Source organism: Salvelinus fontinalis, chromosome 24, assembly GCF_029448725.1.
Source record: "Salvelinus fontinalis isolate EN_2023a chromosome 24, ASM2944872v1, whole genome shotgun sequence".
In the NCBI taxonomy this organism is placed as follows: Eukaryota; Metazoa; Chordata; class Actinopteri; order Salmoniformes; family Salmonidae; genus Salvelinus; species Salvelinus fontinalis.
Genome location: NC_074688.1, coordinates 25,836,490 through 26,124,847, shown reverse-complemented (window position 1 = coordinate 26,124,847; position 288,358 = coordinate 25,836,490). Strand labels below are relative to the sequence as shown.

Genomic DNA, 288,358 nt, shown 5'->3' with positions numbered 1-288,358 from the left:
CGGCAGCTCTCGCCTTTAGCTCGATGCGGATGTTGCCTGATGTACGTAGAGTCACTGTGAGGACGACGTCATCGATGCACTTATTGATGAAGCCGATGACTGTATTCCTCAATGCCATTGGATGAATCCCGGAACATATTCCAGTCTGTGCTAGCAAAACAGTCCTGTAGCGTAGCATCCGGATCATTTGACCACTTCCGTATTGAACGAGTCACTGGTACTTCCTGCTTTAGTTTTTCCTTGTAAGCAGGAATCAGGAGGATAGAATTATGGTCATATTTGCCAAATGGAGGGCGGGGGAGAGCTTTGTATGCATCTCTGTGTGTGAAGTAAAGGTGGTCTAGGATTTTTTTTCCCTGTTTGCAATTAATCTACACACAATTCCCCATAATGAAAAAGTGAAAACAGGTTTTTTGAAATGTACATATAAAAACCCAGAAATACCTTATTTTCATAAGTATTCAGACCCTTTGTTATGAGACTCAAAATTGTGCTCAGGTGCATCCTGTGTTCATTGATCATCATTGAGAAGTTTCTACAACTTGATTGGAGTCCACCTGTGGTAAATTCAATTGATTGGACATGATTTGGAAAGGCATACACCTGTCTATGTAAGGTGCCACAGCTGACAGTGCATGTCAGAGCAAAAACAAAGCCATGAGGTCAAAGGAATTGTGGGTAGAGCTCCGAGACAGGATTGTGTCGAGGCACAGATCTGGGGAAGGGTACCAAAAAAATTATGCAGCATTGAAGGTCCCCAAGAACACACTGGCCTCCATCCTTCTTAAATGGAAGACGTTTAGAAACACCAAGACCAGCCAAACTGAGCAATCGGGGAAGAAGGGCCTTAGTCAAGGAGGTGACCAAGAACCCGATGGTCACTCTGACAGGGCTCTAGAGTTCCTCTGTGGAGATGAGAGAACCTTCCAGAAGGACAACCATCTCTGCAGCAATCCACCAATCAGGCCTTTTCGGTAGAGTGGCAAGACTGAAGCCACTCCTCAGTAAAAGGCAACTGACAGTCCACTTAGAGTTTGCCATAAGGCACCTAAAGACTTACACCATGAGAAACAAGATTCTCTGGTCTGATGAAACCAAGATTGAACTCTTTGGCCTGAAAGCCAAGGGTGAAGCACGGTGGTGGCAGCATCATGCTGTGGGGATGTTTTTCTGAGGCAGAGGCTGGGAGACTAGTCAGGAATGAGGGAAAGATGAACAGAGCAAAGTACAGAGAGGTCCTTGATGAAAACCTGCTCCAGAGCGCTCAGGACCTCAGACTGGGGGCAAAGGTTTTACCTTCCAACAGGACAATGACCCTAAGAACACAGCCAAGACAACGCAAGAGTGGCTTCGGGACAAGTCTCTGAATGTCCTTGAGTGGCCAAGCCAGAACCCGGACTTGAACCTGATCTAACATCTCTGGAGAGATCTGAAAATACCTGTGCAGCAACTCTCCCCATCCAAGCTGACAGAGCTTGAGAGGATCTGCAGAGAAGAATGGGAGAAACTCACCAAATACAGGTGTGCCAAACTTGTCAGTGATGGGTGTGGCTGAATTAGCCGAATCCAACAATTTGAAGGGGTGTCCAGATACTTTTGTTTATATAGTGAACTTTTCTGGATCATAAACAGATTTAGCTCATTTATCTATACGGTCCAAATAAGGATGATCCACGCTTCTTTGAAAATATATATAATAATGTATCAAACCTATAAGCAATACGAGATTCTATTATTAGGGTGCGAGATTATAATACGGTTTTAAATACCTCAATGGACCATAAAGGAAATCACTCTACAAACTAGCACCCTCATGCACATAAGGAAATCACGAATATCATGGATATATTGGAACTCGTGGACATATGGAGGCTTCAATATCTTGACATAGAGTGAGATATACATGGCGGAGGCTCAATCAAGCCTGTCGTCTTGAATACATTCTTATGTCATTCTCGCTGGCACTAAAAGTACAAAAAAAAGTGTTGATAAGGGATAGAATACGTTCGAACCATGAAATAATTAGCATATACATTACTCAAAGAATTTCCACGTGGATATTGGATATTTTATCAAAGCCTATTGGATGATAATTTGTGTTTAACTAGGACAGAATAATTTATAATGGACTTTTTCTGACATAACATAGGTACAGCAGATCCCCTTATTCTCTGGGACACTTTTAAATGTGGCTTTAGAGGCAATGCAATTCAATACTAATGTCTAAAACAAAGGAGATTTAGGTCAAAAAAGTCCATATTAACAAAGGAAATAGAAGGATAGATAGCAATAAAAACTGTACCATAGAGGCACAAAATCAGTTGGAGGAAAAACAAAAATAAATGGAGGAAGTTATTCAAGAATATATTACAAAAATAAAGCGAATTGGATAGAATATGAGGAAAAATGCACCAAATTGTTTTTTAACCTTCAACATAGAAATGCTACCTAAAATAGTTTACTGAAACTTGTTACAAATGATGGAGTCAGCCATGATTCGCCAAACAATATTTTCAAAAGAGTAAGCAAAGTACTTTAAGCATATGTTTTTGTTTGTTTCCTCCATTTCCAATAACTGAAGTTAATTGTATGGATGTTTTTTCAATCAATAATGTAAAATTAACAGCTGTACAGAAAGACTCATGTGAAGGCCAAATTACAGAGGAGGAACTTCTTTAAGCAATTAAAGTCTTTACATCTGTGAAAACTCCAGGGCTGGATGGCATACAAGCTTAGGTATGTACTCAGAGGACCGTTATTAGCATGTTTTAACCACTCCTGGTAGATGATCAGATACTCAACAGGTAGGTTCGATTTCATTATTACTGAAACAGGACCTAAGTGGAAAATATTAAAAAAATGGAGACCCCTTACACTTCAGTGTGGTGATGCAAAAAATTCTAGCCAAATCCATTGCGAATAGAATTAAAAAGGTATTGTTGAATATTATTCATCCTAATCAGACAGGTTTCTTACATGGACAATGCATTGGAGATAATATAAGACAAGTACTGTAAACAATAGAACACTATGGGAAACCAGGCCTACTATTCATAGCTGACTTTGAAAAGGCCTTTGATAAAGTATGACTGGAATTTATATAAAAATGTCTGAAACATTTTTGGGAGGATCTCTTATAAAATGGATTGAAGTTATGTACAGTATAGTAAAGTATTAAACTGTCAATAGGAGTAAAACAAGGTTGTCCACTATCGCATATCTTTTTATTATGGCAATCGAAATGTTAGCTATTAAAATCAGATCCAATAATAATATCAAGGGGCTAGAAAATCTAGGGCTCAAAAACAAAGGTGTCATTGTACACTGATGATTCATGTTTTTTGAAATGCACAATTTGGATCCCTCCACAGCCTCATAGAGGATCTACATACTTTTTCTAACCTCTCTGGATTACAACCATTTATGTTAAGTGTACTATATTACATACTGGATCACTAAAAAATACAACTTTCACATTACCGTGTAGTTTAACAATAAAATGGTCTGACGGTGATGTGGACATACTCGGTATTCATATCCCAAAAGAAAGAAATTCTCACTACAATACATTTTAATAGAAAGTTAGCAAAAATAGATACAATCTATTTGTGAAAAAATTGCCCTGATTAACATTTTAGTCATATCCCAGTTTACCCATTTGCTTACCTAGCGACCTTTTTTTAATTATATGAGCAAAAGATATTCCATTTTATTTGGAAAGACAAGCCAGACAAAATTTAATTGGCATATTTATATAATGAATATGAATTCAGAGGGCAGAAATGATTAAATATTAAAGCATTAGAGCTCCAACTAAAAGCTTCAGTCATAGAAAAGTTACACTTATATCCAAATTGGTTCTCTAGCGGATTAGTAAGAATGTCTCACCACAAGAATGGCCGTTTTCCCTTTATTCAGATTACAACCTCTCACTTTCGGTTATTTGAAAATGAAATCATATCCAAAATATCGCTATTTTTAAAACAAGCCATATAAAGTCAATTGCAATTTCAGTTTCATTCACCAGAAAATAGAGAACAGATAATACAACAAATATTATGGTTAAACTCAAATATAATAATTGATTATAAAAACATTTCAAAAAAGTTATAATATTGCAAATGATATCATAAATAGGACTGGTGGAGTTATGTCACACATGCAGCTAACAAAAATGTATGGAAATGTCTGCTCTACTCAAAATTACAACCAACTAATTGCAGCATTACCGCAAAAATGGAAGGGGTAGGTGGAAGGGGAAGAAGGTAAGGAACTTGTCTGTTGGCCCTGCTTTAAAGACCGAAATGGGTTAAAGAAAATTGTGATGAATAAAAAAAGTAGCAGTTTCATTTAAGTACAAACAAATTGACAGCTGTGCCATATAGATTTCAAAATAGTTGGGAAGAGATTTTCAACAACACCAATGTAAACGTAAATTTTACAATGTAAATTATTATAAAGTTCTTGCAACCAATAGAATGTTTATATATATACATATATATTGGGGATACAACAACCGCCCCAGCTCTGCAGATTTTGCTGCGAAGAAACAGCTTGTTTTTGGTCACAGGTCCAGGAATGGCTGAAGAATTGCAAAATTTATCTGGAGCTGACTCTGCAAATAGCACTGCTTGGTGATATGAAAAGTCATAGTCAAGTGATCAATATACTAACACTTTTAGCTAAAATGTGTATCTTTAATTTACAATCTGTAGAAACGATGATAATAGTAAGGTTCAGAACTTTTGTGAAACATTACAGCATAGTTGAAAAATATATGCCAAATAAAAAATGTATGGTGTTAAGAGATTATTTATTTTTTCACCTTTATTTAACTAGGTAGGCCAGTTGAGAACAAATTCTCATTTACAACTGCGACCTGGCCAAGATAAATCAAAGCAGTGCGACAAACACAACAACACAGAGTTACACATGGGATAAACAAACGTACAGTCAATAACGCAATAGAAAATCTGTATACAGTGTGCGCAAATTAAGTAAGAAGGTAGGTAAGGCAATAAATAGGCCATAGTGGCGAAGTAATTACAATTTAGCAATTTACACTGGAGTGATATATGTACAGATGAGGATGTGTAAGTAGAAAAAGACTTGGTGTACAAAAGAGCAGAAAAAAATAAATGGGGATGATGGGGATGAGGTAGGTAGTTGGTTGGATTGGCTATTTGCAGGCGGGCTGTGTACAGATGCAGCGATCGGTAAGCTGCTCTGACAGCTGATGCTTAACTAGGACTGGGGTTGCGCTAGCAGAACCCCTCCTCAACAGCCAATAAAATTGCAGGGCGCCAAATACAAATCAACAGAAATCTCATAAATCAAATTTCTCAAACATACAAGTATTAGGCACCATTTTAAAGATAACATTCTCATTAATCCAGCCACAGTGTCTGATTTAAAAAATGCTTTAAAGCGAAAGCTCCACAAACGATTATGTTAGGTCACCACCAAGTCACAGATAAACCCAGCCATTTTTCCCGCCAAAGATAGGAGTCACAAAAAGCACAAATAGAGATCAATTTAATCACTAACCTTTGATGATCTTCATCAGATGACACTCATAGGACTTCATGTTACACAATACATGTATGTTTTGTTCGGTAAAGTTCATATTTATATCCAAAAATCTTATTTTACACATTGACGTGTTAGATTCAGTAGTTCCAAAACATGCAGTGATATTGCAGAGAGCCACGTGAATTCACAGAAATACTCATAATACTCATAATAATTGTTGATGAAAATACAGCTATTATCCATGAAACTTTAGATACACTTCTCCTTAATGCAACCGCTGTCAGATTTATTTATTTTTATTACGGAAAAAGCATAATCTGAGAACGGCACTCAGAGCCCAAACCAGCCAGAGAAATATCCGCCATATTGGGTATTCAACATTATTCATAAAAACCATTAAAAATATTCACTTACCTTTGATGATCTCCATCAGAATGCACTACCAGGAATCGCAGTTCCACAATAAATGCTTGTTTTGTTCGATAACGTCCATAATTTATGTCCATTTATGTCCAATAGCTTCTTTTGTTAGGGCGTTTGGTAAACAATCCAAAAGCGCGATCTGGTCCATTCGGACGAAACGTTCAAAAGGTTATATTACAGGTCAAAGAAAGTTGTCAAACTAAGTATGGAATCAATCTTCAGGATGTTTTTATCATAAAAGTTCAATCATGTTCCAACCGGAGAATTCCATTGTCTGTAGAAATGCACTGGAACAACCTCTCAAGTGAAAGTGTGTGACTGAGAACGAGGCTGTAGGCAGACCCCTTAGTAAAACAGCTCCCATCCGGCCCCCCTTCACATGAGAAGCCTGAAACCACGTTCTAGAGACGGTTGACATCTAGTGGAAGCCTTAGGAAGTGAAAAATAACCCATATCCCACTGTGTATTCGATAGCGGTGAGTTCAAAAACTACAAACCTCAGATTTCCCACTTCCTGTTTGGATTTTTTCCTCAGGTTTTTGCCTGCCATATGAGTTCTGTTATACTCACATACATCACTCAAACATTTTTAGAAACTTCAGAGTGTTTTCTATCCAATACTAATAATAATATGCATATATTAGCATCTAGTACTGAGTAGGAGGCAGTTCACTCTGGGCATGCTATTCATCCAAAAGTTAAAATGCTGCCCCCTATCCCAAACAAGTTAAAGTTAGTGAGGGAGATATAAGTCTCCAACTTCAATGATTTTTGCAATTCGTTCCAGTCATTGGCCGCAGAGAACTGGAAGGAAAGGCATCCAAAAGTGGTGTTGGCTTTGGGGATGACCAGTTAAATATACCTGCTGGAGCGCGTGCTACGGGTGGGTGTTGCTATGGTGACCAGTGAGCTGAGATAAGGTGGAGCTTTACCTAGCAAAGACTTATAGATGACCTGGAGCCAGTGGGTTTGGCGATAAATATGTAGCGAGGACCAGTCAACGAGAGCATACAGGTCGCAGAGGTGGGTAGTATATGAGGCTTTGGTGACAAAACGGATGGCATTGTGATAGACTACATCCAATTTGATGAGTAGAGTGTTGGAGGCTATTTTGTAAATTACATCGAAGTCAATGATCAGTAGGACAGTCAGTTTTTCGAGGGTATATTTGGCAGCATGAGTGAAGGAGGCTTTGTTGCGAAATAGGAAGCAGATTCTAGATTTAATAGATGGGAAGGGTTGAGTGGAGCTGGAGGGTGGGACTAAAAACAAGAACTAATGTAAAATATACAATGTCTGTAAAATTTATATAGGTTCAGATCGTTTGTGAAACAACACAGTTACAAATAAATGGCAAATAGAAATCAAACTGGATAGTCTTCAGAGATAGATGGGAGCGGTTGAGGGTAGCTGAAGGAAGGGATTAAAAACAAACAAAAGATAACTACTGTAAATTATGTCCGTATGTATAAGCTAGAAGTAGAAGCCTAACTGTTGTTGACCATTAGGGGAGAGGTGAAAGGGTTAGTGGAAAATAATATATATATATATTGTAGCAGGCTCAAGGGAGTGGGGTTTCCACACCAAGTTCAAAAAACAGGCACCAGTAGCACAAATAGAATGCAAATGGGAAGTTTATTAGGGGTTTTGGTACACTGGGGATGGGGGGGGAAATGCACCAATCACCTCACAGTCCACAAGCCATTCTCGTTGTCCGTGCCGTTTTCCAGGGGTAATCCTCACACTCGGGTTCTCAGCCAATCTGGTACACAAGGAAGGTAATCCGACAGTCCAGGTCACAACGGGTAATCACACAGATAATGTTCTCGCTTCTCTCACTCTTCATACCGCTCTTGGTTCTCTCCCAGTCTTCCCTTTGTGTAGGCTGCTTCCTCCTTTATCCCCAAGCACTCCATGGCTTAACGACCCGCAGCCTTGCCTCGTTGGGGCAGGAAGTCCATATAAGGCTCAGGGGTGGAGTCAGCGACCTGCAAGATATCTTCCCTCAATTACCACTCCCCTCCCCTCACCTCTCCCTGCCATCTGCCACAATATAATGAATGCTATATAGACAATTACATTGATGGATGCTACAGTCTATCTGCAATATTAAAGCTGATAAACCTCCTAAAAAAACATTAATAAAAACAGGTACCTTTAAAGTAGCGTTTCCCCAGCTCGATCCTGGGGCCCCCCTGGGTGTAAGTTTTGGTTTTTGCTGTAGCTCTACACAGCTGATTCAAATAACCAACTCATCATCAAGCTTTGATTATTTGAATCAGCTGTGTAGTGCTAGGGCAAACCAAAACGTGCACCCAGGGAGGGCCCCTGGACAGAGTTTGGGAAACCTTGCTTTAAGGGACCTTTTCTGCTGCCTTCGAATCTCTCCCAGTGCAATGCCTGTGCTACTGAGTTGCCCACAAATCGTGTGTTACTGGGTGTTGGCATGGCAGGTGGCACAGTGAACACTATACCCAAAATGCACCCACACACCCAACCATGATTAGAGGAAGTGCTACAATATTTCCAGACTAGAGCCTGCTTCAGCCAAACACCTGGAGAAAGAAAAATGAGTAGACATGGAACATACCAGCGTTCATGATTTTATAAAGGGAGGATGTCATTTAGTGGTTATTTCCAAACTTATTTTATGCAAACAGTCACATTTGTAGGCAATGATAACTAACCACTAGACATAATAACTAACCACTAGACAATAACAACTAACCACTAGACAATAACAACTAACCACTAGACAGAATAACTAACCACTAGACAGAATAACTAACCACTAGACAGAATGACTAAGCACTAGACAGAATAACTAACCACTAGACAGAATAACTAACCACTAGACAGAATGACTAAGCACTACACAGAATAACTAACCACTAGACAGAATAACTAACCACTAGACAGAATGACTAAGCACTACACAGAATAACTAACCACTAGAGAGAAAAACAAACTTCTATTCAGTGAATGCATTCACTAATGTTTGCATTCAGTTGCCAAAGGACTAAAAGTGTGGATTTCTTAAATCCACCGTTCTGTCTTGAGTTACCCAAATCAGGAAGAACAACTAGGTTGGAAAACCATGAGGACGTGTCCATTGGAGCCTGACCGGTTTCAAGGCACACATGTTTATCATAGCCGGCTTGCTAATATGTGAACCTTCTCTCTAAGATTTCAGGTGAAAATCTCTCAACATGACCGTGACGTATAGCAGATGTAGCAAGGCCAGACATCAGTGAGCAAAGCTGTCCAAAAGAACAAGTAACATTTCAAATAAATCTGATGTAGGCCTACAGTAATAAAATGGATAAGAGAAATTGCACACAGTTGCCAACAACAGCATTTTTGATAATACACTTTCTGTTGACGTGTTGAGCACCCAATCTTGTCCAGTCCAATCTTATCTCCAGAGGTTAAGCCTTCAGAGAGCTACAGTTCCCCCCAAATGATCACGAGAAGGTCAAACTGGCACAAATTAAACTCTTGTCCAACTTGCAACATAGTCTGATAGACATACTGTGCTTAGCAGTCATTGCGTTTTCACTAAAATAATAATGATTCTTATGTCACGCCCTGCCCATAGAGATCCTTTTACTCTCTATGTTGGTTAGGTCGGGGTGTGACTAGGGTGGGTTATCTAGGTTATTATTTGTCTATGTTGGCCTGGTATGGTTCCCAATCAGAGACAGCTGTTTATCGTTGTCTCTGATTGGGGATCATATTTAGGCAGCCTTTTTCCACTGGGTTTTTGTGGGATCTTGTTTGTTTGTGTGTAGTTGCCAGTGTGCACTGCATTTGACTTCACGTTTCGTTTTGTTCTGTATTGTTTTGGTGAGTTTCTTTAATTAAACATGTGGAACTCTATGCACGCTGCCCCTTGGTCCGTTAATTCTACAAACGACCGTGACATCTTATTTGTTCTGGTGACCTCTGACTGTTGGTTCAGCTGTAGTATTGTGGTGAAAGACTCTTGAGGGATGTTGTGCTATGATGAATGGTGAATGTGCTGTACATTTCAATTACAGAGAACGTCAACATGTTGACCATCCATTCCACACTAGTGATGGGAATTTAGGGCTTTGATGGGTACACAGTCTCACTTTGACCTGACCTCTCTTTAGACCTACACCATTTCTCACAAGAGGGAAGAATAATCAGTTAACACTTGGTTTAACATATTTGAGACACCATTTTAGGATGCAATGAAATGTTCCTTTTGGTGTTTGGTGATAGCCTAATAATTGTGAGTTTTTGATCCCTTAACGAGGTAAGAACATGTATCGGAATGGGTCTGGTCTATGCACTATGCCAATACAAAATATCTCCTTTCAACATGGCCTCCTCATCAATGTGCTGGTCCTTAGAACCTTACACAGAGCAGTATCACCAAAGCCTTTTTATTAGTTACTGTGAAGCTATTTGTGAACTAATAATTGATTTACAAGACGTTTACAAGCAAGGATCAACTTTTAATGTTTGTAGATTAATTGTATAATTATTATTTATAATCTAATATGATCAGGAAACTCACTGTCAGAGTGACCACTGCCTTTCATTGTTCAAGAGTCACAACAGGTGCATTTTCACAAAATCAACATGGTAGTAACAGAGGTGATCAGCAAAATGCAGACTTGAGGTGCTATGTGGAGAGGGACTACATGCTGAGCTAAAGTAACCTGAAGGAAGTTCTTTGCACTGAACATGCAAGTCTAAGGAATGGGTACAGGCAACCTAGACCATTGCCCGGAGAACAAAGCTGTGAATGAGTAGGCTATAAATCTACAGCATGCCAGGGACTGCCTATACACTGACTACTACAACTCAACCAAGAAGGGCCACTAATGTGGATTGAGTGCATGGAAAACATCTAGATACAAACAAATTAGAGAGAGAGTTCTCAAAATGTTCACGCCAAATGGATGCATGAAATCCAACTTAATTGGGATAAATGAGGTCACTGAATTATAACTATAGCTTCGATGAAAACAAATGATGATTGTGATGAAAATACTTCATCTAATGAAACATTTTCACCAAACACCGATCATGTTTAGGCGACAAAAAAAAGACAAACACAGGAATTTCAAACAGCGATATCTGCCAAACGACTATGTCATTGTGAACATGAAAATGATTCCCAGCTGGGTAGCATAATTTCATAAACCCAGAGAACGAATCAACCTCCTATAAATTCAAGGTCATGTTGGCACATAGTTCACACCATGATTACATCTGTGGATTCAATGAATACTTCACACCCCGTTGGACAGATCAAAGCTGCATTGGCAGAAACTAATGCCCCAAGCAACAGTAAGAAAGCAAGCAACATACAGCATTGGTGTTTGTGAGAAATGAATGCTGCATGCATGTTGACAAGCTGACCTGCTCAATTGTTCTAATGATTGCATTTGTTCTGAGAAATAATAAGGACCGTCTTCATGATTCGAAGTTGGTATGGTTGTGATTTCACTCCCACAAGTGTACACGCAACAGTCATGCAAACTAGGTCGAAATGGTGTGTTGTAATGACTAGATTAATCATTTATGTGGGAACGGTGATGCTGAAGTGGCATGAACTCGCCAGTTAAAGTTCCTTTCACATAATCAGGGCAATGTTCCCTCTATGCTGCCAAACGCCAGTGTGCAATAGCCCGAAACAAGTGCACTATAGGCCTACCGCTGGCCAATCGGATGGCTCAGATTACCCTGTCGGCAGTAACGTATCAGGCATAAAAGAAAGCTACAGCAAAGTTGATACTATGAGATTTCAAAATGTTTAAAACCATGATTAGAGAGAGACTGTCAATGAATACAGCAAAGAGCTGCTGTTTTTATGAGTGAGTTAAAGTTCTTACGCAGCACTGTCAACTATTTTGTATTCAACACTTTTATAACCCATGAAATGTGCATTCTTCCTATTTCCACTCAGCGCTACAACAAGCACTGCAGCAGTAATGAATGAGTAGGAAAGTGTATTTATAGGCTTGCGTTGTTATTATTAGCGACTTGGGTCTTTTTTAATATCGAGGAATATTTATTTCACTTTCTCTGTTTATAGGAGTAACAACATGAATTTGTGCATGAGGCAGAACTAATGCTGTGAGACTCGCGTCTCGCCATCAGCTGGAAGACAGTGTCCCTTTTTGGTCAGTGTCAGTGGAGGAAAGGGAGAGTGAAGGGATGTTGAGGGGGACCCTCATTCTCCTCTCTTCCCTCCGCTGAGACTGACCATCAGATGCAAGCACCATCAGCCCAGTAAAATAAAAAGCAAATGATTTAACTGTATGCTCACTCAGCTGTGCCTCACAAGTAATACAACAACGGATCTATTACCGGTGAAATCATATAGCTTACCTAAAATGTTGAAATAAAATGTAAAACAACGGCCCGAATATTAATACTTTGGCAGGGCAATTCAAGCAAAGCCAATATGAGGTGATAATGTATTGGGCCTATAGTTTACTGCACAAACCTCATTGCTACAGTACTGTTTTTAATTGGTTTATGTTGCATAGGCTTACATTTTTTAAGTCATGTTAAAACAAAACCGAGCAGTAGATCTTGGCTTGCATTTTGACTCAGAAAGTGATCTTGACTCAGAAAAGGTTGGTGACCACTGTTCTAGGGATTTCCCTGTTAACACTATCAGTGTTTCTCTTTACTGTGTCAATTCTGATCGAATCAACGCAATATTAGCCACTTTCAATGCAACATACTGAAACAACTATGCAAAAGATTGTGTTGTAGTAGGATTCTATTGCATTGACACGCACAACTCAGCCTGTACCCTACACAGACCTGTGCGGCATAAACAATCAGCGATGCCGTAGGCCTATATGCAAATAGACCATTGCCGTATATGCATCTGTGACATTTACTTTGAACTGGTCTGTGTTTACAGCATGAGCAGTCATGAGTAGATGCGCTTGTTTTGAGATCAAAGCCAGAGCTGCATGTAGCCACTTGTGCACATTTTGTTCATATCCTTTGCTAGTTATTGGCCCAGTTATAGATAATTTGTAGTCCGCAATAGGGAAATGATTGCTACTTTTCTTATTCTTCACTATTATTCTATAATGTCGAAAATAGTAAAAATAAAGAAAAACCCTGGAATGAGTAGGTGTGTCCAAACTTTTGAATGGTAATGTAGGTGTCAAAATTATTGACACCCCTAAAGATTTTTATAAATAAAGTAGTCAACAGTTTAGTATTTGGTCCCATATTCCTAGCACGCAATGACTACATCAAGCTTGTAACTCTACAAACTTGTTGAATGCATTAGCAGTTCATTTTGGTTGTGTTTTAGATTATTTTGTGCCCAATACAAATTAATGGTAAATAATGTATTGTGTCACTTTGGAGTCACTTTTATTATAAATAAGAATGGTAGCATCCATATTAATGTATACGTGTTTATAAACATAGTCTATTTTTTACGATAAAAGTTACTCCAAAATTACACAATACATTATTTACTATTCATTTCTATTGGGCACAAAAAAAGTATGAAACACAACCAAAACTAACTGTAAATGTATCCAACAAGTTTGTAGAGTAGAATAAGAATAGAATAAGGTAACAAGATGTGGAAAGTCAAGGGGTCTGAATACTTTCCGAATGCGCTGTATGGTGACAGGATTTAAGCCTATGGCTCACCAATTAAGTGGATAAGAACGTCCTCACGAGATTCAACCTCTGTCCTCTTCATGAGTTATGACTAACTTTACTGGCTTCATCACTTGTAAGTTATTGAACCCTTGTCTGGTATTTAAACAAGCACTTAGAGATGCACCACTGTAGAACTCAGGTTGACCTGCTTCCCTGAAGACCGTTTTATGTGATATATGGGCAGGCACTTTGTGAGATATCATGTTACCTTCACTTGAGATTTTAGGCTCCAACCGCCGTGTCTTTGTGAGACGCAGAGTAGGTGAACCGATGATCTCTGCATGTGTGGTTCCCACCATGAAGCATGGAGGAGGACGTGTGATGGTGTAGGAGTGCTTTGCTGGTGACACTGTCTGTGATTTATTTAGAATTCAAGGATCACTTAACCAACAGTGTCACCAGCGAAGCACCCCCACACCATCACACCTCCTCCTCCACGCAGTCCAAAAATGTTTTTAATGTTGCGTTATATTTTTTTTAAGAGCATGGATGTCATGGACTGTTTTCAAAAGATAAAGAGGGTTTCTGACTCAGATTAGCATGGGAAGCTAATTTAGATGTTGCAGTGAATTAGCCTGATTGAGGAAGAGTGCAAAACCCATGTTATTTGATACATTACAACTTCAGAGATTATTAGAGAATCCATACGTTAAAAGGAGAAAGGAAATGTAGTAGCTGGTTTGAGTTTGAAAGAATACCCTCTCTTTTCTAAGAATCTCTTTCCTAATTATATACTTGATTGAAGTATACCTACCATACCCTACCACTGAGGAAGTACAGTTCCCGCTCAGCCCAGTCAAAACTGTTCGCTGCTCTGGCACCCCAATGGTGGAACAAACTCCCTCACGACGCCAGGACAGCGGAGTCAATCACCACCTTCCGGAGACACCTGAAACCCCACCTCTTCAAGGAATACCTAGGATAAAGCAATCCTTCTGCCCCCCCCCCCCCTTAATAGATTTAGATGCACTATTGTAAAGTGGCTGTTCCACTGGATGTCATAAGGTGAATGCACCAATTTGTAAGTCGCTCTGGATAAGAGCGTCTGCTAAATGACTTAAATGTAATGTAAATGTAAGTGTTTGTGTCACGCCCTGGCCTTAGTATTCTTTGTTTTCTTTATTATTTTATTTAGGTCAGGGTGTGACATGGGGAATGTTTGTGTTTTGTCTCGTCTTGGGTGGTTATATGGTAAAGGGGGTGTTGGGTTTAGTGTATGGGATTGTGTATAGTGAATGTGTCTAGGTATGTCTATGGTTGCCTGAGTGGTTCTCAATCAGAGACAGCTGTCTTTCATTTGACTCTGATTGGGAGCCATATTTAAGGCAGCCATAGGCATTATGCGTTTGTGGGTAATTGTCTATGTAGAACCTTTGTAGCTTTTGTATTTGCACTTACGTTTGTAGCTTCACTGTTGTTTTGTTTAGTTTTGTTATAAGTGTTCGTTTCGTGTTTTCAATCTTCTCTATTAAAAGAGAATGTATTTTTCACACGCTGCATTTTGGTCCTCTCTCGCACCGCAAGACGATCGTGACAGTTTGATAACATTCTTATGGTTGTTCGTGTTAGTTTGCAGATGCATGTCATTCCAGGATGATAAGGTCTTCCACGGAGGTTATGGGAGGTCTCTGACATTGTCATGGAATTACGCTCTGACGGCAAATGGCAAAAAGCTGCCTCCATAAGAAAATATGTGCAAAGTCAACAAAGTCACACACAAAAGAATGTGCCCCCAAAAAGTTATTGAATCCAATTATTTGATTTGTTTTGTCAATCTAACACTGACAGAAAAATATCAAATTATGTATCCGTTTTGAAGTGTGGAAAGAATGCATTTGGTGGAAAAACTAACAAAGTGATGTTAAAATGTATTTGTAAGCCAGTGCTCCAAGCCATTTATTGAAGGTCCTTAGAAAGCATTTTACTGTTAAAAACCTGTGCAAAATACCTACTTGAGGGATGGGATTTTGTATTTTATTGCATACTTTTATTGCATGCTTATTTTATTTCTCATTGTTAACCACAGACTAAACAACAAAGTGTGTACTGTCCAACAGTACATCTGACTTATAGAATTGTTTATTCTATATATAGTGTAAGAAGAAATGAGATGTGCATCAGTGAAGGTCCAAGGTAACGTTAATCATAGTGTGCAGTGAAAATACGGCCCAATCATTTTTGTCTATTTTTTCAGTTCCAGTTGGTTTAAATTGGAATGCTTTTCCAACAATCTTGAAGGAGTTCCCACATTTGCTGAGCACTTGTTGGCTGCTTTTGCTTCACTCTGCGGTCCAACTCATCAAAAACCATCTCAATTGGGTTGAGGTCAGGTGATTGTGGAGGCTAGGTCATCTGATGCAGCAATCCACTCTCCTTCTTGGTCAAATAGCCCTGACACAGCCTGGAGGTGTATTGGATCATTGTCCTATTGAAAAACAAATAATAATCCCGCTATGAGCAAACCAGATGGGATGGCATATTGCTGCAGAATGCTGTGGTAGCCATGCTGGTTAAGTGTGCCTTGAATTCTAAATAAATCACAGACAGAGTCACCAGCAAAGCACCCCCACACCGTCACACCTTCTCCTCCGTGCTTCACGGTGGGAACCACACATGCGGAGATCATCCGTTCACTCTGCATTCACTCTGCAAGACACGGCGGTTGGAACCAAAAATCTCAAATTTGGACTCATCACACCAAAGGACAGATTTCCACCAGTCTAATGTCCATTGCTCATATTTCTTGGTCCAAGCAAGTCTCTTCTTCTTGTTGGTGTCCTTTAGTAGTGGTTTCTTTGCAGCAATTCGACCATGAAGGCCTGATTCACACAATATTCTCCGAAACAGTTGATGTTGAGATGTGTCTGTTACTTGAACTTATTTGGGCTGCAATTTCTGAGTCTGGTAACTCTAATGAACTTATCCTCTGCAGCAGAGGTAACTCTGGGTCTTCCTTTCCTGTGACGGTCCTTATGAGAGCCAGTTTCATCACAGCACTTGATGTTTTTTGCGACTGCACTTGAAGAAGCTTTCAAAGTTCTTGAAATTTTCCGGATTGACTGACCTTCATATCTTAAAGTAATGATGGACTGTCATTTCTCTTTGCTTATTTGAGCTGTTCTTGCCATAATATGGACTTTGTTTTTTACCAAATAGGGCTATCTTCTGTATACCACCCCTACCTTGTCACAACACAACTGATTGGCTCAAACACATTAAGAAGGAAAGAAATTCCACAAATGAACTTTTAACAAGGCACACCTTTTAATTTAAATGCATTCCAGGTGACTACATCATGAAGCTGGTTGTGAGAATGCCAAGAGTATGCAAAGCTGTCATCAAGACAAAAGGTTGTTACTATGAAAAATCTCAAATATATATTTGTTTTACACTTTTTTGGTTACTACATGACTCCGTATGTTTTATTTGATAGTTTTGATGTCTTACAAGAAACCAAGAAAAACCCTGGAATGAGTAGGTGTGTCCAAACTTTTGACTGGTACTGTATATATTTTTTTATCAACCTAATTCAGGGCAGATTCCTGAAAATCGTTTGTAGATAGGATATTATTAAAACATTAACGTCATTATTTTTAAAGCTTTTTTTCTCTTCTTAAATAAAAGCCAGGAAGAGATCCTGGCACAAATGCTGCCTAACTTTTGTAACTGTTTAATGCCTCAGTCTATGTGGTTTATTAAGTGATTAAAAGCAGAAATCTCAGAATAATGACAATGTCATACCCAGGTGAATCTCTGAAGTGGAATGCTCTCATCTTTTTTAACTCAGATACCCTTACACAAAAAGCTGAGTATGTAGTCATCCGAGCCCTCAACTAAAATATAAATTCTTCCTATTCCCACTCACAGTTCACAGATTCAAAGGGTAAGCTCTGTTCATGTCAACTGTTATTCAGGACAAAAAGGCTATTCAAATGAAAATAATTAAATTTGTGGCTCAACCCATTGGCTTGTTTGATCCAAGCCTCTTTGTTTTCCAGATCAATTGCTGGTCCAGGAAACATGCACTGATAGAAATCTTGTTATTAACAAAACGGAATAACAATGTCTCCAACCACATAAGAGATTATTCTCCGCAGACATTGAGACATTCTGCCTTCACATAAGCAAAATAACATTTTCGCAAGATTTACTTATATGTTTCCCTCATGGCTAAGGGAACTGGGATGGCCTGATTTGGTTCATATCCTACAACAACCAGTGACATCAGTGTCTGTCTTTTTGCTTAGAGAATGTTGGAGCTAGGGACATATATGCAGTCATGGCTGAAACCAGACAGGGACAAATCGCAGAGGAAGACAGGCTTGAATGGGGAGGAGGATGATTCCCCAACATAGAGACATGTTAATGTACCAACATATGACCTCGTCCAAACCACATTAAGTCTCTGTGTGGTACACATTCATGGGACATGCTTTTCTGGTGACAACACCGGCATCATGACAGCACATCCTGGGACACCCAAGTAGATCAGTGGACCAAGGTTCACTGATCAAGCAGGCTATACAGTGGCTATACAGCAGGCTATACAGTGGCTTGCAAAAGTATTCACCCCCCTTGGCATTTTTCCTATTTTGTTGCCTTACAACCTGAAATTAAAATAGATTTTTGGGGGGTTTGTATTATTTGATTTACACAACATGCCTACCACTTTGAAGATGCAAAATATATTTTATTGTGAAACAAACAAGAAATAAGAAAAAAATGAACATTTGAGCATGCATAACTATTCAGTCCTCCAAAGTCAATACTTTGTAGAGCCACCTTTTGCAGCAATTACAGCTGCAAGTCTCTTGGGATATGTCTCTATAAGCTTGGCACATATAGCCACTGGGATTTCTGCCCATTCTTCAAGGCAAAACTGCTCCAGCCCCTTCAAGTTGGATGGGTTACAGCAATCTTTAAGTCATATCACAGATTCTCAATTGGATTGAGGTCTGGGCTTTGATTAGGCCATTCCTAGACATTTAAATGTTTCCCCTTAAACCACTCGAGTGTTGCTTTAGCAGTATGCTTAGGGTCATTGTAACAACCTTTTGCTGGAAGGTGAACCTCCGTCCCAGTCTCAAATCTCTGGAAGACTGAAACAGGTTTCTTTCAATAATTTCCCTGTATTTAGTGGCATCCATCATTCCTTCAATTCTGACCAGTTTCCAAGTCCCTGCCGATGAAAAACATCCCCACAGCATGATGCTGCCACCACCATGCTTCACTGTGGGGATGGTGTTCTCGGGGTGATGAGATGTGTTGGGTTTGCGCCGGACATAGCATTTTTCTTGATGGTCAAAAAGCTATATTTTAGTCTCATCTGACCAGAGTACCTCATTCCATATGTTTGGGGAGTCTCCCACATGCCTTTTGGCAAACGTGTTTGCTTATTTTTTTCTTTAAGCAATGGCTTTTTTCTGGCCACTCTTCCGTAAAGCCCAGCTTTGTGGAGTGTACGGCTTAAAGTGGTCCTATGGACAGATACTCCAATCTCCGCTGTGGAGCTTTGCTGCTTCTTCGGGGTTATCTGTGGTCTCTGTGTTGCCTCTCAGATTAATGCCCTCCTTGCCTGGTCCGTGAGTTTTGATGAGTGGCCCTCTCTTGGCAGATTTGTTGTGGTGCCATATTCTTTCCATTTTTTAATAATGGATTTAATCTTCAAAGTTCTTCAAAGTTTCTGATACTTTTTTATAACCCAACCCTGATCTGTACTTCTCCACAACTCTGTCCCTGACCAGTTTGGAGAGCTCCTTGGACTTCATAGTGCCGCTTGCTTGGTGGTGCCCCTTGCTTAGTGGGGCCTTTCAGAACAGGTGTATATATACTGAGATCAAGTGACAGGTCATGTGACACTTAGATTGCACACAGGTGGACTTTATCTAACTAATTATGTGACTTCTGAAGGTGATTCGTTGCACCAGATCTTATTTAGGGGTTTTCATAGCAAAGGGGGTGAATACATATACACCCACCACTTTTCAGTTTAAAAAAAATAATTAAACAAGTTTGTTTTTCATTTCACCAATTTGAACTATTTTGTGTATGTCCATTTCATGAAATCCAAATAAAAATGTGTTTAAATTACAGGTTGTAATGCAACAAAATAGGAAAAACGCAAAGGGGGTGAATACTTTTGCAAGGCACTGTATAACCTTATGTGCCAGAAAATTATACCAACCTAACCTGATTCAATTGCTCTCGTCTGCTTTTGAATAACCAAGCAACCCTCATAACCCTCATATTAAAACCCAAGCAGTGACACGACATGCAGATGAGGCAATGTGTTTGACCAATGTGTCACAGAGAAACAGTGAAAACTTCTCTAGAGAGGAAAACAGCCTTTTACACGCATCGTTGCAGCCTTCGCCTGGCAAGAATGACTGAAGCGATTCCCTAGAATTCCAGAACAGATTTATGAGATTCGAGAGGGCATGTTAGGGGATACTTTACCCCGACAGAAAATGGAAAATGAGGTCAAACAAGAGTTCTATCCACCCAAAAGTCCACACAAAGTAGAACCTCAGAGTTCCAGACTGACCTTCAACTGAATGAAAAGTATCAAACCAGAACTTTTATTAAATGCAAAAACAGATCTAAAAAGAATGTGTACCATATAAGCAATGTAGGCCATCTAATGCACACCATTTATTGATCAATGTCAGTCACTGTTACCCTGGAAATGCCGTCTGCTAATAATCAGAGCTTGTTAAAGATGGTAATAAGCACTCATCAATACAAAGGGGCCGTATCCAATCCACTACTGAGATGTGCATCCATGGGAAAACATCTCCATTGAAATGACAGCAAAAAAAGTGAGATTAAGAGAAACTAAAGAAAGAAACTATGTACCATTCATATGTCAAACCACAGCATGTTCCCTGTCAAACCCACCCAGTGGAACGAGGAAGACAAGAGCCAGGTTGGGCTATGCAACGTGTCTGCCATTTCATTGAATCAAAACACCGTAGCCGTAGCCACATTCTCATCAGCCAGGCAGCCTGTGATGCTTGGCTCAGAGAAAAGCACTCCGCTGCCGATATGTTGGATACCTGTCAGTATGCCACGAGACATGATCTACAGGAGAGATTGCTCCCAGGCAAAACAGACCCTGAGCAGGAGCTGGGTATGAGGCCCATTTTCATTCCTCCACATAATCTTATTTTGGCCTTGGGACATTGACCAGTTAATTCTTAATTCGCACATCTGACCTGTTGTCTTGAGCGTTATGGAAAATGCGTGGAGCGTTTCAGCAACTCAGACAGAGAGGGTAGATTTGGGCGCCATGAAAATCCCTCAGCAGTTACAAAGAACTTTGAAATGTTTGTATGACTTGTGTCATACTGTCATTCGGCATTCTCTCAGAGGAGCGAGAGATAATGTTTGTGAAAATAAATCACCATTCTTTAAACAAGTTTTATGTAAGCTTTTCACTGAGCCTCTTGGTACAACGGCAAACTATGCTGCCTTTGTTCAACGCTAGGCCCGGATTGATTTATAACTGGCATTATGGCAAATATATTTACTTTTAGGGAGTGGTGATGAAGATGTAGCCTATTCATTACATTAATACATCACTACAGAGTGTTGCTAATAACCTGATCCTCCGCGACCAAATGTCATCTTTGGTAATTAGCAAGTTATTTATGCTCCTATGCTTCTGGAAGGCTTGCAAAGTTGGCATGATGTCATTAGCTATAGAGCCATCAGACATTCAGGGCAGAGCCCCACCTGTTTTGAGCCCCACATTTTTTTCAAAACAAAACCCCCAAAATGTTTTGCATGTTATTTTGGCATTAATAGTGTCACATATCAGTTTGCAAAAAATGTAAAATATATATATATATATCGTTGCGTTAATAAATCTGCAAATAAACTTGGTCTCTTTTTTGTTTTCTTGAGCTTTCAGCTCCAAAATGTAGGTGTTTCAGCCTAGCTCAGTGCTTTCTGTGGTGGTGGGGCAAGCCAGCAGAAAATACGGAGCATTGCGCCATGATTGGCTCAGTGTTCTGTCACTCATGGGGACACTATGTCACCGCCAAGTCAAATCAAATCAAATTGTATTAGTCACATGCGGCGAATACAACAGGTACCTTACAGCCTTACAACCTTACAGTGCAATCCTTACTTACAAACCCCTAACCAACAATGCAGTTAAAAAAAATAAGAATAAGAAATAAAAGTGACAAGTAATTAAAGAGCAGCAGTAAAATAACAATAGCAAGACTATACACAGGGGGGTACCAGTACAGAGTCAATGTGCTGGGGCACGGTTAGTTGAGGTAATATGTACATGTAGGTAGAGTTATTAAAGTGGCTATGCATAGATGATAACAACAGAGAGTAGTAGTGGTGTAAAAGAGGGGGAGGGGGGGGGGCAATGCAAATAGTCTGGGTAGCTATTTGATTAGGTGTTGAGGAGTCTTATGGCTTGGGGGTAGAAACTGTTTAGAAGCCTCTTGGACCAAGACTTGGTGCCCCGGTACCGCTTGCCGTGCAGTAGCAGAAAGAACAGTCTATGACTAGGGTGGCTGGAGTCGTTGGCAATTTTTAGGGCCTTCCTACACCCCCTGGTATAGAGGTCCTGGAAGGCAGGAAGCTTGGCCCCAGTGATGTACTGGGCTGTTCGCACTACCCTCTGTAGTGCCTTGCGGTCAGAGGCCGAGCAGTTGCAATACCAGGCAGTGATGCAACCAGTCAGGATGCTCTCGATGGTGCAGCTGTAGGTCATTTTGAGGATCTGAGGACCCATGCCAAATCTTTTCAGTCTCCTGAGGGGGAATAGGTTTTGTCGTGCCCTCTTCACGACTGTCTTGGTGTGCTATGACGATGTTAGTTTGTCTAAGGGTAGAGCTAGAAAATTCTAGCCCCTTGGGTGCTGCCATAGAGTTACAATAGAAGTGCCCATCCAAGAAGGCACAAGGTCATTGGCCACATATAAAATTAGGTCAAATCACGTTATATGTACAGTAACTTTGAATGAACTGATCATGTCAACATCATACTTTCATCATGAATCAAGTCGGCAATCTACTGGTGAATCATTTTTAATCCTTGTCAAATGAAGATAAATAATGAAGAGAAAATATAGATTAAATGTATCGGTGCTCATCGGTCATTGGACATAAACATTACACAAAAAGTTGGAAATCTCAAAGTCAACAATGAGTGGTTTGGAAGGAATCAGTGACAGTGGCTAACTGCAAGCATTGCAAAGCAATCACTAGCCTGCTATTCAGTGGAGTGGATGTGTGGTCCCAAATTTGGGATTAAGGTACTTTTTCCAAGTTGATTTCAGTGGGCTCAAGACAACTGGGAAATACGTTTTGAACGGACATCCAACTCGGAATTGTAAATCTTGAGTCTTTCTAGAGCTACGACCTGAAGATCAATGACGTCATCATGATTCAACCTTGTTTTTCTCCGAGTTCAAAGTTGTTTTGAAAGCACCATATATCCAGAGAATGCCAGACTTTGATGACAAAATTTGCCCACAAAGGACCGCCGCGCGACCTTCCTGTTTAAGTGAGCACAGCACAACCAAGGTCAGTCCAAAAATGTATTGTATGCTGCTGCATAAATGATGTAATATGCCAGGGAGATATGTATACTGTAGATAAGAAAGTAATACTAAGTGTATGTTGTTGTCACGCCCTGGCCTTAGTTATCTTTGTTTTCTGTAATATTTTGGTCAGGTCAGGGTGTGACAGGGGGGGATGTGTGTGTGTATTTGTCTCGTCTTGGGTGGTTGTATGGTATAGGGGGTTTTGGTAGAGTGTATGGGTTTGTGTTGAGTGTAGGTGTCTAGGTATGTCTATGGTTGCCTGAATGGTTCTCAATCAGAGACAGCTGTCATTCATTGTCTCTGATTGGGAGCCATATTTAAGGCAGCCATAGGCATTAGGTTAATGTGGGTAATTGTCTATGTGTAGTGTTTAGTGTTAACACTATTTGTTTGAATAGCTTCACGGTCGTCTGTTGGTTGTTTTTGTTCGTTTGTTTCGTCTTCATAATAAAGAAGATGTCTTTCTATCACGCTGCGGCTTGGTCCACTCTGCCTCATTACGACGATCGTGACAGTTATGTAGTAAGATGTTAGTAGCCAATGTGTCTCACCCTAAAGATTTGGTCTATTTATCCCTCTTAATGTTGCCTACTTTTCTGACTTGGTGGTGCACATGTAGCCTACAACTTGTTTTAGAGAAATGTAATCATTGAATATTGTAAGAGCTTTCATTGACTGCTTATATGCCCCCTTCATTTATCCTACGGTTCTGACTTGGTGTACAGAGAGAACACTGTAAGAACGGCCATGTTTTGAATTGTCACTGTACATTTAGGAATAGGTCACAGGGCTATGTTCTGAGATTGATATGATCCAGCACTTGAATGTGTAGGCTAGGTTTCACAAAATCTGACAGGGTTTTGTGAACTATGGGCCAGTTACACTGACAAAGACAAAGCCTACTCCTGGACTGGTTGATCCTGGACACGTTGCTACTTTGAAGTTTCAGAAAGGGTCCTATGATGGATGTTTATTACCGTATAAACATCACAGGACTGACAAGTGAAAACATTGTTTATAGTAAAAATGTTGTTATAACTATGCAAATAATATATTTTATAATATATGATTATTATCAAGTAGATCTGATATGTATTGTTAAACTACAGTGAGCAGGCCAGATCAGGCCACCAGAGATACTTTTTAACTTCTGCTGCCAGTTCCACAGCTTTCAATGAGCGAATAGATTTGCCATTAGGTAATGATGTCTGCTTCCAGAGCTCTTTGTTAAAACGAGTAATTAAAGCTAAAACAGGAAATTCTGAAGGTTACTTACCGCCACCAGAGGAGGAAGAGAGGGGGGGGGGGGGGGGAGGGATAGAGAGAGCGGTTCCCACTTCCAATCCCAACAGCTTGAGCACTTGAGAAGCAAATCGCCTTTTGAAAACTTGAGGGTTTCGAAAATATTGAGACTTACACAAACACTCTCTGTGGAGAAAAAACTAACAGGCCAGAAGAGGAGACTCCAACAGACTGTATGAGGGTAGGGCATTGTTCTGAAATTGCATTCAAAGAAATGTAAAGAAAAGGCAAAGCAGTCTTTTTGGAACAACACTCAAAACTTTAGCTCTGATTTTGAAAAACTGTACTCTCGGGCCTTGAAAAGGCAGAGTGAAAGTGTTTCCTGGTTAAAGATTTCTGAAGAAAGGATGATGATGAGGAACCCCTCAGTATTTCCTGTGTGTGAGAAAGGCCAAAATGGCTGACTCCCAGTCCCATCTGTCCTGTCAGACACCTCCAAGACATTTCCGTTACCTTCTGCCCAGGGTGTCAATTCTCCTCAGTACTGTACCAGACAGCAGACACCCCATTGGGCTGTTTGTCTTAAAGCGTCTGGATGGCTGCGGTCCAATGTCGACGTTCCTCATATATCTCATTTGTGGTTTCTTTCATAATCTTAGTGGAAGTGCGTAATTGGTGGCAGGGAAGTCAGACGCAGGAGAGCAGAACTTGGTACCAGCCGGAGCAGTTTATTATCAAAACCAACGGCATAAAAATAACAAGAATATTTGGGTACAAAAACCCGTCGCACACCAAACAACACGTGCACAAACACTTACAATAAAAAATCCCACACAAAGACATGGGGGGGAACAGAGGGTTAAATACACAACAAATGATTGAGGGAATTGAAACCAGGTGTGAGGAAAAACAAGACAAAACACATGGAAAATGAAAAGTGGATCGATGATGGCTAGAAGACCAGCGACGCCGAGCGACGCCCAAACAAGGAGAGGACCCGAGTTCGGCGGAAGTTGTAACACTTAGTTGGTTTGTCTTCCACACACTTGTGCTGTGCATTCTGGAGTTAATGAAATCTGAATTTGACTGTGTCTGTAAAGCATAATGTAATTCAACGCAAATTCTCACTATAAATATGTTACTACTTAACATCAACCAATTTTTATACTTCAAAACTTGTCCCATGAGGTAAAGCATAGGAATTGTCTTAGGTATCTCACATGACTGGACCCAAACAGCTCAATGGTTATTTTTCTTAACAGGTACTACCTTCCTTAGATCATTTTCGAGGTGACATTCATTGGACAAACGTGAAGTCCAGTCAGTAATGAGGCGTAGAATACTTATTTTCTGCACCTCACCCCAGCAGCAATCCATCACCAGACGACCACAGGCTATTGAGCAATTACCTCTCAATAGATGATCCTCACCTGTAATTATGCTCTTCAGACTCCACAGCAGAGATGGTAGGTGAGAGGACTTTCATAAATAATAATCACACCCGTTTAAAGCAATTAAGGACTGAACTAAAAACCTGTCACGTTCTGACCATAGTTCTTTTGTATTTTCTTTGTTTTAGTGTGGTCAGGGCATGAGTTGGGTGGGTTATCTATGTTTAGTGTTTCTATGTTGGGTTTGTCATTTGGCCTGATATGGTTCTCAATCAGAGGCAGGTGTTTGTCACTGTCTCTGATTGGGAACCATATTTAGGTAGCCTGTTTTGTATTTTGGTTTGTGGGTGTTTGTCTTCCGTGTCAGTGTTTGTCGCCACACGGTACTGTTTCGTTTGTTCACTTCGTTTATTGTTTTGTTCCAGTGTTCAGTTTTGTTTATTAAAAAGACATGAACACTTACCACGCCGCACCTTGGTCCGATCCTTCTTCCACCGACGACAGCCGTTACAAAACCAGCAGACCAGGTAGCTAACCAAGTTTAAAGCTGGTTAGGTTATATCTAAAGGAAATGTATCAATAAATATTAACATATTTTCTTAGCCTTATAATCCATGTAGGAACTCTAAAATATAACTTTCTTTGAGATCTTGATGCCAATCTCAACCGGTTTCAATCATGTAATAAAACATTCAAAAGCACTGTGTGTGGCAATGTCAGCAGTTAGTCTCCATATCTGATGAAGACAGATATGAAAAAAGACAGTCCTGAAATATTTTGTTCCCAGCACTCTCGCAACTCTGACAAACATTTTTTGGGGAGGCGATAACAGTCATCATGCGATCCATGGAACAAAGAAAGCAGAAAGAAAGGATAGGGAAAATATAAAGACAGCCATGAGACATTGGACTTGGAGTTGTCCAATTTGCCCAAGATCCACCAAGGGCATCAATCAATCAATTGAATGTATTTATAAAGCCCGTTTTACATAAGCTAATGTCACAAAGTGTTTTACAGAAACCCAGCCTAAAACCCCAAACAATGCAGATGTAGAAGCACAGTGGCTAGGAAAAACTCCCGAGAAAAGCCAGAACCTAGGATGAAACCTAGAGAGAAACCAGGCTCTGAGTGGTGGCCAGTCCTCTTCTGCTGTGCCGGGTGGAGATTATAACAGAACATGGCCAAGATGTTGAAATGTTCATAGATGACCAGCAGGGTCAGATAATAATAATCACAGTGGTTGTAGAGGGTGCAACAGGTCAGCACCTCAGGAGTAAATGTCAGTTGGCTTTTCATAGCCAATCATTCAGAGTTAGAGACAGCAGGTGCGGTAGAGAGAGAGTCCAAAACAGCAGGTCCGGGACAAGGTAGCACGTCCAGTGAACAGGTCATGGTTCCATAGCCGCAAGCAGAACAGTTGAAACTGGAGCAGCAGCATGACCAGGTGGACTAGGGACAGCGAGGAGTCATCAGGCCAGGTAGTCCTGAGGCATGGTCCTAGGGCTCAGGTCCCCGAGAGAAAGAGAAAGAATTAGAGGGATCATACTTAAATTCCCACAGGACACCGGATAAGACAGGAGAAATACTCCAGATATAACAGACCGACACTAGCCCCCGGACACATAAACTATTGCAGCATAAATACTGGAGGCTGAGACAGGAGTGGTCGGGAGACACTGTGGCCCCATCCGACGATACCTCCGGACAGGGCCAAACAGGCAGGATATAACCCCACCCACTTTGCCAAGGCATAGTCCCCACACCACTAGAGGGATATCTTCAACCACCAACCTACTACCCTGAGACAAGGCCGAGTATAGCCCATGAAGACCTTCCCCACGGCACGAACCCGAGGGGGCGCCAACCCGGACAGGAAGATCACGTCAGTGACTCAACCCACTCAAGTGACGCACCCCTCCTAGGGACGGCATGGAAGAGCACTAGTAAGCCAGTGATCCATGTGTGGGGGGAACAAGAGACTTCAGCAATGACCGTTTTTTTGCACCTCTTGATAGATAGCAGTCCAGACTTTCCTGTGCTCTTTTGGAGGCAAGATCTGGAGACATCCGTTGAACTCAGAAACTTAAAGATTGAGGACAAGATTTCAATATTAGAAATTATATCATTCCATGTAAATCCTGGTGCAGTAAATATTTCTGAGTTGAATTAATTCACTCCATTTATACCACGTCCCCTCAATAAATTGATACCAAATCCATGTAAATCGGTTAAGAAAATAAACCAGGGAAAAGCTATTCAGAGGAATGATAGCATCTCTGCAAACATCTATAAAATCCAGACAACATCCCTCAGGGAGTATTCATTAGGCTTCATTACATTTTTTTGTACGAATTAATACTTGCAATGACTCACCCAATGTTACACTAATATATTTTTTCAACACTGGATAGTTTTCTCCATAGCGGCCTCGCCCATAAGCTTACCTCTGCTCCTTGCCTGCTTAGTCATTTCAACTACAAAACACAATCCCCACATGAGGGAGAGAATGATGCATCTCTTCGGCTGCTAAGCAAACAACAAGTGATGAAGAAAAAACAAGTTCAGCAAAGGACAGATCCGGCTGGCCACCTAAAGTTTGGACATATAATATCAGTAGGCTACTTAGATGAAATACACTCAGTGGTTGGTTTATTAGGTACACCCAATCTAGTACCCCCTTTGCTTCCAGAACAGACATAATTCTTCGGGGAATGGATTCTATAAGGCGTCGGAAATGTTCATTGCGCAATTGGTATTAAGGGACCTAACAAGGGCCAGGAAAATATTCCCCACACCAGTACACCTCCACCATCAGTGTTGTCCAGTGTTGGTGATCGTGTGCCTGCTTCTTCTTGTTTTTAGCTGATAGGAGTAGGACACGACCGTCTGTTGCAATAGCCCATTCGTAACAAGGATTGACAAGTTGTTCATTCCGAGAGGTCGTTCTGCACACCACTGTTGTACTGCGCCGTTATTTGTCTGTTGTTGGCCCGCCTGTTAGCTTGCACAATTCTTGACATTCTCCTTTGATCTCTCTCATCAACAAGCTGTTTTCACCCACTGGACTGACGCTGACTGGATGTTTGGTTTTTTGCACCATTCTTGGTAAACCCTAGACACTGTCATGAGTGAAAAGCCCAGGAGAACAGACGTTTCAGAGATACTGGATCCGGCAGGCCTGGCACCATACCACGTTGAATGTAACATAGGTCACAAATCTTTCACGAACGGGGTGATGTACCTAATAAACGAATAAAGTGTATATTTGTGATCATATCCGTTTTGGGAGCTTTAACAGTGTGCAGGCCTTCTTGTTCTTTACTGGTATTCTTCATTAGCCTAGCACCTATGTTTTTAAGGATGTGCGTCTGACCACAAACTTTTTATCTGTTTATATCACATTGCTTAGCTTTTCATTTCTAGAACAAGCCATGTCCTTTGTGTGTGTGTGGCTGCAACACTAAGTATGTTTTGTCTCTGTAGTTATTTGAATCTGTTAAATTAAAGAGCATAAATGTGTTGAATCCTATTACTGTGATAGGGTACTTCATAAGAAAGGGTTTTATTCTGTGTGTTTATGTATTCCACAGAGACATAATTTGATAAGTTATTTAAAACTCTGGCAGGGGTCTGGCAAAGGGCCATCCGTTATATAATTTGAATCTTTGAAACAGTCCAAATACAGATGAATTATAATGAAAACATTCCTGGTTGCTAAAATTCTAATAGTTTGTGTGACAAAACAAGCAAGTATACTGTAGGAGATAGGTGTTAGTAAGCCACAGGTCAGCTGATTCTGGAGATTCTACCTCACAAAGTGGTCATTTGAGGCGGATTTGTGGCTTACTGATATTTATAAAATATGGCAACCTCTAGATAGGGGTGCGACGGTAATGGTGAAAGTGCATAAGATGGCTGCCCCCATGAGCTTACCACATATGCCTTTTTTGCTCAGTTCGACGTATTGTACATTGCTCTCCATTACTCTTTTTATGTATCGGCATTACCGCAGTATTCTTGATCCCAATTCTAGGTCCAAGATGGCAACAATTTGATTTTTTTTTTAAAGTAGGTTGTGCTGATTTACAGGCACATTAAATCATGTTTTGCATAGTAGTTTATGAACTGTGGGTTAGTGCTAAAAACAATGACGTAAAATCTTAATTCCTCAATCTTAGTGCACCTTAGCCACTGAATAACCGTGTAACTGGTGGTTATGAATGAAGACCATCATGAAAATAAAATAACCGTCAAAATCTTTGAAATACACCGACACACATTTTTGGAAAAACATATATTTTTTTAAAGTAGATAAACTTTACCTAATAGCTGGACTGATTACTTACTTATGATTATAAGTAATTGTTTTGCTAACTGTACATCTCCTCTTTCCAACTGTTGTTTGATGCTAGAGCAGCTAATCAGCTAGATGCGCATGGGTGTAGAAGGCAGCATCGCATTAGTGGAAACCAAGATTGTTCTCAGGGCATGCCTGGTTGCAGCTAAATGTGTTCAAGATGTGTCAGGGACAATTGTAGCATTTTAGCTAACCCTAACCGTTTCCTAACCTTAACCTAATTCTCCTAACCTGCCAGGTAAATTATCCTAACCTGGTGCTTAGGTTCTCCTAACATGCTATGAAAAGTCACTTCTGCTAGTCAAAACCGGCAAACCTGCCCTGAAAATAGTCTTGGTTTCCACTAATGCAATACAGCATGTACAGTTGAAGTCGGAAGTTTACATACACCTTAGCCAAATACATTTAAACTCAGTTTTTCACAATTCCTGACATTTAATTCTAATAAAAATTCCCTGTCTTAGGTCAGTTAGAACCACGACTTTATTTTAAGAATGTGAAATGTCAGAATAGTAGTAGAGAGAATGATTTATTTCAGCTTTTATTTCATTCATCACATTCCCAGTGGGTCAGAAGTTTACATACACTCAATTAGTATTTGGTAGCATTGCCTTTAAATTGTTTCACTTGGGTCAAACATTTCAGGTAGCCTTCCACAAGCTTCCCACAATAAGTTGGGTGAATTTTGGCCAATTCCTCCTGACAGAGCTGGTGTAACTGAGTCAGGTTTGTAGGCCTCCTTGCTCGCACATGCTTTTTCTGTTCTGCCCACAAATTTTCTATGGGATTGAGGTCAGGGCTTTGTGATGGCCACTCCAATACCTTGACTTTGTTGTCTTTAAGCCATTTTGCCACAACTTTGGAAGTATGCTTGTCCATTTGGAAGACTCATTTGCGACCAAGCTTTAACTTCCTGACTGATGTCTTGAGATGTTACTTCAATATATCCACATAATTGTTCTGCCTCATGATGCCATCTATTTTGTGAAGTGCACCAGTCCCTCCTGCAGCAAAGCACTCCCACAACATGATGCTGCCACCCCCGTGCTTCACGGTTGGGATGGAGTTCTTCGGCTTGCAAGCCTCCCCCTTTTTCTTCCAAACATGACAATGGTCATTTTGGCCAAACAGTTCTATTTTAGTTTCATCAGACCAGAGGACATTTATCCAGTTGCAAACCATAGTCTGGCTTTTTTATGGCGGTTTTGGAGCAGAGCGGGCCTTCAGGTTATGTCGATATAGGACTCGTTTTACTGTGGATATAGATACTTTTGTACCCGTTTCCTCCAGCATCTTCACAAGGTCCTTTGCTGTTGTTCTGGGATTGATTTGCACTTTTCGCACCAAAGTACGTTCATCTCTAGGAGACAGAACGCGTCTTCTTCCTGAGCGGTATGATGGCTGTGTGGTCCCATGGTGTTTATACTTGCGTACTATTGTTTGTACAGATGAACGTGGTACCTTCAGGTGTTTAGAAATTGCTCCCAAGGATGAACCAGACTTGTGGAGGTCTTTTTTTTCTGAGGTCTTGGCTGATTCTTGTGATTTTCCCATGATGTCAAGCAACGAGGCACTGAGTTTGAAGGTAGGCCTTGAAATACATCCACAGGTACACCTCCAGTTGACTCAAATGATGCCAATTAGCCCATCAGAAGCTTCTAATGCCATGACGTAATTTTTTTGAATTTTCTAAGCTGTTTAAAGGCACAGTCAACCTAATGTATGTAAACTTCTGACCAACTGGAATTGTGATACAGTGAATTATAAGTGAAATAATCTGTCTGTAAACAATTGTTGGAAAAATGACTTGTGTCATGCACAAAGTAGATATCCTAACCGACTTGCCAAAACTATAGATTGTTAACAAGAAAGTTGTGGAGTGGTGTAAAAACGAGTTTCAATGACTCCAACCTAAGTGTATGTAAACTTCCGACTTCAACTGTAGATCTCAGGCAAATGTTAGCCAAGCGGCCCAATCTTCTGTTTAGTCCAGACATTTCTAAATTTTGCCTCAACTCGAGGCAGCTCTGGACAAAAATGTCGGCCTTTGATGCATTCACATGATTTAAATCTCGGGATTAAAAACAAATCCCTCTTAAGAGTCATGCTGAATTCCAGGGGTGGTAAGCATTCTTCTAAAGCAGAGAACACAAAATCTTATCCTTCTTTTTTCCGTCTTTCTTCACATGATGAATTAATCTGGTTCATCCGTACAACCTTTTCCACCACCCATGCCATGCCCACTCCACTCTTTCCCCATCACTTGCCCTTATCTACAAAATTTGGAACAGGGCTCTTCAACCAACAACTCCAGAAAAGGATGTAATGTAGTGTATTGAAGCAGCTGATACCAAACAAACAAAAATACGACTTCACAGCAAAAATGCAGCATGTCTGCCTGAATATACCTCAGTGTTAGGTTATCTGTGTATCTCCACACAGAGGAAAGGAAACTCCACTGGAATGTGTATCTGCTGCCGGGCCTGGGCTTTTCGCTCTGTTATAATCCAGTAATGCAGTGGAATGACCATTTTTGGATTTAGTTTTGTGTGCTGCTGAATGCTGATGCCTAACCAATATACAAGCCTATGCAATTTGTGAAAGCAATTTTGAAGAAGGGAGGAAGTGGGTTGGCTTTCAGCATCGCTTTTATAAAGATCATCTACCAAACCAGTATTATTGGCTATATTGCTGTCCTGGGCACTGTCAGATTAATTTTCCATAATGTTCTGTCACAGTTTTTCAAATGCAGACTCGAATTGGAGCAAATGTAGACTCGAATTGGAGCTAAGGGCTGCTTTGAGCAATTAGAGTCCTTGTTTATTCTGTTTACATTAAGACGAAGCAGCGTTTGGATGTTCAGAGAGCATCATGGTTTCCAGCCTTTCAGTTTAAGCACATAATCTTGAGCTGCTAACATTGGGATTCTCAATAAGGATAGGCCTACTGTACATATAGCAATAGGGTCTGGGAACATTTTAATTCACCTGCCTAGTCTAAATCTCCTGTGGTGATATTCAAATGCAGTACTGCTACAAGACCCCATCAACAAGAGGACCTAGATTTAGGTCAACCTATTTCGCAACACATCCAAAAAGACGATGGCAGAAGTTTACAGAAACCAGCATGTTTTCATGTACTGTACTGATTATTGTAATTCATCACAGATGTTTTTATACATCATGAGATTGATATAAAAAAATATTCCTAAAACAAAACAATGGCATAATGAGAAAATTGCTGCACAAATTAATTTTTAAACTAGCATAGGACTACATAAACCTAATGGAGTAAAAGGAGTAAACTACTTTAACTCACACATTTAAAAAAAAAAGAAAAAAAGAAAAGCCCCCTAAATGCATCATGCATCATCATCAAACCAATTTGGCCAGTGTCTCAGCACTTTCCCCTTTGGATTTGTGCAGTGTACTGTCATTAATCCATTCTATACAAATCAACATTTGAACACATTACATGCAACAAAGAGGAAATACTGTAACCTATTCAGGAAGTGAAGGCCAAGATCCCTGATCTTACTCGCAAGACACTCCAAAAACCATCAAAGAACAGATTAGATTAACAGACAGGAATTCTAGAATCCAGATCAAATCTCTCATACAGAAATAAAACCACAAGCAGACATGCTTCCAACACCCTATACAGCTCTATTTTAAAGCTGTTTAGCGGTATGGGGAGGTAAAATACTCAACAATAAAATAAAATAAATGTATACTGAATGTTTACATGACCTTGACACCATCTCACTTTCCATGTTCTGTAAACAGTCTTAACAGACAAACCATTGCTCATTTCCTCTTGGCATTGTAAAGTTGAATCACACAGAGTTTTCCATCATTTGCGGCATTCAGTCGTGAGATTTGAAAACACAACCATCAGCTAAGATCTACTGTGAGTACCAAGGCCAGAGTGAACTTGAAAGCAACCACGAGGTGGGAGAAGCCAACTTGTGATCCAGTTTCCTAAAACAATTCACAGTCAGACTACAGGGTCTGTTTTGCATTTCTCCTACAGCACCGTGCAAAACAATAGATATTTAAAAAGGTGATAATAGATCATTACTATCCACCATACCATGAATGGTAGAAGAAATACAAACTGGACAAATTTTTATGCAAATTAATATTTTTTATTTTTGTGTTCTATTTTTGTGTTATTTTTATTGCATTGAAAAGCATGTCACTGAATACTGAAAACATATTCCACTCAGAGAAAGAGGCAGCCTAGGCCTAACTGTTCCCAGGCTTGCAGAGAGGCCTCCATGTTTTGGGAGGGCTCGGTGGGCCCTCATTCCCAACTGTGAGCTGCCTTTGGCCCCTGTCAGGACCATGATTGAGGCCACTGGTGCTATGTGCCAAGAATTACAACCGCTAGAACGCCTGGACACAAACACCTCCCATTTCTTCTGTTAATTCCACACACCAAGTGACCATAAAAGGCTGCGACTCGTTCAAAATAACCAGAATATCGTTTTTTTATGTTCAGGAGTCAAAACTGTTCACTACACAGTTGAGGTAGCTTTGATAAGAAGTTAATGCATGTTTCCCAAAAACTCGACTGGGACAAACATAGTATCCCTAGGCAGAGAACTTGCCTCCTACATTAACAGTGTTCCAGCATACACGTCTGGTAAAAGCTTTGGTTGGGTTAGGCGGAAATAGATGCGCAGGAAATACATCCAGAGCCTTATTCATTTGTGCCCTGGCATAAACATCCTCACCAGACACAAAATTGGTATCTAGCTAAATGGAGCTCAGAAATGATATTTTAAATGAGTGTATTTCGCATGTACCGTGACAGCTAACTTTAGCGTAACAAGCTTTCAACCGCTGACTGGCTGTGGCTATAATTATCCTAGCCAGAAATACTTTAAGAAGATCATCTTGGGCCTAGTGTCTTGGGTCTAGCTATCTGCGTCCGCATTGTGTCCTCTCTGTCATGATGCTCTCAATTTAAGCCCCGCATACCCAAACTTGTGATTTGCAGGGAGAGTTGTCTGTGTACTGTCAGTGTGGTTATGCAGCATATATACAGTAACAGTCAATAGTTTGGACACACCTACTCATTCAAGGGTTTTTCTTTATTTTTACTATTTTCTACATTGTGGAATAATAGTGAAGACATCAAACTATGAAATAACACATATGGAATCATGTAAATAAAAAAGTAACCACCCTTTCTTTGCCTTGATGACAGCTGTGCACACGCTTGGCATTCTCTCAACCAGCTTCATGAGGTAGTCACCTGGAATGCATTTCAATTAACAGGTGTGCCTTGTTAAAAGTAAATTTATTTCCTTCTTAATGCGTTTGAGCCAATCAGTTGTGTTGTGACAAGGTAGGGGTGGTATACAGAATATAGCCCTATTTGGTAAAAGACCAAGTCCATATTATAGCAAGAACAGCTCAAATAAGCAAAGAGAAACGACAGTCCATCATTACTTTTACGGGATCGGTGTCCCTAAACCAGAACAGTTGTTGCTCAATATGCGATAATGTGACTAGAATGATGCTGTAAACATCAGCCAATTCCGGGACATAGACATGTCTTATATGGGCAGAAAGCTTAAATTCTTGTTAATCTAACTTCAGTGTCAAATTTACAGTAGCTATTACAGCAAGAAAATACCATGCTATTGTTTGAGGATAGTGCACAACAACAAAACACTTTTATCACGGCAACGGGTTTGATACATTCACCTCTGAAGGTAAATAATGTACGTACATGCAGTAATCTTGATCTGATTTGTCATCCTGAGGGTCCCAGAGATAAAATATAGTGAAGTTTTGTTTGAAAAAAAATTATAAAAAATATTCAAATGTAGCAACTCGGTTCTACAGTTTGACCTCATTGCTGTCTCTGGCTCCACACCCACCCCGCTCCGCCATCTAGATGTGTGAAGGTTAGTGTCTTTTCTGTATGGAAGCTAATGATCCATCATGTATGACATTCCTGGGAGTGTGTAAACCGCCCCAAAAATTTGACCATTGCATTTTTGTATGTTCTCTATAGTTATGTACTTGAAAATGTAGAGATTGACCAATTCGGCCTGTGATTGACCAACCAGGGTCTGTGATTTATTTAGAATTCAAGGCACAATTAACCAGCATGGCTACCACAGCATTCTGTAGCGATACGACATCCCATATGGTTTGCGCTTAGTGGAACTATCATTTGTTTTTCAACAGGACAATAACCCATCACACCTCCGCTCTGTGTAAGGGCTATTTGACCAAGAAGGAGAGTGATGGACTGCTGCATCAGATGACCTGGTCTTCACAACCTTAACCCAATTGAGATGGTTTGGGATGAGTTGGACCGCAGAGTGAAGGAAAAGCAGCCAACAAGTGCTCAGCATATGTGGGAACTCCTTCAAGACGGTTGGAAAAACATTCCAGGTAAAGCTGGTTGAGAGAATGCCAAGAGTGTGCAAAGCTGTCATCAAGGCCAAGGGTGGCTACTTTGAAGAATCTCAAATATAACATATATTCTGACTTGTTGAACTTTTTTAGTTACTACATGATTCCATGTGTGTTATTTCGTTGTTTTGATGTCTTCACAACGTAAGAAATAGTCAAAGTAAAATAAAAACTTGAATGAGTAGGTGTGTCCAAACTTTTGACTGGTACTGTGTATATAGTTGCAATGATTGAGAAAATTCAAATAACTAGTTAAAGTGTCAGGGGAAATTATATTTCAGCCATATCAAAATGTATGTAGCCAGTGAGTCTCTCTAGTTCAGGGATATCAACCTGGGGCCCGCAGACCAGTCACGGTAAGTGCCGCTGGCTTTTGGTAAACTTTCTTGACTTGGACATACATTTTTGCCAACACATGGTTAATGTTTGATTAACCAGCTAAACAGCTGTTATTAGCGAAAATGTGTTTGGAGTTACCTTTCTGGCTAATAGGTTATGTTAGAATTCAGTTTACACTTTCTCTTCTAATTGTAATGTGGGGAGGCCAAAATAATAAAAAACTATCTACCAATTCTATTCATTTTAAAATGTTAATTACTTCTCCTTGCCATTATTATTCACCTGATAAGACAAGACATTGGGTCCCTGGGTTGCTCTAAGCTATTCTAGCAACCACATCCCCAGTGATGTGGCTTGTGCTGGGTAGCTGGCTAGTTGCGCGGCTATCTTGCGACAAGTTGCAAAGTCAGCTACCTAGCCTATAAAACTTACCAAATTGTTGTCTTCATAAGGTTTGAAAATTTGTTCAAACCGGTCCAGTCCCCTTTTCTATTAGCACACGCTCTCTCCATTAATTTTTTTTCAGGAACATTTATTCGGTTTGATGTGGGCGTTCAACTGTAGGTGAGTCGCATGATGTTGAGTGAGTAGCGGGAAAGTTCATTCAAATTGTTACAATGGGTGGGTATGGCATCTGGCTTACTTGTCAAGGGGGGACTGGCCAGCTCACATCTATAGTTTTTATTTGTTTTTTAGCACAGATTATCCATTATATTGACCAGATCATCAAGTGGCCGTTCTAACAATGAAAATAAATGTCATCAAAAATGGAAGGTAGTCAGGAGGAGGTAAGATCAGGTGGAACCATTCTAGTCAATGGGAGGGAAGAAACATGTGTGAACAGGCACAACTTCGATATAAAGTGTTTTCCTCAAAGTTGCCGGGATGTCACGTGTCCTACTTCTATCGGTACACTCGTAACAACCAAAGTATTATGAAACTTCTATTTGAGAAAATAAGCCACCCGTAACAAATAGCCATTACTTTTTTGTTAACCAAATTCGACACTCTCATTGACCTCCATACAACAATTCCTGGATTGGTAAACTAAAAAACGCTATCTGTTGGAGAAGACAGATTTTGGGCCCAGTTACCCCTATTGCCTCGCCTCTTCCTATGGAGCCAGATAGCTGCCAAAAGGTTGAACGTACGTATGGTTAGGATGGTAAGAAAATCCATAGGTAAATTGTTAGGATCGTAAGAAAAGCATTTACACGTTCAATTCTTACTTTACATCTCCCTTTACTCGGTTACAGATCTTTTTATATGTACAAACTTTTGTCAGGAATGTGGCAACTGCAAAGGACATGAACCGAATGTAGGTAGTCGAAGTTAACTAGTCAATCAAGCAACTCTAGACCAGACATTAGAGTTGCTTTGCAGCTTCTGGTTTCATTTCTAAAATACAAGTCTAGAACTTGTTTTAGAACTGCATTAAATAACGACGTTATATCAGTAGATGGTGTAGTATAGGCTTAGGCCTTTACTACACCATCTAGGCTTAGGCCTATACTACACACAGAAGAGCCTTGTCTAGAATAACCGCCTAATCTGCAAAATAGAAAGTAATTATAATATAATTTAGGCTAGGCCTATTCCACTATCTAAATATCCCATGCTGTTGTGTGTTATTTAATGGCCATATAATTGCACAATTTATTTGTATAGACGTGTGGGGCTACTGTGGTGATCATGTAACCTAATAAATCACTTTTTCCAGTATTTGGGAAGACGGGCTGTACTGTAGGCCTTATATTAGGCATTTTGACTATTGTATTTGCGAATTCCACTCTGTATGTAGACTTGTTATAGCCATTTGCGTTGCAAAACCCCATCACACTGAGGCTATATCGTTATCAATAAATGAGACAAAACAAAATATTGATTAAGTCTTGCTATAGCCTGTCCTGAGCGAATTAGCCAAGGGTTTCCTAAATGGTCAAGACTATCTATAGCCTACTCTTATTGCCAGTACTGTGAAAACAGTTATAAAACACAAATAGAGTTCTGAAATTATTCCACAAGACACCAGTACCCACAATTATAGCCTAAATTGCAATGTCTACAAGTTGAAGGCCTAGTTTTTTTTATTTGGATAGGTCTAAATTAAACATTGAATTATTTAAATAATAGGCTAAAGAACTTTGGAGAATTTAAATAATTTTGAATACACACATGGATTTCAATAAACAAATGAATGACTGTTCTGTTCTCTTTTATTTAGTTCCTATTGCAACTCAGACAAATGACAGAATGGATGACATACTGACTGACTGAACTGAATGAAGGATGAACTAAATTATAAAATAAGTTTGAATGATGAGTTGCACACATCATGCATGCTCTGCACTTTATTTGGATAGTAAGCAAATAAGCCTACATTAGGGTATAATGATTCTATGACCGCATGCCTCCAGAAGGGGATCTTCTGAGGCTGAGGGGTGCTTTTCTGAAGGCGAATGCTGCTGTGGCGCTGCATGGAGATCACAAGCTCTTCAACTGGGCAGCAGTGTCGTGCTGGAGGGAATAGCCCATACGGAGACTACCTAAGACCACAGCTAACAGAGTTATTGTAAAGTGTGGCAATAAACTTATGCTAGACTTAGACTACATTTAACCTTTCCCTTGTTCCTTTCAAAGTCCATATGTTCATGACACGATTCAAATAAATCATGTCAAATTATTTTAAATTCATATTAACCCCTCCTACAGAATATGCTTTGGCAAGATTTTGAGTGATTCAATAAATGTCAAATATTCTATACAAAAACATTTTGAGTAGCAAAGACTCCAGTGGTCATACATAATTTGTAGATTTACCAAACATATATTATTCTATGTACACCTAGCAAACTGAAACATCACTGTTGTAGGCATAATACAGCTAGTGCTGTCTAGACTTGCGCTGGCAAACAAATACATTACATTAGCTACCTAAATTTGAAGTAAACTCAATTGAGGAGTAATAGAGAATTGAGACTTATAACTTCAAACTTGCAGGACACCTCTTTCCGGTTTCGCTGACTTCCGTTTGTTTTATACTGTGTTAGGCTTGTTCGTGTAGCACTCCTCACAGGCAGTGTGGTGTACGTTTTTTTTGTTGTTGGTGAGATGAAACTGCCAAAACTCTGAAAGGTATTATTGTATGTCAGAATTGCAACACAAGATTTGTTTAAGCCTAAAATGTTAGTCTGTAATCATAACATGGAGTTTGCATGCTCACAGATGAAATTTCACGTTTATGTTTCACGCATGGCTTTTCTTGCGATCCGAATGATACGTACCTTCAACCTTTTGACAGCTATCTGGCTCCATAGCTTCATCTCTGGTTTTAGCCAGAGGTTGTTCTGGATCCAGTGTGCTTGCCTTGAGTTTGACATGTAGAGAACGTCATTCCCGTCAACTAAACTGTCTTGGAGGCACGGGAATTTAGAACAGGCATGTCATCAAATATGTTAGATTGCATTAATAAAGTCTTCAATATATCCCCAATCATAGAAAATAAGGTAGAAATATTCAGTCAAGCAACACAAAAAATAAGTGAAGTCTGCAAAGAAGAGGAACACACACATCATGCTCCTTTTCATGGTTCTATGGAAAAACTAACAAAACTAGTACCGAGGACAAGTGGTCCGCCACTGTTCACACCATTAATTTGTTGGTATTTTACTACCACCTGGTGGCTACATTGTAGACTCACAGACTCCACTTTGTTTTTGCAAAGAGGACAGGGGTGTATTCATTACGGAAACTGTTTATCGTTTAAGAACCAAACGGAAGCAAACAGTAAAACGAGAGTTTCTTTTGAACAAATTCGGGTACGTCCCTCCCCGCTTGCTTCCGTTTAATAAACGTTTTGCAACCGAATCAGCGTAATGAATACGCTCCAGTGTTATCAATGGAAAATGGCGACCCGAGTCCTTCAGAGATTTGGCAATGGCCTGAATCAGGCTAAAAACACGGCCCAGTCGACAGGACAGATCTTCGTTTTAAGCAGGTGTGACTATTATTACTTTGCACGTTTAAAGCGTTGGGGTTCTGACTTTTGTTTCATTGACGATTTTTGAGAATAGAGGTTCCTACTGACTCGTCTATGCTGCAAGTGTGCAGGAGTGAACCTGAAAAAGTGACTGTTAGCAAGCTAGCATAAATAGCTAGCCAGTCAACTATTGGCCTGTAGTCGATTTTATAAACTACAAATTAGTGCAACTTCTAATTTGAGCTATTCTAAAATGGTTAACCTGTTAAAGTTAATACACAGCATATCCAGTTACTAGTGTACTTGTCTGTCTAATAGGGAATTATTATTACACTTGCTCAAGGTCATTATTATAAAGCTAGGGCTACTGTTGTGGATAAACACTACATTACCAAAGGTTTGTGGACACCTGCTCTAACATCTCGTTCCATTAATATGGAGTTTGTCCCCCCTTTACTGCTATAACAGCCTCTACTCTTCTGGGATGTTTTTTCACTAGATGTTGGAAAATTGCTGTGGGGACTTACATTCAGCCACAAGAGCATTAGTGAGGTTGAGCACTAATGTTGGGCGATTAGTACTGGCTCGCAGTCGGCGTTCCAATTCATCCCAAAGGTGTTCTATGGAGTTGAGGTCAGGGCTCTGTGCAGGCCAGTCAAATTCTTCCACACCGATCTCGACAACCCATTTCTGTATGAACCTCGCTTTGCGCACTGGGACATTGTCATGCTGAAACAGGAAAGAGCCTTCCCTGAACTGTTGCCACAAAGTTGGAAGCATAGAATTGTCTAGAATGTTGTTGTTAACTATAGCGTTAAGATTTCCCTAAAGCGGAACTAAGGGGCCTAACCCGAACCATGAAAAAAAAGCAGCTCCAGACCATTATTCCTCCTCCACCAAACTTTACAGTTTGCACTATGCAAGTGTAACGGATGTGAAATGGCTAGCTAGTTAGCGGGTACGCGCTACTAGCGTTTCAATCAGTTACGTCACTTGCTCTGAAACCTAGAAGTAGTGTTGCACCTTGCTCTGCAAGGGCCGCAGCTTTTGTGGAGCGATGGGTAACGACGCTTCGTGGGTGACTGTTGTTGATGTGTGCAGAGGGTCCCTGGTTCGCGCCCGTGTCGGGGCGAGGGGACGGTTTAAAGTTATACTGTTACACATTGGGGCAGGTAGCGTTCTCCTGGCATCCGCCAAACCAAGATTAGTCCGTCAGACTGCCAGATGGTGAAGTGTGATTCATCACTCCAGAGAACGCGTTTCCACTGCTCCAGAGTCCAATGGCGGCGAGCTTTACACGCTTTGCATTGCGCATGGTTATCTTAGGCTTGTGTGTGGCTGCTCGGCCATGGAAACCCATTTCATGACGCTCCCGACGTACAGTTCTTGTGCAGACGTTGCTTCCAGAGTCAGTTTGGAACTTGGTTTTGAGTGTTGCAACCGAGGCCAGACGATTTATACTCGCTTCAGCACTCGACGGTCCTGTTCTGTGAGCTTCTGTGGCCTAACACTTCGCGTTGTTGCTCCTAGACGTTTCCACTTCACAATAACAGCACTTACAGTTGACCAGGGCAGCTCTAGCAGGGAAGAAATTTGATGAACTGACTGTGATGGTGCCACGTTGAAAGTCACTGAGCTCTTCAGTAAGGCCATTCTACTGCTAATGTTTGTCTATGGAGATTGCATGGCTGTGTGCTCGATTGTATACACCTGTTAGCAACGGGTGTGGCTGAAATAGCCGAATCCACTCATTTGAAAGGGTGTACACATTCTTTTGTATATATAGTGTAGCTTACTGTATTTTGCATGACATTAGTATGTTACTACATCGGCATTTCTTTACATTATAACGTCAACATTAGCCAATGATATATCATTTGTATTTTAATACTTATGCAGCAGGGGTATTCTGTGGCTAGCTGTAACTGTCACTGCTTATTGTTTACTTCGGAAACAGCCAGGGACATGCAAGAACTGGTACTGCATGTAGGAGACCAGTGTGCATTTTCTCAAACATTGTGTGTAGGTAGCTTAGGCAACAACATCATACAGTGCATGTGTTACTGTTATTATTCTGCATGGGCAGATCTGACTTCAGCTCACTACTCAGCAGTGAAATCCTTTGCTGCAGGAATAGATGAGTCACTTTCTTCATAAGATGTCTCCGTTCACATGTGTATTAACACTACCATCTGTATTTCTTTCTCCAGGGGGTTGTCAGCATCAAACCATAGGAATCGTGAAGATAGCTGGTTCAAGTCACTATTTGTGCGTAAAGTTGATCCCAGAAAGGATGCCCACTCCCACTTGCTTACCAAGAATGAGGAAAGCAACCTCTACAAAATCCAGTGTAAGTTGTGCTTTACTGTAACTTGTTTACTTCAATTCCAAATTACTTTTTATATTTTAGAATTGAGTGCAGTGTAATAACTATAGTGTAAGAAGTAAGTATAATGTAGAAATTAGTAATTACAATACTTGTTTCACTGTACTTACGGACCTTGACTGTAATGTAAAGTTTGACAAATTTAACCCCTTCCAACACAGAGGGCACTATGTCTAATAGAGCTTGTTCTGTTACAGTCCATAATGTGAAACCAGAGTGCCTGGATGCCTACAACCAGCTTTGGTAAGTAGTATGGACCTTGTTTAGTCTAGGCCTTTATACCTAAAGCTTCTCAAATAGTAGCCGTACTGAGGGTAGTACCGTCCCAAATTATTGTTTCATTTGGTTGTTGAGTATGTGTGATATAAAGTAAAACGTAGTAGTGGTGATATTATGAGTGCATAGCTGGTGTCACCAGTGGGTTGTGCACGTGAAAACATGTGTTTTTGGAACATTTCACATGTGATCACATTAACTTCACATAAGATCATGTGAAATTCATGTGTTTTTTGCATACGGGTAGAGTTTAGACAAAATGTTTTATTCCTGTGATGCAATTGATATACTGACATGACAACACTGTGTAGAAAAATTTATCTATGCTCATACTTAAGATGACTCAGTCATAATACCTTTTACTTATCGTAGAATCTGCACAACTGGTTTAGACACAACACACAGAAGACACAGCCAAAATGCCTATTTTAAACATTTGGGATGGGGATTGTTATAGAACATTTATATTTAGCTTGGAAGTGTATGTTGAAGTCCTAAGAGAAACCTGACAAGAAAGCTGCAGTGGTGTCTGCTAACGTCAAATGATGGTATCAACAATAACAGTTAATCTGTTATAGTCATAATAACGGTCATATTATATATCATACAAGTATTATTATTATTATTATTATTATTATTATTAGGGGAAAGGGAAAGGTGGTACCTAGTCAGTTGCAGAACTGAAAGCATTCAACCAAAATGTGTCTTCCGCATTTAACCCAACCCCTATGAATCAGATTCAAGGGCAGAACGGCAGGTTTTTCCAGCTTGCCGGCCAAGGGATTCGAACCAGCAACCTTTCAGTTACTGGCCAAACGCTCTTAACCGCTAGGCTCCCTAGTAGAATATGTGTTTGTTATTGCTTTCCCTTGACAGTGAGGAGACCCTGCCATCTATCCATAATGATAAGTACTATCCCTGTGAGCTGGTGGGTACCTGGAACACCTGGTATGGAGAGCAGGACCAGGCTGGTAAGAATGCTGGCAGTAGAGCACACACTCCTCCACTTTCTAGTCTAGTTGAACTGCACATTCACTTCGAATTGACACACCTGCAGGGATAGAAAAACTTAGTTCAGGAGAAATGGGCTTCATTGAACCAGTTTTGCTAATTTTTCTAGTGAGATGATGATTCAATTAAGTTGGTGTTACACCTACCTGGCAATAATAACAAAAGCCTGCAAACATTGGTGCTGAGCAATTAACCGAAATGTTGGTTATTTTTAGTTTTTTAAACAACTAATTAACCGACGTCGGTTCAATTATTAGAATTCCATTTCGTTAGGTTTTTAGAGATCAATCAGATCCAGCCTGTACTGTGCAATGTAGTAGGGGTTTGTAGTTTCCAACAGGCCAATATTGTACATAGTTTAGTACATAAAACGTGGTAGTTAACTACAGTGACCATAATCCATTGTGCATATACTTGGCTGGTCTGTGTCTTTTACGCCTGCCACAGAAGAGAGAATGTGTGATCATGAGGGGATATAGAGAGCAGCTGTTGCTTCGCGAAGCATCTCCCTAAAAATACATGAACTAAGTGATTAATAGTTGATATTCAGCAGTCAAAAAGTATGCCTTGTTTACTTTGAAGAACTACAAAATAGTGATTTTGTCAGACAGCACAGGCAGCAGCACTATAGAGATGAGATTTTTACTTGGAATTAAATAAAGTCATATGTAATATACACAACTGAAATAATTTATTCAAGTAAAGTCATGTCAATAAATGTTTATTAAGGGATAAGCATTAATGGACAGTCACTACTACCATCATGGGACTTTTATGAATTGTTTATCCCGTGTTACAGCAATCAACCGAAATAATCAAAATCGAAAACCGTGATTGGTGTTGCCTAACCCTAGCCTACACGTTGCCAATAGTTCCCTGGCTGTTGGTTTTGCATTACTGCATTACTGAAATAATACCCTTACACTTATCAGAAGGATTATGGATATGTCTCTGAATATGCGTATTATTGCTTTGCAAATAATGGCTGGTGTGTGTGTTTTTCCAGTCCATATGTGGCGGTATAGAGGAGGTTACCCAGCTCTGACCGAGGTCATGAGCAAACTCAGGCAGAACAAGGTAACCAAAATGTTCCATGACTGTCATTTCTTCCCCGGCAGCATCTAGAAGTCTTCACTTTAAATATAGTAGTCTTGAATATAGCTTCATATGCTAGTATTGTCTGAGGTTGCCTGTCACATTAACTCCTATACCTGGTGGCCAAGCTTCCTCCTGAAGAGCTATTGGGTGTGCTGGCTTTTGCTCCAGCCCTACTATAACCCCTGGCTTATAATCTGCAGCTAATGAACCCTTCCCTAAATAGACAGTGAGGGATCAGATGTGCTTATTGATGTGAGGTTGACACAGGAGTTCATGAAGTACCGGGAGGAGAGAGGAAAGATGCTGTTGTCTCGTAGGAACCAACTGCTCCTGGAGTTCAGCTTCTGGAATGAGCCCATCCCCAGGAAGGGACCCAACATCTACGAGCTCAGGTCCTACCAGCTCCGAGTGAGTACTGAGTGACTGAACCTCATTAACCACAGCACTACTAGGGGTTTAGTTTAGGATGGTGCTACATTGCTGAATAAATATGAATCACCACCAGATGATACAAAGAGTGGGCAATTGTTAACATGAACATTGGAGATTTTGTGTAGGTTCTATGGAAACAGTATGCTCATAAATGTAGGTATATCTTGCAATCTATGTGAAAGGGCCATTATGAATCATTTTTAATCTTGGAGGAAATTGTCACACATTGATATTCCTGTCAAATACAAAAAGTTTTTTTCTCATGTTTTCTTTTTTCAGCCTGGCACCATGATTGAGTGGGGTAATTACTGGTAAGGCAACCTGATTACATTTGAATTTCTCATCTTTACTTACAGCATATAGTTTATTTTTCGCTTGAAACTTCCTTCCCCATTTTCTCATTAGTAAGAGCTATTCCACTGAGAGACGCTATTTTGATACTCTGTTGTTAGATCCCAGAGTGCACAGGGAGATTCTACTGCTGTCCTTGCTATTTTCAGATTCAATTTAGTTGTTTACTTTCAACAGGAGCCTATGAGCCTGGACGATTCCATTCTCTCAGGTTTATGTTGAAAACATTTTTGTTCCTTTATGACAAATATTAAATATTTCAATGTTAATTCATTGTTCTGAATTCTTCAAACTTGTCTGCCAAAATAAGTTTAATTTGTGATTTGTGCATACTCTCTCTGATTATTTGGTTCAGTAATTGATCAGAATAACTCATTATAATTGGGGGGGGGGGGTCATGCCACATTGCTAAAACAACATGAAATGCTGACAGCGGGAATTAAGTCAGTATGATTTGGCTAATCAAAATAACTATACATGATTGAAATTTATATGATTGTATGTACGATGACTAATGGGACTGGTTCAGAGCCAATAATGACATTTCTCCAACCCCACACCGTACAATTAGCAGTCTCGATGCATGAGTACATCCAATCCAACTAATCCTGGCACTGTGCAGCTACTGTCTGTATAGCCAACCGGTTCTGCCAAACTGGAATGATAGTTTTAAAGCAAGTTCAATCAAACCGTATGAATAATAACATTTGTTGGTCAAATTATCATCAATGGTTGAGACACCACATGGACAGTAGCCCATTATAATTGTATATGGCAGCTGTGCTTGCATCTTTGACAGGTCATCATGACAAATAATATGTTCTTAATTGAATAACTGTATAAATACAAGTTAAATGAATATAAAAAATAATCTGCATGGGGTGGCCTTGAGCCAATGTGTAGAAGATGAAGCGTTGGTTGTGGGAAAGTGTTGTGACTGTTTTGATTGTCCTGTTGTTTTCCCAAGGGCCAGAGCTATTGGCTACCGCCAGCACAACAGTGAGGCTGTGGGAGGGTTCTTCTCCCAAATCGGAAACCTCTACATGGTGCACCACCTCTGGGGTGAGGCCAGGCAGACCAGCACTATCGCTCTTCTCTCCGTTCCTCCAGTCTCGTTCATTCACACAGATCTAACATTCATGTAGCGTCTCGTACTAGGCTTTTAGGCTTTCTTATAGACAAGGCTGTTATTCTTTTTCTAAAAGAAGACTAACATTCATTTTATAATAGTGTTTCATTGTTGATTTCAGCTTACAAAGACCTTGAGGCCAGAGAAGCCACAAGGAACGCAGCTTGGCAACATGAGGGTTGGGATGAGGTTGTGTATTATACAGGTGAGCAAAATCAGTTATGAAGTGTACTTTCACATAGTGTGCACATTTTTTTTAAATGAAAAAACAAGATTAAATACTTTGAACTCTACTCTGATCTTGTATCTCTATTGCAGTTCCTCTCATTCAGCACATGGACTCCAGAATCATGATCCCAATGAAGGCTTCCCCGCTGCAGTAACCTATGAGAGAACACAGAATGCCGAACGCCAAGCCTCGCCGGTTTTTAAATGTAACAAAAAGTCCAAAATCTCACTGCCGTGGTCTCAACCTCTTCATTATTGTTGCCAACTAACTCCCCTCTAATTTGGTTTGTCTTTTACTTTCCCTATTTCTGACTTTGTACCAGCAAACTATATTTGGTACTTTAAAAACATCACTGAGACACAGGAGGTTAAAGTATCATCGTATCCCATATTGAGTCTGTGGGCTAAAACACTCTTTCCATAATTGGAAGATCTGTCTGTCTGGCACGAGAGCTCACAACTGCTTTTTTGTTATTGGGAGACAGGATGGGAAAAATCTGAATATTGAAACCTCCTGATAGTGGTTGGGTGGAGCACTGATGTCCAACATACTGGGTCATATTAACACTGGTCACATTGCCACAGCTGATCTAGTCTATTTTTACAACCAAAGTGCTGTTTTGAAAAGAGACCTAGCCTAGCAGTGTGTTCTGTTTGCAGTGAATAAGAATTGAGCTTTGGGCAACTATGGCACGACTTGACAAAAAATCACGATAGATGCACAATGTGTGATTTTATGGTTATTTCGTTTATTTAATGTAAATATTGAATAAATATATAAATCATATTGTTAAATTGCTAAATCAAGCTTTTGGGTGAAATCTGATTTAAAAATGTTGTTACTGACTCAATTGGAGCGCTAGAAAGACTGGTAAAATGGTATAAGTGAATTGTTACTGTATTTTGTCAGCGGAGAGAATATCCACTAAATAGTCAAATATTTAAACTTAATTGAAGTGAAGGCATTGAGTGTGAACATTATTTATTGGAATCATTTGTGTATTAGTATTGTACTCTTAGACATTTACTGCACTGTTGGAGCTAGAAACACAAGCATTTCGCTGCACCTGCTTTAACTTCTGCTAATCTCTGTACGTGACAAATAAACTTTGATTTATTTGAGAACTGGTATGAATACAGAGCTAAAGCCATGCCCATTTTAACCCTAAATATCTTCTCTGAATTTTTCAAGTAAATGTACTGATTGCAATTGTGGGCATTCTCTCCCCATTTCTTTCCCATCATCTGCAATAAGCTTTTGTTGTACTGGTTTGTTGTACTGGTTTAGTGAACATGGCTTGTATTACCTGCATGTCCAGTTTTTCAAGACATGTTTTATCAGATTTAACATGTTTCCGGTTGGGCATAATGAATAGCCTATTTCGTAAACATCTGATCTAATACTGTCATGGAACATTTATGTGCCCAGGCACAACTACCAATGTATTGAAAGGAAAATCTGTAATTGTGGAGTCATGATGCTACTCATTGTGAATTTAAAGAGGTTTCAGTGTTGGTAGTAGCATGCCTCATCCTAGTTTTATTCCCTGATTTACAGGGTATTTATGGTAAAGGTGGCAAGAATGTCAGCACATAAATAAAGTTATTCAAAGAGAAACTGTGGTAATGCTGCTCTTTGTTGCCGGATTGTGTGCTAGCCAGTACAGTGTGCTCAAAGTATTGGGATAGTGACACATTTTGGTTGTTTTGGTTCTGTACTCCAGCGCTTTGGATTTGAAATTATATGGATATAAGATTAAAATGCAGACTAATTTGAGGGTATTTTCATCCATATTGAATGAACCATATAGAAATTACAGCACTTTTTCTACAATGTCCCGTCCCCCCCCCCCCATTTTAGGGGACCAAAAGTATTTGGACAAATTCACTTAAGTGTATTAAAGTAGTCCAAAGTTTAGTATTTGGTCCCATATTCCTAGCACGCAATGATTACATAAAGCGTGTGACTACAAACTCGTTTTGTAGAGTCACACATTTGCTGTTTGCTTTGGTTGTGTTACAGATTATTTTGTGCCGAATTGAATGGTAAATAATGTAATGTGTCATTTTGGAGTCACTTTTATTGTAAATAAGAATAGAATGTGTCTAAACACTTCTACATTAATGTGGATGCTACCATGAATACAGATAATCGTGATTTAATCATGAATAATGAGAGAAATTTAGACTAAATTATACCCCCCAAAAAATGCCACATTATTGTTTTAAAAAACAAATACATATTTAACTAGGCAAGTCAGTTAAGAACAAATTCTTATTTACAATGACGGTCTAGGAACAGTGGGTTAACTGCCTTGTTCAGAATGACAGATTTTTACCTTGTCAGCTCGGGGATTTGATCTACCAACCTTTGGGTTACTGGCCCAACGCTCTAACCACTAGGCTACCTGCTGCCCCGATTGTAATGGTGAGAGGTTAGTACAGGGGTTCCCATACTTTTTTGGCCCACGACCCTATTTTGATATCTGAAGATTCGTGACCCCACCCATGTGAAAAAAAAGTATGTAATTAACAGCCAATGTTTACATTTTTATTTGTGGCTATGGCAGTCAAGAAGAACATTCTAACAGTATTTATGATTGTCTTCACCATCACATGCTTTAATGTGGGGTAGTCAATTGCATATTAGTCTGACATGTCTCTTATCTCACCACCACTAATGAGATGTGTGCTTGATGCATGTCGCGTCAGAGCTTCTCAAAGTCAGGGAGCGTGGTCGACAGTGCCATCTCATCTCTGCTGTCACATCCAACCTGGATCGTTATTTAGTTTTAATGCAAAAGAGAGCACTGAATCCAGCTTCACACAGATATGAGCTGGCAAAAGGTAGCATACCATGAGTTTTATGGTGTTTTCAAGACAACTAGGAACTCTGAAAAATGAGGTCAAAGTTCCCGAATTCAAGTTTAGTTTTAATGTCACATGCACAAGTACAGTGAAATGCCGTTCTTGCAAACTCAAAGCCCAGCAATGCAATAATCAATAACAATGTATTACTAGAAAGAAAATGAATACACTAAGTAAACATACTATGTACAGGAAATGTTTATGCCAAACTTTTTCAACATCCTGAGAGGGAAGAGGCACTGTCGCGCCTTCTTCACGACTGTGTGTGTGTGTTTGGACCATTTTAAGTCCTTAGTTATTTGGACACAGGAACTTAAAGCTGTCTACCTGCTCCACTGCTGGGCGTGCTTGCCCTCCCCGTTTCCTGTAGTCCATGATCAGCTCCTTGGTCTTGCTGACGTTGAGGGAGAGGTTGTTGCCCCGGCACCACACTGTCAGGTCACTGACCTCCTTCCTGTAGGCTGACTCATCGTCACCGGTGATCAGGCCTACTACCGTCGTGTCGACAGCGAACTTGATAATGGTGTTGCAGTCGTGCATGGCTACACAGTTGTGGGTGAACAGGGAGTACAGGGGTTGACTAAGCACACACTCCTGTGGGGCCCATGTGTTAAGGGTCAGCGTGGTGGAGGTGATGTTGCCTATCACCACCTGGGGTCTGCCCTTCAGAAAGTCCAGGATCCAGTTGCAGAGGGAGGTGTTCATTCCCAGTCCTAAGCTTGGTGAAGAGCTTGGGTTGATAATGGTGTTGAACACTGAGCTGTAGTCAATGAAGAGCATTCTCACATAGGTATTCCTCTTATCTAGGTGGGTGAGGGCAGTGTGGAGAGCAATTGAGATCGAGTCATTTATGGATCTGTTGGGGCGGTACGCAAATTGGAGTGGGTCTAAGGTGGCAAAGTTAATGTGTGTCATAACCAGCCTCTCAAAGCACTTCATGATTACAGAAGTGAGTGCTACAGGGCGGTAGTCATTGTGGCATTAGAGTTCTTAGGAACAGGGATGCTTGTGGTCATCTTAAAGCGTGGGGTTTACAGCAATCGTGCTGTTTTCTGTTCTTTTCTTTTCATTACACAGAAAGTCAACCGAAAGTCTTTTATTTATTTTTTACAACCATTGTGAATGACAACAGTTCCTCTCTCAAAAATCTTTTTAACTCTCCCCCTCGATAACCACCAAACCTCGGTGTGAAATAGAACATTGTCATGCTCCGATCCCATATCTCCACAGTTTTGCAAACAGGCGTGCGCGCAGTGGACATGGTTTGATGTAGTTTACAATCTAAGTTACCTGCTGCAGTATATCTCTGAGTTGTGCTCAGCTCTTTTGCCGCCAGTTGCTCTCGGTGTATCATACTATACATCCATTTGGCAGAGGGAGACACACAACTTGAGTGCAGAGGCCTGCCCACCGTGCCGTGATAGACGGAGCCCCAAATAACCATATAGAATCTGTTTTTCGTCATTATAGCCACGCAGCAAACTGAACATCCCATATGCCATTTCATGCTTTGGAAAAACGAGACAGAACAATGTCCTCGTGAATAGCATCCCCCGCCATGTATAGCGAACAAAAGTCAATGCATGGGCATCTCGGCCCTCACAGCTAATGTCCATTTGGAGAGCCTAAGCTAGGGAGTTTGAGTCATTCAGTCAGAGTTTCCTCTTGATTGCTAGCAATAGCATATATTATTTGTTTAACAGTGCTATCTGACAAAGGTATTGATGTGTGTTTCTGTGCCTCTGACTCCCAACACATTGTTTTCACCATATCAATTGCAGCCAGTAATAAGTCTCTGCAATAGCCTGTGGTTTCATAGCATTGAGGGCCTAGTCATTCCCCGTGGGAATGATTCAAGTGCAACGGTCAAGTGCGACCTTTTCTCATGATCTAAGGGCGCTCCCTGGTTGAAATTGATATTTTAGATTTGAATAATTTTCATTTTTAAAGTTAACCATATTACAATGATTTTGAGATACAAAGATAATATACATACTGTAAATATTTTTTTTCTCAGGGTTTTGGAAATTCTCTTGCGACCCGATTTTAATACCAGGCGACCCCTAGTTTGGGAACCGTTGGGTTAGCATGTCTTGGGGGTATGATATTTGTGCCTCTAACTTTCTCACTCATCATTATTCACAATTCATTCAGGACTATCCGTAATCATGGTAGCATTCATATTAAATGTACAAGTGTTTAGAAAACACTTAATGTGCTAGGAATATGGGACCAAATACGAAACTCTTGACAACTTTAATACACAAGTGAATTTGTCCCAATACTTTTGGTCCCCTAAAAATGGGGGGACAATGTACAAAAATGCTTTAATTTCTAAACGGTTCACTCGATATGGATGAAAATACCCTAAAATTAAAGCGGTCAGTCTGCACTTTAGTCATTGTATAATTTCAAATCCAAAGTGCAACAAAAAATGTGTCACTGTCCCAATACTTTGAGCTCACAGTGTAGTTATGTCATTGTTTAGTGGATGATACCATCAGAGGCTGTTGTGCTGTTGACACAAAGAAAACAAACAAGTAAATGACCACACATACTCAGAACTGCATTTTACACGTTTACTATTTTTAGTGTCAATGGCAAGACATTTACATCTATAAAGTCATTTAATGGCACATATTGTAAAATGCAGTAGTTTTATTACCTTTCCTACAAAAGTTTGAAGTAAGGACAAAACCACAAAAGTGCAGTTTAAAAAACACACAAATCCAGGGTTGGGTTCAATTCATTGAATTCGGGAATTAAACAAACGATGATGAAATCGAATGGACTCCAACCCTGCTCAAAACCCTCCAAAAAGGATAACATTTAGTTAACTTAATTTTTTTTAGTATCATCTAGTATAAAAATCAACAGGGGTCAAACCCAAGAAGACACTATTGTAGTGTAAACATTTATTAATAAAAAAAATCTATTGACTGGAAATAAAAAATATTGTGCACTGGATAACACCATTAGGTGAAAATAAAACACTGATGTTAGCATTAGTAACAATAGTTGTAAGAGGGTTCAGGTTATGGTATTTCCTTGTTGTTAAATCTTCTCCAGTTCTTTTAGCAGCTCTCTAAAACTTGTGACGTACCACAAACTTCTCTCCTTTACTTGCTGCCTAACCACGTTTCCACCAAATCCAATGAATGCATTCTGAAAAACAAATCAATGTGGTGAGGATAATTGTTTAATTAAAGGATCCGACCCTTTTTCCCCCAATTTTCACCTAAAATTATATAACCAAATCTAACTGGCTGTAGATCAGGACCTGAGGCAAGGATATGCATATTCTTGATACCATTTGAAAGGAAACACTTTGAAGTTTGTGGAAATGTGAAATGAATGTATGAGAATATAACACATTAGATCTGGTAAAAGATAACACAAAGAATCAAAACACACATTTTTCTTTTTACCATCATCTTTGAAATGCAAGCGAAAGGCCATAATGTACTATTTACATTTAGGCCACTAGATGGTAGCAGTGTATGTGCAACGTTTTAGACTGATCCAATGAACCATTGCATTTATGTTCAAACTGTTGTATCAAGACTGCCCAAATGTGCCTAATTGGTTTATTAATACATTTAAGTTAATAATTGTGCACTCTTCTCAAACAATAGCATGGTATTCTTTCACTGTAATAGATACTGTAAATTGGACAGTGAAAGGAAAAGGAACACAGCTACCTCTCACGGGCGCACCCCTGACTGAGCTCATGGCATTCTGCCAGACCTCTTAGTCAACCAGCTCTTATTCTCTCCCCCTTCACAGTAGAAGCCTGAAACAAGGTTCTAAAGACTGTTGACATCTAGTGGAAGCCTTAGGAAGTGCAATCGGACCAAATTGTACACTGTATATTGGATAGACAAAGACTTGAAAACCTACAAACCTCAGATTTCCCACTTCCTGGTTGGATTTTTTTCACAGGTTTTTTCCTGCCATATGAGTTCTGTTATACTCACAGACATCATTCAAACAGTTTTAGAAGCTTCCGAGTGTTTTCTACCAATCTACTAATAATATGCATATCTTAGCTTCTGGGCCTGAGTAGCAGGCAGTTTACTCTGGGCACCTTATTCACCCAAGCTACTCAATACTGCCCCCAGCCATAAGAAGTTTTAAGCACCTTTTTTAAAGACACAGTTGCAGGGGTGTATTCACTAGGAACCAAACAGAAGCAACTGGATTGAACCGGGGAGGAACCTACCTGAATTTGTCGAATAGAAACTCGTTTCCATTGCAAATTTTTTTTTTGCTACGGTCTGCGACTAATGAATACATCCCAATACTAGATTGTCAGGTGTTAGAGGCAGCTATAATGTAAAGTAATAATGAACAATGGATGTCTTTTGTCTTTTAACTCCTCCAGAGGCACTGCACTGCTGTTGACTCTGTGTTCCACCTAAAAATGTGTTGTGTGCGTATTTCTGTGGTGTCTAGGGGTGTTGGGAACAGAGACAAAATACAAATTTCCTCCACAAAATGGACAAGAAAGTATTCCATGACAGAAAGCCGGAGATTACATAAATAACAGCTATAAATACTAGCTTGTCACCTGTCTTTTAGTGTATTGAGAAGACAACACTTACTGCAGGGGGACAGGCCTCCAGGTCTGTGGCTCCATCACCGATCATCACCACGTTCTTGAAGCCGTGCTTCTCCTTGAGCATGCTGATAACCTTCCCCTTCCCATTACTCTCAGATGTGGGCTGGGTCTCGTCAAAGCCAGCGAACTCACCTAGAAGGAAAATAGAACAACAAATTAGTAAAGAATTCCTCCCTGTAGAGGCCAATCTACTGCTTGCTTGATTGAAACCAGCCCTCTGAAGTCCAGTTCAAGTTTTATTGTCACAAGTACAGTAAAATGCTTCACTTGCAAGCTCTAACCAACAGTGCAGTAATCAATATCAAAAGAGTATAACTAATACAAATAAAATATATATATAATAAAGGAAACGAGAATTAAGAAATAAGAGAGGAAGCTATATACAGAGTCAGTGCCAATATCAAATGTACAGGGATACCGGAGTAACAAGATGGCCACCCGATTTTGCTTCCAGCCATCAAACCAAAACAACCAATAATATTAAAACATGAATGATCATACTGTCATCAACCACACTTCATCCCTTCCACAGTGTGAGAGGTGATTCTGATACTGCTCTGATCTGCTCTTACCATTGAAGTAGAACTTGAGGCGGTTGGCATACACGTGATGGAGGGGAATGTTGAGTTGAGTGGAGACATGCTCCACGATACAGCGGAAACCGCCAGAGACCAGGAACACCTTCACGTTGCGCTGGTGCAGAGTATCAACAAGCTCCCTGGACAATGTACAGAAATGTGCATTTATTCTACAACATGCAGAAATTAGTACAGGTTTCATAAGCGATTGTAACTTGAGGTTAGACGCCCAGCTTGAAGAGACTACTAGTTCAACCATTTTATGTGAGAATTATGATCAAATTACCATAGCCTCTGCTAATAACCAAATAGTGTTGAGTGGGAAAAAAAGACTGACCAATTGAAATCAACAACCACTTACTTAATACCTGCTGTCAACTGGGGAGGGTGGTCAGTTATCAGTTTGTTCACTTGTTCCCTTGAACATCGGATGATGGACAGGCGCTCCGTCAGAGCAGTTTTAAAAGTCACTGACCCCCCCATGGCCTTGCGAGTCCTGAATTGAGAGAAGCACAATGTACTCAACAAATATGTTGCAAATTTAACCTTTAGAAAGTAACATGTAGAAAGTTATGGCACAGGGAAATGTACAGGGAAATGTAGATGGGCCTAGATAAAGAAAGGAGAGAAGAAAGAAACATGCATTTCAGCACACTTAAAATCATTACGAATTGCTACACAACATACATTTCTGTGACAGCATCTCCAACCCCGCAGAATTTGGCTAGCTCATCAATGCCTTCTTCTCTGATAACAGTGCTGTCCACGTCGAAGCACACTGCATCTGCTCTCCGGAAGATTTCCTTTGTCTGTGATAAAGTTGTCATTATGCTGAAGCAAGAGCACGCAGGAGAGACAAAAACATCATTGATTGTTTAACTGACAGCGGTAATTTCTATTTGAAAGTGATGAGTGCATCGAAGGACAAGTAATTACATTTGTTAATAGTAGACAGAAAAGCACAAGATTGAACTTCACTCAACTTTCTAGAATTATTCCCCTTAGTTAACACGATCAACGTTTCACTTTACTGTGGGAATTGTGATCGAATCAACACAATATTAGCCACATTCAATGTAACATACCGAAACAAAACGAACTATGCAAGACTTAGTATGCAAACCTAACTATACGAGAGATTGTTGCAGGCAGACAGATCGGAGTAGAAGTCTATGCGATGACAGGCACGACTCAGACATGTACTCTACACAAACCGGTGTGCCATTACCAATCAGATGTGCAGTAGACATATATGCAAATAGACCATTGCCATATATATGGATCTGTGAAATTCACTTTGAACTGGACCGTTTTTACAGCATCAGCGGTCTTGAGTAGATGCGCTTGTTGAGATCAAGGCGAAAGCTACAGTTGAAGTCGGAAGTTTACATACACCTTAGCCAAATACATTTAAAAACTCAGTTGTCACAATTCCTGACATTTAATCCTGTTAAAGCAGTCCAAAGTTCCCGCAAAGCAACATAGAGATGGAACGCGCCGTTCAGACGGTGAAGAACCTGCTCAAGAAAGCAGCTAACCCCACTCCAGAATATCTTCAGCCCTGCGCAACTGCTGATGGGACGACAGCTTCGTACCACAGTGCCAAAACTCCCATCGCTGCTAGACCCATCAATCCCAAACACAGGTGTGGTCAGCTCAAAGGAAAAGGAGAGAAGGAGTGCGGATCAGCAACGCTTCAACAAGCGTCACAGATTCAGCAACCTCAGCAGACACCCACCTGGAAAACAGGTGTTGATGACGGACTCAAATCACAGGAACAGTGCTGAGGGAACATGCAATACCACAATCCTACATAGTGGAAGTTCCCCACGGTTCTGTCCACAGGAACAGATATCACCTCATCCCTATGGATGGACCTGAGAACAACAACGCTACGCAGGAGAAGATTCAAGTGTCTTCACCACTCCGACACACCAACACCCAAGGTAATCCTGGATGTACCTGCTACATCCAGAACAAGGTCTGGGCGAGCAATAGTTAAACCTCAAAGACTGGACTTTTAAATCAGAGCAAAAACAAAAGACTGAGCTCAAAGTAAAAAATAGGACAAAACAACAGCTGTCAGTTCTAATTTACATGTGTGATACATTTGTTTTAAAAGAAATGAGAGATGCATTTTGGGTTAAAGTTTACAGAAAATATTTTACAATCATGACTATGTTGAACTAGACAGGAACAGACGTACTGTCATAAAAAGGCAGAATAATCCCTTAGACCTACCGACATAAAGACATAATAATACCTTGAGGTTTTTTGAGACAAAGGCAGTGTACCATTTATCTTCTGAAAAGGGGAGATGTGGTGTTATTTGCATATTGTATCCTGATTAGCATATTACCAATGGCGTCTGGGGAACGTAGGGGTTCATGAAGAAGCATTGCTCTCTCTCATGTGGCTTGTAATGTGAAGCTAGCAATAAATTTGCCTTCATAAAAGATATACTGTTAGTAGTTATTTTACTCACGTACAGACACGTTTCATTACACGAGTGATCAGCTCAAGCATGCGATAGAAACGGTCTACCGTACATGATTAATCGACTGATGCAGTGCAAAAAAATATTTAACGAAACAAAACTTTAAAATATATATTATATTGTTAAAAATTACACCGAATTAACTTAGTCGGTCCGTGCATCGTTTTCTTCTAGTTGCTGGCAGTAGCAACAGCGTACAACAGCAGCCTTGGAGAAGACTATCGTGCAACTGTTGCGTCACCCTCTCCTCGCGAAAAAGTGCCCGGCATGCACGCAAAAGGTGATGAATGCCATTGCCAACTTGAGTTTCCACTACGATACATGTGTGCACGGTCGGCATCACAGAGCAAAACAGTAGAGTTAATTTGAAATCATGCAATGCGTTACATAATGTATCAGTTTAAGGACATTATATACGTCTGTATTACCTGTGCAAAGTGTCCTTGATGGTGTTAAATGTTACTATTCATATGTATTTTTTGGCATGTGCTGGTCCTGCAAACTAAGTCTACTTTCTTCAACAAGAAAACAAGTTTGTGCAAAATGTTCTTACTTACTGGTTGCTAAAGCGTTGATATGGCACTGTCCACGGTTTCAGCATTGGCCGACTTCCCAGATGCTTTCAATAGGTTCAGTGAGGAAGAGAAAGCCGAGCGAATCAAAAGAAAGCCGGCACGTGAGACCGCCCACTACTGTTTGCTTTTACCAGAGACACTTTCGCGGAGATGGAAAACTCAATTGGCCGCGTATTATCGGCCATTGTGTATGATGCCAATGCAACTTCAATGAGCCGCGTGGTGCACTCTGTGATTTTGGGACAAGTAGAGCTCTCCTTCAAGGAAAGAAATGGAGTCAGTTGGGCGCTAGCTCAAAAACCCAACATTAGCATGTATTTCGTCAACAAGAAGTACATTACACGATGTGAGATAAATAACTTGCTATCTGTAATATTGTATAGCTTTGGAATCGTGACATTATATACTTTCGAGGAAAATATGCACGTTTATCGACTCATACCCTGACTTTGAGAAGGGATTGCGTGACGGTTAGCTTCCACATGGTGCTGGGTGGGGCGTTATACGTACCTGCATTAATTGATCCATTTGATTTTTATCTCCTCCTTTCTCTAATATCTCTGCTTTTACGTAACCCCAGAGGCGAAGAGGTGAGATGCCCAACTCGGCAGAAAAAAATGTCCAGCAGGTGGCGTTCTTTCGTTGCTTCGCCCACCAAGCAAGGAATTTTTGTGTGGAGATCAGTGAGTGTCGAATTTGATGGCTTATTTGCTAGGTGAGGTTTATTTGATCTAATATACGTTTTGTAATTATTAAATTGTTACGAGTGTACTGAGATAATTAGGACACGTGACATCCCGGCAACTTTCAGAAAAAATACTATATCGGAGTTGTCTCGAGATGGCTATACCGCCCCCAACTGCATTGCCTTTTTGACAGTGAGACAAATTACATCTATTTTTACATATACATTACCTATTTATGTCCATATTAATATTTTATTTCATACAAAGTGGTTGCTCATGATGGTAGATTTTAGAATGGAGTAGGGCACTTTTTAAAATCTGATTTATAAATCGCATCCTCTTCTAAACAGCTGAGTTTGAACAGTTTTGTATTATAAAGATCTGTGAATTTGCGCCGCTCAGCGCCAAATTGAACCTCGTGAACAAAAAGGTTGACTCCGCCTTTTCTATATTTGAGTTACCTATTTTATCACCAATCACACAGGGTAATTTGGATTTCCGCCTAACATCTGGCCAATAAGACGACAGTAAGGAGTGATCACTGTCAATTTCCGCATGTGAAGCCCAGAGAGTTCCAGAAACCGGCCTTTCTTAATTTAGCGTTAGCCTTTACAGTACATTCTACAGCGTGGATTAACTGAATAGCAAATGTTTACACCATGACTGCTATAAAGGCATTAAACCCGAAAGCTGAGGTAGCACGTGCTCAAGCCGCTCTTGCAGTAAATATCAGTGCTGCTCGGGGTCTTCAGGATGTGCTCAAAAGTAATTTGGGACCAAAAGGAACAATGAAAATGTGAGTGCAACTGGCCATGCTCGCTAGCAGTTAGCATGCTACTGCTACTAGTTTAGCTAACATCGTGGTATCCTGGCAGCCAGTAGACCATTTGTGGTATTAGATATGTTTATTTTGTCAGATACATTGTACGCAGTAGTTTCTCTAAGAAACTATGTTAGCTTTTTGATAGATAGTGGATTTCCTAGCCACCTCCAAAATACGTAGCTACGGTTAGCTAAATTATAGCTAGCTATCTGAATTATCATCAGGGAGTGGTTTTACAATTGGCACTGGATTATTTGACCAATCAATTTCTATTAACTATAAAGGATAATCAGCAGATACCTAAATAATTTGGAGACTACTATAACTGAAAATCTGGCTATCAGTTTATGTACAACTAGTCTCATTGTTTTCTAGCTATACTCGTTATTAGAGACATTAGTGTACAATGCATCTAGTCATGTTTTAAATATCCATTTGTTGAGCCTCTAACAAATTATGTTTTGTGTGCTTGTTTGCAGGCTTGTATCAGGGGCTGGTGACATAAAGCTGACCAAAGATGGTAATGTCTTGTTGCACGAAATGGTAAGACAAATATCCCATGAGTTTGATGTACAGTTAACGCCCATGTGTGTTTTATTTTTTTAAATTTTTTTTAGTCCCATGGATTTTACTCTTTGATACAGTAAAGTGTGGTCTGTAACCTCTGCATTGGAGGAGTTGCATTCTCCTCCCCATGTATTCAGTAGACCAGTACATCTTCATCTAACATCTGTAACCTTACTAATTGTGAGATGTGTTGCCTTATAGTCTTGCTTTGACACTAAAGTTTTGTCTTCAATCAGCAAATCCAGCATCCGACAGCATCCTTGATTGCCAAAGTGGCTACGGCACAGGATGACATCACAGGTGATGGTACAACATCCAATGTGCTCATCATTGGCGAGCTCCTGAAACAAGCTGACCTCTACGTGTCAGAGGTGAGATGGGGCTTGGGGGAAGCCCCCAACATGTAATTTAAATAGTTTCCTAGATAAAAGAAGGGATTTTGATAAAGCATTTCATTTTAGCAAGGTTGTGTGATGACTTAAAATTATTTAATTGATAAATGTAGAATCGGTGCCACTAAAGCAGGTTGCATAATCTGCATCCCAGTACCATTAGTTAACACCCTATTCCTGTTTTTTTTCTGTCTTTGCCTCCAAAAAGGGTCTCCACCCACGGATAATAGCAGAAGGTTTTGAGGCAGCCAAGGATAAGGCTCTGAAGGTGCTCGAGGAGATGAAGGTGACCAGAGAGATGGACAGAGAGACCCTCATCCACGTGGCCCGCACCTCCCTCAGGACCAAGGTCCACGCCGAGCTGGCTGATCTCCTCACAGAGGTGTGTGTTTGTGACGGGAATACAGATATGCATCTGTTCTTCAGATACCTTTAAAACATAAAGTAGGGGCGTGGATCAGAAAACCAGTCACTATCTGGTGTGACCACCATTTGGCTCATGCAGGGTGACATCTCATTCACAGAGAGTTGCTCAAGCTGTTGATTGTGGCCTTTGGAATGTTGTCCTACTCTTCAATGGCTGTGCGAAGTTGCTGGATATTGGCATGAACTGGAACACGCTGTTGTACATGTCGATTCAGAGAAACCCAAACATGCTCAATGGGTGACAGGTCTGGTGAGTATGCAGGCCATGGAAGAACAGGAACATTTTTAGCTTCCAGGAATTGTGTACAGATCTCTTTTATTTTTTCTATTTAACCAGGTAGGCTAGTTGAGAACTAGTTCTCATTTACAACTGCGACCTGGCCAAGATAAAGCAAAGCAGTGCGACAGAGTTACACATGGAATAAACAAACGTACAGTCAATAAAACAATAGAGAAAGTCTACATACAGTGTGTGCAAAGGAGGGAGGATAAGGGGGTGAGGCAAAAGGGGTGTAGTGGCAATTATTACGGTATGGCAAATTAAACACTGGGGTGATAATGTGCAGAAGATGAGTTTGCAAGTAGAGGTACTGGCGCGCAAAGGAGCAAAATAAATAACAATATGGGGATGAGGTAGTTAGATGGGCTATTTACAGATTGGCTCTGTGCAGTGGTCTGTGAGCTGCTCTGACAGCTGGTGCTTAAAGCTAGTGAGAGAAATGAGTCTCCAGCTTCAGTGATTTTTGCAGTTTGTTCCAGTCATTGGCAGCAGAGAACTGTAAGGAAAGGCGGCCGAAGGAGGAATTGGCTTTGGGGGTGACCGGTGAAATATACCTGCTGGAGCGTGTGCTGCTATGGTGACCAGTGAGCTGAGATAAGGCGGGGCTTTACCTAGCAAAGACTTATAGATGACCTGGAGCAAGTGGGTTTGGCGATGGATATGAAGCGAGGCCAGCCAACGAGAGCATACAAGTTGCAGTGGTGGGTAGTATATGGGGCTCTCGCTGTGTCTGCATTCAAATTGCTGTCCATAAAATCCAATTTGGTTTGTTCGTAGCTTATGCCTGCCCATACCACAACCCTACCGCCACCATGGGTCACTCTGTTCACAACGTTGACATTAGCAAACCGCTCGCCCACACAACGGCATACATGCTGTCTGCCATCTGCTCGGTTCAGTTGAAACCAGGATTTATCTGAGAAGAGCACACTTCTCCAACGTGCCAGTTGACATCGATGGTGAGCATTTGCCCGCTGAAGTCGATTACGACACTGAACTGCAGTCAGGTCAAGACCCTGGTGAGGACAACGAGCATGCAGATGAGCTTCCCTGAGACGGTTTCTAGCAGTTTGTGCAGAAATTCTTAGGTTGTGTAAACCCACAGTTTGATCAGCTGTCCGGGTGGCTGGTCTCAAGATCCCGCAGGTCAAAAAGCTGGATGTGGATGTCTCGGGCTGCCGTGGTTACACGTGGTCTGCTGTTGAGGCCGGTTGAATGTACTGCCAAATTCTCTAAAACAACGTTGGAAGTTGCTTATGGTAGAGAAATTAACATTTAAATTATCTGGCAACAGCTCTGGTAGACATTCCTGCAGTCTGCATGCCAATTGCATGCTCCCTCAACTTCAGACATCTGTAGCATTTTGTTGTGACAAAACTGTACATTTTTAATGGAATTATTGTCCCGAGCACAAGGTACACCTGTGTAATCCGCTTCTTGATATGCCACAACTGTCAGGTATATGGATTCTCTTGGCAAAGGAAAAATGGTCACTAACAGGGATGTGAACTAAATTTGAGAGAAATAAGCTTTTTGTGCATATGGAAAATTTCTGGGACGTTAGTTCAACTCATGAAACATGAGACCAACACTTCCATGTTGCATTAAAAAAAATGCAATTTCTGCCCTGCTAGAGCTGCCCTGGTCAACTTTAAGTGCTGTTATAGTGAAGTGGAAACGTCTACGAGCAACAACTGCTCAGCTGCGAAGTGGGAGGTCACAGAATGGGACCATCGAGTGCTGAAGCACACAGCGTGTAAAATCATTGTCTGTCCTCGGTCGCAACACTCAACCAAGTTCCAAACTGCCCCTGGAAGCAATGTCCGTACAATAACTGTTCGTCGGGAGTTTCATAAAATGGGTTTCCATGGCCAAGCAGCCGCACACAAGCCTAAGATCACAATGCCAAGCGTGTGTAAAGCTCGCCGCCATTGGACTCTGGAGCAATGGAAACACGTTCTCTGGAGTGATGAATCCCGCTTCACTATTTGGCAGTCCGACAGACAAAACGGGGTTTGGCGGATGCCAGGAGAACGCTACCTGCCACAATGCATAGTGCCAACTGTAAAGTTTGGAGGAGTAATAATGCTTTGGAGCTTTCATGGTACAGGCTAGGCCCATTAGTTCCAGTGAAGGGAAATCTTAACGCTACAGCGTACAATGACATTCTAGATTCTGTCGCCACAGTTTCGGAATGTCCCTTTCCTGTTTCAGCATGACAATGCGGTGCACAAAGCGAGGTCCATACAGAAATGGTTTGTTGAGATTGGTGTGGAAGAACATAGCCCTGACCTCAACCCCATCTAACATCTTTGGGATTAATTGGAACGCTGACTGCGAGCCAGGCCTAATCACCCAACATCAGTGCCCAACCTCACTAATGCTCTTGTGGCAGAATGGAAGCAAGTCTGCACCAATGGTTCAACATCTAGTGGAAAGCCTTCCTAGAAGAGTAAAGGCTGTTTTGGTAAAGGGGGGACCTTTAATGCCCAGGATTTTGGAATGAGATGTTCGACGAGCAGGTGTCCACATACTTATAGCCGTGTAGAACAGGGATGGGCTACTGTAGTCCTCGGGGCCGGAGTGGTTACACACCATCCCTAGCGCAAACGGACAATTATTATTATTATTATTTTTTTAAATTAAATTTATATATATTTTTTTAAGTCAATTGCATTTTAAACTGAATATCATGATTAGTTGGTCTATTGGAATCTGGTGTCACACTTTTGCCCCAGCTAACACACCCATCAGGCCCTCGAGGACTGGAGTTACCCATCCCTGACTTAAAGCATTTACTTGAGCTTGGCTGATGTGGGACTTTTTTGGTGGGGCTCTTCCATGCACCAGACAAGCTTAATCAAGCAATGCTCTACTTGTCATTTGATTGTATGATCAGCACATCTAACTTCACTCCCTTGGGGGATATTTTTCAGGCTGTGGTGGATGCTGTGCTGGCTATCCACAGACCCAATGAGCCTATTGACCTGTTCATGGTAGAGATCATGGAGATGAAGCATAAGACTGACAGCGACACACAGTGAGTGTACATATCACTTTCCCTCATATACAGTCACTGACAATGCATACATTTGAATTGTGTCCAACATTGTAACCTTTTCTGTCCCCTCCCTAGGCTGATCCGAGGCCTGGTATTGGACCACGGCGCTCGCCATCCAGACATGAAGAAGCGGGTGGAGGACGCCTTTGTGCTCACTTGCAATGCCTCTTTGGAATATGAGAAAACGTCAGTATAATGTTAGCGCAGCTATCTTTGGCTTTTACTAGGTGGACTAAATGTGTAGGCATGGATGAATTCTGTGTTACGGTCAGCAGTAGATCCAGTCAGACACCATGCAAAAGCATCCTTTCACTACTTCTTTACTAAGGGTGAGTGCTGACCTGTGCCTCATCTACTCCATGGAGAAGTGAATACAAGTCCTGCAGTTTAGTTAATTTCAGAGATGTGGCAATGCTCTTTTTAAGCAGGAATGATTTTTGGTCACTGGAAAGTCAATATTATAGGACGTAGCTACTACAGTAAAGGAGCTTGTAGTGTGACCGCCTATGTTGGTATACTTTCCCAATCGTGTCCTGTGAAAAGAGCATGGATTTCTAAACTGTCAGTTCACATAAACCCCTGCTTTACTTTCAGTGAGGTGAACTCTGGCTTCTTCTACAAGAGTGCTGGCGAGAGGGAGAAGCTGGTGGCTGCTGAGAGGAAGTTCATCGAGGAGCGTGTGAAGAAGATCATCGAGCTCAAGAACGCAGTTTGTGCTGATAACAGCAAGGGCTTTGTGGTCCTCAACCAGAAGGTATAACTAGGAAGTTAATTTATTCACTGGCAAAGATCACATTTCCAAAATATGTTTTATCTTCAATCTTTCAAAGAACATTTTTTGAAGACTCAGGCAATACTAACTTATTAACCAGAAGTGTCTGACAGCACAGTGAACACCCTTGTGTGCCTTCTTTGTAGCTCCCTTGGATTTTACTCTGTGCTACAGTAAAGTGTGGTCTGTAACCTCTGCATTGGAGGAGCTGCATTCTCCTCCACATGTATTCAGCAGACCAGTACATTCAGTATTGCAGCATATTAAAACTGATGTGAATTATATATTTAATGAATCCAAATGTATATTTTTTTAATTACTCATTACAGGGCATTGACCCATATTCCCTGGATGCTCTGGCCAAAGAGGGCATTGTAGCTCTGCGTAGGACCAAGAGGAGGAACATGGAAAGGTACAATAACTATATAGCTTTCCTCAATCTTTGTTTACAAGCTTGAACAGTGCATCTTGGAGAGGTACTCTAGTGCATGGACGAATTCTGTGTTACTCTTGTCAGTAGTAAAATCAGTCAGACACCATGCAAAAGCATATTTTCACTCCTACTTTACTAAATGTGAGTGCTGTCCTGTGCCTCACCTACTCAGTGGAGGAGTGAATACAATGTTGTGTGTGTGTGTGTGAGACTAATGTAATATTTGAGTGTCTTGCTGACCATTTTACCCCATCTACCCCCAGACTCACCCTGGCCTGTGGAGGTATCGCCATGAACTCTTTCGAAGACCTCACCCCAGAATGCCTGGGCCAGGCTGGTCTGGTCTATGAACACACCCTGGTGAGTTAACATGCTGGGTCTTTACCTTTATACCAGGACAAACCGTCAAATGGTCTGTACCAGTTTCTAAAACATTTGGTACAGAATTCCTCCTGGTGTGGGTGGGTGGAATCACTGGCCACATTCACCCCACTAAGTGAGGATACAAAAGGGGCCTAATCAGCTTGCCATGCCTCTTCTTTCCAATACTATGAAAATCTATGATTTGGTAAAAATGTGTATGTCAAACATGTAATATTGTGGTTTATCATGAAGTTAAATATGTAGTGGTTTCTCCCCCACACAGGGTGAGGAGAAGTACACATTCATAGAGAAGTGTGGAAACCCCCTGTCGGTGACCCTGCTTGTGAAGGGACCCAACAAACACACCCTGACCCAGATCAAAGACGCAGTCAGGGATGGGCTTAGGGCTGTCAAGAACGCCATCGAGGACGGTACGTACTGCTGCAACGGAAGTTCATCTGACACTAGGGAGGATTAATCAAACTCAGCAACTATTTGAATCCAGCTCTACTATCACTGATATTGAGTGGGGGAGAGTTTGGTTTTATCAAGATGGGACTGATTCTGTAATGATGCTGGAATAGATTTGTAGGCATGGATGAATTCTGTGTTACTCTGTCAGTAGTAGATGCAATCAGACACCATGCAAAAACATTCTTTCACTACTTCTTTACTAAAGGTGAGTGCTGACCTGTGCCTCGCCTACTCGGAGAAGTGAATACGAGTAGCTAGTTTAAGTGCATACTAAAACTCTTCAGGAACAGCCCACTAAAGTCTTCCCTGTGGAATGATGAGAAGTCTGTGGTCAGATGGCATCCATTCACATTTTCAAACACCACTCTGCCTCAAATCACTTAATTTTGTGTGTATAATAATACCTTTTAGAAATCCTTTTGTTTTTCAGTGTGCCTACCCATATCAACGACTGATCTCTTCAGTATTGCTTATCAGCCAGTCAGCTGTTGTTCAGAGTCTGATCCTAATGTTGACTTTGCAGGCTGCGTGGTGTCAGGGGCCGGGGCCTTCGAGGTGGCTGTGCATGATGCTCTGATAAAGCACAAACCCTCAGTGAAGGGCCGGGCTCAGCTGGGTGTGCAGGCTTTTGCTGATGCCCTCCTCATCATCCCCAAGGTATGTAGTGAGTCTTAAAGTTATTTATTTTTGTCAATGCCTTGCGTGCTTTGTCATTCTATTGATATAACATCTATTTAACTCGGACAATGAATGAAATCAGATTTTAGTTAAGAAAAGTCTTAGCAATAGATCTAAGTACTGCTGACTGTTTCTTTCTCTCCAGGTACTAGCCCAGAACTCTGGTTATGATCCAATGGAGACCCTGGTCAAACTCCAGACTGAGTACAAAGAGAGTGGTCAGCTGGTTGGAGTCGACCTGAGCTCTGGTATGGAATTTAACCTCAAACTGAGGATATGGATTTATTTCACATCATACTCATTTCCTATGTCAAAACCAAAATATTAAAATCACTTTAAATTTACCAATTTTTGTTTTCTTTAGGTGAACCAATGGTCGCTTCGGAAGCTGGGGTTTGGGATAACTACAGTGTTAAGAAACAACTCCTTCACTCATGGTAAGAACAACACACCCTTTTAATCTCAATTCAGTATGACCCTTCAGATTTAAGATTCAATGACCCTTTGGATTAAACTGTTATTGATTTGTTTTCTGTCCACAGCACGGTAATAGCCAGCAATATCCTGTTGGTGGATGAGATCATGAGAGCAGGCATGTCATCCCTGAAGGGTTAAGGTCAGAACCGATGACCGAGATGAGCTCTTGTGGATGACTACCACTTCAGATACTAGTTATTAGAGCAGCCTTGTAGAATAACTAGGGGAATAAATGGACCAGTATTAGGTTCTCATCCTAGGTGGTGATTGGAGAATTATCTTGTTCCCCTGCTTGTTGACATGTCCGTTCTGTCGTATTATACATGGATGGACACTTTCATCCCACGTGTTCATTTTTGTTTAGTTTTTTTGTTATGGATCATACCAAGAATGTATAAACCTCACTCTTAGTATGTAATAAACCTGTTGCTCTGCTTTGCAGCTCATTATAATCAATCATAAGTTATACATTTTGCACCAATCACATCAGGTTGAGATTTAATAAATACAATTAATCAATGTTAGCATACAATTAAAGTCTTCTCATGCTCCCTTGAACAGTTTACAGTACATGACCAAGTACAGTATAACCCACACTATGTCAAAATAAAAATGTACATGCCGGGTTCATTGCACATACTGATCGAAGGGGAGATTCACTAGCACTAAGAAGCTTTGCATGCAGAGCAATTGTCTTTTACATAACTCTATGCATATGTAATTTTAGGCTCATATGGTTGAAATGACCTTTAACACTATCTAGGAATAATTCAGTAGGGAGCAGCATTTCAGAATACATCTATATACTAGACTGGACACCATACTCATGTTGGAAAAGAATAGAGAGCCTGGATGTGTGCACTATTTCCATCTCTGAATTTGAGACCTGCAATGCTGTATAAGCCATAGAAAAGTGATAACATTTCACTGTGGATGTCGTCTAGCTATTTGTTCCATTATGTACTAAATACAGACCAATATTCCTCAGTGCAGGTGTTGGAGGGTATGGTTCTAGGATATTTCCTAAGTCTTAAAATCAATCCATAATTTAAAACAGTGGTTCTTAAGCCTCTGGGACACCCCAGACGTATCACAATACTAGCTCACCTATTCAAAGGCCTGATTAGTGACGAGTTGAATCAGGTGTGGAATAGATCAAATACATGGAACGGCTGGAGGTCCCTGAGGAGAGGTTTGAGAACCACTGGTTTAAAAGACATACCAGTTAAGTGACAAATAGCTGCAATCCATTAGCATGGATTTTCACCAACCCTCCTTTCTGAAAACAAAGAACAAGCTATATCTATAAAGTGTCCAACCCAAAGTTTTTTTTTTTTTTATTGCGTCACACCAATGCTTTAATCAGCCCAATTTTAGACAGATGGAGTCAAATCCTGAGCCGAGGCGAATGACATACCAGCCCAATTCTGTCCTTTCTCCAGATGTGTGTAGCCGTACACTCCGCACACATTTAAAACCTTTGTATTTTAAAAGGATAGAGAATTGAGACAGATGGCAAGCTTATGTAGAGTCCCACCTCCCTCTTAGGACCTGGACTGAGAAACAGCATCATTACCAGGAGTGCATGGAGGAGTCCTCGGGCTCTGCAGCCATGGACAGCAAGATGGCCTTGGGAGTGTTCTCGAACAGGGCGGCTCTGTTCTGGGTCTGGCCCTTCTTGACCCAGTGGCCATAGATCTTGAAGGCACAGGCGTCAATTAGCTTGCGGATAGGCTTGATGGCGTACGGGTCACTCTTGATCACCTCCTTGGTGATCGGCTTGGCGCGGCGGTAATTACAGTAGATGCGCATCACGGCCAGCACTGTCATGCAGACGACCTGGTAACATGGTGAGAATGTGTTGGTTCTATGTACAGTCTTGGCCAAATGTTTTGAGAATGACATATGAATTTTCTAAGTCTGCCTCAGTGTCTTCAGATATTTGTCAGATGTTACTATGGAATACTGAAGTATAATTACAAGAATTTCATAAGTGTCAAAGGCTTTTATTGACAATTACATGAAGTCGATGCAAAGTCAATATTTGCAGTGTTGACCCTTCTTTTTCAAGACCTCTGCAATCCGACCTAGCATGCTGTCAATTAACTTCTGGGCCACATCCTGACTGATGGCAGCCCATTCTTGCATAATCAATGCTTGGAGTTTGTCAGAATTGGTAGGTTTTTGTTTGTCCACCCACCTCTTGAGGATTGACCACAAGTTCTCAATGGGATTAAGGTCTAGGGAGTTTCCTGACCATGGACCCAAAATATCTATATTTTGTTCCCCGAGCTACTTAGTTATCACTTTTGCCTTATGGCAAGGTGCTCCATCATTCTGGAAAAGGCATTGTTCGTCACCAAACTGTTCCTGGATGGTTGGGAAAAGTTGCTCTTGGAGGATGTGTTGGTACCATTCTTTATTCATGGCTGTGTTCTTAGGCAAAATTGTGAGTGAGCCCACTCCCTTGGCTGAGAAGCAACCCCACACATAAATGGTCTCAGGATGCTTTACTGTTGGCATGACACAGGACTAATGGTAGCGCTCACCTTATCTTCTTTTTTCCAGATGCCCCAAACAATCGGAAAGGGGATTCAGAGAAAATGACTTTACCCCAGTCCTCAGCAGTCCAATCCCTGTACCCTTTGCAGAATATCAGTCTGTCCATGATGCTTTTCCTGGCGAGAAGTGGCTTCTTTGATGCCCTTCTTGACACCAGGCCATCCTCAAAGTCTTCGCCTCACTGTGTGTGCAGATGCACTCACACCTGCCTGCTGCCTGTACTGGTGGTTCCCCAATCCCGCAGCTGAATCAACTTTAGGAGACGGTCCTGGCGCTTGCTGGACTTTCTTGGGCGCCCTGAAGCCTTCTTCACAACAATTGATCTGCTCTCCTTGAAGTTCTTGATGATCCGATAAATGGTTGATTTAGGTACAATCTTACTGGCAGCAATATCCTTGCCTGTGAAGCCCTTTTTGTGCAAAGCAATGATGACGGCACATGTTTCCTTGCAGGTAACCATGTTTGACAGAGGAAGAACAATGATTCCAAGCACCACCCTCCTTTTGAAGCTTCCAGTCTGTTATTCAAACTCAATCAGCATGACAGAGTGATCTCCAGCCTTGTCCTCGTCAACACTCACACCTGTGTTAACGAGATAATCACTGACATAATGTCAGCTGGTCCTTTTGTGGCAGGACTGAAATGCAGTAGAAATGTTTTTGGGGGATTCAGTTCATTTGCATGGCAAAGAGGGACTTTGCAATTAATTGCAATTCATCTGATCACTCTTCATAACATTCTGGAGTATATGCAAATTGCCATCATACAAACTGAGGCAGCAGTCTTTGTGAAAATTAATGTTTGTGTCATTCTCAAAACTTTTGGCCACAACTCTACATCAGACTGCATGTTAGGATTTATTTTACCTATGACTGCTATTACGGTGTCATATTGCCATCGATCCCAGTCAGTTCCGATATTGACATTTTAGAAAACTCATTTTCCATGAGGATTTCTGAACTCAAACATAAACCCCAACTGTGGTGTTGATTCCACATCACATGGGAATCTTTGTATAGTGTTGCTGCTCTTACCTTGAACCTCCTCTTGGGGGTGAAGTGTCGTACTTCAGCCACCACATACTGCTGGAAGAAGGGGTGGTTCAGGCAGTCTTGGGCTGTATAACGCTGATCTGGGTTTACCATCAACATCCTGGAGATCTGAAAACAGGGAGAGACATGAGGCAACATTTAAGGGGCAATCAAGGATTCCCCCCTCAAAAAAAGTGGCCATTCTGACAAACAGCTGAAGGATGCGACTGAAGAAATGTAGGCACTCTCAAATTAGGGGGAGGAGGAGGTAGCCTCGAGGTTAGAGGGGTGGAACCCCCGAGCTGCCAGCGAGGAAATCTGCAGGGAGTGAGCCTTCAATATCCCGTATACAACCTATCGCCGTTCTGCCATTGAGCAAGGCACTGCCCCAGGTGCACTGCTCCCAGCCTGTGATGTGTGTCAGATTGTGTACTGTGACAGCAAAAAATAAACAGTATCCGTGCAAATGGACCAATGAAGTGGATTCATTGACAGAGCTATGGATGCATCTGACTATCCTTGAGATCAGAAGTATAGTTTTAACCATGTTTTGAAGCTACAGTGTTAATCATTCCAAACCCACTAGGTCTTTGATAGTGTCGGACCGGTCGTCCCATTCAGGAGAAGATAAGTCGTAGTTCCCAGCTAGGATCATACGAAGCATCATCATCTGTTTTCTGTGCCAGAAGGGAGGGGATCCAGCCAGCAAGGTGTACAAGATCACCCCTGAACTCCATCTGGAATCACAATAAATCATCAGGATCATAGTAATACTTTTTCTAGGACTTTATTTCACCATATAATATACAGGTAACTGCCAAAATAGTGGAAACATGAGTAAATGAGGAATACAAAGTATATTGACAGAAGGTGCTTCCAAACAGGTGTGGTTTATGAGTTAATTAAGCAATTAACATCCCATCATGCGTAGGGTCATGTATAAAAAGGCTGGGCAGGCTGTTATTTTGGCAGCAGGTAGCCTAGTGGTTAGAGCGTTGGACTAGTAACCGAAAGGTTGCAAGATCGAATCCCCGAGCTGACAAAGTAAAAATCTATCGTTCTGCCCATGAACAAGGCAGTTAACCCACTGTTCCTAGGCAGTCATTGAAAATAAGAATTTGTTCTTAACTGACTTGCCTAGTTAAATAAAGGTAAAATAATTAATAAATACCATGGCTATGCCTACATAGGATGACAATGCCCCCATCCACAGGGCACGAGTGGTCACTGAATGGTTTGATATGCATGAAAACGAGGTAACCATATGCCATGGCCGTCTCAGTCACCAGATCGCAACCCAATTTAGCCTGAGACAACGTTTTACACCACCATCAAAAAAACACAAAATTATGGCATTTCTCGTGGAAGAATGGTGTCGCATCCCTCCAATAGAGTTCCAGACACTTGTAGAATCTATGTGAAGGTGCATTGAACCTGTTCTGGTGGCACAACGCCCTATTAAGACACTATGTTGGTGTTTCCTTTATTTTGGCAGTTAGCTGTTAGGTACCATGTAAAAACTAGGTACCAAGTAATATTAAACTAAATAAATACTATGGAACAAGCTTAACTGAATGGATTATTTTAGAAATAAATGTTGCACTTAAATGGTGATTAGTGATAATATTTCCATTAAAATAAATTAAGTGCTGGAGCAGTGGGAGGACAGAGAAGTTTTATGTACAGTATTTAACCAAGATCTGGTATCCAGCGGGTAGATGGAAAGGTGAATGGGTAGTTGTGTGTAATCGGAGTACTCACATGTCGACTGCAGTCCCGTATCCCCTGTGGTTGGGGTCCATGGAGCACTCAATGATCTCAGGAGCCAGATAGCCAGGGGTCCCACACACCTCTGGTGTAGAAAACAGATAGAGGGGGCATTGCTAGGTGAATATTAGTAATAATTAATATTCTCATAATTATGAGTACAATAAATGTATATGAAAGTCTCAAGCTGATACAGGAAACATCATAGTCTACTACAGTAATTGACTGTTCTTTGCATGTTTATCATTCAACCTGAACCTATATAGTATTTGTTGACAATCGTATAAGTGTGGATTGTATTTTACCACAAAAAACTGACTGCAGTTCCTTGTCTGAAGTTCTGTGCATGCTGAGAAGTCACAGCATCGGCTTTTGAAAGGTCAACACATGCTCCTAATGATTTGGGAACAGCAAATAGCTCAGCAAGTGTCCTGTTGCATCTTAACCTTTGCTTGAGCTAACGACAGGGGCATGACAGAAGGGGAGTGGGTTGTGGACGAGGATTTAGGTACGTTGACTAGCTAGAAAGGGTTCCACTACATAGCACTGACAGCTAGTGTTCTAACTTAGCGCCACAGCGTTCAAAACATGAGACTTCCTTCCACTGACTGAGCAGCCAGTATGAAGCGCTCATTACCTTCCGCTATAATGCTTAATTCTAAGTGGTATGCAATTATGGACATTGGGTATTCTGACGACTTTCTACAATGATTTCACTGCTAATTCAGTCAGAATGAGATTGAGTGGGACAGTAATTAACTAGATTTTCTTTGCCAGTCGTAGACCCCACATATGTTAATAGAAACTACTAACTAACCGTTGAGTGTCTGTCCGGGCTCAATCTGCAGGGAGAAGCCGAAGTCAGTGAGCTTGATGTCCATATTGTCATCCAGCAGGATATTCTCAGGCTTGAGGTCTCTGTGGATGATGTTCTGGTCATGGAGGAATTTAACCACCTCTAGCAGGGCACGCATGATCTTCCTACAGGAAAATAGGGAAATGTTGTCCTTCTGATCTATATCTCTCACACTCCCTAAACATGCAAGACTCTTCCCATTAGTGCCAAAATAACTAGCCTCAAATCACTCAAATTCTAAAGCACTCACACAGCAAATCTCTCAATGTCCCTCAAATGTCTTAATGAACCACTCAACCCCAAACAGTCTTGTCCAGATATACATTTTTGAGGGGACCGAACCCAGATGGACGACAATAAGATAGTGAATGAATGTGTGTGAGGTAGAGTTTCTGACCTGGTCTCCTTCTCACTCAGAGTTACTTTTTCTGTGAGGTAGTCAAACAGCTCTCCTCTCTTCATCCTGGGAGAGAGACAGATTATATTGGTATGCATACATCCTGAGGGCCAGAAAGTGTAGAGTCAAATGTACTCTGTATAATCACTTTTCAGTGCACTAAATCATCAGTGGACTAAAAATGTCACTCTTCCTTGTGTCTTGATTGAAAATAATTTTTTAAATGTTTTATAAATATTTAAAAGATTCCTTGTTAAGAAATTAACAGATTACGTGATTGTATGCTGCAGAGTCTGTCTGGATACTTACAGGTCAAACACCAGGAAGAAGAAGGCTTTGGACTCATAGCAGTCCTTCAACTGGACTGTGGAGAGATAATAGGCCTGTTATGATGTATGTCTACAACCAGTAGAACAGATAGCCCAATTCTGATATTTGTTTCACAAATTGGTATTTTGACCAATCAGATCAGCTCTGAAAAGATCTGCTGTGAAAAGATCTGATGTGATTGGTCAAAAGACCAATTAGTGGGGGGAAAAAACAGAATTTGGCTGCCCGTGTAAACACAGCCATAGAGTTACACAGATGTTATATTATCAATTTGACCTTTTCTAGCTAAACAAGTGATGCACAGTCAATAGGGTTATGAAGCAGTAGAGGAGAGCAAATGCTAAAGTTGTCCAACCCTCTAGGATGCATAGACATAACCTTTGAACAAAGTTATTGTAAAATAACTTCAGAGATCCACGTCAATGTGCTCCACACTCCATATTAGACCAGATGAGTGAATAATGTTTTTATAGGGCCCATTTTCCGAATCCAGATTAAGCCTACTCCAGGAATAGGCTAGATGGATGTGTGAGTTTCTTCCTCAAGTTTTTTCAAGTAGTTTTGTTGTTATACACATTAAGTTCCATTAAAGTGTCAATAATGTACACATTGTGGTGTTATTTTGCTTACTGATGTTGTCCATTCCATAGACTTTCTTGAGAATATCAATCTCCTTCACTGTGGCCTCTTTGATCTCCTCGATCTCTGCAGCCGAGATCTTGTCAGAAGGAGTGACGTCGATGATTTTGACCGCATAGTCCTGTTGGGTTTGTTTATGAATACAACGTCGCACCACGCTACTCACCCCCCTGAAGCACAAGGACAGAAAAACAAACAGCATCATATCTAAAGGTAGTAAATTACATCACACACATTTCAAGTTATTATTTTATTTGTACAGCTGAATACTCAAGTGGAACTTATTTTGTTAGATTTGTTCCATTGCAAAGAAACAACGGAAATGTGCCCCATCAGGGATTTGAATCCACAACCCTCTGATCATCACTTTCTAGGATGTCATCTCGGACACCCAGAACTAAAATCTTGTGGAATTGCGTCAAATATTTAAGATTCAATTCTGTGGGGAGCATATATGTACTACAATTACAAGGGAGACGTGTTAGAAAATGTACTAACGGGACTAGCGAAATCTCAAACTCTCTAAATTGAAATGTAGCTAGTTTCGTGCAAATCTATGGGCAAAATGTCCCCTCCCCTGTTCTGCGTACCAGAACAAAGTTCCTTGTTGGCCGTCGCGTTCCACAGTCTGCCGGCAGATGTAATACAACTCTAAATAAACCAATACAGGACACAATGTGTATCTAATGCAGAACATATACTAGAGCTAAAATCTCACAAGGCTGAGACTGATTGTCTATCCCTATCAGATAAAATATTTAAAATATCTGAAGCACAGCTTTATATATTAAGGCAGCCTCAAAAACATGTTCATCCTTACCATTTTCTTTTTGAGAACCTTCTCCACCTTCTCTGTTAGTTGTAGTATGATGCTGGCAACAACAGGGTTGTGGTGGGTTTTATTCTCATGTGGCCCACATACTAAATGTGTTTTTTTATGTACAAAAAACGATGATGAATGATCTTGTCTTTGATCTGTCCTGTCTTTGTTAACGTTCTGTGAAACTTGTGAGAAACAATGGCAAAAAACTAAAATAAACAGGGAAAGCGTAAATACTGGACTAAGATTGAATGTTACTACACTCAGCTCTGACGCTTGTCAGATGTGGCAGGGCTTGCAAACTATTACAGACTACAAAGGGAAACCCAGCCGCATGCTGCCCAGTGACGCGAGCCTACCAGACGAGCTAAATGCCTTTTATGCTTGCTTCGAGGCAAGCAACACTGAAGCATGCATGAGAGCACCAGCTGTTCCAGACGACTGTGTGATCATGCTCTCCATAGCCGATGTGAGCAAGACCTTTAAACAGGTCAACATTCACAAGGCCGCAGGGTCAGATGGATTACCAGGACGTGTACTCAGAGCATGCGTGGACCAACTGGCAAGTGTCTTCACTGATATTTTCAACCTCTGCCTGACGAGTCTGTAATACCTACATGTTTCAAGCAGACCACCATAGTGCCTGTGCCCAAGAACATTAAGGTAACCTGCCTAAATGACTACCGCCCCGTAGCACTCACGTCAGTAGCCATGAAGTGCTTTGAAAGGCACCTCCCTCTGCAACTGGATCCTGGACTTCCTGACGGGCCGCCCCCAGGTGGTAAGGGTAGGCTCTGCGTTGAGGATCTGCCACGCTGATCCTCAACACGGGGGCCCCTCAGGGGTGCATGCTCAGTTCCCTCCTGTATTCCCTGTTCACCCACAACTGCGTGGCCAAGCACGACTCCAACACCATCATTAAGTTTGCTGATGACACAACAGTGGTAGGCCTGATCACCAACAACAATAAAACAGCCTATAGGTAGGAGGTCAGAGACCTGGCAGTGTGGTGCCAGGACAACAACCTCTCCCTCAACGTGAGCAAGACAAAGGAGATGATTGTGGACTACAGGAAAAGGGGGGCCGAACACACCTCCATTCACATCGATAGACTGTAGTGGAGCAGGTCAAGAGTTTCAAGTTCTTTGGTCTCCACATATCCAACAAACTATCATGGTCAAAACACCCCAAGACAGTCGTGAAGAGGGCACGACAAAACGTTTTACCCCCCAGGAGACTGATTTGGCATGGGTCCCCAGATCCTCAAAATGTTCTACAGCTGCACCATCGAGAGCATCCTGACCGGTTGCATTACCGCCTGGTATGGCAACTGCTCTGCATCCGACCGTGAGGCGCTACAGAGGGTAGTGCGTACGGCCCAGTACATTACTAGAGGCCAAGCTTCCTGCCATCCAGGATCTCAATACCAGGCGGTGTCAGAGGAAGGCCCCAAAAAATATCACAGACTCCAGTCACCCAAGTCATAGACTGTTCTCTCTGCTACTGCACGGCAAGCGATACCGGAGCGCCAAGTCTAGGTCCAAAAGGCTCCTTAACAGCTTCTACCCCCAAGCTATAAGACTGTTGAACAATTAATCAAATGGCCACCTGGACTATTTACATTGTCACCCCCATTTGATTTTACACAGCTGCAACTCGCTATTTATCATCTATGCATAGTAACTTTACCCCTACCTACATGAACAAATGACCTTGACTAACCTGTACCCCCGCACATTGACTCAGTACTGGTAACCCCTGTATATAGCCTCTGTATTGTTATTTTATTGTGTTACTTTTTATTTGATTTGATTTTTTACTTTAGTTTATTTGTAAATATTTTCTTAACTATTTTTTTAACTGTATTATTGGTTAAGGGCTTGTTAGTAAGCATTTCACGGTATGGTCTACCTACACCTGTTGTATTCGGCGCATGTGACAAATAAAATTGGATTTGAAAATAAAGAAATTGCTTTATCACACAAGTGGCCCCGTGTGAATCCGAGTGGGATGACATAATGACTACTAGCTGACCAATCACTAGTACTGTTCAGTGCCAAAACCTTTGTCCTAAAACACGCTCAAATGAATGCCGCCCAGCTCAACAATGCATAGTTTAGTTACGTAATGGCATACCTCTCTTGATTAACAAACAACACACAGTGATACGACACAAAGGATGTCCCTGATGACAGGGTTTAATGGTGAGTTCCCAGAACCCCAACTCCCTTCCATAAGCAGTCTAGACTGAGGGGTGGTCGATGTGTGTTTAGAGTTTCTGTTTTTTATTATTTCTGTTCTCGTCTGGTCCCAGATCATTTTGGGCAACTCATATGGTCCTTGTGATGCATTGCCAAACATTGTTGAGTTGAAATGCGAGTTTGTTACAGGTGTACAGCACAAACAGACCTGGGGCCAGGCTATTTCTATGCAGTGAATTAATAGAAAATACCTTCATGTTCTTTTTACCTCATGTACATGTAAACAATCCCATATGACATACAAATGATACCATACCTTCCCAGGATCTCCTTGGGGTCATATTTGCCATAGAACTCCTGAGCTCCCACCCAATCCGGGATCTCGTCCTCTTTGGTCATGTTGGCGTGACTGGTTATCCAAGGAAACTAGACTATTGTACTGCTGCTGCTGACAACAAGCTGGGAACAAGAAAACACACGGCAAACTCACTTTCTCATTAAACTAAGCTGTATTTGTGAAGTTGATTGCCCTTTTAACAAAAAGTTTAGTAAGTTTGAATTTACTTAATACAGTGAAATGTATGAAATTTAAAGTAAAAATGTAATTCCACCTAAAATAATTCCATTCTAAACTCCTAACAGCAATATAGGCAAGCACATAGGAGACAATTGATGTAGGTTTTTGGTGACAGTAGCCCAATTGTTTGACAATGGTTGTGTATGTATGTACAGTTGAAGTCGGAAGTTTACATACACTGAGGATGGAGTCATTAAAACTTGTTTTTCAACCACTCCACAAATGTCTTGTTAACAAACTATAGTTTTGGCAAGTCGGTTAGGACATCTACTTTGTGCTTGACACAAGTAATGTTTCCAACAAATGTTTACAGATTATTTCACTTAAAATTCACCGTATCACAATTCCAGTGGGTCAGAAGTTTACATACACTAAGTTGACTGTGCCTTTAAACAGCTTGGACAATTCCATAAATTGATGTCATGACTTTAGAAGCTTCCGATAGGCTAATTGACATCATTTGAGTCAATTGGAGGTGTACCTGTGGATGTATTTCAAAGCCTACCTTCAAACTCAGTGCCTCGTTGCTTGACATCATGGGAAAACCACGAGAAATCAGCCAAGACCTCAGAAAAAAAATTGTAGACCACAAGTCTGGTTCATCCTTGGGAGCAATTTCCAAATGCCTGAAGGTACCACGTTCATCTGTACAAACAATAGTACGCAAGTATAAACACCATGGGGACCCCTCAGCCGTCATACCACTCAGGAAGGAGACGCGTTCTATCTCCTAGAGATGAACGTACTTTGGTGCGAAAAGTGCTAATCAATCCCAGAACAACAGTAAAGGACCTTGTGAAGATGCTGGAGGAAACAGGTACAAAAGTATCTCTATCCACAGTAAAACGAGTCCTATATCGACATAACCTGAAAGGCCGCTTAGCAAGTAAGCCACTGCTCCAAAACCGCCATTAAAAATCCAGACTACGGTTTGCAACTGCACATGGGGACAAAGATTGTATTTTTTGGAGAAATGTCCTCTGGTCTGATGAAACAAAAATAGAACTGTTTGGCCATAATGACCATCGTTATGTTTGGAGGAAATAGGGGGAAGTTTGCAAGCCGAAGAACGCCATCCCAACCGTGAAGCATCATGTTGTGGGGGTGCTTTGCTGCAGGAGGGACTGGTGTACTTCACAAAATAGATGGCGTCATGAGGTAGGAAAATGATGTGGATATATTGCAGTACCATCTCAAGACATCAGTCAGGAAGTTAAAGCTTGGTCGCAAATGGGTCTTCCAAGTGGACAATGACCCCAAGCATACTTCCAAAGGTGTGGCAAAATGGCTTAAGGAAAACAAAGTCAAGGTATTGGAGTGGCCATCACAAAGCCCTGACCTCAATCCCATAGACAACTTGTGGGCAGACCTGAAAAAGCGTGTGCAAGCAAGGAGGCCTACAAACCTGACTCAGTTACACCAGCTCTGTCAGGAGGAATGGGCCAAAATTCACCCAATTTATTGTGGGAAGCTTGTGGAAGGCTACCTGAAACGTTTGACCCAAGTTAAACAATTTAAAGGCAATGCTACAAAATACTAATTGAGTGTATGTAAACTTCTGACCCACTGGGAATGTGATTAAAGAAATAAAATCTGAAATAAATCACTCGACCATTATTCTGACATTTCACATTCTTAAATTAAAGTGGTGATCCTAACTGACCTAAAACGGGTTAATTTTACTGGGATTAAATGTCAGGAATTGTGAGAAACTGAGTTTAAATGCCTTTGGCTAAGGTGTATGTAAACGTCCGACTTCAACTGTATGTATGTGTAAACAGAACAGGTAAACCCGGGATAGAGCTGCAGATGCCATGTTAAACTGGTTTAAATACGAGCTATATAATGACATTTAGAAGCTCCGCCCCCAGCCCCCTCCGTAGGTGGCCATGATCAGAGGGAAAGAACAACGTGTGACAGAATATAATAGCTTTAGCTAGGCTATTTCTCATTACACTAGGTTATTCATAAACCCATGAAAATATATATTTTAAACAATATTGATTTAGCCTACGCATTATGCTGCGTTCAGGTACTAATCGGAACTAGGAAACTCGGAAATGTGCGACTTACTAACTGGTTGTAGTTATATACGTGCCGCGTGTATAAAGTCGGACATTTGAGTTTCCTAGTTACGACTGGCACGTGAATGAACGCAACATTATATAATGATTACATTTTTGTTAAAAGTATTCCAGAAATATTTTATGGACTAATGTAACCATGCCCATATATAATTAATCTACCATCATAATGCATGCGAGCATTGAATTTTGTGGAATACACAAGATACAGTATTGTTCTGTTCTGAGTGGGTCGAGCATCATAAGCCTGTTACACTATTACACAATTTCCAGCATTGTTACAAATTAACCGATTGAATCGCAAGCCATTTTGGAAACAAATCTTATAAATCAGCCATCAACTGCTGTCGTGCATTTCACTCATCACTATTTGACCTTTTAAATCGCGGTCTTGTCAAGTTGAACAAACACGAAATTCCCACGATCAACACTCACCGTATCAATCAATGCGTGTTTAGTCCTTACAATGCAGTTAAATCCATCGTAATTCAAACACTTCATAAAAATAAGCAACAAACGAGCAACTGGCTCACTAACGATATCAACACAGTTGGTAAATCTTCATGGTGGACTGTGCTAGATTAGGAAAAGGGCGAATGCTAATGTCAGATGCCAAAAATAAATCCGTGCTAGTTGAAGAGCACAGGCCTTTACGCATGTACACATATCTTCTTCCTATTCATGAAATAACACCTCGGTTTACATTCTAATCAGGACATCCCCGCTAATAGTTTGCATGCAACACCGTCTCAGATAATTGAATGGCACAACAGGTGGCACATAAATGTACTGTAGTAGTACTTCAATAAAATAAAACTGCATACAAATTACTGCACGTTTTTCTTGCTCTAGTCTAGTGTTCCACAAGGATGATCCAATGTATGTAATACTTAATCACATTATCACTGTGTGCAAAAGAGCCATCAGGGATGAGAGAACAAGAGATAACAAGATTATTTAATGTGATTCACATCAGCTTTATTAGATCCTATGCTTGTTACAAGCAAATTGTGACTGTACAACCCTAATCCAGATATGATGGAAATGGGTGGACAAAGGGCAAAAAAAATCTAAACATAACTTATTACAAGCTTCACAGCATCAACCTGAGAAATGCTTTTATTGTTCATATGATTAAGTTATTTGATCAACTGTCAAAACAAATGACTTGTTTAGTAGTATTGTGTGTATGTGTGTTCAGCGTTGATGGGGTTGTTCGTCTCCCTCAGGACATCCCTGTGGAGGAAAATAAAAAAACATTACATTAGGGAACATTTTACATATTTTGTAGTTTTTACTTGATCGATTTAGTGAATTTAGTGATTTAGTGATTTAGTGAAGTCATTGAGATGGAGACAGATGAGAGGGACTCCAGGGGGCATGTGTGGTAGTGTAACGGATGTGAAATGGCTAGCTAGTTAGCGGGTACGCGCTAGTAGCATTTCAATCAGTTACGTCACTTGCTCTGAGACTTTAAGTAGGGTTGCCCCTTGCTCTGCAAGGGCCGTGGCCTTTGTGGAGCGATGGGTAACGATGCTTCGTGGGCGACCGTCGTTGATGTGTGCAGAGGGTCCCTGGTTCGCGCCTGTGTCGAGGGGACGGTTTAAAGTTATACTGTTACATTGATGCTGTTGACCCGGATCACTGGTTGCTGCGGAAAAGGAGGAGGTTGAAAGGGGGGTGAGTGTAACGGATGTGAAATGGCTAGCTAGTTAGCGGGTACGCGCTAGTAGCATTTCAATCAGTTACGTCACTTGCTCTGAGACTTTAAGTAGGGTTGCCCCTTGCTCTGCAAGGGCTGCGGCCTTTGTGGAGCGATGGGTAACGACCGTGCTTCGTGGGCGACCGTTGTTGATGTGTGCAGAGGGTCCCTGGTTCGCGCCCGTGTCGGGGCGAGGGGACGACGTAAAGTTATACTGTTACAGAGCAAGGGGCAACCCTACTTAAAGTCTCAGAGCAAGTGACGTAACTGATTGAAATGCTACTAGCGCGTACCCGCTAACTAGCTAGCCATTTCACATCCGTTACAGTAGCAGCACCACCACTAGACCGGCCCCCAGCACAACATTAGGGAAACATTTTTTAACCAGCTACGCCCTCACTGGAAATAGGAGGGGGGGCAGTCCTTACAGTGAAATCAAAAGTGTGAGCACCTGGCATTAGCTCCTACATATTTCATGATTTAATGTCCCATAGTGCTATATCATCCTATGGCTACTCCGTGTATTGCATACATTTGTAGTTAAATATATCTTGGGGACCAAGAATATTGAGTGCGACCCCGTAACTATTATGAACATATGAGGATATACATTAAAGTGGAACTGGCAGCCGTTTTAATTACTTTGCAGATATGAAACAAACAATCATAGCAGTAAAATATAACATTTCCAGTTTAAGTTTGGAAAATAGGTTATATTTAACTCAATTCCATGACATAGAGAAAGCATTGTTGGCAGAATAGATGGATGCAGTTCAATTCATGGTTAATATAATTCACCAATACATTTGTTAGTCCAACAAATACTGCTATCAGGGTACATTGTTTGCTTCCTCCAGCCATTAGGGATGCACGGTTTCAGTTTTAAAACTCAATATTTTGGACAAAAACTGACAAATGTAACTAAGGCTAGGAATGTTAATAGAATGAAACTAGCAAGTGCAATGTTCACAAATCAGTCATAACGTGGCTAATTGGCTAGCTTATCTATTTATGCAGCTATTTATTTACCAATCTAAAAACACAGAGCCTAACGTTATCTGGCTAGCTGCTAGGAGGATGTCATTGAACAAGTGGACAACTTTCTACCCCACATTTCATTTTTCTGTGGCTACAGCTAGAAATGCAGGTCTCATTTGGTTAGCTAGCATGACGTGAATCACTTGCTAGCTATGCTAAACTTGGAACGACTAATCTACAGTTATCATATCTTAGTTGTCAATCAAATGTATTTGGCATCGATCAAATGGGCAAGTTCCCATTCAGTTGTCAAAACGTGGGTTGGGACAATCATACATTGGCAGGCAAGCTGCAGAAGGGCGAGGAGGCTACTATTCCCCATCGTTTATCATTGCAATTTTTGACAGCTAACTACAAGCTGATAAAGTTTGAGCAGGTTTATCTACTGTTCCCTCATCTCGCTCTGACTAACAGTTGATCTTGTTGTTGATGTGCATAGGCAACTGAGGGAGAGCGAGCCTACCTTTTCATGGTTGTTTGATCAATAGGGCTGTAAAGTTCCCAAATGTAAGAGGACTCCTGTGGTATTTACATATTTGCAGAAATCCATTCAGGTGTATTTAGTAGCTTTTGGCGAATGCTTTCTAATGATCTAAAGTCACACTGTTGCTTCTGCCTGTAAACACAGTCCAGTGTGGCAAATGGCTTATTTGTATATAGGCCTATTGTAGCTCTGATTGGCTATGACACACCAGTCTGTGTAGAGTCCAGTCCTGGGCAATATGTTTTTTTAATTAGGTTTTATTTAGTGCAATGTCTAATAACTGGTAAAACCTACAGCCACTTTCACACAAATGCCTTACTCTGTCATTCCCTAACATTCTATGAATGTGTTAAAATGACCTAAGTGCTCGCTTGTCAAAAAAATCAAATGTATATGAACAATTTTTAATAAGATCACATGTTGCTAAAACGGTCAGCTCCACTTAAAAGTGGGCCTAGCTACACATTTTGTGGGGCTTTCAACAAATCTGCTCAGTTGACTCAAGGGTCAGACTTAATTGAATGAATGCCAGACACCTACAGAACACCATCCAGGAAACAGACTGAAGAACACAAGCTGCCATAAAATCTTAATCCTATTCCAAAAGGTGACACCAGGGAAGGAAAGGGATAGGCAACAAGTCAACTGATAACATATAATGAATGCATATAGGTAATGATACAAATTCACTATTTAACATTTTCAGGGACACAAAGCACCCTCTTTTACACAAATATTTCCATTAACAGGTAAGATTGTATTAACACACATACACACACTTAAACTCACCATTGGATAACTTGCACTGCTTGAGCACCTCGCTGAAGCCTTCACAGAGTTTCAGGTCACTCTGGGTCTGAGCACACTCAATAAACTGCTTGAACTCGTAGGAGCAGGTTCCCTGCTGTGGAGCAGGCTCCTGCTGGAACATGGACTGGGGCTGCTGCTGATACTGTGCTGGCTGGTACATGGGTGGCTGTTGGTACTGCTGCTGGTACTGCTGGGGCTGCTCCTGAGAAACATAATAAAGCATTTGAGGTTAGTGTTGATTTTATTCTCAACTGTTTAGATGCCCATTCTTTAAGGACTGGCACAGGGTATAATCCTCCATGGTTTATCCTCTCACTCATACTCTCATCACTACCATTACTAACTAGGCTACATGACACAAAGCCACGATATTGATTATATTATCGTGGCCCAGTCACTCACTGTGGTTAAGCAGTGATCACCTACCTGGTAGGTGACATCAGGCTTGGCAGCCTCCTGGCTTCCCCCGCCTCCACCCATCCCTCCAGTCATTGCGTGGCCGATCATGTGCCCTGCGGCTGAGCCAACGGCTACCCCCGCGGCTGTGGTGGCCATCTGCGCAAACATGCCTGGCTGCCGGGGAGCAGCAGCGGCTGGGGCAGCCATGGCGGACGGAGGGGCACGGGCAGGCGCTGGAGCGTAGGATGGTGGGGGTGCAGCCCTGGCCATGGGAGGAGGCGGTGGGGATATCCTGGTTTGAGAGAAAGAGAGAGATGAGCAATCAAGTGTCAAATCAATCATGCTCACTGAAGAACTTGAATTAGGTCCATTAGCAGCATCCATTTCAGTAAATTACTCTTGGTCAATTCAGTAACATATAATTAGGGTAGTGTAAAGATTAACCTACCAGATTCAGTACATTTAGTTCTTTAATTGATTATTAGTTTCACCTTTCACTTAACGTCATTAGCAGGTGTCTAGCAACCTAGCTAGCTACATAACGTTATTTGTTATCTAGCTAACTAAAATAACTTTGAAATAGAATCGAGGTAAAGACAGTTTCAGGTTGGATATTCGCCTGTAGTTTTCCTTACGTCCACTAACAACAGGTAGCGACCGTCAACATAGTGAGAAATGAAAATGTTCACATTTCAATAGATCTTTAACCATTACTCCAAACACTTTCAAAACTGGTTGTAGCTAACCCGATGGCATAGACACACATTGCACACACTTTAGTTTGTCCATTTTCATCATGGTTTTACAATCATTTTTCTAAATGTACAATTTCAATAGCTCCTTGGTCATGTGACCTAGTGTCCGCTGACTACTCTTCTATATTGCACTCTTGTTTGTGTACTGTAAAATCACATGGTGTAATGTACATTTTTCAGTTTCAAATTTGCAATAGCTCCTTGGTCATGTCAATTACACACCTAAGAAGCATACAGTGGATATACACCCATATTGCATAACCTCTAGTCATGCATCTTCTATATTGTTGCACATTAAAATCAGTTTGACAATTAGGGGGTTCAGTCCAGTGTTGTGTTTACCATTTTCTTTAATATTTATCTCCAATAATTGGTAGTTCTAAGTACTTATTTCCCCTGTTTTTTTTTTTTTTTCACAGTATTTAACAGTGGCACACAATAGGAGAGAGACAGACAATGTCTCCTTTCGTCGTTAATATCAACTATAAAGGAAAAGGGCAAAGTACGAGAGTCATGCTATTAATTGTCCAAAGCAGGGATGGAGTGAGCTGGTGAGGTAGGCTGCAGTGGGTTTGCTGGTCAATACATATACTGAACATGTAACCACAGTAATGGTGGCCAGTAAATCAATGAATAAAAAAGTAATTGACAAATTAAAAAGAAATTGTAGACCTTTAATCTTTTCCAACATGTCAACAGACACTTAAATTCAATTAAGTATGAAACATTTCACAGTGTTAACTTTCTCTTTATCTCTGGTTGATGTACATTTCAGTCTCTCCCATTTGACACAATGAACTCTGTCTGAGAAGTAGTTGGTGAACCAGGCAAGGCAGTCATTTGAGAAACCAAGGCTGTTGAGTCTGCTGATAAGAATGTGGAGATCGACCGAGTCGAAAGCCTTGGCCATATCAATGAATACGCCTTCACAGTATTGTCTTTTGTCAATGGCGATTATAATATCGTTTAGGACCTTGAGCAAGGCTGAAGTGCACCCGTGACCAGCTCGGAAACCAGATTGCATAGCGGAGAAGGTACGGTGGGATTCGAAATGGTCGGTGATCTGTTTGTTAACTTAGCTTTCGAAGACCTTAGAAAGGCAGGGTAGAATAGATATACGTCTAACAGTTTGGGTCTAGAGTGTCTCCCCCTTTGAAGGAGGGGGATGACTGCTTTCCAATATTTGGGGATCTCAGACAATACGAGAGGTTGAACAGGCTAGTAATAGGGATTGCAACAATTGCGGCGGAAAATTTTAGGAAGAGAGGGTCCAGATTGTCTAGCCCGGCTGATTTGTAGGGGTCCAGATTTTGCAGCTCTTTCAGAACATCAGCTGTCTGGATTTGGGTGAAAGGAAAAAAATGGGGGAGGCTTAGGGGTGCAGACCTGTTGACCAGGTTAGGGGTAGCCAGGTGGAAAGCAAGGCCAGCCGTAGAGAAATGCTTATTGAAATTCTTGATAATCGTAGATTTATCAGTGGTGACAGTGTTTCCTAGCCTCAGTGCAGTGGGCAGGTGGGAGGAGGTGCTCTTATTCTCCATGGACTTTAGTTTCCCAAAACTTTTTGGAGTTTGTGCTACAGGATGCAAATTTCTGTTTGAAAAAGCTAGCCTTTGCTTTCTTAACTGCCTGTGTATTTTGGTTCCTAACTTCGCTGAAAAGTTGCATATCGCGGGGGCTATTCGATGCTAATGCAGTACGCCACAGGATGTTTTTGTGCTGGTCAAGGGCAGTCAGGTCTGGAGTGATCCAAAGGCTATATCTGTTCCTGGTTCTACATTTTTTTATTGGGGCATGCTTATTTAAGATGGTGAGGAAAGCACTTTTAAAGAATAACCAGGCATCCTCTACTGACGGAATGAGGTCAATATCTCTCCAAGATACCCGTGCCAGGTTGATTAGAAAGGCCTGCTCGCTGAAGTGTTTTAGGGAGCGTTTGACAGTGATGAGGGGTGGTCGTTTGACCGCGGACCCATTACGGACGCAGGCAATGAGGCAGTGATCGCTGAGATCCTGGTTGAAGACAGCAGAGGTGTATTTAGAGGACAGGTTGGTCAGGATGATATCTATGAGGGTGACCATGTTTACAGATTTGGGGTTGTACCTGGTAGGTTCCATGATAATTTGGGTGCGATTGAGGGCATCTAGTTTAGATTGTAGGACGGCCGGGGTGTTAAGCATATCCTAGTTTAGGTCACCTAACATTACAAACTCTGAAGATAAATGGGGGCAATTAACTCACATATGGTGTCCAGGGGGCAGCTGGAGGCTGAGGGGGGTCTGTAACAAGCGGCAACAGTGAGAGACTTATTTCTGGAAAGGTGAATTTTCAAAAGTAGGAGCTCGAACTGTTTGGGCACAGAACTGGATAGCCTACAGAGTTCTGTCATGCTATCTCTGCAGTAGATTGCAACTCCTTCCCCTTTGGCAGTTCTATCTTGGCGGAAAATGTATACACATAGAGGCATTTTTCAGCTATGATTTTACCACTCAGAATCCAGAATGGATATGACAATGGGGCCAGCACAGGATGTAATACACGCTTACAACAATCTACTTTTTGATCTTCTTGACTTCTTATCTGGTAAACTGCTACTATGTGTCAAGAAAAGAGCCCCAATCAGGGGTTAGTGTACTCCAGTAAAAAAGGGCTGGTTTAGATTAAAAACTATTGCCCTGTGTCCCCGTTCATAGGGGCATGAGAGACTAGTCAGTGGTAGAATTGAGTTGGCACTTTATTGGCCCAAACACCCATAGACCCACAAGGTTGAGGTTACTCATGGACTGTAATTAGTAATAAAAAATGGTTTGTATTGATGCATTCTGTCTAACTGTCCAAGAATAGGATCCAAAGTGTTAGGAAATATTTGTTCCCATAAATACAAAGGAGGATGTCTCTCCTCATACCTCTGGCACTTTAGTCAGACTGGCTCTGTGGTGCAAAGTCTGGCAATCAGGAGAGAATACATACAGGTCAACGGTGCCAATTGAAAGTCAAGGGGTGTGTCTGTGCCTTTTGGATTACTCTCTCTTTACAGAGATCCCCTGTGGTTCAAGTCTGCTCTGTGCATGTCTGAAAGTGACAGAGCCAGCATCCAAGAGAGTTTTTCACATTATGTCATAAACTATTACACTTATGAATGTATGTAAAATGCTAATATGTATTAGATCCAGTAAAATGGAATAACTAAGACCTGAATTTGAATGCAGCTTGTTCCTCCTCCTCTTTCTGTAAAGCAGGGTCAACCAAAAACACTTGGCCTGATGGTTCATGCAGATACTGGGGAAGCAATATAGAAATGTATTGACCCCTTAAATGATTTTACCATTAAATGAACCATATCACAACCCTCATACCTCTTCACAAAAATGTACCTAAATCAATTTTGGAAAAAGGATTTTACTCACAAAAGACGTAGGAATTTATTTTCCCAGTTAGAAATAGTAGGCCATGCATCAAATAACTTTTTTCATCAGAAAAACTAACCCTCAAATGCAATATTGCATTTTGTAAGTTGTCTGCAGGTGGCTTGTTGTGAATGCACTCAAATATCAAGTCATTATCAGGTTATGTAAACTGCGTTCTAATAGTCAACGTAGAAGGATTTGTCTTAATGTACAGTATATGAAAGTGATGCTATGGAAATAATTCTTTCACATTATCAAGCTCTCTGTGACTGACAAATCACTGCCGATTACTGTGATTAAAAGAGCATATGATACATTGTTTTTCATGAGGCCTACCTGTGCGCCTTCCTTTAAGCACCTCTCCTGTCCTTCATTCATACCACATACAGCCATTTTTAGATCTTTTCAGTGTCCATGTGAAAGATGGTTATTGCGAGGACGGAACATTTGTTGACTTAAAAAGAAAAATGTTAACACCCATGTCAAATGAAGGCCTGCAAAGCTTACAGATTTAAGTCTAATAGCATGAGATGAAAGTAGACAAACATCAGAGTGTGCAATATGAAGTGGACATTCTGAACCTTGTTTGAAGTCACTAGGTCACATGACCAAGGAGCTATTGAAATTCTGAATTGACAAATTAATGTAAAACCATATGAGATGAAAATAAAACTAAAGGGTGTGCAATGTGTAGACCCACTGATTGGACATTCTGAACCTTGTTTGAAGTCAGTAGATCACATGACCAAGGAGCTATTGAAATTTGAATGTAAAAAAAAGTTTGTACTTTGTTTAGCTCCCTAACTAATTCAACAAAATTATGCTCATGTAACGGATGTGAAATGGCTAGCTAGTTAGCCGGTGCGCGCTAGTAGCATTTCAATCAGTTACGTCACTTGCTCTGAGACTTGAGTATTGTTGCCCCTTGCTTTGCAAGGGCCGTGGCCTTTGTGGAGCGATGGGTAACGCTGCTTCGTGGGCGACCGTTGTCGATGTGTGCAGAGGGTCCCTGGTTCGCGCCCGGGTCGGGGCGAGGGGACGGTTTAAAGTTATACTGTTACACTCACATTTCCATATATTTATTAACTTTGGAAAGCGAATTAATGTCCAAATCGTGAAAATAATTGATAAAGCTAGCTAGTGAAATATAACAAGAAATTGCCTTCGTGTTTGAAGAAAGCGACTCAGTACAGTAGCTAATGTGTCTATGTCTAATCGACCTTCGTAGGAATAAAAAAAGACTGGTGTTCCAGAACTAACTACCGTGTCACATATTTTGTGCGTGTAACTTCCGGTGAGATGACGACTCGCTTTGAATCTTTTGAAATCTGTTGTCATATGTAACGTTTTATAATCATGACTTCATGCCAAAAACGTTACGGTATGTAAAGCTAGTACATGACATTAAGTATCCTCTGATATACACTACATGATCAAAAGTATGCTCGTCGAACATCAAATTCCAAAATCATGGGCATTATGGAGTTGGTCCCCCATTTGCTGCTATAATAACAGCCTCTGCTCTTATAGGAAGTTTTTTCATTAGATGTTGGAACATTGCTGCAGGAACTTGCTTCCATTCAGCCACAAGAGCATTAGTGAGGTCGGCACTGATCTCCACAAACCATTTCTGTATGGACCTCGCTTTGTGCACACTTGTAACAAAGTTGGAAACACAGAATTGTCTAGAATGTAAATTGTATGCTGTAGTATTAAGATTTCCCTTCACTGGAACTAAGGAGCCTGAACCATGAAAACAGCCCCAGACCATTATTCCTCGTCCACCAAACGTTACAGTTGGCACTGCATTCGGGCATGTAGCGTTCTTCTGACATCTGTCAAACCCAGATTCATCCTTTGGACTGGCAGATGGTGAAGCATGATTCATCACTCCAGAGAACGCATTTCCACTGCTCCAGAGTCCAATGGCGGCTAACTTTACACCACTCCAGTTAGACCTTTGGCATTGTGCATGGTGATCTTAGGCTTGTGTGCAGCTGCTTGGCCATGGAAATCCATTTCATGAAGGTCTTGATGAACAGTTCTTGTGTTGATGTTGCTTCCAGAGGCGGTTTGGAACTCGGTAGTGAGTGTTGCAACCGAGGACAGACGATTTTTACGCGCTTCAGTACTCAACGGTCTCGTTCTGTGAGCTTGTGTGGCCTAACACTTCGCGGCTGACCCGTTGTTGTTCCTAGACGTTTCCACTTCACAATAACAGAACTTACAGTTGACCAGGGCAGCTCTAGCAGGGCAGTGATTTGACAAACTGACTGGAAAGGTGGCATCCTATGACGTTGCCACATTGAACGTCACTGAGCTCTTCAGTAAGGCCATTCTACTATCAATGTTTGTCTTTGGAGGTTGCATGGCTGTGTGCTCAATTTTATACACATGTCATCAATGGGTGTGGCTGAAATAGCCAAATCCACTAAATTGAAGGGTTGTCCACATACTTTTGTATATGTAGTTTATGTTTTGTGGTTTTAGCATATCAAGTTTTCGAGCGCTAAAAAAAAAACTACACTCCAGTGCCCAGTGAAGCAATGGAAATGTTTTTATATTTTTCCACTAGATGTTCCCCTTGGACTTTGAAATTCAGTTTCTGTAAGTGTGAAACGCATTCAAGATTTTTTTTGGGGGGGGGGGTTAACAGTGCATTTGTATTTTCAATGTCATTAACTTGAAATGGAAGTAGTAGTAGTTTGCATATTAAAATCTGTATACCTCTGAAGGGCTTTTGTTTAAAAGTGGAATTAATTAATTCTACCCTACGTAGGCCAAGATTTGTTTAAGTCAATTAAATAAAACGTTGAACCCTAATGGTGGTGGAGGAGTTGGTGGTGGAGCAACCTGATGTAACATAGTAAATGAAAATCAGATGGACTGAAATTAGTATGTTACGTATGGTATGTATTTTATTATTATTATACCTTACAGTGAAATGCTTACCTACGAGCCCCTAACCGACAGTGCAGTTAAAAAAAAATATGGATAAGAATAAGAGATAAAAGTAACAAGTAATTAAAGAGGAGCAGTAAAAAAATAACAATATATACAGGGGGTGCCGGTAGAGAGTCAATGTGCGGGGGCACCGGTTATTTGAGGTAGTATGTACATGTAGGTAGATTTAAAGTGACTGTGCAAAGATGACAAGAGAGTGGCAGTGGTGTGGAGGGGGGGGGGCAATGTGAATAGTCTGGGTAGACATTTGGATAGATGTTCATGAGTCTTATGGCTTGGGGGTAGAAGCTGTTTAGAAGCCTCTTGGACCTAGACTTGGCGCTCCTGTACCGCTTGCCATGTGGTAGCAGAGAGAACAGTCTATGACTAGGGTGGCTGGAGTCTTTGACAATTTTCAGGTCCTTCCTCTGACACAGCCTGGTATAGAGGTCCTGGATGGCAGGAAGCTTGGCTCCAGTGATGTACTGGGCCGTTCGTACTACCCTCTGTAGTGCCTTGCGGTCGGAGGCCGAGCAGTTGCCATACCAAACAGTGATGCAACCAGTCCGGATGCTCTCGATGGTGCAGCTGTAGAACCTTTTGAGGATCTGAGGACCCATGCCAAAACTTTTCAGTCTCCTGAGGGGGAATAGGTTTTGTCGTGCCCGCTTCACAACTGTCCGCTTCATGGTGTGCTTGGACCATGTTCGTTTGTTGGTGATGTGGACACCAAGGAACTTGAAGCTCTCAACCTGCTCCACTGCAGCCCCGTCGAGGAGAATGGGGGCGTGCTCGGTCCTCTTTTTCCTGTAGTCCACAGTCGGTGATCAGACCTACCACTGTTGTGTCATTGGCAAATTTAATGATGGTGTTGGAGTTGTGCCTGGCCGTGCAGTCATGAGTGAACAGGGAGTACAGGAGGGGGCTGAGCAAAAACCCCTGAGGGGCCCCTGTGTTGAGGATCAGAGTGGCGGATGTGTTGTTACCTACCCTTACCACCGGGGGGCGGTCCATCAGGAAGTCCAGGATCCAGTTGTAGAGGGAGGTGTTAAGTCCCAGGGTCAGCTTATTGATGAGCTTTGAGTGCCCTATGGAGTTGGACGCTGAGCTGTAGTCAATGAATAGCATTCTCACATAGGTGTTTCTTCTGTCCAGGTGGGTAAGGGCAGTGTGGAGTGCAATAGAGACTGCATCATCTGTGGATCTGTTGGGGCAATATGCAAATTGGAGTGGGTCTAGGGTTTCTGGGTTGATGGTGTTGATGTGAGCCATGACCAGCCTTTCAAAGCACTTCATGGCTACAGACGTGAGTGCTATGAGTCGGTAGTCATTTAGGCAGGTTACCTTAGTGTTCTTGGTCACAAGCACTATGGTGGTCTGCTTGAAACATCTTGGCATTACAGACTCCAACAGGGAGAGGTTGAAAATGTCAGTGAAGACACTTGCTAGTTGGTCAGCGCATGCTCACAGTACACGTCCTGGTAATCCGTCTGGCCCTGCGGCCTTGTGAATGTTGACTTGTCTAAAGGTCATACTCACATCGGCTGCGGAGAGCGTGGTCACACTGTCTTCCGGTACAGCTGGTGCTCTCATGCATGTCTCAGTGTTATTTGCCTCGAAGCGAGCATAGAAGTAGTTTAGCTCGTCCGGTAGGCTCGTGTCACTGGGCAGCTCTCGGCTGTGCTTTCCTTTGTAGTCTGTAATGGTTTGCAGGCCTTGCCACATCCGAAGAGTGTCAGAGCCGTTGTAGTAAGACTCGATCTTAGTCCTGTATTGATGCTTTGCCTGTTTGATGGTTCGTCAGAGGGAATAGCGGGATTTCTTATAAGCTTCCGGGTTAGAGTCCTTCTCCTTGAAAGCGGCAGCTCTAGCCTTTAGCTCAGTGCGGATGCTGCCTGTAATCCATGGTTTCTGGTTGGGGTATGTACGTACGGTCACTGTGGGGACGACGTCATTGATGCACTTATTGATGAAGCCAATGACAGATGTCTTTGTACACATTCCTCAATGCCATTGGAGGAATCTCGGGCACATATTCCAGTCTGTGCTAGCAAAACAGTCCTGTAGCTTAGCATCTGCTTCATCTGACCACTTTTTTATTGATGTAGTTACTGGTGCTTCCTGCTTTAATTTTTGCTTGTAAGCAGGAATCAGGAGGATATAATTATGGTCAGATTTGCCAAATGGAGGGCGAGGGAGAGTTTTATATGCATCTCTGTGTGTGGTGTATAGGTGGTCCTTTTCCCTCTGTTTGCACATTTAACATGTTGATAGAAATGAGGTTAAACAGATTTAAGTTTCCCTGCATTAAAGTTCCCAGCTGCCTCTGTGTGGTCGTTTTCTTGTTGCTTATGGCGGAATACAGCTCATTCAATGCTATCTTGGTGCCAGCCTCTGACTGTGGTGGCATGTAAACAGCTACAAAGAATATAGATGAGAACTCTTGGTAGGTAATGTGGTCTGCAGCTTATCATGAGAAACTCTACCTCAGGCGAGCAATGGCTTGAGACTGCCTTAGATATCGTGCACCAGCTGTTATTTACAAAAATACATAGACTGCCAGCTGTATGTTGATATTGTTGTTGTTCAGCCACGACTCTGAAGCATAGGATGTTACAGTTTTTAATGTCTCATTGGTAGTTTAATCTTCCCAATAACTCTGCCATTTTATTGTCCAAATATTTCAAGTTTGCGAGCAGAATTGCGGGGAATGGAGGTTTATTCAATCGCTGCCTACTCCTCAGAAGGCAGCCCGCCCTCCGGCCTCTCTTTCTCCACCTCACGCAGATCACTGGGGTCGGGGTCTGTTCCGGGGGGAGCCGTATATCCTCCGCCTCGGGCTCGTCAGAGTTGTGAAAGAAAAAGGATTCTGCTAGTCCGTGGTGAGTATTCACTGTCCTGATGTCTAGAAGTTATTTTCGGTCATAAGAGACTGTAGGGGCAACAATATGTACAAAAATAGTAAAAAAATAAGTTAAAAACAAAAAAAGCACAATCGTTTGGGGGCACGTAAAACGTCTGCCTTCTGCTCTGGCGCCATTTCTCCTAACCTGGACAACACTGGGCCAATTGTGCGCCACCTCATGGGTCTCCCAGTCACAGGCCAGCTGTGACAGACTGGGATCGTACCTGGGTCTGTAGTGACGCCTCAAGCACTGTGATGCAGTGCCTTAGACTGATGCGCCACACGAGGCACCCGCAAATAGATTTTAACAAACAATTTGTCCCCCAAAAAATGCATCCCTCCGTTGAATTTGAAAATCCTGATGTAGCCCTCAAGCCAAAAAGTTTCCCACCCGTTATATATTAACGACCATGCTAAGAATACTTGTCTATGAAAAGCAGATTCTGTAGGAATCTTATGAATTTTACAGTTACAAAGTAACAAAATTAAAGCCACCAAAACAGGAGAAGATATAATAAGGGATTAATGTCCAAATTGAAGTTGGAATCTAAGAAATGTTCAGCCCAATTTATCTTAAGTGCTATTCAAAAATTGAGACCACCATATTCATATGTGTTCATAACGACAGACTTCCTAATATGTGTACGATTTTTCCAGATGAAGTTTAAAAGGATCTGGTCAGCCACTTTACCTATTTTGTTGCTAAGATGTAGGGACTGGGCTGCATAAGTATTGAAAGATTAGTGGAATCTGTGTGGGTAGCTGGACAGGTAGGATGACTGACAGTGAAGGTGAACAGGTGGTCACGTGTCAGGTGACAGAAGAATGGATGAGACTGAGGCAGGAATTCCTTTAACCATAAAGTGGTATATTTACTGAGTAGTCTGTGCTGCTTAACAAAGGAAACAAAATAACATGTATCCAATCAAATTCATAATCACAAAGATCAAATCATAACAATCATTCATTATTAACATAATTAGGGAATTCAACAATCCAGTTCATTAAGAAGTCAATAGTAATCACCCGTGAGTCATTTAGGCTCTTAACTATTTATCATAAATCATGAAATAAATACAAACAGTGAATGTTCATTCAATCTATAATCTCCTTTAGTTTGATATCAAAGTCAATCATTTAGCAAACAATGACGTTTCTCATTTCACCCTTTCAATTGTCTTCATGTGTACATATAATTAATTGAATTACATATTAACCATATCGATTGCATAATTGGCCTATGAGGATCCGTATGGCCGCGATCATTGACAATTCACATTACACCATATGTTTGAAGCGTGCGCTCCAAGCCGCGCTCCGCGATAATAACTATAAACAATAACTGATGGCCCACTCTCCCGATCGCAACAGATAGTTCAGATGAAAGTTCAGATGAAAGGTAACAGTCGGTGGACTTACGTGGATTCATGGACGCACAGAACTTCTCAAGCAGACGGAGTTAAGGAAGAGAAAGCAGCGAGATCAGGCGATGCCGATGCCGTTTTCGTTTTATGTGGATGAGATCTGTCGGTCATTGCCACCTGACCTAATTAAAGCGCCCCTGGCCCAGCTGAGTAAGTGGCCATGAATTAAAGGATTATTCCACCAACTCCATGGGCCTTTTCTACAAGTATGTCTGGAGACACCTTCAGCTTTAGAAAGCAATACTCGACCTTTCAGGGATAAATCCCTTTCACAACCAATGGTTCAACTTCTTTTGTTTTTTTTCAATAATAGGTATGAAATTTAATGAGCATCTTTCCTGTTGATCCTTAGATATGGTAATCCCAAAGTATGTTACTTAACTGGAATATTGCATATAGAGGGTATCACACAGTCTTTAAGAGCAAACAATTCACACGTATTAAGGTTCAGGCAAAGACCAGATGCTTTGGAAAAAATATTTATCACATCGACTGCTCTACGAATCTGGTCAGATGGTGGCGTCATCTGCAAGCTGACATGATAATATCTCTGTCAGCAATAGAGATCCCTTTTTATATAGCTGGATTTAACAAGACTTGTAAGAAGTTGGGTTGCAAGCAGGAAGAGGTAAGGCGAAATTCATTACTTCCTTTACTCCTGTCCCTGCAAGTGTATACTCGTCAGACTTCATGAAACGTCATCAGAAGTGTCCACTTAATTTGAGGGCTGAGGGGATAGGGTGTCTTTTAAGTGTTTGGACTGCATGCAACCTAAAGGCTACTCTTCCAGTTAGGCCAATTGAATATGAATCTGATTTAGTCAGTTATTGGACAATAATAAACCATTTTCGAATTTGGATGAAGATGTTAAGCTGGCACATTTTTATTGGAGTGGTCAGTAATTGATTTTGAAGCAATTGTTGCACAGCGCTGCGTTGGACGCGCAGGTTTAAGGTGCAATGGATTCCCTGGGGACCAGCCTACTTTCACGCTGGAGAGACCGGCTTGTCAAACCACAGGTTCAGTCGCACATAGGCTGTGGTAAAGCATACACCGGGGCTTAGGCAGCCGCTAAATAGTTATTGAAATGAAACTGAATGACTGAGTTGACAAATATTCCACAATAAATATCAAATAGTATTATTAGGCTATTTCCATAAACTCAGGAGCTATGGATCGACATGGTAAATGGAGTTTCAAACCGAAGAAGATGGAAGTGGAATTGGAGGATGATTTTTATTTTGATTATGATGCGTTAGAAATATCTGATTATCAAGACCCCAATGAACTTTTAGCTGCTTTGAAACAAAAGGAGAAAGACGTCATTTTGGCGGCCCAGCTGGGAAATGCATTGCTTTTGGAAAATCGTCAGTTGAAGGACCAGAGCGACAAATTTCATGAACAGTATGCAGACAAACTTGAGGTAAGAGAGAAGTGTCAAAAGAAACCTCTTGTGTTGTACAATATGATGAAGTTTGTGAATGTGTCATATGCTTGCTTGTCTTCATGTAAATGAAAACATGATTCACAAGCGCATCCAATTTGGATCTTGAGAAGTAGGCCTACGCAATGAGTCAATTTGTAAACCATTGTTCAAGATTCTTTCGAAAGAGTTTATAATTTTTTACTTATTTGGGGTAGGCTTTTCTCATTTTATTTACATTTCTGTGCTGACTAAGCAACAGCAAATGTGTGACAATTAATAACTGAGAGAATTATAACATTATAGTTATGTAGAATACTGGATTCTACTCTGGCATGTTGATAATCATTCCAGACAGAGCAAGTCACAGTATCAACCAATGTTTTGACTATGTTAACAGCCATTGATATACGGTGCATTTAGCTGCACCTGCAATTACATCTGCAAAACGTGTGCACGACCAATACTATTTTATTTTATTTGCTATGTGTTGACATATCAAACAAGGGAAATAACAACAAACAAGTCTTTACATCATGCAAGTCTTTATAATACAATATACTGTATAAATAGTATATTATAAAGCAGCACAATTTCACCCAAAATACCATACTTCAGGTTCACCTTTGATAATATTCACTAAGATATCATAGGTGGATGAATGGATCTAGTATTCTTAGGGGGCTACCGCCATATGATCATGATCTAAGGAGGCTAGCTCTTCCCTCTTCAAAGGAGATGTCATAAGAATGTACTGAGTCTGAGCTTCCTCTGAAAACAAAGACCAATTTTATTACACACAATGCACTCTTTCTCTGCTCTCTGAAAAGCTCTTTTGTGTTTTTGTGATAAGCCTGAGTTCCACGAACCCTCTCCCCTCCCTTTCCCTCACAGGTTTGCCAATTAATATGGACATCTCATTAGAACAGCACAGAGATGTATTCAGTAAATGGCACCCACCATGTGAGGGAAAGTATATACAGTGCCTTCAGAAAATATTCACACCCTTGCCTTTTTCCACATTTTGTTGCATTAGCGCCTGAATTTATAATGGGTTAAATTGATAATTGGGTCACTGGCCTATACACAATACCCCATAATATCAAAGTGGAATTATTTACACATTTAATGAAAAGCTGAAATGTAACTATAATGAGGCAATACGTATTCAATATCTTTGTTATGGCAAGCCTAAATACTTTAAGTTCAGGAGTAAAAATGTGCTTAACAAGTCACATAATGAATTGCAGGGACTCACTATGTGTGCAATAATAGTGTTTCATTAATAGTGTTTAATGATTTTTTAATGACTACCTCATCTCTGTATCCCACACATACAATTATCAGTAATGTCCCTCAGTCGAGCAGTGAATTTCAAACACAATTTCTACCACAAAGACCAGGGAGGTTTTCCAATGCCTCGCAAAGGGAACCTATTGGTAGATGGGTAATGGAAAAAAAGGAGACATTGAATATCCCTTTGAGCATGGTGAAGTTGTTCATTACATTTTGGATGGTGTATCAATACACCCAGTCACTACAAATATACAGGCCTCCTTCCTAACTCAGTTGTTGGAGAGGAAGGAAACCGCTCAGGGATTTCACCATAAGGCCAATGGTGACTTTAAAACAGTTACAGAGTTTAATGGCTCTGATAGGAGAAAACTGAGGATCAACAACATTGCAGTTACTCCACAATATTAACCTAATTGACAGAGTGAACAGAAGGAAACCTGTACAGAATAAAAAATGTCACGTGATCGGGTCTTTCTCACAGGCTATAAGTAAAGGCGCATGTCCTTATCCAATTCCGAGGTGCATATTGAAGATATTCGAAGAACTGTCCACATTTACTTTTCGTCAGCCAACAAGATGAGTCGGCCTAACGAACAGCAAAAGCACTAGCTTATGTCAATCTACTATTCCCCCATAGTACAAAGGTCGACCTATTCTGTGCAATAAATAAATATTCCAAACATAGCCTGGGACAGTTGTACAACCAGTAGCATCAAAAAACCTTTTTTACTCAATGTGGCTGATGCAACAGATCATAACATTTAGCTTAAAATGTTGATAAACTATTAGGCCATTTCTTCACATTATAAGCACAGCAATGCACACATGGTAGTAGGCTATAAGCGCGAATGTTCCATTATCAGAGAACACCCTTATCAAAAGTGACCACAAATGCAATTATGCATCTAATGCTTTTATTATAAAGGTGCATTTTTATGGTGAAAATTATCTTCACCAAACTTGAAACTCACACACTGCTTATGTAAGCCAGTTAGATCTACACCCCTTGTAAAGTGAATTAATGTGCTTAATTTTAAGAAGTTATTTGGTCACTTTAGTTGTGATACAAACCTTATTGAATCATATAGGCGTGGACGTCGGGCCCTCATACCACCCTCATGGAGTCTGTTTCTGACTGTTTGAGCAGACACATGCACATTTGTGGCCTGCTGGAGGTCATTTTGCAGGGCTCTGGCAGTGCACCTCCTTGCACAAAGGCGGAGGTAGCGGTCCTGCAGCTGGGTTGTTGCCCTCCTACGGCCTCCTCCACGTCTCCTGATGTACTGGCCTGTCTCCTGGTAGAGCCTCCATGCTCTGGACACTACGCTGACAGACACAGCAAACCTTCTTGCCACAGCTCGCATTGATGTGCCATCCTGGATGAACTGCACTACCTGAGCCACTTGTGTGGGTTGTAGACTCCGTCTCATGCTACCACTAGAGTGAAAGCACCGCCAGCATTAAAAAGTAACCAAAACATCAGCCAGGAAGCATAGGAACTGAGAAGTGGTCTGTGGGCACCACCTGCAGAACCATTCCTTTTTTGGGGGTGTCTTACTAATTGCCTAAAATTTCCACCTTTTGTCTATTCTATTTGCACTAAAGCATGGTAAATTTATTGTCAATCAGTGTTGCTTCCTAAGTGGACAGTTTGATTTCACAGAAGTGTGATTGACTTGGAGTTACATTGTGTTGTTCCCTTTATTTTTTTGAGCAGTGTATAATTCACAAGTGATAGGCTAATATTGTCACCTATCAGACTTTTCTTGATTTAGTCTTGTCTGTAAATACACTACCATTCAAAAGTTTGGGGTCACTTAGAAATGTCCTTGTTTTTGAAAGAAAAGCACATTTTTTTGTCCATTAAAATAACATCGAATTGATCAGAAATACAGTGTAGACATTGTTAATGTTGTAAATGACTATTGTAGCTGGAAACGGCAGATTTTCTTATGGAATATCTACATGGGCATACAGAGGCCCATTATCAGCAACCATCACTCCTGTGTTCCAATGGCACGTTGTGTTAGCTAATCCAAGTTTATCATTTTAAAAGGCTAATTGATCATTAGAAAACCCAATTATGTTAGCACAGCTGAAAACTGTTGTTCTGATTAAAGAAGCAATAAAACTGTCCTTCTTTAGTCTAGTTGATTATCTGGAGTATCAGCATTTGTGGGTTTGATTACAGGCTTAAAATGTCCAGAAACAAAGAACTTTCTTCTGAAACTTGTCAGTCTATTCTTGTTCTGAGAAATGAAGGCTATTCTATGCGAGAAATTGCCAAGAAACTGAAGATCTCGTACAACGCTGTGTACTACTCCCTTCACAGAACAGCGCAAAATGGCCCTAACCAGAATAGAATGAGGAGTGTGAGGCCCCGGTGCACAACTGAGCAAGAGGACAAGTACATTAGAGTGTCTAGTTTGAGAAACAGATGCCTCACAAGTCCTCAACTGGCAGCTTCATTAAGTAGTACCCGCAAAACACCAGTCTCAACATCAACAGTGAAGAGACGACTCATTGATGCTGGCCTTCTAAGCAGAGTTCCTCTGTCCAGTACATGTGTTCTTTTGCCTATCTTAATCTTTTCTTTTTATTTGCCAGTCTGAGGTATGGCTTTTTCTTTGCAACTTTGCCTAGAAGGCCAGCATATATATCTCAATTTGCGTTTGCTTTAACGTTTGCTTTAACAAGTCAGCCATATCAGCTATGTTTTTTTTAAAGGCAGTGGATGAGGCTGAATGAACTGTTTCTCTGCCAGACAAGGCTCTGCTGATAGCCAGGTGCAACAGTGGTAAGGTATTTGGACTGCTGTTAGGGCCTACATAAAGCTGTCCCAACAGTTTGTGGGCACCGTTTGTCACCGATGTAGTGCAGTTAATGCATTGCTTAGTGTTGTGTAGTGGCTTTGCTGGCATGTGTCTAAAAACATTTGGGGGGAGTTTGCCCCACCAAGATTTACATGCTAAAATCGCCACTATGTGAGGATGTTTAAGCTCTGAGGGATGGCACATGCAGCATCTGCAGTTCGTATCCCTTTCACTCTCACAAGGTCTGAATATGTAGCAAAAACATTAAGCATTAGATGCCCAGTCTGTATCTGGAGAGGATTCACATACCGATCTATAAGTATCCCTGGCTTGCTCAGTGTAGAATATTGGCCACAAAAAGAGCCATATAAGTATGTTAGACCATTACTCTCGTCTTTAGGAATATTTCCCCAGGTCAGCATTGAAATGAACTGGCCATCATGAAGTAATGTAGTTGCGGTTGTCACCCAATCTCTCAGATTTACACTTTCTCTTACTGCTACGCTGTATGGAATTGCATAAGCTTCCCAGAGAGGGCTGTAGCTCTTCTACATGTAGATCCAATAAGTGTCTGTAGCAGCCAGGGACGAATCCACATTAGGAGACAGATGTTTCGGAGACAGTTTTACTGCTGTCTGTGTGGATGGATAGATTTAATGTAGGGCTGTCTAGGCCTCGGTGGTGCAAGAACATGGATATTTATATAAGCCAGTTGCCAAGCCGTTTTATTGGTGTACTATTATGAAATAATGATAGTTTCTATTACCTTACATGAAGTATAATACAGGCTTGTGGTTATGTCATAGTCTAATTTAACATGTCTGGACTTTGATGCGGTGCGCTCTATAAAGTTTATAGATACAATAAAAAGATAGCAGGGGTGCATTAGAATGGCAGACAGGTGATGCATACTTGGTATTTCACCAATCTTCAATAAGTACACAGTAATAACACAGTAACAGCTACTGCACAAATACTCTTAGATTTTCTAATTTATTCATTTCTTGGATTAAAAGGATCGAGTCGTGGTATCAGTCTCCTAATCACAGACCAAAGAGACCCCCATTGGCACGCATTCATTGTGCCCATCTGTTATGTGTTGCCCACAGGAGCTGGAGCAGGGCAGGCACGATCTTCAGGTGAAGCTGGAGGGGTGCCAGTCTGGGTGGGTGAGCCAGGTTGGGGACCTGGAGAAAGACGTGAGGGATCTGAGTGGCCAGGTGGACAGGCTGACCCAGGCCCTGACCGACGCAGACAGGGACAAGACCAGGGTCCAGGAGGAACATGCAGAACACACCCAGTGCCTCAGAGAACAGCTCAGCACAGTGAGTACATACCACCCCTTCACACATGGGCCATGTTCATTAAGCACCAAATGGAAGAAAACAGACTGAAACTACATTTATTTTATTCACTAGCAATAAACCCGGCAATGAAGGCTAATGTTTTGACGCTAGCCTTTTTAGGAATGCTGTACATAAGACCCTTTAAAACATATTTTTGACCATATAAAGTGACACATGAAAATATTTCTCTATTAAGGCAGAAGTAAAGAAAAGCTAGCCATTGTAACCTAACCTATGCCTGGGGTTAGAGCCAACATCAGATAAGATGGGGTGTTACCCAATCTACCTACTGAAAATAAATGTAATGTACAAAGACCAACGCTGTATAAAGCAAGGCCACAGATATTAGGTAATACATATTAATAGTAGCTAGTAAGTAATACACAGACAGTACATATAAGCATTAATATGTAGATCCAAATCGAGATTAACCAGAGATTAAGAGAACCCACCTCAGCAGTTCAGGATCAGTTCAGGATCAGGTGATAGGTCAGGTTGTTATTACATTAATAAGTCATTAAGGTAGTTTGCCTAAAGGCAAAACATCCAGCTGGGAGGCTATAGGAATGGACGCCAACATTTTGTAAAGAAGAATATGGAGTAGGAACTGAAATAGTTTGTTTCAAGACTCAATAAGTCTTCAGAGCAGGGAGACATCAGTGGAAGGTTGAAAAAGACTCATATCTGGAATTGGTATTTGAATTGTATCAATCATCACTGGAATAAGTCGGTGAGTTAATTATATACTGAGCCATGTGGCTATGACATGTAGAAAACCCCTAGACCACGTGATGGGAAAACCACAGCTGTCAGTGTCTGTACTCAGTCTGCAGTCATGTCCATGCTTCAATGTGACTCATGTTTACTTTATTATAACTATATCCACAATGATACTTAATATTAACACTACGACACCTGTTTGTAATGGTGAGGTCCTGGGTTATCCCTATAAATGCTGTACCTAAGACTGGAAGCTTGCCGTTGCGATTAACAAGGTATTTTATAGTCTCTTATCAGTTTTGTAGGTACAGTTGAGCTTATTGGCTAAAGTAACAGTCGCTTGTGTACTAGGCTAGCAACCTTGAGTGGGCCGCTAGACTAGTGCTCTGCAAACTTACAAGAAGGGTGTTGTTTTGTATTGCCGAATGTTATGATCGTGACGTAAACTTACAGTTAATGAAACGCATGACTAACCACCTGGCTGTAGTAAGCATGGAAGTTGAATATCTAACTCCAGTCCAGTGCACAGAAATAAGGCAATGGAAAAAAGCACAACCTCGTTTTGACTCCTCAGTAGTCTTCAGTTCAGATAGAGGAACCATAATTGTCACTCCACCCTGTGTAGAGGAAATCTCTTCTATTTATCACTCACAGTCCCCCAAAACGGGCAGGAAAAGGTCTATTTACAGGAGCTATCTCTCAATCTGAGTTCTGGAGGAAGTGGAGAGAAGTGGGTTCTTTCTGCTGGCTGGCTTCCACCGTGGGTGACTCTGAGTTCTCTGGAAATGTAAATGTAAAAGAACAGCTAGAGAGTAGTACTTCAGACGCTGTTCTTGCGGAGAGGAAAGGTTTGAAGAGTGTTTCTATCGGTCTGGTCGCTGACATCTTCTTACCGGACGCGGTAGTGAACGCGGTGGTGTTGGTGGTACCCCTCTTTCCAGGTGTGCAGCACTGCCTGGCATTGTGAGTGTGTGTGTGAGAGAGAGCGAGTGGGGGGGGGGGGGGGGGTGTGTGTGTATATAACGATACAATCAGTGTACCTAAAAAGAGATATCGATAGAGTCTGTGTACAGCAGTGTCTGGGTGGGACTGTATGTTTGGTTGAAGTGGTTCTATAGTACCAAGGTCTGATGGGCCTAACTGTAGTGTGTGAGCTTAGCAGACCATGACAGTATTCTGGGGGAGAGAGGTTACCAGACAGTCAGCCTAGGAGTGTGAGCGCTCCAATATATCACCTTGACCTATGGTCACACAGCCAGGAAAACAGATATCCATTTCAGCTAATACATACACTATATATACAAAAGTATGTGGACACTCCTTCAAATTAGTGGATTCGGCTATTTCATCCACACCTGTTTCTGACAGGTGTATAAAATTGAGCACATAGCCATGCAATATCCATAGACAAACATTGGCAACAGAATGGCCTTACTGAAGAACTCAGTTACTTTCAACATGGCACCGTCGTAGGGTGTCTACCTTTCCAACAAGTCGGTTCATCAAATTGAATCTGGGTTTGGCAGATGCCAGGAGAATGCTACCTGCCCCCAATGCATAGTGCCAACTGTAAAGTTTGGTGGAGAAGGAATAATGGTCTGGGGCTGTTTTTCATGGTTCGTGCTAGGCCCCTTAGTTCCAGGGAAGGGATATTTTAACGCTACAGCATACAATGACATTCTAGACGATTCTGTGCTTCCAACTTTGTGGCAACAGTTCAGGGAAGGCCCTTTCCTGTTTCAGCATGACAATGCCCCATACACAAAGCGAGGTCCGTACAGAAATGGTTTGTCGAGATCGGTGTGGAAGAACTTGACTGGCCTGCACAGAACCCTTACCTCAACTCCATTGAACACCGTTGAGATGAATTGGAACGCTGACTGCGAGTCAGGCCTAATCGCCCAACATCAGTGCCCTAGCTCACTAATGCTCTTGTGGCTGAATAGAAGCAAGTCCCTGGAGCAATGTTCCAACATCTAGTGCAAAGCCTTCCCAGAAGAGTGGAGGGGGGACCAACTCCATATTAATGCCCATTTTTGGAATGAGAAGTAAGACAACCAGGTGTCCACATACTTTTGGACATGTAGTGTATTTCTAGAGACCACTAGAAATGCTTACTGTTGCTGTTCACCTCGGTTGTGAAGGAAGTGTGAAAACTATGTTGATCTTCGCCAGTCAGAGACTGGTTCGTTATCAGGTTTTGCTGTATCTCTGAATGTTATTCAAACAGTTGAGTGTGAGAGGAGTATTTTGACAATCTATGACTCTCTGGCAGTGTCATTGTTATTGTTGGATTCTCTATCCCATCAGCAGTTTTCAACTTGAACATGCAGATGATAGAAAAGTATTGATGGATCTTGGTTCACTGTTCCATAGAATGCCTAATCATTATTCCTCTGTGAACAATGCTTCACCCAAGGTCTAGCATTCACTTCTGTTAGTTCTAGTGTACTTCATACAGATTTTCTGTGGAAGCTCAAGTCAAACACTTGCATTGAAATAACATGATTTTATTTTAGACATATTTTTAGACATAGACATATTTTTAGTGAAGGGATGTGTTACTCTAAAGGGAGAACGGTTACAGTTTCATAAACTGGAATTGAGAACAACTCTTGGTTGATTAAACGTGTAGCCTATCTCTCTGTTTGGTAGTACCTTTTCAGAAATGACATTATTGTCCAATCTTATTGTCTAATACAGGAAAAGGCCTCCAAGGAAGTCATTTGTTTTTCCAACATAAGGAAAGAAACCAGTGCACATGTCTCAAACAAGGAGGTGAAAAAAAATGATTTTCATCACTAGTGTGATGAATCATGCCATTCTACAGGTGAAAAATACATTCAACCACTAAGGGTTTAGCTAAGGTTTTCAACTTTAGATTTAGACACCAACCAACGTGATGATTTCCATGGTGATGACACCTGTTATATCCCTCACTCCTGATTTTATGTTTATGTAGAATTAGACACCCTGTTTGACCTTTGACTCAGACAGCCTCACACCAGTTAGAGAGGGAAGCGCTAGGAAGATCCATCATTGGAGAAGATGTAAATCTATCACTCTTTCCATTGAGGGGGTTCATCACATGATGTTTGTGCTACTGGTATCTATGACCCATCCCAGGGGAATGCTATGCTTTGTCCCACCACTCTGAGAAGACCCTTGGGTTCTACTACTGCAGTAGGAGTCAGCTGCTATGTGCATCACAGTTTAGTGTTGGAGCTCGGGGATGGGGGGGTTGTTGTATTTGATTTTGTGTCCCTAACAAGTGGAGTGTCTCTGTGGATTCCTAATGGTCCGCTCGCTCCATTTTCCATAGTAGCGCCAAGATAAGCCATGGATGGGACTCTGGGGCAGATTGACGCAAACGTGCATCCCTGCCACTCCCCCTACAGTGTGTGGCTACATGCCCTCTGTTTTTGTTTCTGTCAATGCTCATTCAACTACCCCAGCCTCCATGCACCCCCCCCCCCCCCCCCCCAGTAACATCCCCAATGTTCTGTGTCTAACGTGGCATGGGGATGTCACTGCCAAGACCAAGATTCTCCAGTTGCGCCATCTGCTGTGGCCCTTTCATCCTGTGTTGTGTGTGCGTCTGTGTGTGTGATGGGAGCTGACATGGGCCCACCATACTGCTGAGTCAGGGGGACCAGGGGTTTGTGTGTGTTTGAAGGTAGGGGTTAAGGGGCCAAAGAACTGGCACAGTGCCAATACATTCCTGTCTCTCTCACTTTTGTATTTGGAAATCTTTTTGTTTTGTTCCAATGAGTTCTACATTGGAACCTATGGCATATAACCTTTTTGTAAGGGAAAAACTTTCCTCAAAAGTTTTGGTATACTCTTAGAAAAAAGGGATCCGAAAGGGTTCTTCGGCTGTCCCCATAGGCAAACCCTTTTTTGGTTTCAGGTAGAGCTCTTTTGGATTCCTGTAGAATCCTCTGTGTAAAGGGTTCTACCTGGAACCAAAAAGGTTTCTTCAAAGGGTTATCCTATGGGGACAGCCAAAGACCCTAACCGTAACACTTTTAGGTTCTAGAAAACACTTTTTTATCCTAAGAGTTTAGGCATATGTCAATAATTGCTTACTGTGCCATCTTGTAGTTAATGGAACAACGGTCCCACAGAGAGAAGTTTTGAGTTGTTTTGTTATGACGAAAACATAAGCACATGTGCTGGAGGCAAGAACCATTCCTCTGACTGTAGTATGGGATCTTAGTTTTCCATTTACATTTACATTTACATTTAAGTCATTTAGCAGACGCTCTTATCCAGAGCGACTTACAAATTGGTGCATTCACCTTATGACATCCAGTGGAACAGCCACTTTACAATAGTGCATCTAAATCTTTTAAGGGGGGGGGGGGGGGGGGGCAGAAGGATTGCTTTATCCTATCCTAGGTATTCCTTGAAGAGGTGGGGTTTCAGGTGTCTCCGGAAGGTGGTGATTGACTCCGCTGTCCTGGCGTCGTGAGGGAGTTTGTTCCACCATTGGGGTGCCAGAGCAGCGAACAGTTTTGACTGGGCTGAGCGGGAACTGTACTTCCTCAGTGGTAGGGAGGCGAGCCGGCCAGAGGTGGATGAACGCAGTGCCCTTGTTTGGGTGTAGGGCCTGATCAGAGCCTGAAGGTACTGAGGTGCCGTTCCCCTCACAGCTCCGTAGGCAAGCACCATGGTCTTGTAGCGGATGCGAGCTTCAACTGGAAGCCAGTGGAGAGAGCGGAGGAGCGGGGTGACGTGAGAGAACTTGGGAAGGTTGAACACCAGACGGGCTGCGGCGTTCTGGATGAGTTGTAGGGGTTTAATGGCACAGGCAGGGAGCCCAGCCAACAGCGAGTTGCAGTAATCCAGACGGGAGATGACAAGTGCCTGGATTAGGACCTGCGCCGCTTCCTGTGTGAGGCAGGGTCGTACTCTGCGGATGTTGTAGAGCATGAACCTACAGGAACGGGCCACCGCCTTGATGTTAGTTGAGAACGACAGGGTGTTGTCCAGGATCACGCCAAGGTTCTTAGCGCTCTGGGAGGAGGACACAATGGAGTTGTCAACCGTGATGGCGAGATCATGGAACGGGCAGTCCTTCCCCGGGAGGAAGAGCAGCTCCGTCTTGCCGAGGTTCAGCTTGAGGTGGTGATCCGTCATCCACACTGATATGTCTGCCAGGCATGCAGAGATGCGATTCGCCACCTGGTCATCAGAAGGGGGAAAGGAGAAGATTAATTGTGTGTCGTCTGCATAGCAATGATAGGAGAGACCATGTGAGGTTATGACAGAGCCAAGTGACTTGGTGTATAGCGAGAATAGGAGAGGGCCTAGAACAGAGCCCTGGGGGACACCAGTGGTGAGAGCGCGTGGTGAGGAGACAGATTCTCGCCACGCCACCTGGTAGGAGCGACCTGTCAGGTAGGACGCAATCCAAGCGTGGGCCGCGCCGGAGATGCCCAACTCGGAGAGGGTGGAGAGGAGGATCTGATGGTTCACAGTATCGAAGGCAGCCGATAGGTCTAGAAGGATGAGAGCAGAGGAGAGAGAGTTAGCTTTAGCAGTGCGGAGTGCCTCCGTGATACAGAGAAGAGCAGTCTCAGTTGAATGACTAGTCTTGAAACCTGACTGATTTGGATCAAGAAGGTCATTCTGAGAGAGATAGCAGGAGAGCTGGCCAAGGACGGCACGTTCAAGAGTTTTGGAGAGAAAAGAAAGAAGGGATACTGGTCTGTAGTTGTTGACATCGGAGGGATCGAGTGTAGGTTTTTTCAGAAGGGGTGCAACTCTCGCTCTCTTGAAGACGGAAGGGACGTAGCCAGCGGTCAAGGATGAGTTGATGAGCGAGGTGAGGTAAGGGAGAAGGTCTCCGGAAATGGTCTGGAGAAGAGAGGAGGGGATAGGGTCAAGCGGGCAGGTTGTTGGGCGGCCGGCCGTCACAAGACGCAAGATTTCATCTGGAGAGAGAGGGGAGAAAGAGGTCAAAGCACAGGGTAGGGCAGTGTGAGCAGAACCAGCGGTGTCGTTTGACTTAGCAAACGAGGATCGGATGTCGTCGACCTTCTTTTCAAAATGGTTGACGAAGTTGTCTGCAGAGAGGGAGGAGGAGGGGGGAGGGGGAGGAGGATTCAGGAGGGAGGAGAAGGTGGCAAAGAGTTTCCTAGGGTTAGAGGCAGATGCTTGGAATTTAGAGTGGTAGAAAGTGGCTTTAGCAGCAGAGACAGAAGAGGAAAATGTAGAGAGGAGGGAGTGAAAGGATGCCAGGTCCGCAGGGAGGCGAGTTTTCCTCCATTTCCGCTCGGCTGCCCGGAGCCCTGTTCTGTGAGCTCGCAATGAGTCGTCGAGCCACGGAGCGGGAGGGGAGGACCGAGCCGGCCTGGAGGATAGGGGACATAGAGAGTCAAAGGATGCAGAAAGGGAGGAGAGGAGGGTTGAGGAGGCAGAATCAGGAGATAGGTTGGAGAAGGTTTGGGCAGAGGGAAGAGACGATAGGATGGAAGAGGAGAGAGTAGCGCGGGAGAGAGAGCGAAGGTTGGGACGGCGCGATACCATCCGAGTAGGGGCAGTGTGGGAAGTGTTGGATGAGAGCGAGAGGGAAAAGGATACAAGGTAGTGGTCGGAGACTTGGAGGGGAGTTGCAATGAGGTTAGTGGAAGAACAGCATCTAGTAAAGATGAGGTCAAGCGTATTGCCTGCCTTGTGAGTAGGGGGGAAGGTGAGAGGGTGAGGTCAAAAGAGGAGAGGAGTGGAAAGAAGGAGGCAGAGAGGAATGATTCAAAGGTAGACATGGGGAGGTTAAAGTCACCCAGAACTGTGAGAGGTGAGCCGTCCTCAGGAAAGGAGCTTATCAAGGCATCAAGCTCATTGATGAACTCTCCAAGGGAACCTGGAGGGCGATAAATGATAAGGATGTTAAGCTTGAAAGGGCTGGTAACTGTGACAGCATGGAATTCAAAGGAGGCGATAGACAGATGGGTAAGGGGAGAAAGAGAGAATGACCACTTGGGAGAGATGAGGATCCCGGTGCCACCACCCCGCTGACCAGAAGCTCTCGGGGTGTGCGAGAACACGTGGGCAGACGAAGAGAGAGCAGTAGGAGTAGCAGTGTTATCTGTGGTGAGCCATGTTTCCGTCAGTGCCAAGAAGTCGAGGGACTGGAGGGACGCATAGGCTGAGATGAGCTCTGCCTTGTTGGCCGCGGATCGGCAGTTCCAGAGGCTACCGGAGACCTGGAACTCCACGTGGGTCGTGCGGGCTGGGACCACCAGGTTAGGGTGGGCTCGGCCACGCGGTGTGAAGCGTTTGTATGGTCTGTGCAGAGAGGAGAGAACAGGGATAGACAGACACATAGTTGACAGGCTACAGAAGAGGCTACGCTAAAGCAAAGGAGATTAGAATGACAAGTGGGCTACACGTCTCGAATGTTCAGAAAGTTAAGCTTACGTTGCAAAAAAATCTGATCTGATTGACTAAAATGATATAGTACTGCTGGCTGGTGAAGTAGCCTGGCTAGCAGTGGCTGCGTTGTTGAAAGTGAAGCTGGCTAGGTGACCTCGACAATTTCTCTAAATTTCTCTAAACTACACAATTATCATGGATACAAGGACAGCAAAGACAACTAGCTAACACTACGCTAATCAAGTCGTTCCGTTGTAATGTAAGTTTCTACAGTGCTGCTATTCGGTAGAAGTTGGCTAGCTAGCAGTGTTAGCTAGCAGTGTTGGCTAGGTAGGAGGACGGCAGCGCGGCAGGCGAAAATAGCTGGCTAGCTAACCGATAATTACTCAAAGCTACACAATTATCTTAGATACAAAGATAGCAAAGAAAACTATGTAGCTAGCTAACACTACACAAATCAAGTCGTTCCGTTGTAATGTAGTCGTTTCTACAGTGCTGCTAATCGGTGGCTAGCTGGCTAGCTAGCAGGGTTGACTACGTTACGTTACGTTAGGACGAGAATACCTGGCTAGCGAACCTCAGTGAACCTCGATAACTACACAATTATCTTTGATACAAAGACGGCTATGTAGCCAGCTAAGTAGCTAGCTAAGATCAAACAAATCAAAGATAGCAAAGACAACTGTGTAGCCAGCTAACACTACGCTGATCAAGTCGTTCCGTTGTAATGCACTCGTTTCTACAATGCTGCTATTCGGTGGCAAGCTGGCTAGCTAGCAGTGTTGGCTACGTTGCGTTACGTTAGGACGAAAATAGCTGGCTAGCGAACCTCAATAACTACACAATTATGTTTGATACAAAGACGGCTATGTAGCTAGCTAAGATCAAACAAATCAAACCGTTGTACTGTAATGAAAATGAAAATCAGACCGTTGTACTATAATGAAATGTAATGAAAAGTTATACTACTATTCGGTAGACGGTGGACGTTTGCTAGCTGGCTAGCTGCTGGGCAGATAGCAGTGTGGACTACGATAGACGACGAAATACGATAATTACGCAATTATCTTTGATACACAGACGGCTATGTAGCTAGCTAAGAAGAAATTGCTAAGGTTGGACAAATTAAACCGTTGTACTATAATGAAATGTACTGAAATGTAATGAAAAGTTATATTACCTGCAGAGCGAATGCAAATGCGACCGCTCGCTCCAAACCGGATGTCATTTACAGCATAGCTCACAGCAACCAATAATACAGATTCACTTATTTCATATCTATGATTTTATATTACACTTCCTCATATCTATTTTAGATATTTATCTCTGGATTTAATATCTAGTAACTTAGTCTCAGGTATTTTCGTCTCCTCAACCTGGTGCCTTTTTCTCTGGTCTGCCCTGTTTCTCTATGTACATCTAATACCTCTCTCCTGTCTTTGGTGTCTGTCTGTGTTGCGGTCTAGGTGATGGAGGTGGAGAGGGCGATGACCAGTGAGCTGCAGACCCTGAAACAGGAGCTTCAACAGAAAGGCCAGCACAACAGACCACAGGAGGAGGAGCTGCTTAGTGCCATGAGGGAGCAGGTAGGCTATGCACACACACACAGTTTTGTATTGCTATCCTTGTGGGGACCAAATAATTTATTCCCATCCAAAATCCTATTTTCTCTAACCCTTAACTCTTAACCTAACCTTAACCCTAAGCCTAACCTTAACCCCAGACCCTAAAACTATACCGAACCCTAACTCCTAACCCTAACCTTAATTCTAATCCTATTTGTAAGCCTAACCCTTAAACCTAATCTGTAAGCCTAAAATAGCGTTTCTCCTCTTGGCGACTGGCAACATGTTTTACTAACCTTGTAAGGACTGATACCCACAAGGATTGTTAAACAAACACACAGAAACACACACACACACACACTTTCTCACTCCCTGTGTCCAGGTGGTGCGTCTGTCCCAGAAGGAGCAGGCTCTAGAGGAGCAGCTGGAGAGTGTGTGTCAGGAGAACGCAGACCTACGCGACAGACTGGCCTCCCTACACACACGCTTAGCTCTACAGGACCAACACAACCAGCAGCAGAGCCAACAGGTAAACATACACAATTTTTACTATTGTTATCTTTCTCCTTGTTTACTCATTAATATCACGTCAATAGTGCAAAGTTGCCCAAGTGACCCTGGGATACACTGTGGTAATTGGGGTTTAATAGCAGCGTAATTTCCACTTGCTTTTTTAGCCCATAGATTGTTGTATTTTGTATTGTTGTATTTTGTTGTCACTCAAATATCACATGAATACGCATAAGAGATATCAAAATGTATAGAATTGCAAGAAAATTTGCTTTAAAACGGCAACATTTTCTTTGCACCCCATGACAAAATAAACTTTAAACCTGCAAAATTCTCTCCACTGACGAGGGGTGTGAACAGTTTGTGTCATGAACAGCGCTTTTGCCCATAGAAAGAGACGTGGTGCATGGGTGCGGCATAGAATGTTTGGGAACCCCTGATCTATGGAAGGTTTTGCTTTAAAATAGACTCATCCCTCCCATTGTCACGTCACGTCATTTCAACTTGTAAGGCTGGATTCCACACATATGCCGTAGTGGAGTTTCTGCACCAGGCTGGAATCTGGCATGTTAGGATTTCACAGTGGTTGAATGGCAGTTTACATTTTTGACATAGCTTTTCCAATAGCACTGTATGTTGATATAGTTAACATATTGTGTAATATGTGATTTATGGATGACATTGGCATGTTATGTATACTTGTGTGTCTCTAGAGCTAGATCTGCTTTTCAATAGTCAAACTGATGGGGTCTGAATCTCAATATGTTTGCATAATGTGGTTGATTTTAGATGACGTTGACCAGACCTTATGTATCTCTCTTTGTGTGTTTGTGTCCCTCTCTCTGTATGTAGCTGGCGGAGGCATGGCAGGAGGCTGCGGCGGCGAGGGGGCGTTCCCAGCAGCTTCAGGTCCAGGTGGAGGAGCTGCAGGAGGAGGTCTACCTGCAGGACAGAAGTAACCATGGAAACACATCCCTACTGTCTGAGCTGGAGACCAGTCTAGACACCATGGGCCTGGGCAATGACAGAGAACAGGTAACACTATAGAAATTAGAAGACATGGGACCTGGGACATAAGAGACAGGGAATCCAGGACAAAGGCAAGGGTTAGTACACTTATCCTGGGTTAATACCGTTGGTACATACATAGTCTTAGTACATACATCATGGTCAGAGTTAGTGGCCAAGATTGTTATGATCTCTATCTTTATACTCTTAGAAAAAAAGGTGCTATCTAGAACCTTAAAAGAGTTCTTCAGAAATAAGAGACAAAAGGTTATCGCACATATTACATTTACATTACATTTAAGTCATTTAGCAGACGCTCTTATCCAGAGCGACTTACAAATTGGTGCATTCACCTTATGATATCCAGTGGAACAACCACTTTACAATAGTGCATCTAACTCTTTTAAGGGGGGGGGGGGGGTCAGAAGGATTACTTTATCCTATCCTAGGTATTCCTTAAAGAGGTGGGGTTTCATGTGTCTCAGGAAGGTGGTGATTGACTCCGCTGACCTGGCGTCGTGAGGGAGTTTGTTCCACCATTGGGGTGCCAGAGCAGCGAACAGTATATCATATCCTATCCTACATATCCTGGGTTAATACCCTTGGTACAAACATAGTCTTAGTATATACAGTACCAGTCAAAAGTTTGAACACACCTACTCATTCCAGGGTTTTTCTTTATTTTTACAATTTTTCTACATTGTAGAATAATGGCAAAGACATCAAAACTATTAAATAACACATATGGCATCATGTAGTAACAAAAAAAGTGTTAAACAAATCAAAATATATTTTATATTTGAGATTCTTCAAAGTAGCCACCCTTCGCCTTGGTGACAGCTTTGCACACTCTTGGCATTCTCTCCACCAGCTTCATGAGGTAGTCACCTGGAATGCATTTCAATTAACAGGTGTGCTTTGTTAAAAGTTAATTTGTGTAATTTCTTTCCTTCTTAATGCATTTGAGCCAATCAGTTGTGTTGTGACAAGGTAAAGGTGATATACAGAAGATAGCCCTATTTGGTAAAAGCCCAAGTCCATATTATGGCAAAAACCATCATGCGCTATGATGAAACTGGCTCTCATGAGGACCGCCACAGGAAAGGAAAACCCAGAGTTACCTCTGCTGCAGAGGATACGTTCATTAGAGTTAACTGCACCTCAGATTGCAGCTCAGATAAAGGCTTCACAGAGTTCAAGTAACAGACACATCTCAACATCAACTGTTCAGAGGAGACTGCGTGAATCAGGCCTTCATGGTTGAATTGCTGCAAAGAAACCACTACTAAAGGACACCAATAATAAGAAGAAACTTGCTTGAAAACCTGAGTAAAGGACATTAGACTGGTGGAAATCTGTCCTTTGGTCTGATGAGTCCAAATTTGAGATTTTTGGTTCCAACCGCTGTGTCTTTGAGACGCAGTGTAGGTGAACGGATGATCTCCGTATATGTGGTTCCCACCATGAAGCATGGAGGTGGTGTGGGGGTGCTTTGCTGGTAACAATGTCAGTGATTTATTTAAAATTCAAGGCACACTTAACCAGCATGGCTACCACAGCATTCTGCAGCGATACACCATCCCATCTCGTTTGCACTTAGTGGGACTATCATTTGTTTGTTTTTCCAGGCTGTGTAAGGGCTATTTGACCAAGAAGGAGAGTGATGGAGTGCTGCATCAGATGACCTTGCCTCCCCAATCACCTGACCTTAACCCAATTGAGATGGTTTGGGATGAGTTGGACTGCAGAGTGAAGGAAAAGCAGCCACAAGTGCTCAGCATATGTGGGAACTCCTTCAAGACAGTTGGAAAAGCATTCCTCATGAAGCTGTTTGAGAGAATGCCAAGAGTGTGCAAAGCTGTCATCAAGGCAAAGGGTGACTACTTTGAAGAATCTCAAATATAATATATATTTGATTTGTTTAACACTTTTTTTTTGGTCATTACGTGATTCCATATGTGTTATTTCATAGTTTTGATATCTTCACTATTATTCTGCAATGTAGAAAATAGTAAAAATAAAGAAAAACCCTTGAATAGGTGTGTCCACACTTTTGACTGGTACTGTATATCAGGTCAAACCCATATGGTTCCAGGTAGAACACTTTTAGGTTCCATATAGAACACTTTTTTTCTAAGAGAATATAATGTATGAGGTGTTAGAAAGATACAGAGAGATACACAACCATGCAATCAAAGTCCACTGCCTTTATGTAATAGAAATTTCCAGGTGAACAAAAAGGAGAGCAGTCTTTTCTGGCTTATTGCAACAGGGAGACACCACCCAGCACAGAAGCAGAAAAAATAACTGGCCTCTTGGAGACAGGCCCTTTATATCCTAATCACACAGCACCAAATGTTCTGTATACATTAGCCTTGTAGGAAGTTAAAGCAAAAAGGCAGTGACTTTGTCAGCTTCTACAGAATCACATAGTGTCTATAGAATGTCATCAATACAATAAAACCGTGAATAAACAGTTTGTCCTCTGCCCTCCAGTCTGGCGTCAATCACTATCTACAGATATGAGAATAATCCATAACATTCAGCATCAAGTCTAGTGACATCAACCTGCACCTTGAGTGTCAGAAATTGAACACTGGAAATTATGTGTATTACAGAAACTCCAAATATGTTAAACATGGTGCTTAAATATTCCAATGACACTGTAATGGAAGAATGATACATAGCAACAGAACGTTCTAGGCATGTTATTGGTGATGGTACCTCTGTAAAGGAACACTTCTTAACTTGTGTGTCCTGACTTCAAAGAGAAAGAAACAACAAGAGGAACATTCTTTTTTGAGAGCTTTGCCATTAGCCATTGAGGTGTGAATGCATTACAGCTCCTACAATTTGTAGAAAACAGTGATAATGAATGCTTGAAACCAAGCATAAAAGGTGAGAAAGAAAGATAAATATTTTGCTAAATTTTGACTGTCTGATTCTGTCATTATTTTGCTTTGTTTTCTTCCATACCTGGAAACTGATCTTTTAGTGCACCCATGAGTCATTCGCTAGCCTACATTTCCTGCTTGGTTGAATCACCTAAGCTAGATGGATCTTTCTACCTCTAAATGTCAGAGAGCACACACATTCAGTCAGGTTTTGTGTTAAAGTGGTTATACCTATGGAAGTCTCAAAGAAAAAAACAGTGATCTTTGACTCTTAAAAGCTCTAGGGAAAGACTTAAGGTAGTGAGATGAGGTATTTAACTCAATCATTGAGAGATATAAATAACGAACACAGCACTCTACAAAGTTCCTTCCTCTGATGTCATCTAGGCTTAGGAAGTGTCAAGTTCAAGAAAATGAACGTTAACCCACTTATTGTTATTTTACCTTTCCTCCTCAGTAATGAGTTTGACACTTTTGAAACCTGAGGAAACGAGTAGTCATAATGTAGGCTGAGCAAAATGCAGTTCCGCTGAGCTACACATTCACACATTGTAGTGTTAAAATAACACAGAACTCATTGACCTAACACACCATAGTCGCAACATAGTGTTATTAGTGTTAGTCTTTCCAATTAGTTTTTTACCACAGTGCTACTGCTTGTTATATGTGGCTGAATTTAGGCCGGTTTACCTGTGTTCAAATGTTTTTGTTATAAACACTATCCAATACAATTTGATTTAATCTCATATCTCTCTCTTTCTCTGTTCTTTCTGTTCTCTCTCCAATAGATGACCCAGGAGGTTCTGTCTATCTTGGAGCTGCTGCGACCCCTGATCCAGGTAGTGAAGACTCCAGAGAGTTCAGAGTTTACAGGTCAGGAGGAAGGAGACCTGCAGGCCATGCTGCTCCAGTTACATGGTGTGGCTCAGAAACTGGCCAACCACACCCATATCCCTCAGGTGAGGAGTCATCCTGGAAACCAAGCCGCTAACTAACTCTAACAATAGGCCAGTGATGTGCAGACAGGGTAGGCAAGGTAGCTTTTTTAATCAAATAAATAAAGCTGTTGTCAAAAGGTTTTCATGCTTAAAATCCCAAAATGTGCTAAAACTGCATTACAAGCTCTTGTCGATCTGTGCCTACCATCCCCATCCATTCAAATCCATACATTTTCCCATGAGGCAGAGAGAACTTTACAATTTAAAAGCTTAAATTACAGTGCATTTATGGGGGGGATACAATAAGTGTTGAAAAATGTATTGGGTGGAAGGCTGCTACTGCGACCTTAACAACCTAAACAATACCCTCATCAAACACGAAAAATCAGCATTGCACACCCAACACTAGATCACCCTCAAAAAATTGGGGGACACACGAATAGATATGCCGTTAAATGATCAGCAAACACAACAAGTCACCATGCACAATGCTAAGGTAAAGGAAAACCGTGAGATTTTGAAGGACCTTACTGGGGGGGGGGGGAATTGTTAGCGTTTCAGGGAAGCCTTATGATGAGAGTACAAGCTAATGTAATTGTGGAAACTATGTATAGTTATTGTGAACCTTTGTTGAAAAAGATGAAAGGTTAACTACAGTGGGTATTCACCCCCTTGGATTGTTTCACATTTTGCTGCATAACAAAGTGGGATTGAAATAGATTTAATTGTGATTTTATTGTTGATCTACACAAAATTATCCATATGGATGGATCAACAACAATTGTAGTGACTCCACAATAATGACCTAAATGACAGCGTGAAAAGAAGAATACAAATGTACAGAATACAAATATTCAACAACAAAAAATGCATCCTGTATGCAACAAGGCACTAAAGTAATACTGAAGAACAAAAAAACGGCAAAGGAATACACTTTCTGGCCTAAATGCAAAGCCTTTATTTAATTCCCCCATATAATTAATATACTGTATGCTCTGTTGGGAGAAAGAAAGAAAAAACAGTCTACCTTACCTGTAAGGTGCTATTGCGCTTGTCATACAATACCTTGTACCGGTATAAGTACAGATGACTTTGGAGTTATGTCAGTGCTGTGGTTTTTGGTTTGGATCTCTGTTGAGGCGTTGTTGTTAGAAGCCTGTGGCGGGGATCTGGGAGAGGACAGGTTGGTAATGTTGAATGCTTCATAGATCACAGCAGGCACAGTCTATTATTCCCACTGGGAAACCCACCTTCCCGGGAAAGTGTCTGTCATAAACAATGCAGTGTCTCCCCTAGTTTTAGTGCCTACACTGGTCATAGAGAGAAAAAGGGAAACTAGACTGGTGAAATCATGATGTTATCAGACAAAACAGGAATTTAACCAAAGGATGAAACGAGAAGCACTAACAGAAGATGAAAATGAACATCGTCTACCGGAGAACCGACCTGAATATTAGATGGACAACGGGTAAAGGAGCAAGGTCAACACTGATACATAGATAATAGATAAATCACCTTCCACCTTGTGTGCTGGGCTGAGCTGAATGTAAGAGGCCTCATTGTTCAGTTACCTGAGTCCTCAGTACAGTGTCCGGGTTCCCACATGAATTGGCGGCCCTGACAACAAAGGCTGAATTCATCCCCTAGGAGACAGAGACATTAACACAGAGATCAGGTGTCAGTCAGGCCTGCGTTCCATGGAGATTTAGATTTAGACACAATAAAAGGAGTTTCTGTGTTGCTGGCCTATCTATGTGGGGCTTTAGGGGCTGGGGACTGGGCTGGAGAGAGAGAGGGATTTTTCAGTACAGTGGGAGTAAGGTTACAGCTCTGAATTTCCAGTAAATACCATGAGCTACTGTTTTAAAACACAACACCCACCGGTCCTGTGTGTTCACTCATAGAGTAGCAGGTCAATAGAACACCCCAGGCTAGAAACAATGCCCTCTAATGTAATTTTAACCTAATTTGACAGTGTACATAACTAAGCACCACAGACACTGAATACTCAGCTTTAGTCGTGGTTACGTTGGCTCATCTTAGTGTGTGGGGTTTGTGCGCAACCTTGTGGTCATGTTGGTTATGAGTTCGTGATACAGCAGAAGTTGAACCCAATACATTGGCGTTGCTAATATTGGACTCAGACCATGGTTTCATTTCACTATATTCTCTCTTGTCCTCTCCCCTCTTTTAGATCTCCCAGCTGCAGGAAGAGAATGCTGAGCTGAGGCTGAGGCTCGGAAACAGACAGGATGAGGAAGAGGTGGCCCAACAGGCCATCAGAGACAGAGATGAAGCCATAACTAAGTAAGTGGTTTTGCCTTTATCATTTAGTTATTTTCTGCCTTTATCGTTTAATAATTTTCACTCTTTGTAATTTCCTTCAATGTTATTTTCAAACAGCATTTAGCATTCATAAAGTGACATGTTCCATTTATATATAGTTCATGCCATTTTATGTGTACTGTAAATGTAACATATGTTCCTGTGCTGGGTTGTCGTTGGAAGATTGCCATGGGCTTTCCACATTGGTTTGCTATGAATCTATGATCATGTCACTGTGACTTAAAATGTGTTTGTCCCTCTGTTTCATCATGTCAGGAAGAACCTGATGGAGACGGAGCTGATGAGGAGTAAGAACGACATGATGTGTCTGAACAACCAGCTGCTGGAGGCTATCCAACGCAAGCTGGAGCTGTCTCAGGAACTAGAGGCCTGGCAGGTGGGTCTCCACGGTCTCTCTGTCTGTCTCTGTTTCTATCACCCCCCTTCTCTCTCTGTCTTTTGCTCTCTTTCTGTCTCTGTGTCTCACTTTATCTATCTCTCTTTCTCTCCCTTCCCCTGCCCCTCTTTCACACTCCAGTAACATATTAGGGCACTTTCATAAGCTCTGAGTAAATATTAACATTGGTTTAATTAAGCCTATTGTCTTTAGTGCACCTCCAATAGTGAAAATGTAATCCTTGGTCACAGAGTCAGAATTCTAGTATTACATAGAGACTGCTCTTTAGCTGTAGTGTCCCCACTGGGGTTAGGGACACGGCGACCTTTAAACAGCCCTCTAAGTTTGGACTGAAGGGATCTGAACAGATTGACAGGTGGCCAAGGCTAGAAGAATCTTTCTGCTACTCTAGTCTACTGCTGAGTCATGGTGCTAGTGCGAGGCCATCTGCTGGGTGACTACCTCCCTCTAGTGGTCATATGAAGACATGGCAACATTCACTGTAACTGACCAGTTCAATAGAGATGATTTGAAACTTTCCTACAATTTCAACATCATGGTATTTGAACTGTAATTAAGCTCTTTATGTGTATTTAAGCTCTTGTTATATCCAGCTCTTGCATTTAAAATGTATGTGAAGTCTAAAGCTCATTATCAACAGAGGTGTAATGTTTTTATTTATTTTCTTCAGGATGATATTCAGATCATCATCAACCAGCAGCTGAGGACCCAGCAGCAGTCGGAGCAGGTCCAAAGGAAGCCTGCCTCCAACCCCATGTCCTTCTGGAGGAGACCCAACACAGCTTCCTCCACCAGGTCCCGCCGGCCCTCCTCCCCTGCCTCCTGGACCTCTGAGGCTGGGCAAGAGAAGCCCCAGTCCCCCTGGAGAGACTGGCTCCGACCGGGCAAGGTGGCACAGCCTGGCAAATAGTGAGCTGGTATGTCTGTTGCCTCACTGTGGAGGACTGGCACATAGCACAGAACTGTCTTGACCAGCTGCCCGTTGAAGAAGTCGAGTCGTCAAGGCAGGAACAAGCTGGTGGAACACTACTGAGTGGAACTATCAGTCTTGGTAGATAGAGTACCAAGCAGAACAGGACAGGCCGAACACTCAGTTATGTAGGAGACTTCAGTAGAGTATTAGAATTCAAGACCATGGTGTGTTGGAAACAAGGACCAGATAAGAGCCCTGATGGACAAAGAGCTATCAATAAGTAGAGAGTAGTTTCCCCACTGTCACTGAGAAGAACCTAAGCACATAAAAAGCATGTTAGAGCGGTTAAAGACTAGCAGGGTAACTACTAGCATGGCCAGGGAGTCACACACTATTATGGTGAGAGTCACGACAAGGAAAGATGGTTATAAGTTGTGCCTTCTTCTGCCTTATAATTATGTTTTTTGTTGTGAAGTCATTGATGCCTGAGATTGTGAATGTCAATGTTTGTAAGAATACTGACAGTATTTGCTCAGACTATTTATTTCATCCATCCTTTATTTAGGCAATGTACAGACAGACTGGAGGGAAATGAGTTGATCGATTGACTGGACTCTGACAATAAGACATAAGGAAGTTAGTATTCACCTATAATCATGTTGTAAATATTTAGCTATTTAGAAACCCAGTAAGATGATATCAGATCTAAGTGGTATTCCACTCACTACAGCCTGTTCAAAAGATGTAACAATATTACATGTTGCCTGCTGTCTATGCAAAATGGTTTCCATTATGTATCCAGAGAAAACAGCCTTTAGTAGAAAATAACCAAATATACAATAGGTGCTAATAAATAAACCCATGATTTACAGTATTTCATGGGTTCTCATGTGAAATGTTATGTGAATTAGATACAATATCATTTATGTTCAAAATGCATTTCATGCATTGTATTCGTACCTTAAGGGTCTTTTTGCCACATAACTGAAGGGGACATTTTGGGGGAAGGGTGCAATATAGATAAACTCTAACTAGGATGGCCATATAAGGTCATACTTATTTTGTTCACAGTGCCAGAACAATCTTATTTAATTTTTTTTGAATCTAATGGACAGAATGCTCTCCATATGTTGTCAACACATGAAGTAAGTTCTGTTCTGTTGTTTATCGACATTTGCTATTTGTTTATTTACATTTAGGTTTTAATTGACAAAATCAGTATGTCCTCAGACTATTTGATTTAGTGACAGAACAATGCTGATTGAATGACTGAAAACATCTAGTACTTGCAACTCTTATTGCAGAAGAAATAATGCAAACATTTTGATTCATATTACTAATTGTTGTAATATATGAATATGATCGAAGTGCATGCATGATGTTGTGTATCATGATGTATGTAGTTTATGTATTCTATATGTAGATGGCATTTATGTATTAGTGAACTCAATGTCCTTTACACTGAAAATAAAGTCCTTTTTCATACTTGATATGCTATGGCCTTGGATTAATAGTTCGCATAACATACTGTGTTGCCTGCAGCACTAGTTCTCAATCCTGGTCCTGGGGACCCGAAGGGCTGCACATTTTTGTTTTGCCCTTGCACTACACAGCTGATTCAAATGATCAACTCATCATGAGGCTTTGATGATTTGAATCCGGTTGGTAGTGCTAGAGCAAAAATAAAAATGTGCAGCCCTTTGGGTCCCCAGGACCAGGAAAGAGAACCACTAGCCTACAGGATACAGCTGGTTATCCACATAGAAGCAGGAATGCTGCGCAGAAGAAATATCAGCCCACGGAGAGAAGCACAAGATTGAACTTCACTCAACTTTCTAGAGCAGTGGTCACCAACCGGTCGATCGCAATCAACTGATCGATCTCCAAGGCATTCCTAGTTGAACGCCAAACATTTCTGTAAAAAAAACAACTAAACTCAGCAAAAAAAGAAACGTCCCTTTTTAAAACCTGTTGGGGATGGGGGCGCTGTTTAGACTATTTATGCTAATGTGGCTAATTTTTTAAACGGCTTCCCACAAAATCCTTGATCGTACAATATGCATATTATTATTATTATTGGATAGAAAACAGTCTATAGTTTCTATAGGAGTTGAAATTTTGTCTCTAAGTGGAACAGAGCCCATTCTACAGCAATTTCCCTGACATGGAGTCAGATTTGAGAAATGTTGGCCACTTTTCTGAAGTCAGTTAAAAGGGCACTGTCGTTGCTATGACTATACGGACACTTCTTACGTCTTCCCCTGGATGCCTTTACGTGATGACGATTCCAACGGGCTCGATTGCTCGTTCACAGGCCCTACAAATGAAAAAAACCTTTAGCTAGCAAGTCTTTTCTTGCTGCGTAACGCGCGTGGAAGACACCGACCCTCTCCTGTTCCAAGCGTTAGTTTAGCCTGTTATATTTCTCCGGTCATCTTTTCACTCGTTATAGGAGTTACAAACATCATAAAGTAGTTAATTTAAAGCGTTTTATAGCAATTTATATCCGTTTAGTGCGATTTTGGGACATTTATTTTTGCAACGATGTGAAAAGTTGGGCACGCTTTTCAGTTCATCCCGAACGTAGTTGACATTTCCACATGGCAAGAGGACAGCTTTCCACCAAAAGACGATTTCTCCCAAGAAAGGATCCTTTGCCCAAGATACTGATGGAAGAACAGCTCAAGGTAGGACATTTTTATTATGATAAATCGTGTTTCTGTCGAAACATTTTAGTGGCTTAGGACGCCATGTTTTTTGACGTAGCTTCGCTTGGCGCAAATTGTATTGAAAAGTAAGGATAAATTAAAAAATGTAATAACGCAATTGTATTAAGAATTAAATTGTCTATCTATCCCTGTCCACCCTATATTTTTTAGTCACGTTTATGAGTATTTATGTATAAGAGTAGATCACTGTCTAAGTGGCGCAAGGACAAATTCTGACCAGCTGAGTTACATTTCACATTGTCTAACCATGATTTTGGTGGCTAAATATAAACATTTTCGATCAAACTGTATATGCATGTTGTAATGTGATGTTACAGGAGTGTCATCGGAAGAATTCTGAGAAGGTTAGTGAAAAAATTAATATCTTTTGGCGATGTTGACTTTTATCGCTCACTTTGGCTAGAATCAATGCTGGGCTGCTAATTGCTATGTGCTAAGCTAATATAACGATTTATTGTGTTTTCGCTGTAAGACACTTAGAAAATCTGAAATATTGTCTGTATTCACAGGATCTGTGTCTTTCGATTCGTGTATGCTGTGTATTTTTACGAAATGTTTGATGATTAGTAGTTAGGTAAACACGTTGCTCATTGTAATTATTCTAGTCCATTTGTGATGGTGGGTGCAATTGTAAACTATGCCATCTACCTGAAATATGCACTTTTTTCTAACAAAACCTATCCCATACCATAAATATGTTATCAGACTGTCATCTAATGAGTTTTTTTGTTGGTTAGGGGCTATAAATATCTTAGTTTAGCCGAATTGGTGATGGCTACTGGTGTTGGTGGACAAATAAAAGATGGTGGATTATGCTAATGTGTTTTTAGGTAATAGATGTACATCTTTACATATTGTGTCTTCCCTGTAAAACATTTTAAAAATCGGAAATGTTGACTGGATTCACAAGATCTGTGTCTTTCATTAGCTGTATTGGACTTTAATGTGTGAAAGTTAAATATTTTAAAAATATATTTTTTTTGAATTTCGCGGCACTGGTTTTTCAGTGGGGGGGGGGGGGGGGGGTGTGCCGCTAGCGCCACGCTGATCCTAGACAGGTTTTAAGGACCCTGTCTTTCAAAGTTGATTCGTAAAAATCCAAATAACTTCACAGATCTTCATTGTAAAGGGTTTAAACACTGTTTCCCATGCTTGATCAATGAACCATAAACAATTAATAAACATGCACCTGTGGAATGGTAGTTAAGACACTAACAGCTTACAGATGGTAGGCAATTAAGGTCACAGTTATGAAAACTTAGGACACTAAAGAGGTCTTTCTACCGACTCTGATAAACACCAAAATAAAGATGCCCAGGGTCCCTGCTCATCTGCATGATAGTGCCTTAGGCATGCTGCAAGGAGGCATGAGGACTGCAGATGTGGCCAGGGCAATAAATTGCAATGTCCGTACTGTGAGACGCCTAAGACAGCGCTACAGGGAGACAGGACGGACAGCTGATCGTCCTCGCAGTGGCAGACCATGTGTAACAACACCTGTACAGGATCGGTACATCCGAACATCACACCGGCGGGACACGTACAGAATGGCAACAACAACTGCTCGAGTTACACCAGGAACGCACAATCCCTCCATTAGTGCTTAGACTGTCCACAATAGGCTGAAAGAGGCTGGACTGAGGGCTTGTAGGCCTGTTGTAAGGCAGGTCCTCACCAGACATCACCGGCAACAACGTCGCCTATGGGCACAAACCCACCGTCGCTGGACCAGAAAGGACTGGCAAAAAGTGCTCTTCGCTGACGAGTCGTGGTTTTGTCTCGCCAGGAATGATGGTTGGATTCGCATATATCGTTGAAGGAATGAGCGTTACACTGAGGCCTGTACTCTGGAGCGGGATTGATTTGGAGGTGGAGGGTCCGTCATGGTCTGGGGCGGTGTGTCACAGCATCATCGGACTGAGCTTGTTGTCATTGCAGGCAATCTCAACGGTGAGTGTTACAGGGAAGACATCCTCCTCCCTCATGTGGTACCCTTCCTGCAGGCTCATCCTGACATGACCCTCCAGCATGACAATGCCACCAGCCATACTGCTCGTTCTGTGCGTGATTTCCTGCAAGACAGGAATGTCAGTGTTCTGCCATGGCCAGCAAAGAGCCCGGATCTCAATCCCATTGAGCACGTCTGGGACCTTTTGGATTGGAGGGTGAGGGCTAGAGCCATTCCCCCCAGAAATGTCTGGGAACTTGCAGGTGCCTTGGTGGAAGAGTGGGGTAACATCTCACAGCAAGAACTGGCAAATCTGGTGCAGTCCATGAGGAGGAGATGAACTGCAGTACTTAATGCAGCTGTTGCCACACCAGATACTGACTGTTACTTTTGATTTTGACCCCCCCCCCCCCCCTTTGTTCAGGGACACATTATTCCATTTCTGTTAGTCACATGTCTGTGAAACTTGTTCAGCTTATGTCTCAGTTGTTGAATCTTGTTATGTTCATACAAATATTTACACATGTTAAATTTGCTGAAAATAAACGCAGTTGACAGTTAGAGGACGTTTCTTTTTTTGCTGAGTTAGGTGCACACAGGTCAATACCGCCTTGCACACTCTTGCCTGCATATAGCAAACAAGAGTTTCTATTGGACAAATTCAGGTATGTTTATCCTTGTTCTGTTTGCTTCCATTTAAGAAGATCTGGCAGTAACGTTAGTGTACAGACAGTAAGCAGCTACACCAGTGGGCCCCGGGGGCAATAAATTAGTAATACCAAAAGCTTACCTTGACTTGGAAGAGTTACAGTGTTGTGTTGGAAAGTCAGAGTACTACCTCTGTTTGAGCAGGATGTTTCACTAGGCTAAACTAGCTAGCTGCATTTGCTAGCTAAGTAAGTGAAACTGGAAGTGAAAACATTTACGAAATTTCTCTCTTGCTTCTCCTTCATTTTGGAATAAATACATTTGCTCAAAACTGTTCAACTATTGTCTTTCTCTTTGAGTCAACTACTCACCACATTTTATGCATTGCAGTGCTAGCTAGCTGTAGCTTATGTTTTTAGTGCTAGATTAATTCTCTGATCCTTTGATTGGGTAGACAACATGTCAGTTCATGCTGGAAAAACTCTGATAGGCTGATGGACGTCCCCTGGAAGTTGTCATAATTACTGCGTAAGTCTGTGCAAGTGGGTGAGAACCATGAGTCTCCTAGGTTTTGTATTGAAGTCAATGTACCCAGAGGAGGACGGAAGCTAACTGTCCTCCGGCTACACCGTGGTGCTACCCAAATGAGTGCTGTTGAGGCTACTGTAGACCTTCTTTGCAAAATAGTGTGTTTTAATCAGTTATTTTGTGTCGTGATTATATTTAGTATAGTTTTATCGAAAAAGGATAACTTTTTAAGTGTTTTACAATTTTTATTTTTATGAAATTCAGTGAGGAGGATGGTCCTCCTCTGAGAAGCCTCCACTGTTCCACAGCGCTACAACAAGCAGTGCAGCAGTAATGAATGAGTAGGAAAGTGTATCTATAGGCTTGCGTTGTTGTTATTATTAGCGGCTTGGGTCATTTCTAATATCGAATAATATTTCACTTTCTCTGTTCATATGAGTAACAACATGAATTTGTGCATGAGGCAGAAATAATGCGGTGCAACTCGAGTTTCGCTATCAGCTGGAAGACGGTGTCCCGTTTTGGTCAGTGTCAGTGGAGGAAACGGAGAGTGAAGGGATGTTGAGAGGGGGACCCTAATTCTCCTCTCTTCCCTCTGCTGAGACTGACCATCAGATGAAAGCACCATCAGCCCAGTAAAATAAAAATATATGATTTAAATGTATGCTCACTCAGCTGTGCCTCACAAGTAATCCAACAACGGATCTATTACCGGTGTGATCATATAGCCTACCTCAAATAAAAAATGGCCTGAACAGCAATGCATTGGCAGGGCAATTCAAACAAAACCAATATATGATGATATTGCATTGGGCCTATAGCTTACTGCACAAACCTCATTGCTACAGTACTGTTTTTAATTGGTTATTGTTGCATAGGTTTACATTTTTTAAATCATGTCTGAGCGGTAGATCTCTGCTTGCATTTTGACTCAGAAAGTGATCTTGACTCAGAAAAGGTTGGTGACCGCTGTTCTAGAGTTTTCCCTTGTTTTCCCACTGTTAAAACTGTAACTTAAAGTGGGTACAGCCTCAGTTTACTACTGTAAACGCACCTGGAAGTTGCACAGAATTTTCACAACTTTCAAGTCTCTGCTCAGCAGACCTGAAATTTGCTCATTTACGAAAAACACTTGAGGAAACATTGGTGGCAGGAAGTACTCTTTGGTATTGTTTCATCTGCTGTTTGGCCCTTTAAGACAGTTTGTAAACCACCCCAAAAGCGATCTATAAAAATATATATTTTAAGAGATCTATAATGATTAGCTGTGTGTGGACGGACCTAGATACAGATGCTATTCTCACCTGCTTCATTTTACCATTATCTGTTAACTTTAGTTTATTTTCAGTTTAATTAAGAAGATAAAGGAAGACAGACCAACACATTTAGAAATGGTTGGAGGTAGCTTCCACAGATCAGTCCTTTGTTAGCTACTCTGTTCATTACACTAAATATGTAGTTTCTAAGGTTTTGTTCTTACAGAGTAGACAGGACAGGACACACAAAGGGGCTGTGTTGTTCCTTTCATGGTGGATGAATAAAGGAAGGCCTTTTCCCTCGCGACTCCAGGTGCCTTGCAACTTCTCTGTCTGTTCTGTCCCTTCATGTAGCTCAGTATCGGTCATGTGATCAGTCAGGGTTTCGCTGTCCAGAGCCAGCAGAGTAGAGCTGAGAGAGAGAGAGACATCTGAACTGCATATGTAACACAGCAGGTACCACTAAACGTGATCAGTCTAATAATAGTCTCTCACTGTCTCTGAACTCCAGTTTTATGACTCATTTCAGAGAGAGAATGCTTTGTTTACTGTGTAAACATTACTTTCCTTAGTTCTTTCAATTTAACATGTTGCATTGACTGCTGTATAACCCCCCAAACCAAATATACTTTATGAGGCATAGAGATCTCCAACCCTCCATGGTAATACTGCTGAAATAACCCTGAGGTGGGATCAATGATTAACACCCTTTAAACACCCTATACTGCCCCAGTCTTGTGTAGGAAAAGCCATCTGAACTGCATATGTAGCAGGTACCACTTAACGTGATCACTTTAATAATAGTCTCTCACCAGCTCTACATCTGCTGAAACTGAAGCTTTTGGACATCACACTTCCAAGATTTCCAAACATCTTAGAAAAAGATCCCATTATCCTAACTTTCATTTAGTAGGACCATCAGTCAGCCAACAAAAACAACGCAAATTACAAATACATTGTTTTTGTTTTTCCACTGTATCAAATTACATTACTTTGAAATCATCATGATTGGATTTCATACAGTTTTGTTACAGTAGTTGAATGGTTGTTGCCCTCTGTTGCAATGTCAAAAGGTTGCATTTGACTCAGTTGAAAAGTAATTTGAATAATCAATGGAAAAATGTAGGAACACCTTGCTTCAATAACTATAGAGCTGCTTATTCTATTCATATGCATATCTTAGCTTTTTAATGTACATTTTAACCCCCTTTTTGGAGGAAATAATCTGAACAATGGACTATAGCCAAACTGAAACTGTACAGTAGTTAATATCACTGGATCCAGTCATGGTGATTAGATAGATCTTTTGTTTGAAGTGACATTGATATGTGGAGGAAGAGACACCAGTTGGCTGGTAAGGTGCTGGTAAGGTGAGACTCCAGTCTCCAGGGACTATTCTCTCCCATATTTACTATGAGAGTCCAATTAATATTTCAGCATTTGTAAGGTGCTACAGGATGTGTTTTAAACATGAGACTGGAAGTCTTAAAGTCCCAGCCAGCATGCAGGAAACAGACTTCAAATTGCTTTTAGAAACAATTAGACATTTGGTTCCTGTGTATTTCTTGGATTCATCTACATCCTTAATTGATGATGATATATGTTCTAGGACTGCTGCTACTGATTATAATTCTAACTTTTCATAATTTCTTTCAGTCTTCTTTTCCTACTCTGCTGACATCATTTGTCACCTGCACCTGTGAGGTGATCTCTTGTTGGTAATTGTTTATTACTGTTGTGGTAAAGTTGCTGATTGGTGGCGGTAACATGGCCTCTTGAATTGCATTTGAGGCTACCTTTACACTGGCACATGTACTGATCCTTATCCCAGCATCCATCACCTTCTCATTGGACAACACATTTTTTTTTACAAAATTGCTGAAGTACAACAAATATATTGTTGGTAGTGTATGAACCTCTGTGTGCAGATGGTAAGTAAATAAAACAAGAGGAAAATATATACATAATTGATTATTGCTTTCTGAATGAAACCAATAGAGATGCAAACCTTCATAAAACAACTGTCTTTATTAAAAAGCAGGCGATGTGCAGTTAACACGGCAGGACTAACACACACTGTAGCACTGTTCTGGCTGGACACAGGTACACAATGCCCCCATTTCTCCTCATTGGCCCAAAACACTGAGGCCTTCAGTTTGTCTGCTCCCAACCTGTTCTCCCTTCCCTCTGTGCACCACTATCCACACTGTGTTGAATACATCTGTCATCTATCTGGAGTGCAGGTGACAGCATTCAGTACAGTTACAGTATGAAGTATCTTAGTAGTATTTCGTATTTTATTAGGATCCCCATTAGCTGCTGCCAAGGCAGTCGTTACTCTTCCTGGCATCCAAACAGATGATTACATCACACAATCACATCCTTAACACTGATGATAGAACATCACCATCATACAAATGCATCTCTTTCACAAAGTCTTTTACAAAACAAAATGCAAAAATATTCCAACACAAAATTCAAATCCTACATAAAAAATAAACACAGTTCCTTAAAAAAGTATTTGTGAACATACTGATTTTGTTCAATCTACTGTATTCTTGCAGTGAAAAAAAAGCATTTCCACCTCTGTTTTTTTATGAAGGCATCAGTCAAATTTAGTATTTTAACAGCCTCCCTTAGTTTCTGAAACCTAAGCAATGCGTCATTTATATGAGGCAATAACATAGAGAAATGTCAATGAGAAGATAATGATTGAATATTCTACATTCTATCTCATTTGATGTAGCGTAGTTGCCTGAAGCTACGGAAATAATTAAATGTTAGTGATTTAAAATATTAATGGACTCAATGACTAACATCTTAGACAGGAATAATCATAAAAGTACAAACGTTATGTCATTAATTCAATTAGGCTTGTGAATGTTTTTAAATGAGCTTGATATATTTTCAATGGATATGCATAGCTCACTAATAATCCAACCCTTAAAACCTTGTAATTAAATTAATAAATGTAGAAACTACTGATCTTATTTTTTATTTCCTTTGTTCTCACTAAACCCAGATGGAAAGCATATGATCCTTCTCAAATGTCTTTCTTACACAATCCGGCCTCGGAACTTCTATGCTTTTCCTTCAGAGTAGATATTACAGAGACAAATACTGTACACATGTAGACAAATCCAACAAAACAATGGTAAAAAAAAAGCAAAAACAAACACATCCCTTCATTGCGGAGTCTCGTTGGGATTCATGAAGCCCCATTAGAAACACGTGTAGAATAACATTTTTGGTTGCTACATAAATAGTCCTTGTCCCATCCATTGTCCCATCACACGTAGTCTTTTCTCTCAAACCCGGGCCCACCTGGGGCAGAGCGTGAGACAGAGTATGCCATCCGTGAGGGGTTGTACCTCTTCTCCCGAGGGGGACAGGAACAGCAGAGGAGGCTTCCCCCGAGGATCATGAGGGCTGAAGCCCCCCAGCCAATGTAGAGCGCTGCCCCTAACTCCCTGCGCTGAGCATCAGTCAGCAGCGGGTTGTAGAAGTCCCTGATGATAGTGTTGGCTGACCAGGACACTGGTATCAGCTGCATGACTCCCGACACGATGAAGAACACCCCAGAGATTATCATGACTTTAGCTTTGGATGCCTCGTCCTCGATACAGTTGGTGCACTTGGCCCCGGCGATGGCGATGAGCACGGCCAGGATGGCCAGGAGGATGGAGATGACCGTGAGGGCCCTGGCGGCCTGGAGGTCCTGGGAGAGGGCCAGCATGGAGTCGTATACCTTACACTGCATCTGGCCTGTGCTCTGGACAACACAGGTCATCCACAGGCCCTCCCAGATGATCTGAGCCGTGACGATGTTGCTGCCGATGAAGGCCGTTACTCGCCACATGGGCAGGGTGCAGGACACGATGGCAATGATCCATCCTAATACGCATAGAGCGATCCCCACTAACTCCAACCCTGCAGACATGGTGGTAATTCTGTTGTTGCTGGAGCTCCTTCTGTATTCCTTTCAGTGCGCCGTGTTCCGTCACACCTGAGATACCTGAGAGGATCTGACAGAGGATCTGTGAGAAAGAAAGAGACCAGCCAGAGTCAGACACCAACACCAATTGACTTAATTTAGCCCCTAGCACCTGTGAGTTTGTGATGTGTGATGTTCTGGTGCAGCCGGGAAGACAAGTATCCTTTATATCCCAGATCAGCTGAAGGGAGGAGCCCTGGAAGGTCCAAAAAAATGCTTCTCTGTGACATCACAGGGTAGGATTAAAAGTTGTAAAAAAAAATGGTGGTTTTCAAAACCTGCAAGGAGTTACTAGCCAGAGGGAGGGTATTATCTTGCTCTTCACGTCACCGCAAATCTCATAGTGTTTGAAAATCACTGTTTTTAAAATGTTTTAGCTTTTGACATCAGTTAGAACTTTTTAACTTTATATATATATATTTTTTAAACCTAAATTAAAAAATGAGTTTGAAAAGTGGGGTAATTTCCCTTTACTCATTAATAGATTAGCCCTAATCTTGTCTCCTCAGAGCAATCATTCTCTCACAGCATTAGCTGAAGCAGCTTGTAAAAGAAGAATGCCTGACCTCAATTCATCGGCAACAAGCTGTCTTGTTCACTCTAGTTGACGTGGTCTAATGGTCATGTCTGTCTGTCACTGACTCCAGTGCCCTTGAATTCCTAACAACCGGGAGGGTCTCCCCTAGTTATGCCCCAGAAACTGGGATAATAGACTTTCATGACCCAGTGTTGATAACTCTCTCCGATCCCCATCTTGCTATGAAACAGACCCATTGTTTTGGGGGCCATTTTGGAATGGCTGAAAGTGGGGGGCTGACAAAGCAAGCTCCTTGTTATCTAAGCCCAACAGATATGGTAGTCAGCCAGGTAGCTAGCAGCTATGAAAGAGAATCCAACTCAACACATCATTACCATGGATACCCAAGGATCAGTGAAGGAAAATGCCTGTTATTTCCTGATCTGGGTAGAATGAATGACACAGAGGCAGTTCTCTGATATAAGTTGAGAGATTCAAACATACTTTTCTTATAAACTGTATAGTGAGTAGCACAGGACTTAGTGGCACTTCCCATGTAGCAAATCACTTAATAATGTTAATGAAATGTACTGTATAAAGTAACATATAGCAGCAAGTTATATTTTTCTGTCATCGTATTAAAAAATATTTGAAGAAAAAATGAAACTATTATGAAACAGTTTTTATTGTGAAATTGACACACATCGAACATCAGAATAGTTTATATTTTCACACTTAACAAAAGCTGTTAAACGGTCAGTGTTTGGCATATTGTTATCCAACATACGCACAACATAAGCTGTTATTCACTCAGTCTATAGAATATAAAATGTAACAATGCAGATGGTTTCAATTCAACGCCTTTCAAATATTAAGATTACAATACAATATTTACAACACCTTTGTATATTTTAAATAGGCATTCAGTATGAAATTAAAGTACATCAAGTCCAGTTTGGTGTGTTCCCCTTCAACAGAGCACCATCAAAAATGATCCAGTAAAAAGCAGTATTTTATTGTTTTGGTAGAAATCCCCACCATTTTATCTGTTCTGGAATTCAATGTTGGTATCAAATGTCCTTCATCCACTGAGCAGAAAGTAGCTGCTGCCAGATACCCAGGTCAGTTCAAACATAGTCTCTTTTGTCATAGCCGCTGGGGGCCACAGACCTGGTCAGGGAGTACACCATCCGCGAGGGCGGCCCTGCATACCTCTTCTCAGGCTGTGGGGGGCAACTACAGCACAGGATGCACCCCCCAATGAGGAGAAAAGCGGCTGCAGCCCAGCCCAGGTAGAGAGCCCCTCCAATCTCCCTCTTGTGAGCCTCGGGAGTGATGGGACTATAGAACTCCATGATGATGCTGTTGGCTGACCAGGACACAGGGATCAGCTGGGTCAACGATGCTACGATGAAGGCTACCCCCGCTGCGATCATCACCCGGGCCTTGGCCGTCTCGTCCTTCACACAGTTGGTACACTTAGCACCCACCACGGCCACCAGCACCCCCATGATTCCCACAAATATGGAGATGACTGTGAGGGCTCGGGCTGCCTGCAGGTCCGAGCTGAGGGCCAGCATGGAGTCATATACCTTACACTGCATCTGGCCCGTGCTTTGGACCACACAGGTCATCCAGATGCCCTCCCAGATGGTCTGAGCCGTGATGATGTTGACACCAATGAAAGCGGACACCCTCCACATGGGCAGGGCGCAGGACACGATGCTCAATATCCAACCCAGGACAGCCAGGATCATCCCCAGGATCTCCAGTCCCAACACAGCCATTTTCTTGTTTTACCTTCCTCTGTAAGCAAGTCTACAGGTGTCTTCACTCTCTTCACTTCACTGTCTCAACTTCACGCACAGAACGGTTTCACTGTCTGGGTTCTGCTCTGGAATTCTCACCACCTGTATACTCCCAGCTATCTTTATAGCACTCCGCCAACAGAAGGTAGAGTCTCATGGCGATTAGCCAAAGAGGTTTTGAAGTGTTTTTTCTTTTCTTTCTTCTCAACGACCCCCAGAACAAGCTTTGGCATGAGAACGGCTTGGGTGCACAGATTAATGATTGAAAGGTTGAGCCATGATTGATCCCCTACTGTTTGGGCTGAGGGGGAAGGTCAATAAATGGCCAAAGCGAAAATAGTTAAAGGATAACGAACAGGTTAAGAATGGACGAGGGAGTAACTATAAGTGGAGGAATTGGGAATAACATAAACTCATGTGTTCGTTCAACCGATGTCTACCATTGTACAATTATGTTCAGGTCAAGATACATATTTAGCTCTCTATGGAGTGTTTACCTCTGTGTATTACTGCTAACCCTTAGAGAGAGCTGCCTAGGAAAATCTGTGTTGGCCTACTGTGTACAAGCACTATTGGCTAGTTTCCAACCCAAATACCCTAATGAAGGCATAAGCTGAATTGTGTTGGTTTTAATAATAAATATATTTTTTAACAAACTTCCATTGTTCCTGAATATCGTTTCATCTGGTTTCCAACCCCAGCAGTAGGGCTCTTTCTTGGATCACTTTATTTCAAAATGACATGACCTGGGTCAGGAGCCAATGATTGCTCTCTCTGGTACCTGATAACATTATTTTGGGAGATGACGTTGCACAGTGAATAAATGCAAAGCGGCAGTTATCTTTTGTCTTTGTTTGGCAGATTTAGAGATCACAGTTAGACAAGTTTCTATTTGGCTTTCAACTTCAGGCATAGAAATAGACGGTTTGTCTGATCAGTCCAGTGGACAAACATCTCCCAGTGAGTGAGTGGGATAGTGGTCATTGTGGCTTGGGAGTTGATGTGATGAGTGGGTCAGTGTTATCAGACAGTGTCCTTGTCCACAAGGTCACTCTGCACTAAAGGGTTTCACCTTTATTTGAACTGTCTCAACTGTCTACAGCACAGGAAGTCCCAGACACAGACACTGGACTCTGCATGGTTATAGATGGGTACTTACACTCTACAGGTGAACAGACTGAGTAACACAATAGAGCTGTTGGAGGCTATGCTTGTTTGTACGGTGCTCAAACATCCCTAGGCAGTACTTTAAGTCTATGCTATAAGACTGTCTTAAAAGTATTTTCCCCTTATCTTATTCTTAGACTAGAATGTAAATAAAGCCATTGTTCAATTTTTCATCAATGGGAGCATTGTGAAAGAAGCTAGTTCACCTTATGGTTACAGTGTGGGTTACCTACCTCCCCTCCTTATGAAAATGGCTGCTTTTTGTCAGGCTCAGTTTCACTCTCCCAAATGGAACAGGGGGCACAATGGAAGGGGGCACAATGGAAGGCAGCAGAAGGCACCCTTCAGAAATAAAAATGACATTGTTGCTGCTCACATTTGCATTGAAATCAAAAACCGTATTTGTGCGCGGTAGACGGGCTGAGTTGTCTAGATTTCAGGTGATATGGACCTGCAGGCATTCCTAGCCTATATTTTGGTATATTTCTTTAGATCCTGTGTCTTTAATGGGATGTCCTGTCTCAGTGTTCCGTTGGTAGCCTGACCTTATTAAGCCAGTTTCATCCTTAAGCATAGGCACGGTTACCCCTCCTTACATTCATAGCATTCCTGTGGTTATATCATCTGCGATAAGACCTTACTTTCAGAAGGGAATGTCCCTGCTATAAGCCAATTTAACAAAAAAGGAGTTGCTTGTCAGTATGATGTATGCTATTGTATACAAACAGTAGTTAGCACAGTGCATGATGTACTCACATTATGATATCATACTGCTGGATAATAATGCAAAATGCTGTAAGAGTGAACTTCATTTTTGTGTCATCATTTTCAGTCGTGCTAGAAGATTCTGAGTAGGCATAACTTACTTAGAGTTGAATGGGAAAGTTATTTTAATTATTTTAAACAACATTAACATTTTCATGATCTAAATCTTCATCATTGAGTAACATTCATTTGAAATTTAGCACACATTTTCAAACAGGTAAAACATGAATAAGATATTTCTCTAATCCTACTGTATCTACACTTGTTTGACTCTATAAATGCATGTCTCTAGCTTTACAGAAATCATATATGTAAAACACAATCTAGCATTAATCGGCAATCGTTTATTCTTTATATCTGAATCAAATATCCCACATGGCTGCATTTGTTCTGCACTACCCCTATAGTGTGCAGTCAGGAAAGGGGGGTCGCTAACACTAGTTATCCCATCAGTCCCATCAGTCTCAAGGGGCTGTCTCTATACTAATGCCATTGAACATACACTCTCTCACACATAGTCCCTCCTCATATATCCATTGACAGACATGGGAGACTTGACCGCAGAGTAGTTCACCACCTTGTGGTGCCCAGACCCAGCCCCGCTCCCACCCTGGGGTGCTTTCGGGGGGCAGGAGCAGCAGAGTAGAGCTCCCCCTAGGAGAAGCAGACAGGAGGCAGTCCATCCAAAATACAGTGAGTTCCCAAACTCCCTCTTCCCCGTTTCCTCCAGCATCGGGTCGTAGAAATCCAAGACGATGGTGTTAGCCGTCCACGATACAGCCGTCAGCAGCAACAGCCCCGCCATGATGAAGGTCACTCCGGCTCCCAGCAACATGCGAGGTTTGCTGCCTGTGTCCGAGCTGCAGTTGGTGCACTTGGCCCCGGCTACAGACAGGCCGATGCCCATGATGCACAGCACCATAGAGACGATGACCAGGGCTCGGGCCGCCTGTAGGTCCACAGGGAGTCCAAGCATGGAGTCGTGGACCTTGCAGTGCATCTGGCCCGTGCTCTGGACAGAACAGTTCATCCACAGGCCCTCCCAGATCACTTGAGATATGACAATGTTCTGGCCAATGTAGGCGGCTACTCTCCACATTGGCAGGCCACAGGCTACCATGACCCCTAGCCAGCCTGACACACAAAGGATCATACCCAGGATCTCCAGGCCGGCCGAGGCCATCTCTGGAACTAGTCTCTCCCTGTCCCTGGGTGCTCTAGTCCTGGTCTGTGGCTGTCGTCTTTCTCTGTTCTTGGTGATGGGATCTTGGGCTGTGGTCTGTCCCTTGTGCTGAGCTGTTGTAGTCTCCCCTTGTCCCCTGGCACTGGGCTGTTGTCTGTCTCTGTTCCTGTGTCCTCTGGGCTGGGGTTGGGCTGCAGTAGTCACTCCCTATCCCTGGGTCTCTCAGGTTTGGTCTGGATAGAAGGCGCTCTGTGTTTCAGAGCACAGCCCTCTAAAGATGATATCAGATCTCCTTGGCTCAGAACGCCCTGGATAAGACTTTAGTCAGTTAGGGAGAAAGGGGGAAAGAGAAGGAGAGTGGGATAAACAGATTCTACCGTTCTTTATACTGCTAAGAAGATTGTAAAGTGGAGTCAGTTTACGTTCAAATAACACCAAATATTTGAGGGTAACATTGATATTTTTGCTTCACAGCTAAATCGGGGAGTTCCAGTAACCTTGAGGGCGTAAAACCTGAATCACTGTCTCTGCATACGAGGTCAAGACACACAATGACAGGCTTTGTTCAGTCAGTTAGACAGATAGATTATACCTCTTAGGAGAAACCACTCTGCTCAGAACAGGCCTGGCACTGAGCATGTGTCTTACTCTGCCTGTTTTGTTCAATTAAGTTCTATAAGTCTTATACCATGAAAAAAACATGTGAACTGAACAGGAAAAACTCTAGCCCTATCAACGTTTTACCTTATTTGTTAGCGTATTCACTCAAGTTGTAATGGATGTTCTCTGGATGTAAATAAAATGATAAAGGGTGGCTCTGTACACTTCAGTTATCCGACAAACAACTGTCCTGTCCTGGTAGAGTTGTTAGGGTTGGCTGGCCAGCTCTATGTGATTTATAGCCCATTATAGGCCCTTGTCTCACTAACAGGGGTCATCACTGGAGTCATAGGTCAAAACAGGGGTCACTGCTATCTCATTCCTCCCACCAGATAGTGAAATCAACACCTAACAACACATGCCATCTCACTTGGCTGATCTCCACTACAGGTTGTTGGAGGGCAAAAAATGTATTATCACTGAATCATCACTGAAAGTCCCTGAATTACCAAATACCTTATGAAATATCTGTTTTTTGTGAGATGCAGAATGTCCTTTTCAGATCAGAACAGGGAGATTGCAGCCAGAGTTGTTTATGGGTGTGTATAATGTTTGTGCAGCCAGAGGGAGCCATGTGAAGTACAAGTACAGTTAATCTGTACTGAACATTATCATCCTGTGAGAGATTTTCTGTGTCTGTCTGTCTGTCTGTCTGTCTGTCTGTCTGTCTGTCTCTGTGGAAATGGTCCAAAGAGGATCTGGTTTACACCTGATCTCAGGATGACCCTATTGCTGTTTTGCCTCCAGCAAGTTGTATAAAGCTCATTAAATGTGGTGTTAAATGCAAACTACAAAAATACCTAAAAAGTGTCAACTAAACATTCAACGATCTTAGTGGTTACTGCCTAATACGAAGGGGAACTGAGGAGTAAAAAGACAAAAATGATCTCTGTTTACAGAAGATGTCAATTTTTTAATCTAGAAAAAAATGAAGGACTTCAGAGCTGTGTGAGGACAAGCATCATTGATAACACAAACCTCATCATGAAAACTGAAGCTACGATTAAGTTCAACATAATTACATTGTATATGTTGGCTCCTGTTACTGTAGTTACTGTAATATTCCCAACCAAAATATGTATGGGCAGCTTTGTGACTCAAAATGAATCAGAAATGCATAGTTCCGTTGCTGCAAAAGACTAATTTGCCTAACAGTTGGTCGCAGCGCTGTACTAGTCTATGATAACTCGGGGTAGACTGGCTATAATCCTAGACTCATATTACAATACAAACACACGTGTCCAGGAACACCTAGAGAAGGCTACCCACAGACAGAATACCTACAGGATAAGGTTTGAATCACAACAGGGGAGCTGATTGGTAGCTTGGTACATCATCTTAAATTTGATTTGAACAGACTGCAACTCAAGGAGACACCATGTGGTGGAGAAGGGTAACTGTTGACTCTAAGGACTGTACTCTAGGATGCAAGATATTTTCTTACCATTTAGATGTGACTGACAAACACATTGATATCTGTGGAAATTAAATGTTTACTATTGGTATAATTTAGAGAGTCATCAGGTTTGAAGCAGGTATTTGGTAAGAGTTCTCTCTGGAAAGGGAACAAGCACAAACACTACCCGGTTGTTCACCTGCCGTTGGAACGGGAGCAGGTTAGACCAGTTTCCAGGGATACAGGTGCCTGGCTAGCTTGTCACTACCTCCTGCCATGTATATATACATGGCATGATGTAGGTACAAACCTTTTTGGTTACAGGTAGAACTATTTTGGGTTCCATGTAGAACCCTCTGTGGAAACCAAAAAGGGTTCTTCAAAGGGTTTTCCCATTTGGACAGCCGAAGAACCATTTCAGATCCTAGATAGCACCTTTTTTTCTAAGAGTGTAGAGAGAGAGAGAGTGTAGAGAGAGAGAGTGTAGAGAGAGAGTGTGAGAGAGAGAGTGTAGAGAGAGAGTGTGAGAGTAGAGAGAGAGTGTAGAGAGTGTAGAGAGAGAGAGTGTAGAGAGAGAGAGAGAGTGTAGAGAGTGTAGAGAGAGAGTGTGAGAGTAGAGAGAGAGTGTAGAGAGAGAGAGAGTGTAGAGAGAGAGAGAGTGTAGAGAGAGAGAGAGTGTAGAGAGAGAGAGAGTGTAGAGAGTGTAGAGAGTGTAGAGAGTGTAGAGAGTGTAGAGAGTGTAGAGAGTGTAGAGAGTGTAGAGAGAGCGAGAGTGTAGAGAGTGTAGAGAGTGTAGAGAGTGTAGAGAGAGAGAGAAGAGAGAGAGAGAAGAGAGAGAGAGAGAGAAGAGAGAGAGAGAAGAGAGAGAGAGAAGAGAGAGAGTGTAGAGAGAGAGTGTAGAGAGAGAGTGTAGAGAGAGAGTGTAGAGAGAGAGAGTGTAGAGAGAGAGAGTGTAGAGAGAGAGAGTGTAGAGAGAGAGAGTGTAGAGAGAGAGAGTGTAGAGAGAGAGAGTGTAGAGAGAGAGAGAGTGTAGAGAGAGAGAGAGTGTAGAGAGAGAGAGAGTGTAGAGAGAGAGAGAGTGTAGAGAGAGAGAGAGTGTAGAGAGAGAGAGAGTGTAGAGAGAGAGAGAGTGTAGAGAGAGAGAGAGTGTAGAGAGAGAGAGTGTAGAGAGAGAGAGTGTAGAGAGAGAGAGTGTAGAGAGAGAGAGTGTAGAGAGAGAGAGTGTAGAGAGAGAGAGAGTAGAGAGAGAGAGAGTAGAGAGAGAGTGTAGAGAGAGAGAGTGTAGAGAGAGAGAGAGTGTAGAGAGAGAGAGAGTGTAGAGAGAGAGAGAGTGTAGAGAGAGAGAGAGTGTAGAGAGAGAGAGAGTGTAGAGAGAGAGAGAGTGTAGAGAGAGAGAGAGTGTAGAGAGAGAGAGTGTGTAGAGAGCGAGAGTGTAGAGAGAGAGAGAGAGATAGTGTAGAGAGAGATAGTGTAGAGAGGGAGAGAGAGAGAGAGAGTAGAGAGGGAGAGAGAGAGAGAGAGTAGAGAGCGAGAGGGTAGAGAGCGAGAGACAGAGTGTAGAGAGAGAGAGTGTAGAGAGAGAGAGTGTAGAGAGAGAGAGTGTAGAGAGAGAGAGTGTAGAGAGAGAGAGTGTAGAGAGAGAGAGTGTAGAGAGAGAGAGAGTGTAGAGAGAGAGAGTGTAGAGAGAGAGAGTGTAGAGAGAGAGAGAGTGTAGAGAGAGAGAGAGTGTAGAGAGAGTGTAGAGAGAGAGAGAGTGTAGAGAGAGAGAGAGTGTAGAGAGAGAGAGAGTGTAGAGAGAGAGTGTAGAGAGAGAGAGTGTAGAGAGAGTGTAGAGAGAGAGAGTGTAGAGATAGAGTGTAGAGAGAGTAGAGAGAGTGTAGAGCGAGAGAGAGTGTAGAGCGAGAGAGAGTGTAGAGCGAGAGAGAGTGTAGAGCGAGAGAGAGTGTAGAGCGAGAGAGAGTGTAGAGAGAGAGTGTAGAGAGAGAGTGTAGAGAGAGAGTAGAGAGAGAGTGAGAGTAGAGAGAGAGTGTAGAGAGTGTAGAGAGAGAGTGTAGAGAGAGAGAGAGAGTAGAGAGAGAGAGAGAAAAAAAAACCTTGTTGATAGTTTCTCTACCTTCTCCAAATTCTTCAATTTTAAACCTTTTTTGGTGACTCTTTTTCTTCTAGTATTTGAAATAATTCAACAATATAGATGAAAAAATGTTAGTAACCAAAAGTAGACAGAGAGATAACTTTTGGAGAAATGTTTTCCTCTGACATTCCTGTACTGTAGTACATTCACAGTTAATGCTAGGTTCCAGCAAATGAATAACAGAAAATCCCTGGAGGCAGAATTGCTTTCTCTCCCTGTCACTTTTGTCACTCACTATTGCACAATCCAGTCTGTAACTCTTGGTGTCTCTGATGCCACAACACACGATGGCACATTACTCAGCATTATCCCCTGAGAAAATATGATCTGACAAAAAAATTGAAAAAAGTGATAACTGCCTCTAAATTCATCCCTTCATTAGAAAACATGAAATTACAGTGGGATACATTCAACATGTAGGTTTAAAGGAACTTGTGAGTCGACTGTGTCTGGAGGATAGTCACCTAAATCTTCTGAGAATTATAAAGATTCTCATGACAAGAAATAAAGTATTATAACAACTCTTATTACACCTGATGACCCATTTGATTTAGTTTACATGTCATGATGCATGTGATGCTCTGTCAGTCCAGAACCACATGAGTCATTGAATTTCCTGTGCTTCTAATGGTTGCTAGTTAACGTGAGATCTTTGTCGCATGCTTGGATAACCACTGAAACTGTGACTCCGTCCCCTTCATCATGATCCCTGGGCACAGAATAATTACATCACAGATCACACACAACAACCTCCCCCTGACTCCTGCCCAACCACCCACACAGATACACACACAACAACCTCCCCCTGACTCCTGCCCAACCACCCACACAGATACACACACAACAACCTCCCCCTGACTCCTGCCCAACCACCCACACAGATACACACACAACAACCTCCCCCTGACTCCTGCCCAACCACCCACACAGATACACACACAACAACCTCCCCCTGACTCCTGCCCAACCACCCACACAGATACACACACGGATATCCGTATTTGTAGGAGAAAACCACACATCCTTATTTTCATCAACCATTATACTAAAACCAAATACAAATTCTCCCGTAATAGCATCACGGGAGTGCAACATGCCTTCTAGCCTTTCGTTAGGCCGTCATTGTAAATAAGAATTTGTTCTTAACTGACTTGCCTAGTTAAATAAGCGTTAAATAAAATTCAATAAATAAATAGTTCACACCCACAACAATGACAATGTCTGAAAATACCACTACCTCTACATAAGCTAAGATGTGTGGTTGAGTTATACCACCTAGTATTATGTAAAAAAGCTATGACTATTCAACCCCAGAAGTTATAGTTCAATTAGCACTACACATAGGCTGTGTTTATACTTTCTGTGGTGTGAAAGGTACTTGTCACTCCCTGACCTTAGAGATCCTGTTTATGTCTCTATTTTGGTTTGGTCAGGGTGTGAGTTGGGGTGGGTATTCTATATTCTATTATTTTTATTTCTATGTTTTGGCCGGGTAGGGTTCTCAATCAGGGACAGCTGTCTATCGTTGTCTCTGATTGAGAACCATACTTAGGTAGCCCTTTTTTCCACCTGTCTTTGTGGGAAGTTGTCTATGTTGTTGGCACTATAGCCTTCAGCTTCACGGTTGTTTTCTCGTTTGTTTTTTTGTTGGCGTAATTTAAAAAAATAAAATGTACGCTCACAACGCTGCACCTTGGTCCTGTTCATTCAACAGCCATGACAGCCCTTGTTTCTCAATGGTGTAGTAGGTCAGGACGTGACTAGGGGGTATTCTAGTTTATCATTTCTATGTTGTGTTCTAGTTTATATTTTCTATGTTGGTGTTTGTATGATTCCCAATTAGAGGCAGCTGGTAATCGTTGTCTCTAATTGGGGATCATATTTAAGAAGCTATTTTTCTCACCTGTGCTTGTGAGATATTGTTTTGTGTTTGTGCATCGTATAGTCACGTTTAGTTGTTCGTTTATTGATATATTTTGTTTAAGTTTCTCTTTGAATTAAATATGTGGAACTCAACATCCGCTGCACCTTGGTCCCGTTCTTACGACAGCCGTGACAGTACTAAAGGTACAGTTTAGACCAGGGCTGTTCAATTCCAGTTCTGCAGGGCCTAAATAGGTCTGTTTTTTTTGTTTCTGCTAGTTAATTGAACTCACCTGGTGTCCCAGGTCTGAATGAGTTCCTTAATAAAGGAGAGGATACAAACCAGAAGTGTTTCAGCCCTCCAGGGCCGACATTGAACAGCCCTGGTTTAGACACTGGCAGGTGTTTTTGTCTCTGTGACCAACGTCATGTGATCCTGGGAGTAGTGTGTGCCTTTTATTGAAATTGCATGTATCTCAACAAGCCTTTTATTTCTTACACCCAGAACAACAATAACAATATCTGGAAATACTATCATTCAGTTTCAACTGCCTCTTTATTAGGAGTTCCACAACGTGATCAACATTACACCATATAACCAGATGTATGCTGTTTGACAAAAAAACTAGAAACAATTTAACAACATGTTACCACGTTACTAGAGTAATTACAGTGTCACTACAGCTGAATAAGAGAACACTGGACGAGAAGAAGTAATAAGAAAAACAGATGTTGCCAGAAGGTTCTGCTTTCTAGGTGTCTACGTTGTTTGCGGCATTCCTGATCTGACCCTCTGAGGCCGATCTGAGTAATCTCAGTTATAAGGTGATATTCTCCAAAACAATTTCTCCTCCTAAATACGTAATACCAGAGTGTGGAACTCAATCTCCTTGAGTTTCTCCATGCCAGGGTAAAATAGAGGCATTGTTCCTAGAGGTAATTTAAGCTCTCTAACAGTGGCCTCTTTCATATATGGAAACAATCTGTATCGCTACCCCCCCCCCCCCTTCCTTTTCTCTCTACAGTCTGACAACTGCGATCACCTCCGGTTGTGTTTGTGGCTAGTCGAAGACAGACCCATCCACAGAACTAACCAGCCAGACTCCTTGTCCATCAAAGCAGACACGTCCTCCAGGCGAACGGAAGAACAACAGGCTATAGCCCTCCAACCCCCAAGGACTGACGTCTCCTTGCAAGGTCAGCTTTCAACTATTCCTTTTTACTCTTGCCTCTTTACAAAATGGTGGATGAACTGAATGACTTGTCTGATGTGGATCTATCAACTGCTCAGGTGACATAAAGAAAGATTTGATTGATTGATTGGTTGGTTGATTGATACTTTAACAAACATTGCTGGAGGGGAGTTCACTTTTTCTCTCCTGAGAATGAGTAGAGTAACAGGACAATCATTCACTCACTCAATACGGTAGTCTTTATCAGATTGCACATTTATGTCCAATTGTAATGTTTAAATGAAATGTCGTGGTGTAGTGCAATTATTTTTGTACGGAAGTGCCCCAATTTTTTTTTTTTAAGTACGTCATAATTTCTCAATCAAAGTTTGTACTGACAGATGTAGCCTATTGAATATTATTACAGAATATGCATAAAATGCATCCTCCAAATGCAACGTCTGCCTATGCCGACGCACATATTGTCTCAAGAAAATGTTATATTTTGAATACCCTCAAACATCAAGTTAGGCATACTTGATTTCAATAATAATTCTTCACGTTTTACTGCTGAAATGTCCAAACTGCATCTGCATGCCAATCATTTGATCTCAATCAGTTTCAGGAGAATATGCATTTAAATCTTCTTGAAATACTCTTTTCTTGAGCAAATTATAGCAAATGGTGTGCGCTGTTGCGTTTTGGCCGCATGAGAAAAACAAATGAGACTATTCAGCTTCAACTAACCATCTTAAAATCTTGCTACAAATGAGGTGTTTTGGTGTAGGCCTAACAGTAACATTATAGGCCTACTATGCTATGCAATTATATTTGGTTCTGTTATGTAAAATACTAATTAATCATTATGTGATCTTGCAATAATTGATTCAGCTTCAGAAATAATATTTTTACCAGCTCCATGTATTCTCAAATTGAAAAAGGTGAGGGAGCATTGCTTCCTTGCTCTCCTGCAGCACTACACCCCTGATGAAATGTAACTTTAGTTTAAATATTTGTACTGTTTTTGTAAGTGTCACGCCCTGACCTTAGAGAGCCGTTTTATTTCTCTATTTGGTTAGGTCAGGGTGTGATGTGGGGTGGGCATTCTATGTTTTGTATTTCTTTGTGTTTGGCCGAGTGTGGTTCCCAATCAGAGGCAGCTGTCGTTGTCTCTGATTGGTAATCATACTTAGGTAGCCTTTTTTGCCACCTATGTTGTGGGATCTTGTTTTTGTACAGCTCTTGTAGCCTACGGAACGGTACGTTTGGGTTCATTTTGTCATTTTGTTGCTGGTTCTCATTTTAATAAATATGATGACCACAAATTACGCTGCACCTTGGTCTGCTTCAAACATCGTACTGTCACGATCGTTATGAGACGAATGAGTGGACCAAGGCGCAGCGTGGAAAAAAGACATCTTCTTTTAATGAAGAAAAACAAACACTTACTAAACGAACAAAAAACAAACGTGAAGCTAAAACGAACTAAGTGCACACATGCAACATAGAACATAGACAATTACCCACAAAACCCAAATGCCTATGGCTGCCTTAAATATGGCTCTCAATCAGAGACAATGAACCACAGCTGCCTCTAATTGAGAACCAATCTAGGCAGCCATAGACATACAAACACCTAGACAAGACACTGACCCATTAAACGTACAAAACCCCTAGACAATCCAAAAAACACATACATTCCCCATGTCACACCCTTACCTAACTAAAATAATAAAGAAAACAAAGATAACTAAGGCCAGGGCGTGACACGTACATTACAGTAAGGGATTATCTCATAGAAAGGCAACATGCCTACATTATTTTCGCAATGTCACAAGCCTGGGAAACCAAAGAGCACCTTACATATTAACTCTTGTTGCAGTCTTGTAACATATTCTATGCAAGGGACTGTAAACTCAAGCAGGAAAATAATAAGTTACAGTAGGCCTATGAATTCAAGGGGATCTGTAGGATGATGTACTGGCATTTGAAATAATTAAATAAGTGGATATCCTGGTTAAACTCTGCCATTAGAGTTATAAAAGTGTGTGTGTATTCTGGCATTGTTTCAAGTCAACATGACCTGCTGGGAGTCCCAGAGCTGCAAAGGTCAGCCATGGGGTCAAAGGTGAAGAGTGAATGTCAGGTAATGTAGGTAGCCGAAGTAGAATAACATTTTGTTAAAATTCTCTCATCGAAAACTCTATATAGAGACATCCCTTTGATTTGAGAAATTAAAGGGCTCTGTTCATATTAAGAGGAAAGGGGTTGGGAACTATCTCAATCGAATGGTCTAATTGTCAGATTATAATACTTTTACCTGTCTCGCATTGATATTTGAGTTTGAGAAAAGATATTAAAAAATCCTTATTCACGGATTATCTCTAACATGACCAGATGTTTTTCTATTAGTTCCATTCCACATAATGTAGTGTGAAGATAAGCATGAGACTTGCAAAAGAGAGGAGAAAATAGTGAAACCCTGACACTGAGTATATACTTTTAAGTGTGTTGGCACACACGGTTCCTCTTTACCTTGGTTAAAACCATTTGAACACTGAGTCACAACGAGGCTGTTCCACTTGTACCATTTAATAGAGAAGACAAAAAACAGCCAGCATGACGGCACATGCCCTGGGGAGGAAGCGGCAAGTCATGTCAAAGCTGTGTTTGAGCGTGTGTGTGTGCCAAGCCTCTCCCAAGTCAGGTGTATAAAAGCACCTGCTCCCAATATGGCTTAAACATTGACACATGGATATCTTTCAAGCAAGACATACCAAGCAACTGATTTCTAAGAAAATACACATTTTGGGCTGATTTCCTTCATCGACTCCTCTAGGACTTAAAGAAGAAGAAAATATGGTATCTGCTGTGTTTCAGATGCTGGGCGCAGCCCTAGGCATCATTGGCTGGATCGTGGTCATCGTGGTCTGTGCCCTGCCTCAATGGAAGGTCACAGCCTTCATCGGCGAGAACATCATGACACAAAACTTATTGGAGGGAATGTGGAAGGTCTGTGTGATCCAGAGTAGAGGTCAGATACAGTGTACGGTCTACGACTCCATGCTGGATCCACCCCAGCACCTCCATGCCGCTCGTGACCCCATCATCTCTATCATGATGGTGGGCATCCTGCTCGCCGTGGTCCGGGGGAAATGCACCAACTGCGTGGAGGATGAGAGGGCCAAATCCGGAATAGGCGTTGGCAAGGGTCTAGTCATCATCGCTGTCGTCCTGTGCCTCATCGCTTTTTGCTGGTCGGCCAACACCATCATCAAGGACCCCTTGCAGACAAGGTCTCAGAAGATGGAGCTGGGGGCCACGCTCTACATTGGCTGGGGGGGGGGCGCGCCCCTTATGATCATGGGAGGCGGCTTCCTCTGTGCCAACTGTTCCTGTAAAGAGGACAATTACCACACTAAGTACCCAGTTATCTACTAGTTTAATCCTATTAGTGCTAGGATTAGAGCAGGTGTAGGGTTAGGGGAGGGGTGGTATGGTTAGGTGGGGGGATTGGGGGAGGGGTGGAAGGATTGGGGAGGGCTGGTAGTATTAGGGGAGGGAGGGTTAGGAGAGGGTTGGTAGGGTTAGGGGAGGGGAGAGGAAAATAATAAAGAAGGAAAATAGATAAAAAACTATATATGGGGGATTGGAAGTGATGCAGACAATTACATTGGTAGAAGTCACAATCTATCTGCAATATTAAAGCTGATCTACCCCCTAAAAACAAATGATACAAATAAAAGTACTCAGCTGCCAGGCCCTCAGCACCCAAGGGCTATGTTTGAGGAGTGGGAAAAACTTCACGGAGAGAAGTAAGAGAAAGAAAAGGAAGATAAACTATAAAAGAAAGATAGACTATGTATATTTATACAGGTGCTGTGCAGTTTTTTAATTTATTTTATTTTTATTTATTTTAACGTTATTTTACCAGGTAAGTTGACTGAGAACACGTTCTCATTTGCAGCAACGACCTGGGGAATAGTTACAGGGGAGAGGAGGGGGATGAATGAGCCAATTGTAAACTGGGGATTATTAGGTGACCACGATGGTTTGAGGGCCAGATTGGGAATTTAGCCAGGACACCAGGGTTAACACCCCTGCTCTTACGATAAGTGCCATGGGATCTTTAATGACCTCAGAGAGTCCAACACCACTTCCAGCAGCATCTGGTCTCCCATCCAGGGCCTGACCAGCACCAACAATGCTTAGCAACAGAAGCAAGCCAGTAGTGGTATGCAGGGTGGTATGCTGCTGGCAGTTTGATCCTTACTGTCACACATAGTGATTTTGTGAGATTGTGGGATGCCTGATGAAGACCTAAGGGTCGACACGTTTTTGTAAATAAAGATCACCTGGGAGCATGAGCAGCAGTGTGCAGCGGTTTCCTGTCTGTTTTCCATGGGTTCACCTACAACTCCAGCACCTGAGGAAAGTACCTGGATGTGCATTTGTTCTTCAGCTTTCGTACATGTTTGCATGGTATCACAGCTTGGTTCGACTGCTAAATGACAAAATGCCATTGTATTTGACTTTAGCTAAAGACAGACAGTGGCACAGAAATTACATGTTATGTCAGCTAATACTCCTTCAGATGTATATTCATATAAAATATGTATAAAAGATTTCAGAATGGGTTTCTCATAACATTTTTAGCTTTATTTAACTAGGCAAGTCAGTTAAGAACAAATTCTTATTTTCAATGACAACCTAGGAACAGTGGGTTAACTGCCTTGTTCAGCAGAAGAACGACAGATTTTTACCTTGTCAGCTCGGGGATTCGATCTTGCAACTTTCCGGTTATTAGTCCAACGCTCTAACCACTAGGCTACCTGCTGCCCCATAACATTACATTGAAAGTGCATATTTCATTCATCATTTCGACTAAATATATATTTTTTTATGTATGTGTGATTCTGAAAATATACATTTCAATGGTGATAAAAGTGTAAATAAACGTTTTTGTTCAACTTCAAATTCACTGTCTCATGTTTTCTTTGACTGTACATGAGCAACAGCCTTTGATAATAATATAATATCCCTCAGCATGGCACTGGTTATTCTTAGCTCTTCAGCAACACCTCACACTAACTGTTAAACAGCCATTTTCGTTGCGAAATTACAGACTAGAAATACACTGCTCAAAAAAATAAAGGGAACACTAAAATAACACATCCTAGATCTGAATGAATGAAATATTCTTATTAAATACTTTTTTCTTTACATAGTTGAATGTGCTGACAACAAAATCACACAAAAATTATCAATGGAAATCAAATGTATCAACCCATGAAGGTCTGGATTTGGAGTCACACTCAAAATTAAAGTGGAAAACCACACTACAGGCTGATCCAACTTTGATGTAATGTTCTTAAAACAAGTCAAAATGAGGCTCAGTAGTGTGTGTGGCCTCCACGTGCCTGTATGACCTCTCTACAATGCCTGGGCATGCTCCTGATGAGGTGGCGGATGGTCTCCTGAGGCATCTCCTCCCAGACCTGGACTAAAGCATCCGCCAACTCCTGGACAGTCTGTGGTGCAACGTGGCATTGGTGGATGGAGCGAGACATGTTGTCCCAGATGTGCTCAATTGGATTCAGGTCTGGGTAACGGGCGGGCCAGTCCATAGCATCAATGCTTTCCTCTTGCAGGAACTGCTGACACACTCCAGCCACATGAGGTCTAGCATTGTCTTGCATTAGGAGGAACCCAGGGCCAACCGCACCAGCATATGGTCTCACAAGGGGTCTGAGGATCTCATCTCGGTACCTAATGGCAGTCAGGCTACCTCTGGCGAGCACACGGAGGGCTGTGCGGCCCCCCAAAGAAATGCCACCCCACACCATGACTGACCCACCACCAAACCGGTCATGCTGGAGGATGTTGCAGGCAGCAGAACGTTCTCCACGGCGTCTCCAGACTCTGTCACGTCTGTCACATGCTCAGTGTGAACCTGCTTTCATCTGTGAAGAGCACAGGGCACCAGTGGCGAATTTGCCAATCTTGGTGTTCTCTGGCAAATGCCAAATGTCCTGCACGGTGTTGGGCTGTAAGCACAACCCCCACCTGTGGACGTCGGGCCCTCATACCACCCTCATGGAGTCTGTTTCTGACCGTTTGAGCAGACACATGCACATTTGTGGCCTGCTGGAGGTCATTTTGCAGGGCTCTGGCAGTGCTCCTCCTGCTCAAAGGCGGAGGTAGCAGTCCTTTTTGCTGGGTTGTTGCCCTCCTACGGCCTCCTCCACGTCTCCTGATGTACTGGCCTGTCTCCTGGTAGTGCCTCCATGCTCTGGACACTACGCTGACAGACACAGCAAACCTTCTTGCCACAGCTCGCATTGATGTGCCATCCTGGATGAGCTGCACTACCTGAGCCACTTGTGTGGGTTGTAGACTCCGTCTCATGCTACCACTAGAGTGAAAGCACCGCCAGCATTCAAAAGTGACCAAAACATCAGCCAGGAAGCATAGGAACTGAAAAGTGGTCTGTGGTCACCACCTGCAGAACCACTCCTTTATTGGGGGTGTCTTGCTAATTGCCTATAATTTCCACCTGTTGTCTATTCCATTTGCACAACAGCATGTGAAATTTATTGTCAATCAGTGTTGCTTCCTAAGTGGACAGTTTGATTTCACAGAAGTGTGATTGACTTGGAGTTACATTGTGTTGTTTAAGTGTTCCCTTTATTTTTTTGAGCAGTGTATTAGATTACTGTTTAGTTGACAGTTTCACCCTAAAATAACATCCCAATTCCATTTTAGATACTTTATATTCCAGGTTAGCCAAGCTGAAATGTAGGCCTAAAGTTTAGTTTGCTACAGTAGCCCAGGTAAATTTAACATAAGAGAAAATGGACAACTGATTGATGGCTTGAGAAGACTGGAGGTTGAGAAACGGCTTTGCCACTTGAATGTGACTTTTACTTTAGTCTACACTTGGATTTCGAGTAAGATGACACTCACCTCTTGATCATCCTCTATTGTCCAATGGTGTCCCCTACAGGAATAAAAACATAAAACATCATCATTCTGTTACACCACACTTCATCTTGTATTTTTGTGTCCTGAATAAAGTGTAAATCAAATATTAGTGTGCAGTCATAAAAAATATGTAGTTGTAAACACCTCCAAATAACACATTTCCTAATAACCCACTCTTTTTTCAAATCCCTATTTTTAAAACTCCATAGTCAGTTTCCAAGTCATTCTTTGATAGAGTCCCATAGTAGTGATTCAGAAGGAATAGCTGTTTTGTTTCCGTGTCAAGTGGCTACATGACCTTGAAGCTGCTCTTTTCTCTTAGGTCAGCACTGCTAGAGGTCACCGGGCTTCTGTCTGTTTGTGTATAAACATTCCTCAGCAAATGGGAGCAGAGCAGGGACTTGTAGTATCATATACCTGCATCATATCTCTGTTTTTAACACATTACAAACCCCAACTCCTACAACACAACTCTATAAATACTGGTCCCTTTTGTGTGAACCATCTCTGAACTCTTTGGGAATAGCTCGACTCCTCGGGACCTGTCCGTACTCAGCTTGGAGTGTGTGATACTCAGGTTGGCGTGTGTGAGGTCAGGAACAATCAGTGGACAGTGTGTGTGTGAGGAACTATTCAGTCAAGATGGTTTCCCAGGGGATCCAGATCATGGGCATCATCATGTCGTTGATCGGCTGGTTGATGGTCATCATCGTGTGTGCCCTGCCTATGTGGAAGGTCACAGCCTTCATCGGAGCCAACATCGTCACGGCCCAAACAATCTGGGAGGGAATGTGGATGAACTGTGTTGTGCAGAGCACGGGCCAGATGCAGTGTAAGGTCTACGACTCCATGCTGGCACTACCCCAGGACCTCCAGGCCGCCAGAGCCATGATCATCATCTCCATCCTGACAGGTATCGTCGGCATCTGCTTGTCGATTGCAGGAGGTAAATGCACCAACTGCATAGCAGAAGAGGGATCCAAGTCTAGAGCCTGTATTGTGGCTGGAGTCCTCTACATCATCTCAGGCATCCTCTGCCTCATCCCAGTGTCCTGGTCAGCCAACACCATCATCAGGGATTTCTACAACCCCCTGCTGATCGAGGCCCAGAGGAGGGAGCTGGGGGCGTCTCTGTATATGGGCTGGGGTGCTGCAGCACTGCTGCTGATGGGAGGGGGGCTGCTGTGCTGGAACTGTCCCCCCAAGCAGGACCACCACTATCCGGCCAAGTTCTCTCAGGTCAGATCCACCTCCTCCGGACCCATGCAATATGTCTGAGATGTTCATGTCAGTGTCATGTTAAGATCTACTTAATCAAATTGAATTTAAATGTGGACACTAAGGACAGTTCTCATTCCAAAAACTGTGAGAGTTTTAAATCACAAAGAACTTGAATGGGTTTGTTGAGTTAAAATAATGTTACGAGTTATGTTATAACTATAATGTAAGTATTTTAGTTTTTTTTTTAACAGCTGATATTCTCTACTACTGAAGTACCCTGTTAATATCCTTTAATGTCAAATTAAATCCATGAGGTTTGCAATACTGTTAGCAATACTGTATATGCCTCCATTTTGGCACTGTCTTAACATTGTACCTGTGATTAAAACAAGTGTGTCATCATTGTAAATAAACTGTACAATATAAATATAATACGTCTGTATTATCCATTTATTTATGAAAGCGCAACAATTAATCACACAAATGTGCTTTCACTGGGTTATTAGTGAGGTGAATTGTCTTTCTGTTGCAGTAAAACTTTTTATCCAGTATCAGTACAAACACCCCTATGCTCTGCTCTGTTTGGTGTGTAAACCTTGACCTATTTAGAATAACTATTGAGATGCTTGATAACGATCAGATACATGTTGACTTGATCATAAAATAGAAAAACAATAAGAGATATGGAAAATAAGAATTTGTCTGTATACAGGCAGCCCAATTCTGATATATTTTCCACTAATTGGTCTTTTGACAAATCACATCAGATCTTTTACAGAGCTGAAAAGATTTGTCAAAAGAGCAATTAGTGGAAAAAATATCAGAATTGCTCTGTCTTTGTAAACGCAGCCTCAAAAACATCTGTAGCCTACTGTCATTGTTAGGCCTACTACATTAGGTTTCAGTTAGACCTACTGATTCGTCTATCACAGCAACAGGCCAATCCGAGCAGCACCAGACAATTGTTATCATGTGTGGTTCATCTAGACCCCATAGGTGCAGATAAGCGTTCTTCTTTTATAAACTTAACCACTGTTGTCATTTTAACACCATCTAGAAGTAGCCTACTGTACCATGCATTCAGCTTGTTTGCAAATTCTGGGCATTTGCCTCGGTGTGATTGGATGGTTTGGAGACATTATCATTTGCGCGCTTCCCATGTGGAAAGTGACCGCATTCATTGGCAACAACATTGTCACAGCACAGATAATGTGGAAAGGCCTGTGGTTGATGAACATGCATGCATGGTACTGAGTACGGGCAAATGCAGTGTAAAGTCTACAACTCCATGCTGGCACTACCTCAGGATCTACAGGCGGCCCGCGCCCTAATGGTCATCTGGTCGCTCTCAAAGCCATGCTGCTGTCTAACGTTGGGGGGAAATTCACCAACTGCATCGAGGACATGTGGTCCACAGTCTCCACAGCATTGGGAGGATTTTCATAGTCTGGGGTCCACGGGACTCATGCTTCTGGAGGGATTCTCTGTAGCCAGTGTCCACTAAGCCAGGATCGGGGACACTCCTCCAAATACAATGTGGCAAGATATGTAAAACCCTATTCGTCAAGAGCGGCCTATGTGTGAGCACATGGCAATATTTGCTTTGAACATTGACTAGCCTAATAATGTTGCTTTGGGGCTTTTGAACTAACTTTTTGTTTTAACTCCAATAATTTAAACACATTTTCCAATAAAGTTTTTAAATTGACAAATGTATTTCATTCCACCTTTTAAATGAGTGATCCCTTGCACATTGCTGTAACATTTCCAGCTGAAGCAATAGTGATGGCTGTGGAGTGGTTGGACTGTTGTAAGATAAAGGGCTTGTGTAGGATGGGCTACTCCATAGTCTGGACAGTTACTTTGAGGCAGTGTGGTAAGATTGTCCATGAAGTAGATTAAACCAAATGCCAATAACTCTTTAAATCTCCTCCAGGGTCCACTTAATCATTTATCATCCATCTCACACACGCACCCTCCCTCTCCTTTACCCCTCCTTGTTAGGGTATGTACTGAATACTGTCGTGGTTTGGTAGCCTCATACGAGGCTAGTGGTTTGGTAGCCTCATACAAGGCTAGTGGTTTGGTAGCCTCATACGGGGCTAGTGGTTTGGTAGCCTTATACGAGGCTAGTGGTTTGGTAGCCTCATACGAGGCTAGTGGTTTGGTAGCCTCATACGAGGCTAGTGGTTTGGTAGCCTCATACGAGGCTAGTGGTTTGGGGTCACCATGTTAGAACCATTTCCCCAACACAATGTGTTCAATGTATCTTAAGCATAATCTAAATGGCTTTGTGGTTAGGTGAGGGCTTTTGGGATGAAGATAAGTTCTGATGTGGTTAGGAAGTGTCACCATTACCATTTTCCCTAAATTGCAAGTTGTTGACAGTTTCTTGTAACCTGCAGATTCAGAAACGCTAAATGATCTGACCACACTTGTGGAAACAAATGACACATTGACTAACTGGTAGTGGAATGTCACTTTCATAACATGTCCTAACCCTACATCTTTTGAAATATAAATATAAAATCCAAATGTTGATACATACAGTGTCGGTAAAACCAACTTTTTATTAAGTAAATAGGCCTGCACATGTGTATTTATTTACATTTTCAAAGTCACAATGAAGGTCTGGGATTTAGCATTTTTATAGATGGGTAATGCCTTCATGGAAGTGCCAGTTTCAGTGTAGATGGTTTCAAGTTGGAAGAAGTGTAATCCCAATGAACTCCAGGTTGTTTTGAACCTGTCGCATATGAAAGAGAGCTTTCTGAAGATGACAGTATTTAGTGAAGGATTGTCACCACTTCGTCAGCTCTGTCTGTGTGTCACAAAGTATCTACAGTGTGACAGCCTGAGGAAACTGGTCTGTCCGGAACAACTCACCTTGTGGCAGGAAACCACTCCTACTGCACATTCTTCCTCCTCAGCGGGCTCCAGTTGTTTCTGATCGTCAATCAGACCTCTCACATAGCTCCAGAGATCCAGACCTAGGCAGCCAGACTTCTCTTTCTCCCACTCCGGACACAACCTTTGGTCATGGGAAGGATCGGAAAGGAGGTGTTGGGCCAGGTGCTCAGCTTCATCGGCTTTGTGGGGGTGGCAGTGACCACGGGTATCCCCATGTGGAGGGTAACCACTTACATCGGTGCCAACATTGTAACAGGACAGATTGTGTGGGACGGCCTGTGGATGAACTGCGTGATGCAGAGCACGGGACAGATGCAGTGCAAGATAAATGACTCAATGATGAGGCTAGCAACAGACCTTCAGGCAGCGAGGGCCCTGGTCATCATCTCCATCATCTTCAACTTTGTCGGCCTGATTGTCACCTTCATCGGGGGCCAGTGCACCAGCACCCTGAAGTCTGAATCCTCCAAGGGTAAAGTGACGATCCTTGGAGGCATCCTGCTGCTCATTGGTGCTCTTCTGGTCCTCATCCCCGTCTGCTGGTCGGCAGCGTTCACCATCTCAGACTTTAATAACCCTCTGACCATCGAGACCCAGAGGAGGGAGATAGGAGCCTCCATCTACATCGGCTGGGGCTCCACAGCGCTGCTCCTCATCGGGGGGATCATCCTCTGCACCTCATGCCCGCCCCAGAAGATGTATGGGTACCCAGGCTATCCTCAAGGAGCGCCCATGTACCCCTATCCAGGCCAACCAATGGTCCAGGCAGGGCCCTATGGGAGAGTTTACACCCCAGCCAGCAGACCCTACTCAGGGACAGGTTCGTATGCACCAAGCAAGCCATATGCAGCACCAATAGAATACGCTGCACCTGGACGGCCTGGACGGTATCTGTAACAAAGTGAAATGGAAAGAGGGAACGTCTCCCTGAATATTGACTGGTATTCTGGACCTTGATGTTTTCAAGCTATTGTTTTGCTTAGCTTTGCCTCTGCAGAGTTTAATTGCACCACCAAAATGTACTTATATCATGTACTTTTGTCCACATTGATATGTAGATATTATTATTGATGAGAATAACATGCAATTTATAGACATGAAAATGATTGTGTGAATGATATTCATTATGTTTACGAGTGTTTTCACTTTCACACAAGAGGAAGAATCTGTTCTTTCAAATGTTGACAATGTAAATCCTTGTCTTGACTACTATACTAGTATGCAAACATTACAACAAATAGTTTGATCATGAGAATGGATGTAGCGTAAATGTTAATGTTATTTTAGCAGCAACCTGTGTTCTCCCATTGTGCAACCGATACTGTTGTCTTGTAAATAGCTGGCTGGTCTATGACTTGTGATGTATCTGTACACAGAAAACAATACATTTTTCTGTAAATATTTTGTGCCTATATTTACCAAATATAAACACACATGTTATTATATACAATAATGTGTAGTCCTAATGTGTCTTTGTGGAAAAGTTGGGAAACAATAACTGCGATTTGAAATGTTCATGAACTATGAGCAATAATCATACCAATAATCAAAGCCTATGCATTTTCTAACTTGCGATTCATGTTTTAAAAGTTGCATTTTGAATTCAACTCTGCCTTAAATGATGAATCTAAACATCTAAGACTTAGATTCTAAGTCGTTGGGGGGGAGGGGGGGGTACGAAGCTAACATATGGAGTTGGTTTAAGATTGTCATACCATTTAGCTATTTGATTTTGAATTTCAGAACCGTTGCAGGTATAAAAAAAAATGAAAAAAATTGAATTTGGCCTTTACTACTATAGCGCATAGTAGCGCATTGAATAACACATTCATAAATGGCAAAATACATAAGGAATAAGGTTTTGAAGTGTATGTCTTATATCTAGGAGATATAAGAAAGCTCAGGAAATATCTATATATTTTTTACACATATTCAACCCCTTATTTTTGTTGACACAAAACTACCTCTACACTTCCATTAATTTGTATGGGTTACCTTCAGATGCGATCCCGTGACACTTAGTTTGTAGCCGAAACAGTTTTGACGCTAGACAGAAGATGGCACATCAGCGATTGCCGACATCAGACAAGTCCCGTGGGGCTTATAGGGGTCGTACAGCAAAACGGAGAACACCAGCGTGTTCGTGAAAGTCTCATCTTTCTATATTAGTTTGTAGGCCCAACCGTTCAGACGCTACAGACGTTTATGTGAGTGGACCAATTTTTTTCTCATGGTTTGACAAACTCCGCTGTAGCTCGGCCACTTTCCACCGCAGATGCGGACGGCCGACATAGGAGGATGTGATGTATTGAGACACAGCCCATGCAAAAAAAGATATCTCCAGCTTAAACTGACGGATTTTGATAGGGTGTGTCAATAGACTCTTAAGGATTTTAAGGGGTCAATATCTTTCAGTTACATGATGACGTGTATCTGTGTATCTCCTTTCATTTTGGAGATAGCATGGTTGCTCAAAAGCTACCTCATATCTCCTCTCTCCAAATATACAAACATCCCACTGGGCACACAATGGTTGAATCTACATCATTTCCACATCATTTCACTCAAATTATGTTCGTTGAACCAACGTGGAATAGACGTTGAATTGACGTCCGTGCTCAGTGGGATAGTTTTGAGAGTCTAGACTGTAACTCAAATAGGTTGTTTAACTAGATTGCCAACAGCTTTCTTTAAAATCAAGGTTTCTTAGATCTGTACCCGGGCTTAAAGGCAATGTTCTGTAGTGTGTTTTTAATGTATTGGTTTATTACATGAAATAAATGTGTTCAGGATCAAAACCAAGAAAACAGAGACTGAATATAGGCCTTAACTTACTTCTGGCTATGACAAATCACAATTCTGGTGGTATTAGCAACTTGATTACAGGAATCAATAGTTGCAATAAAAAATGTCATCATGAAAACGGGGAACAACAGGAGTAGCTTCGAACTTCCGGCCATGACTAATGAGAATTCAGGTGGCATTGTTGACGGTTTATCTCTCTACCCTGAAACCAGTGGGCAGACAGGCCTAACCACCCAGCCAAACGGCATTCACTACAGAGGCATTTTTTGAATGGACCAATTACTATCTCTTCTTCACAGGTCTTGTATTCGTTAGCATGTCCAAAGAGATTGAGGCGCATCTCACCGAAACCCATTGTCATTCACACATACCGACAGGGGAGGTGAAAGAATCTGGTCCGGCTTGAAAATTACCATGTCAACTGGTTTCAGGTCAGGGGGAAGGCTGTTGACTCCACCCTTTCAGGAGCAGAGAGGTCCATATAACTTCAGGGGACGTGACTTAGTGATTAGTTAACAACGATTACAACCAAGCTGTTCTGACCTGCATTGACTCTCCTCTACAGCCTCTGCCTGAGCTTCATTGATTTTACAACAAAAAACAAGAAGTCTTCAAAATGGTGTCGATGGGAAGACAGATGCTGGGCTTCGTCCTGGCTATCATTGGGTTCCTGGGGACCATTATTGTGTGTGCCCTGCCTATGTGGAAAGTCACAGCCTTCATCGGAGCCAACATCGTGACTGCTCAGGTCATATGGGAGGGCTTGTGGATGAACTGTGTGACCCAGAGCACGGGACAGATGCAGTGCAAGATCTACGACTCCCTCCTGGCCTTACCCCAGGACCTGCAGGCTGCCAGAGCTCTGAGCGTCATCGCCATCATCGCATCATGCTTCGGCATCCTCTTGGGAATTTCTGGAGGAAAGTGCACCAACTTTGTAGAGGATGAGGCTTCCAAAGCTAAAGTAGCCATTGCCAGCGGGATCATCTTCATCGTGGCTGGCGTCCTCATCCTCGTCCCTGTCTGCTGGTCAGCCAACACCATCATCAGGGATTTTTACAACCCTCTGCTGGTCGAGGCCCAGAGGAGGGAGCTGGGGGCCTCACTGTACATCGGCTGGGGCACAGCAGGGCTCCTGATTCTGGGAGGGGGGCTCCTCTGCAGCTCCTGCCCACCCAAGGAGGAGCGTGACGACTACCCAGTGAAGTACTCACAGGCAAGGTCCACAGCTACCAGCAGAGCTTACGTTTGAGCTGGAAACTGTTGAAAGAAAGACTGTAAATTATTTGATTATCTTTGGTAATCTTCTGTGAATTGAAAATATCATGCAAGTTACTGGTATTATCCAGTCTTGTTCTTTTCCATTTTCCATTTTGAAAGTGATGTGAAATCAGAACAGAGTGAATATGTGAAAACAAATTAACTGAGCTCTTCAGAATTTTGCAAGAAAAAGACAAGACAGAACTGTTGCCTATAAGAAATGACGTTACAGAGAAGTAGTACTACTCTATACGCAGTGTCGAGGGATCATCTCATGGGTCATGGGGTGATGACTGAAGTGAATTGAAGCCATTCCCATAACCCTAACTTCTCTTTTACCGTATAAGGACACTGTGCCAGAATGATAGTATTGATGTAAGAACATGGACTATATCTACATTATATATGTATAATCGACTTGTCATAACTTTGTACAGTAGATCACAGTATGTTTTGCAAAGAGCCAATATATGTTGATTGATTATGTCTAAAGAACTTAATCAATTGCAAACCTTCTTTTTTTTGTGTATAAAACATTTCCAACAAAGTACTCCCTGACGAAGGTCATGCAGCCGAAACGCGTCGGTTTAAAAAAAAACTTTGTTTCTATTGACCATGCCATACTAATAAAGGCATTTTAATTAATTATATGAAGAGTGCCTTGGTCCTCCTTTCTTTTTGATGAAAGTTTATACATTGGTGTTAACTGTCTTTTTTAAGAAATTGACTCCAAGTTACTGTGATTTCCTTTTTCTCAGCTTAAATCTTAGCTGAAAATGTCTAATAGCATATTATTTAGGTGAAATTACCTACTGACAATCCTCCCTCACTGTCTTCTGTTTGAAATACACCAAAACTGGGACTTTACATCCCATTGATTCGAGTAAGAAAGTGAGGAAAGTATTTAACCCTGTCACATAATCCTGAGAACACTGATTTCTTCTAAAGATTTGAAATAGATTTCCCCCATTATTAGAAAGACTCACTGAGACATTTACTTTGAAGACTGGCAGTGACAGATTGCAAGAATGCACAGATGAACCAGTTACACAACTTAAGCCAGGTTAGATAAGAAAAAATGATTGTCTGTGACACAAGCTCTGCTATTTAAACTGGCTTCCTCTCAGAACCAGCTATGTAGAGATGATGTGCAGAGATTGGCCAAAATGTATAGGCCTACTGGATATTTTCATAATTTATTGTTATTTAGATTGGAAAAACTGGTAGAACCTGGTTTGTTTTCATTGTTCATTCATTGTTGAATAGACAATTGTCACTACTTTCTCGAACAAGAAGCATTAAGAACAGTATCACCTTACCACCCCTTAAACTACATCGTAATTCCTTGTGCCAAGTATACCAAAACATGTCTCGTTACATCTTCATCTTGTGACGCTGTTTACATACATTACATAATGCTTAAGTTAACGGTGCACATTATAGAAATATGTTGTATGAGTTTAAACAGATCAGATTATCTCTCGCCCCCAGCCCCACCTCTCTTTTCTGTGCATTGGCGTGCCAATGCAATGTGAACGTCTCCAAATCGGTTGGGGCATACTGCATGCTCTGGAATCTGGTGACCTCTCTAACCCAGTGAAAGTGAAGCTTGGCATAGGTGTGTCAGGAAAGCTAAACAAATCACTGTTGATTTTTAGTTGAGAATGTGTAAACTAAGAAGGTATGATGAGTTCACAAAAACACACAGTGCGAGAAGGGTACTTTATAGGGCTTAGTGCTCCCCTCCTCTGTTTTCTTCTCTGTCCTCCCATGACTATTTATAAATTTATTTCAGCACTATTTGCCATCTATTGCTAACAAAGTCAAATGAATCACATTGAAAGTTAATTTTGCTGTTTGAGCTTTCAAGCTGGTGAGTTTTCAAGCACATGCCTACATCCTCGTTCCTCATAGGATGTTTGAACAATAAAAGCTTTGTAAACTGATCTACCATATCCAAAAAGGAGAATAAAATGAAACTCCCACCTTTATTGTCCACACACAACAATGTATCCTGTAAGGCTGGTATTATTTGGCTGGCTCTCAGTTTCTTAAAGCTGGACCAGCTAGTAACACTCTTCTTTCTCGTTTTCAAATGCACCAAAACACCTGATTGCCTTCCGGTATTAACTTGGAGACACAAGTTAGTCAATGAGTAGAGAGAGACAGAAGGACACTGCATTCAGAATGTGTTCCATGGGCATTCAGATGCTGGGCAGTGCCCTGGCCTTGATCGTCTGTGTAGGGAACGACCATTGTCGGCGGCATGCCCATGTGGAGGGTCATAGACTTCATCTGAAAAAACGATGTCACCTCGCAAACCATCTGTGAGGGCATCTGGATGAGCTGTGTGGTCCAGAGCATGGGCCAGATGCAGTTTAAGGTATATGACTCCATGATGTCCCTCAGCTTCGACCTGCAGGTTGCTAGAGTGCTGGTCGTGGTGGACATCGTGTTGGGAATTGCTGGCCTCTTCATGGCGTTTGTCGGGGGAAAGTGCACCAACTTTCTGTTGGAGGAGGTGGCCAAGGCACGGGCGACGGTGGCGGTAGGGGTGGTGCTCATCATCAGTGGGATCCTGTGTCTCATCCCTGTATCCTCAACAGCCAGTCTCATCATCCAGGACTTTTACAACCGACTCCTGGTGAATGCTCAGCGGAGAGAGCTGGTGGGCTGGGATCCTGCTACTCCTGGGAGGGGGACTCCTCTGTGATAACTGCCACCCCAAGGAGGACGACAAAGTCCCCTCTATGAAATATATACTGGCCAAGTCGTCAGGAAGTTACAGCAAACCGGCAGGTTCTGTGGCATGTTCCTCCACCCCAACAAAGACCGACATTTAATATGAAGGTTCATGGGACAAACTGGTCTGCATGAAAATGTTGTTTCTCTATCTTTTCAAAAGGTATTGGTGGTATAAGGTACATGGACGGACAGTGGAATATAAAGGAAAAGGTACCAATGGAAAGATGTTGTATGCAAAAAAACTGTACTATGAAGGAAATTATGCACTTAACTTTTTGATTGATTAGCCAGGGAAACACTTCACTCTTAGAAAAAAGGGTTCCAAAAGGATTCTTCAGCTGCCCCATAGGGGAACCCTTTTCGGTTATCTCTTTGGAAAGGATTCTGTATAGAACTCAAAACGGTTCTACCTGGAACGCAAATGGTTCTTCAAAGGGTTCTCCAATGGGGACAGCCAAACAGCTATATTTTTCCAAGAGTGTATGAGTGTATTAATATGCTACTGTTTAGATATACACTGAACAAAAATATAAACATAACATGTAAAGTGCTGGTCCCATGGTTCATGAGAGGAAATAAAAGATCCCTTACCTTTCTCCAATTTTGTGCACAAATTTGTTTACATGAGCATTTTAGTGAGCATTTTATCCTTTGTCAAGATAATCCATCCACCTGACAGGTGTGGCATATCAAAAAGCTGATTAAACAGCATGATCATTACACAGGTGCACCCTGTGCAGTGGACAATAAAAGGCCACTCTAAAATGTGCAATTTTGTCACACAACACAATGGCACAGATGTCTCAAGTTTTGAGGCAGAATGCAATTGGCATGCTGACAGCAGGAATGTTCACCAGAGCTGTTGGCAGAGAATTGAATGTTCATTTTTCTACCATAAGCCACCTCCAATGTCATTTCAGAGAATTTGTCAGTACATCCAACCGGCCTCACAACCACAGACCACATGTAACCACGCCAGCCCAGGTCCTCCAGATCCGACTTCTTCACCTGCGTGAAACAAATTCTGATTGGCTGGATTAGGGCCTTATTAATTTATTTAAATTGACTGATTTCCTTAACTGTAATTCAGAAAAATCATAGAAATTGTTGCAAGTTGCGATTATATTTTTGTTCAGTATATGTAAATGTTATTTGTTTCTCGAAGTCCTGGCAAGTTGATTATACACTGTTGCAAATTATATTAGTCAGCAACTTTTTTACTGTTCTATGTTCTCTGTTTTATTACAATAAACTATCTTTTCATATTTCAGGTGAGTGTTTGTGAATTCAGTACTCCCACTGATGTCCTTGTTTTCACGAAATGCATTCATCATGATCATAAAATGTTCTCTGTAAGGTTAAAATAGAAGACTGGTAAAAACCTGTTTGACAGGAACTAGTGTCAGAGAATTCCACCCATGCTTCAAACTCAATGACCGTTTCAATGTGTTTTTCGACCATCTCTACAATTACATGTCCCTCCATCAAATAGGCCCTACACTGATGACACACTACTGCTATCTAGTGGTATATACAGTGCCTTCAGAAAGTATTCAGACCCCTTGACTTCTTCCACATTTTATTCTAAAATTGATTAAATGAAGAAAAAAACTCCCCAGCAATCTACACACAATACTCCATAATGACAAAGCAAAAATAGGTTTTCGATTTTTTGCAAATTTACTAAAAATAAAACACTGAAATACCCTATTTACATAAGTATTCAGGATGCTCAGTTGCATCCTGTTTCAATTTATCATCCTTGAGTCCACCAGTGGTAAATTCAATTGATTGGACATGATCTGGAAAGGCAAACACCTGTCTATATAAGGTCCCACAGTTGACAGTGCATGTCAGAGCAAAAACCAAGCCATGAGGTTGAAGGAATTGTCCGTAAAGCTCCGAGACAGGATTGTGTCGAGGCACAGATCTGGGGAAGGGTACCAAAAAATGTCTGCAGCATTGAAGGTCCCCAAGAACACAGTGGCCCCCATCATTCTTAAATGGAAGACATTTGGAACTTCCAAGACTATTCCTAGAGCTGGCCGCCCGGCCAAACTGAGCAATCGGTGGAGAAGGGACTTAGTTAGGGAGGTGACCAAGAACCCTATGGTCATTCTGACAGAGCTCTGGAGTTCCTCTGTGGAGATGGGAGAACCTTCCAGAAGAACAACCATCTCTGCAGCACTCCACCAATCAGGTCTTTATGGTAGAGTGACCAGACGGAAGCCACTCCTCAGTAAAAAGCATATGACAGCCCACTTGGAGTTTGCCAAAAGACAACTAAAGACTCTCAGACCATGAGAAACAAGATTCTCTGGTCTGATGAAACCAAGATTGAACTATTTGGCCTGAATGACAAGCATCACTTCTAGAGGAAACCTGGCACCATCCCTACGGTGAAGCATGGTGGTGGCAGCATCATGCTGTGGGATGTTTTGCGCCTGCAGGGAGTGGGAGACTAGTCAGGATTGAGGGAAAGATGTATGGAGCAAAGTACAGAGAGATCCTTGATGAAAACCTCCTCCAGAGCGCACAGGACCTCAGACTGGGGTGAAGGTTCACCTTCCATCAGGACAACAACCCTAAGCACAAAGCCAAGACAACGCAGGAGTGGCTTCAGGACAAGTCTCCTTGAGTGGCTCAGCTGGAGCCCAGACTTGAACCTGATCAAATATCTCTGGAGAGACCTGAAAATAGCTGTGCAGCAACGCTCCACATCCAACCTGACAGAGCTTGAGAGGATCAGCAGAGACGAATGGGAGAAACTCTCCAAGTACAGGTGGTCCAAGCTTGTAGCATCATACCCAGAACACTCAAGGCTGTAATTGCTGCCAAAGGTGCTTCAACAAAGTACTAAGTAAAGGGTCTGAATTCTTATGCAAATGTATATTTCAGTAAAAAAAATTATAAACATTTCTAAAATCCTGTTTTTGCTTTGTCATTATGGGGTATTGTGTGTATATTGACTAGGGAAAAAAACAATATAATCAATTTTAGAATAAGGCTGTAACCTAACAAAATGTGGAAAAAGTCAAGCGGTCTGAATACTTTCTGAAGGCACTGTACATAATGTATGTTTCCCACTGTGTCCTGTAGTGTGCCTGTTAGGAAGTAGGGTGGACAATATCCAACCTAGAACCAAACAACACATTGCATAGGCCTTCCTATCAGTCAAACGGACCATACTTATACCTTTTAAGGTGCGTAAACCGCAGTGGATGGACATTTGGTTAAGGGAATTCATTGACTTATTGACTATGGAATGAGCGGCATCTGCCCTCCAAGACTATGACAATGACCCAGAGGGTCTCTGGAACACTAGAATAACATGTGTAAACCATAAAGCATAGCCTAGTATATCAACTGTGTATTTGTTTCTGAACTATACCCCCCCTCTTGCCAGGTCCCAGAGGATACCTAGCTTGTTGTGGCAGGGATCAATGGGTGTCCTCCCCCTTCTATTGTTTATTGTCATGTTTGGATGTTGGTTGTCTGTCCCATGTAGCTCAGTTGCACTTGCAACACCAGGGTTGTGGGTTCAATTCCCACGGGGGACAAGTACGAAAATGTATGCACTCACTACTGTAAGTCACTCTGGATAAGAATGACACACAATGTAAGAAAACATCTCACTGTGTTGTTGTCTTTGTAAATGGAAAATAAAAAAGTATAAATAGAAGAAAAACATTTGTGGAAATTGCTAGTCTGTAATCACAGAGATAAAAGAGCAAACAGACATTTTGAGCATATTGTTAAAACATATTTTTTCTCTTTGTTTCATCCCCAGTTCTGCACAAGCTGTAACGCCCCCCATGGCTGTGGAGGAGCTGGGCATCACCCTGTCCATGGTGGGCCTGGCAGGCACCATCCTGATCTGCGCCTTGCCCATGTGGAAGGTTACAGCGTTCATCGGCACCCACCTGGTGGTCATGCAGGTGTTCTGGGAGGGCCTGTGGATGACCTGTGTGTCTGAAACCACAGGACAGATGCAGTGTAAAATCTATGATGCTCTTCTAGACCTGTCTCCTGACCTCCAGGCGGCCAGGGGCCTCATCGTCATCAGCATGGTACTGGGATGCCTGGCATTCCTCGTCTTCCTTCTGGGGGCTAGGTGTACCAACTGCCTGAGCCATCCCAAGTTCAAAGCCAGCATGGTGCAGGCCGCAGGGGTCACCTTTGCCCTGGCTGGGTTAAGCATCATAGTGGCTGTGTCCTGGACGGCCCAGTCAATCATTAGGGACTTCTATAACCCGCGGGTCCCTGAGGTGCTGAAGAAAGAGATGGGGGCGGCCATCTATGTGGGCTGGGTGACCTCTGGGTTCCTGTTCTGTGGAGGAGGGGTGTTGTGTACCAGCTGTCCTCCAAGGGGGAGAGAGGGCAGGCATGGTTCCAGCAGTAGGTACACCCTGGCTAGGATGCCCACTCACACTCACAGCAGCTACGCCATAAAGAACTATGTGTGAGAGGGGAGTGCTTTATTTGCCTTTTAACTTCAGGCAAATAGTGTTGGCAGGTGTTGGCACTATGAAGAGACATGTCACAGCAAGTTTTTCCATGACAACATTGTTATTTTGTACATTGAATGTCCATGTCTGGTCATTCGGTGTATTGTCTGACTTTCATAGATTTAGAATTGCCCTGGAACTATTTGATAGCTTGGTGGAAGTTTAAAAAAAATAAGATCATGTTAATTGATTCTTGTTACAAAATAGTCTGACTTAGGTAATTGTAGCTATTCAAATGTTCACTCTATCACCATGAAATATGTTTACTGAGGAAATATCGTTATTGAAATATAATCACTGAAAATCAATAGGCTACTAATATTGACAGTACAACTACGTCAACTGAATGAACCTGATTGTTTTTATATCCCTGTATTGTAATTCACATACTTTCATTTTTCCCATCCTATTCAACTGTGGTTACTACTTATCGTGTGTTTTTGTAACAATGTTAATCACAGTTAATTTTATGATTATAGATTATGCTAAGAGAATAGAGGCAGTACTTTAGTGGGCAACAAATCATATTCTTTGAATGGTTTGCGATTTGAACTTAATAAAATAAACATTTTGATTAGAAATGACTTTTGTTGCATCTTTTATTTATCTTATTGAAAAAGTGTATCAAAACTCATTAGAAGGGAGAACATTGAACATTCAGAATGAAGTATGAAAGATGCTGTATTTGGGGAGGCACACAAGGCTTATTTAACAATAACATTTTCCTATAAGACCACAGAGTCAGAGGCTGAAATCAACAAAGCACACAGTGTCATCTTTGTTTTAGCGACTGAGTGGCAAAACTGAAAAAGAGGGATTGTTGTGAAACCATGTCACAATAAACAGAAGGAATCCCCTTTATTCCCCAGTTGTAGAGCAGGACTGCTGCCCCACGCCCTTTTCTTTTCAGAAATCTGTGAGGACCGGTTTCACATCCCACAGGCTAGACTCACACACAGGCACGCATGCACACACACAGGCACACAGACTGTGCCTGCAGCTGGTCAAGCCCTGCTTCCTGTGAGGAGCTAAGCTCAGCTCAGTCATGAAGAGGCAGTTGGAGCTAGCAGCGTTGGGCCTGGGCATTACAGGCTGGCCGTGCGCCATCCTTACCCGCTGCCTGCCCCTGTGGAAAGTCAGCGGTACTCTGGACTACTCCACAGCCACGCTGTCGGCATACTGAGACGGGGTGTGGCTGGAATGGGACCACTGGGACCTCAACCACGACGGTAGCCTCCACTGCTCCTTCTACCAGTCTTTGTTATCTCTCTCTGGAAACATCTGAACATAGAGAGGCTTGATCATGGCTTGTATAGGTGCTGTGGTCATCAGTATCATTGGAGAGGTTTGGTTTCCAAAGAGGAATCATGTGAAAGTTGCCTCCGGTGTGGTGTTTGGGGTCTGTTTGTCCCTGTAGCCTGGACCTGCCACCACACTAACGAGCCACTGGAGGGCGCTGTGGTGCTGAGGAGAGACTGGGGAGCTGCCCTGTACATAGGATGGATCTCCTCCTCTCTAATGGTAGTAGGGGGAGGGTTTCTCAGTACTAGATTACCCACGTTCCAGCAGCAGGAGTCAGAAAGAGGGGGTTATACTCCAGGTTATCCTGTGGCAGTGAAGGGGCCAACCAGCCAGCCCCCTGGATACTATCCACAGCACTGAATTTAGACACAGCCAGTATGCTCAGGCAACAACACAGCCTTCATGAGAAGATGCAATCAGGTATGAATAGACCTCTAGGTACTATAGTCAATGTTAGAAGTCATGCTTCCACTGCAATGAAGCACTTTGAAAGATGTTGAAGAATTTAGGATAGAGGTTAAGGAGTAGCACTAACCATGGAGAGTAAATTGCGCTTTCAACTGTAATAATTGGGTCTGAAATGTTGTCAATTTGCTTAATTTCTGTATTGGTGGTGAAGGTTTACCATTAAAGTGTTACAGTGGCTTCAGAAAGTATTCACACCCCTTGACCTTTTCCACATTTTGCTGTGGTACAGCCTGAATTTAAAATGGATTAAATTGAGATTTTATGTCACTGGCCTACACACAATACCCCATAATATCAAAGTGGAATTATGTTTTTAGAAATTTTTACCAATGAATATAAATGTAAAAGCTGAAATGTCTTCAGTCAATACGTATTCAGTAAACATTTGCTTAACAAGTCACATAAGTTGCATGGACTGGCTCTGTGTGCAATAATAGTGTTTAACATTACTTTTGAATGACTACCTCATCTCTGCACCCCACACATACAATTATCTGTAAGGTCCCTCAGTCGAGCAGTGAATTTCAAACACAGATTCAACCACAAAGATCAAGGAGGTTTTCCACTGCCTTGCAAAGAAAGGCACCGATTGGTAGATGGGTATAAAAAAGCAGATATTGAATATCCCTTTAAGCTTGGTGAAGTTATTTACTACACATTGGATGATGTATCAATACACCCAGTCACTACAAAGATACAGGTGTCCTTCCTAACTCAGTTGCCCGAGAGGAAGGAAACCACTCAGGGATTTCACTGAGGCCAATGGTGACTTTAAGTTACAGTGTTTAAAGGCTGTAATAAGAGAAAACTGAGGATGGATCAACAACATTTAGTTACTCCACAATACTAACCTAAATGACCAAGTGAAAAGAAGGAAGCTTGTAGAGAATAAAAATATTCCAAAACATGCATCCTGATTGCAATAAGGCACTAAAGTAAAAGTGCGAAAAATGTGTCAAAGAAATTGACTTTATGCCCTGAATACAAAGCATTATGTTTGGTGCAAATCCAACACAACACATCACTGATTACCCCTCTTCATATTTTCAAACATGGAGGTGGCTGCATCATGTAATGGGCATATTTGTCATCGGCAAAGAGTAGGGAGTTTTTTTGTGGATAAAGAAACACTCACAGCTGTAATCGCTACCAAAGGTGATTCTAACATATTGATATATTTCGGTATTTGGAGCGGCAGATAGTGTTGGGCCAGTAACCGAAAGGTTGCTACATCAAATCCCCGAGCTAACAAGGTACAAATCTGTCGTTCTGCCCCTGAACAAGGCAGTTAACCCACTGTTCCTAGGCCGTCATTGTAAATAAGAATGTGTTCTTAACTGACTTTCCTAGTTAAATAAAGGATAAATAAAAGATTTAATACATTTGCAAACATTTCTAAAAACATGTCATTATGGGGTATTGTGTGTAGATGGGTGAGAAGATTTTTGTTTGGGACAAAATGTGGAATAAGTCAAAGTATGAATACATTCTGAAGGCACTGTATCTTACAATAATGGTATAAACTTGGGATAAAATGTAATATCTACTGTATTGTCATAGGGCTATTGATACCATTTTTGTAGAGACTATGCCATAGTAATCACAAAATAATTAATAAAAATAATGAAATAGATTAAGTTTTTATTTGCAATTGTTTATTAGACTCATATTTAATTATGAAGAAACATATATAAATTAAGCGGTTAAATAAACTATTCATAACAAAATATGACTTTTCAAACATGGCGAAATGGTAAACTGGGTAAAATGAAAGGCAGGGTCAAAGCCATATGAATTACTTTAGAAGAAGTTGACTCACAAAATGAACTTCATTAAATTAGTCATTTTTTGTTTACAAGCAAACATTCAAGTGGTGCATGCTCACAGAAAAAATACTGAATGTTATCAGATCTTCAACCAAAACCTAATATTAGAACAGACACTGGAAATAAGAAGGGCTCCATTGGTATTAGAAATAGCAGCCTCTTTAATGAGGAGTTTGCAGTTTGTGTGGCAGCGGTGGTGGTAAGATAGTGTATGTATGTAGTCCTATAGGGCTCTGTGTAAAGGCTATTCCAGCCTCTCGTCTCCCTCTTCCACATCCTTCAGACTGAGCACCTCCAGGGAACCTTTACCTTTCGTCTCACAGCGGATCAACTCATCTATTTCCCTGAAGCAGCCCGGGTCCACCAGACACACCTGGAGGATGGAGGGAGGGAGATTTTATATATATATATATATATAAAACAGTGTATTACATATTCCTTTGGGTATCAAGTCTAGATAACTATTTTAGTTTAGAGCAGGGGTGTCAAACTCATTCAATGGAGGGCCTAGTTTTCTGCAGGTTTTTGGTTTATCCTTTCAATTAAGACCTAAACAACCAGGTGAGGGGAGCTCTTTACTAATTAGTGACCTTAATCCATCAATCAAGTACAAGGGAGGAGTGAAAACTCACAGACACTCGGACCTTTGTGAAATGAGTTTGACACATGTGCTTTAGAGCCCTATGGTGAAGCCTAGTATAAACCAGAGGGATCTGTCTCTCACCATCTCCAGCTGGTCGTCAAAGTCTTCACTTTCCACCACCTTGAGGAGGGGTTTGAGTTTCTCCTTCAGCCTCTTGCCGTCTTTAGCCGGCAGGACCAGCCTCAGCCTCATGTGGGCCCTCTGGATCTCTATGGACTCCTTCAGCTGCCTAATCACCTCCAGAGCCTTGGAACAAACAGCAGTTAGATTCATGGGGCATTAGCATTAGCATGACAAAGACTGTCAGTAGTTGGTATGTACTGAAACCCAGTAAGTATTCTGGTTTATGTAGCTAAACAACAAACAGGTTCAGTGTTTAATGACAGACTAAACTCCTCACACTTAAAGGAAATAATTTATGGCTAAATCTAGCTACCGCTTGTACACACAGTTTGCACAGTGAGTGAGCATTTAAAACAAAGCCGTTCATTCATGTTCCGCCGTTCATCCATGACGTTTATATTAAAATATGGCAAATGTGTAGACTCCAGAGTGTACTGTAGCAACAACCTTTTGTCCCAGCCCTACCTGCTGCTTGGTGCTTTTGTTGGCCTTGACAGAGTAGTGGATATCCTTCATGGCCCTCTCTATGAGGTTGACTGTGTATGGTCGCTTGGTCTCTGGGTTCACACACTTCTCCGCCACGATGGTCGCAATGTCTCTGAAACTCGTCTCCAACTGGCTCTGCCTCTCCTTGTCTGAAACCTGGAGTTCTCCTTTAGCTAAAATCTGACCAACAAAGGGAAAAAAAGACATACTGAATAGGCAAATCTAACAGCAATACATAACGTTGAATGAATGTGAGTAATATTGATTACTGGTGTTCTGTTTATCTGTCAATGTATTTACTTGTTTACATATCTCTGTCAGGTCATCTGTTCCAAAGGCTTTTGACAGATCATCTTTCTTGGCAACCTGACCCTTTGAAACATTATTGAAAACAGAGCTGGTCTGCAGCACTTCATCCAGGTCCTTCTCTCTGTGTAATTGGAAAATGAAAATGGCATGGGGATTTATTAAGTGTTTACATGGGGCTTTGCTATCTCAGTTTCTTAATCCTAGTCCTGGGGTGCACATTTCTGCCCTAGCACTACACACCTGATTTCACTAATCAAAGGTTTGACAATGAGTTAGTTAGTAGAATCAGGTGAATAGTGCTAGGGCAAAAACGTGCACCCCTTTGGTTCCCCAGGACAGAAACACTGTGCTAGATGACGCTTTCAATATCTATAGGTATTGATAGGCTAATCTCGACAACCTGAAAACAAATATTGTGTGAACTCAGACCAGCTACTGGATTTGGTTCGAGGGGGTGTCCCCTTTTGAAATTCAAAAGATGCCAGGTGTAGATGACTCAAAGTCCAAATAATCAGTGATGCAAAACACATGGCACCTAGACTGTTCCTCATATCCTTATTATTCCACAGCCTCTCGACTCTGGTTAAGAATATGATGCCCGATACAAGACGAGTGAGCCATGACGATGACATGAGTCATGACTTGCTACTCTGAAACAGCACATTAGATTGTATTATTTACATATTATTTAGTTACATTCATAGCTAATTATAAATACATCAAAGCTGAAAACATACTACCATTAGCCGTAATACCACTAGTGTTTGCTATATGCCTCGGTGGGTATCAAACAGATCCAACTAGCTAACGTTAGCTATCATAGCTACGCAGCGAGCTAAATTCCTAAAATACTCACGCTCCAGATCTCCAGCTCATCACTTTATTTTTGTAGCAGGCGATTTCAAATCGTTTTCCTCCCTTTTTCATCCTCACCACCGCCACATTTGTGAGTCGGATCTGGTTTGTTGGTGTAAATATAGACATATTTCTGCTTTACAAGACAGATGAATCTGTCAGTAACACTATATATTTTTTTAGCGGCGTTGGTGTGCTATGAGTTTCACAAAAATTCCGCCGGACTGAAACATACTACGTGCAAACGGTCCTATTTTTTTGTTGGTCTCTGGAATTGTTTAGTATTTTTTTTTAAACATTTACATTTTATACGGTACCATAACGACTGCTACGAATAAATACAAATATGTTTACTTTTTATGTATTTGACATACTAGATACTTTGCATAAAATATCACGTGTAAATGAAGTTGTTCCTGTACCGGTGTATTTCATTCAGAGAATATAATTGAATGCTTAAAAACTGTTGCAAAGTAATGGAATAGAGGGGTGTAAAAATATGGCTATGCCTATGGGATAATCATAAAATATTTGTATATCTGTAGTATAATTAAACCTCCAATTCCCACAATATATTTCGTTTCATCATGATAACAATTATGGCTGCTCCCAGCTGTTGAACTTTGATGTTCCTAACACGTTTGTCAATATTTACATTGATGATACAAAACATTGTACAGGAGAAAGAAACAATGTTGCGGGCCTCAACTTTACTGCTTTTGGATCTGATAACCCATGTTTTTGACGCTGATATTGATGGTGAGTGAGAGTGTCGCAGAGAGAACTGGGTATCTGAAAGGTGAGACGAGGATGGTGCAGAGAAGGTCAGTCAGCGCATTTTTTTTATGTCAGTGAAAGAATGTCCTCGAGCCTGGTAGCAGCTGCTAGATTCTATTTAAAAAATAACTTTTGTGCCCTTTCTGAGATCTGTAGCTGATGTGTGTATGTATAGTATAGAGATCATATTTAGCGTATGTATAGAGATACTATTAAATTATTAGAAGAGAAGGTCATAAACCCTAAAAGTTCCAGAATGGGTTGTAAATGGCAGCCATATTGGTCAGGGAGAAATTCGAACCAGTCTAATTGGAATGAACAGCAGTTGAGGCATAATCCTGATTTTACTTATGCAGGAAAATAAAAGTAAGGCATATGATAGAATGAGAAATTGTGTAATAAAATTATTGGCAACCTAAAATAGTCAGAATTAAAAATACAGTTTATAAGGGTTTCATACCAATGTTCTGTATAAATAACCTTTTATGTGTAACAGACCTTAAATGTTTCATTTGTTGTTTTCTTGGAAAGCTGTGAGTGCTATTATATGATACAATATCAATTCTTGTTGCATTTCCAACTTGTCTAAGTCATATCATCAACTGATTTCAGCCAGTATGTGGCTGTGGTTTGACTGCATTGTTTGAATGTAATTGTGGCATATTGGCAGTTAATTTGAAAAATTACTGGAATCATTCCTCTAAAACTAATGATATACAACATCCAGGATTAGCATTAGCTACTTTAGCATGGTGAAAAATGGTGTTTCATAAAGAAAAATATGCATACTTTCCCAGTTATCACCTTTTCGCCATTAAATTAAGGAAGAAATTGATGTCTTTGCAGCCTGAATGGAGAATGTTCTATGCACGAACCGGTCCACAGGGGATACGAATGTATAGCCAGCTACATAGATTCCCTTTGGACCGTAAGATGAATCGACTCAATATCACCATTTGCCGGCCTTTGGGCTAATCCGGAACATAACGTCTTTGCAGGAACAAGGAAGACAGTCCGCAGCACCTTCAAGAGTATTTTTTTTGTCAGTATGGCAGAACAGGATATACTTGCACACAGCTGTCAATGTTTTGGTTGGAATTTGGTTCTCACTGAAAATGGAATTGAAAAAGATCATTTAACTCTTACCTTATTATTTGCTCAAAGAGCAGTTCTGTTTACATTTCTATTAATTCTAATTATGTATTTGTCTACTGGTAAATTAATACATGTAAGAGTCAAATTGAGAGCTTGGGACTACAAGGTTATATCTGCATTTGTCAAAATTGAGTTGTTGACATTGTTCTGTACAATGTTCTCTACCTACAGTTGAAGTCGAAAGTTTACATACATTTATGTTGGAGTCATTAATTCTCGTTTTTCAACCACTCCACAAATGTCTTGTTAATCAATAGGGGGGCGGCATTTCGACTTTGTAAAAATTAGTTCCCAAATTAAACTGCCTCGTATTCAATTCTTGCTCGTACAATATGCATATTATTATTACTATTGGATAGAAAACACTCTCTAGTTTCTAAAACCGTTTGAATTATATCTGTGAGTAAAACAGAACTCAAGTTGCAGCTAACTTCCTGTCAGGAAGTGAGAAATCTGAAATCGGGCACTCTGTTCCAGGGTCAGTTTATTAATTTGCATGTAATCTATGAGTCGACATGCACTGCATACGATTTCCCCTAGATGTCAGTAAGCAGTGAGAATTGGAATGGTGTTGCTAGGCAGATCTGAGGCCATATAAAGGCTCTTGGAACCGGGGGTGCACTCTTTTCAACGTTCGTCATGGCGCAAGACAGACCTCAGGATGGCATTCAGAAAAGCTCTCGTTATAGGCCTTAGATATATCCGGCTCTGATTTTATTCGATTATAGGTGTTAAAAACATCATAATGTAGTTATTTTAAACCGAGTTATATCAGTATATTGCGATTTTCGGAATTTTCTTTGTGCTTTCTTTGTGCTGCGTTATGAAGAGTTGGTCACGTCTGGGCCACATAGCTAATGTTTGCTGCTAATTCCTAAGTTGAAGACGACAATCTACAACCGAGAAACGATGATTCTGGACAAAGGACAACTTGCACAAGATTCTGATCGAAGCTCATCAAAAAGTAAGAACTATTTATGATGTTAATTCGTTGTTCTGTTGAAAAATGTAAAACTACTATTCCGCCATTAATTTCGGTGCGGTCTCGCTTTAACGCACGCTGTATGTCGTAGTAACGTTAATTTTAAAAATCTAACACAGCGGTTGCATTAAGAACTAATGTATCTTTCATTTGCTGTCCAACCTGTCTTTTTTTGTCAAGTTTATGATTAGATTAGGTGCCTCTCCCAAGATTTCTCCCGACATTTTGTTTGGCTACGATTTCTCCCGACAGCTTGGCTACTATTCTCATTGTATAAACACGATTTGTGCCGCTAAATATGCACATTTTCGGACAAACAATATATGTATTGTGTAATATGATGTTATAGGACTGTCATCTGAAGTTTTGAGAAGGTTAGTGAAAAATTTTATATCTTTTGCTGTTTTTTTCGCTATCGCTAACGTGCATGAATCAATGCTGCTGTGTGGTTGGCTATTGTAGTAAGCTAATATAATGCTAAATTGTGTTTTCGCTGTAAAACACTTAAAGAATCTGAAATATTGGCTGGATTCACAAGATCTTTGTCTTTCATTTGCTGTACGCTGTGTATTTTTCAAATGTTTTATGATGAGTATTTAGGTAATTCACGTTGCTTTCTGTAGTTATTCTAGTTGCTTTGGTGAGAGTTGTGATGGTGGCTGCAATGTAAAACTGATTTATACCTGAAATATGCACATTTTTCGAACAAAACATATGCTATACAATAAATATGTTATCAGACTGTCATCTGATGAAGTTGTTTCTTGGTTAGTGACTATCTTTATTTGGTCGAATTTGTGATGGCTACCTATGCAAGAAAAAAGTTGTGGGGAAAAAAAGTTGTCTTTTGCTATGGTGGTTAGCTAATAGAAATACATATTGTGTCTTCCCTGTAAAACATTTTAAAAATCAGAAATGATGGCTGGATTCACAAGATGTGTATCTTTCATTTGGTGTCTTGGACTTGTGATTTCATGAACATTCTATTATATGATATCCCTGTGGCTTTAGGCTAGGCTATGCTAGTCAGCTTTTTTGATGGGAGGGATCCCGGATCCGGGTTGGTGACTCGTTAGAGGTTTTAACAAGCTATAGTTTTTTCAAGTCGATTAGGACATCTACTTTGTGCATGACACAAGTAATTTTTCCAACAATTGTTTACAGACAGATTATTTCACTTATAATTCACTGTATCACAATTCCAGTGGGTCAGAAGTTTACATGCACTAAGTGTGACTGTGCCTTCAAACAGCTTGGAAAATTCCAGAAAATTACGTCATGGCTTTAGAAGCTTCTGATAGGCTAATTGATATCATTTGAGTCAATTGGAGGTGTACCTGTGGATGTATTTCAAGGCCTACCTTCAAACTCAGTGCCTGTTTGCTTGAGATCATTGGAAAATCACAAGAAATCAGCCAAGACCTCAGGAAAAAAAAGACCTCCACAAGTCTGGTTCATCCTTGGGAGCAATTTCCAAACGCCTGAAGGTACCACGTTCGTCTGTACAAACAATAGTACGCAAGTATAAACACCATTGGACCATGCAGCCGTCATATTTCCACAGTAAAACGAGTCCTATATCGACATAACCTGAAAGGCCGCTCAGCCATGAAGAAGCCACTGCTCCAAAATCACCATTAAAAAATGCCAGACTACGGTTTGAAATAAATAATTCTCTCTACTACTATTCTGACATTTCACATTCTTAAAATAAAGTGGTGATCCTAACTGACCTAAGACGGGGATTTTTTTATTGAAATAAATGTCAGGATTTGTGAAACTGAGTTTAAATGTATTTGGCTAGGGTGTATGCAAACTTCCGACTTCAACTGTATATAGTTCTCTAAATACCCCAAATCATGTTAAGTTCAAAAGAATACAATTTAAAAAAATTGCTGACATCATTCAAACCAATGAGGATTCGGAACTTTAAAACCAGTTATCTCAGAATCATCTTTTTGCAGATGGAAGATAGAACTTTGTAGTACCAAGCTCTGCAAATGAATGACTATCACTGGAACTGAATCTGTGCCTCACACGTTATTTTTCTCTGTACCCCATTAGAATACTCTAACCAATCCAGTGACCCCCTGGCTCTACAAAGCTGTGAAGTAGGATGGTTACAGTGTAAAGAAAGTGGTCCATGTATCTAAAGCACTGATATTCTATGGATCACAGACTGGAACTGCAAAGGTCAGAGGGTGATTCTGCAACCATGGACTTTTTTTTGTAATACAGGGGTAAAAAAATGCTGGTTTAAGAGAAAATAATAGTTTTAGGGATGCATGGTTTTTATTAACTCCCGAGAACCCAAGGGGCCATACCCAGCCATAGGTTTCTTATTCGAAACGTATGGATCACAGCACGGCCAATGTTTACTACAGTCCCAACTCCCTTTTTTAACGGTTACAAATGTTAGTCTTCCCTTGCGATACGATTTTTGGAAACCTTTAGGCCTAATTTTCATATACAGTGCATTTGGAAAGTATTTAAACCCCTTTACTTTTTCCACATTTTGTTAAGTTACAGCCTTATTTTAAAATAAATGTAATAGTTTTCCCCCCATCAATTTACACACAATACCCCATAATGACAAAGCAAAAACAGGTTTTTAGAAATGTTTGCAAATAAAAAAACACATCACATTTGCATAAGTATTCAGACCCTTTATTCAAAACTTTGTTGAAGCACCTTTGGCAGCGATTACAGCCTTGAGTCTTTTTGGGTATGACACTACAAGCTTGGTACACCTGTATTTGGGGAGTTCCTCCCATTCTTCTCTGCAGATCCTCTCAAGCTCTGTCAGGTTGGATGGGGAGCGTTGCTGCACAGCTATTTTCAGGTCTCTCTAGCGATGTTCGATCGGGTTCAAGTCTGGGCTCTGGCTGGGCCACTCAAGGACATTCAGAGTCTTGTCCCAAAGCCACTCATGCGTTGTCTTGGCTGTGTGCTTAGGGTTGTTTCATTTAAAACAGAGCACTCGGGACTTCATCAAGGATCTCTCTGTACTTTGCTCCGTTCATCTTTCCCTTAATCCTGACTAGTCTCCCAGTCTCTGCGGCTGAAAAACATCCCCACAGCATGATGCTGCCACCACCATGCTTGACCGTAGGGATGGTGCCAGGTTTCCTCCAGACGTGATGCTTTGCATTCAGGACAAATAGTTCAATCTTGGTTTCATCAGACCAGAGAATCTTGTTTCTCATGGTCTGAGAGTCTTTTAGGTGCCTTTTGGCAAACTCCAAGCGGGCTGTCATGTGGCTTCCATCTGGTTTCCATCTGTCAACCCCAAGTTTGCTTCTTTATTTATTTTTATTCTTCAAACCAATGGCTGGCACAGGTATAAATATTTTAAAATGAAACCCGTTCAACCAGGAAAGATTGATTATTTTCATCAGTATTACATTTTGTTGGGCAATACTTCACCAGCTGAGAAATTAATAGGAGATTTGTTGCCTGGCACAGCAGATTGAGAGAAAATTGCCATTTATTCAACAGAGATACTTTACAGTTCGGGAGAGGGATTTTTATCTCCAAAGAGAAATTACCACGGTTGCGGCCAGAGATCTAGTTTCAGATGCTCTGTGCATTGACTCTTTGTGCCCAGTGTTCAATCATGATCCTCTCTTCCTCGAGCAGCATAGTTTTGCAGGCAGCTCTCTGCTGTAGGAAACCATGGGGCAAGGGGCACCTTACACTGGCTGCCCTGTAGGGCTTAAATCATTTACAATGTTGCTCTGCTTTGGAGATTTGGTCTGCCCTCAAATTGTCATCCTCATACATCATCATTGTGCTACCTATGTAGCTGTTGTTATTGATTCCTACTTTCACTCTGGTTGCATGTATTGCAGTAAGTTGTTCATAGCTGCATCCTGTTTTTGCATCCAGAAATGGGGCCATTCCTGTATAAAGTGCCGGAGAGATCCTTTATCCTTATTCTATATGTATATGTTACATATTCTGCATTTGTTTATCTTGTGCCACTTTCCACATTTTTGATGATGTCGCTCTCTCCAGTGCTCCAAGTTGATCTGTATGTTCCTATTGGCTATGTACACTGACGAACAGCCCACAGAAAATGCTGAATGATTCTGGAGGAGGCATCCACTGACTTCAGATATGGGAAAGCCTACCTGAAAGGACTGAGATATGCAGTGTTTGGCCTGGGCAACTCTGTGTATGGCAGGCATTACAATACGGTAAGAGATCTGACAAAATACTGTCTGTCTCCTATTGATATGTTTCCACTATGTGTGGTGCTGCTACTTACACTTGCAATCAGTTTCTTTGCTTATCTGATAATTTCATGGATATTTTTTGCATATTATACATTCCTCTTTTGTACACACTAGAATACTAAGCTCATTCAATCTATTATCATTACCACTATTACTGTTCTCTCCTGTACCATAGCTAATCATCCACTTTTGCTAGACTCACTGAAAACACATTCAACCCCTTCTGCCCTCTCCCTTAGGTGAGTAAGAACGTGAACAAGTGGCTGTGGATGCTGAGTGGCATCCAGGTTCTGTCCAGAGGAGATGGCAACGTAGTGAAGAGTCACAATGGCAGCCTGCAGGCTGACCAAGTTCCTGAGCTGCCTGCAGGCCCTGGTTGCAGGGCAGAAGAACTGCAGTGGAAACTGTAAGATGTGCAGCTCCTGTAAGACCAGGAACAGGAAGAAACCACAGGAGAAGACTGAGGACTATCAGGCATTTCCAGAACAGCTCAGCTCTGAGGTAAGACTAAACGTAACTACTCTTAACATGCATACCTCCCGTTACTAATGCTATCTCATAGAGCTGATTCATAGTTCACGTAACTCCATGCAGGTTTATGCTGTCCACAATAAGGTATTTCTTATTACACTTATCTGGTATGGATTCCTTGACACTACTGCTATTACTAAACACGCATGCATGCACATACCCTCTTTCTCCTATTGTCATGGTAACGTGAGTTAGCGGTGCTACTTTCTCTTCCTGCTGTCTTCAGTGCTGTACGCAGCAGGGGTGATGTTCAGCGAGTAGAGGAGAGTGAAGAAACTACAGTGTGAAGGCTAATCAGTATGATTTATCTACAATGCATCCATTTAGCTTTCATTTAATCCTGCCAATGCCGACAAACTTGTGGTGGGCAACATCATTTTAATCAGCCACGTACCCCGAGGAGTTCCTAAACTCCATAAATATGCATATGTTTTTTTTTATTTAATCAAGCAGCTCCAACAAAAGGTAATGACTTGTAATAAAATGTATCCCATATGGGATCCTGGATGTGTTTAATCATGGATGTATTTAAGATTAGTTGTGGATTTATGCCTTAATAAATCAGGAGGTTTGGACCCTTTAGGAGATGCTTGAAGTGAAAGAAGCAGGTCTCTCGTGTACTAAGTGTGAGTGATCTCTCCCTATTTTTCTTCCACTTACTCTCTCTGTTCTCACCTACAGTTGAAGTCGGAAGTTTACATACACCCTAGCCAAATACATTTAAACTCAGTTTCACAATTCCTGACATTTTAATTCTAGTAAAAATTCCCTGTCTTAGGTCAGTTAGGACCACCACTTTATTTTAAGAATGTGAAATGTCAGAATAATAGTAGAGTGATTTATTTTAGCTTTTTTTTCTTTCATCACATTCCCAGTGGGTCAGAAGTTTACATACACTCAATTAGTATTTGGTAGCATTGCCTTTTAAATTGCTTAACTTTGGTCAAATGTTTCGGGTAGCCTTCCACAAGCTTCCCACAATAAGTTGGGTGAATTTTGGCCCATTCCTCCTGACAGAGCTGGTGTAACTGAGTCAAGTTTGTAGGCCTCCTTGCTCGCACACGCTTTTTCAGTTTTTCAGCCCACAGATTTTCTATAGGATTGAGGTCAGGGCTTTGTGATGGCCACTCCAATACCTTGACTTTGTTTTACTTAAGCCATTTTGCTACAACTTTGGAAGTATGCTTGGGGTCATTGTCCATTTGGAAGACCCATTTGCAACCAAGCTTTAACTTCCTGACTGATGTCTTGAGATGTTGCTTCAATTTTTCCACATAATTTCCCTCCCTCATGATGCCATCTATTTTGTGAAGTGCACCAGACCCCCCTGTAGCAAAGCACCCCCACAACATGATTCTGCCACCCCCGTGTTTCACGGTTGGGATGGTGTTCTTCGGCTTGCAAGCCGCCCCCTTTTTCCTCCAAACATAACGATGGTCCATTATGGCCAAACAGTTCTATTTTTGTTTCATCAGACCAGAGGACATTTCTCCAAAAAGTACGATCTTTGTCCCCATGTGCAGTTGCAAACCGTAGTCTGGCTTTTTTATGGCGGTTTTGAAGCAGTGGCTTCTTCCTTGCTGAGCGACCTTTCAGGTTATGTCGATATAGGACTCGTTTTACTGTGGATATAGATACTTTTGTACCCGTTTCTTCCAGCATCTTCACAAGGTCCTTTGCTGTTGTTCTGGGATTGATTTGCACTTTTCACACACAAAGTACATTAATCGCTAGGAGACAGAACGCGTCTCCTTCCTGAGCGGTATGACGGCTGCGTGGTCCCATGGTGTTTATACTTGCGTACTTTGTTTGTACAGATGAACGTGGTACCTTCAGGCGTTTGGAAATTGCTTCCAAGGATGAACCAGACTTGTGGAGGTCTACAATTTATTTTCTGAGATCTTGGCTGATTTCTTTAGATTTTCCCATGATGTCAAGCAAAGAGGCACTGAGTTTGAAGGTAGGCCTTGAAATACATCCACAGGTACACCTCCAATTGACTCAAATGATGTCAATTAGCCTACCAGAAGTTTCTAAGGCCGTGACATCAATTTCTGGAATTTTCCAAGCTGTTTAAAGGCACAGTCAACTTTTTGTATGTTAACTTCTGACCCACTGGAATTGTGATACAATGAATTATAAGTGAAATAATCTGTCTGTAAACAATTTGTTGGAAAAATTACTTGTGTCATGCACAAAGTAGATGTCCTAACCGACTTGGAAAAACTATAGTTTGTTAACAAGACGTTTGTAGAGTGGTTGAATAACGAGTTTTCATGACTCCAACCTGAGTGTATGTAAACTTCTGACTTCAACTGTACCTGTCATTCTGTCCATCTCTCTCTCTCGTTCTGCCATCACCTTTCCCTATCTACTCCTCTCCCTCTCACCTGTTGTCTCCCCTACTCCTCTCTTTCTATCTGCAGGAGGAGCTGGTAGAGTCCGGTAGTGATGAGGAGACAGCTGGGTCAGAGGACAATAGCCCAGGCTCAGTCATCGATGTGGAGGATCTAGGAAACATCTTGAACAGCATCAAGAAAGCCAAGGTCAGTCAGATACAAACCACACTCTGGGTTTTACACTAGCATACTACCTAGAAATTAAACATTGTAATGGGCATGCATTATACAAGGTTTGCTAGTATGTATACTTGATTGGAACATACATGGTTTCGATTTCAGTTTCGACATATAGTATTTCATGGTACTGTATCTGTGAGGCTGAAGGGTCACCATAGCATTTTATAACTTCGTACTATTGCTCCATAAGCCATTATGATGATTGTTTTACAACTGCTTTACAACTTCTCCTGGCTGTTTTGACATAGTATTGTAGTACAACACAGTCAAAGGCCACCTACCCTCTGATTTGCCGACAAGCACATGTTCTATTTGGCTTCTGTGAACTCAGGCTCCATGGGGACACTAGGGTGAGTGGTGTGAAGCCTCCTTGCCTTGCTTTAGCAGCTAACACATAAGCTGAACATGTGACTGTGGAGTAAACGTGGTTTCATTGAAGGAAAAGCAGAGCGAGCGGCAGATGGTTTGGTAGACACCAGCCTGGGCAGGAAAAGTAGGGACTTGCGTAAGAGTGAGCTGTGAACATGCTCTGGACGCCCACTCCCCAGACTTCTGGGGATAAGTGACTCAAGATGAGGAGAGGAGACATTTACAGTACTCATCTCGTTTTAGTCACACTTACTACTGGAGAATGAAGGGATGGAGAGAAGCAGTAAGAGCTGCGAATATCCATCCTCTCGGTCTACCTTTCCATTTGATTGGCATGTTGATACAACAGTAGCTAATGTGGGGAGAAGTCTGTCCATAATAAAGTGCTGCTCTGCCTTAACAACACTATCAACAAGGTAGGCCCTAGATTTTTTGCACCTTGACTGCTGTTCAGTCTTGTGGTCAGGTGCTACAAAGAGGGACAATTGGCTCAGAACAGAGCAACACGGCTGGCCCTTAAATGTACAAGGAGAGCTAACATTAATAATATGCATTTAAATCTCTCATGGCTCAAAGTGAAGGAGTGATTGCCTTCATCACTACTTGTTTTTGTAAGAAGTGTTGACAAGCTGAATGCACCGAGCTGTCTGTTTAAACTATTAGCATACAGCTCAGACACCCATGCATACCCCACAAGACATGCCACCAGAGGTCTCTTCACAATCCCCAAGTCCAGAACAGATTATGGGAGGTGCACAGTACTACATAGAGCTATGGCTACATGGAACTCTATTGCGCATCAGGTAACTGATGCAAGCAGTAGAATCAGATTTTAAAAAACAGATTAAAATACACCTTATGGAATAGTGGGACTGTGAAGAGACACACACACACACAGGTACAGACATGCGTATGCACACGCGTCCATTGTAATATGGTGGTATTATACATTTTGTATTGTAGATGTGTATTAATGTTATATGATCTTTTGTTTTATGTGTGATGTAAGTGCCTCAATGTTGCTGGACCCCAGGAAGAGTAGCTGCTGGCTTGGCAGGAACTAATGGGGATCCATAATAAATATAAATACAAATGTCCTTTACATCTGAACCAGAATGGGAACATTTTCAACTCCCACAACTAGCAAATAATTGTGGTGTTCAGTGATAAAAACATATTAAGCAGGCCCAATATTAAACATATTAATCATATCATGATACAAAACATTTGCCTAACTAGGAGGGAAATAATACTTAGTAAGGTTGGATTCTTCAAAGTTGACTACAGATAATTACTTATGTATACAAGATAATGTGCAAAATGTTTTAAAGGTGTTTTTGAATTGTGTGATTATGAGGTGAAATCTGCATGCTGTAAATTATAAAGGCTTTGAGACATTTCGGCCATCTGGAACTGATACTGGTGTGTTTTGCACGTTGTGCAGTGCATACACAATGAACATGTTTAACAGGACTTTGCAGCTAATGATGTGTGTGTTGAAAAGTTAGTATCTTTACTACAGAAAAAAACTTAAGTCAGCAGTGTTTAGTGCATCATTCTTGTTTAGGCACCATGGGATTGATATCTCCCCTGATCCAGACTGATGTTGTTGGACAGCAAAGGAGAGGAAATGAATGTAATTGTCAGCTCTATTTGGGACAGCTGTCACTCAAGCAGAGTTTTCTGCTCTGTTCTGGTCTCCGTGATGTCACTTTCCTTCAGTGTCACCTTCCTGCTCTGACCCCACTCGGACTCCATCCTTCCCTCTTATAACCAGGAAGGAGCATCTCTGTCCCAACTGTCAGTCTTCGTGTTTTCCCACAGGGGAAAGTGTGTTTGCTTAAGACGGGGTGTGAAATAGTTGTTTTGTGTGTTTTCAGCATCTCGGTATGGCTGAAGGGTAGTAAAGACAATGACTTGAGTATGTACATATTTTATCCTTTCTTTCTGTCACTTTAGGTTGAACTTTAAGAATTGACATTCTCTATGTTCACAATGTGTTCGGTTAACCTGTTGAGGACAGAGGGCGCTGTTTTCACTTTGGGGGAAAATCGTGCCCAATTTTAAACGTTCTCGTACTCAATTCTTGCTCGTACAATATGCATATTATTATTACTATTGGATAGAAAACACTCTAGTTTCTAAAACCGTTTGAATTATATCTGTGAGTAAAACAGAACTCATTTGGCACAAACTTCCTGACCAGGAAGTGGAAAGTCTGAAATCGAGGCTCTGTTCTAGGTCCTGCCTATAAATGGGCATGATACGTATTAGTATACATGCGTGTCATACACCTTCCCCTGAATGTCAAGAGGCAGTGAGAGAAGAAATTGAGTGTTTATCTTGGTCTGAAGTGGAATAAATCCTCTTGGAATGACGTGTCACCCATTTTCTGTTTTAAGGAAGGCGCGAGAAGGAACCGGGGATTGCCTTATGAAAAGCTGTCGTTATAGGCGACTACCATCTCCGGCTTTGATTTTATTTGATACATGTGACCATATCATCGTAAAGTATGTTTTTTCAATATAGTTGAATCAGATTATTGAAAATTTTTCGGGAGTTTTGCCGTGTTCCGTTCTCTTCCGTTTGTTGACATGGAGAGATTCGTGCCACTTGGCTAGTGTGCTTGCTAAATCGAGAGGGAAAAAGGCCGTTCTAAATCCAAACAACGATTGTTCCCGACAAAGGACCCCTTGTCCAACATTCTGATGAAAGATCAGCAAAAGTAGGAAACACTTTGATGCTATTTCATATATCTGTCGTACATGTGAACTAGTCGTTGGCGCCCAGCTTTTGGGTACTCTCTAGCTATACCGAAGCTGTATGTCGTAATTAAGTTATTTTTAGAATTCTAACACGGTGATTGCATTAAGAACTAGTGTATCTATCATTTCCTATACAACATGTATTTTTTAGTTATGTTTATGAATAGCTATTTGGTCAGAATATGTGTGTCAGAAAAAGAGAAAAAATATCCGGACGTTGTGGGAAAAATATGCTATATGCTTAGCACAATATGCTTAGCACAATGTATAACCACTTATTTCAGCTCTAAATATGCACATTTTCAAACAAAACATAAGTGTATTGTATAACCTGTCATAATCTGTCATCTGATGAAGCATATCAAGGTTAGTCAAAAATTATATATCCTTTGCTGGTTTGTTACGATCGCTAACTTTTGCTACTGGGAAATGGCTTGTGTTTCTGGCTATTGTGGTAAGCTAATATAACGCTTTATTGTGTTTTCGCTGTAAAACACTTAAGAAATCGGAAATATTGGCTGGAATCACAAGATGCCCGTCTTTCATTTGCCGTACACTATGTATTTTTCAGAAATGTTTTATGATGAGTATTTAGGTAATTGACGTTGGTGTCTAATTATTATGGCTGCTTTCGGTGCAATTTCTGATTGTAGCTGCAATGTAAACTATGATTTATACTTGAAATATGCACATTTTTCGAACAAAACAGATTTATTGAATAACATGTTATAAGACTGTCATCTGATGAAGTTGTTTGTTGGTTAGTTTGGTTGGTTCTTGGTTAGTTAGGTTGGCTTTGTGCATGCTACCTGTGCTGTGAAAAATGTCTGTCCTTTTTTGTATTTGGTGGTGAGCAAACAAATATGTGCTGTTTTCGCTGTAAAACATTTTTTTTTTAAATCAGACATGTTGGCTGGATTCACAAGATGTGTACCTTTCATTTGCTGTATTTGTCAGGACCCGGTGTGAGAAAGTCACTAATAGTCGGCAGAACCCAGAAGATGAGGCAGACACAGCAGTACTAGAAACGGTGGTTTAATCAAAGTAAAAGATCTTCAGGCAAAAATATAAATCCACAACGTCAAAAGAAAAAGCCAAGAAAAAAATGGATATCCTCCAAAAATACAAAGAAAATCCACAAAGTGGTAAGAACAGCAGGGAAAAAACAAACCTCAGAAGACTAAATCAAAAATAAACAAGAACAAAACCAGAGAACCTCTGGAAAATCCAACAAGAGAAATAGAAGTTCACAGCATGGCTGGGGCTGGGTGCTAACATACAAACACAGAGCAAAGAACTGAGGGACACTAATGGCTTAAATACCTACAAGGAAATAAGACACAGGTGAGAACAATAATTAGAAGGGAAAAAACAAAAGGTTCAAAAAGGTGCAATGGGGACATCTAGTGACCAAAACCTGAATAGTCCTGGCCAAAACCTGACAGTATTGGACTTGTTAATGTGTGAAAGTTAAATATTTCAAAAAAATATATTTTGAAATTCGCGCCCTGCACTTGAGCTGGCTGTTGTCATAAGTGTACCAACGTCGGGCTTGCAGCCAGAAGAATTAAAGCAATGATGGACTGGTACTGTATTTTTTAAAAGATTCTTCAGAACTATTTTAATCTCTCCCATACCCTCTACATTCCTCCTCAAATATCTCCCTAGATACAATGAATAGATTGATGCAGGCTCTCAATCTGTCTGAACTCATTGCACTCTTTTTTCTCCTCCATCACTGACACCTAGAGACGTCATACATTAACCTGTCTGGCTCTGGCGTTCCGCTAGCGGAACTCCTCCCACATTCCACTGAAAAGGCAGAGCGCGAAATTCAAAATATAACCTAATACATCCGATAATAAGCACCGAGCTCTATTGAGTGGTGCCTCTCTCGCAGGAACTTTTGATTTTACAGGTTGTGGTAGAGCGCGAAATTCAAAATATATTTTTTAGAAATATTTAACTTTCACACATTAACAAGTCCAATACAGCAAATGAAAGATACACATCTTGTGAATCCAGTCAACATGTCCGATTTTTAAAATGTTTTACAGCGAAAACACCACATATATTTATGTTAGCTCACCACCAAATACAAAAAAGGACAGACATTTTTCACAGCACAGGTAGCATGCACAAAGCCAAACTAACTAACCAAGAACCAACTTCATCATCAGATGACAGTCTTTTAACATGTTATACAATAAATCTATGTTTTGTTCGAAAAATGTGCATATTTGAGGTATAAATCAGTTTTACATTGCAGCTACCATCACAGCTACCGTCAGAAATAGAACCGAAGCAGCCAGAGTAATTACAGACACCAACGTCAAATACCTAAATACTCATCATAAAACATTTCTGAAAAATCGATGGTGTACAGCAAATTAAAGACAAACATCTTGTGAATCCAGCCAATATTTCCGATTTTTTTTAAGTGTTTTACAGCGAAAACACAATATAGCATTATATTAGCTTACCACAATAGCCTACCACATTACCGCATTCATTCATCAAGGCACGTTAGCGATAGCAATAGGCACGTTAGCGATAGGGAATAAACCAGCAAAAGATATTAATTTTCACTAACTTTCATAAACCTTCATCAGATGACAGTCCTATAACATCAGGTTATACATACACTTATGTTTTGTTTGAAAATGTGCATATTTAGAGCTGAAATAAGTGGTTATACATTGTGCTAAGCATATTGTGCTAAGCATATAGCATATTTTTCCCACAACGTCCGGATATTTTTTCTCTTTTTCTGACACACACATATTCTGACCAAATAGCTATTCATAAACATAACTAAAAAATACATGTTGTATAGGAAATGATAGATACACTAGTTCTTAATGCAATCACCGTGTTAGAATTCTAAAAATAACTTAATTACGACATACAGCTTCGGTATAGCTAGAGAGTACCCAAAAGCTGGGCGCCAACGACTAGTTCACATGTACGACAGATATATGAAATAGCATCAAAGTGTTTCCTACTTTTGCTGATCTTTCATCAGAATGTTGGACAAGGGGTCCTTTGTCGGGAACAATCGTTGTTTGGATTTAGAACGGCCTTTTTCCCTCTCGATTTAGCAAGCACACTAGCCAAGTGGCACGAATCTCTCCATGTCAACAAACGGAAGAGAACGGAACACGGCAAAACTCCCGAAAAATTTTCAATAATCTGATTCAACTATATTGAAAAAACATACTTTACGATGATATGGTCACATGTATCAAATAAAATCAAAGCCGGAGATGGTAGTCGCCTATAACGACAGCTTTTCATAAGGCAATCCCCGGTTCCTTCTCGCGCCTTCCTTAAAACAGAAAATGGGTGACACGTCATTCCAAGAGGATTTATTCCACTTCAGACCAAGATAAACACTCAATTTCTTCTCTCACTGCCTCTTGACATTCAGGGGAAGGTGTATGACACGCATGTATACTAATACGTATCATGCCCATTTATAGGCAGGACCTAGAACAGAGCCTCGATTTCAGACTTTCCACTTCCTGGTCAGGAAGTTTGTGCCAAATGAGTTCTGTTTTACTCACAGATATAATTCAAACGGTTTTAGAAACTAGAGTTTTCTATCCAATAATAATATGCATATTGTACGAGCAAGAATTGAGTACGAGGCCGTTTGAAATGGGCACCTTTTATCTGGCTACTCAATACTGCCCCTGCAGCCCAAACAGGTGAAGACATAAGTCAGTCAATCCGGGAAAATTAAGAACTTTGAAAGTTTCTTCAAGTGCAGTCACAAAAACCATCTAGCATTATGATGAAACTATCTCTCACGAGGACCGCCACAGGAAAGGAAGACCCAGAGTTACCTCTGCTGCAGAGGATAAGTTCATTAGAGTTACCAGCATAGAGGAGGAGGTGTGATGGTGTGGGGGTGCTTTGCTGGGGACTTATTTAGAAATCAAGGCACACTTAACCAGCATGGCTACCACAGCATTCTGCAGCGATACGCCATCCCATCTGGTTTGCACTTAGTGGGACTATCATTTGTTCATCCACAGGACAATGACCCAACACACCTCCAGGCTGTGTAAGGACTATTTGTCCAAGAAGTAGAGTGATGGAGTGCTGCATCAGATGACCTGGCCTCTACAATTACCCGACCTCAACCCAATTGAGATGGTTTGGGATGAGTTGAACTGCAGAGTGAAGGAAAAGCAGCCAACAAGTGTTCAGCATATGTGGAAACTCCTTCAAGACAGTTGGAAAAGCATTCCAGGTGAAGCTGGTTGAGAGAATGCCACTACTTTGAAGAATCTAAAATATATTTTGATTTGATTAACACTTTTTTTTTGGTTACTACATGATTCCATATGTGTTATTTCATAGTTTTGATGTCTTCACTATTATTCCACAATGTAGAAAATAATACAAATAAAGAAAAACCCTTGAATGAGTCAGTGTCCAAACTTTTAACTGGTACTGTATAAATATATATATATATATATATATATATATATATATATATATATATATATATATATATCTTTCCATGGTTGTCAATGGTCATCCACAGTCAATGAGAATATATATTTTTACAAGTAATTAAGGCCTATATGAGCATTTACTCCAGGAGAGATATTTTTAATCACCCATTTTGTGAGCTGGGTGGAGGAAAAACGACAAACACTTTCAGGTACATTGTCTGGCAGTGAGTGAGCAGGGTGTTTTGGGTCAGGATGACACGCGTTACATTTCCAAGCTGAGTTGTTTGGCATTAACTGGTTCTACGCAGAGCCATAGAATATATATTCTAAAATTGATTAAACTGTTTTTCCCCCCCTCATCAATCCACACACAATACCACATAATGACACAGCAAAAACTGGTTTTTAGAAATGTTTGCACATGTATTAAAAATAAGAAACTATCACATTTACATAAGTATTCAGACCCTTTACTCTGTACTTTGTTGAAGCATCTTTGGCAGTGATTACAGCCTCGATTATTCTTGTTTAAGATGCTACAAGCCTGGCACACCTGTATTTGGGGAGTTCCTCCCATTCTTCTCTGCAGATCCTCTCGAGCTCTGTCAGGTTGGATGGGGAGCGTTGCTGCACAGCCATTTTCTGTTCTCTCCAGAGACGTTCGATCGGGTTCAAGTCCGAGTTCTGGCTGGGCCACTCAAGGATATTGAGACTTGTCCCAAAGCCACTCCTGCGTTGTCTTGGCTGTGTGCTTAGGGTTGTTGTCCTGTTTGAAGGTGAACCTTCGCCAAAGTCTGAGAACCTGCTCCAGAGCACTCAGGACTTCATCAAGGATCTCTGTACTTTGCTCCGTTCATCTTTCCCTTAATCCTGACTAGTCTCCCAGTCCTTCCCGCTGAAAAACATCCCCACAGCATGATGCTGCTACCACTATGCTTTACCTGTATGGATGGTGCCAGGTTTCCTCCGGATGTGAAGCTTGGCATTCAGGCCAAAGAGTTAAATCTTGGTTTCATCAGACCAGAGAACCTTTAGGTGCCTTTTGGCAAACTCCAAGCAGGCTGTTGTCTTTTACTAAGGAGTAAAAGACTGGCCACTACCAAAAAGGCCTGATTGGTGGAGTGCTGCAGAGATGGTTGTCCTTCTGGGAGGTTCTACCATCTCCACAGAGGAACTATGGGAGCTCTGTCAGTGACAATCAGGTTCTTGGTCACCTCCCTGACCAAGGCCCTTCTTCCACGATTGCTCAGTTTGGCCGGGCGGCCAGCTCTAAGATTCTTGGTGGTTCCAAACTTCTTCCTTTTAAGAATGACGGCCACTTTGTTCTTGGACCTTCAATGGTGCAGACTTTTTTTTTTTTTGTATCGTTCCCCAGATCTGTGCCTTAACACAATCCTGTCTTAGAGGGAGGGAGAGAGTGAGTTCAAACAGGATTTAGAACGGCTGCCATGTTATCGCCCTTTAATCTCGAATTATTTATTTACTTAAACATTCTCAGACATGTTAGCGCTCCATCAGTATTAACATTACATGTGGAATATTTAAAAAATACTATAAAACTGAATGTGAAGGAGCATTATGATGCATTTACATGACACTACAACATTCTATGGCATCCATGTTAGCTCCCCATTGACATTACACGAGGATTTTACCATGGCATTGTTGAATACTTGTTTCTGATTGGTTTAAATGGCATTATGGCTCTACCACTAAGGGAACTCAAAGATGGGTTTTCAGGTACTTACTGTACCTCCATACTCCCTCTCAAAACACTATTGAGATGGCTGGTCATCAATCGCTGTGCTCAGCTTATAATGGATTCATTGACAGTAGGGTGTCCACCCACTCTGTAGAGTGGGTGAAAACACGCTTTAGTGAGGAAATGTCACTTCCTTATGCTATAAGATACATTAACCAAGACAAATATGAGTTTCTCAAATCTTTAACATTTTATCTAAAAAGTCGGATTTCTTAACCTAATACATCCGATAATAAGCACCGAGCTCTATTGAGTGGTGCCTCTTTCTCGCAGGAACTTTTGAGGATTTTACAGGTTGTGGTGGTCATCTGCAAAGTTGTTTCCAAGGGTCGCAAAAAGCAAAATGAAATGAGCAGAATTAAACGTTAAAGGATTTAAAAATAAATAGCTTGCGGTACGCTCAGTGCTCCGTTGACATTTCACAGAAATATTCTTGTTTATGTGATAAATATTTGAAAAACGTGTGAAAGTACTACGTCATGTCTCAAAATCCATATATATCTTACCTCTATATTGTTTTATGAAAGATTACGAGTTAAACAGGGATTCTTTCAGTTTAGCCTTAAGTCTCACAGCATCCAGCCTAGCTGATGCAATTCTATTTACCAGATTTTTGACCACTTTTTTTCTCTGTCCATCAATTTAGTTACCCTAATTTTGGCCATCCTACAAGGGGTAAAAACTCCAATAACTTTTCAACAGATTATGATAGCAACATGAGGTTTGCACCGTTGGTTTTCTAAGAGCAGTATCTTCACAATTGACATTGATCAAAAGATGTGTTTTTTGATTGGACCCCCTACTGGCAGTAAATACAGTAATTATAATAAATGCCTTAAATGCCTGTCTCTTGATAATGTACAGTATATAGATAAATGTAATTCAATGTCATATTATTGTGACACAGGCAGTGCTCTGGTATATCTTTGTCCCAATATGCAGGAGGACTGATTTTGTCTCTTTGTCATTGTACACATTTGACATCAGAAACTAAGTCAGACTATAGACTGTAGGTGTCAAATGCTGTTTTGTGTATCGACCCCTCTCTGGCTCTTGACTCTGTTGTTGACTCTGCCAGTAGGAAATACAGTATGATGCTTCACTATTGTTCCTCCCAGCTTGGGCAATAGCTGTTCATAACTTTACTGTCACATTAAGTCCAGTGAGCTTTTCGAAGACTGATGGCAGTGCATTAAATATTTTTGTTGTTTGCTGGGCTCTATCTGGGAACAATGCCAGACAGTGAGTGTTAAATGGATCTTTGGCCTTGCTGCTAGGCTGTTTGCTGTGTTGGATGAGGACCAATGTCCTTAGTGTCCTGTTTCATTGTTGATTCCCCTCAACAAGCATCTGGACCAGGTCTGAGGGAAGGGTAATGTGGGACAGCAGCAGTTACACTCTGTGTCTGTGAGCATCACACAGGGACATGCAGGGCAGTGGGCACATGTTTGGACCATACAGAACTACAGGGATACAGTAAATAGTGCTCACACTGACACTCCAGATTACAGCACTCATAGATTTATGTTGTGTATCTTTTGGAAAGTCGAATCCCAGTTTATTGGTCGCATACACAGTTTAGCAGATGTTATAGCAGTTGCAGCGAAATGCTAATGTTACTTGCTCCTAACAATGCAAAACAAATGACAATAACAAATCAAGAAATGTTGGAACAAATCTAATTAACAACCCAAACAGAACTGTAACAGTAGTCACCACCAATCTGATGTCCAGAAGTGCTTGTCGGTCATAGGATATAATAGAAAAAACTTTGAGTAAATAAAGTAAAACACTAAAATAAACAAAAGACTGCAAAATTGGCTGGGCGCTAGCAAGAGGGCGACCATCTCCTACGCCGTACTGACAGGCCTAGACATGGTCTAATAAGTCAAGGGATGAGGTGTTGAAGAGCAGTATCCTAAACTTGCAACATAGTATTTGCCAGAGGAAAAATTCTTCTCTGCGTGAAATATTTCCCAATCATTCTGATGATTGTGACCTCATGTTGTAACATTTTCTCACAGCAAGAAAATGTTTCCAGTTCAGTAATTGCACTGGGAAGGCTGAACTCATGTGGATGTCTCTCACACCTTCTCTTGCCCTTGATTTAGCTAGCTAGCACAATTAGCTGTTAGCTGGTTGAGATTGCTTGTTCTCAGAGGAGCAGTTTAACCTTGTTTGTATAGCTAAATAAACTATTATAAAAGCTAGGTTTTAGCCAAAGTATAAACAACTGTTTTACATTGAGCTATTTTTACACGACACAGGGCACAGTACAGTAATCCCTTTACACGGTGGAGGAGGATGTGGGAGGACTGTCTGACACGTGTGAGGGGTTACTTATTAATTCTATCCTACGACAAAAGCCCCCCTCTACCAGGGATGGAGTTCCTCGCTGAACATGGCTTGTCTGACTGAGGACATGCTTCACATTCACACACACACAAACACATGTATTGCCACCCCTCTCTCTGCAGCATAAACCCAGCTGTAGAGAGCAGATAGAGCTGACAGATAGCTGCTGGCTGGGCTCAGAGCCTCAAACTTTAGTCAGCTACCCCAGCAGTAAGCTAAAGTACTGCACAGCCTAGGAGGAGATAAGCAGACAGAGACAGACAGTGTTCTCTGTACAGCCCCTCGAACCCAGAAAGATGCCAGCCAGAGCTAGACTGTTGATACTTTCGGATGCACAGGGCATTGTTTTGAGACTCAACACCACTGAAGCTGTGCTGAACCAGGCTGTTGTGCTGTTTTGTTGGCCCCCACTACAGAGAGAACATGGACTTGGCCTGCATTTAGAGAGAGACTAAGGGATGTTTGGGTCACTGGCTCTAGTCAATACGTGAGTAAGTGCACTGTCTGATAAGAACAAATCCAGTCACATGAATTGCAAAGAAGTGCAGAAAAATGCTTGAGTTTTGTTATTGGTGTATATAGTATACAGAATCTTCCAGGCCCCGGTTCTGAAAAATGTATAATTATAGGCATTCTTTAATTCATAATACTATGGTACTGTGATTAAAACCGATGTCATGCTTGATAATACGATTATTAAGATATGGACATTTTTCTGGTTAGAATGATTTTTTTCTCATATTTTTTAGTGTTATTGTTAGGCCAAACAAAGTTGATTTACTTTCCCAAAATTCATAAGTTTTCCAGAAATCCTGGTTGAAGAATTGCAGGAAATCTGGGCCTTCCAACCAGGATTTCTGGAAACCCTGTGGACCTTGTGACTGTCATTCCTAAAACATTATACAAAAAACAAACATCTCTTGGAAAGGTCACTAGGTGTTGTACTAAGGTTGTTTAGTATTTTTTGTTGTATTTTATCATTTTAATTTGCTTGCTCACCACAATGAAATATGTTAAAGAGTAAATCAGCTTTGTATGTCCTTATTTTATTCATAATTTGTATACAGTCTGGTTGGGTATAATCATCATTCATATCAGATTTGTGTACAGCTGTGCTTTTGTAAAGTTTAAAAAAAACTTGAAGTTCAGCTAATAATCAGGACCAGTGGTTGGAGCTGTGCTGTGAACCTGCTGCAGGCAGACAGTCCCTGGTGTGAGACGTCACCTGTCTGAGAACAGCCCAATGTATGCACGCTTGAATGCAAACACACACTATCCACTTTCTCCACTTTCACACACGAACACGTCCACAACTGCTGACAGACTATATCATCCCGGCGATAACTAGCCCTTGAAGAGCCCTGTTACTCTGCTACTCTGAGACGATGACATATAGTTCCCTGTAGTCAGGTCTGGGCAGTGGCAGCAGTACCCAATACAAGTAATTTGGTTGGACCGATAAACATGGCTACTCTCCAAGGCCAGTTGTCGATCATCATGGCGTCTGAGAACATGACTCTGTAATACCTATTCATACATTCAGGGAAACTTTCCATCAGGACTTCATTAATCTTGCGTCGGTGTTGTTAAACAGCGAGTTCCTGGAAGCGTGGTGTATTTACATGGTGTACTGTATGGTATGCCTCTTTCCCATGCAGTGTAATTTACTTCACCAGTATGGCAGATTGGCTAGGGGGAGGGAGCTGTACCTGTCTTAAAGAGCCCAGAGTGGTAGCACTGAGTCAGGTACTGGAGAGGCCTTCTACCCCTGGTCCCAGGGGTCCAACGGTGGTGTGGTTGTGCTTGATGGTTATTTAACATAGTTAAGTTTTGATTGATGAGCTCTGCTTAATTGATTAACTGCAGGGATTTCCCTTTGAAAGCTAGACTTTCTCATTAGGTCTTGGCTACAGTAGCGAGTAGCTAATCTGTCAATCAACAAGATGAGTGTCAACATCAGCTTGGTTGATCAAGGTGGGAATCTGTCTTCCTGTCTGTCAGGAATTGCTTAGTAGCTGCAAGGCGAGGCTGGGGAAAAGTCACTGCTCCATGGGCATCCAGTCATATAGAGATCTACAGTATATGACTCTGTGAGTGTCCCTTGTCATCCAGAAAGGCATGACACTTCAGATAAAATCACTTAACCCTTGATTTTCACAGTCCAGTCAAAAATCAAAGACTGAATTTGGGAGTTATTTTATTTCAGATGAACTGCTTTCAACTTTGCTTGAAATAGCCTAGCAATTATCAACTGTCTAAATTTGCTGGGCCAAAATTCTGTTCCCTCTCCTTTGAAGAGTTATCCATCTGTTGGAGACATATTGCATCACAAAAATTCAACAGGTGTTTGAAGTAATTGTCTGCCTACTGTTGTTTGGAATCAATCTACCCTTTTGTTTTGCCATTGTGGTACTTTTTGTTCTATTGATTTTTCCCTGTAGCAGCAGACAAGGTAACAGCCCTGAAGACCTTCTATTCTGTACTGTACATTTAATTGAATCAGTATCGCCACTGTCAGCATTGCAGTGTATCGCTGAGGAGCATGATTCATGTCTGTGTGATTGGTAGAGCAATGTCCTAAAGCAGGCCCCCTTTTGTCAGCATTGTTCAGGTGGTGAGATGTACAGCTGTAATATCAGTGCATAGCCTAATGGACAACCCTGTCGGGCATAGAGCAATTATCAAGGCCAAGACGGTTGATGATGCCTCAGATTGGGCATCATCACATTTGCCAAACTTATGTCACCCCATCCTGGGCCTAGTTCTGTTTAGTGCCGCATAGTCAATGTCTATGGTTCGTTGTCATGCACATACAGATCTGGGGCCATTCTAATCCTAGCCTATTCAGAGATGATGCCCGTATGGTCACACACAGTGACGTAACATCACACGTCATTTGGTCTATAAATAATATGTCTTGTGTATTATTTGTAAATACTGGTTTTAAAGACATGTTCCCACTGCTGTCTGTGGTTTGACCTGAGACAATTGACATAATGGAATACATGTCTCACTGGTGTCTGTGGTATTGAAATTTGCTTGTCGTGATCAGTGGTAGTGTTTAAAGGTATAGTTCACCCAAATTACAAAGTTACATATTGGTTTCCTTACCATGTAAGCAGTACATGGAGAAGGTTTGACAGTAATCCATGCTTTGGTTTAGTTTGTTAGTTTTGGTTTAGTCTGGCACTGATTCTAAATACTAACGTTTTAGCATTTGTGGCAAAAATCCCATTGAAGTCATGGTACCGATATTAGCATTTTCTGCGCATCATGTTCAAATCATCGATAAGTGACTTTGTTGAGCTTCCCAATACATTTTTGATACTTTCAGATGATTTGGACATAATGTGCAAAAAATGCTAGTATCGGTACCGTCCCTGACTTGAATGGAATTGGTGCCACAAAATCCAAAATGTAAGCAATTTGAAAACAGTGACAGGGTAATAAAACCAAATCATAGATTCCTGTCATAACTTGTCCATTGACTGCTTACAGGGTGTGTAGTAATTTGGGTGAACTTGAACTATTCCTTTAATGATCCAAGAGAGTTGTTTTTACAATCACTGTCATGGGTGAAAGAAAATGTATTGTCCAATTGTTATTGAAGGTCAGTGTGAGAGTAGTTACGTTTATGTCAATAAAGCACCTTTTCAATGCCCTGCTATGGGGCAAACATAAACTAACCCAGAGTTTGAGGGCAAACAAAAACTAACCTAGGGTTGTGTTGGGGCAAACAAACTAACCCAGAGTTGTGTGTGTTTTGCTGCAGAAAAGAGAGAGCAGAGCCAGGAGGATGGACAGATTGTGAAGCTGTCCAGACTGAACGGAATGATGAAGGCTGAAGAAAATGAGGAGAGGAGAGAGTTGATCACTGCTGCCCTGAGGGAGGCCCTGACTAAGCAAGGTAAGGAGCAGACCTGCAGTGCACACCATAATCACTACAGAAATATAGTCAAGGTACTCTAACACTGGAAGCATTAGAGAAATATAATGGAATTGTGGTTGCACTTCTTTTTACCGTACTGAAGTGCCCAGGTATGCATGCACTTATAATTTACATGGTGGAATGTTACTTCTAGTCATGTTTTATAAAACATTCTCTTTAGGACTTTGCAAAACAGATGGCATCAGTAACTGATGTACCATCGTTGGTCCTATAGTTCCCTTCATACCTGCCATTTCGGTGGATAAATTATCCAGCTTTGATAATCTGCTTTGAAACAGACCCACAGCACCAGATGCTTCAGAGCAGCATGTCCTTAACCTTTGTGTCTACAGAGACACTGAGGAAAAAAAGTGATAAGTCACTAGAAGAAGAATAAAGTGGTCATAGGGTGGGGAGGTACTGTGTGTGTGTTGTCTAACGGGATGAGGAACGGGCCAGGATGGAGTGTGTGTGCTATGCAGAGAGGAGTGGGCTAATGCCGGGAGTGTGTGTTGCCTAACGCGGTTTAATGCCTTCTCTCCACTGCTGCTCCTGCCAGCGCCGTCTCTGGAGTCTTCACTCTCTTCTCCTCTCCCCACTGCTATAGCCTTGACTCGTGGTCCTCAACATAGTGGTGAGCATCAATATGGCAGGTGTAATAGATTTATAGATTTCCTTCCTGCATTTGTAAAAGAGCTCTAATGCCTAGAACATGCTAATCAATCCACTGGTTGGTTGCCTCTGCTCAGCAGAAAAATACCTTTGTGCTTTCAGAAGTCTTAGTTTGGAAGACTTCCTTTTTCACCTGCATTTGGTTTGCAGTACACTATTTGGGATGGCATTGAGCAATATCATTCTATGGTCATGTAGAATATGGTAGTAAGGTATTGTAGACTGACATACCTGTTACAGTAGTTCATCCCCTCTTACAACATACTAGCTTAATGCTTGTCAACATGCTGCCTGAACATGAGTAATGAACACTACTATTTAACCCATAGACATACATTTGAAGTCAGAAGCTTACATACACCTTAGCCAATTACATTTAAACTCAGTTTTTCACAATTCCTGACATTTAATCCTAGTAAAAATTCCCTGTCTTAGGATCGCCACTATTTTAAGAATGTGAAAGGTCAGAATAATAGTAGAGAGAATTATTTATTTCAGCTTTTATTTCTTTCATCACATTCCCAGTGGGTTGGGTGAATTTTGTCCCATTCCTCCTGACAGAGCTGGTGTAACTGAGTCAGGTTTGTAGGCCACCTTGCTCGCACACGCTTTTTCAGTTCTGCCCACACATTTTCTATAGGATTGAGGTCAGGGCTTTGTGATGGCCACTCCAATACCTTGACTTTGTTGTCTTTAAGCCATTTTGCCACAACTTTGGAAGTATGCTTGGGGTCATTGTCCATTTGGAAGACCCATTTGCGACCAAGCTTTAACTTCCTGACTGATGTCTTGAGATGTGGCTTCAATATATCCATATAATTTTCCTCCCTCATGATGCCATCTATTTTGTGAAGTGCACTAGTACCCCCTGCAGCAAAGCACCCCCACAACATGATGCTGCCACCGCCGTGCTTCACAGTTGGGATGGTGTTCTTCAGCTTGCAAACCTCCCCCTTTTTCCTCCAAACATAACGATGGTCCATTATGGCCAAACAGTTCTATTTTTGTTTCATCAGACCAGAGGACATCTCTCCAAAAAGTACGATCTTTGTTCCCATGTGCAGTTGCAAACCGTAGTCTGGCTTTTTTATGGCGGTTTTGGAGCAGTGGCTTCTTCCTTGCTGAGCGACCTTTCAGGTTATGTCGAAATAGGACTGGTTTTACTGTAGAAATAGATACTTTTGTACATGTTTCCTCCAGCATCTTCACAAGGTCCTTTGCTGTTGTTCTGAGATTGGTGCGAAACGTGCAAATCAAAGTACTGTACGTTCATTTCTAGGAGACAGAACGCGTCTCCTTCCTGAGCGGTATGACGGCTGCTTGGTCCCATGGTGTTTATACTTGCGTACTATTGTTTGTACAGATGAACGTGATACCTTTAGGCGTTTGGAAATTGCTCCCAAGGATGAACCAGACTTGTGGAGGTCTACAATTATTTTTCTGAAATCTTGGCTGATTTCTTGTGATTTTTCCCATGATGTCAAGCAAAGAGGCACTGAGTTTGAAGGTAGGCCTTGAAATACATCCACAGGTACACCTGCCATAGGCTAATTGACATAGTTTGAGTCAATCAGAAGCTTCTAAAGCCATGACATCCATTTCTGGAATTTTCCAAGCTTTTTAAAGGCACAGTCAACTTAGTGTATGTAAACTTCTGACCCACTGGAATTGTGATACAGTGAATTATAAGTGAAATAATCTGTCTGTAAACAATTGTTGGAAAAATGACTTGTCATGCAAAAAGTAGATGTCTTAACCGACTTGCCAAAACTTTAGTTTAATAACAAGACATTTTGTGGAGTGGTTGAAAAGTGAGTTTTAATGACTCCAACCTAAGTGCATGTAAACTTCCGACTTCAACTGTACATATATTCACATACAGTGGTGTCTGAAATTATTCACACCCTTGATAAATTATTGTATAAAATAATTGTTGTATAAAATAAATAATGAAATACTGAGCCGTATTGTATTCTAAAAAAAATGGGAAATTATAATATTTTATACTAATACAATTGCTCATAAAAAGAGATTTTGTTTAAAAAGTAATACTTTTTTCCTCAAAGGTAGGGGTCAAAATTATGGACACCCCTGTTTTCAGTAACGTTCAATACCTTGCGAGGATATCGGCACTGAGCCGTTTCAGAATCTTAAACCATTTTTCCATTCCTCCACTGAACAAAAATATAAACTCAACATATAAAGTTGGTCCTACGTTTCATGAGCTGAAATAAGATCCCAGAAATTTTCCATGTGCACAAAAAGCTTATTTATCTCAAATTTTGTGCACAAATTTGTTTACATTCCTCTTAGTGAGCATTTCTCCTTTGCAAAGACAATCCATTCAACTGACAGGTGTGGCATATCAAGAATCTAATTTAATAGCATGATCTTTACACAGGTGTACCTCGTGCTGGGGACAATAAAAGGCCACTCTAAAATGTGCAGTTCAGTCACACAGCACAATGCCACAGATGTCTCAAGTTTGGAGTGAGTGTGCAATAGGCATGCTGACTGCAAGAATGTCCACCAGAGTTGTTGCCAGAGAATTGAATGTTAATTTCTCTACCATAAGCCACCTCCAATGTCCTTTTAGAGAATTTGTCAGTATGTCCAACCGGCCTCACAACCACAGACAATGTACATGGCGTGGTGTGGGCGATCGGTTTGCTAATGTCAATGTTGTGAACAGAGTGCCCCATGGTGGCAGTGGAGTTATGCTATGAGCAGGCATAAGCTTCGAATAATGAATACAATTGCATTTTATCGATGGCAATTTGAATGCACAGAGATACCGTGACGAGATACTGAGGCCATCACCTCATGTTTCAGTATCATAATGCACAGCCCCATGTTGCAAGGATCTGTAAATAATTCCTGGAAGTGGAAAATGTACCAGTTCTTTCATGGGCTGCATACTCAACAGACATGTCAACCATTGAGCATGTTTTGGATGCTCTGGATCGATGTGTACAACAGCGTGTTCAATTTCCCGCCAATATCCAGCAACTTCGCACAGCCATTGAAGAGGAGTGTGATAACATTCCGTAGGCCACAATCAACAGCCTGATCAACTCTATGCGAAGGAGATGTGCCGCGTGTGCTGCACATCAGATACTGACTGGTTTTCTGATCCACCCCCTTACTTTTTTAAAAGGTTTGGATTGGTGCATATTCAAACCTTAAAAAAATATCAGATGCATATATGTATTCCCAGTCATGTGAATATATATCTAACAGTACAACTTTAGCCCGTCCCCTCGCCCCGACCCGGGCGCGAACCAGGGACCCTCTGCACACAACAACAGTCTCCCACGAAGCATTGTTACCCATCTCTCCACAAAAGCCGCGGCCCTTTCAAATCCGTTACATACATACATACATACATACATACATACATACATACATACATACATACATACATACAGTGCATTTGGAAATTTATGGCCTAATTCTAAAATGGATTAAATAAATGTTTTTCTTCATCAATCTACACACAATACCCCATAATGACAAGGTGAAAACAGGTTTTTACAAAAATTTTGCAAATGTATACATTTAAAAAAAAAAAAAACTATTTCAAAAAGTTTTCAGACCCTTTGCTATGAGACTCAAAATTGAGCTCAGGTGCCTCCTGTTTCCATTGACCATCCTTGAGATGTTTCTACAACTTGATTGGAGTCCACCTTTGGTAAATGCAATTGATTGGACATGATTTGTATAAGGTCCCACAGTTGACAGTGCCTGTGAGACTAAAAACCAAGCCGTGAGGCCGAATGTCTGTAGAGCTCAGAGACAGGATTGTGTTGATGCACAGATCTGGGGACGGGTACCAAAAAAATGTCTGCAGCATTGAAGGTCCCCAAGAACACAGTGGCCTCCATTCTTAAATGGAAGAAGTTTGGAACCACCAAGACTCTTCCTAGAGCTGGCCACCCGGCTAAACTGAGCAATCGGGGGAGAAGGGCCTTGATCAGGAAGGTGTCCAAGAACCTGATAGTCACTCTGACAAAGCTCCCATAGTTCCTCTGTGGAGATGTTTGTCCTTCTGGAAGGATCTCCCAGAAGGACAAACATCTCTGCAGCACTCCTTAGTAAAAGGCACATGACAGCCCACTTGGAGTTTGCCAAAAAGCACCTAAAGGACTCTCAGACCATGAGAAACAAGATTCTCTGGTCTGATGAAACCAAGATTGCATTCTTTGGCCTGAATGTCAAGCTTCTGGAGGAAGCGATGAGGCATGGTGGTGGCAGCATCATGTTGTGAGGATGTTTTTCGGCGGCAGGGACTGGGAGACTATTCAGGATCGAGGGAAAGATGAACGGAGCAAAGTACATAGAGATCCTTGACAAAAACCTGCTCCAGAGCACTCAGGATGTCAGACTGGGGATGACAGTTCACCTTCCAACAGAACAATGACCCTAAGCACACTACTAAGACAATGCAGGAGTGGCTTTGAGACAAGTCTCTGAATGTCCTTGAGTGGCCCAGCCAGAGCCCAGACTTGAACCTGATCGAACATCTCTGGAGAGACCGTTGGATGGGGCGGCGACGCTACCCCATCCAACGTGTCAGAGCTTGAGTGGATCTGCAGAGAAGAATGGGAGAATCTTCCCAAATACAGGTATGCCAAGCTTGTAGCGTCATACCCAAGAAGACTCAAGGCTGTAATCACTGCCCAAGGTGCTTCAACAAAGTACTGAGTAGGGTCTGAATACTTATGTAAATGTTGTATTTTATATTTTAATGGGAAAAAAAACGTTTTTGCTTTGTGTTTATGGGGTATTGTGTGTTGGGGACACCTCATTCAAAAGGTTTTCTTTATTTTTACTATTCTACATTGTAGACTAATACTGAAGACGTCCAAACTATGAAATAACACATATGGAATCAGCTAGTAACCAAAAAAGTGTTAAACAAATCAAAATCCATTTTTATATTTGAAATTCTTTAAAGTAGCCACTCTTTGCCTTGATGACAGCTTTGCACTCTCTCAATCAGCTTCATTAGGTAGTCACCTGAAATGCATTTCAATTTACAGGTGTGCCTTGTTAATTTGTGGAATTTCTTTCCTTCTAAATGGTTTTTAGCCAATCAGTTGTGTTGTGACAAGGGTGGTATACAGAAGATAGCCCTATTTGGTAAAAGACCAACTCCATATTATGGCAAGAAGACCTCAAATAAGCGAAGTGAAACGACAATCCATCATTATTTTAAGACATGAAGGTCAGTCAATCAAAAATATTAAGAACTTTTTAAAAGTTTCATCAAGTACAGTTGCAAAAACGATCAAGCGCTATGATGAAACTAGCTCTCACCGCCAGGGGAAAGGAAGACCCAGAGTTACCGCTGTTGCAGAGGATAAGTTAATTTGAGTTAACTACACCTCAGATTGTAGCCCAAATAAATGCATCACAGAGTTCAAGTAACAGACACATCACAACATCAACTGTTCAGAGGGGACTGTGTGAATCAGGCCTCCATGGTCGAATTGCTGCAAAGGAACCACTGCTAAAGGACACCAATAATAATAAGACATTTGCTTGGGCCAAGAAACACGAGAAATGGACATTAGACCAGTGGAAATCTGTCCTTTGGTCTGATGAGTCGAAATTTGAGATTTTTGGTTATGTATGTGAACGGGTGATCTCCGCATGTGTGGTTCCCACTGTGAAGCATGGAGGAGGTATGATCTTGTGAGGGTGCATTACTGGTGACACTGTCTGTAATTTATTTAGAATTCAAGGCACATTTAACCAGCATGGCTCCCACAGCATTCTGGAGTGATCCGCCATCCCATCTGGTTTGCGCTTAGTGGGACTATCATTTGTTTCTCAACAGAACAATGACCCAACACACCTCCAGGCTGTGTAAGGGCTATTTGACCAAGAAGGAGAGTGATGGAGTACTGCATCAGATGACCTGGCCTCCACAATCACCCGACCTCAACCCAATTGAGATGGTTTGGGATGAGTTGGACTGCAGAGTGAAGGAAAAGCAGCCACAAGTGCTCAGCATATGTGGGAACTCCTTCAAGACAGTTGGAAAAGCATTCCTCATGAAGCTGTTTGAGAGAATGCCAAGAGTGTGCAAAGCTGTCATCAAGGCAAAGGGTGGCTACTTCGAAGAATCTAAAATATATGAAGATTTGATTTACACTTTTGCTTACTATATGATCCCATATGTGTTATTTCATAGTTTTGATGTCTTCACTATTATTCTGCAATGTAGAAAAGTCAAAATAAAGAAAAACCCTTGAATGAGTAGGTGTCCATACTTTTGACTGGTACTGTATGTATTGTGTATATATACTGTACATACACTGAGTGTACACAACACCTGCTCTTTCCATGACAGACTGACCAACTATGATCCCTTATTGTCAATTGTTAAATCCACTTCAATCAGTGTAAATGAAGGGGAGGAGACCGGTTATAGAAGGATTTTTCAGCCTTGAGACAATTGAGACATGGATTGTGTATGTGTGCTATTCAGAGGGTGAATGGGAAAGACAAAAGATTGAAGTGCCTTTGAACGGGGTATGATTGTAAGTGCCAGGCGCACAGGTTTGAGTGTGTCAAGAACTGCAACGCTGTTTCCTGTGTGTATCAAGAATCGTCCACCACCCAAAATTGTGGGAAGCATTGGAGTCAACATGGGCCAGCATCCCTGTGGAATGCTTTCAACACCTTGTAGTCCATGCCCCAACGAATTGAGGCTGTTCTGAGGGCAAAAGGGGGCACAATTCAATATTAGGAAGGTGTTCCTAATGTTTTGTACACTCTGGATGTTAGCTAAAGAGTCCTACCTCATTTGGAAAGGAGACTTCTCTGCCTGTAAATTAAGAACATAATGTAGTGAAGGCTTAATGTGTCCCAGCACATCGAGAGAAACAAATTGAAGTTTTGTATCAACATAGCCAACATTTTTATTTGAGTTCTTTTCTCTACAGATTTTGTCTATTTCATCAGTATTAGCCTAAAACTTGAGCCTTAATGATTTGAAAAGTTTGGTATTTGTCGATGTAAAATGTATTATTCATTTCAGGTCTGTAGAGTTCTCGGACAGGACTGAGTAGGGGAAAGAGATAAGGGAAACTCAGCTCAGTTCATATCCTGTCCTGTATTGTGTGTATTGATAGTGTAGCGGTGGACTACTGGGTTTCCCAGAGAACCTAGCATTGTTGATAAGGGAGGAAGATCTCAGTGTCTCTTTGAATTCTGTGGGAAGTGAAAACATTTTATTTTGTTGAAAAGGTTATTTTTTTACTCTGTTTATTTAGAACCTAACGAACAACTTGTCAAATCTTAAATCAAGTTCGTTCACCCACTGGGTCAATCAGCTGAAAGGACAAAGACATGTTTCCACCAGCACAAGTATTTATACCTTCCTTTAGGTGGAATCTCCTCATTGCACCTCTAAACACTGCATCTTTGTTGCTAGGCAGGAAGTTATGTAATGTGTGTAATGCAACTGTTCCATCTCCCTTCATCTGACCTGACCTCGGCCCACATTCCCCACACTACTAGGTGCCTCCTGTATATAGCCTCGTTATTGTTATTCTTATCGAGTTACTTTTTATTTTAGTCTACTTGGAAAACATTTTCTTAACTCTTCTTGAACTGCACTGTTGGTTAAAGGCTTGTAAGTAAGCATTTCACGGTAAAGTCTACACTTGTTGTATTCGGCGCATGTGACAAAGTTTGATTTAATCCACAGCTATCTAACCTTATTAGTGACCGCAACCAAGTGATTGCCTCTTCCCTTCGTAACTTTCTAGACGCATACTTCTTATCCAGCCTCCATTGACCCCACCACATACATTCCTCATACATGTAACCATTAACTTCTAGCATAGCATTTATTTCAAACTAGAACCCAACAAAATGGACAATAGTGTACCTTCACATCTCAATTGTAAGGATATGGGTTACTCTTGTTTTACGGGTAGACTGGTGACTGTCTGATTACTTTCATGTTGCCGTGGGAGATTAATACAGTGTGAAAGGGGGATAACTGCAGTTGGAGTGGGTGGCTATAAGCCATACAGCAGCGCAGGTTTGGAGGTCATCTCTCTCTGTGGCTGGCTGGTGTTCACATGAGCTTCTCCAAATAGAGGGGTATAGTTAATCAGATCCACAGAGGGAGAGGAGCAAAGCCTACCTCCCTCCCGTCTACCTCCCCCTCGCTCGGTCTCTCTCTGTGCAGACAAACATAAAAGGCAGTTGAGGCGTTTGAAGTGTATGTTTTTACCTAATGAACACCGGAAGGGAAAGGGCCCTCAGATTAGACTCAACACTAACTCCCACTAGGCCTTGTTCTCTTCTCTGTGCTGCATCCAGCACCAGCCAGTCTTCAGCAGAATTGTAATTTATCTGAGTTGGAACAACAGCTCCAGCTCCTGACACCTCCGAATTTGCCCCACATGGGTCGACAAACAAGTAATAAACAGTAGTTAGCCTGTGCTCGGGGATTGTGGGTAAGAACATGATTTAGTGCGTGTGTGTTTCTGACTGTGTGCGTGGTACAATGGATTTCCTGTGGCTGTAAAGGAGGCGTCCTGGATCGATAGCCAGCCCCCCACTGTTTGGGTAAATGGTAAATGCATCTTAATCCCCCATCGTGCATCATATTGTTGGGCCTTTGCTAGCAGTGCAATAGACTGAGTTACATTTTATTTACTTTATTTCGCAGCATAGCTCAATTACACCAGGCTTTAACCTATCCAATAACAGGAGGACACCAGTCCTGAGAACAGTGAGATCAATAATTACTCACTTTTGAAGAACATAAATCTGACACAAGATGGCTGACTTTTGTTTCCAAGGTGGGCAAGGCTATAGTTAGCGGCACAGTAACCAAAGCACACTGGGTATCCTACTAGGATGAAAGATGACCTGTCAATGCAGCCATTATGAGCACTCAACATTTCACCACCTGAAATGTCATGCGTTTTTTTCCTCTCTCATGGCGTCTGTATCATGCTGTTTTACCTCACACACAGGACTGAAATAGAACTTCTCATAAATGCTGTGTCTTTTGAAATGCATAGATGGGAAGGCCCCCCTTGAATACCTATGAAGAACCCTTGATATAAAAGCACTGGCATGTATCACGATGATTTAAAAGAGACAAATAAAAGTATTATGTTTGATGGGGCTGACTTCAGAGAAGGGGCTGTCAGAGCTTGAAACGCTGTAAAGGAGTAGTCCAATCTACAGCTGGTATGGACAACCCTTCATCATCATGTATACTTATATCACACTCAGCCTCAACACCTTTTGAAGTTATGTTGCAAATTTGAATGTGTGGGCTTTGCTCTTGGGAAATCACACATCATACTTTTTTTTTAATGCTATTGGCAAATGGTCTAGTGCCTTCTCACGTGTTATGCAATCAGTATTACTATGTTGTTACCATGTAACATTACAAAAGTTGCAATTTATCTACACATTTTGTTGTTGGGACAATATGTTTTTAATTGTTTTTCTACAGAACTCAGTCGAATATAATCTCACACAGTGTCAATATACATCTCCCTCCCTTCTCCCCCCACACACAAATCCACATACATTCATTCTCACAGAGGGATACGCAAAGAAAAACACGAAGGCAAAAAAATCAATCCAAAACAAACTGACATTCACAAATAGAAACAACTCAACAAAAAAAGCACAGCATACAGCATATTATCTAAGGGTGTTTTCAGACTTGGTCCCTTTAAGACAATTTTTGTGAACTCAGTGCTGTTCCCTTTTATTTTCTAACTCGGACCCCTCAAAAGTCCCCGAATTGAACCGGGCATGTGAACACAAAGCTCCACAGGTTCGCTTGTCATTATTCCCACATCTCACACTAGACTACTGCAACACCGTTCCCCCTGCCTTAAACCCCTTCACATTGGAGAGAGAAGTTGATGTGCCTGTGCGCGGAAAAAACGTGTGCTGTTTTTGGATATTGATTAGTGGTTGTCAAGGATGCATAGAAAGGCCATAATATATGTGGAGTTTTGTACTGACAAGAGGTCCAGGGTATTTGTTTGCATTATGTTGATCGATAGGCTCAGAGAGCTTCATAAACTGTTTATTCGATTGTGGGGTTTAAATAGTGTGTAGAGAACATATTTGGTGAGAATCACAACATATGTACAAAATCTGATCTAGCTCTTAAAGGGGCAGTAGCCTATACAATTTTTAATTAGGCCTACATTATTTATTCTACTTGTATTTAATATGTTACCAATAATATTTACATGTTAATATTATCTTCGCATTACAATGATTGTCTCATCATTAAAGAAAATGCAATCTATTAGCTTCCAAAGTATAAGTCGGTATATCTACAGTAGCTGTCTGATAACACATTCTGATGGAATTTCTTAACATAGCAATGTGAATGCAAAGAGGACTTGGACCTCAAAGGTGAAGTGAACTGGCAAAAGAGTTGAGTCCTCATTCAAAGGCAAGGGCAGTGTGAATACAAAGAGAACTGAGTATTTTATTTTTTATTATTTTTTATCCCAGAGTTCATTTTAAAGAGGACTGAGAGGGTGTTTTCACATATCTAATATAACCAAAGATTCCAACTTTTGTCAAATATGTGTAGTTTGTTTGATTTTATAATATATAGAGTCTAATGAGATGTAGCTAGATACTGTAGTTCAGTCCTCCAGTTAGTTATTGCGGGTGGATATGAGGCTTTCCAATTGATGCCTATACATTTTTTTTGTAGCAATTAGACCTAGATTACAAAACGTTCTCTGATTTTGATCACTAATATTTACATTTCTCAACAGACATAATTGTGGAAATGGATGGCTATACATTCCTAGACACAATGAAATGAAAGCACATGCAGTACCAATCAAAGGTTTGGACACACCTACTCATTCAAGGGTTTTTCTTTATTTTTACTATTTTCTACATTGTAGAATAATAGTGAAGACATCAAAACTATAAAATAACACATATGGAATCATATAGTAACCAAAAAAACAAAATATATTTTATATTTGAGATTGGCCACCCTTTGCCCTAATGACAACTTTACACGCTCATGGCATTCTCTCATCCAGCTTCATGAGGTAGTCACCTACATGGAACTCAAAAGAGTTTTACCTGGAACCAAAAAAGGGTTATCTTATGGGAACAGTTGAAGAACCCTTTTGGAACTCTTTTTTCTGAGTGTACAACGTTTCGCAAAATGACTGCATACTCTGAGGATGATGTACAGTACCAGTCAAAAGGTTCGATACACCTACTCATTCAAGGGTTTTTCTTAATTTTTACTATTTTCTACTTTGTAGAATAATAGTGTAGAATAATAGTGAAGAAATCAAATCTATGAAATAACACATTTGGAATCATGTAGTAACCAATAACGTGTTAAACGAATCAATATGTTTTACATTTGAGCTGCTTCAAAGTAGCCACCCTTTTCCTTGACAGCTTTGCACATTATTGGCACTCTTAACCAGCTTCATGAGTTAGTCACCTGGAATGTATTTAAATTAACAGGTGTGCCTTGTTAAAAGTTAATTTGTGGAATTCCTTTCCTTCTTAATGTGTTTGATCAGTTGTGACAAGGCAGGGTGGGTATACAGAAGATAGCCCTATTTGGTAAAATAAATAACTCCATATTATGGCAAGAACAGCTCAAATAAGCAAAGAGAAACAACAGTCCATCATTACTTTAAGACATGAAGGTCAGTCAATATGGAACATTTGAAGAATTTTGAAAGTTTCTTCAAGTGCAGTCGCAAAAATATCAAGCTTTATGATGAAACTGGCTCTCATGAGGACCGCAACAGGAAAGGGAGACCCAGAGTTACCTCTGCTGCAGAGGATACGTTCATTAGTTACAAGCCTAAGAAATTGCAACCCAAATAAATGCTTCACAGAGTTAAAGTAACAGACATATCTCAACATCAACTGTTAAGAGGAGACTGTGTGAATCAGGCCTTCATGGTCGAATTGCTGCAAAGAAACCATTACTAAAGGACACAAATAAGAAGACACTTGCTTGGGCCAAGAAACACGCGCAATTGACATTAGACCGGTGGAAATCTGTCCTTTTCGAGTCCAAATTTTAGATTTTTGGTTCCAACCGCCGTGATTTGTGAGACACAGAGTATGTGAACGGATGATCTCTGTATGTGTGGTTCCCACCGGGAAGCTTGGAGGAGGAGGAGGTGTGATGGCGTGGGTGTGCTTTGCTGGTGACGCTGTCTGTGATTTATTTAGAATTCAAGGCACACTTAACCAGTATGGCTACCACAGCATTCTGCAGCGATACGCCACCCCATCTGGTTTGCGCTTAGTGGAACTATCATTTGTTTTTCAACAGGACAATAACCCAAACACACCTCCAGGCTGTGTAAGGGCTATTTGACCAAGGAGGAGAGTGATGGAGTGCTGCATCAGATGACCTGGCCTCCACAATTACCCGACCTCAACCCAATTGAGATGGTTTGGGATGAGTTGGACTGCAGAGTGAAGGAAAAGCAACCAACAAGTGCTCAGCAAATGTGGGAACTCCTTCAAGACTGTTGGAAAAGCATGCCTCATGAAGCTGGTTGAGAGAATGCCAAGAGTGTACAAAGCTGTCATCAAGGCAAAGGGGGCTACTTTGAAGAATCTAAAATATATTTTGATTTGCTTAACACTTTTGGTTTCTACATGATTCCATATGTGTTAATTCATAGTTTTGATGTCTTCACTATTATTCTACAATGTAGAAAATAGTAAAAATTGAAAGAGTAGGTGTGTTCAAACTTTTGACTGGTACTGTACATTTTCCCAAAATGGTGTCAGTTTCTCACAGGATCACAGCATATGTAATAAGGTTCCTTAGATTTTTTTTTTTCTCCAACAGAGATTTACTCATTCATAATGAATTATGCTCGTGTAGACAGGTTATGATGGCAGGCCTTCCAGAACGGAGACGAGAACTGAGGGCCCCGGTCAGAGACCATGTCGACCGGTAGTCCATGGATCCGGAAGACGTGCTGCACCATGAGCTGGGCAGTCTCCTTGGCAGAGGGTAGTTTGGGGAGAGGAATGAAGTGGGTGGCTTTGGAAAACCGATCCACCACAATCAGGATGGCGGTGTTTCCATCAGATGGTGGAAGATCTGTGACAAAGTCCATGGAGATGTGGGACCAGGGACGGTGATGGACAGACAAAGGTTGGAGGAGACCAGCCGGAGCTTGTCAAAGAGTCTTGTTTTGTGCACACACCGTGCAAGCAGCGATGAATGCGGAGACGTCGGGGACCATGGTGGGCCACCAAAAACGTTGTCGCACAAAAGCCAGTGTCCGGCGGGAGCCCGGGTGGCAGGCCAGTCTGAAGGAGTGGGCCTACTCCAGGACCTAGGAGAGGACCGCGTCAGGCACAAACATTTGGTTGTCTGTACCCCCCCGGGGTTCGGCTGGGAACACTATGCCTCCCGGACCTGTTTCCCTATACCCCAGCTGAGTGCCGTCACCAGGCACGAGGTGGGAAGCATGGTCTTGGGCTCCGGGGTAATAGCCGTGGGGCTATACCAGCGGGATAGTGCATCCGGCTTGACATTCTTGGATCCCGGACGATATGAGAGGGAGAAGATGAGCCGTGTGAACAGCAGGGCCCATCTAGCTTGCCTGGAGTTGAGGCGTTTGGCGGTGCGGAGATACTCCAGATTTCTGTGATTGGTCCATTGTTAGGAATTTTGTTAATAATAACTAAAACAATTTCTAGATTCAGATAAAACTATAACTAATTGAACTCTGCACGCCTAGTGAGAAGAGATTTGTGCTGTGGGTTATAAAGTAAGCAGAAAGGGTCGTTAAACTATGGTTGAACTGACCCAAATTAGCCCTGAGATGTTTAGATAAGGTAGTTAGTAACTTTTTAGGTCTTCCATTATCTTGAGTTGTCTGCTAAAGTGGTAATAAATTATAGTGAGCCTTCAGGAGACTAGATTATATTGTGTGTCATGTGTGTGCGCTGGGAAGTTGGAATGAACTCTTGAACCGGTTTTATATTGGTCAGGACGAGAAGATTTATTCTGTAACCTATGACGTCATATCTTGTATATAAACTGTTGTTTATGGTCAAATGGGAGCGTGCTCCGAGAATAAATACTATTATCTAATTATAATAAGACTGTATCCTGTCTATTTTATGTTAATAAGTATCTTACAAATTCTTATAAATAGACAGATTGATTTTAATTAATGAGTACATTAGAGGAATTATTTAATTCCCTCAACATCCATACGACGAATGGGTGTTCCGCTCCTTCCAGCCAGTGCCTCCATTCCTCCAACGCCATCTTCACTGCGAGAAGCTCACGATTTCCCACCGTAGTTTTTCTCCGTGGCGTTGAGGCAATGGGAGAAGGCACAGGGATGTAGCTTCAGGTCCAGGGCAGAATGCTGGGACAGGACCGCCCCCACTCCTACATCCGACGCATCGGCCTCCACCACGAACTGACGGGAAGGGTCAGGATGAACCACGATGGGAGCAGTGGTGAAGCGGTGTTTGAGTTCCCGGAATACCCGGTCAGCAGCAGGGGACCATATGAACGGAACCTTGGGAGAGGTGAGTGCTGACAGGGAGGAAGTCAGGGTGCTGTAACCCCGGATGAAGTGGCGATAGAAGTTGGCGAACCCCAGGAAACATTGCAGCTGCACCCTGGACGAAGGCTGGGGCCAATCCACCACCACTCTCACCTTCCTGGGATCCATCTGGACACTCTCAGCAGAGATGATGTACCCCAGAAAGGGGATGGTGGAGTGATGGAACTCACAGCTGGTTCTCCAGGAGGCATGTAAGAACCTGTCGGACATGGAGCACATGTTCTTGGGGGGGGGGGGGGGCGCTGGAGAAGACGAGGATGTCATCAATGTAGATGACGAACCTGTTCAACATGACGCAGAGAACATTATTTACCAGAGCCTGGAACACAGCGTGGCGTTGGTTAGGCCAAATGGCATGACTAAATACTCGTAGTGGCCACTGAAGGCGGTCTTCCTCTCATCCCCCTCCCGAATCTGCACCAGGTGGTAGGCGTTCCATAGATCCAGCTTGGAAAACACGGTGGCCCCCTGGAGTGGCTCGAAGGCTGAGGAGATGAGTGGTAGCGGGTAGCTGTTCTTCGCCATTATGTCATTGAGTCCCCTGTAGTCGATACACGGGCATAGGGTCTTGTCCTTTTCCACAAAGAACCCTGCACTGGCGGAAGAGGACGAAGGACGTATAAATCCTGCAGCTAGGGAGTCCCCAATGTAGGTGTCCATAGCCTTGGTCTCCGGGCCTGACAGAGTGTACAGTTGTCCCCGGGGCAGAGTGGTGCTAGGGAGAAGGTCAGTCCCGCAGTCATATGGTCGGTGCGGCGGAAGCGAAGTGGCCCAGGCCTTGGTCCTGGTACTCTGCACGAATGGTGGGAAGGAGGTCCAGGGCACCTTCCGAGCCCCCAGAAAGACGTTGTGCTGACTTCAGAACCTGGGCATGGCAGAACAGACTCCAGCCCATGATGGCACCAGTAGACCAGTTGATGAGGGGATTGTGTCACTGGGGCCAGAAGAATCCCAATACAATGGGAATCTGAGGAGACTTGATGAGCAGGAATTGAATAGTCTCGCTGTGATTCTTTGACACCCGTAGGTTTATGGCAGTGGTAATATGAGTGACCAGCCTATAGAGCGCCCGTCCAGCGATCTAATATCCATGGGAGTGGAGAGAGGCTGATTGGGGATGTTCAGCTTGGAAGCCAGGGTAGCGTCCAAAAAAACCTCTCATCGGCCCCAGAGTCAATGAGGATCTGGAGAGATTTAGACTGGTTTCCCCACAGCAGAAGGGCATGAACAGGGTTGTGAGCAAGGGAAGCAGAACAGTTCTCCATATGGCCCACCAGCGTACTCACTCCTACCAGTGAGCCTTATCTTTTTAAAGGACAAGAGGACACAAAATGACCAGGAGTCCCGCAATACAGACAACTCTTCGTGTTGATCCTGTTTTGCTTTTCCGCTGGCGATAGCCCAGCTCTACCTAGTTGCATTAGCTCGGGAAGTGGTGACTCAGCCGTCTTCGACTCTCGGAAGTTTGGGAAGCCTCAGATTCTCTCGGCAAGCGGATCGTTGGGGACTTCCGGGATGACTCGGAGGCAAGGTGTGCGAGCGAAGTCAAATCCTCTCCCTTCGTCGTTCCTGTAGTCGCCCATCGATTTGGATGGTTAAACCGATGAGGGAATCGAGATCCGTAGGTAACTCCCGAGCAGCAAGCTTATCCTTGACCTCCTCCGAGACGCCGTGCAGGAACATAACGAACAGTGCTTCCTGGTTTCAAGCACTCTCCGCTGCCAGCGGGGTAAAATGGGTCTCCCGAGAAGGTGGAAAGGCCGATGTGGCCTCTCCACCCGAGAAGATAGAGGCCACATCCCCTCAGCTGGGTTACTGAGGGGCTGTGGGGTTAGCACTGTGGTAGCGGTGCCTCCCAGCCAACGTTTGGATCCCCTCCATAAGGCCACGAAGCAGTTCCTCGTGCCTCACGATGTTGGCTCCTTGGAAGATGGCGTCGGCATCTGGCACGGGTCTGCTGGGTCAGTCATGGCCAGTTCGAACAATCAGGTTTGAAGGTAAGACCCAGATGCAGACTGTGTCGGAGTAACAATGTTTATTACAGCAACAGGGCAGGCAAATGACAGGTCAAGGCAGGCAGGGGTCAATAACCAGAGTAGTGGGGGAAAGGTAAAGGACGCCAGGCAGGCTCAGGGTGGGGTCAGGCAGAGGTCGGTAATCCAGAGGTGGGGCAAAGGTACAGGACGGCAGGCAGGTTCATGGTCAAGGGCAGGCAGAGTGGTCAGGCAGGCGAGCTCAGAGACAAGACAGGCAAGGGTCAAAATCAGGAGGGCGAGAAAGAGAGACTGGGGAAAAGCAGGAGCTGAGAGGAAAAAATGCTTGTTGACTTGACAAACTGGCAACAGACAAACAGAACACAGGTATAAATATACAGTGGATAATGGGGGAATATGGGCGACACCTGTAGGGGGGTGGAGACGATCACAACAACAGGTGAAACAGATCAGGGTGTGACATGACCATTTTATATATTTTCTCTTCTACAGGATACAAACTCATAGGAAGTCACTCAGGAGGCAAGCTTTGTCGTTGGACCAAGGTAAAGTGGATAAGATTATTTCTTCCTTATATGAGTAATCTAACATTCATAAACATGTACCTTCGAATAACTAAATAACAGACATTTTTCTTTCCACCAGTCCATGCTAAGAGGAAGAGGAGGTTGTTACAAGCACTCCTTTTATGGCATCGAGTCCCACAGGTGTATGGAGTCCACCCTTAGCCTCGTCTGTGCCAACAAGTGGGACTTCTGCTGGAGGTGGGTGCGGCTGAACTATCATTGTCAATGTGATTTATCTAGAGATTTTGGAATAATTCATGCATTAGTTTATTGCAATAATTACATTATTCTCATATGCCCAGTGCAGTTGTATTCTCATCTTAACCCAATAACCAGTGCTGTATTTCACAATATGGCTAAGCACACATAGACCCTTTTTGTTCATTGCTGAAAGTCCGGAAGAGCATATGACCCATGACTTTACCCTCCTATCATTTTAAAATTAACCATATTACAATATTGTCATAGGCAGACTGAATACAGAACTTAGTAAAGAACCCCAGATATTCGTATCCCTCCTCACCCCGTCATTGACTGATGGCCATGCTATCGCTTAGCTAACCAAAAGCTAACGAGGCAGCTAATGATTAACGTGTGGGTGATTAATGACCGTGCTAATTAAAGGGAGAGAGGTTAGAAGCTGAATTATGTGACGTGACATTGGTTGTGACTGGAGGGGGCAGATATTTCTCCTCATGTTACCTTCGAAATAGCCTGGTCCCTGATCTGTGTGTGCTGTCTTCCTAACTCCTATTGTAAGACTGCACAAACAGATCTAGAACCAGGCTAACCTTTAAAAATATGAAGATAATAAAACTCCTTTGTGAAAATGTCTCTGCCAGTTCAAGCCTCTGGCGAATGGGGTGCTGTCAGTAGTGATGTGTTGAGGTCCCTATGAGTTGAGGCCCCTAGGTTCCAACCCGTCTGAGTTGAGGTCCCTATCTGGGACGATTGGCAACAGCAGAACTTTGTCAGACACATAGGTATTGTCTTACTGTCCTTCAGCAGCAGGGGGCACCAGAACTGATGGGTAGACTGAATGTTCTCTAGTCTAGTGAACTGTGAGGTGGAATACAGAGCCCTTGGTGTGTGTGGATTTCCTCACATTATAGTTTTCCATATTTACTGTCACCTGTTGCATTTGTGCCTACTGTACTTTCATTTAACTCTAGTATCCTAAAAAGAAATAGTGTAAACTTATGTTAGCTTGTGCTCTTTAGGTGATCTGAGAGGGACTAAAATGGTCATGGCAGGCCTACGTAAGAGGTTACCAGACCAGTCTGGTTACTTAGCCAGCCCCACTGGGGATAGACAGGCCAGGTCTGGGGAAGTGTGTGTGTATTTGTGAAGAGACAGAGCTGTCCTTTCTGATCTTGTCTAACCTGGTGGGCACAGTGGCGCTGGAAGATGGACCTCCCTGAGAAGATACTACTGGAGGCTGTGGAGAACCACCAGAGCATGTTCCAACAGTTGAGCTGAGTAACACACACACACACTAAAAAACATGATCCGACAGTAGACCGGTAACCTTAATATCCAATTCTGGAATAGGTTGGCCTAACAGCTCATCACAATACCTAATATAGATTCAAGAGACTATACTTCACCAAGTTGAGAGTCACGACACATGCTACAATGAAGCAGAGCTGTATGAGAGCTCGAACTGTGTCACAGACCTGGTCAGGCTAACAGACAGACAGACGCTGGGCCTGGGGGATATTTGGCTGACACTTCGGTCCCCACAGTGCAGTGACATCATAGTAGTCGCGTCCCAAATGGCACCCTATTTCCTACATAGTGCCCTGGTCAAAAGTAGTGCACTATAAAGAAATAGAGTACAATTTGGGACACAAAAAGTGTCTCTCAGTGCAGTGAGGCTCTGGGCTGATTCAGTCATCAGCACCCTGTCTGTCCAGCCGCTGTCACACCTCTCCTCACCGGGACCAGAGTGTGACGCACTTGTCACTGGACTTGTCACTGGGCCTGTCTCTGAACTGTCTATGGTTTGTAAAGCAACAGCTCAGTTGGCCATGACAGTTCCAGCAGTTAGTAAAGAGAAAAACACATGGCATCTATCTTCGTTTGTAATCACTGGTACCCCCTGTATATAGCCCCTCTATTGTTATTTACTGCTGCTCTTAAATGATTTGTTCTTATCTCTTACTTTAAAAAAAAGTGTACTATAGGTATTTTCTTAAAACTGCGTTGTTGGTTAAGGGCTTGTAAGTAGGCATTTCACTGTAAAGTCTACACCTGTTGTACTTTGCGCATGTGACAAATCATTTGATTTGAAAAAACATCCTCTCACTATGATATTATTCAGTGGTTTATTAGATGGCATTTGACTATAGCAGTTGAGGATTTATTCTAGGGTAACCCAAACGTGTCACACATGACCCATCACAAAATACAAAACAATATAAATGCCTCCCCATTGGCATCAACGGAGCTCTCTCTCCCTGCCCTCTGTCGACTACACTGATTCAGTCATTTTTGCCAGGAATGACTCAAGTGTCACTTTTTCTCTCTTCGTCAAGTGCCAATTCCATCCAGTCAAAGGAACATGTCAATACAATTTGTTTCCCATACTCAACCCTTTGATGGACATCTGGATTGGAGTAGTTAGGACTGAAATGAACCCAACCGAGTTGCATTGCTGATTAGAGAGCTTGTGGTTGGACCAGGGGGTTGCTCTTGGCAGGTGTGTGTGTGTGTGTGTGTGTGTGTGTGTGTGTGTGTGTGTGCGCGCGTAGGTGCGCGTATGTGACTCACTTCTCTCTAAAGTTCCTGATTTGTTCAGTGCTGCTTGTCATGTTCATCAGTGGTGGGGATGTCTGTTTTCATTTGACCACCTAGTTTAATTGAGTCATGTTGGCACAGAATGAAGCCATTTGGAGTAGGTTTGGGTTTTTGATGTTTTTTCAATTAAATGTTCAGGGTTAATGATTGACATTAGGTCAAGTCAATCTTAGAGGCTCTCTGAGGACTTCTGATGGAAATGTAATCCGGATAGACTGGTTGGATCTGATCACTAAACCCCTTGGTATAATGGTCTTGGAGTTTAAACATTTCTATTGTAGAGAGCTTTAGAGGACAATGATGTGGATGTATTCCTGCAAGACACTAATACTCAGATTCATAACCATCTCCATTCCTCCGTCCCGCCATCCATCGTTCTCGTTATAATAGATACTTTTAATGGAGCACCATGTCAGCATTGATACAGTACTGTATGAACAATCCACTTTAGAGTGAATGACTGCCCTTCCAGAGGACAGCCAGCGACCCATGTGGGAGTGTAATGTGATTCCACATCACATAATATAAATAAAATAGACACATAATGAGGCCTGAGGGACCTGTGTGTGTCAGCCTGGGCTGGTGATATGACTGAATTAAAGTGGGATTTCTCCAAGGGCCCTGTATGGGGGCCGGGGGAATGTACAATTATGTTTTTCAGTTTGATGTCTCTGTGTAAAGCTGTTCTGTGATGTGATTTACCCTTCAAATGTATCAGAGAGAGTAGCCCAGCCAGTATAGATTTGTTGTCGCTTGCTGCCATTATTCAGGTTAATGTTGTTTCATACTGCATTGATCCACAGCATATAACTTTTTTGGGGGTCATGCAATTAGTGCATGAAATCAATCTTTTGAAAACTTTACTGTTTACTTTTAGTTTTTTGGGCTTGTGTGAGAGTGCTTGGCATGTGCATTCATGCACCCTTGTGTGCACATCGGTGTGTTTGTGTGTGCATGCAAGGAGAAATACACTGAGTGAGTGTGGCGTGTGTTGATTCTAGGCAAGGTGAGCAGCATCTAGGCACTGCCAGGAGATCCATAGTGATCAGTGGTAGCTGGAGAGACTGAGACCTCCCAGTGGGAAGAGGAGAGGGACTTGGCCTGGCTCCAACGTACTCTCTCTCTCTCTCTTTCATTTTTATATACCTCTCTCCCTGACTTTTCTCTGATACTCCCACTCCATATTTTCTTCCCACCAGTCCATTCCTTTTAAAGGGGAATGGGAACACAACCCTAAATAACCCCTTTCTTATTATTATTCATAATAAGACATCATGTTCCCCTTTAAATCGTTGAGGGGGAGTGAACAAGTGTACATCACAGGCAGAGGAGGTTTGCGTAGTCATTAGGCTCTCCAACTTCATGGTCCCCAAGGCACAGTTCCCCCAGGAGATCAGGTGGGGGTGCCTCTGAAGGTGTTGGAGGTGAAGAGAAGTTGTTGGCCCAACCCTAAGGGAGAGGAGAGATTGCTTCTCAGCTTTGTCTCTTTCTTTCTTTGTCTCCCTTTCAGTCCTAATGCCATTTGGCCATAATCCGTTTCTTTCTATTCTTACTGTAAATGTTCCTTTCTCTAGGGTGTGTTCGGGCGGCGCTCTTTCGCTCTGACCGCCACCTCTTCTCTCTTTTGAAGTCTATACAAACACAGAAGCACATTGAGGCTTCTGACTAAGGCAGGGACGAGCCAGGTCATAGAAGAGCCTTAATCTTGAACAGAATTGCAAATCACAGTTTCAACTGTGTCTGTCAGCCTAGCATCGTCTCCGTCTCGCTCTATATACCAGCATGGTGCCTTAGGGAGAAAAAAATACATCTTCACCTTGCATGTCTTTGAGTACACAGTCATTATACACTGAGTGTACAAAACATTGAGAACACCAGCTCTTTCCATGACCTAGACTGACCAGGTGAAAGCTATGATCCCTTATTGATGTCACTTGTTGAAGGGGAGGAACAGGTTAAAGAAGGATTTTTAAGCCTTGAGTCAATTGAGACTTGGATTGTGTATGTGAGCCATTGAGAGGGTGAATGGGCAAGAAATAATAGGTAAGTGACTTTGAACGGGGTATGGTAATAGGTGCCAGGCGCACCAGTTTGTGTCAAGAAATGCAACGATGCTGGGTTTTTCACGCTCAATAGTTTCCCATGTGTATCAACAATGGTCCATCACCCAAAGGACATCCAGCCAACTTGACACAACTGTGGAAAACTTTGGAGTCAACATGGGCCAGCATCCCTGAGGAATGCTTTCGACACCTTGCAGATTCCATACCCCGACGAATTGGTGCTGTTCTGCAGTGTACAGTGAATTCGGAAAGTTTTCAGACCCCTTGACTTTTTCACATTTTGTTACGTTACATTATTCTAAAATGGATAAAAAATAAATAAAAAATCTCATCAATCTACACACAATACCCCATAATGACAAAGCAAAAGCAGGGTTTTAGAAATGTTTGCAAATGTATAAAAACAGAAAAAAATATATATCACACCTAAGTTTTCATACCTTTTGCTCAGTACTTTGCTGAAGCACCTTTGGCAGAGGTTACAGCCTCGAGTCTTCTTGGGTATGACAATACAAGCTTGGCACACCTGTATTTGGGGGGTTTCTCCCATTCTTCTCTGCAGATCCTCTCAAGCACTGTCATGTTGGATGGGGAGTGTCACTGCACAGCTATTTTCTGGTCTCTCCAGAGATGTTCGATCGGGTTCAAGTCCGGGCTCTGGCTAGGCCACTCAACGACATTCAGAGACTTGTCCCAAAGCCACTCCTGCGTTGCCTTGGCTGTGTGCTTAGGGTCGTTGTCCCGTTGGAAGGTGAATTGTCTTCCCAGTCTGAGGTCCTGAGCACTCTGGAGCAAGTTTTCATCAAGGATCTTTCTGTACTTTGCTCCGTTCATCTTTCCCTTGATCCTGACTAGTCTCCCAGTCCCTGTCGCTGAAAAGCTTTCCCACAGCTTGATGCTGCCACCACAATGTTTTACCATAGGGATGGTGCCAGGTTTCCTGAGAGCTGTGTAAGGACATCAGGGATACAATTGTAGACCTGCACAAGGCTGGGATGGGCTACAGGACAATAGGCAAGCAGCTTGGTGAGAAGGCAACAACTGTTGGCGCAATTATTAGAAAATGGAAGAAGTTCAGATGACGGTCAATCACCCTCGGTCTGGGGCTCCATGCAAGATCTCACCTCGTGGGGCATCAATGATCATGAGGAAGGTAAAGGATCAGCCCAGAATTACACGGCAGGACCTGGTCAATGACCTGAAGAGAGCTGGGACCACAGTCTCAAAGAAAACCATTAGTAACACACTACGCTGTCATGGATTAAAATCCTGCAGCGCACGCAAGGTCCCCCTGCTCAAGCCAGCACATGTCCAGGCCCGTCTGAAGTTTGCCAATGACCATCTGGATGATCCAGAGGAGGAATGGGAGAAGGTCATGTGGTCTGATGAGACAAAAATAGAGCTTTTTGGTCTAAACTCCACTCGCCGTGTTTGGAGGAAGAAGAAGGATGAGTACAACCCCAAGAACACCATCCCAACCGTGAAGCATGGAGGTGGAAACATAATTCTTTGGGGATGCTTTTCTGCAAAGGGGACAGGACGACTGCACCGTATTGAGGGGAGGATGGATGGGGCCATGTATCGCTAGATCTTGGCCAACAACCTCCTTCCCTCAGTAAGAGCATTGAAGATGGGTCGTGGCTGGGTCTTCCAGCATGACAACGACCCAAAACACACAGCCAGGGCAACTAAGGAGTGGCTCCGTAAGAAGCATCTCAAGGTCCTGGAGTGGCCTAGCCAGTCTCCAGACCTGAACCCAATAGAAAATCTTTGGAGGGAGCTGAAAGTCCGTATTGCCCAGCGACAGCCCCGAAACCTGAAGGATCTGGAGAAGGTCTGTATGGAGGAGTGGGCCAAAATCCCTGCTGCAGTGTGTGCAAACCTGGTCAAGAACTATAGGAAACGTATGATCTCTGTAATTGTAAACAAAGGTTTCTGTACCAAATATTAAGTTCTGCTTTTCTGATGTATCAAATACTTATGTCATGCAATAAAATGCAAAAGAATTACTTAAAAATCATACAATGTGATTTTCTGGATTTTTGTTTTAGATTCCATCTCTCACAGTTGCTGACCTCTACATGCTTTGTAAGTAGGAAAACCTGAAAAATCGGCAGTGTATCAAATACTTGTTCTCCCCACTGTGTGTGTGTGTGTGTGTGTATATACACTGCTCAAAAAAATAAAGGGAACACTTAAACAACACAATGTAACTCCAAGTCAATCACACTTCTGTGAAATCAAACTGTCCACTTAGGAAGCAACACTGATTGACAATAAATGTCACATGCTGTTGTGCAAATGGAATAGACAAAAGGTGGAAATTATAGGCAATTAGCAAGACATCCCCAAAAAAGGAGTGATTCTGCAGGTGGTGACCACAGACCACTTCTCAGTACCTATGCTTCCTGGCTGATGTTTTGGTCACTTTTGAATGCTGGCGGTGCTCTCACTCTAGTGGTAGCATGAGACGGAGTCTACAACCCACACAAGTGGCTCAGGTAGTGCAGTTCATCCAGGATGGTACATCAATGCGAGCTGTGGCAAAAAGGTTTGCTGTGTCTGTCAGCTTAGTGTCCAGAGCATGGAGACGCTACCAGGAGACAGGCCAGTACATCAGGAGACGTGGAGGAGGCCGTAGGAGGGCAACAACCCAGCAGCAGGACCGCTACCTCCGCCTTTGTGCAAGGAGGGGCACTACCAGAGCCCTGCAAAATGACCTCCAGCAGGCCACAAATGTGCAACCCGCCAAAGCCCCCATCATTTCTCCTTCACCCAAATCCAGATAGCTGATGTTCTGAAAGAGCTGCAAAATCTGGACCCCTACAAATCAGCCGGGCTATACAATCTGGACCCTCTCTTTCTAAAATTATCTGCCGAAATTGATGCAACCCCTATCACTAGCCTGTTCAACCTCTTTCGTATTGTCTGAGATTCCCAAAGATTGGAAAGCTGCCACGGTCATCCCCCTCTTCAACGGGGGTGACACTCTAGACCCAAACTGCTACAGACCTATATCTATCCTAGCCTGTCTTTCTAAGATCTTCGAAAGCCAAGTTAACAAACAGATTACCGACCATTTCGAATCCCACCGTACCTTCTCCGCTATGCAATCTGGTTTCAGAGCTGGTCATGGGTGCACCTCAGCCACGCTCAAGGTCCTAAACGACATCATAACCGCCATCGATAAGAGACATTACTGCGCAGCCGTATTCATCGATCTGGCCAAGGCTTTCGACTCTGTCAATCACAAAATTCTTATTGGCAGACTCGACAGCCTTGGTTTCTCAAATGATTGCCTCGCCTTGTTCACCAACTACTTCTCTGATAGAGTTCAGTGTGTCAAATCGGAGGGCCTGTTGTCCGGACCTCTGGCAGTCTCTATGGGGGTGCCACAGGGTTCAATCCTCGGGCCGACTCTCTTCTCTGTATACATCAATGATGTTGCTCTTGCTGCTGGTGATTCTCTGATACACCTCTACGCAGACGACACCATTCTGTATTCTTCTGGCCCCTCTTTGGACACTGTTAACTAACCTCCAGACAAGCTTTAATGCCATACAACTCTCCTTCCGTGGCCTCCAACTGCTCTTAAACGCAAGTAAAACTAAATCCATGCTATTCAACCGATCACTGCCCGCACCTGCTCGCCCGTCCAGCATCACTACTCTGGACGGCTCTGACTTAGAATGCGTGGACAATTACAAAGATCTAGGTGTCTGGTTAGACTGTAAACTCTCCTTCCAGACTCACATTAAGCATCTCCAAAATTAAATCTAGAATCGGCTTCCTATATCGCCACAAAGCATCCTTCACTCATGCTGCCAAACATACCCTCGTAAAACTGACCATCCTACCGATCCTCGACTTCGGTGATGTCATCTATAAAATAGCCTCCAACACTCTACTCAACAAACTGGATGCAGTCTATCACAGTGCCATCCATTTTGTCACCAAAGCCCCATATACTACCCACCATAGCGACCTGTACGCTCTCGTTGGTGTGCCCTCGCTTCATATCCATCGCCAAACCCACTGGCTACAGGTTATCTGCAAGTCTCGGCTAGGTAAAGCCCCGCCTTATCTCAGCTCACTGGTTACCATAGCAGCACCCACTCGTAGCACGCGCTCCAGCAGGTATATCTCACTGGTCACCCCAAAAGCCAATTCTTCCTTTGGTCGTCTTTCCTTCCAGTTCTCTGCTGCCAATGACTGGAACGAACTTCAAAAATCTCTGAAGCTCCAAACACTTATCTCCCTCACTAGCTTTAAGCACCAGCTGTCAGAGCAGCTCACAGATTACTGCACCTGTACATAGCCCATCTATAATTTAGCCCAAACAACTACCTCTTCCCCTACTGTATTTATTTATTTATTTTGCTCCTTTGCACCCCATTATTTCTACTTTGCACATTTTTCCACTGCAAATCTACCCTATCCAGTGTTTTACTTGCTATATTGTATTTACCTCGCCACCATGGCCTTTTTTTGCCTTTACCTCCCTTATCTCACCTCATTTGCTCACATTGTATATAGACTTATTTTTCTACTGTGTTATTGACTGTATGTTTTGTTTATTCCATGTGTAACTCTGTGTTGTATGTGTCAAATTACTATGCTTTATCTTGGCCAGGTCGCAGTTGCAAATGAGAACTTGTTCTCAACCAGCCTAACTGGTTAAATAAAGGTGAAATAAAAAATATATAAATAAATAATGTCATTGGCTGTGGCCCTGCGTTGTCTGTCATCCTATCGTGTCAATAGTTGTGGCCCTGCCTTGTCTGTCAGAGACCTGACTTACAGTATAGTCCCTGCTCCCTGGTCTGTCAGAGTAGGTGATGGGGGGGACGGCTTCCATCAATCATCCTCAAGCACCACACGACAATACCCACAGCCACGGACAAGCTGTCTGAATTTATCGAGCCAGATGCGCAGACATGACTTTGATTGGAAACCGCAAGTGTTCACTTAGGGGAGGTGTTTGTGTGTGTGCAAAATCCTTCCAACAGTTGCTTATTTGGCTAATTGAACTCTGTCATTGCCTGTGTCCTTGCCTCTCTGGGTAATTACTATGGTTGTACTGTGGGATATTTATTGGAGTGAAAAGTGTTGTTTGTGTGGTTACAACCTCTACCAAACCTCTTTGACATTGTCTGTTTCCTTTGTTTCTCATGTAGCTACATCCTCCTCCTGCTGCTGTACTGGCAGTTTACTGCCAATTGCAATCAAGCCTCCCCTCTCAAAAGAAACCTGAATACTAGTAACGACGGTGCGCTCTCTCCTTTTTTTATATCCTTCTTATTCTCACTCTCTCTTACTCACTCACTCACTCACTCCTGAAATGGCAGAGACAGCAGTGTACAGCAGTGTTTTCAATCACTGCTGAAATAACTACTTCCTTTGCTTGGCTCTCTTATGTTGAACATAATAAATGGCTCCCTATCCTCCGGATGTGTACCAAACTCACTAAAAGGGGAAGTAATAAAGCCTCTCTTGAAAAAGCCAAACCTTGACCCGGACAATTTTAAAAACGACCATTCCTTTAAAAAAAAAAAATATTGAAAACGCTGTTGCTCAGCAACTCACTGCCTTCCTGAGGACAAATCATGTATACAAAACCCTCCAATCTGGTTTTAGACCCCATCATAGAACTGATACTCGGTGAAGGTGGTAAATTACCTTTTTTTTATTTCACCCCCCCCTTTTCTCCCCAATTTTCGTGGTATCCAATCGCTAGTAATTACTATCTTGTCTCATCGCTACAACTCCCGTACGGGCTCGGGAGAGACGAAGGTGAAAGCCATGCGTCCTCCGACGCACAACCCAACCAAGCCGCACTGCTTCTTAACACAGCGCGCCTCCAACCCGGAAGCCAGCCACACCAATGTGTCGGAGGAAACACCGTGCACCCGCCCCCCTTGGTTAGCGCGCTATGCGCCCGGCCCGCCACAGGAGTCGCTGGAGCGCGATGAGACAAGGATATCCCTACCGGCCAAACCCTCCCTAACCCGGACGATGCTAGGCCAATTGTGCGTCGCCCCACGGACCTCCTGGTCGGCTGCGACAGAGCCTGGGCGCGAACCCAGAGACTCTGGTGGCACAGCTAGCGCTGCGATGCAGTGCCCTAGACCACTGTGCCACCCGGGAGGCCATAAATGACCTTTTAATGGCTTCAGACCAAGGCTCGGCATCTATCCTTGTGCTCCTAGACTGTAGTGCCGCTTTCTACACTATCGATCACCACATTATTTTGAAGAGATTGGAAACTGTAATTGGTCTACGCCAGGCCTGGGCAAAGGCCGGCCCGTATGCGGCCCGCGACCTGATTCAATATGGCCCGCGGAATCATGCTCAGCTCACAAAGAATTTGCAATATTAAAATTGAAATAATGTATTTGTTATTCAAATTAATAGCCCAATGAATACTCGCCTTTGTGTAATGGTTTAACTCCCACCGCTTGTGGGACATTTTATTTTGAAAGCACCTATAAATCCCAACTGCACGAGGACAGACAGTGGCTGACACGCACGTCACATCACAAATTGCGCAAAAATTTGTTTTTCTAAGAAAAGGAAAGTAGACGATGAATGTTGGCTGTTCCAGCAAGAGTGGACATCGAAATATTTATTCTTAGCTTCCTACTGCCTGAGCTATGTTGTTGATGCAAATTGAGAAGAGCGTGGGGCCTAGGATTGAGCCTTGAGGTACTCCCTTGGTGACAGGCAGTGGCTGAGCCAGCAGATTTTCTGACTTCATACACTGCACTCTTTGAGAGAGGTAGTTAGCAAACCAGGTCAAAGACCCCTCAGACACCAATATTCCTTAGCCGGCCCACAAGAATGGAATGGTCGACCATATCAAAAGCTTTGGCCAAGTCAATAAAAATAGAAGCACAACTTTGCTTAGAATCAAGGGCAATGGTGACATCATTGAGGACCTTTAAGGTTGCAGTGACACATCCATAACCTGAGCAGAAACCAGATTGCATACCAGAGAGAATACTATAGACATCAAGAAAGCCAGTCAGTTGATTATTGACAAGTTTTTCCAACACTTTGATAAACAGGACAAAATAGAAATAGGCCTATAACAGTTAGGATCAGCTTGATCTCCCCCTTTAAATAAAGGATGCACCGTGGCTGCCTTCCAAGTAATGGGAACCTCCCCAGAAAGGAGAGACAGGTTAAAAAGTTCAGAGATAGGCTTGGCAATGATAGGGGCAGCAACCTTAAAGACGAAAAGGTCTAAACCATCAAGTTTCAGGAGCTCCTTCAGCACCTCGGACTCAGTGACTGCCTGCAGGGAGAAGCTTTATAGCAGAGCAGGGGAAAAGAGGGAGATGCATCGGGGATAGTCACATTAAAAGGGGTGGGAGAGGAGGAAATGTTGGACGGGCAAGGAGGCATGGCTGAGTCAAATATGAATCCTGACTTAATGAAGTGGTGATTAAAGAGCTCAGCCATGTGCTTCTTGTCAGTAACAACCACATCATCAACTTTAAGGGACATGGGCAGCTGTGAGAAGGAGGCTTTATTCTCCAGGTCTTTAACTGTTTTCCAGAATTTCTTGGTGTTAGACCCACAGAGAGAGAACTGCTCCTTAAAGTAACTAACTTTGGCCTTCTGGATAGCCTGAGTGCACTTATTTCTAATTTGCCTGAATGAGAGCCAGTCAGCCTGAGTATGCGTGTGCCGAGCCTTTCACCAAATGCAATTCTTGAGGTGGAGTAACTCTGCAAGGTCACGGGGGCTGAACCTGTTTTTTAATTCTCATTTCCTTCATTTGGGCGTGTTTGTTAACAAAACCACTGAAAATATCAAAAAAGAAGGTCCAAGCGTCTTCGACAGAGGGGATCAAGTTGATTCTATACCATTTTAGAGGCCAATTCATGAAGGAAGGCTTGCTCATTAAAGTTTTTTAGCTCGTGTCTATGACAAATCCGGACAGGTCATGGCATCATGGCCCTCATGAATGAACTGAATTCCAAACTATAAGGCAAGAGCCTTTTTGCACATCGGGTGTACAGCCTTGTCAAAGCCTTGAAGGAAAAATGACTCCTCCTGACCCGCCAAGTAGAAGCCAACAATCTCACCCACCTTCCGATACTACTAGTCTGTTCCCTAGCAGATGACCAGCGGGAGAAGTAAACGCTGCTGCGTACTTTGAACAGTGATTTTTTTCTCCCATTTTTTTGAGTATTTCAAAGTGTTGGAAAATGACATGCTGTTGGTTTCCTCTTTTCACCTTCATTGTGGATGACGCTCCCACTGACCTGCAACTTGAGCGTATCGGTCTTCAGTCTGATGCAGTGATGGAGAACTATTCAAAACAATGTCACTGACGATGTTCTATGCATCTCTCGATGAACAAAACTTTCCTAAGATTAGTAGTCTTGCTCAGAAGATGTTTGTACTGTTTGGGTCACAGACATTTTCAGTGATAGAAAAATAAAACAAGTCAAAGAATAAATCATCTCTTACTGACTCTCACCTCTCAGCAATCCTGCACATAGCGACGTTAGAAACGATACCTGACTTCACTGCTCTAGTCAATGCCCATTAGAGACTTCACTCCTCACACTGATAGTTTTTAATGTAATGTTCAGCTCTCTCTCTTTCTTGTGTTTTTGTGCATACCCATTAACAAGAGTTCTGTCCGTGGTGCTGAATGCAAAGTGTACTTTTCCATCTGAGTTCATTGCATGTTTAATAATGAAAATACCTATCAAAAGGAGAACATGGATGTGGTTTATTTCTGTGCATGTTAAAACAGTAAAATAATTAGCATATCTGGACGTGATTTACAGTAGATATATCTGTCAACACAGTCATACACATGATATATAATCCTGTAATTTAATTCTGGCCCGCGATGGCAAAAATATATTCTAATGTGGCCCTCCATGGAAAATAATTGCCCAAGCCTGGTCTACGCGGTCAAGTTCTTGCCTGGTTTAGATCTTATCTGTCGGAAAGATATCAGTTCGTCTCTGTGGATGGTTTGTCATCTGACAAATCAATGGTAAATTTTGGTGATCCTCAAGGTTCCATTGTTTTCACTATATATACTACCTCTTGGTGATGTCATTCGGAATCTCGATGGATGTACAGTAGTTTCAAATAAAACTGTGAAGGACCTTGTTGTTACTCTGGACCCTGATCTCTCTTTTGAGGAACATATCAAAAATATTTCAAGAGTAGCCTTTTTCCATCTTCGTAACATTGCAAACATCTGAAACTTTTTGTCCAAGACTTATGCAGTAAAGCTAATCCATGCTTTTGGTCTTTCCATACATGCCTACACACACACTACAGTCACAAGACGCAGGCCTCCTTATTGTTCCTAGAATTTCTTAGCAAACAGCTGGTGGCAGGGCTTTCTCCTGTAGAGTAAAATATGTATGGAATGGTTTGCCAGTCCATGTGAGATGTAGACTCGGTCTAAACCTTTAAGTTCTTACTGAAGACTCATCTCTTCAGTAGGTCCTATGATTTGAGTATAGTCTTTCCCAGGGGTGCGAAGGTGAACGCCAAGGCACTGGAGTGACGAACCACCCTTGCTGTCTCTGCCTGGCCGGCTCCCCTCTCTCCACTGCAATTCTCTACCTCTGACCCTATTACGGGGACTGAGTCACTGGTTTGCTCGCGCTCTCCCATCCTTTCTGTCCTCGGGCACGTACGGTGGTGGGCTATACTCAGCCCTGTCCGGGAGTAACTTTCGATGGGGCCACTGACCTGCTCACCGGACATGCTACCTTGTTGTGCTGCTGTTCCAGTTTCTGCTGTTCTGCCTTGTCCTGGACCTGCTGTTCTGCCTTGTCCTGGACCTGCTGTTCTGCCTTGTCCTGGACCTGCTGTTTCTACCTTGTCCTGGACCTGCTGTTTCTACCTTGTCCTGGACCTGCTGTTCTGCCTTGTCCTGGACCTGCTGTTCTGCCTTGTCCTGGACCTGCTGTTTCTACCTTGTCCTGGACCTGCTGTTTCTACCTTGTCCTGGACCTGCTGTTTCTACCTTGGAATGTTTGGCTATGAAAAGCCAACTGACATTTACTCCTGAGGTGTTAACCTGTTGCACCTTATATAACCACTGTGATTATTATTTGACCCTGCTGGTCATCTATGAACGTTTGTTCTTCAAGATGTTCAAACTGGCCTTAATGGCCATGTACTCTTATAATCTCCACCTGGCACAGCCAGAAGAGGACTGGTCACCCCTCAGATCCTGGTTTCACTCAAAGCTTCTTCCTAGTCTTGGCATACTGCCAAACTCAAGGAAGAGAGGAAGAGCGAGGCGGCGCAAACCAAAATGTTTCTCGCCTGCTGTGTCCGAACACTGATTTCTCTCTCGCTCTCTCACTGTGATCTCTCTCACTCAGATCTCTCTCTACCCCCCTTCTCTTTCTCTCCCTGTCTCCCCATTCCTTCCCCCTATCCCTCTCGCTCTCATCCGCGTATCTTATTCCTCTCTGACCTCTTCCCCTCCAAGAGTCTGGTACCGGTGACCAAGCTGTATGTGAGTGTGGGTGCTGGCACCAAGGGCAGTCTGAAAAAGATCGACCGGCTGCTCTTCAAAGACTTCTGGCCGAGGTTCCTGGACAGTCTCAAGGCTCTGGGTGAAAAGGTGAGTACCTCTAGTACCCTTCGTTCTACACTACTTAGATAAACCGAGCCAAGGTAAGGTGTACTACACTGTGCTGGCCTGGATACAACACCACAACAGTTGTTGGAACCATGCTGGAAAGGACAATGGGAATGGAAATAAACTTGTTCATGATATAAATACTAGTCGCCAGTTTGCACAGGCTCAGTGCTCCAACCCCAGCCCCTCAAAACGAATTGACTAAGTTGGTGTTAAGCCAACCACACACACCCTTAATTTTTACTGAATGTTCATCTAAACATCAACATCATTGTTATAGAAATGCCCTGATAAGTACTGTTTCTATTAGCTGAGTGACTGCTATTGTGTCCTCACCTCAGGGATTCAATATTATAGCCTTTTTATTATCCAAATGAATTGTAGCATTGAGCCTCTTTCATTATCTGCCTGTTGCGCTTCAATTATACGGTAATTGGCTTCACACCACTAGCAGATATCAATGGATGGTAATTTTCCACTTTTCTAACATTGTAATACAACCAATGTTCATTGGGGAACAAAGACCAATTTGATGCGTAGGTAAGTTGCCGTTTTTTCCCTTGCATGTGAGTCATGTTGCTGTTTTATACTGTGACTAGCCTGGTTCCAGATCTGTTTGTGCTGTCTTGCCAAGGCATGCCAATGACTATAGGATTTTGGTTGAAAATGAAAATCTGTCCAATAGCATGATCATTATCCATGGAAAGTGTCCTAATTTGACGAGGCAACAGTAGAGAATCCTCATCTCCACGATTCAAAATTAATAGGCAGGAGAGTTAAAAAAGAAACTCCAAACAGATAAGAGTGGTTGGTGTGGCGATGATGGACGCCTTCTGATGCCTTGTATTTTCACTCTCAAGGAGCGCAGTGCATCCTGGGAGTTTTCCTTTACCAATCAAAGAGGAGAGGGAATACAGTAGCACTCTCCCTGTCCCCTCTATGAGAAGTATCACTAGCTTTACATACTGGCTGGCATAAGAGGAATATGCTACACTGTGATTTCTATCAGATATATTCAACAAAAATATAAATGCAACATGCAACATTTTCAAAGATTTTACTGAGTTAGTTTAAATAAGGAAATCAGTCAATTGAAATAAATAAATTTGGCCCTAATCAATGGATTTGCCTTGGAGGGCATAGGCCCAGCCACTTGGCAGCCATGCTCAACCACTGGGGAGCCAGGCCCAGCAAATCATGGGTTTTTCCCCACAAGGGCTTTATTACAGACAGAAATACTTCTCAGCAACCCCTCTCAGCACCCCGCAGGTGAAGAAGCCAGATGTGGAGGTCCTGGGCTGGTGTGGTTACACTAGGTTTGCTGTTGTGAGGTCGGTTGGACATACTGCCAAATTCTCAAAAAACTATGTTGAAGGTGAAGGCAGCTTGTGGTAGAGAAATTAACATTCAATTCTCTGGCAACAGCTTTGGTGGACATGCAGTCAGCATGAAAATTGCCCGTGGCATTGTGTTGTGTGATAAAACTGCACATTTTAGAGTGGCCTTTTATTGTCCCCAGCACAAGGTGAACCTGTGTAATGATCATGCTGTTTAATCAGCTTCTTGAAATGCCAGACCTGTCAGGTGGATGGATTATCTTGGCTAAGGAGAAATGCTCACTAACAGAGATATATAGACATATTTGTGCATAACATTTGAGAGAAATAAGCTTTTTGTGCATATGGAACATTTCTGGGGTGTTTTATTTCAGCTCATGAAACATAGGACCAACACTTTGCATATTGCGTTGATATTTTTGTCAGTGTATATGTAAATTCTGAAATTCACATTCACAGACATCGCAATGTCACTTTGCTGGATGGTTGGAGAGGTATGGTAGTGTGATGATAATATATTTTCATACATCAGTATGCTGATCCTTTATTGTGGCTGAGGTTAGTGGAAATGTGTATTTCCTCCTGATTTATAATGGTATACAATACCAGGAGTACTGAAGTGTAATGTGGTTCCATTCAATATCATATATTTCCCTGTGCTTGAAATGAGAGAAATATCAATACGAAAGTAGGAAAGGTCTGTTTACCTCATTGGGGAGTTTTGAGTGACAAATAATGGCAGTGGTCTCTACAGCTTTCTACTCAAGCTTTTTTAGATGGTCAAAGACACACCAGTGGAATGGGAATCTTGGTGTTTCTTTGTAATCCATTCCAAGCCTGCTTTTAATGGTTTGTTGTTGCCAGGTAGCTTCTCAGCTTCTTGGGGAACCTCAACTCAACTCTAGGACTGATTTAATGAACAGTGACCCCCAAACGAATCTCTGAAAAGTCACTGGCAAAGTCTGGAATTGAAACCGTCTTCATTTCATTGTATCCTCTGGAAAATGCAAGGAACTACAGATGTAGGCTGTTTTATGAGTCGAGTTTTACAGTAACCCTCTCTTATTCTCCCAAGACTTATATTCCCTGTGAAATGTTTCAGAGAGACTTAATATTTTGAGAAAGTTCTGTCCGTTATCATTTGCTGCCATATCAGAGTAGAAGAGAAACATTGTCTGCCATCCTGATTGAAAACAGTTCATGAAGTTCACTCTGCCCTGCGATGCACTGGAGAAGTAGAAGAGGGGGAATTTTTGTTCTAACTTCTCAGAAGAGGACCTTGAGTCTGCTTGCAGCACATGTTTTCCATCTGAATAGAATAGTTGGAACTCCAATGCCTTCATCAATAGTGACGTTCCGTAGAATAACTATTTATATTTAATCATGCCTTTTATTACACACTCGCTCACCGTCTGACAGACACAGCCATTCAACACAACATTCTCTCCTTCTCCACACACACATACACACACATACACACACACTCATTCCCCCCATATTTTTGTGTTTCTCTGACTGAGTCACCCAATGAATGAATTCCAAGAAGTGACGCGAGGAATAATAAGAAATGTAGAGTCCACTCCTATAAGTCTTATCAAACACTGTGGATGTGTTCTTTCTTTGGAGAATTTACATGACAACATGAAGTTGCTACGTTGAAGGTGGTAACTAGAAAATGAGTCTCCTACCCAACTCTCCCCTCCTATCCTTTCAGGGTAGCCTGATTTACCCAGTATTATAAGAATACCCAGTGCATCTGTGTATCTCTCAAAGCTTCTAATAGTGTGAATACACACACACACACACACACACACACACACACACACACACACACACACGCTCCCTCTAACAGCGTATCTAATTTCAATCGCCTTCATTAGTCCTTTTCTAGAAAGCAGTGGAAGAAAAACTGCACTCAGTGGCCTCGTAGCATAACAACCTTGAACATAGATGTTGGCTGTAAAATGTTTTATTGGGATGTCTTCACTTCCTGGCTACAATCAGCCTGCCAGCTTCCCCCCCTCAGAGGTTCAGTCTGCTGTAGACAATGGACAGGTTTATTACAGCTTCATGTGTGAACCTCTTTTCACTGTAAATCGGTGGTAAATGCAGCCTAATGGATTGCTGTAATTGCCATCTGTGTCAGGCGTTTCACCAGTTATCAAAGTGATTTACTCTGCATTCGGGTAACTCATCGTTATCCACGACCTATGAATGTTTTTAACACTAAATGAAACAAATTTCATGGCAGAAAAACATTCACTATGCACCAGGAATAGTCGTGGTTAGCGTTTTTTTATTGTCAAGTGAGCAAATTACTGGTAGACTGTATAAACTGTTTACTTATTATCACTTAGTGTTAGTACCTGTACCCAGTGGTTTTTATTCGGTTCGGTTTCTGCAGCTAGTAGGATAGACCAGTCAAGTTTCTTGTCTAGGAGTAGTGAGGTCTCAATCTCTCTGTCTCTCTTTCTTTCTCTAGCTCTCCTTGTCGTCTTCCCTTCTCCCTGGCCCAGTGACTTGTGATGATGTAGACCTGTACATTGTGGTGATGGATGGTGCAATATTGGCGGACATACATGGTATATACAGTAAGGGATGGCTGAAGAAGGGGTTGTCAATGTATCCTTTTACATGGTGTATAGGCATGGGATGCTTACAAGAAGGTTGCTTCTGAAGAACAAGGGAGTTGCAGACATTTTTTGTGTGCATTCCTACGATTCTATATACAGTATATCTACATGATATATACAAACTATCAATAATAGACAAAGCACCTGTCTGCCGACCAGACTCAAAATATGACCAAAATACAGGTGTGACTGCCTGCCAGTCTTGAACAGCCTCTCTAGGGAAGAGCAGAGACACTAACGGAAGTAGTGAGTTAGGCCATAATGATCCCTTCTCTGTGTGGCTCATAGCTTCCTCTCATGGTGGGCTCCACCCCCATCCCTGGTTGCTAAGCTCTCCTCTCACCTGGCCTCATCGCTGTGCTGAGGGACTGATGTGGCTACTCTGTTGGCTTTGGGGGGGAGGTGGCTGCAAATACCTCACCTCCCTGCCTTCCTCCCTGGCACCATGGCCCAACTGTCCATGGCCCACTGAGCTGAAGGGGCCAGAGCCACCACTTATCCTCTTCTCAGAGAGAGGGAGAAGGATAGTGAGAGAGAAATGGATTGAGATAGAGAGAGAAGTGTAGGAACAGGGGAGGAGTGTTGTACCCAGTTCCCATTCTTTTCTTCTCTCCCATCGCCATTTACTTACGTGCATTCTGCTAGCTCCAACCTTTTCTCCCCTCACCTATTTACTTTGAGAAAAAAGGCAGTGTGAAGAATACTGTACATAGTATAGATGTGAAATATGAGGCAGGTTGTCCGGGGAGAACCATTCCTTTGTCAGGGAATGGGGATTAGCCTATTTATTTCGACCCCCATTCCATTTCCTGTTGGTGTGTTCCTGACAGTCACAGGTTAATAGGATGCCAGGGAACCTAGGCAGGTGGTATCTCGCCCCTGGATGACCGGTGTTATGGGCGATGACAGTGATGAAGGTTCACCTGTGGGTTGACCTGTTTGACAGCCGTAAAACGACAGAAAGGTGAATGATAGAGGGGCCTCTTACAAGACAGTTCCATGGGTGGTTTTTCCATCTCATTATACCCTACAGATATGGGGTAACAGCTCGGGAAACACCTTAACAGTGTACAAAATCGCGGAGATCTTATAAAAAACGTAACATTTCAAATACTCTGCACAGCATTTACGACAAAATGATACTCTAAATGTGCAGCTTGTGGATGCATCATGTCTCTCTCTCACTCTCCCTCGTTCACGAAAGACAGATGGGGGTGAAGCATGAAGCATCATCACAATCTGGATAGAGACGAGTGACATTTATACATGTATTAATTCTTCTACACGTCCCAATTCTGTCACTCTCAATTGAGCATGGCTTTTACTGTGCTGTGTTTATAATTAACAGTGATTACATTCTAAAGGTCAATCAACTATGGGGCGGCAGGTAGCCTGGTGGGTAGGAGTGTTGGGCCAGTAACCGAAAGGTTGTTGGATCGAATCCATGAGCCAACAAGGTACAAATCTGTTGTTCTGCCCCTGAGATTAAGGCAGCCCCCCACTGATTCAGAGGGGTTGGGTTAAATGCGGAAGACACATTTTAGTTGAATGCATTCAGTTGTGCAACTCCCTCTCTCCCTCTCCTCCCCCCACCCTCTTTCTCTCTCTCAATTTTTTCAATTCAATTTAAGGGCTTTATTGGCATGGAAAACATGTTAACATTGCCAAAGCAAGTGAAGTAGATAATAAACAAAAGTGAAATAAAAAATGTACACTCGCATAAGTTCCAAAATAATAAAGACATTTCAAATGTCATATTATGTGCAAATAGTTAAAGTACAAAAGGGAAGTTAAATAAATATGGGTTGTATTTACATTTGTGTTTCTTTTTCACTGGTTGCCCTTTTCTTGTGGCAATAGGTCACACATCTTGCTGCTGTGATGGCACACTGGTATTTCACCCATACATGGGAGTTTATCAGAATTGGGTTTATTTTGAAATTCTTTGTGGGTCTGTGCAATCTGAGGGAAATATGTGTCTCTATGTTCATACATTTGGTAGGAGGTTAGGAAGTCTCTGTCTGTCTCTCGACAGGACAGTGTGCAAACTGACTCTGATGAAGACGTGGACTGTAGACAAACAGAAGGCCTACTCAGAGCTCACTGGGACAACCTGACTTCATTGAGGTCAAGGTAGGTGGTGACTCTTCCATCCAATCCATCTCTGCCCCCTCCATTCCTCCACCCTCATTCTTGTTCCATGGCAGGAGCTATTAAAAACAACAATATCTAGAATTCAGAGCTCCTTGTGGAGTGCAGTCTAATCAAGTCATTTCTTGGAAAACCCTCTTTGGTAGTGTCTCTATCCTCGCCTCACTTGCCTGTCTCTTTCCCCCTCTTCTCTCTCTCTTCCTCTCTCTAACAGTGCTATGTTATGTACAGTGGGGAGAACAAGTATTTGATACACTGCTGATTTTTGCAGGTTTTTCTACTTACAAAGCATGTAGAGGTCTGTAATTTTTATCATAGGTACACTTCAACTGTGAGAGACGGAATCTAAAACAAAACTCCAGAAAATCACATTATATGATTTTTAAGTAATGAATTTGCATTTTATTGCATGACATAAGTATTTGATACATCAGAAAAGCAGAACTTAATACTTGGTACAGAAACCTTTGTTTGCAATTACAGAGATCATATGTTTCCTGTAGTTCCTGACCAGGTTTGCACACACTGCAGCAGGGATTTTGGCCCACTCCTCCATACAGACCTTCTCCAGATCCTTCAGGTTTCGGGGCTGTCGCTGGGCAATACGGTCTTTCAGCTCCCTCCAAAGATTTTCTATTGGGTTCAGGTCTGGAGACTGGCTAGGCCACTCCAGGACCTTGAGATACTTCTTACGGAGCCACTCCTTAGTTGCCCTGGCTGTGTGTTTTGGGTCGTTGTCATGCTGGAAAACCCAGCCACGACCCATCTTCAATGCTCTTACTGAGGGAAGGAGGTTGTTGGCCAAGATCTCGCGATACATGGCCCCATCCTTCCTCCCCTCAATACGGTGCAGTCGTCCTGTCCCCTTTGCAGATAAGCATCCCCAAAGAATGATGTTTCCACCTCCATGCTTCACGGTTGGGATGGTGTTCTTGGGGTTGTACTCATCCTTCTTCTTCCTCCAAACACGGCGAGTGGAGTTTAAACCAAAAAGCTCTATTTTTGTCTCATCAGACCACATGACCTTCACCCATTCCTCCTCTGGATCATCCAGATGGTCATTGGTAAACTTCAGACGGGCCTGGACATGCGCTGGCTTGAGCAGGGGGACCTTGCGTGCCCTGCAGGATTTTAATCCATGACGGCGTAGTGTGTTACTAATGGTTTTCTTTGAGACTGTGGTCCCAGCTCTCTTCAGGTCATTGGCCAGGTCCTGCCGTGTAGTTCTGGGCTGATCCCTCACCTTCCTCATGATCATTGATGCCCCACGAGGTGAGATCTTGCATGGAGCCCCAGACCGAGGGTTATTGACCGCCATCTTGAACTTCTTCCATTTTCTAATAATTGCGCCAACAGTCGTTGCCTTCTCACCAAGCTGCTTGCCTATTGTCCTGTAGCCCATCCTAGCCTTGTGCAGGTCTACAATTTTATCCCTGATGTCCTTACACAGCTCTCTGGTCTTGGCCATTGTGGAGAGGTTGGAGTCTGTTTGATTGAGTGTGTGGACAGGTGTCTTTTATACAGGTAACGAGTTCAAACAGGTGCAGTTAATACAGGTAATGAGTGGAGAACGGGGGCTTCTTAAAGAAAAACTAACAGGTCTGTGAGAGCCATAATTCTTACTGGTTGTAGTGATCAAATACTTATGTCATGCAATAAAATGCAAATGAATTACTTAAAAATCATACAATGTGATGTTCTGGATTTTTGTTTTAGATTCCGTCTCTCACAGTTGAAGTGTACCTATGATACAAATTACAGACCTCTGCCGATTTTGCAGGTTTTCCTACTTACAAAGCATGTAGTGTATCAAATACTTGTTCTCCCCACTGTATATAGGGAGTAGAACCACTTAATGACCAGACTCACATTTGCTCTCCTCATTACGATGTTTGTGTGAAAGCACACCAACCACTGACTGACTCTACTGCAATTTAACTCATATAGGGGGCATAGAAAACACACAACATGTGGTTAAATACCTCAGAAATACAATACAGCTCCCCCTTATATTCCCTGCAGTATGACAATGAAGAATATTTAATGACAATAATGGCGAAACTCCCAATGAATACAGGTTTAATGAAGTGTGAGCATGTCATACCCAGTCATGTGCATTTTTTGCTGCACGACTCAATTTACTGATGGGGTTTATCCTCCTCTGATAACGGTCAGTTGGCGCTGTTTAGATGTGACCTTCATAAGAACTGAAGTGCTAAGAGAAAATGGCCGATATATAAAAAGGGAATTATCTGAACAACTGAGTCCGATCTGATGGCTTTTTCATGACATCCCAGATTAATCTCGCCGCACGCCAAACGCTGTACCATTAGTCATTGTTGAGTGATCTCCCACCACATGTGTCCCAAGTGGCACCCTATTCCCTTTATATTGTAGGGCCTAATGTTTTTGTTCAGGGCCCGTAGTTCACTATATAGGGAATAGGGTTCCAATTGGGACACATACATTGTGTGTGTGTGTGTAATTCATCTGAATGGCAGGGAGACGCACTACAGTACATTGACCATGGCGTAGTAATTAGGCTGATGAAGTATTAATGTGATGTGAGGAGGAAGGCTGATCCGTTCCCTTGTTGCACCACCATCATCATTTGATCTATCTGCAGTTGTCATAGTGACACATGCTGGTCTGGGGCCCCTGCCGTTATTTAATTCAATACTGTTAAAGGTGCGATATGCAGAGAATGCTACGCCATTTCCTGGTTGCTAAAATTCTAATAGTTTGCCTAATTTCTTGTTTGTGACAAACAAGCAATGTATAGTGTAGATTATTGCACAATCTAAACCGCTGTGAAATATCCTTTCAGTAAACAAAAATATAGCATTTTCAGCTGTTTGAAGCTGGTCTACAAAACCTAAAATAAAAGATACAAAACTTAAGAACGGGAAGCATAGAATTAGCGCACATAGACCAGATCTAACGCTTCTTAGACTTGCTTTCAATGACAATCACAGATCTATAACTCACATTTCTATGTACATTTTGTCAGGTCCCCCAAAAAGTTACACATTGCAATCTTAAGCTTTGTTCTTTGTAGTGCTGTGGAGATTGCCATTGTCTCGGTGACCTAAGCGTAGAGGCTTGAAGGAAAAGACTGAAAGCAAGACAAAGGTCGCCTTGATTTGAAGTGAACTAAAAATGAAACTGTGTGAGAACCCAGACTCTTGAGGCTGCAGGTTGCCTAGTGGTCAGAGCGTTGGGCCAGTAACCGAAAGGTTGCTGGATCGAATCCCCGAGCTGACAAGGTGTAAATCTGTCATTCTGCCCCTGAACAAGGCAGTTAACCCACTGTTCATCTGTAAGCTGTCATTATAAATAAGAATTTGTTCTTAACTGACTTGCCTAGTTAAATAAAGGTTACATTGAATTTTTTTTTTTGAGCGGCCTTGTCTGGCCAGCATGTGGTATGGATAGTTGGTTTGTCTTCATGCCTTTTTCTTTTTAGATTTTTTTAGGGTATTTTTTTTTTATTCCTTTCACCCCAATTTTGTGATATCCAATTGGTAGTTAGTCTTGTCTCATCGCTGCAACTCCTGGACAGTCTCAGGAGAGGCGAAGAGAGCCATGCATGCACCGAAACACAACCGCCAAGCCGCACTGCTTCTTGACACACTGCCCACTTAACCCAGAAGCCAGCCACACCAATGTGTCGGAGGAAACACTGTACAGCTGGCAACCGAAGTCAATGTGCATGTGCACGGCCGCCACATGGAGTCATTAGAGCCCGATGGGACAAGGACATCCCAGGCGGCCAAACCCTCCCCTTACCCGGACGACGCTGGGACAATTTTGCATCGCCTCATGGGTTTCCCGGTCGCCTGCAACACAGTCCAGGATCGAACGCGATGCAGTGCCTTAGACCGCTGCGCCACTCGGGAGGCCCTCTTGATGCCTTTTTCAGTTGGTCTTCTAGATGCGATCAGATGCCCATTGATATTTTCTGGGTGTTCCCTTGAATGGGATGCTTAACAACATCATACAACTGACTGAATTCACTGCAATATCCATGAGGCATGATACAGTTTAGTTCAATGGACGTCGGGGTAAACTGTTGAGCCTGTAAAATCGCATATTTACTTCTCACAGCTATGCTGTCCAGTGCTGTTAGGCTTTAAACTCCAAAATGAAACATCCTCAAAGCAAAGAAAAGCACACAGGTAATTTTCTCATCAATGTGCAATAAGACATTTATACCACCAACATTGAAGCATAATTTCTGGCCTATTATATTCTATTACCTAATCTCTTCCTTTGGCAGTACAGTAATTGTCTTATGCTAGAGGTACAATACGATGGCCCCTTTCTCCTGCTCTTTATCGCATCTTCTCCTTTAGACTCACCTCCCCTGAAGGAGAGGAGGAAGATGTGAAGAGGAAGCTACGCAAGATAGGCCACTATCTCCTGTAAACTCTGAACAAGGCCGTCAGAATGGGAGGGGCCCTCCTTCCCCTCTCAAAAAACCCCACACCCTTCTCATTTCAAAACCGGGAGCATGCTTCAGCCTGATAAGTTACATGTGTAACTGTTTGTCACACACTTTGATCCAACGCTGTGTCCTGGGTTTAGGATTTACACACACACTGACTCCGTTGCTTCTCCCATCATTCACTCTCTCAGCAATTATTACAGCTCAGTCAGTGCAACATCTGCTTCTCTCCTTGAACTTTGCTTCTTCACCTCCTGCTATGGGGAAGCTGTGATCACCTGCTCTCCTCATCCACACATACACACACACACATGTGTTAATGAAAATCCCCCACACTTTTCATACCTTCCGTTAGCTCTCAGCTCAATCTCTCCACCAGCTGACTCAGAAGGCTCATCTCATGTGGGCTTGTGTGCATAATAATACAATAATTTGGTGTGTATTTATATTTGTCCTGTTTCACACGTACAAGTGTGTATTATACGCATGTGTGAATTGGAAATACAGTGTTTTTTTGGGAATATCCCATTCCCCCCCGAAAGTGGGGTCACAGCCAGGGTCAGCCATTATCATGTCAAGCAGGCATGAGCTGTGGATCCCTCCCAAAACACCTGACAACAGCTGAGGACATATGTTGTTCCAGAGATGATTTAGAGATGCCGACACAAGATCTTCTTGCCATTCCAACAGCACCATGAGACATTGGCCATCAGACACGGTGCCAGGCAGGCTGCATCATCAGGTCTGACGCCAACACTGTTGAAATGGATCGTTCGGCCAATCAGTGAGAGCCTATGTTACCTGCAAAGATATTTCAATTGTGTTTAGTCATAGCATCAAGCCACAGAGTAAATGTATGGATCTGAGGGGGAAGCTATTGTGTCAAGGGACAGAGTAAATGTATGGATTTGGAACTGAGGAATCCTCCATACAGTTTAGGAGTTAAGAAAATGGTCCCCTTTAGGATTTACATTATTGTTGTGCAGATGTCAAGGTTTACTATAAACCTGAGTTGATAGTGCATTAGAGAGGTCAAACCCCAGGGATTTCCAACACAGACACATTCATCAACATTTATGCCATGCTGCATGCGCTGATGTAATAGCCTACCTCAATTTTCGCTCTTTGGAAGAAAAGATTCAGGAATTATTATAATATTTTGAGTTTATGCCAGGTTAATGCAGGCATTATTTGGAGCTTGTGTGTGCTGTACTGTGATGCACTGTTTATATTTGCAGGATCACTATATTGAGGGGACAGCATTAAAATATTAGGCGCTGCTCATGGTCAATATAACCATGGCTAGATAGGTGCTGATGGTTCGGATAGTTTCCTAATAGCTAAAATGGAGAGCACATAAGTGGATTATTTTACATTTTTACACTCATTGTTATATCCACCATACCTAAAGTTACTGAAGTGTCTAAAAATACCTGCATTTCTGAGGTTTGTGTCATTTTCAGTGTATATCCTAGTTCTTAGAGGAGCTGAGATTCGACAACAGCGAGCCGGTTGCAGCGCAGTGACTAAAAACTATAAAATGATTTCCATTAGCTGGGCAGAGGGAGGTAACTGAGTGGAACATGTAAACGTTGCCCTATTTCCACCATCAGGGGACAGACAAATGGGACCTACTTGATATGGGACAGTACTTACTACGACACAACCTAGTGACCAAATTCTTCTGAGATCAGGGTTTGGGAGAAGGCAAAGTGGCATACAATGCAACCCCTTTCAACACCTCATTATGAAACCCAGAAACACGCTTTGGGAGCTATCAGAATGTTCTGTATTCACTGAATGTTTTCCTTCCCAAAAATTTGACTCAGAAATGAACAAAGCAATTGTACAAAAAAAATCTAAACATTTGTCAAAAAGAAAGATGAAACCATCAACAGATCAAAGGAGCCGTGATGTTGACAATTGACACATTTTTTAAGAGCAATATCTTACGTCACACCATTATCATCAATTCGCTTGGTTTTGTGCGTAGAATCTTGCTGTTGCTGCAACAGCTGATGACCCACCTGACTGCATTGCACTTTAGCCTAACCCAATTAATCATTGAAGCTGGAGACTTATCTCCCTCACGAACTTTAAGCATCAACTGTCAGAGCAGCTTACCGATCACTGCACCTGTACACAGCCCATCTGTAAATAGCCCACTCAACTACCTCATTCCCCAAAGTATTTATTTTTGCACCTCAGTATCTCTACTTCCACATCATCTGCACATCCATCACTCCAGGGTTAATGCTAAATTGTAATTATTTGGCCACTATGGCCTATTTATTGCCTTACCTCCCTAATCTTACTACATTTGCACACACTGTATATATATATTTTTTTCTATTGTGTTATTGACTGTACGTTTGTTTATCCCACGTGTAACTCTGTGTTTTGTTGCACTGCTTTGCTTTATCTTGGCTAGGTCGCAGTTGTAAATGAGAACTTGTTCTCAACTGGCCTACCTGGTTAAATAAAGGTGAAATAAAACAATTAGCCAACAGACGAGACCATTAGGTAACATAGTACATCCAACAATACATTCAGGCTGAATTGTTAGATTAACAACTTGGTCCACCAGTGTGAGTGTATAGTAAGACACAGTGACCAAAACATCAGCCAGGAAGCATAGGAACTGAGAAGTGGTCTGTGGTCACCACCTGCAGAATCACTCCTTTTTTGGGGGTGTCTTGCTAATTGCCTGTAATTTCCACCTTTTGTCTATTCCATTTGCACAACAGCATGTGAAATTTATTGTCAATCAGTGTTGCTTCCTAAGTGGACAGTTTGATTTCACAGAAGTGTGATTGACTGGGAGTTACATTGTGTTGTTTAAGTGTTCCCTTTATTTTTTTGAGCAGTGTAGTAACCCCTCAGTAGAGCCCACTTATGCATTAAAATCAATTCACGGCAGAGCGTAGTTCAACCCGCTCTGAGTGAGTGAGAGGTCATGAAGTGTGTCAGACTAGAGGCTGGTAAGCATTAAACGTGCAGAATACACAGTTCACACCTTCACGTCCCCATAACCCACTGTGTCTTACTATACACTCACATGCATACCAATTCTGCAACCTTGCAAAACTTGTAATTGTGATGCTTCTTATTCAATTTTAGCTCAGTGTGAAAACGCACCACACCTGATTCTTTGGTTCTATGGCTGAGAGCCTATTTGCTTAGACCACTGTAACCTGGACACTGACAGGTCTGTTGGTTCTGGAATCTGAGAACAATGTTACATGGAAACTGACAGGTCTGTTGGTTCTGCAATCTGAGAACAGCATGGGGATGCAAAGCTGGCACCCAAACCCACCTCTCACTGTGGCGTCAGAAACCCACCTCTCACTGTGGTGTCAGAAACCCACCTCTCACTGTAGCCTCTCACTGTGGCATCAGAAACCCACCTGTCACTGTGGCATCAGAAACCCACCTGTCACTGTGGCATCAGAAACCCACCTCTCACTGTGGCGTCAGAAACCCACCTCTCACTGTGGCGTCAGAAGCCCACCTCTCACTGTAGCCTCTCACTGTGGCATCAGAAACCCACCTGTCACTGTGGTGTCTCAAACCCACCTCTCACTGTGGAGTCAGAAACCCACCTCTCACTGTGGCGTCAGAAACCCACCTCTCACTGTAGCCTCTCACTGTGGCGTCAGAAACCCACCTCTCACTGTGGCGTCAGAAACCCACCTCTCACTGTGGCATCAGAAACCCACCTCTCACTGTAGCCTCTCACTGTGGCATCAGAAACCCACCTCTCACTGTGGCGTCAAACTCACCTCTCACTGTGGCGTCAGAAACCCACCTCTCACTGTAGCCTCTCACTGTGGCGTCAGAAACCCACCTCTCACTGTGGCGTCAGAAACCCACCTCTCACTGTGGCGTCAGAAACCCACCTCTCACTGTGGCGTCAGAAACCCACCTCTCACTGTGGCGTCAGAAACCCACCTCTCACTGTGGCGTCAGAAACCCACCTCTCACTGTGGCGTCAGAAACCCACCTCTCACTGTGGCGTCAGAAACCCACCTCTCACTGTGGCGTCAGAAACCCACCTCTCACTGTGGCGTCAGAAACCCACCTCTCACTGTAGCCTCTCACTGTGGCATCAGAAACCCACCTCTCACTGTGGCGTCAGAAACCCACCTCTCACTGTGGCGTCAGAAACCCACCTCTCACTGTGGCGTCAGAAACCCACCTCTCACTGTGGCGTCAAACTCACCTCTCACTGTGGCGTCAGAAACCCACCTCTCACTGTGGCGTCAGAAACCCACCTCTCACTGTGGCGTCAGAAACCCACCTCTCACTGTGGCGTCAGAAACCCACCTCTCACTGTGGCGTCAGAAACCCACCTCTCACTGTGGCGTCAGAAACCCACCTCTCACTGTGGCATCAGAAACCCACCTCTCACTGTGGCATCAGAAACCCACCTCTCACTGTGGCATCAGAAACCCACCTCTCACTGTGGCATCAGAAACCCACCTCTCACTGTGGCATCAGAAACCCACCTCTCACTGTGGCATCAGAAACCCACCTCTCACTGTGGCATCAGAAACAAGCTCTTTATTTCTACGTTGGTGTGATGTATCTAAATCAGTGGTGTGATTCAGCTGAGAAAGCTGCTGGCTCCTTGCCTGAGAACACGCCTGTGGGAAACATAATACCAAAACACATACTAAATCTGTACACACACACACAAACAGAAAAAGAGACACAGACATGCACCCATAATGGGATAATTAACACACATGTGTGCCAGAGGAGGCTGGTGGGAGGAGCAATAGGAGGACAGGCTCATTGGTTTCCATATATTTTGTGTTTGATACCGTTCTATTTATTACATTCCAGCCATTACAACTAGCCTGTCCTCCTATGATGTGTAGAAATTATAATTGCTGCAAACGGATTGTCCTTTGGGACTATAAACATTTACAGAACACACACGCAACCATTATGTTTTAAAAGAGAACATGGCGCACCCCTGCATAGGTTCACTCTCCCACATGTGACTGACAGAAACCAAGAACATACAATTATCACATCTGTACTAATGAGTATGGTACCCCGCATTCCTCTGCTTACTATTAAGAAGGAATATATATTTATCAATTATTTATTTGGACTGCAAGTCATTAGTCTGAGTTCATTATGCTGTTAAAATGCAAATCCCCTGTTCAAAAAAAAAATGTATATGCCTGAGACGAAGACGTTTGGCGCCTCTTTCAAACGGTGGTCATTTGGTTAATTGACTCCTCTCAGTTAACAAGAGGATTAGCATTAAGACTAATCAAGGCCATCCCCTTGTTGTGTGCCATGCCACCATGTGAAGCCTGACCCCAGTCAACACACTATACTGCTTGCTGAACACTCAGGGTCAAAACTGAGAAAATGACGACTACAGCCTGCTAGATGCTTATTGACAACAATGGATGAGCAGAGTCGAAGAACTGAGCTCTCAATATACAGTACCAGTCAACTTTGGACACACCTACTCATTAAAGGGTTTTTCTTTATTTTTACTATTTTCTACATTGTAGAATAATAGTGAAGACAAACTAAGAAATAACACATGGAATCATGTAGTAACCCCAAAAGTGTTAAACAAATCAAAATATATTTGATATTTGATATTCTTCAAAGTAGCCACCCTTTGCCTTTGACAGCTTTGCACACTTAATTGAAATGCATTACAGGTGTGCCTTGTTAAAAGTTAATTTGTCGAATTTCATTCCTTAATACATTTAAGACAATCAGTTGTGTTGTGACAAGGCAGGGGTGGTAAACAGAAGATAGGCCTAAGTCCATTTTATGGCAAGAACAGCTCAAATAAGCTAAGAGAAACAACAATACATCATTACTTTAAGACACGGTGAGCCAAGAAAATTTCAAGAACTTTGAAAGTTTCTTCAAGTACAGTTGCAAAAACCAGCAAGCGCTATAATGAAACTGTCTTCACAGAGTTCAAGTAACAGACACAACTCAACATCAACTGTTCAGAGGAGACTGTGTGAATCAGGCCTTCATGGTTGAATTGCTACAAAGAAACCACTACCAAAGGACACCAATAAGAAGAAGAGACTTGCATGGGCCAAGAAACACGAGCAATGGACATTAGACTGGTCGAAATCTGTCCTTTGATCTGATAAGTCCAAAGGGCAGGGTGGCGAGCGTACATTTTCCTTTCTTTTAAACGTTGCCAACAAAAACGAACGTGAAGCTCAGTAAGGCTATACATGCATTAACGAAGACAACTACCCACAACTAAGGTGGAAAAACAGGCTGCCTAAGTATGATTCCCAATCAGAGACAACGATAGACAGCTGTCCCTGATTGGGAACCAAACCCGGCCAAAACATAGAAACAGAAAACATAGAAATAAAGAAACTAGAATGCCCAACCGTAGTCGCACCCTGGCCTAACCAAAATAGAGAATAAAAGCCTCTCTATGGCCAGGGCGTGACAAAATTTGACATTCTTGGTTCCAACCGCCATGTCTTTGTGAGATGCAGAGTAGGTGAACGGATGATCTCTGCATGTATGGTTCCTACGTGAAGCATGGAGGAGGAGGTGTGATGGTGCTTTGCAGGTGACACTGTCTGTGATTTTATATAGAATTCAAGGCACACTTAACCAGCATGGCTACCACAGCATTCTGCAGCGATACGCCATCCCATCTGGTTTGCGCTTAGTGGAACTATCATTTGTTTTTCAACAGGACAATAACCCAAAACACACCTCCAGGCTGTGTAAGGGCTATTTGACTAAGAAGGAGAGTGATTGAGTCCTGCATCAGATGACCTGGCCTCCACAATCACCCAACCTCAACCCAATTGAGATGGTTTGGGATGAGTTGGACCGAGCCAACAAGTGCTAAGCAAATGTGGGAACTCCTTCAAGACTGTTGGAAAATAATTCCTCATGAAGCTGGTTGTGAGAATGCCAAGAATGTGCAAAGCTGTCAAGGCAATGGGTGCTTACTTTGAAGAATTAAAAAAAATATATATATTTTGATTTGTTTCACACTTTTTTGTTACTACATGATTTGTTACTACATGATTCCATATGTGTTATTTCATAGTTTTGATGTCTTCACTATTATTCTACAATGTAGGAAATAGTCAAAATAAAGAAAAACCCTTGAATGAGTAGGTGTCTCCAAACTTTTTACTGGTACTGTATGTCTCAAAAGTATCTCAAAGTATGTATTTTGTAAGCAACAATCCCTTGTAACAAGTGTCCCTTGTAAACAAGGTATTTTGACACCAATGGGACTTCCTGGCAAAATAAAGGTTAAATATTAACAGCTAAAATAAACATTACAGGCACAGCTAAGGCCCGATTGTGGGTTGTCGACAATGCTGCTTTTAAAGCAATGTTCCCGGGGGAAATGCTGCAGATGTCGGCTCAATAGGAAATTACCTTCAAAACTGCATTTTCAACAAGCAGCGATCGGATTGAATCCCGTCCTAGATTTTGTTGATCTCACCAGGCTCTAATATCATTAGTTTCCTGCTGCCAAATAATGAATGTTCCCAGATGGCAGCTCTGATTGGAAAATGCAGCAGAGTGCAGTGCAAGGTGGACGGTGTGATCCTAAATAATTTTGTAGTATCACCCGCGGTCATCATTAGAGCATCAGATTATCATTTGAGTGTTAGATTATGTGATTTTGAAACTTCGAGTTCAGAAAGAAAATGAAGAAAATATTTACGGACTGAAAGTGTCCCCAACTCCACCACTCCCACACTCAGACACCAAGTGGCACCGAATTCTGTTAGGGTCTCCATTGGTGTCAGTGTTCTCATGCGTTTTGGGTTGTTGCTGTCATTTCCAGCAATTTCCTCTTTGGCAGAGGGCAGCTTTCAATTTGGCTCCCGTTCCCTTCAAATCTGTTTGCTTGACTGAGAGCCCAGAGTTCTCCCCCTGTGATGCTAATACACACACACACACACACACACACACACACACACACACACACACACACACACACACACACACACACACACACACACACACACACACACACTTGTATGTATATTGTGCACACACTCATGCACAAGCATGAACTCCCACAAGCTATTCTATTCAAAGACAAGAATAGTGTTATTTGCAATGATAGGGTAAAAAATCAGTAATTGTTATGTAGACCCTCTTTTGCCAAAGTAAAGGCCTTAATGTATCCCCTTAATAAATGTCATTGACACAAGCATCAAAGACCTGGCTTCAGAACGCGTGCATACACGGGCATTAGACAGTGTGTCGTCAACGCAGGCCCAATGGCGGTGTGCAGAATGGGGTATGCCTCAGGGCTCTGGTACTGCCTCAACACCCCTCCATCTCAGGCTGAGTATGCACTTGTGTGCACCAATGGCAGCCTGAGAATGAATGAGGATGCCACCTTGCCAAACACAGTGAAAAATGTCAAAGACACCATTCTTCAACAGCCCCCCCCCTCCATATTTGAATGAAAAATAGGTTTTATAGTAACTATGAATCTGCTGAGTAACAAAATCAACCCATGGGTATAATACATTAACTGGTCCCTATATTTTGAAATCCAAAAACACCATATTCATAAACGTTTATGGCTTTATAGGGAGCCAGCATTATCGCTACAAATTTAGATCTCCACTCAACTCTCCTTAATCGTCCCCCAAATGGGAACTGGGCTACAAAATGGTTTGAACAAACCCAAGCACATTTACTTTCCATCTGTCCTTATGAAGTCCTGGCCAAGCAGCCATTCTGATCATCCCCCATATGCTTTGTGTTGTTGGATAATAAAGGAAGGGAACGGTTGGGTCTGGATGGAACTCTGATGTTCTGTTCTGAGGGTACAAAACATTCTGAGGATGGGTTCTGATTCTGAAGCCAGGGCAGGAATGGATGTGACAATGTTGGCATCACCAGGCTCATTCAGCTACCCTGCCTCCTGTCCTATCCAGGCCTGTCCCTTTCTGTGCCTGGCTGGCTGAAGTCAGAGACACATAATGTCTACACTAGCATTCTACCTAGAATAAAGCAATGTATTCAGCATGTATTTAAAGTTGTATACTTGTGTGAATATTTGAATGTAGCCTAGCTAGCCTAAGGATATACTTGATTATAATACCTTTTTCGGGACCAAACCTGTGCCTGCCTAGAGTGGGCCATATGTTTTCTCAAAGTTGGGTGGGTTTCCAAATCACACTGTTGTTGTTGACTAAATGAAATATAAACCGTGGCGCAGCAGGTTTTCTAAAGGCAGTGTGTGGGAGGGTGCCAGTTTAAAGCTAAATCTGTCTTTAAAAATGTATGGTAAACAAACTCAACAACTCAGAGGAGAGTGGGACTGCATTTTAGTCTGAGATAAAAACATGATGTGTGTGTGTGTGTGTGTGTGTGTGTGTGTGTACCATAACACACACAAACATTCTAACTAAGGATTCTAGTCATACGCTCTCCTTGAACTCTATGGGCTAACTTTAGATGGAATCTACAAATTGGTTCTGAGGACTTAAGGATGGTGAGAAAGCTGGCTATAGGCTCTATATTACTATGGAGACAACTTAGATGAATGAACACATACACAGACCGCACATAAACACACTTATCTGTTAAAGGCCTGAGTAATCTTTACAAAAACAAATATACAATCATATCAACACACTTAGGACTTCTTCATAAACCATGATAGTGGTAGTCCATAATAATAATTCTTATGTTTATTATTATACTTAGTTTCAACAAATTGTTCCATATGCTAAATAGCAATGCGTTGCTAAAATGAGTTCAGGATGACACATCGCATATATCACTTAGAGAAATGAAGTGAAACAACCACAAAACCATTCCAATCTCACCAGGGTTGATGCACACCTTTGGTAATCTGAATAGAAGTGACCATCAACCTAGCCCACCTTCTCCATCTCACGAAGACATGCACACACTAACAAAAAATGCACACACGCACACATACACGGACTAACAAACATGCTCACATGCATTTGTGCACACACAAACCAATCAAAGAAATCACCTGCATTAAAACACCATTTTGTAGATATTTTCAACTTAATTGCTCTTGCTAGCAAAAAACGAATTGTTAACTCTTGATATTTTTGAAAAAGACACTCCTGACAATATCCCAAGGGTTTAGAGAATTTAAGGTTGTAACTGTGACGTTTAAGAACTTTGTAATTGTTGTACTTTAAATGTTAGAAAAGCGGTTAGCTTTTGGCTAGCTGCGGCTAGTTGGTTGCTAGCTCCGGTTAGTTGGTTGCTAGCTTCGGTTATGCTAGCTTGTTCAATCATTTTCCAATAATTAGCATTAATGTCAGTTGCAATAGTCTTGTCTTTCTATTAGCCCTCTTCTTATACTGGTTAAATGTATTTTGAGCATGGTATAAAGTAACTTCTAATGAGTTATAAAGGCTTTCATGTTTTACAGTCTCCTATGGGGCTATAGTGGGCAACAGTCAACCACATAATTATAACCCAAACAGGTGAATTAAAGTTAAGAGTAAATGTGTTTGCGGTATAAATGTAAAGAATTTGAGGATGTGAATACGTCAGGGATTTATGAGACAGATCACTAAATACACTTTAAAGAAAACAAAAGAAAACATTGAAATACAATGAAAATAATCTCAATTATTTTATTCAAAATTTACTCAAGTGCAAACGTTGAATAAAATAATTGAGAGAACCTTTGAAAGAGAAGACACGTTCTCCTGTTTCATTATTTATCCTGTGTTACGATAACTATTATCTGCTGCACCAGTCCAAAAACTGGGACCTGTAACACTACATTTAATTGACTGCAATTTCAGCAACTCGAATCGTTGAATCTCGATCTGACTGTGAACATTTGAAACTACAGCTGGCGAGTCTGGGGACATTCTCCCCTGCAGACTGAAGCCCTGTTTTGACCGGCTCTGTTGGACCAGCATGTAATGCCAAAGGGACCTGTAGACTGAAGGCACTCAGCCATCCCTAACATGTAAGCATCTGTTCCCCTGAGGCCGAAGCCATTATAGTTTAGCCTCTAACCTACACTCTCTCTATAAGCAACACTCCCTCTCTCCCTAGAGGGCTGGCCAACCTGCACCTATCATTTGTCTTCCTACACACAATGCAGGAGAACTACAGTAGCCTTAGGAAAGATATGGTGAGTGTGGTACTGTAGAGAGAGGGATGTGTGAAAAAGTTCTGTGAATAAAGAGTGAGAGCAGATGATCATTGTTCACGGCATGCCCAGAGTGAGAGGAGGGATTGATCGCTTTTCTGTCACTCCGTATGACATGTCTGTCTCTTGTCAGTCTGAATGAAGTCAGCAACTCTCTAAACCTCTGAGAAACACTGAAGGAACATGACTACTTTCCATAATTCTTCCTGTAGGTAGATGATCAATCAAACATCCATCACCTGGGATCTGAGGACCTACAGGCATTCAAATCTGAGTTCAAACCGCAACCACAGTCTGCCAAAGATTTTGAATTCTGTAATTTCCTATTGTTGCCTGACTGTCACGAGAATTTTCAATCCCAATGATAATAACTATCAATCAATAGCTTTGACCAATCCCCGAGGTTTGTAAGAGCGTGGGTATAATAATAATAATTAGGCAAAGACTCAGCTTATGCAAAAGATTAGTACCGTTTATTCAGAGAACGTTCTGAAGTCCATTATACAAAGACATCCATTTTATAGCTGCGCACATACTTCCACACAAACAGTAGATATCCTACGCACATACATACACACAAACAGTAGGTGAGTTGTATCCTTCTCCATAGTTCTCACCACTGTGTATCACTACCCAGCCGACGGTTCCATTCCGCCGAGGTTAGGGGAACCTTGAGAAGTACTCCTTATGCTATCATAGGTTTTCTCAGAGGCCTAGCCAGGTCGGTCCAAACACAGTTTAATTGTTCTCGTTTATTGTCTTCGGCACACACATACAAGTTCAAATCCTAAGCTACGCCTTACTCAAACAGTCTGTGTTTTTCCACTATACAGATACATTGTTTAATCTAATTCTGACTAAAACTACACACATCATCAGATTATAATTTTATGATTCCAATCAATTTCATACAATTATAAGGTTTCAGAGTGGAATTATTTAATCATTATCTTTCAACATATACATTATTTTATCACTGACCCAACCCACTCATTCCATCCACATTGACACTCCCTCCCACTCACTGTACTCAGTGACCTACTTCACTGACCAATAAACACAAACTATAAACCCCTTTACAGCCAATCCCCTGAGGGCTTACAAGAGTGTTAAAATGTCAGATACCTATTCTGGAGCCTATAAAAAGATGGAGATGAATAGAAAATGTGGGTTTAGAGGCTGTGCTGACAATGCTCTCCCTGCCAACACACCGAATATGTCCTTCATATACCAGTGGATGTTTCCTGGTAAAAGGGAGAAAGGACAGGTCATTCTCAGGTCATATACAAATGTATTGCAATGAAATACAAACACACCCGCTGTTATGTTCCCGATATGACAGTCATTCCAGTAACATGAAGGAAACTACACAAGATAATAGAAGAAGAAAAATAACAATAAATCAGCAACAAACAACAAAAGATAACATTGTGCACACGAAATGTACTGATTGTAAATGCATGCACTTGTTTATATAGTGAACTACTATTATGGGCTCTGGTCAAAAGAAGTACACTATATAGAGAGTAGGGCACAGGAGGCTACTGAGGGGAGGATGGCTCATAACAAACCAAGCTTTAAGTTTCTGTCTTTCCATTCACACGAGTGACAAACAAATATACAGTGCATTCGGGAAGTATTCCGACACATTCATTACATTACAGCCTGATTCAAAAAAATATATAGATTTTTTTCAATCCCCTCATCAATCTATGCACAATACCCCAATGATGAGAGTGAATGAACAATGGAGTGAATGAATGAATGGCATGAAACACATGGAAACCATGCGTTTGATGTATTTGATACCATTCCACATATTCCGCTCCAGCCATTACCACAAGCCTGTCCTCCCCAATTAAGGTGCCACCAACCTCCTGTGGAATAGTGTGCCATTTCTCCACCCTTGCATTGTTTGTGATATACAGTGCCTTCGGGAAGTATTCAGCCCCCTTGACTTTTTCCAAATTTTATTACCTTACAGCCTTATTCTAAAAGAAAACATTTTTTAAATCCTCAGCAATCTACGCACAATACCCCATACCCCTTAAAAAAATGAAATACCTTATTTACGTAAGTATTCAGACCCTTTGCTATGAGACTCGAAATGAGCTCAGGTGCATCCTGTTTCCGTTAATAATCCTTGATGTTTTTACAACTTGATTGGAGTTCACCTGTGGTAAATTGATTGAACGTGATTTGGAAAGGCACACATCTGTCTATATAAGGTCTCACAGTTGACAGTGCATGTCAGAGCAAAAACCAAGCCATGAGGTCGAAGGAATTGTCCGTAGAGCTCCAAGATAGGATTGTGTCGAGGCACAGATCTGGGGAAGGGTACCAAAAAATGTCTGCAGCATTGAAGGTCCCCAAGAACACAGTGGCCTCCATCATTCTTAAACTCTTTGACCTGAATGCCAAGCATCACGTCTGGAGGAAGCCTGGTACCATCCCTACGGTGAAGCATGGTGGTGGCAGTATCATGCTGTGGGGATGTTTTTCAGCAGGGACTGGGAGAATAGTCAGAATAGAGGGATAGATGAATGAAGCAAAAGAGATATGAATGAAGTAAAGTGAGATCCTTGATGAAACCCTGCTCCAGAGCGCTCAGAACCTCAGACTGGAGTGAGGCTTCACCTTCCAACAGGACAACGACCCTGAGCACACAGCCAAGACAATGCAGGAGTGGCTTCGGGACAAGTCTCTGAATGTCCTTGAGTGGCCCAGCCAGAGCCCGGACTTGAACCCGATCGAACATCTCTGGAGAGACCTGAAAATATGTGCAGCGACGCTCCCCATCCAACCTGACATAGCTTGAGAAGATCTGCAGAGAAAAATGGGAGAAATTCCCCAAATACTGGTGTGCCAAGCTTGTTGCGTCATATCAAAGAAGACTCGAGGCTGTAATCACTGCCAAAGATGCTTCGACAAAGTATTGAGTAAAGGGTCTGCATAGTTACGTAATATTTCAGTTTTTTTTATATATATTTCATATTACATTTCTAAAAACCTGCTTTTGCTTTCTCATCACGGGGTATTGTACATAGATTGATGCGGGATTTAAAAATATTATTTTTTTAGAATAAGGCTGTAATGTAATGAATGGGTTGGAATACTTTCTGAATGCACTGTATATTTGCCTATGTCACTCGTGTGAATGGAAAGACAGAAACTTAAAGCTTGGTTGCAAATGGATCTTCCAAATGGACAACGACCCCAATCATACTTCCAAAGTTCTGGATAAACGGCTTAAGGACAACCAAGTCAAGGTATTGAAGTGGACATCACAAAGCCCTGACCTCAATCCTATAGAAAATTTGTGGGCATAACTGAAAAAGCATCTGCGAGCAAGGAGGTCTACAAATCTGACTCAGTTACACCCGCTCTGTCAGGAGGAATGGGCCAAAATTCACATAACTTATTGTGGAAAGCTTGTGGAAGGCTACCTAAAATGTTTGACCCAAGTGAAACAATTTAAAGGCAATGCTACCAAATACTAATTGAGTGTATGTAAACTTCTGACCCACTGGGAATGTGATGAAAGAAATAAAAGCTGAAATGAATCATTCTCTCTACTATTATTCTGACATTTCACATTCTTAAAATAAAGTGAACTAACTGACCTAAGACAGGGAAATTTAACTAGGGTTAAATGTCAGGAATTGTGAAAAACTGAGTTTAAATGTATTTGGCTATGTTGTATGTAAACTTAAACTGTATATACAGGGGGTACCAGTACCGATTCAATGTGCGGGGGTACAGGTTAGTCGAGGTAATTTGTACAGATAGATAGGGGTAAAGTGACTATGCATAGATAATAAACAGCAAGTAGCAGCAGTGTAAAAACAAAGGGGGGGTCAATGTAAATAGTCCGGGTGGCCACTTGATTAATTGTTCAGCAGTCTTATGGCTCGGGGGTAGAAGCTGTTAAGGAGCTTTTTGGACCTAGACTTGGCGCTCCGGTACCGCTTGCCGTGTGGTAGCAGAGATAACAGTCTATGACTTGAGTGACTGGAGTCTGACAATTTTTTAGGCCTTCCTTTGACACCGCCTAGTATACCTCCGGTACCACTTGCCATGCGATAGTAGAGAGAACAGTCATTGACAGCGAATCCGCTGTTATTGACAAATAGACACCCCCCCCCAATCTCTCCTACTCCTCCCACCTCTCATAGATGAGTTAGCATCCAGAGGTTGATAGGTTCGATGAGTCACTGTACTTCTGGTTGGTTAATGAATGCTCCTTTAAGGCTGGCAGCTCATTGGAGACTGGAGACTGCTGCTCCATGAGCCCTATAGTCCCTTAGTCTGAGTGTGATTTATGATTGATTGAAGAGTCTCTCTGCATCTGTAATGCTCTCTCTGTGTGTGCATGTCTGCGCACTGTTGTGTGCATGTGTATGCTGTATGTACTGTACTAGCAATATCCATGTGTGTTTCCCCATGCAGTTCAAGGTGGAGGGAGAGTGGTGGACGTGGATAGACTACGAGTGGTTCCAGGAGCTTGTCCATGCCTATGAGGCAGCCAGACATTCTCTGCCCAGGACTACATGGCCAAGACCCCGACCCAGGCCCTGTTTGGTGCCCAGGAGTGAGGCTTCGACCCAACAGACACACGCTACCAGATGAGACACAAGACCAAAGATATCTCAGGATGCTGTGAGAGTGAGTGAGTGAGAGAGATTCCTCCTCTTCATCCACACAAACTTAGACTTTTAGTGTTCATAAATCGGTTTTAATGTATTGAGAGAGACAGAAAGCGAGAGATAGAGACAGAATGGAACAGTGAGTTTATGGATATTAAACATTTAGGAACATACAAGTGTCTTATATTGGTTAAAAGCTTAAATTCTTGTTAATCTAACTGCACTGTCCAGGAAGTTTACTTTGGGCACGTCAGTCAGACAGGAAGTGGAGAAAAATAGAAGTTAAACTTCTTCAGGCTAGGGTCTATTTTTCTCCATTTCCACCTGACTGACGTGCCCAAAGTAAACTGCCTGTTGCTCAGGCCTCCCCCTTTTTCCTCCAAACATAACGATGGTCATTATGGCCAAACAGTTCTATTTTTGTTTCATCAGAACAGAGGACATTTCTCCAAAAAGTATGATCTTTGTCCCCATGTGCAGTTGCAAACCGTAGTGTGGCTTTTTTTATGATGGTTTGGAGCAGTGGCTTCTTCCATGCTGAGCGGCCTTTCACGTTATGAAGATATAGGACTCGTTTTACTGTGGATATAGATACTTTCGTATCTGTTTCCTCCAGCATCTTCACAAGGTTTTTTGCTGTTGTTCTGGGATTGATTTGCACTTTTCGCACCGAAGTACGTTCATCTCTAGGAGACAGAACACGTCTCCTTCCTCAGTGGTATGAAGGCTGCGCGGTCCCATGGTGTTTATACTTGCGTACTATTGTTTGTACAGATGAACGTGGTACCTTCAGGCATTTGGAAATTGCTCCCAAGGATGAACCAGACTTGTGGAGTTCTACAATTGTGGAGGTCTTGGCTGATTTCTTGTGATTTTCCCATGATGTCAAGCAAATACGCACTGAGTTTAAAATACATCCACAGGTACACCTCCAATTAACTCAAACTATGTCAATTAGCCTATCAGAAGCTTCTAAAGCCATGACATCATTTTCTGGGATTTTCCAAGCTGTTTAAAGGCACAGTCAACTTAGTTTATGTAAACTTCTGACCCACTGGAATTGTGATACAGTGAAATAATCTGTCTGTAAACAATTGTTGGAAAAATGACTTGTGTCATGCACAAAGTACATGTCCTAACCGACTTGCCAAAACTATAGTTTTGTTAACAAGAAATTTGTGGAGTGGTTGAAGTGTATGTAAACTTCCGACTTCAACTGTAGCCTCATTGATATTTTATTGTGTTACCTAATTAATTAATTTACAAACGAAGAATGTGTTTAGTGAGTCTGCCAGATCTGAGGCAGTAGGGATGACCAGGGATGTTCTCTTGATAAGTGTGTGAATTGGAACATTTTCCTGTCAAAATGTAACAAGCACTTTTGGGTGTCAGGGAAAATGTATGGAGTAAAAAGTAAATGATTTTCTTTAGGAATGTCGTGAAGTAAAAGTAAATGTCGAAAATATAAATGTCACGCCCTGTTCCTGTGATTGTCTCCACCCCCTCCAGGTGTCGCTTATTTTCCCCAGTACATTTATCCCTGTGTTTCCTGTCTCTCTGTGCCAGTTTGTCTTGTATGTTTAATCAAGTCAACCAGTGTATTTTTCTCGTACTCATTTTCTATTCCTGCCTGCCTGCCTGATCATCCTGCCTGCCCTGACCTTGATTCTGCCTGTTCTTCGGTACCTATTGGAGTCTGAACTGATGTTGACCTTTATACCTGTACACGACCATTCTCTTGCCTACCCCTTTGGATTAATAAACATTGTAAGACTCCAACCATCTGCCTCCTGTGTCTGCATCTGGGTCTCGCCTTGTGCCTTGATAGTACGAACTGGCCATGACAGACCCAGCAGACTTGGACCAGCTCTGCCACGCTGTCTCCCTGCAGGGAGCCACCATTAGGAGACATCATGGAGTCAGCATTTCACTGTTAGTCTACAGTACACCTGTTGGTTGCCAAGCATGTGACAAATACAATTTTATTTGAGCTTGTATTTAGCTTACTTACTTTCTCGTGTTCTTGTTATTTTCTTTCTTGTGTGTTTTTGTTCTACTTTACTTTACAATATAATATTTGGTTAGGTTCTGATTATTAGAGTAAGAACTCAATGGACACTGTGAAAGTTCAAACCAAGTTAATTCTTTCCAAGGGATCGAACAGCTGAATCGACCAAAACATGTTTACAATAGTGGTGTATATGTAGCCAACTTTGGGTGGAGTCTCTTCCTTCTCGCTAAACATTGTATCTTTATTGCTAGGCAGGAAACAAAGTGATACAGGCCATAAACTTTTCCTTCTCCCTTAACGTGACCTGACCTCGACCCCTTTCATCACTAATCCATGGCTCCAGGTTCCCTTGGAGAGTTCATCAATGAGCTTGATGCCTTGATAAGCTCCTTTCCTGAGGACGGCTCACCTCTCACAGTTCTGGGTGACTTTAACCTCCCCATGTCTACCTTTGACTCATTCCTCTCTGCCTCCTTCTTCCCACTCCTCTCCTCTTTTGACCTCACCCTCTCACCTTCCCCCCCTACTCACAAGGCTGGCAATACGCTTGACCTCATCTTTACTAGATGCTGTTCTTCCACTAACCTCATTGCAACTCCCCTCCAAGTCTCCGACCACTACCTTGTATCCTTTTCCCTCTCGCTCTCATCCAACACTTCCCACACTGCCCCTACTCGGATGGTATCGCGCCGTCCCAACCTCCGCTCTCTCTCCCCCGCTACTCTCTCCTCTTCCATCCTATCATCTCTTCCCTCTGCCCAAACCTTCTCCAACCTATCTCCTGATTCTGCCTCCTCAACCCTCCTCTCCTCCCTTTCTGCATCCTTTGACTCTCTATGTCCCCTATCCTCCAGGCCGGCTCGGTCCTCCCCTCCCGCTCCGTGGCTCGACGACTCATTGCGAGCTCACAGAACAGGGCTCCGGGCAGCCGAGCGGAAATGGAGGAAAACTCGCCTCCCTGCGGACCTGGCATCCTTTCACTCCCTCCTCTCTACATTTTCCTCTTCTGTCTCTGCTGCTAAAGCCACTTTCTACCACTCTAAATTCCAAGCATCTGCCTCTAACCCTAGGAAGCTCTTTGCCACCTTCTCCTCCCTCCTGAATCCTCCTCCCCCTCCCCCCCCCCTCCTCCCTCTCTGCAGACGACTTCGTCAACCATTTTGAAAAGAAGGTCGACGACATCCGATCCTCGTTTGCTAAGTCAAACGACACCGCTGGTTCTGCTCACACTGCCCAACCCTGTGCTTTGACCTCTTTCTCCCCTCTCTCTCCAGATGAAATCTCGCGTCTTGTGACGGCCGGCCGCCCAACAACCTGCCCGCTTGACCCTATCCCCTCCTCTCTCCTCCAGACCATTTCCGGAGACCTTCTACCTTACCTCACCTCGCTCATCAACTCATCCTTGACCGCTGGCTACGTCCCTTCCGTCTTCAAGAGAGCGAGAGTTGCACCCCTTCTGAAAAAACCTACACTCGATCCCTCCGATGTCAACAACTACAGACCAGTATCCCTTCTTTCTTTTCTCTCCAAAACTCTTGAACGTGCCGTCCTTGGCCAGCTCTCCTGCTATCTCTCTCAGAATGACCTTCTTGATCCAAATCAGTCAGGTTTCAAGACTAGTCACTCAACTGAGACTGCTCTTCTCTGTATCACGGAGGCGCTCCGCACTGCTAAAGCTAACTCTCTCTCCTCTGCTCTCATCCTTCTAGACCTATCGGCTGCCTTCGATACTGTGAACCATCAGATCCTCCTCTCCACCCTCTCCGAGTTGGGCATCTCCGGCGCGGCCCACGCTTGGATTGCGTCCTACCTGACAGGTCGCTCCTACCAGGTGGCGTGGCGAGAATCTGTCTCCTCACCACGCGCTCTCACCACTGGTGTCCCCCAGGGCTCTGTTCTAGGCCCTCTCCTATTCTCGCTATACACCAAGTCACTTGGCTCTGTCATAACCTCACATGGTCTCTCCTATCATTGCTATGCAGACGACACACAATTAATCTTCTCCTTTCCCCCTTCTGATGACCAGGTGGCGAATCGCATCACTGCATGTCTGGCAGACATATCAGTGTGGATGACGGATCACCACCTCAAGCTGAACCTCGGCAAGACGGAGCTGCTCTTCCTCCCGGGGAAGGACTGTCCGTTCCATGATCTCGCCATCACGGTTGACAACTCCATTGTGTCCTCCTCCCAGAGCGCTAAGAACCTTGGCGTGATCCTGGACAACACCCTGTCGTTCTCCACCAACATCAAGGCGGTGGCCCGTTCCTGTAGGTTCATGCTCTACAACATCCGCAGAGTACGACCCTGCCTCACACAGGAAGCGGCGCAGGTCCTAATCCAGGCACTTGTCATCTCCCGTCTGGATTACTGCAACTCGCTGTTGGCTGGGCTCCCTGCCTGTGCCATTAAACCCCTACAACTCATCCAGAACGCCGCAGCCCGGCTGGTGTTCAACCTTCCCAAGTTCTCTCACGTCACCCCGCTCCTCCGCTCTCTCCACTGGCTTCCAGTTGAAGCTCGCATCCGCTACAAGACCATGGTGCTTGCCTACGGAGCTGTGAGGGGAACGGCACCTCAGTACCTTCAGGCTCTGATCAGGCCCTACACCCAAACAAGGGCACTGCGTTCATCCACCTCTGGCCTGCTCGCCTCCCTACCACTGAGGAAGTACAGTTCCCGCTCAGCCCAGTCAAAACTGTTCGCTGCTCTGGCACCCCAATGGTGGAACAAACTCCCTCACGATGCCAGGACAGCGGAGTCAATCACCACCTTCCGGAGACACCTGAAACCCCACCTCTTCAAGGAATACCTAGGATAAAGCAATCCTTCTGCCCCCCCCCCCCCCCCCCCCCCCCCTTAAAAGATCTAGATGCACTATTGTAAAGTGGCTGTTCCACTGGATGTCATAAGGTGAATGCACCAATTTGTAAGTCGCTCTGGATAAGAGCGTCTGCTAAATGACTTAAATGTAATGTAAATGTAAATGTCTCTCTCCCCTTATCATTGCCTACCACGTGATTGTTTTCCCTACACTCAGTACATCAAACCAAAGTTCATTTGTCACGTGCGCCGAATACAATAGTGCAAAAAAGGTATTTGGTGAACAATAAGTAGGTAAAGTTATAAAACAACAGTAAAAAGAAGGGTATATACAGTAGCGAGGCTATAAAAGTAGCGAGGCTACATACAGACACCGGTTAGTCAGGCTGATTGAGGTAGTATATACATGTAGATATGATTAAAATGACTATGCATATATGATGAACAGAGAGTAGCAGTAGCGTAAAAGAGGGGTTGGCGGGTGTTGGGTGGCGGGACACAATGCAGATAGCCCGGTTAGCCAATGTGGGGGAGCACTGGTTGGTCGGCCCAATTGAGGTAGTATGTACATGAATGTATAGTTAAAGTGACTATGCATATATGATAAACAGAGAGTAGCAGCAGCGTAAAAAGAGGGTTTGGGGGGGGGCGGACACTGCAAATAGTCCGGGTAGCCATTTGATTACCTTTCCAGGAGTCTTATGGCTTGGGGGTAAAACTGTTGAGAAGCCTTTTTGTCCTAGACTTGGCACTCCGGTACCGCTTGCCATGCGGTAGTAGAGAGAACAGTCTATGACTGGGGTGGCTGGGGTCTTTTACCATTTTTAGCGCCTTCCTCTGACAAGGTCCTGTCGAGGTCCTGGATGGCAGGCAGCTTAGCCTCAGTGATGTACTGGGCCGTACGCACTACTCTCTGTAGTGCCTTGCGGTCAGAGGCCGAGCAATTGCCGTACCAGGCAGTGATGCCTATACATTCCAAGATAACCATTAACTTCTGGTTTAGCCCCTCGGCTATGGCACCCCTCAGGTCTCTATTACAACTAATGATTAATAACATTTAAAGTTCAGAAATCCGAACCTATCAATTTGTACGACTGATATTGATTACTGCATTGTGGGGAAAGAGCTTGCAAGAAAGGAATTTCACTGTACTTGTGCACGTGACAATAAAAATTAACTCAGCCAGTCAAGAAGATGTGTATCTTTATATAGACATAAGAAACATCTAAAGCCAAATTCAAAAGCTCCTGACATGTTTTTGTCTTGCTTGTTTACTCCCTGAGTAGAGACTGGGAATCGTTAAGGCTAGGAATCAGTGGTCAAAGTCACACAGTGCATTTCCAAGCAGCTGTCTCTCCATTAATCACACTCTCCTCACTAACCCACCCTCCTCCTGAGAGAGGGTAAGAGAGAGAAAGAGTGCAAGAGCGAGAGAGAGAGTGAGGTGAGGATGAGGGAAGGGTGACTCCTGGTATGCCAGCTTGCATTAGTGCTCTCCAGCTGTTCTGATTGGCTTCCACAGATGCCACACGCTGAGACAAACCACAACTAACACTGCTGCAGTCCCCCAGGGTGGGAGCTGCTCTGCTCGCTAACTGTAGTATGCAATCTGTAGTGCTGCAAAGTCACTTCAGCAGGCATACATGTAGAGAGAGAGAGATTATTTTCCATTTTGTACTTTAACTATTTTTTCACATCGTTATATATGACATTTGAAATGTCTGTATTCCTTTGGAAATTTTGTGAGTTTAATGATTACTGCTCATTTTTTATGATCTATTTCACTTGCTTTGGCAATGTAAACATACAGTATGTTTCCATTGCCAATAAAGCCCTTTGAATTGAATTGAATTTACAGAGACAGAGAGCAGGAGGGAGGAAGGGAGGGGAGGGAGAGAAAGAGATCTGCTTCAAAAACCAAAAACCCCTGCTGTTGAAAACCCCAGCATGGTCCCTTGTCACTAGGAGAGCTGCTATGGAACTGCACACATTGAACTGAACAGAATACAGCATGACAAAACACACCAAAGAGACCTGACATAAGTGACATGGAAACATATTTCACTGGAGTTTGGCTGTGTAGTGCCCGGAGTGATCTTGGGTTCGGTCTTCTAAGTGTTATTTGTATTATTTATTTCAAATTTTCCCCCACCTTTTTATCCCCAATTTTGTGATATCCAATTGGTAGTTACGATCTTGTCTCATCGGGCTCGGAAGAGGCAAAGGTCAATGCGTCCTCAGAAACATGACCTGCCAAGCCGCGCTGCTTCTTAACAGCTGCTCACTTAAACCGGAAGCCAGCCGCACCAATGTGTCAGGGGAAACGCCGTTCAACTGACGACTGAACTGTCTAGTAAATGTCTAGAGGAGAGCTAGCCGCTATGTAGCTACGCTAATGAAGCTTTTAAGAGAAATGTAAAAAGAACCGACTGGGCGCTAGTGTTTGTGCTATTAAGGAATGAGACCATTTGTAGGGCCGACACACCAGAGAAAGAAAAAGAGAGAAAAAAGAGAGAGACTAGAAAACATCTCAAAACATATATTTTTTTATTATCCAGTCTAAAAGCAACTCACTTCTATGCTACTGTATTACAAGGCATTATGTATCCACTGTGTATTTTCCTAAACACCCTATATTTTCTGAAGATCGCTCTGGTACCATGAATAGTCGTGAACTAAACCACAGGAGAAGTATCTAGCTATCTGTAGTCTCTGAGCTGAGCTTCATTCTTCAGCTATCTCTTCATTCTGATTCTAGAGCAGTTTCCTCACACCAACCGTTCCTCCAACCCTTTCTATCTCCCTGGTTGTTCTCTCTAACAATTCTGCCCAGTCGCTGTCTCTGGGGAGACTGTCTGCTGGCTTGCTGTTTTCATTACACACTAATCTGCTGGTGTGAATGAAAGCACTGGGGGCCCCCCACACACAGAGAGCCACAGAGAGTCAGGCCCTGGGCTTATAGCTGCCTGGTCCCCTGGGGAAACACACCAATGCGGCACAAGAGTCGTTAGAAAGTAAGGGGTTCTTCTACGTAGAAGATCATAGGAAATCCCAGGACATAGTGTCTCTAATACTGCAATAAGTTCACATAGTTGCTGTCACAAACTCCAAACACCGCACAGTTGTCACTGATTAGTTGGATATTAATTTCCTACTGAGCAAACAATTTATGTACTTACAGCACTCATCAATTCATTTTTATCAGGTTTTTGCTTTGGCAGACCATAAGTACCTCTAGTTCTATGGGAAACACTACAGGATGAGAAACTCTATATTTAGATATAAAGGAGACTGCGGAGTCTTCAAGCCAGGACAGCTTTAAAATACTGACAGAGCCATAGGAGTCAGTCTACATAGAAAGTAACTGAAGGAATATAACATCTATTTGCGTAATTAATAGACTTTTCACCAATCACTGATGAGCTCTGGAGGAGTTGTTGCGCTAACTATTAGCGTGTTAGCCATTAGCTGTGCTGTCATTGTCTAAACCAATAGAGGAGAGGTAACCTCTAACTACTGTACTATACTCATTAGCATGTTAGCTATTAACTGTGATGTTTTACTTTCACGGTCTAGTAACTGTCTAGAGGAGAGCTAGCCGCTATGTGGTTACACTGATGAAGCCTTTAAAAGAAATAGAAACATAACTAATTGGGAGCTAATGTTTGTGATAATGAGGAGGGAGACCATTTGTAGACATATGCGCCATTTGTAGAAGTATGCACTCTCTAACCGCTCTGTCCAGGAGCTGTCTCTGGGGAGACTGTCTGTAAGCATGCTGTTTTCATTACACACTAATCTGCTGGTGTGTATGAGAGCACTGGGGCCTGCCCACACATAGAATGACACTTAGAGTCAGGCCCTGGGCTTACAGCAGTCTGGTCCCCTGGGGAAACACACCAATGATGGAGATCCATCACAGCGATAAGAAACTCTCTCAGAGCTGTAGCGCAATGGCCAGAATACTGCTTGGTCCTGTTTAAGGTGGATAATAAACGCTTGTCGACAGCATCAGAAAAAAAGCACTCAATTATGAAAATTAAGTTACACTGGATAGAGTCTAAACTGGGGTCTCGAATGAGAAAGAAAGAGAGAGAGAAGAGGGAGAGAGGGAGGGAGAGGAGGGAGGTAGAGAGGAATGGGGATGGAGAAAAGGGAGGAAGGGAGGAGAGAGAGGGAAGGAAGGGTGGAAATCAATGCAATGAAATATTGACTGTGTCCTTGTGAGAAATGCCAGCTGGCTCATGAAAAATGGAGATGAATTAAAGGAACAACTGGCTTTTTTGCTCCTTTTGCGTGTCAGGGACCTGCAACATGCCCACCTACTCAGTCCCGCTGGAGGGACGTTGTCGTCAAGGAGACGGATGTGTCACCTGCCTTCTGAGTCGAGAACTTTTCTTCATCACCATCATCATTGCTCAGGGTCTCGTAACTGAGCACTTTGACAGGCACCAGGGAGGGAGGGAGGGGGCCAACCTGAAAGGTGAGCATTGTGTGTGTTTGTTGCGTGTGTGAATAGGTGTGTTAGTGAAAAACATCTCCCACTTCCTGTGTCTAGTATTTAGCAATGAGCAATATAATTAGCAGTGTGTGTTTCGGCATAACTGTGTGTCAGTGAATCCCCCACCGCTCTCTCCTTTCCCTGTGTTTATTCTAATTAATGGGGTGGAACCACCTCAGACCTCTAGCAAAGCAGGTGCCTCAAGGCAGATGACCAACCTGCCCACTCACTGGTGGAGGTGGATGCCACTCACAGCTCAGGATTCCTGATGCATAGAGTGTTCAAAGAGTTTAATTTGTGACAAAGAGCTAATTTTACAATCACCAGTTATGAGAGAAGCCTAGAGCTGCCCATCTCTCTGTCATAGTATTATCTTCGTTATGCCTTGTTGATCATATTATCTTTGTTGTTTCTGTGGTGACTTCCTAGAAGACTCAGTGGGGAACGATACAGATCAGAAATACACTTTTCTCACTAACACCCCACAGTGACTCAACACAGAAAGACAGACTGAATTAGGATCAAATCAAAGGCTGTGCCCGCCCCTGTCAACTAGCTCTCCCTCTCCCTCACACAGACAGCAGGGAACCGGGACAGGCTGACTGGGGAATGAGAGAGGTAAACATAATTAATAGATCATTAATAAGCCAGCCAACATCAAATAAAAGCGGGTAAAGAACGCTGAGATTTGGGGAGGAATAAGAAGATGATTATAAGTCAGAGTTTACGTGACGGCAGCACTTTTGTGCATATTAAATAGACGACAAAGAGCATAATTGTGGGCCCCAGAAGATGAATAAACAACTTTCTGTTGAGGTTGAGGAAGCTGTTTCTGTGGTGTTGAGGAGAACAGAGACAGAGATTAATTATTGATGGAATAATTGGCTCCGCAGCACTAGCCTACTGTCTGTTGTAACAGGGCCAGGACAGAGCCAAAAATTCACAGGTTTTCTTCCATAGTTGACATCATTAAAGTAGAAGATAGGAAAAGATAATGAGAAAAGACAACAGAAAACAACAACAAAGCCAAACCCCCTTGAGTCATGTTTTCATTCTTCCTCTTTGGCTGGAAAAGTAGTCCAAGGAAAAGATGCATATATGTGTCTAAGACTTAACCTAATGAGTCCCACCGTCGCGATATATAACTTCTAACCCCTCTTAAACATTGTGTGTTTGAGCTACAGAATTCTGGGTTGTACCATTGAATTTGTCTATTCCTTTTGTAACCATTAGTCTGTGTGATTAACGGGGGTTGAGCTAGAGCGGTGTTTGTGAGACAAGGGTGGATCCCGAAAGGTGCCGGGTCTTTTTTCCCAAAACGTCTGTAAAGTCAGAATGGCTTGCTCTTTGATGCCTACAAGTGTCACGAGTCGTTAGAAAGTAAGGGGTTCTTCTACATAGAATATCATAGGAAATCCCAGGACATAGTGTCTCTAATACTGTAATAAGTTCACATAGTTACTGTAACAAACTCCAACAGTTGTCACTAACTAGTTGGATATTAATTTCCCACTGAGCAAACAATGTATGTACTTAGAGCACTCATATCATATTTTACATCAGGTTTTTGCTTTGGCAGACCTTTTTTCATTGACATTTTATCAATAAAACTAACGAATGCAACTTTTGATTTAAAACAAAGTGTTCTACTTGTAGCCCTGGTTGTCCTGAAAAGAACATGGTAAAACACTTCATTGTGATGCTAAATATAAAGACTGGACATGCAGATAAATGAAAGTCAGATAAATTAAAAGCCAATTTTTTTGCTGGGGTCTCAGGTTTAGGGGGAATTGAGGTGTGTATATGAATCATATTTGTTGATGACAGGTGGCTGGTGTAGCAAGGTCAAAAAGGCCATAAAACACCATTATACATGGGGGGAAATGCTTGTACATAAATACATGTCATTATTGGCAGGGGAAGACAAGTGTGTGGATAAAGAGTAGAGCGTGACTAGTCCTGAGAGAGAGAGAGAGAGAGAGAGAGAGAGAGAGAGAGAGAGAGAGACACACACACTTTTGGTCTTTCTTTAATGAAACATTCTCATTTCATTCAAATCCCCCCCCCCCCCTTAAAAATAAAACACCAACATTTATCCTGTACTGCATACATGTACCATACTCACCTTTCCCTGTACCACACGATACAAATCAACATCACAATAACCAAAAAACCTCCCCACTTCTACAACCGTATATCCTAAACATCTTACCCAGCAATACAGACAGCCCCCCCAACACACCATATCTCCTGAAACATCTTCACACTTTTTATCATTCTATAGAACACAAATTTAACCGTAAGGCACGCAGAGACCATCCCATTAAACAATAGTAAAGGGTCTGTTATCCCTCCACCTTCGACCCTGTTCCTCCTTGTTAGCCAAATAGCCAACTTCGCCTGAGCAAACAGAAAATTCAACAAAACACATTTGGCCTTCTCCTTATTCGAATACCTGTACCCCATTATAAACATCCCAACACTAAAAACCACCCCAACCTCTCACACAGACATTCCAACAGAGACATTAATGCATTAACCTGGCGCACACAGAAAACACATGAATCACAGTTTCTTTCATAACACAGAAATGACAACCCTGCCCAATTCCCAGTTCAACCCGTGCCAACCAGCTGTTAGTGGCCAGGGCTCCATGAAGAACCCTCCACTGGAGGTCCCCTGACCTCTTTAGTACTAGGAGTTTGTAGAGCCCCCTCCATCTAAAACCCACCATACTATCCGCCCCACATAATCTCTGCCACTGATGTGCCTTCACTCCTGTTAGGCTCCTAATGTTCCTAACCTTATCGCAGAGGTTGTAGAGCGCTTTACCTCCCACCCCTTCAAACTCCCCCAGGCTCGGAGTCTTAAAATCTAACAAGTCCTCCAGACCCCCTTGCCAGTCTCCAGTCTCTGCCGTCACCTGAAGTGGCGGAAACATTGGTGCCCCCCCCCCCCCTCCTTTGGCCCCTCAAACACCCCCCTTACCGGCTCAGACAGTGCCTCCTGGACCTCCTCCAGGAATCTCTCCAGAATTTTTTTGAAAACTCCACTGGGAATCCATCGACCCGTGGTGCACGACCAGGGGACATCTGGGTTACGGACTCTGCCAGTTCATGGTACAACAGAGGAATGTCCATTTCATCCCTCTGTGCCAGAGAGAGGTTCGGGAGTCCTGCGAACAATACCTGAGCACACATAGGATCACACATTTCTGCCCTATACAACTCAGTATAAAACTCCACAGTCCGCTCCCGCATCTCATCCCACCACAGAGGTCACCCGCCCATCAGACAGCCGTAGACAATGCATACCCTTGGCTTCACCGCACTGTCTTTCCAAACCAAAGAAGAAGGAGCTGGGAGCATCCATCTCCTTGAGCATTTAGAACCTAGCTCTTACAAGTGCTCCCTTTGCTTTAACCTGGAAAGAACTACCCAGGTCCCTACGTAATTCAGCTAAATTAGCCTGGAGGCCTACATTGCCTTGCCCCACCATCTCTACCTCTCCTAGCCTCTGAGGATGAGAGAGCTGTATACTGTTGACAGAAAAGCCGAATTTGGACTTTCCCCACATCGCACCATTGACTCAGAGACTCATACTCCTCTCTTCGCTGCCCCCACCTTTCTCAAAAGGTCTGGAAACCTGAGCAAAAAGTGGCATCTTGAAAGAGCTTTACATTAAACTTCCAATAGGATGCCTGCCGGGGCCCTGGTGAAATAGACAGCTGAGCCATGGTTATGTGATGATCCGAAAACCCCACCGGGAGAATGGTAGCTCCCAACAGCATATTGCTCTGATTCCTGGACATGTAAAAATGATCAAGTCGGGCTGCACTCACCCTAGCCCCAAAAACCTTCCCCCTTGTATACTGTATTGTGTTGGGATGTTTAGTTCTCCAAACATCCACTAGGTCGAACTGATTAATGATGTCCCTTAACACTCCCACTGACACTGAATGAGGCTCTTCCCCATTTCTGTCTTTCGTAAAATCCATTGTACAGTTCCAGTCCCCGCCGACCACCAGCGTCTCCTCAGGCGCTACCTGTGAGAGTTCCTAAGACACCCAAATAGAACCCCCCCCGTCTCTCTGTGTTAGGAGCCATACACATTTATAAAGACAAAACCTATGTTGTTAATTTCTGCTTTTACAACAAGCAGCCTACCCCTACTCACCTCCTTTGAGGAGAAAATGTTTACAGATATACCCGGTACAAAAAGGACTGCCACCCCTGCACTAAAATTTGTCCCATGGCTCAACACACTTGCCCCCTTCCACCAGAGCCCCCAATCAACTTCATTCACCACATCATAATGCGTCTCCTGCAGAAACAACACCTATACTTTTTTGTTTTACATATTCACCCAACACACTCCTCTTTCCCGCATCCCTGGCACCATTTATATTGAGCGATCCTACCCAAAGAGTCTCCATAAGAAGTGGGAGAAAAGCTAGCAAAGAAAGAGAACAATAGCAAAGCTCAAAAAGCCCCAGTGCCAGAAAGAAACTATACATCTAAACAGTGTCTGAAGGTAGACCCTTACGCGCTGTTGTGACCCACTTCCTCAACCTAAACCATTTCCTGGGTGAGAGGACACCATGCCCCTCATTTTTCATAGCATGTTGTACTGTTCTTACAAACTTTCTCGGATCAGAAAAAAAAGCCTCAAGATTAACTTTTTTCCCCTTGGTCTCATTCAGGACCCTGTCAGTTCCCTCAACGTGTACTTTGACCCCTCTGCTTGACTGGCTGTCAGCTCCGGACCCATTGAAGAGGAAAAAAATTCCTCATCATCATCCTCTTCTTCAGACTCACTTTCCTCCTCATCTCCATCTCCCATCCTGACCACCTGCCCTTCCTCTCTGGCCAGGGCTTCCCCCCCAGCACCAGGCAAAGGTTCCATGGTGCCTTTAACCACACCAGGATCTCCCTCCCACCTCCTTTCTTCTCCCCCTTTTTCTTTTTCCTCTTGACACATTCCCCCCTAGTCTCTTACACTTCCTCACTATACTATCCTCATCCACTAGCATAACCTGACTAGACTCAGCCTCATCTACACCACCCTCTATAGCATGACTAGGCCCAGCCTCATCTACAACGCCATCCTTAGCATGACTAGGCACAGCCTAGGCTTCCCCACCATCTCTAGCCTGACTAGACCCAGCCTCCGCTATACCACTATCCATAGCATGACTAGACCCGGCCTCCGCTACACCACCATCCATAGCATGACTAGACCCGGCCTCCGCTACACCACCATCCATAGCATGACTAGACCCAGCCTCATCTACACCACCATCCATAGCATGACTAGACCCAGCCTCATCTACACCACCATCTATAACATGACTAGACCCAGCCTCCGCTACACCACCATCCATAGCATGACTAGACCCAGCCTCATCTACACCACCATCCATAGCATGACTAGACCCAGCCTCATCTACACCACCATCCATAGCATGACTAGACCCAGCCTCATCTACACCACCATCCATAGCATGACTAGACCCAGCCTCATCTACACCACCATCCATAGCATGACTAGACCCAGCCTCATCTACACCACCATCTCTTTTTATTTATTTTTTATTTTTTTATTTCACCTTTATTTAACCAGGTAGGCTAGTTGAGAACAAGTTCTCATTTACAACTGAGACCTGGCCAAGATAAAGCATACCAATTCGGCACATACAACAACACAGAGTTACACATGGAATAAACAAAACATAGTCAATAATACAGTAGAACAAAATAAAACAAAAAATCTATATACAGTGAGTGCAAATGAGGTAAGATAAGGGAGTTAAGGCAATAAATAGGCCATGGTGGCGAAGTAATTACAATATAGCAATTAAACACTGGAATGGTAGATGTGCAGAAGATGAATGTGCAAGTAGAGATACTGGGGTGCAAAGGATTAAAATAAATAAATAAATACTGTATGGGGATGAGGTAGGTGGATAGATGGGCTGTTTACAGATGGGCTATGTACAGGTGCAGTGATCTGTGAGCTGCTCTGACAGCTGGTGCTTAAAGCTAGTGAGGGAGATATGAGTCTCCAGCTTCAGAGATTTTTGCAGTTCGTTCCAGTCATTGGCAGCAGAGAACTGGAAGGAAAGACGACCAAAGTAGGAAATGGCTTTGGGGGTGACAGATGAGATATACCTGCTGGAGCGCGTGCTACGAGTGGGTGCTGCTATGGTGATCAGTGAGCTGAGATAAGGCGGGGCTTTACCTAGCAGAGACTTGTAGATGACATGTAGCCAGTGGGTTTGGTCGACGAGTATGAAGCGAGGGCCAATCAACGAGAGCATACAGGTCGCAATGGTGGGTAGTGTATGGGGCACTGGTGACAAAATGGATGGCACAGTGATAGACTGCATCCAGTTTGTTGAGTAGAGTGTTGGAGGCTATTTTATAGATGACATCACCGAAGTCGAGGATCGGTAGGATGGTCAGTTTTACGAGGGTATGTTTGGCAGCATGAGTGAAGGATGCTTTGTTGCGATATAGGAAGCCGATTCTAGATTTAATTTTGGATTGGAGATGCTTAATGTGACACTGGAAGGAGAGTTTACAGTCTAACCAGACACCTAGGTATTTGTAGTTGTCCACGTATTCTAAGTCAGAGCCGTCCAGTAGTGATGCTGGACGGACGAGCAGGTGCGGGCAGTGATTGGTTGAATAGCATGCACTTAGTTGTACTTGCGTTTAAGAGCAGTTGGAGGCCACGGAAGGAGAGTTGTATGGCATTGAAGCTCGTCTGGAGGTTAGTTAACACAGTGTCCAAAGAGCGGCCAGAAGTATACAGAATCTCTAGCCTGACTAGACCCAGCCTCCACTACACCACCATCCATAGCATGACTAGGCCCAGCCTCATAGCATGACTAGGCCCAGCCAAATACATATGACTAGGCCCAGCTTCTGCTGTCTGCGTCTCATTGCCCCCTGCACGTTGACCTCGATTTCCCCCACTGGCGCTTGTGCCCTCACCTTGTCTACGGCCTTTATGTGGGAAAGCAAAACTCTTGTGCCCCAAAACCTCACACTCAAAACACCGTTAACTATATGTGCTGGCAAACCCTGCATAGAGCCCCTCCCCATGCCTCACTTTAAAATGCACATTTAGCTGTTGCTCATTGTTATTCAGAAACAAACACTTGCCTCCGGAACGAAACAATGTGCCTATCGGCATCTGCCTGAAAACCTGCCGACAGTACAAGAAAACCGCTAGCAAACTTACCAAAACGACTCAGCTCTTTCCTGATTTGATCATCCGTAATAAACGGAGGCAAATTTGCAACTCCTACCCTTGTCGAAGGGGTAGAAAGAGGTGAAATTGGCACCAACACACTCCTTACAAATATTCCACTAGCAATTAGCCTACCAACCAAATTTGCTCTTTTCATGAACACAACCACAGCTTTGTTCATTTTAGAAGCGGAACGTATAAATTCAGCTCCTACCTGTTCACCGACTGCAAGCAGAACCTCCTCCATTTTAACTCCATTCTCAGGAACACACCAGAATCCATGCCGTATCGACAGCGTCTCCTCCGCGCTAGGCTTTGAAGCCATTGCGCACACCACACCTTCCAAACCCCAGGAAACTAACTCTGTCCTCTTCCACCCTGACTTAGAAAAATCCTGTCGATACCGCTAAAACAAATTGTGCATTAACACTCCACCATAGAAAATAAAACTGACAGAATAAAGAAAGTTAGTTAGGACAGAGCACTCCACATCAAACACGGAAACTCCAAAAAACTCCCAGCATGCACTGTGAGAGAGAGAGAGATTTTGTTAAATGAATGAATGATTAAATTAATGTACAAACAAATGAATGAAGTTACCCTCTAATGGTTTAATGACAAAGTACTAAGGTCACACAGTTGGTGGTGCAGTGTGTAGTGGGTAACCTTGGTGTGTGCGATGAGCAGACAGTTGAAGTGCTCATGTTCACAGGTGATCTGGTACTGAGGCAGCATGTCGGCCAGCTGCTGGACAAAATGGATGACCTCCTCATGCCACGGCATGTTGGCCATGGTCAGGCTACTGGCTGAGCTCTCCCCACAGTATGACACTCCCTAGAGAGAGGGAGCAGGGAGGGAGGGAGAGATAGGAGAAGGTCGGGAGAGAAGGAGGGGGGGTTGATTTCTGGAAACTACAAGGTATGTATATTTGGTTTTACAAATTCAGGTTCAACAGAGGGGAGGAGAAACACTAATTAACCAGTGAGAAAGAGATTACAAAAGAGGGAGAATAGAAAGAGAGAGAATAGAATAGAAAGAGAGAGAGATGGAGGAGTAGTGATTAAGAGAGGGAAAGAGAGGGATAAACAGATAAAATGTGAATCTCCATCTTGCAGAGCTCTCTCATGTGTGTCATAGAATACTGGACTAAGAGAGAGAGAGAGAGAGATAGAGAGAGGAAAGAACGAGAGTTGTGTGCTTAGCCTCAGAATGAGAGGGGTAATGTGGACCTCTCTCTTCACTGTTCCTTCTGCCTGGGATGTTACCTGCTGCACTAGGATACTTCCTGTTCATATATTCTACTGTACTGAGAGACACTGACACACTGATTACTGCCCAAAACCCACACACAACCAAACACACCGAAAATAGACCCACTCACAATGCACACTCAGTCAAAACACCTCAAACTGTGTCCTTAAAGAACACATACAGACATATCGTACCACAAATGCATGCTAACACATATTTTAGTAATTTAGCAGACAATCTTATCCAGAGCGCCTTACAGGATCAATTAGGGGTATGTGCCTTGCTCAAGGGCACATCAGCAGATTTTGTGGCCTACTTAGCTCAGGTATTCAAACCAGCACCCTTTCAGTTACTGGTCCCACACTCTTAACCTCTAGGCTACCTGATTGAGTTCCAGCCTAATGCGGAATTTAACAATGCCATACAAATCTCCTTCTGTGGCCTCCAACTGCTCTTAAATGCAAGTAAAACTAAATGGATGCTCTTCAAACAATCGCTGCCCACACCTGCCCGCCCATCCAGCATCACTACTCTGGACGGTTCTGATTTAGAATATGTGGACAACTAGAAATACATAGGTGTAATACATAGGTGTAAATACCTAGGTGTCTGGTTAGACTGTAAACTCTCCTTCCAGACTCACATTAAGCATCTCCAATCCAAAATTAAAACTAGAATCGGCTTCCTATTTCGCAACAAAACATCCTTCACTCATTCTGCCAAACATACCCTCGTAAAACTGACTATCATACCGATCCTTGACTTCGGCAATGTCATTTACAAAATAGCCTCCAACATTCTACTCAGCAAATTGGATGCAGTCTATCACAGTGCCATCCGTTTTGTCACTAAATCCCCATACACTACCCACCACTGCGACATGTATGCTCTCGTTGGCTGGCCCTCGCTTCATATTCGTCGCCAAACCCACTGGCTCCAGGTCATCTATAAGTCTTTGCTAGGTAATGCCCCGCCTTATCTCAGCTCACGGGTCACCATAGCAGCACCCACCCATAGCACGCGCTCCAGCAGGTATATTTTACTGGTCACCCCCAAAGCCATTTCCTACTTTGGCCGCCTTTCCTTCCAGTTCTCTGCTGCCAATGACTGGAACGAATTGCAAAAATCACTAAAGCTGGAGACTCATATCTCCCTCTCTAACTTTAAGCACCAGCTGTCAGAGCAGCTCACAGATCACTGCACATAGCCCATCTGTAAATATGCCATCCAACTACCTCATCCCCATACTGTTAATTATTTTTTTGCTCCTTTGCACCTCAGTATCTCTACTTGCACATTCATCTTCTGCACATCTATCACTCCAGTGTTTAATTGCTAAATTGTAATTATTTCGCCCCTATGGCCTATTTATTGCCTTACCTCCCTTATCTTACCTCATTTGCCCACACTGTATATAGACTTTTCTATTGTGTTATTGACTGTATGTTTGTTTATTCCATGTGTAACTCTGTGTTGTTGTTTGTGGCGCACTGCTTTGCTTTATCTTGGCCAGGTAGCAGTTGTAAATGAGAACTTGTTCTCAACTGGCCTACCTGGTTAAATAAAGGTGAAATAAAAAATAAAATAAAAACAATAGCAAGTATGACACTCAAGCTTAAGAAATCAATCACATTAAAGCCTGAACCCCATTAACTTTTAACAAACAATAAAGGCCAAGTCTTGTTGTGGTTGTGGTGGTGCGCCGGAGATGAACACTATTGAGAAGAGAACAACAGTGAGACTGGCTGCGCGTCCCAAATGGTATAGGGTGCCATTTGGGACACAGGCACTGAATCTCAGAAGTTCACAAGGGCTGCAGGGCCAATACCAGCCAGCAAGCCATCCAGCCAGCCAGTTGTGCTGCTGCTCTGAACCTTAACACAGAACACGAGTACAGAACACACAATCTCCCAAGGCTAGTACCATGCAGGAGGAGAGAAAAAGACGAAACAGAGTGAAGGAAAAGGGAGGAGAAAGTCAGAGGAGTAACACGTGAATCAGAGGAATAACTATGATTTAGAGTGTGGTTAGCACGCACACACACCTGTGGTGGGTCCAACACTAGTCTAAGTGTGACACTGTATAAAGAGGACTGGGAAAGTATTCTAATTTAGATAAATAAATGGACACCTGTGTTGAAAATCCAATCCCACACAGAAATTATCTGTGTTCAGATCTATCATCTGATCCCTCCCTTCTTGGCTCACGGATTGTCAGTATCATTCTTTCTGCTGCCAATACAAGACACCATTCCTCCCCACAGAGGTCCCAAATGTAAACCTAGCTTCATCATCCCAACTTGCTGAAACTGTTCATCCATTTCACATCCACAGAGAGGGATAAACATTTTTAATTTTGGTCTTGTCCGGCCGGTATCTAGGAGTGGTCGACAGCAGCGTTAAGCAGCTAAAGAAATGATAGTGTGAGGAAGGGATAGAGACTTCAACAGCTTTCCTTGCCCTCCACCTTCCAACCTCAAGGCCCAACCTCTCCAAACTCCAACCTCCCTCCACCTCTCTGTCTGCCTTTGGGCTATGGCCGGGTCCGGCGCCAATCTCCTGAGAACGATAAGGAGTGGGGGCAGGCAGACAGGCGTCAGGGAGAATTGATGAGGAGCCTGTAGGCCTCTTATAATGATCACCTGCATTGGCTGGAGTATAAATCACACCAGAACAAGAGAGAGATCCGCTCACAAATATTACAGCTCCTTACACTTGTAATGGAATTAATAAATTCTGCCTTCTCAAGGCCCCCGAGTGTGCGTGTGTGGGCAATATTTATCTCTGTAGGTTCCAATCACTCTTCTATTTCCAGTAGAACAGTGGTGGTAAGGGAGGGGGTATTTATGTAGCGTTGTGTGATGAGAAATCAGGAATATTACACAGCAAAGCTGGAGGGTGGAGTGCATTGCCCCAAAAAGGATGTGTGATGAGCTAATAAGTTATGTTTCAGCGATGGAGCTCCTACATCCTGTAGCAACATGCAACACACACACACACACACACACACACACACACACACACACACACACACACACACACACACACACACACACACACACACACACACACACACACACACACACACAAAAAGACAAAGACCATCACAAATATGCTGTTCATCACCTTCAAGGGCGCACAAACACAGAGAAAGAGAGACAGAAAGAAACTATGAAGTTTATTGCACACCTATAGTAAGGTATTGTTCACACAGATAAGTCCCCAAACACACACTAAAATTCCTAACACCCCTAAAGTAAGATACCGTTCTGTTCCCCAACCCCCACTTACACACCTTCACTGAAATGTGTTCCGCCCCTGCAGTGAGCTATGCGGTCATTAATCAGTGAACGGGGCTAATTTGAGTCCATGGCTGGTGTGTTCTATCATGATGTCAGCTCCAATCCTCCTGTGACATACTAATTGCTGGGCTATAATGCTTTAGTCGATACCTTCCCAGAGCAAAGGCTGCCCTGGGCTTCAGAGTGACACTGATCGACAGCGAGGAAGAGAGCGAGATGGGGGGGTCAGTAAAACTGAGTCACTCACAGCAGTGCTTACTGGTCAAAGGTTTGGTCTGCTTTGAGTGTACAGTTGTGGCCAAAAGTTTTGAGAATGACACAAATATTCATTTCCACAAAGTTTGCTGCTTCAGTGTCTTTAGATATTTTTGTCAGATGTTACTATGGAATACTGAAGTATAATTACAAGCATTTCATAAGTTTCAAAGGCTTTTATTGACAATTACATGAAGTTGATGCAAAGAGTCAATATTTACATTTACATTTACATTTAAGTCATTTAGCAGACGCTCTTATCCAGAGCGACTTACAAATTGGTGCATTCATCTTATGATATCCAGTGGAACAACCACTTTACAATAGTGCATCTAACTCTTTTAAGGGGGGGGGGGGTTAGAAGGATTACTTTATCCTATCCTAGGTATTCCTTATTTGCAGTGTTGACACTTCTTTTTCAAGACCGCCCTGACATGCTGTCAATTACACATCAATACACATCCATCATTACACATCCACATCCTGACTGATGGCAGCCCATTATTGCATATCAATGCTTGGAGTTTGTCAGAATTTGTGAGTTTTTGTTTGTCCACCCGCCTCTTGAGGATTGACCACAAGTTCTCAATGGGATTAAGGTCTGGGGCCCAAAATATCGATGTTTTGTTCCCCGAGCCACTTAGTTATCACTTTTGCCTTATGGCAAGGTGCACCATCATGCTGGAAAAGGCATCAAACTGTCCCTGGATGGTTGGGAGAAGTTGCTCTCGGAGGATGTGTTGGTACCATTATTTATGGCTGTGTTCTTAGGCAAAATTGTGAGTGAGCCCACTCCCTTGGCTGAGAAGCAACCCCACACATGAATGGTCTCAGGATGCTTTACTGTTGGCATGACACAGGACTAATGGTAGCGCTCACCTTATCTTCTTTTTTCCAGATGCCCCAAACAATCGGAAAGGGGATTCATCAGAGAAAATGACTTTACCCCAGTCCTCAGCAGTCCAATCCCTGTACCTTTGGCAGAATATCAGTCTGTCCCTGATGTTTTTCCTGGAGAGAAGGGGCTTCTTTGCTGCCCTTCTTGACACCAGGCCATCCTCAAAGTCTTCGCCTCACTGTGCGTGCAGATGCACTCACACACCTGCCTGCTGCCATTCCTGAGCAAGCTCTGTACTGGTGGTGCCCCAATCCCGCAGCTGAATCAACTTTAGGAGACGGTCCTGGCGCTTGCTGGACTTTCTTTGGCGCCCTGAAGCCTTCTTCACAACAATTGAACCGCTCTCCTTGAAGTTCTTGATGATCCGATAAATGGTTGATTTAGGTGCAATCTTACTGGCAGCAATAACCTTGCCTGTGAAGCCCTTTTTTTCTCTTTTTTTCTTTTTTTGTGCAAAGCAATGATGGTTGCAGGTAACCATGATTGACAGAAGAAGAACAATGATTCCAAGCTCCAACCTCCTTTTGAAGCTTCCATTCTGTTATTCGAACTCAATCAGCATGACAGAGTGATCTCCAGCCTTGTCCTCGTCAACACTTACACCTGTGTTAACGAGACAATCACTGACATGATGTCAGCTGGTCCTTTTGTGGCAGGGCTGAAATGCAGTGTAAATGTTTTTTGGGGATTCAGTTAATTTGCATGGCAAAGAGGGACTTTGCAATTAATTGCAATTCATCTGATCACTCTTCATAACATTTTGGAGTATATGCAAATAGCCATCATACAAACTGAGGCAGCAGACTTTGTGAAAATGAAAATGTTTGTCATTCTCAACTTTTGGCCACGACTTTAAGTACAGCGTTAATAAGGTTACTGAACATTTCTGAGGCTTTGTGTTGAGCAGTGTAGTGACCACGCCTGCAGACTACAATACACAGTGACCATAAGCCCACAGTTTTATCTGTTGTAATGAACTGTAAACTTGTAACATAAATTTGTACATGAAAAAATGTACCTGGAGCTTTGTAGTACAGACAGATCCTGAGGCTTGCCAAGCAATGACACACTGATACAAGAACACATGCTAGGCCACCCTAAATGAAGTGGTTCCTTAGAGGTACTTCAAGAACTGGGGAGCTCAACATCCTGAGACAACCTCCACTGACCTGCATAGCTTTAGACCAGATCAGTACTCCTACAGCATTCTGACTGGTGGAGCACAGAACACCAGAAAATAATGACATACTGGAATGAAACAATGTAGTTTTTTCATGTACACAATGGTGAATATGGCATTTGAACATAGGCCTAGTGGCTTTTCAAGATAAAATGAAGTACACCAGAAGCCATACAGCAGAACTCCTTTCACTGAACGACAAGTAGAATACACAGGGTCCCGAAAAGACACACACCTCACCATCTCACTGACTGCATGGATTGCATGGATGTACTATCCAATGTAGGGTCTGCGATTACCTGTCCCATCCAATGTACTCTGCTGCAATCTGCTCTCTCTGGTTACGGCTGCAGTCTTCATGTTCTAATGAAGTGCCATGTAACGATCAATAACAGCTTGTTCAACAGAGTTTTAATAAAGACCTAGCTGGGTCTTTGGGGAGGACAAGGACTCATAGGGAGAATAGAGGACGTTGTGATGAAGTCCAACTCTGTGTGTGTGTGTGTGTGTGTGTGTGTGTGTGTGTGTGTGTGTGTGCGAAGAAGAAGAATAGGTTATAATGAATTTTTGAAATCTTGAAAAGCAACAAAATCTCCACTGTACTTGAACAGCATACTTAATTAGCTTTGCTGTACGCTTAATTTGTTTGAATAATGAACTATCAAGTGGCTCAGTCGCTTACTGCAAATATTCCCACAGCACAGACAACACAGTGACCAGATTCTATATGGTATGCACAATTCTATATGCTTTTTTACACATTTTGCTATGAGGCTGAGAGAAAGATTTGCAGATTTAACGCTAATTTCTTGCAATTTCTACACATTTTGCCATAGCTTAAGACGTGTTCATATGCTATCTGGGGGGGGGAGGGGGGGGTAGGGGTAGTTGTTGTGGGCACCCTGGAAGTCGGGACCCTAGCATGCTCGTTCGGTAATCAGGCCATGTTTCAACTACTGAATGGATTTGTGTTTTTGTTTGTTGTTGTTGTTTTCCCTATGTCTTTTTGCTCTTCTGTTAATTAACTTACTCTCACAGGGGTTGTTCCATGTCATTTCAGCAAGCCATGACAGCCACCATCTCAGATTGTTCTGAAAAATTGTTTCTGTAGATAGAAACAGATAACATAAGCATTGCAGGTAGCATGACAGTAGGGGCGTTAGGCCAGTAACCGAAAGGTTGCTGGATCAAATCCCTGAGCTGACAAATTAAAAATCTGTCATTCTGCCCCTGAGCAAGACAGTTAACCCACTGTTCCCTGGGTGCCGAAGACGTGGATGTTGATTAAGGCATCCCTCCGTACCTCTCTGATTCAGAGTGGTTGGATTAAATGTGGAAGATGCATTCAGTTGTACAACTGAATAGGTTTTCTCCTTACGGAAACATTATTTTGTTGGAATATAATTTAATCTCTGAGAAATTAAGCTAATTAATTGCACCCAAATTGGCCATTTTAATTTATAGGATTCATATAATATTCAATAATTATTGTACCTAAGATTCGATTTAGACCAAACTTTTTTCTAAGAATGAGTAAGACATGAGGATCCAAAGAAATAGTCAAAAAGCCACCCTTCTCTTTCCATGACAGACTGACCAAGTGAATCCAGGTGAAAGCTATTATCTCTTATTGATATCTCTTGTTAAATCCATTTCAATCAGTGTATATGAAGGGGAGGAGCCAGGTTAAAGAAAGATTTTTAAGCCTTGAGACTATTGAGGCATGGATTGTGCATGTGTGCCATTCAGAGGGTGAATGGGCGAGACAAAAGATTTAAGTGCCTTTGAACGGGGTATGGTAGTAAGTGCCAGCGCATCGTTTTGAGTGTGTCAAGAACTGGGTTTTTCACGCTCAACAGTTTCCCATCTGTATCAAGAATGATCCACCACCCAAAAGGACATCCAGCCAACTTGACACAACTGTGGGAAGCATTAGAGTCAACATGGGCCAGCATCCCTGTGGAACGCTTTCGATACCTTGTAGAATCCATGCCACGATATATTAGGAAGGTGTTCATTATGTTTTGTACACTCAGTGTATAGTATCAGTTCTCTATGTTTGACAAGTAGTATGGAGCTGGAGCTCAGAGTATTGTTTCTTTATGTAATGTATTCTCAGTGAATTTGGTTATGTTTTTTTCCCCTGTTCAGAGAAATGTGTCATTGAAGTAGTTGGGTTTATGTCCCATCCATAGATGATGCTGTTCCTGCTATTAGGTCGTTATTTTTTAAAGAATCATCGAAATTACAAAATGACATATTGGTTTTCTTAACCTTTAAGCAGTCTATAGACCAGGTACGACAGCAACCCATGTTTGGGTTTAGTTTACCTGGCCACTGTTTCAAATGCAAACTTTTTAGTTTGCATTTTGTGGCACAAATCCAATGCAAGTCAATGGTACCTATATTAGCATTTTCACAATTAATATACAACTCATCTTTAAGTAACATCATTTAGTTACACAATCCATTTTTAGATACTTTAGGTTGATTTGGACATGAAGTGTGAAAATGCTAATATATGTACCATTGACTTGCATTGAATTTGTGACAAAATTCTAAAAAGCTAGCATTTGAAACGGTGCCCAACAAAACCAACACATGGATTGGGAAAACCAATATGTCATTTTGTAATTTGGATGAACTAACCCGTTAACATTGAACCATCAAGTGGTCCGAACTTGGTAATATCAGGATGTTGGATGGAACAGAAACCTAACAACTTCAATTTCAGTGGGTGTCAAAATCCTCTTCTTGTGCTTTTTGACGTGGAACAACCCACAGCTGGTTGCAGTATGGTGAGTATGTGCCAGTGTCTCTCCATCACCCTCCATCCATCCATGTGGTTGGACTTATAGCAGGCGGGAACTGAAGTAGGTAATTCCAGTATGACAGTAAAAAAAAAAGGGTGACATTTTAAGTTGAGTCCTTACTTGCGCTCTATGGTACTAAAGATGATGGATATACTGACAAGATACATGTCTCTCTGCCCTAACAATGGGAGTCGTTGTCCACAAAGCAGCACAGCGGGCTGTGTAGCTCCCGTCTATCCTTTCTTTGGATTGGTGGATGCATCTCATCATTGTAATCCTTTTTTGAATATTTGATGTGGGTTGTTGACGTCAACCGCATGTATTCAATGGAGAGAGATGCTATGCTACTAGCCTTGTACCATGAATATGCATAGCCATCTTGAGACAACTCCGATATAAAGTGCTTTTTCCCCAAAGTTGCCGGGATGTCACGTGTCCTACTTATACCTGTACACTCATAACTTAAGCATAATGAAACTTATATTCGATCAAATAAACCTCACGTAGCAAATAAACCATTCATTTTTTTGTTGTTGATCAAATTCAACAATCTAATTGACTTCCACCCAAAAACTCCTTGCTTGGTGGGCGAAACAACTAAAAAATGCCACCTGCTGGAGAGAGACAGATTTTCCGCCAAGTTGGGCCTCTTCCTCTTCCTCTCTGATAGTACCAATGGACACATTGGCCTGGTTCCACATTTTTCTCTAACACCTACAGTGATGAAAGACTGTAAGTAAAGGTGTTCATGAAACTAATGAGTGTGGATGCGAAAACTAATTTAATCATCTAAGTTACCATGAAACGATAATGTCATAAGTAAATCAAACTTCAAGCTTGCTGCCTCTATACTACAGGCCTCACAGGTTTCAAATCAAAACTGACTTTAAATATTATGGTATAAGCACATTTTCTCTCCCAATCCAGACACATGGGATTTAGCTGCAAATCTAATGTAATCTTCATTATGAAGCTATACAAATCCCTGGGATATATTTTTATTAAATATTAATAGAAACTAACTTATTAATGATAGTGGGATCACTCGGAGCCATAGGGAATGTGGTGTTAACTGGAACGGTCAGACTGGAAATGGCAGATG

The 288,358-nt window shown here is 42.3% G+C and overlaps 12 protein-coding genes, 4 non-coding genes and 3 pseudogenes across 23 annotated transcripts; 13 read left to right on the top strand and 6 right to left on the bottom strand.

Moving 5' to 3' along the window:
* Positions 1-40,667: 40,667 nt before the first annotated feature.
* LOC129822599 (protein NipSnap homolog 2-like) lies at positions 40,668-49,480 on the top strand. The gene is made up of 10 exons (XM_055880960.1): positions 40,668-40,969; positions 43,162-43,301; positions 43,535-43,580; positions 44,490-44,584; positions 45,631-45,701; positions 45,990-46,130; positions 46,434-46,465; positions 47,473-47,567; positions 47,756-47,839; positions 47,953-49,480. Exons 1-10 carry the CDS (start codon positions 40,848-40,850, stop codon positions 48,015-48,017), a joined length of 891 nt encoding a protein of 296 aa, XP_055736935.1. The 5' UTR covers positions 40,668-40,847; the 3' UTR covers positions 48,018-49,480.
* A 3,815-nt stretch (positions 49,481-53,295) lies between these two features.
* On the bottom strand, positions 53,296-59,114 carry LOC129822606 (phosphoserine phosphatase-like). 7 transcript variants are annotated; one of them, XM_055880969.1, is made up of 6 exons: positions 58,984-59,114; positions 56,617-56,760; positions 56,291-56,425; positions 55,924-56,069; positions 55,335-55,483; positions 53,296-53,895 (listed from the first exon to the last, which is right to left on the bottom strand). In XM_055880969.1, the coding sequence occupies exons 1-6, from the start codon at positions 59,025-59,027 to the stop codon at positions 53,785-53,787; spliced, it is 729 nt and encodes a 242-aa protein (XP_055736944.1). In that variant the 5' UTR covers positions 59,028-59,114; the 3' UTR covers positions 53,296-53,784. The 7 variants fall into 7 exon arrangements, with proteins under 7 accessions (XP_055736944.1, XP_055736947.1, XP_055736946.1 ...); XM_055880972.1 differs by lacking the exon at positions 58,984-59,114 and adding an exon at positions 58,855-58,977; XM_055880971.1 differs by lacking the exon at positions 58,984-59,114 and adding an exon at positions 58,415-58,783.
* A 1,123-nt stretch (positions 59,115-60,237) lies between these two features.
* LOC129822582 (T-complex protein 1 subunit zeta-like) lies at positions 60,238-68,889 on the top strand. Its single transcript, XM_055880925.1, has 14 exons — positions 60,238-60,483; positions 60,990-61,053; positions 61,314-61,448; positions 61,678-61,851; positions 65,112-65,215; positions 65,312-65,422; positions 65,831-65,990; positions 66,338-66,420; positions 66,705-66,801; positions 67,088-67,235; positions 67,802-67,935; positions 68,102-68,204; positions 68,321-68,393; positions 68,499-68,889. Exons 1-14 carry the CDS (start codon positions 60,347-60,349, stop codon positions 68,569-68,571), a joined length of 1,596 nt encoding a protein of 531 aa, XP_055736900.1. The 5' UTR covers positions 60,238-60,346; the 3' UTR covers positions 68,572-68,889.
* LOC129822685 (small nucleolar RNA SNORA15) lies at positions 65,481-65,615 on the top strand. Its single transcript, XR_008754509.1, has one exon. It is a non-coding gene; the product is annotated as a small nucleolar RNA SNORA15 (small nucleolar RNA).
* Positions 66,119-66,257, top strand: LOC129822686 (small nucleolar RNA SNORA22). Its single transcript, XR_008754510.1, has one exon. It is a non-coding gene; the product is annotated as a small nucleolar RNA SNORA22 (small nucleolar RNA).
* LOC129822683 (small nucleolar RNA SNORA15) lies at positions 66,495-66,632 on the top strand. Its single transcript, XR_008754507.1, has one exon. It is a non-coding gene; the product is annotated as a small nucleolar RNA SNORA15 (small nucleolar RNA).
* On the top strand, positions 67,397-67,530 carry LOC129822684 (small nucleolar RNA SNORA15). Its single transcript, XR_008754508.1, has one exon. It is a non-coding gene; the product is annotated as a small nucleolar RNA SNORA15 (small nucleolar RNA).
* A 25-nt stretch (positions 68,890-68,914) lies between the features above and the next one.
* On the bottom strand, positions 68,915-82,570 carry LOC129822593 (phosphorylase b kinase gamma catalytic chain, skeletal muscle/heart isoform-like). The gene is made up of 10 exons (XM_055880941.1): positions 82,133-82,570; positions 79,353-79,495; positions 76,007-76,185; positions 75,356-75,410; positions 75,047-75,112; positions 74,611-74,774; positions 73,788-73,878; positions 72,610-72,763; positions 72,030-72,155; positions 68,915-70,272 (listed from the first exon to the last, which is right to left on the bottom strand). Exons 2-10 carry the CDS (start codon positions 79,433-79,435, stop codon positions 70,006-70,008), a joined length of 1,185 nt encoding a protein of 394 aa, XP_055736916.1. The 5' UTR covers positions 79,436-79,495; positions 82,133-82,570; the 3' UTR covers positions 68,915-70,005.
* Positions 82,571-82,650: 80 nt separating this feature from the next.
* On the bottom strand, positions 82,651-86,638 carry LOC129822507 (coiled-coil-helix-coiled-coil-helix domain-containing protein 2-like). The gene is made up of 4 exons (XM_055880821.1): positions 86,622-86,638; positions 86,158-86,422; positions 85,711-85,933; positions 82,651-83,348 (listed from the first exon to the last, which is right to left on the bottom strand). Exons 1-4 carry the CDS (start codon positions 86,636-86,638, stop codon positions 83,149-83,151), a joined length of 705 nt encoding a protein of 234 aa, XP_055736796.1. The 3' UTR covers positions 82,651-83,148.
* Positions 86,639-97,435: 10,797 nt separating this feature from the next.
* Positions 97,436-124,604, top strand: LOC129822583 (BICD family-like cargo adapter 1). Of its 2 annotated transcripts, none has more exons than XM_055880926.1 (9): positions 97,436-98,193; positions 104,207-104,422; positions 114,010-114,129; positions 114,491-114,637; positions 115,471-115,653; positions 119,309-119,479; positions 121,653-121,765; positions 122,060-122,180; positions 122,872-124,604. In XM_055880926.1, the coding sequence occupies exons 1-9, from the start codon at positions 97,936-97,938 to the stop codon at positions 123,109-123,111; spliced, it is 1,569 nt and encodes a 522-aa protein (XP_055736901.1). In that variant the 5' UTR covers positions 97,436-97,935; the 3' UTR covers positions 123,112-124,604. The 2 variants fall into 2 exon arrangements, with proteins under 2 accessions (XP_055736901.1, XP_055736902.1); XM_055880927.1 differs by lacking the exon at positions 97,436-98,193 and adding an exon at positions 98,217-98,988.
* Positions 124,605-132,232: 7,628 nt separating this feature from the next.
* LOC129822614 (claudin-3-like) lies at positions 132,233-137,144 on the bottom strand. Its single transcript, XM_055880981.1, has 3 exons — positions 136,060-137,144; positions 134,801-134,817; positions 132,233-134,173 (listed from the first exon to the last, which is right to left on the bottom strand). The coding sequence occupies exons 1-3, from the start codon at positions 136,519-136,521 to the stop codon at positions 133,513-133,515; spliced, it is 1,140 nt and encodes a 379-aa protein (XP_055736956.1). The 5' UTR covers positions 136,522-137,144; the 3' UTR covers positions 132,233-133,512.
* Positions 137,145-138,575: 1,431 nt separating this feature from the next.
* Positions 138,576-139,859, bottom strand: LOC129822612 (claudin-4-like). Its single transcript, XM_055880980.1, has one exon. The coding sequence runs from the start codon at positions 139,655-139,657 to the stop codon at positions 138,983-138,985; it is 675 nt and encodes a 224-aa protein (XP_055736955.1). The 5' UTR covers positions 139,658-139,859; the 3' UTR covers positions 138,576-138,982.
* A 6,884-nt stretch (positions 139,860-146,743) lies between these two features.
* Positions 146,744-169,893, top strand: LOC129822609 (claudin-4-like). The gene is made up of 2 exons (XM_055880977.1): positions 146,744-146,904; positions 168,595-169,893. The coding sequence occupies exon 2, from the start codon at positions 168,620-168,622 to the stop codon at positions 169,268-169,270; it is 651 nt and encodes a 216-aa protein (XP_055736952.1). The 5' UTR covers positions 146,744-146,904; positions 168,595-168,619; the 3' UTR covers positions 169,271-169,893.
* Positions 149,703-155,231, top strand: LOC129822615 (claudin-4-like). Its single transcript, XM_055880982.1, has 3 exons — positions 149,703-150,190; positions 150,737-150,741; positions 154,501-155,231. The coding sequence occupies exons 1-3, from the start codon at positions 149,739-149,741 to the stop codon at positions 155,139-155,141; spliced, it is 1,098 nt and encodes a 365-aa protein (XP_055736957.1). The 5' UTR covers positions 149,703-149,738; the 3' UTR covers positions 155,142-155,231.
* LOC129822616 (claudin-4-like) lies at positions 158,047-162,709 on the top strand. The gene is made up of 2 exons (XM_055880983.1): positions 158,047-158,753; positions 161,641-162,709. The coding sequence occupies exons 1-2, from the start codon at positions 158,124-158,126 to the stop codon at positions 162,049-162,051; spliced, it is 1,041 nt and encodes a 346-aa protein (XP_055736958.1). The 5' UTR covers positions 158,047-158,123; the 3' UTR covers positions 162,052-162,709.
* Positions 164,247-164,902, top strand: LOC129822506 (claudin-4-like; annotated as a pseudogene).
* Positions 169,894-170,194: 301 nt separating the features above from the next.
* On the top strand, positions 170,195-172,628 carry LOC129822608 (claudin-4-like; annotated as a pseudogene).
* A 78-nt stretch (positions 172,629-172,706) lies between these two features.
* Positions 172,707-175,557, bottom strand: LOC129822603 (ribosome maturation protein SBDS). Its single transcript, XM_055880965.1, has 5 exons — positions 175,326-175,557; positions 174,461-174,590; positions 174,140-174,340; positions 173,633-173,797; positions 172,707-173,281 (listed from the first exon to the last, which is right to left on the bottom strand). The coding sequence occupies exons 1-5, from the start codon at positions 175,451-175,453 to the stop codon at positions 173,153-173,155; spliced, it is 753 nt and encodes a 250-aa protein (XP_055736940.1). The 5' UTR covers positions 175,454-175,557; the 3' UTR covers positions 172,707-173,152.
* Positions 175,558-176,080: 523 nt separating this feature from the next.
* Positions 176,081-262,963, top strand: LOC129822504 (uncharacterized; annotated as a pseudogene).
* Positions 262,964-288,358: the final 25,395 nt, after the last annotated feature.

Excerpts from the sequence above, each read along its gene's own strand:
- LOC129822615 (XM_055880982.1), top strand. The coding sequence starts at position 149,739 with ATGGTATCTGCTGTGTTTCAGATGCTGGGCGCAGCCCTAGGCATCATT.
- LOC129822614 (XM_055880981.1), bottom strand. The coding sequence starts at position 136,521 with ATGGCTGTGTTGGGACTGGAGATCCTGGGGATGATCCTGGCTGTCCTG.
- LOC129822603 (XM_055880965.1), bottom strand. The coding sequence starts at position 175,453 with ATGTCTATATTTACACCAACAAACCAGATCCGACTCACAAATGTGGCG. Across the intron at positions 174,591-175,325 it reads ATGAGCTGGAGATCTGGAGC|AGAGAAGGACCTGGATGAAG; the intron begins GTGAGTATTTTA and ends CCAATTACACAG. Across the intron at positions 173,282-173,632 it reads TTGACGACCAGCTGGAGATG|GTGTGTCTGGTGGACCCGGG; the intron begins GTGAGAGACAGA and ends TCCATCCTCCAG.
- LOC129822582 (XM_055880925.1), top strand. The coding sequence starts at position 60,347 with ATGACTGCTATAAAGGCATTAAACCCGAAAGCTGAGGTAGCACGTGCT. Across the intron at positions 60,484-60,989 it reads CCAAAAGGAACAATGAAAAT|GCTTGTATCAGGGGCTGGTG; the intron begins GTGAGTGCAACT and ends GCTTGTTTGCAG. Across the intron at positions 65,216-65,311 it reads AAGACTGACAGCGACACACA|GCTGATCCGAGGCCTGGTAT; the intron begins GTGAGTGTACAT and ends TCCCCTCCCTAG.
- LOC129822583 (XM_055880926.1), top strand. The coding sequence starts at position 97,936 with ATGTTACTTAACTGGAATATTGCATATAGAGGGTATCACACAGTCTTT. Across the intron at positions 98,194-104,206 it reads TGGGTTGCAAGCAGGAAGAG|GAGCTGGAGCAGGGCAGGCA; the intron begins GTAAGGCGAAAT and ends TGTTGCCCACAG. Across the intron at positions 104,423-114,009 it reads TCAGAGAACAGCTCAGCACA|GTGATGGAGGTGGAGAGGGC; the intron begins GTGAGTACATAC and ends GTTGCGGTCTAG.
- LOC129822606 (XM_055880968.1), bottom strand. The coding sequence starts at position 58,264 with ATGCAAATAACACCACATCTCCCCTTTTCAGAAGATAAATGGTACACT. Across the intron at positions 56,739-58,192 it reads TTGTCTCAAAAAACCTCAAG|ACAAAGGAAATCTTCCGGAG; the intron begins GTATTATTATGT and ends ACTTTATCACAG. Across the intron at positions 56,426-56,616 it reads GGAGATGCTGTCACAGAAAT|GACTCGCAAGGCCATGGGGG; the intron begins GTATGTTGTGTA and ends CTCTCAATTCAG.
- LOC129822609 (XM_055880977.1), top strand. The coding sequence starts at position 168,620 with ATGGCTGTGGAGGAGCTGGGCATCACCCTGTCCATGGTGGGCCTGGCA.
- LOC129822507 (XM_055880821.1), bottom strand. Across the intron at positions 85,934-86,157 it reads AGCCTGATGTCACCTACCAG|GAGCAGCCCCAGCAGTACCA; the intron begins GTAGGTGATCAC and ends TATGTTTCTCAG. Across the intron at positions 83,349-85,710 it reads GCAGTGCAAGTTATCCAATG|CAACCAGTGATCCGGGTCAA; the intron begins GTGAGTTTAAGT and ends CCTTTTCCGCAG.
- LOC129822599 (XM_055880960.1), top strand. The coding sequence starts at position 40,848 with ATGAATACGCTCCAGTGTTATCAATGGAAAATGGCGACCCGAGTCCTT. Across the intron at positions 43,581-44,489 it reads GATGCCTACAACCAGCTTTG|TGAGGAGACCCTGCCATCTA; the intron begins GTAAGTAGTATG and ends TTCCCTTGACAG. Across the intron at positions 44,585-45,630 it reads TGGAGAGCAGGACCAGGCTG|TCCATATGTGGCGGTATAGA; the intron begins GTAAGAATGCTG and ends GTGTTTTTCCAG.
- LOC129822616 (XM_055880983.1), top strand. The coding sequence starts at position 158,124 with ATGGGAAGGATCGGAAAGGAGGTGTTGGGCCAGGTGCTCAGCTTCATC. Across the intron at positions 158,754-161,640 it reads CCTATCCAGGCCAACCAATG|GACCTGCAGGCTGCCAGAGC; the intron begins GTCCAGGCAGGG and ends GCCTTACCCCAG.
- LOC129822612 (XM_055880980.1), bottom strand. The coding sequence starts at position 139,657 with ATGGCCTCGGCCGGCCTGGAGATCCTGGGTATGATCCTTTGTGTGTCA.
- LOC129822593 (XM_055880941.1), bottom strand. The coding sequence starts at position 79,435 with ATGACCAAAGAGGACGAGATCCCGGATTGGGTGGGAGCTCAGGAGTTC. Across the intron at positions 72,764-73,787 it reads TACGGGACTGCAGTCGACAT|ATGGAGTTCAGGGGTGATCT; the intron begins GTGAGTACTCCG and ends TTGTGATTCCAG. Across the intron at positions 72,156-72,609 it reads CCGACACTATCAAAGACCTA|ATCTCCAGGATGTTGATGGT; the intron begins GTGGGTTTGGAA and ends CCCTGTTTTCAG.